We start from the raw sequence: 288,358 nt of genomic DNA on the forward strand, positions 1-288,358 counted from the left end.
TGTCGGGTAAGGTGTTATTCTCATAAAAACATCTTCTTTCAAAACAAATGTATTTTTTATTTTCCATAAAAGTTAAAATTACATGCTAAAACAGAGTTAACCACAACACAAAACAATATCAGAAGACTCACAGAGTAAGACCAGATGATGAGCTGCAACATTAAACTAAACAATTACACAGAACTAGAAAACTGACTCAGTAGTAAAATATAAAAATCTACAATTATAAATATAAATTTGGTCCATGGAGATGCTAGAGCAGTATTTACAGTAAGTATCAGATTATTTCTACTTTAGGTGAATACTGTGGTTGTAAAATGTTGAATATCATAGGGAACAGAGTGTTTTATTTACAGTATACTATATTAAAAGTTATATTTCTAGCAAACCTGACGATTGCTACAAATACAGCTAAAAATTTGACACTAAAAACAAACATGTTTTCTGTAGTTGGGAATTCCTAATATCTATAAATTGAAATTCTCTGTTAAAATCAATATTAAAAAAAGATACCACAATTCCATTCTTAGAAATACGGTAAATTTCAATCATTTTAGTTTAAACACAATAAGTGAATCACAAGAAGTTTTGCAAAAAGGCACACATTGTTAATGATGTAAACTTGGCAGCAGAATCCTATGCCATGATAGTTACTGTCAGGTGATGTGAAGTAAACAGATAACAGAAGAACTGGACTAATTTTCCTGTCTAATTTTAGAAAGAGGAAAGCAATGTCCAGATGTGGACTCTTCTCACCCTTTTCCATGTTAAACTAAAGACTCTAAGCTCTCGGCTATATTTCCATCAGGCAACGCTGCGCCATTACTGTCCAGAGAGGTGGACGGATTCTCTTCCTGCCTGGTGCTCACAAGGCTGAGGACTGCTTTGTAGAGAAATTGATACTGCTCCTGGAGAACAGAGAATGGGAGGTCAGAAACAGAAAGCTCGCTGAAGACATACGTTTGTAAAAAGAAGCAAGGTTTTTAGTCACCCTTTGCCACTGTCATAGAAAGGCGTGTTAAGGGCTCTGTTATAATCAGCAGAGGCACCCCATCCGTATTAATGTCTCTTTCTGATTAAATTTAAAGTGGCTCTATAATTAGCCAACATTCATTGACCTAGAACACTGGCCCACTACATTTGCCAATGGTAAGCACTCCATTCTTACTCATTTACTTCATGGAATCAGAAGGTGATGTGATGAGGTTCTGATACTGATTTATCAACTTGTGTGTAAACCTTTTGGCACTAGGCTCCTGTAACCCACTAAGTTATTCATTTTCCTTTCTCCTTTTGTTACAAAATCTGTTGGGTTTGTCTATTTATGAAGAGGTCTCAGGACTGCACTGTCAGCCCAGGAACTCATGAGGAATGCAGGCCTTTCACAAGACCCACTGTTTACCAAGTATCCTTCACACTCTACCAGCCCGATGGGTCTTATGTCCTGCTTGGTGAGAAGGAGAGTGTGTGCCTGTGTACCCTGCTGTGGTCTCATGGTAGAGACACACAGAAGAATAAAGTAGTCGTTCTCTTACAGATGCCAACTTGGGGATAGTGAGGTGGGGGAAGGTAGTTGCAAAGGACATGAGCAAGTGGCTGGCTCCATAGTAGAAAATCATTAGGACCACACGTCTCATTAAATGCATTTGTGAAACCTGGGTATAAGTTTAGTCCGCCGAAAGAAATTTCATACAAGACAAGCTTGATACAACTCAACTCTCCTGAATGAGACTTTCAATAAGGGCTCCTCTGAAGTGCATGTGCACAAGGGTTACCTTACTCTCTGGCAGCTGGTCTGGGCTAGAGCTTTGAAGATGGACCCTTTATAAGGCCCTTACACGTACCCAGACTAGGAAGCTGGAAGTGAGCCTATGACCTCTGCATCCACCTAAGCTTCTCCCACTGGGGCATTTGCACAAAGTTCCCTATTGTCTTTCTAGCTCTTGTTTCTATAATAAAAAAACTTCCAAATTATTCTCAGAGTTGAGACATTTTTCCAGATGTGCTATGCTCTTTCTTGATTGTACGAGTGTCTCTCTCTCTCTCTCTTTTCAAAACTATCCCCAGAATTAGCTACTTCTTAAGTTCAGAAAATGAATTTGGCTTGAGAAAAAGGTGAACAGCTGAAGTCTATCTTCTGACTCTTCTTTGAGGCTATGTAGAGCCCTAACCCCGGGAAAATAACTATTTATTTTGTTGGATAAATCAGATTAGTTGGTGCTTCTACTGAGGATACGTTTCAGAATTACAATAAGTCTTGCAAAAGGCACACAATGAAATTTTAAAATTTTGATCCATCAATTTTCTGGAAACTAAACTTCAAATGTTTATTGTTCCAGTTCTATGGATTGCAAACTGAACATAATTCAGCTTGAAAACTACATGCTAACATTATCAATGTGATCTTTTTTGATACAGGACAAAACGATTTTGGTAGCCTCTAGAAAGTGACTTGTGCTCTAATGAGAAAAGTTTGGTTCGCTGCTTTATTACTTACAGCATCAGCAAAGACTCCTGGCCTCATCAAATTGATCATCTTGGCTACCTGGTAAACATCCACTGAATTTTCTTTTTCTAGTTGGTGCATAAGGGTTGTCAGAGCACAGAAAGTTCCTGCTGTCACTCCTCCATGCCTGGAAACAAATGGAAGGAACAAAGACTCCATTCAGATGCAGCACATGTTCACATCTGAAACTCACAGAGCACATGGCCTTGATAATTTTGCAGTAAGAACACTGAAATTTTTAATAAATTGTCTCATTCCTTTATAGTGCATGGAACTGTGGTCTACTTCGAATCACTGGGGAGTGTTCATGATATTACTAATGAGACACTTTATAGAAGTTCAATATTTGGTGACACATTTCTTATTTTTATACTATGGAAGGGGTTGGCAGTAAATCAAAATGATCTGACTGAGGTTATAATATATATTATGTAATATTATCATATGCATCATATATAATATGTATTGATATATAACATAATTCCAGCATATGCATTTTTTATTTGTTCACAACTGAAACTTGGAAAGATCTATTGGATAAAATTCCTGTTTCTGGTAAATAAAAAATATATCAATTTTACTCCTATCCCAGGAAGCCAATGGTTGAGAGACGCCTCGCTGGTTAGCAGCTGAAAATTCAAGTTCTAAAACACTGACTCATCACACAAAGTGTTCTTAGTGTAGAATGCAACAGCAGATGCTTGTGATCAGGCACACATTTTCTGCCTTCAACAGGAGCTCCCAGAGAAGCGGAAAAAAACCCCAAAACTATTCTGTGTTAATCCTGTCCACGAGAAGCAGATAAGCCACCCTGGCTACACAATTCACGATTGGTCCAAAGTATTAGGTTAGTACAAAGACCACAGAAATATACATACACACAGAGAATGTCAGGTGTGAATTGATTTAAAGTGTGGAACTTACTCATCATGAACAATCATGGGTCCATCCCTGGTGGCAGCTTCTTCTTTGATAATACTTATAAGTTCAAAAGTTTTACTAATGGGGCTATCTGGATTTGGCCATTTGGGACACTGAAAATGCCGCACTTCAAGTACATAATCATCCTATAAGAAGAGATAAAAATTACTGTTTTAGAAAGTGTCATATTGGTTGGTGAGTAGATGAATTGAGGATAGTCAGGAATTATAGGAAGGCGATAAAACCAAGAAACACGCTGAGTGAGCAGCAGTAGTTGCAGCCTGTCCTCCACCATGGAAGGGAGAAACTGCCGCGACACCACATTTGCCAGGTACAGAGGTGATCTCTTTTTTATTCAAAAATAAACCTTGTTTGTGGGCTTATCTTGCCAATCAAATCATGAACAAAGATGTATCTGTGCCGATAAATTTAAACTTACAAAAAGAAATCTTCAGTTTTAAAATTAGTTTTAAAAATAACATAGACTTCTTCCTCTAAAAATTGTGAATCACTATATCGTATACCTGTAACATATAACATTGTACATCAACTATACTTAAATTTAAAAAAAGAAAAAAGAAAAAAATAGCATAGACTTCTTCAAATACCAGCATTACTCAGGTTTAACTAAGGGAAGAATAAGATTGCTTGACACGGTGTGGGAAATGCTGGTAAGGAGGATGGAGACATGGTTTCCACTCCAGTCTCAGTTCTGATCCTTGCTTATTAAGTGACCAAACCAGGTTGTGTGACTTTAAATCTCTTAAATCTCTGATCCCCAGTCTCCCAAAGTGGCTTATACATATATAAAAATTTGATTTATGACTGAACTGGTATTGTTGATCTATAAATGATACTGGAACAATGGTTATTCACACAAAAATAATAAAATTGGACCCTTGACTCACAAAATATAAAACATCAGTTTCAGGCAGAACTATAAAACATTTAGAAAACAATGTATTTGCATTATCAATTTTATAAGTTTTGGTCAAATATTCTAGCGAATACTCAATCTTCTTAGGTACCCTATATGTTTTACCAATTTCAGAATTAGGGTAAAGTGAAACATTTAAACCATCTAAAACATGATTTATTTTTTTTCTAATTGAGAAAGTCCTCTGAATTTCACATGCTTTACTCATCACTATTAGCATCTTTCAGTCTTTCACAGGAGTTGTGCAATAATTTATGAACTGTGCTGTAATCATAGAAACAGTTATTGACAAAGAATTAAAATTGGTGCCTTGTAGGTAATCAGGAGTCTAGTAAAACAACACTAGTTCATTGCACTGCATGTTTTCAAAGCAGTTCTTCACTTAATAACCCTCTGTACATGAGTAGAGAGCAGTAAGCTTTTTTTGGTAGGTAATATTTTTCCCATTTTATTTAGGAGAATACAAGGTAAGGACTTGCCTTAAAACATGAGAATTAGGATTAATGAAATTATTTTTTTACTCTGTTTATTTTCAGCTTAACTTCTATCAGCAACTGCTTTGGAGTAAAAGACAAATCTTTGACTTCCTGTGTGTGTAGAAGTCAGGGATGGTGGAGTTTAGTGATGGCTAATTGTTTAATGATTCTATAAGATTTTGCAAACGAAAATGACAAGTAAGGTAAAATTTATTATTTGGGTAATCTGTCTCAATTTGCAAGAAATCAGATTCCTTCTTTTTAGTTCTAGGAGAGATTCTTAAACTGGCATATATTTAACATGTGCTTAAGATGAAAAGTTTGTTATTTAAACTATGTCCATACCTGGGTAGCTTCTAAGATAAAATCTTGCATTATAAGTTTTTCTTCGTTAGACAGACATTTGTGTTCTTCAGCCATAAGAGTGACCTTAAAACTCTCACAATTTATGGGCTCATCCTTATTTGGCCAGTAAACAAATTCATCTTCTGCCTGGAGGATTAAAAACCAAAGAAGGTTCTAGATTTTAATAAAATGTTTAAGTCAGACTGTGAAACGAAGTTAACTGGTTGCCATAGACAATTCAACTCAAATTTTTCTTTGAATCTCAATATTTACTCTTAAAATATCCTAACAACTTTTATTTAAAAAAATGTAAATAGAAACATATGGGCTGACTTCCTTCATGATTGCAATTCTAATTTCCTTAAGCAGCGTAATAAATACTTAAGTTAATTTCAGCCTACTTTTATTTAAAACTGTCATTCAACAATTTCAGACCTGGGATATTGTATCCAAACCAAGTCCAATAATAGACAAGGTGCAACTTCAATATTAGTTTATTGGTTGAAAAAAATACATTCTTTGTATGCTGGACTTCTGGTGGTTGTGTCTTGATACCTACCCTGTAAAGAACATGCCAAAAATGACCTGAGGGACTTACCATGTTTTGACCATCTGGAAGCATAACGACCAGCTGGGCGTTATGGTCCCAGATCATCCTCCAGAAATCCTTGATGGTATGGAGAAGGGGATGTTGGGTGATGATGAATTCATTGCTCTGATAATAACCCTACAAAACCAAAGAGAACATAGAAAGAGCCTTGGCATGTGACTTTAAACATTCAAAAAACATTTATAGGTTAATGGTTACTGTCTTTTTATTTGTGGATTGTATCTATAAATAATAATGTGATTATTATAGCCAATGTTACAGACACCTCCTATATGCCAGGTATAGCACTAAACATTTTCTTCCTTTATTCCTCACAGTAGTACTATGACAAAGGGAATGTGATCTTCATTTTATAGGCGATTAAACTGAAGCTTAAGAAATTAAGTGCTGTGCCCAAGCTTACCCAGCTATCACCTCTAGGAGGAGACAACAAAAATGGCTTCTGGACTATGTCTCTCACACTAGATAGAAAGGAAATCTAGAGATTTTATATTTCTTACTTTTCACAAGTCCCAATGGCAGAGTGCTAAATTTCACACCTACTGGCAACCGGATACCTTTACACCCTGGCTGCCTCTACAGGAGAGGAGGGGGGGGTGGGGGGGCGGGCACCTTGCAAATGTTGCTGCAGAAACCTGAAAGCTGGTGCCATTGAATTAATCATGATTTCCACGTTACTGCTTACCAAAATCATGGCTCAGTTAGCCCCTTCTGCAATGGAATCTCTCAGATTGCATTCTTATCCCCCATGGGCTCATATGAAGTGTGGAATATTTTCATTTTTTATTTTTTAAGCTTTAGCTTCATTTATTCATCAAGTAGAATTCTACTCAATTTACTTTGTTTTGGTTACAATCTTGTTTAAGAAGCAGAAAACTTTTAAGTTCATATATTCGGATTTGAATGAGCAGGTTGTACATAATTAAATGTTTTTCTGGTTATTTGTAGATTCTTTGGATGGGAAGAGACCTTGAAAGGACCTCTAGCTTATCCTGCAACTTCAGTCAATATCCCACTTAAGTCATTCCAGGTAGGTAAAAATTCATCCTATTTTGTAAATCTTCAGATGTAATGTGGCAAGCTTTGTAGGTAATATTTTCCAGCATTTAATTATTTTCTTGACAAGAACAGTCTGTCTTCTATCTAACCAGCACACAATGCAATATTTATATTTGTTCTCTTAACCCATTCTCAATTTTTGAGTAAAAATATCTGCTTCCTATAGTATTAAGATGCCCCTATTTTAAGTGTGGCATGCTTTTAGATGCCACCTCCACACATCTCCCTGTTTCTTGCATGGATATACCTTAGTATTTTCTAGATAAACAGAACAGTGATTTTGGCACGGGGATTAGGACTCTTTCATCTGAAGGCAAACTCTGTGATTGATTGACCTAAAATGGAAATGAAGGTCACACAACAGCTACTAAAGCACTCATCCCTCTGATAGTAGATCTAAATGCAGAAAGAAAGTATTGTATCTTTAGAAATCCAAGTCCCCAAATGAGCCCAGTTTGCAGGGTGAGAACCGTGCTGCAAACCTGGAGTGGTAATGTGAACGAGACTGGACTTTGCTAACGCTAGTGTATCCTGGGTCTGTAGGGAATCTGCTTTGGTGAATGAAATGGAGCTGCTTAGAAGGGTGAGTGGATGTTTTGTATCTACTCATGGTGAGTTTGGTTCCCACATCTACTCATTGTCTTGATTAAGAGTTCTCCAGTCCCAGCACACACAAAAACATCAAGGAATGCTGTGATTCTATCGCTGCTGTGGGCTGTGAGTCTGTAGTCATCAGATACGACTCATGTCCACCTGTGGTGCCTCCCGTATCTGCCAGTCACTGCTTTGGGCAGCCCACTCTGGTTTTTTTGTTGTTGTTTGTTTTGTTTTTTGCTTTTTTGTTTTGTTTTGTTTTTTGTGGTACGCGGGCCCCCACTGTTGTGGCCTCTCCCATTGCGGAGCACAGGCTCCAGACACGCAGGCTCAGTGGCCATGGCTCACGGGCCCAGCCGCTCTGCGGCATGTGGGATCTTCCCGGACCGGGGCACGAACCCGTGTCCCCTGCATCGGCAGGCAGACTCTCAACCACTGCGCCACCAGGGAAGCCCCCCACTCTGGTTTTGATTCTGATAACGCAAGCTGCAGCAGTCTCCCCAGTGGCTCTCTGACTTACCATGATGTAGGAGGCATTGATGTAGTCTGTGCCTTCCCCACTCAGGGATGAAATGCCAACTCTGGATCTTTCCACTGGGAATACAGAACATTCATCATAAACAAGTAAGCTCTTAGCACTGTATCTCCTCCCCGCCCCTGCAAATGGCAAAACATAGCTGCATTTTGCAAGTAGAGTGTGTTTGACTTTTAAGCTAGTTTTTCTATGTATTTTGCACTTCTAGACGAAGACCTCAAGGTTTAAGAGTCCTTGTTAAGTTATATTATCTGGCATGATTAGAAAAATATGAGTGTATTGTTTTTGTTCCAAGATGTACAACTATTGTCAAATTATCTACAAGGCTTCTATTATTTAAAAAGTGGGGTTTTTTTTTCTTCCAAAATTCAACATAGCTTACCAGGGATGATGGAAGATGTTCTGTTCTTTTCTCTGTTGCATTGCTTTAGGGCTGTAGAATAGTCACTCTGCTGTATATTTGATTGACTCAGGAGCTGAGAAAGGGTGTCAAGGAAAAATATAGATTATTTCATTTAAGCCCCTCAAATACACACACACACACACACACACACATATACACAGGAGACTCAACAAAGATAAGATACTGAATATAAATATATCTGACTTATTTTCCAAGAATTCCTTGAATTAAACTTGTTCTGGGGGACTCCCTGGTACATCTATGTTCTATATTCTATACCAGGAGGGTTAAAATAAGCAGAGAAGACTTGATGTCTAGCTTGACTTGCAGCATTAGGAACCTTCCTCTATGGTGTGTGCCCTCCATTTTCTCTACCTAAATCTCACACTGCAGCTGGGAGATAAATTGCACGTGAGTGTGTATGTATGTGTGTGTGCACATATATATGCATATAGTTGGATTTTATTCATTATTTTAGTACTCAATCACACGAATTATCTACTTGTTATTTATCTATTCCCCAGTTAGTGAATGTTTGGGTTATTTCCAATGTTTTGCTATTTCAAACTTTGTAGCAATGAATATCCCTTGTATATTTCTTAATGTGCACACATGTGAGGGTTTCTATAAAGAATTAGGCGTCACTGGTGTTTAATTTTTGACAGGCTAACAGATGAAAAAAGTATATCCCAGTTTTTTTTGTTGTTTTTTTTTGTTTTTTTTTTTGGTGGTCCGCGGGCCTCTCACTGCTGTGGCCTCTCCCGTTGCGGAGCACAGGCTCCGGACGCGCAGGCTCAGCGGCCATAGCTCACGGGCCCAGCCGCTCCACGGCATGTGGGATCTTCCCGGACCGGGGCACGATCCCGTGTCCCCTGCATCAGCAGGCGGACTCTCAACCACTGCGCCACCAGGGAAGCCCCTATCCCAGTTTTGATGTGCATTTCCTCACTTATTGTGAAACTGTTGATTTTAGTTACTTCTTCTTTGATGATTGCCTTTTCATATTTCTACTTCATTTTCATTTACTAATTTGTAGGGGGTTTTGGCTATTAAATGTAAATCTACAGTCTGCTAAGGAAGTTGCAAATGTCTCTGTTCTCTTTAATCACACAGACATTTACAGCCAATTCAGTTTTTCCTTAAGATTTCTGTAATTTAACATTTTAATTTAAGAAGTCCTTCTCTACCCTGAAGTCCTCAAGAGATATTTTCTTATAATAGTTATAAAAATTTGTTTTCATGTTTAGGTATTTAATCCATCTTGAATAATTTCAGTGTTTGACGTGTGGTAGGAACCTAACTGTACTTGTTTCTACATGGAGATTGTCCTAATATCATTCATTGATTAATCCATCTTTCCTCACCAATTTGTAATGTCATATCTGTCATATAACAATTTCCATACGCACATGGTTCCTCTGGTTCATTTGTCTGTTTTTCAATATTAATTATTATATTTGCATAAAAAGTCTTTCATATACAGTACAAAAAATTTCTATTTTTTATTTTTCAGTATTGTTTTAGTGTTTTCAATTCTTTACTTTTTTTTAAAAATAAATTTTTATTTATTTATTTTTGGCTGCATTGGGTCTTTGTTCCAGTGCATGGGCTTCTTACTGTGGTGGCTTCTCTTGTTGCAGAGCACGGGCTCTAGGTGCATGGGCTTCAGTAGTTGTGGCTCGCGGGCTGTAGAGCACAGGCTCAGTAGTTGTGGCCCACAGGCTTAGTTGCTCCGCGGCATGTGGGATCTTCCCGGACCAGGGCTCGAACCCGTGTCCCCTGCATTGGCAGGCAGATTCTTAACCACTGCTCCACCAGGGAAGTCCTGATTCTTTACTTTTCAATGCTGAGGTGGGTTTCTGATAAATATTTGTTGAATAAATAGACATGCAATTCATTTCAAGGACATTTTTCTATGGGTAAACTTGAATAAATACCTTTTCTTATAGGACAGTATACACACACACACACCCCTCCAAATTTCCCTAGTTAGGATGTTAACAGGAAACAGAGTCAAATGTCTCTGTTTTTAAATTAGATTCTGATCTCATAATTGATATTTCCATTTTGATCCTGAATTGTCCAGCATAAGCGATATCAATTCTTTTATTAATTTAATTGTGTATGGGGTAAATCATATTTAAATAAGAAAACGGGTAATAGATGTATATTTTTAACTTAGAAAAAAGCCATCCTAGCAACATCACATTAATGCTTTATAGTTATTATCTGTTTCTGGAAGCTGTATTGTGCACTTTGTCTTCCTTAAAGTGTTCCTTTATGACTCAGCTAAGTTTGGCTGAATAAAACATTTCTGTTTTCCTGTCTGCAATTTCTAAGTTCAGCTTCCACCCCTCCTCTGTCTCTTACTCCTCCCAAAGCACAAAAGGTGCTGAACGAGAAGGTAAAAAGCCAGAGGGAACTCATGACTACATCTTCTATGTTGTAAGCTGCGGAAAAGAAAGAAAAAACTTCAATCTTGAGGTTTGTTAACTCTCCTGGGTTTTTCCAGGGCCTTCTGAATTCTTCCTAGACATTCCTTCTTCAGAAACTGGCCCTGTTTCTCTAGCAACCCTGAGAAGGTTAGTATAGAAATAATGGGGAACAAAATAACGCAGCCTTCATTCCTCTGGAAGATGACAGCTCTGCAAATCCCTCTATCTCCGCAGGCAGGTCTGGTAACAACTGCTTTCTGAATTCTTTGCTGACTGGTTTCTGGAAATCAGAGAGCTAAGCTGTGAGAGGTAGAACATTGAACAAACCATGCTCCCCTGTCTAGCCGACGTCCTTGTGACAGGGTGGGTGGGAGAAACTGGGGTTGAAGAAGCTATTCTTGTGGGATGGCCTATTCTAGTCTGGGGATTTCAAGTGAGACAGACTCTTCCAAAGAGCAGCACAAGCAGCCTGAGCACAGCACTCGTGGTAAAGTGGTCTGGTTTTCTCAAAGCGAGAAGAGCACTTACACCGTCTGTGTTAGAAGTTCTGCCTGTTCCTCCTGTTCTGTTCTGTGCCCTCCTTTCCTGGACCACGTCTGCATTTCTAGGGTTTCTGAGAACTTTCCCTCTCGCTACTCAAAATTAAGGTTCTTGAAATTTGCCAAGTGGCTTTGTTGCCTGTTGTAAAGAACACAACAAAGCCACTGGGCCAACAGAGCGCTCAGCCTGTCCACATGTCTTTGTCCACTCAAATGAGGAGATGCAGGAACATTCCAACCTGTGGTGACACCCAAGAGAGGGGCTTCCGAGAGAACTCACCTTGAATTGTTTGTCTAGCTTTGTTTTGCCTGTTGGTCCAGGAATGAGGATCCCATTAACATAGGCGTGGATGTGGCTGTCCGGGACCTCAGTTTCTTTACTAAGTATCGCCTCGACCAGTGCGTCATGAATGAAGACATACTGTTCCTGGCAAAGCAATGACAAACAGGGATATCACCTCAGGTTTTCCTTATATGTATTGAGGTACAAAAGTAGTATCTTCCACTGATGGACAAAAAGCGTTTTACAAGATGGAAGGGAGGACCCACGGAGATTGCTCACCAGTCCTGGCAGGACGTCAGATGGAGGAAAAGGTGGTCATCCAGAAACAATACAACTCTTTCCATCCCTCACCTCTTTATTTCTTGTGCGTTGGCGTTTAGGGAAGGAGATCACTGGAAAATTTGGGGAGGCAAAGCAATGCCCTCTCTGCTCATCCTTCAAACCTGAGACCCTCTTCCACATTTTGCACTGACTTCTCTACTTCTGATGGGTCTTCCCTTCTCCCCATTCCAGTTCTCCTTTTAGCCAGTCATATATAATTTAGTACAATTATCTATACAGTTTTTAACAGTTATCTTCCATTTCACGTATGGGACTCTTCCCTTGTCTTATCTGACTAGAATGTCATTTCCTCGATGGAATGAAGTTTGGTTGGTTTGGTGTGGAAGCCCACTCAGTCATATGTTTCTTATTGCTTTCAAGCTGCCATACATAGTTTTCAATTTAAATCCATTTTTATTTAGAAATAGTGAAAATAAAATACAGGTATGCAGAGTTTGTCCTGTGTCATATAGGGGTAAACGATCTGGGCTTAAAAAAGGGAATAATTTGAGCATAATTCATACTATTTAAATATGAGAATAAATCCATTCATTCATTACATGCAGGAAAAGCTTGAGGATTCAGCACGAGGAGATGAGGGTTGACTGATCCACTTACTCTTTTTCTGAATCTTGCCTGTGACCAGTGTCATTTTAAAGATATTCCCCATTTGGTCATAAAATAGACAAAATTTAGCTGGTCCATCCATGACTTATGTGCAAGTACCTGGTGTTATAGTTTGAATTATGCACGCCTCCCGCCCCCACAGAAGATATGCTGAAACCTTAACCTCCCAGGACCTCAGAATGTGACCTTACTTGTAAATAGAGTCGATGCAGATGTAGTTAGTTAAGATGAGGTGGGGACTGGTGTCCTTATAAGAAGAGGGAAATTTGGACACAGACACGGACACAGAGGGAAGACAGCCGTGTGAAGAAGGAGGCAGTTAGGCTGCCAAGTCCAGGGAAATATGAGGCTATCAGAAGCTTGAAGAGACAGGGAAGGATCCTTCCCTAGAGGATTCGGTATGGCCCTGCCTACCCCTTGATTTTGGACTTCCATCCTCCAGAAGTTGGGGACAACACGTTTCTGTTGTTTTAAGCCACCCAGTGTGTAGCACTTTATCACAGGGAGCCCCATGGGACGAACGCACCTGGTAATACAAACGCTGGTCTATCCAGCAGTTTAGGGACACTTCCAACCCTTAGCTAAAGGACATTATCCTTTTTATCATACCTCGGTTTGCACCAGGTAATTTCTTTGTGAACGAATGTGTTTTAAAAAGCCAAATATGTTGACGGCTCCTTCGTGTTGAATCTGCTGCAGCATACTGTCTAGCACGATGTATGTGCCTGTCCTCCCAACGCCAGCGCTGAAAAGCACACAGAGAAAGAGACTTCAATGTCAACATAAAACGCATTTGAGGGTTGGTCACTCCCGGCTGTCCTGTAAATTAATATCCTTCTCCAAGCAAATGAGCCACTTAGTAAGTAATTCAGCAAGACAGTAAGCAGCTTAGGAGTTACGCATAATGCTTCAAATAGCAAACAAAGTTCTCTTTTTTCTTTCTTGCTTACAGGTCAAACTCCAAAGCAATCTGATTATTCCTGTTGGAGACGTTTTTATTTTCAATTACAGTTATTATTCGTTATACATTATACAGTGGAAATATTATGTATCAGAGTATAGCAAATAGACATTTAATTTGAGAAGAATGAAAGCATCAGCCTCACCAGACTCTGAAAAGACAAGGTCTCTGGGTCTGTATTGTCAGGTAAACATGTTTGTAAAGGTTTCCACATTAATGGAAAAAAAGAGTTTGCGCAGGCTTTCAGCTGAAAATATCATTTCAGTGAGATGGTGAGGAATAAAGAATAACTTCAGTCATTTCTAAAGGGCCATTATCTAGCAACTTCTTCAAAGCCTCTACTGGAGGGACAGAATTCAGAGACAGGGATTCTTTTCAAATGCTCTGACGAGTAGGAAGTACTAGAGTGAAGAATTAGCACCCGCTCTGCACAAGGCTCTGGGCCTTTTCCATTCGCTAGGAAACAATCCCTGACCTTCACAGCTATTTTTCCTGCATCTTCCTGTTTCCCTCAGCTTATCCTCGGGCTCGCAGATAAAAAACTCAAGATAGGTCTCTCAGACTTTGAGGATAACTCCTGAGATAGGTAATTAGAATGTGTGAGATACTCTGCATATCAAAGGAAAACAGTTGTTTCTGTAAAAACACAGACGCCGCTTTGACAAAAGTACTCCACATAGAAATGAATTTGACTTTTGTGGTCGGAAAGCTTGGCACAGGAGTCAGCACGCAGTAAACAGTAACTGCTATTTTTGTTTTAACTGAAAAATATTAAATTAAAGCCTCTAACGCATTTTTCTCCTTCTCTGAAATATCATTATTTCTATTCACTCACCCAGTCTTGGAAATTAAAGTACCTGGGCAACGATGAATTGATTACACGTTCAATAGGCTATATTAGACAGAACTCAGGAAAATGAGAATGGGGTTTTGACCCCAAACTGTTTAAAAACAACTTGAAATATTTTGCTAAATTCCCCATACTTTGTGCACTTTGGTTTTTCTAACGTAAACCTGGCATATTAAGTCTACAATAGACTATTAACTCCTAGGAACAGGGGTTGTGTCTTAAGCATTTTTATCCCACGACGTTATGTTGTAACAAGTGCTTGTTTAATGACAAAACGTTGTTCTGCCTGCTTCACACAGTTAATAAGCTGAAATCCAATTAACCAATCAAACAGAATATTATACCTCATAGAAATACCTCGTGCTTTGAAGTATTCAGCAATCCAGTCCTGAGTCTGGCACACTCACTTCCCAGTCACCAACGTTTCATGCCCCTCAGTTTGTGAAATCATTCCCACTTTGGCAAAACCTTTGTTCCACTGATTCCCTTTTTGTTAGCATAAGCAATTCTATGGGCTTGGAAACCTGGCGCTGAGACTCACCTGCAATGGACAACAACAGGGCCTACTGCGTGGCGCTTGGCCTGGGATGCCTTTCTCACAAAGGTCAGTACGGGCAGCGAGTACTCTGGCACTCCCATGTCAGGCCACTGAGTGTAGTGGTACTGGGTGACCATGCGCCCACTGGGTCTTCCTTTCTGGGAACCCTGGAAGAGACCAGACAGCTAATCAGCTAATTATAGGAACACACATGTACGGGGTCCTTAAACATCAACTCAGGATTCATAGCTTGATGTTGGTGGTTCATAATGAAGCTAAAAAGGTACACTGTCATTTGTGATGGTTAACGTTATGTGTCAACTTGGCTAGGCTATGGTGGCCAGTAGTTTGGTCAAACACCTGTCACACCAGATGTTACTGTCAAGGTAGTTTTTAGATGTGATTGACATTTAAATCAGTAAGACTTCCAGTAAGGTGGATTCTGCTCCATAATGTCAGTTGAAGGCCTTAAGGCCAAAGACTGAGGTTTCCTGAAGAAGAAGGTATTCTAAAGACTGCAACGTAGAAATCTTGCCTGAATTTCCAGCCTGGAGTCAATTCTTAAAACACCCTCTCTCTCTCTTTAAATATATGTATATATACACACATACATATATATCTACATACAGGTATATGTTTTTCTAAGGAACCCTGACTTATAACTTGCTCTTTTTCTTTTCCTCCCCTTTTTCAGTCTCCACTATTTTCAGCTGGATGTGCAGTTATCACATGGGGCAGGGACTTTTGTTCCTGTATCACTGCAACCATTGGCACCATGACCAATATGGTGCTAAAGCCACATCTGGCATTAAGAGACTTGGAAGAAACTTTTGGGATTGAGGCGTACCTGTGATAAGAACTCTTTTTTTTTTTTTTTTTTTTTTTGCGGTACGCGGGCCTCTCACTGTTGTGGCCTCTCCCGTTGTGGAGCACAGGCTGCAGACACGCAGGCTCAGCGGCCATGGCTCACGGGCCCAGCCGCTCCGCGGCATGTGAGATCTTCCTGGATCGGGGCACGAACCCATGTCCCCTGCATCGGCAGGCGGACTCCCAACCACTGCGCCACCAGGGAAGCCCTGTGATAAGAACTCTAAATGCCTTTAATTATTTGTATTTTTACCCTGTTTCGGTTATACCACCTGTTTTCTTAAAAAAGGATTGAGATGTATTACTCAATTGATGATAGCCATCACTTGTGGACTCACCTTTTTGATCTTTGTGTTCCTTAGAGTAAAAGTCCTCACAGTGTAATATGCAAGCATTTGAACGCTCTTTTGAGTGACCAGAAAGTTCCCATACTCTTCATTCCCATCGGCAGGCCAGTACTGGTCACATTTTCTCTGCAAAAGAGAAAGTCAAGATGCTCTTTTCATATTTCAAATGCTTAGTGTAAGTCATCCCTGAAATCAGTAAAGATTGGATACCATGACTCCCTCATTCTTCTAAACACGTTCTTTCTGTTCTAAGTGATTGCAGGTTTGTTGTCGAGGAGAGCAGAGAGAGAATTACAGGGCTGAAAGAGACTTGAGATGATCAGATTCAAACTCCCCCCTTTCAGATGAGGAAAGTGAGGCCAGATGTACTGAGTCGCTATAAAGCCAGGACTAGAATCCAGCTCCCATGAATTAAAATCTACTTCACTCTGCATCGCTTTTCAATGAACCTCATTTGCTTTTTCTTACGGAATGAAGAATGCATTTAAATAGCAGGTAGCTTGAGTTACAGCGAAACTTTTTGACCTTTTAACAGTTTCCCTTAAGCTGTCATACTTACTTGAAAGGAATGCTGATTAGCTTCCCTGACTTTAATGCTGACTCTATCAAAAGCAACTTAAAGCATTTCTAATCACTATCTCGGGGATGGCATAATAGATGACCTTCATACCCTTCCTTTCTCCACAAGGTTTGTTATCATGACAATAACTTCCACATTATGCTCCCATATCATTCTCCAGAAATCTTCAGCTGTAGATTTCAGTGGGCCTTGGGCAGCAATGTAAGCTTTTGGTCTGTTGTAGCCCTGAAGAAACAAATGACAAATGTTTCTTACTGACAAATTTGTATGCCATTTTTATCTGCTCAGTTTCTAAGATCAGGAGATTTTTGCTATAATAGAAAACCATAAAAAAAAAAACTTTCAAAGCTAGAGAAACTTACTAGTACTAGCAAAGACAGCAACTCTTCTTTAGTTATAATTTTTGTAAAAAAAAGAGTTCTTGGGCTTCCCTGGTGGCGCAGTGGTTGAGAGTCCGCCTGCCGATGCAGGGGACACGGGTTCATGCCCCGGTCTGGGAAGATCTCACATGCCGCGGAGCAGCTGGGCCCGTGAGGCATGGCTGCTGAGGCTGCGCGTCCGGAGCCTGTGCTCCGCAACGGGAGAGGCCCCAACAGTGAGAGGCCCGCGTACCGCAAAAAAAAAAAAAAAAAAAAAAAGAGTTCTTTTTGCACTGACACAACCACTATTCTCTGCACCTCTAGTCTAAGTGCATTTAATCCAAGTCTGTTTACTATGCTTGACATCTGGTGCTTAATTGTGCTGCTTTGAAATATGTTTGAGGCATTAGGGCTCAGCTGTTTATAATAGTCAGGAAACCTTTGGTGTTTTCTCCTTACCCTCTCCTTGGTGGCACTGAGCAACGCTAATCATTAATAGCTATCCTTCACTTATTACTCACTGTTGGCCAAGATAGTTTACAAACATTAACCCTAATCCTTAATTTATATGCAAAATGGAAGCATCATCCCTGATTTGGAGATAGGAAACTGAAGCTCAGAGGAGTTCAGTGGCTTTCCAAGCTTTCACAGTTAGCCAATGGCAGAGCTGGGATTCAGAACCAGTTCTAACTCCAAAGCTCATATTCAATCTGACATGCACACTTCCTACTATGGAAGCCTGACGTGGTTGCCTACAACAAGCCTACTGTATACTTATATTTGCTACTCACTTCTTTGAATTAACTGTTCCAAACAGCATAAACCTGAAGGCTGCTAGACTGCAAGGTCAGTGTCAGGAAAATAACTGAGTTCCATTGGCATTCAACTGACCACAGGAAAAAAACCAGTAAGTTAGTCAGTGGTCTACAGTCCCTGGAGATCTCCAGTAAGTTTCACAAAGCTGGGTATCCTGAGAAGGGCCCAGGATTATAAAGGCTGGTAACTGGTTTAGAAATCATGTGTTTGCCTTTTAGCCAGTACTACCCTGAGAATTTTTCAGTCAAAATTTATTTATCAGCTGCTACCTACATAGTAATGGGCTAGGAGCTATGGGACATTCCAAATAAGCACTGATCCTACCCCTCTTATCTAAGGAGCTATAAAACTATCAGAATATATACATCCTACCTTGAACGTAATTTCTCAGCCTGAATTCCCTCCCTCACCCAGGAGATGAACCAAGTACAATAGCTTGAATGCCATTCAATCTGAAAACTTTTAGCTACGGGATCTCTTACTACTAATTTGTATTTTTTACTATCTTTCATTTAATACTTATTACTATTCTATGTACAATACCATGGTATAATAAATTCATAGTTTAACATAATTTTCATAAAATTTCAGTTGAAACATGCTTACATCCACATAATTGGCATTGATGTAATCAGTCAGTTTGCCATCCTTTTCAGCAAGTTGTGCAAGCTTAACCCTACTATGGTCATCTGTAATAAAAAAAAGAAAATATTTCACTATAGCATGAACTGCTTTTCAGCATAAAGTTCATTTATATTTACATAATAATTTATCAAATACAATTAAAATCAGTGCAAACATCATTTACTTTAGTCAGCTTTCGGAGGATACAGAGATGACAAAAATAAAGAGAAATACAACAAAATCCTCTTTCAAGGTTTCCAGTGTGGAAGGTGAGAATGGACATATACACAGAGAGGAATGTTCCGGTGTCAAGAGAGAGGTGCAGAATCCTAGAGGGACACGAAGACAGAAACTGTATTGGTTTGGGATGAAAATAAACCTTTTCATAGAGGTTGAATCCTGAAGTTGGCATCTTAGATGGGTTTCTAAAGGTGGATACAGGGGCTGTGAACACTGCACAGCCAGTGAAGGGGAGAGAAGAGTGATGAGGGTGTCAGAAAGCTCAGGAAGGATGGCAGCATGCATGGTCTGAACAGGAGGCTGATGGTGGAAGAAGTAGTAGAGAAGGAAGCAGAAGGAGTCTAGAAAGTTTCCATGAATGGTTACAGCAAACAGCTCTTTCAATGGAGGACCTCAAAGAGGAGCTATTGCAAAGGGAGGCAGGGCAACGACTGCCCAAGAACGGAGGACACGGATCCGGTACTGTCAGTGAAGAGGGGATGAAAACCGTGGTAACTTATACATGGTGCATGGTCATAATTAAATGTGTTGAAATGAGGCATTTGGGATTAAATTCAGTTCTACAGAGAAACTATATTTGGAGGAATTGCATAGTAAGAAAGGAAAGTGTCACTAGAAGGACACTTGGGGATTTCACTGGGCAGACTATTTTTTTTTTCAAGGATGAAGAAATGAATACAGACCAAACTATGACAAGTTAAAGAGACGTTCTGGGATAATAATACTTTGGTGACATTAGCAGTTCACAAAGATGCAGGAAAGGTAGGCAGAAATAGATGTGTGGCCATGGAAAGAAGGGTTTGGATGGCAGGCTACTTTTGCATTTTGGTTTTCAGATTTTCAGAAGGGTATTACTGGGTAAGTTTTCCGGGTTGCTTTTCTTCATCTCAGAGTAGGACTGTTATTACCTCTATCTTGCCAGGTTATTTCAGGGATGGAATGAAATGACGAATTCACAGTGTCAGGCACATAGTAGGTGTTCAACAAATGTTAATCTCTATCTGCTTCTTAATTAGCCGGCAGGTATTTTCTATTTAGCTTGTGGAGAGAATGGTCTAACAACCACTTCACCCTGTCCAAGAAGCAACTGAGTTTTTATGTGCAGCAGGATAGCTGCTTCTGTTGAGAAAGACAAACATGAAGCGGAACTTTCTATCAAAATGGAAAGACTGGTGTAAACCTTGTGGGGAAAAAAGACAGCATCCATGCAAACTACTTAGAACTGTGATCATAAAAATTCCCATTCCAGAAACTAGAATGGAACCAGAATTTAAATAACCAAGCTGGTAATACCATGTTCACATGAATCTAGGAAGGCCCACTGAATATATAAGAAAGGATATAAGTTGAAGTTTTGGGGAAGAATGAATTTCAAGAAATGGAGGGGGCTATAAAGGAAAATAAAAGGGAACAGATGTAAATAAGAGGTGCTGCAAGAAGACGGAAGAAACATGCTAATTTCATCCAAAAAAATAGGTAAACCTGTCCTAAAGAAAAGAGCCAGAAAGCTGCTCATGGAGGAGAAAAAGAGAGGTCAGCTAAGGCAGTAAAGGGAGAGAAGAAATAAAAAGAATGAATCCAATTAACCCTTTATCAGACCCCAGGGGAGAATGGCAAGAGAGGAGGGAAAACGGTAGAAGGAAAAAATAGAGTCTAAAGAAAATCCCATTTTATTAGTAAATTCACATCAAGTAGGGGGATCGCCAGTAAAAATAGGACTATGGAGTATAAATAATGACAGAAAACCATAAGGACAGATTTACAGGCCATGGGGTCTGAAGAAAGGACTGGATTAAAATATGAGTTTATTTTGTTCAAAAGAAACAGATGTCATTCATTGCAGAATGTATTTAAACTGGAGTGGTAAAACACTCTGTATTATCTAACGCAAGTCTCATCCCCTGACACAAAGGTCCTGAAACAGCTACACCGAGGTCTGCTGTCAGAGGACTTCAGGACAGTGAACTAAAAGCACCACAACGACAATGATAACAAGTCAGAGTTGAGTGAAGGATATACTTACAGGCAACAATATTTATGTATCGGTTCTTGTGCTTATTGTCAGGGTGATTGGAGCTGTCTGCTGTGATACCTAAATCAACAGTACAGCTCTGCACCTCCTGTAAAGAAATTGTACGCATAACGTTTTAACACACATCCTTTCCAACAAAGTGCCTTAAAATATACTACAGAAGACAAAAACAAAACAATCTATCCAAAAAAATTTTTTTTTATATGTTACAACTATTTCTTGGCTAAAAGAAAATGCAGTGAAATAATGCCTTACCTGGTAAAACTCTTTCAGTGTCTAATGAGGGAATGAATGCCAAAAAAGTAAAGAAATCAAATTCCACAGCACACGACAAATGAGAAAAGAAAGTGTTCATATTAGGTTTACAATGGAAAACCATGATCATGCAATAAATACATTTGTCAAATACTAACAAAACAGAATGTTTCAAACAGTTGCATGCAAATCAAAACTTCTAACAGCTGGGAACCTTAACATTATGTAAAAGGAAAAAAATAACACTTTTAAAAGGGGACAGTGGTATAATAATATGATGAATTTTTAAAATGCTGATGAGAAAAACCACATACTTGATGACACATTTTAACATACTAGGCAGATTTACTAATATTCAAATATAATTGTATTTGATCATGATAGAACTATTTAAAACTGAATTAGTAGTACATTTTTTTTGTTTGTTTATTTTGAGTAATTTTAAAGAGTAAACAGTTTCCTATTAGGTTTCCTATTAGGTTTCCTATTAGAGCTGTCAAAACATTAGAAATCTCCTGAAATTTTTTTTTAATCATATATACTATGTCTTTTGAAAACAAAATTTAGATAGTACTACTTTCTACATATTTAATTAGTAGACCTCTTTTTAATTAAAATAAAACTTCAATGGGTAGAGAAAAATTATTTCTGCCATTTCTCTTTTAAAATGAATTAAAATTCTTCCCAGGGATGTCTTCTATCTAAATATATTAGTTTGGAATTTACAATTATTTAGTACATATTAAGGTAATGACATGAAAGCTTTATAATTTTTGAGAAAGTATGTAACTTAAATATAAATCTGATTCGTCAGCAAAATGGCTCAGCCTTTCACTAAACAAGCTTTTAAGGCCTCTTCTGGAGCAAGTCATTCTGACTCTAGATTTAAAAACAATTTAATATATGAACCACTGAAAAGGTGAAGCATTATTAGTTATTAAGCTAATTACTAAGTTAATGAAAAGTTTTCTTTAATCAGACTATGAGTTAAACCAATGGAATTAAGAAAATACTTTTTGAGTAAAAATGTGAGGTTATTTTATTAATTTAATCATTATGAACTGCTTAATAATATTCAAAATGATTTTATAGTGAAAACTGTGAATCTGCCTTTGTATATATGCTTATCAGCAACTTTTACAATAAACTGTCTATTTTTCCTTATGGCTTTTTTTTTTCTTTTTAAAATTTATTTATTTTTGGCTGCGTTGGGTCTTTGTTGCTGCACATGGGCTTTCTCTAGTTGCCGCGAGCGGGGGCTACTCTTCGTCGCGGTGTGTGGGCTTCTCATTGCAGTGGCTTCTCTTGTTGCAGAGCACAGTCTCTAGGCATGCAGACTTCAGTAGTTGAGGCTCGCGGGCTCTAGAGCGCAGGCTCAGGAGCTGTGGCGCACGGCCTTAGTTGCTCCACAGCATGTGGGATCTTCCTGGACCAGGGCTCGAACCCGTGTCCCCTGCGTTGGCAGGCGGATTCTTAACCACTGCACCACGAGGGAAGACCCTCCTTATGGCTTTTAACATCTGGAAGATTAGACACATCCTTAGCATATTCTCCCTTTTGCAACTATGATTTTGTTTGATGGATGCCTGATAGTTTCTACAAGTTAATACCGCACCACCCAGTACCCTCTATTATGGTAGGAAAAAATAATTTGATGTTTTAAAAATATAATTCTTCATATTATTCCACTTTACTTCGTAGTCACTTCACACTGCTTTCTTATTCAATGTAGCTATGACTTAGACTTCTTTTAAGATTAAATTAGCTGATTTCTACTGTTTTTAATTTAGTGAAAACATATATTTCATTTCTCTTTCCTTTGGTTTCTTAAAGCTTTCTAATCTCTGGCATTTTCCTTCCATAAACACGTTCTTGTTGATCTGATTCGTGGGGAGCAGTTTCTGCGTATATTAGGGATGGGGTGTATCCTCTGAGCAGGATCAGACCTCAAAGGGCTCCTAAGAGGGAGGTCAATTGAGCACTTGGGGCTGAGGTAAGGAGGCAAAAAAGCTTCCTAAAGGGGAGAGGCTGGGGAGGGGGTGGGGATCCCTCAATTCCTAGAATGGAAAGGACTTGAGTGTTAAGTTTGAATCCCAACCCTGCTATTTATTAGTTGTTAATTAACTTCTGTGGAAGTTGATTTCATCAGCAATATGAATAGAAATAAAAACAAATAACTTCCAGAGTTGGGCGACAGTTGAATGTAGAAGCATCTAGTACAATGATCGGCATATTAGGGAGCGCTCAACAAGAGTAACTTTATGTTTCGTGGTTATTATTGCTAACTGTTGGTTTATGGCACCCTATTTTGAAAAAGCTCTTTAACTGACAGCTCAGTGGGCCATGATAAATTTGCAGTAAATTTCTCTGCCCCTACCATCTAAGAGTGTTTTACAGAATACTAGAAAAAGGTTCACTGATTGTGAAGTTCAAATGTTTTTTAGAAATGCATATTTTCTTGAGAAGGTGGGGTTTTACCTTGTATAATATTTATTATGCCTTGTATAATAAATGCTTCTGCATTTACACTGTTGTAGTCCTTACAATTAAGAACTTGTATGTACTTTGGCTGAAAATTATGAAATTTACTAGTTTACTATAATTTATATAATTTAGGAAATTAAAAGGAATCAGTGTTACTAGTTCAGATTTAAAAAAGGATACTAGAGCTCTGAGTTTATGGGAGAGAATTAACAATGTTTTTGTTTTTTCCACTTTTACAACTTGAATTTTAAAATGGAAAACCAATTTTCTAAATTGTATGATAAACATAACAGATATCTTAAACACATAATTGATTATGGAACTAATAATCTTGCTAGAAGTGAAAATGGTTTCAATGTCAAGAAATAGCCTATTGCTGAATTTTAAAAATTTACTATTTTCCATATTATTTAAAATAGACATATTAAAATCATACCTCAAATTCTTCAGTAAACCCACTACTTGCATGTAAGTCTGCAACATGCTTTGGAAAGTGCTTTACTGGAATTGCTCCAACATCATCTAAGTGAATAAAAAAATCATGTTGGAAAGGATAATTCAACAGAAATAAATGTGCCTCTCATTTATAGAGATTTATAAAGAGGCTTCTTCTAAAACAACTTCAAGGTTCACTTATTCCTATAATCCCGACTGAATTTATGTTCAAAGAAACATTCAGCAACAATTATCAATTTTCTCTATATTTACTTTCAATCATAACCTGCATTTCAGAATTCTGATTTGATCAGGAATCTCTTTTCCTTTCATACTCTAAAGAGAAACTTAATTTTCAATGTTAAGTTATAAATAATATCACAGCCTCACTTCTTATCAATGGACTGCATCTCTTTATGGATAACTTCCTTTAACATGAGTGGGAGTTGCCTGCAAATTCTGGGGAAAAAATGCAGAAATAATATATTTTCAATTTTACCCTGGACTAAACATAATATATCGTGCAATTTCAGTTTTATAAAATTGTACAGTTTAATGCCTCTCCGTTAAATAGTCAGATGTTTACATTTGAAAACATTTTTTTCTTCTTTCTATAAATAATAGAAAACATTTATATGCAGACTATTCATTAAGGATAATGTCAAAAACCTTTGGGACTTTTAATCTGTAAAATTTCAAGAATTCTAACTTGAAAATATGCTATGTAAACAAAGTCATTGGATCTGTTAATTAATTGTGAAGGGGCCAAATTATTTTACCTGGTTCTGTTTTTTTTTTTTTTTTTCCTGGAAAGACTTTCTTAGATTAAACATATTACTAGTTCACAGTGTGCAATTTCACAATTTCCTTCCTCTGACAAGGAAACATCAAACACATTTCACTAGAACCAGTTATCTACATCAACAGATGTTCAGCATCTAGGCCATTTAATATTTTTAAGCTTCAGTTGCCAAGAATTTGTTGATTTAAAAAAAATTAGAATCCATCTGTTCTCTTTTAGATGAGTATACCTGAATACTAAAATTGAATTAGCGAGTTAACCTTAAGAAACACTAGACAAAGGTGTAATTTCACCTTCACACCTACAGAAGGATCTTGCCTAGAAGTAGCTTTTATAATTAGACAAGAAAACAGAAATAACTTGTCACATCTAAATCGTTAGTTCTCCTAGTAAAGCTTCGTCAAAACCACGGATATTATCCTGCACAGCTAACCTCTTTCCACAAGCAAACTGACTACTTCTCATTTGCCATCATGTCTTTTGGTAATTCTTTTACGAATTGGTCTGCAAGTAAAAGGAGGAGATGCCCTTGAACACCTTTCTTCCAAGAAGTAGAACAGGGGATTCTGGATTTCCTGGACAACCTGATTTTGGATTATTTTATTTATTGTTAATAATAAACTGTGTTGGACTTTGGATAATGGTATAGTTAATTTGCATACCCACGCTGACAGGATATGTAGAAGAGGTATGTTTGAAAGTGAAGGGAACTAAACACAACAGATCACCAAGAGCAACTGGTCTCAAAATTCTAAATATGTTAATGAGAAATTGTGCTGTACTAAAAGAAAGAATTTTAATATAAACTAGAAAAACAAAACAGTGGTGGCTAAAGACACAGAGTTGATAGAGTTGATAAAAGAGGTAAAGGAGCAAAACACTTCTTATTCCTATGCCTGCTGCAAATTACAAGGAAAATGCTTCTCTTCTTTATTTTTGTTTTTGAAATCATGAGACTTCAGGAGATAACTTCATGTAGAATTTGAGCCTCAAGCAATAACATATGGCATCTCAGACAATTTAAAAAGAGGCTTCTGTACAAAGATGTAGAGTGGAATGTTTCCATTTGCTTTCCCTGGTTTGGTGACTCTCCGTGTCCTCGTCTCGTCCTCTGTCCTCCAGTTCTGCTTCCTTAATTCGCACATTTCTAGTAAACTTTTTTTTTTATTATTGTTAGCACTTTTCATTCTGAAATGTTATAAAATGTTAATTCATAAGTGTCTGTGACCTTAGTTACAGTGTGAACTCTAGGGTCAGTAAGGGTCTTAAAATGACCCTGGTTAATTCTTGAATATTGTTAACTAGGTAAGTTCTGATAAAACAGTTGATGTTTTCCCAGGGACACAACTGACATTTTCACTTAAAGTATTTCCGGCAACCATGCATTCTTTGTGCTCAAGTTTTTCTTGTACCCTCACCATTTTAAAATTTCTTTTTTCCCCCGTAATGTAGTTAAGAAACCTTTTCTCACATACACTCAGATAATCAGAAGGGAACTAAACGTTATCCTTACTTTTGTGGGTTTTGTCCTGTCCATCCTTACTGCAATGATTTAGTCTGACTTTTGTTGTTTAGGTTTCCATTAAAGGAATGCAAATGACTGAAAGTCGGCATTATTCCTTACTGATATCTTATTGCTATAAATATTTATGTTCTTTAACATATAACATCTGAACAGCTATAAATTATTTTGCCACATTACCTGTATGGTTAACACTGTTCAAAACATTTTTTTTATTAATTACTTTAAAAATTAATTAATTTATTTATTGACTGTGTTGGGTCTTCATTTCTCTAGTTGTGGTGAGCGGGAGCTACTCTTCATTGCGGTGCGTGGGTTTCTCATTGCGGTGGCCAATCTTGTTGTGGAGCACGGGCTCTAGGCGCGTGGGCTCAGTAGTTGCGGCTCACGGGCTCTAGAGCGCAGGCTCAGCAGTTGTGGCGCACGGGCTTAGTTGCTCTGCGGCATGTGGGATCTTCCTGGACCAGGGCTCAAACCCGTGTCCCCTGCATTGGCAGGCAGATTCTTAACCATTGTGCCACCAGGGAAGTCCCAAGAATGTTCAAAATTAACAAGAACGAGTTATAAACCTGAATGCCTGATACATAATATTTTGGGCAACACAAACATTTAACTAATCTACATTATAGCCATTTGCAAAGTACTCCAATAAGGAAAAACCTTCCAACATCACGCTTTTCATTTAACATCTACCAGCTACTCAGGGTCACACTTTAAGCTATTACCTGAAATTGGAAAGATAGGTGTTGGAGGTGTGGATATTACTCGAGGGGATGTACTGTCCTCTAAGTAAAAGTGTGCAGTCTGGAAACATTTCCTGGAAAGAAAAGAAAGCAATTTATACTACTAGCTGGCATGGTCAGCAAGACAACTTCCAAGATGCTTAAAGATTATGACAGAAATCTCCAGAATTAAAACATAAGTGGAAATCATCTACTTATCACCTACTTTTACAAAACACCGTTATTAGAGAATTTTATAGCCTCCAAATTTATCTCAGCTTTACCTGTACCAGATGAAGAAGACTGAGCAGATATCAGACATGGTAGAAGCAGAGATGACACTTGAACTTGGCAGTTGGTGCCAAGGAGTCGGACACCTCCATGCCCTAGTTACTCTTTCACTGTTGCCGTATACCAGGATGTCTTGCCATCTTGGACAGGACCAGAGTGGAAAAGAAAGCCTGTCCAAAGCTATTTTCACTCAATATTTAAGGGACCATGCCATTCTGAGGATATTCAGCTGCTAGCAAAAGGCAGCAAGCTATGACCACGTAGAAATGAAATTCTAGTGTGGTAACATTTTGATGAAAAAAGAAGGCAGCTTTATATTATAAGTATGATAATGCAGTAATAACAAAACGAGGTGAGGAAATAGTGAGCATATAACCAAAAACAGGGGTGATTTTCTCTCCAACAGATGCTATCCTTGATGAGAGTTTTGAGAATGAATATATTTGGAATCAACGACAACCGTGACCTAAAATGTCACCTGAATCTATGTTCATTCAGATAATAAGAGTAACATCTCTCACTACAAACAATTGAGAAGAGCAAAGAACCAACTGCTGCTGTAAACTAATGCAAACGATCCTTAATTTAAAAAATGTTTAAATTAATACTGCTAATGACACTCTTTGATGTGGGTCATTTAATTTATTTGAAGCATTACTCATGAGTGGTTAAGTTTAAATGGCAAGATCTGTTTAGGGGAAAAATGCCAATCTCATTTTCCATTTAAAAGATCCAAGCGACAGGATATTTATCCTAATGAGCTTTAACGTAACATTTGTTCTTACATGACACACTTCAATTTGTGATATTTTTTTCAATAATCATTTTCCTGCACAGAATTCTTCAGTGGCTTCCCACTGGAATTACAATGATATTCCATTATTTCAGCAAGGGCTATAAGACCCTCTGCCACCTGGTCCCCTCGAACCCCAGTGGTTTCACCTCCTACAACTCCTACCTGCACCCACTAGGCTCTAGCCCACTGGTTCTTTCTTTCTCCCTCTAAGAAACCCGCCAGGATCATCTCAGGGCCCTGGTTCTTGATGTTCTCTCTGGCCACTTGCCTCTTTCCCATCATTTATGCATTGGCTAAAATGCCACATCCTCTGAGAGTCCTTCTCTGACCACCTGAGCTGAAAGTACCAGCCCTGCCAGCCAAGTCACTATTCTTCCCCCTTTTGTTTGCTTTGTGGCACTTATCACTATCTGAAATACTTTATTTATATATTTGTTTATTCATGTTTCATAATTTTAGTTGGTCCTCCCTCACCAGAATGTAAGCCCCCAAAGGGCAAGGTACTTGTCTTACGGCATTGTTAGTCCTCAGTGCTAAGAATAATGTGTGGCATGTTGTAGGTGCCCTGAAATATTTGCTCAATGAATTCACTGCTATAATTATGAATAGTACAAAATTATACAATGTCACAAGCCAAAAAAAAAAATTCAAAGGCGACGATATGCATAGCAAAAAACTAGCCCTCTGCTGTGATGTTATAACCTTTAATAATCAAGCCTGTGAGAGCATAGATAACTGACAGAACACAGGAATGTCTTCAACAGAGAAGAGGTGATGTAGGAGGAAGACGAGTGGATGTAGAATCAACTGCAATGTGGGGTCAAAGGGACACTGAGCGAGGTTCATATCCTGGAAAGGTGAAAGAGCATGGCAGACTAATGAGAAATGGGAAAGATGAGGGTCACAGGTCTCATGATAAAGAAACTATCCTACTGAAAGTCCACATTTGAGCAGAATTGACACCAGACTGGAGCAGGAACTACAGGGAAAGTGTGGCTTACCTGTGTAACCACAGATGTAGTATTTCCTGACACACTAATATGAAAACACTGGATTTGATACACCTGCTTTTAAGATCACTGAATTAAAACCTCCTTGATTCCTCTAAAATACGGTTACACAAGCCGGTTGAAAGGGTTTCTATTTATTTTTCAATGAATCTTAAAGTTGTAAAATACCTTAAGGGACCTAGTGCAATATGACAGCTGATACAAGAGTCCCTTCCCTAGCATCTCTGACATATTAAAAAGACCCAGTTTGAATACCTTCAGTGACAAGGAGCTTACTTCTTTATGAACCATCTTTAGTTACTAGACATTTCTTGTACTAACTCAAAACTCCATCTCTTGTAAGTATCTCCAAATGGTACCCAAAGAGAAGACCCTCCTTTTCCAATGTTACGCCTCCTACTGTTGATATTTTTTTTGTATCGAGCCCCAAATCTATCTCCCTGTTACTTTGACATATTGGCTCTAGTTCTGTGCTTTACAGATTTTTAGATTATAGTACCCCAAATCTTTTAATACCTAAACCCTACCTATCTGCGGTCCAAACCTTTTTTGACTTTTCTCCTTGAAGTTTATATCCAATAACACAAACATGTTGTAGATCATTGAACATGTCTTTTCCTGCTCTAACTCAGTATTTCTCCTCCCTGCTTTAAACATGGTTCTTCTGACCAAAATGCCTCAGTCACTAATGTGCCATGCAAACACTTCTTTTTTAAAGACAACTCAGTGGTTTCCTCCCTGTGAAACAGCCTCTCATTTCCTAAGCAGACTCTTGCACTCCAGTTTCTGTTTCTACTATACCCAACGCAAATCTCCATTCACACTCACCTTAAGACTGCTTTGAAAAGTATGCTTAATTAATCCAAGGATGACCTTCACTTCCTGGACATTATTCTCCATTATTTTATTTTAAATATTTTAATTAATTGGTGGTTATAGTATTTTGCAGTATATTTGTTTTGTGCTTTTATCCTCATTATGTTTTGTTTTTTAAAGATGGGGCCATGTCTTTTGATTTATGTAGACTCAATTTTTAATACAATGCCAGGAGTACAATAGGTATTAAGTGTTGAATGATTAGACGGATTTCCAGTAGTAAGTAAATTCCACCAACCACAAAGTATTAGGCTGCATCCTAGACTTCTTGCCTACCTGAGCCTCAAATGAGATTAACCTAAAATTTCAAAACATTTGGGAGGGAGAGGTGGAATACGTAGCTAGAGAAAAATGAATGGATAGACGGATGGATGGATGGATAGAGGATGTGTCTGAGAGAATGGGAAGAAGGTAGCATCTCTTAGAAGAGGAAAAGGTAAATTAAAACATATTAGTACAGCGGTTTAACATGTTGCTAATATTCATCATAGTATCTGGGTATATACCAGCTCTATACTTTTCAGCTATGTAATCAAACATTCGTTGGTTTTAGAAAATAAGTGGTCTTGTAATGATACTTGCATTAATAAATAACAAAAGAATCTTATAAATCATACCAATAAGCTTAAAAGTGGGAAAAATTAAAATAGTACAGGATAAATTCTGGATGAAGATCATCTGTACATGGCTTAGGTACCCTTTATAGTACAGTCTTACCTAGGAAGTGACATTCTACTTAAAAGGCAGCATGGTACTGGGAGGCCTCCATTCTGGGTTGGTAGCTACTAGTGACCCACAAATTTAAATGTAAGATCAAGAGAGAATTCATATTGCTTCTCTTCCCACTCTCCCCAGCCAGAACAAGTGTGTCTATGGAAAGTTCTGTTCTATATAGCTTTTGATGGAGTGCTGTTTTGTTGAATATAGCCTTGGTATTTTTCAGATTCTAACTATTAAAAAAGCTCTCCAAAATGTACCCTTTGTTGTCTTTAAAAAGAACTTTCTGAAAATATTCCTTATGGAAGTAATTTTGCGTTTTAAAACTTATGATTTGGCTCACGTAAATTATACCTTAAAATATCTGGAAAATAATTTCAAGGCATATTATTTAATGTATGACAAGATTCAATATCTAATGGTCCATCTGTTCTGTATCAGCAGTGAATGTCTTCACGTCTATGTGCTAAGTGTTGATAACTATGTCTCCTGCTAATTTTCAGTCAGCCATGAGGAAAAAAGTGATGACTGTTTTAAACGTATAGACATAGGTCCTATCAATCAATGTTAATCTGATTATTTAATTTACACCTTTTCATCACAGTATTTAGAATTAAAAGCTAGAAATGTGTAATTATGATTCCATTTCTTTGGATCCTTATACAAAAATGAAACAACATTCATCATGCTGTATTCATCACAGAGACCCTAAAGAAAGTCTGACTGCAATCTTAAAGATGATCTTTCCCCGCAAATGGTAAAAAGAGGAAAGTTTCATTCCTAGATGGGTAAGTGACTTGCCCAAGGCCATATAACAAATGTCAGGAAGAACTGGGAAAGGGATCCAGATTTATCGCCTCTGATTTGTTCTGTCTTCCTGCTACGACATGCTTCTTCTCAAGGTTTACACAAAACATGAGAGACCGAGTTAGATAAATTAGGCAAAAGAGAGGATTTATTATACCGCTTTGCGATTATTTTTTCTCCTCAAGAATTAGGTCAGAAAAGTGTTTTAATATATAAACTGGAAAAACGTATAAGGACCATACACCTGTTAGGACTCTTGTTGGTATGCCATTCGATTTTTAAACCTTTCTACAGGCTGTAGTTTCCACAAAAGTCGAAAATGTTTCCATATTGGATAGTGAAATCATATTGCTCACAAATGCAGCTACACTGGAATTTGAATAAGTCACACAAACCTTGAAGAATGCACTAACATTGTCATTAAGTCAGCAAATACTACCCCTCGTGTATTCGTGTTACTGATCTAAAAAGTTACATTTGGAAGTGAATCAACTTCAAATGGTTGTGAGTTGGACAGATATGTGAAATTTGTAAATTGGTAAGTAAGAGTAACAAATCTTATCAGGACATTTGATAGTTAGATATAAAATACATACATAAAACCCTAAGAGTGCTTATATTTTATTTAATTAATTATTTTTTTTGCGGTACGCAGGCCTCTCACTGCCGTGGCCTCTCCCGTTGCGGAGCACGGGCTCCGGACGCGCAGTCTCAGCGGCCATGGCTCACAGGCCCAGCCGCTCCGCGGCATGTGGGATCTTCCCGGACCAGGGCACGAACCCGTATCCCTACATCGGCAGGCGGACTCTCAACCACTGCGTCACCAGGGAAGCCCGAGTGCTCATATTTTAAACTAACACTCTGTACTCAAGTTACATAAGACCCTGACTGGAATGCCCTTCTCCTTTAGCTCCTGTTTCTGAATCCTATCCAGCTCAAGCCTGACATTTTACATTCACCCTGCCCATTCTGGCTTATCAAGATCCCTTCTTCTCTGACCTCTCTTAGCATTAGAGATTTCAGCTGCCATGCATACACTTTTGTGTAATTTTTTGTAAATTTTGCATGGAAAATTCTTTCCCCTCAATAAGCATAAATTTCTTGACAGTGGTGATTCTCATTCATTCATTCATTCCTTTTTTTATACTTTCCCATAGTAGTTCACAGAGTACTAGGCACATGGGAATAAACAGTCAATAAACATACTAAATATTTTTGAATAAACTGAGAGAATATATTTTGGAATAACACAAAGAGTGGTGATATGAACTTACAGACAGAGGTTGCTAAAAAAAAGAAACTGATTATAAATCTTCTGAACAAAATTCTCTTTTAAAACAAAAGTATAGAGTTCTAAGCTATATCCTTTCTTAGTTTACAGATATGATTCCTTATATCATCATAAAGTTCTTGTTTTCCAACAGACACAGTTATAACAGTTATACTGATTTACATGTGTCCCTAGTAATCTTATCACTTTGCAGTGTGTTCTGCTTGCTGTAGGATGGGAAGCTTACAGTGGGTACAATTTTCCTTGTCCTTTAAAGGTTTCAAGAGATTATTGATAAGAATGAAGCTATATCTCATCTTCAAGGCAAATTATAATGAATTTAAAAATCCCATCCATCTTAATATAGTCATTTATTTTCAAATTATATTTTAATGCTTAATTTTTACTTTTGTGCATGGGTTATCATTTTTTGTATTCGTATGCAATTGATATGTATCTTGTACAAAATCCGCTGCTATATATAAAAGTATATTTCACTATATCAAAAACTATGTTTTCTAAAATAATTTTAAAAGTTATAACAGCTGGAGCATTTAACTGAGAAGCTTAGATTTATATTAAATGCTATGATAATGTTTGAATGCTAATTAGATGAATATGAAAGTGCAACTGTCAAAATGCTGTATTAAATATTAACTGAAACCAAAGTTCCTCCATTTCGCCTTTAATTGTTTGACAGAAGTATGAAGAACAGTCAAATCTTTTAATATTATGTCTTCGGATTCACAAATTCACCTTACTCATAGTTACCTGGATAAATTAATGGTAGCTCTCAAGTAAAGGGATTTTTGAATATGCTTTGAAAAGCATTCAGGTAAAACAAAGGCAAAAATCTGAGCTTTATGAAATGCATATCCAAAACAAACACTCAACTTACCTCCAGTAGATGAGAATACCCACAAGAACCACTAGACAGATAAAAGTCAGGGCTGACACGATCACAAGGGGTATAACTGCCTTCTTCTCGGATTCCAACCCCTCAGCTAGACCAATACGAGACTCATGGCTACTATTACTGGCCTCTGTAGTCGGAGAAAATTGAGAAAGTTGATATTTAAGCTTAAGGAAAAGCACATTTTTCAACCGAATAACTGCAATCTTCACTGCTGTTGCTTACCTTTAAAATTTCGACTCTATGAGACAAGCAAGGTCTATGATCATAAGCTAATTTAAGTAACACAAAGCTTAAAAAGTAAGGCAGGCTATCCAGTTGCAAAATAAGTGAGTCATGGGAATGAAATATACAGTGTGGGGAATTCAGTCAATAACTATGTAATATCTTTGTATGGTGACAGATCGTAACTAGACTTATTGTGGTGATCAGTTTGAAATGTACAGAAATATCAAATCACTATGTTGTGTAACAGGGACCAACATAGTGTTACAGATCAATTATACTTCAAAAACAAACGAATAAACTCACAAAAAAAGAGAAAAATAAAGTAAGGCAGCCGATCAGAGCTGAAGAACTATAATATCCCAACAAAGATTGGCAACCTAGAGGTGCCATGGCAAGAAGTATAATCTTGCCTTGAAAAGCTTAGTAAAAGGGACATGAAAATATTAAAATAAGAAAACTATTCAGTTTCTAAATAAAATGATCAGGGAAAACAGTGCTACTTACTGAATCACCACATATAATCTTGATTTCCCAAAATTAATTGTAATGGAAATATTTTTAATCCCACAGTTAGGTAAATAGTTAGGAGCAGTTAATAATTTCATGAAGAGAGGATCTTAGGATAACCCTCCTTACATTAGGATAACCCTTCAATCCAGCAAACTGTTTAACATTTAAATGTAGGTTGCTTTTAAGATGTTATTTTGAATGCCCTTCTTACCAACTGTTTTTCTTTATCAACAATAAAAATACTATTGCATGTACATTGAAGGAATGCACAGATCTAAGAAATTCTTTTTAAATACGCAAGTGTAAATTTTGAAGATGTCTAAATTCTGTCCTTTGGTTAATTTTAAAAGATGGCAAATAACTATCTTTGTGACCAATCAGGTACATTATTATTCTAGCATTTTCAAAATCACTGCAACTGAAGCTATCATTCTGAGTTGTTAAAAAAAAGTTTCAGAACTGCAGGGTGTCAGTGGCCAGTCACAATTCTTCCCTTTTACTCTGAGGTGTGTGCAGTGTGAAACCAAGATGATTGAACATTAGAACCATTCTACCAGGATGATACGCTGACACTGCTACAAAGTAACAGTCCTTATCCTGTCTACCTGTAGAACTTCTGGAATAACGAAGTTTAAGCCCCTCATCAGAGTCTACATTGCCTCCTACACATTTGGTACGTCTGGTGCTTTTATACCAAGTATCTTATTCTTAGTGATATGAGACAACAGCAATCTATTTAATTGAAAATATTATCAATTTAGTTGAAAATATTTGAGAATAAATTTGATAGTCACAAATTCATAAATATAGCATTGAAATATATCTAACTGGAGAGAACTTAAGAGTTAAAATGATAGCTTCCTTCTGTAAGAAGAGATGATGCAGAAAGGGTCAAGAATTTAATCCACTCATATAGGAAAGGCATCTATAAGTGACAACCAAATGTCCCAAGATGTTTGTTTTTATAACTATGGAAGGATTTGCTAGAAAAAAGCAGAATTCAAAGTTGTGACTAGAAATAATAAAGCTGTATAAAAAGTGGGAATATTGTAAGTCAATATTGTAACCCACCCCCTTAGCCATATATATATATATATATATATATATATATATGTAAGTCAGTAATCAGTAAGTCAACTGATTCCTGAGCTGTAGTTAATATTCTTGTGAGAGAAGGCTGAACTTTACCTTTTATTATGTTACTCATATGCTCTGGTCATTACATATTGTAGGGAGACTCATCTAGAAGCCTAAATAATCTGACGGTGAATGTACCGGTATTTTTTAAAGAAATTTAGGAAAGCATCTTGCTTTATACACAATTGTCTTTACATTGTTTCCTATTGTAATTATTGTTACCTAAGTAGAAAGTCTGTGGTTAACAAAGGAAATAAGCCACTTAGCAAAGTCCCTGGTACCTAGAAATTACAAATGCAGGTTAGTATTATTGTCTATTTCAGTCATACTTGAAGTGTGTCCCCCAGAATAGCGGCATCGACATCACCTGGAACTTGTTAGAAATGCACATTTTCAGCCCCTCTCCAACCATCCCAAATCTACTGAATCAGAAACTCTGTGGCTAAGACCCAGCAATCTGTGTTTTAACAAGTCCTCTGGGTGATTCTGATCCACATTAAAGTTTGAGAACCAATGATGTACATTAACTTACATGCAGAGTGAGGTTATATAATTATACTGGTCTTCAATGACCACAAATATTCACTGCAGTATGTATATAGGTGTATGTGTATATATATATGTATCTAGATACATACATATCTCATTTATATAGATGTATGTGCATACATATATATGAGATATGTCTGATCGAATATGTGATACATATGTAAGATATATAACACATAAAACATATAACAAATTACCACATATATATCATACACTCTATATACATGCACTATACACACACATGCACACACACAGAGTCCTGTATATAGACTTTTCTCATAAGTTCTCTGGGATGTCTGATTTTAAAACAAACCTTTTAATTAGGGAGTTAGAATGATAAATCCATGGTAATTACATATAATGAAACTTAGATATTTTATATAAGATGAGATACCACATGAAAGTAGACAATCCCCTGGCTGCTTTGTATATACTACAATAAGGAACAACTAGTTATACTGATTTTTATATTCATTAGTTGACACTAAATATCTTTTTGGATATGGCTCCGTAGTGTATATGAGTTACCTAAATGATAAGACAAAAATGTGCTAACAGACAATTAGAAAACAAGAACTAAGATTAATATTTTAAAATTCACTTTGAGAATAAAACACTAGAATTTTGGTATTACAAATTAAGCATTATACATATTTTATTGTTCTCAATCATGAAAACGTAGTCCCTAAGAGACAGACACCAATGACACATGTTTCCAGTCTCAGTTTTTTATTAACTCCCTATGTGACCTAGATCAAGCAATCTAGTATCTTTGGGACTCAGTTTATGCATTCATAAATTGCAGATACTAATATCTGCCTTATCTATATTATTTTGACGAGCATGTCTTGTAAATTATTCTACATTCTAGAAGTAGGTAATAAAATGATAAGCTTCAGAATTAGTCTATATGCATTTGATAAAGAGGCATATTCAATTATTGGATAAGACAGACTACATATTTTTTTTACAGATATGTTTTAAAAATAGGCAAGAATTTCCCCCTAATCCTGTATGATCTTATTTACTTCATTAATTATGTTACTTGCTGCTGTCAGATGTTATATTTGTACTGTTTTCCTCATCAGTGGGAGAACATACTCAAATTAAATAAATCTAATTAGTGCATTGAAGAGAAATTGCTAACTTTTAGTCAATAATTTAAGGTTTGGCATTTTACAGTATATATAGTCTTTCCATAACAGCATAATCTAGCAAGAACATACAGATGATGTCACTACCTAAAAAGACAGAAAAATGGATGGATTCCTGATGTTTTATTTCTAAATAAATCTAATAAAAATTAAAAAAAACACAAGGACTATATTTGAAGCCAGATAACAATTCATATACATGGCAACACTAATGAAATATGGTGATTCATGAATTCCTTACTCATTTTCACATAACAGAATGTAAATGTTTAAACTGGAACGAAATGTTAAACAGGTATCAAGTCAGAATGTAGAAAAACTTCTCTATCAAAATGTACAAACTTTTAATTGCTGCTGCACTGAAGGAAGAGTAGATAACTAATTCAAGGGATGGAAATAACAAAGAGGAAAACTATACTAATGAGATTGTTGTCTATGTTCTGGATTTTACATACCTACTTTTATGCAACAAGAGTGCAAGATTTACTTTAGCCTATCTTTTGACTTACTGTTGAGATTTAAATATTTTCATTGTTGATTTAAAAAATGCCTTAAAATGTAACAAAAGCAAATTATAAAACTCTTATGATCAATGCAATGAAATAATCTAGTATTTCATATTCTTAATGGTTTTGAATTTCCCCTTTTCTCTCCCATTGGCATCTAAAGCAAACATCTGTATTTTATATGCTGCAAGTAATCTGCTCGAAGAAACATCTGGCTGATAAATTAATTTGCATAAAATACATTAACAAATGAAATGCATTTCTACAGAAAATGTTCTAGTGTTGTACATCTTGTCATACAATACCTATACACACTATGCATATTAATGGCCGTTATTTAACTTCTTAGAAAGGTGTATAACAGCAAGTATAAAGTAGAATGTATTTTGTTAGTTCACACTGCCCTCTTTAGGCAACATTAAGGTAATCAAACAAAGACAATTTTTAAAAATTAAAATCTTAAAAAAAATCTTACCATTAACTCTCAAAACTTAGCAATAGGACTTTTTTTAAAGCCCCCAAGCTGATGTGGATGTGCAATGATCTAACTCCTTTCCATTGGGTGGGTCAGAGAGAGGTGATACATATATCGTATTATTATCAGTTTATAATTCGTTTTATAATTCAAGAGAATTAGTTGACAACTTATTTTAGAATATGAGTAAACCTTAAAATTAAAATCATCTAAAACACACTCCAATCTATCATTTAAAAAGCAGTGTACTGAAAATGTATTATGCACACAATAATTGCTCTCACATGTAATAGGTATCTTGCAGAATACGAAAAAATTGACAATAAATAAAATCACCTTATCTATTTTGGAGAGTGTTAACTTAAGGATCGAAACACATTGCGTATGCATTTGCAATAATGAGTAAAATCATATTTTAAAAACTGTAAATTGATTTGTGAATATCTTGATTTTAAAAAATGATGGCCATTTTACCAAACTTCTCTTCCCACGATTTTTCTATTTTTTGAGGCAAAAGGCCACCACACCTCAATCTATCCCTTGGATCCATAACTAACCTGCCTCTGAAATGTTGAATACTTCTGAGTGCCTGCTAGTAACAGTCGGTGTTGAGGGCTGTGGGGATCCAGGAGTTATCTCTGAGTCACCTGCTTCCAGGACCCCATCACCATCTTTTTCATTAATATCTGGAAAACTGAAATCTGTGGAAGTCTCGTTATCATTAAGGCTATCTGAGGTGGCTTGCCCTGATCCACTCTCTTCATCGCTTGTAGGAACTGCCCAAGCTTTAGATTCTGGGCTGAAAGGAAGCAGGGCATTACCAGTCTGAATGTCATTTTCCTGTTTTCCATCACTGCGCTTCTGGGGTGGCACATTTGTTGGTGGTGATCTATCAGGACTTCTGTCCACATCAGTCTGACTGTCTGATATTACACCTGTGACTTTATTTCCTTCTTCAGAATTCTCAGATAGTGAGTATGAGACTGGGTTATTCAGATCCACAAGATTGTTTTCCTGGGTGTCTGAATCATTCATTACCTTTTCCTGTGATTCTCTATAGGAGGAGCACGACATACACTTATTTAGGGATAAGCCATCTCTATCTCTGCCATCATAACCATCATCATCGTAATCATCAGTATCACCATCGTCACCACCACCCACTAAATCAGCATCAGATCTGGCACTCTGAGTCAGCTCGGAAGTTGTTCTAGAAGGAAACAGCAACTTGGTTGTGGTTACAGAACCATCTTTGTTGGGAGAAATAACTGAAATGGAAACATACACGTTTCCTAAAGGGACAGAATGATCAGCAGTTACAACTGTATCAGAAACAACTGTTGGAATACCAGCCAATACCTCATCAGACATAGAACCCTTGGCAGAGGTGAAGACTTCATCAGAGTAAACAAGCTTATTTATAAGCGCATCTGGTGGTGCATCAACTGATAAAACAGGAGTAGCAAATGCATGCCTTCCTTCCCGGGGGGTGGCCTGGTTAAGCTCCAAATTGGCAGTTTGGAACGACTCATCATTACTGTACAATGAAGGTACCGCTTGCTGGGAACTTTCGCTTTTAAGCAAAACTGGTTCAAAATATTTCTCACTTGCGTAAGAAATGGTTAAACCTTGAAGTGAAGCAGCGTGCATATTAGAAGTAGGCGATACATCAGAGACTGGTACAGATGTAGCGTGCAGCGTGTTTTCCCTTGAAGCGGAATTTGATGCCATGAGATGCAATATTGTAGAACTAATGTGATCAACCTTGGGGGTTTCAACCAATATTGGATCACTAGGCACAGCTGGAAGAGCAGTTTTAAGCAACGTGTCAACATCAGAAGCCTGAAAGGAAGGTTGCAGCAATACTTCAGTATTAAAAGAAGCTGAGGGCTCATGAAATAAGAGCTGAGTTGAAGGAGATAACATTTCACTAGAAGCAGGGTCAGAGGATGCTGGCTCTGAGCTTGCGCTAAGCACAGGTTTAAGCGAAGTATCACCAAATGCTTGAGACACAGCGTGTGAAGACTGAACTGGAAAGTTATTTTCTGGAACTTGACTAATCTCATGATCAAAAACCTTAGTAGCAGTAAAAGCAAGAAGCCCTGGGAGGATGCCCTTTGCGCTAGAAGTGCAAACAGGGGATTCTTGTAAAGACGCATTCAATTTATTTACATTATCATACAGGTCGGGCATGACTGTGCTTTCAGAAGGGTAAATCAGCTCACTGAAAGAAGCAATGTGTGGTTCCGTCTCATTTCCATTTATTATGTCACTTTTAGAAAGCAGCTTGTTATCATCCCCAAACATAGATGCTGGATATGTAAATTCAGCTACAGAAACAGGTGAAGACACGTTAAGGGCTGTCAGACCATCTGTGTCAGATAAAAGAAATTCACTATCAGAGGAGGCTCCAGACCACTCCCCATCACCAGAGAGGCCATGAGTAGGCTGCGGCAACGGTGCGCTTGGGGTTACTAAGGGAGACTCAGGCATCGGAACGTGGTTAGGGCTGCTAAGGAAGGAACCCTGAATAGACTCATGCACAGGTGCTGCAGAACTGTAAGGAACACTGAAGAGGTATTGGGAGCCCTCATCATTAGTTAAGGCATAAGAAGGTTCAGGCCCTGAAGAACGTGCATGCATCATAACGTCACTGCTGGACGGTTCAGCTTGAGAAAACATAAGCGTTTTATAAAGCACACCAGGTTCACTACCACCGAATTCCAAGGTCTCTGAGGCAGCACGAGTAGTGGTCTGATGTGACACCACATCAGAGTATGGAGCAAGGCTGGGCTCTAATAGCAAATCACCCCCAGCCACTGGCAGAGAAGCATGCAGGGACACCTTATCACTCTCAAGAGCTGAAGTAACTTGTGGAAGGATTTGAGAAACATGGTGAAACAATTCACTACTGAAGGAAGCAGAGGAAAATGGAAGCAAAGGCGCATCATCATAGGAAGACAGGATGGATTCAAATGACACACCGACACTGGGAAATACAGGCGTAGCATGCAAGGCCGAATCACTACTTGAAGCAGCAGGGGTAGTGTTGAGGATCTGATTGTCAAGCAACAAAGGGGTGACTAGAGGAAAGACTTCACTACTGTAGGAAGGTTGGAGAGGTGTCTCACCATTGTATACTGGTTGAGTTGTCTGCGGGTGTGCCAGGTTGATGGTGGGGACCGAATCGGGTTGTCCAGAGGATGGAGTAAAAGCATGAGGTGTCACCTCAGTTGGGAAGTACGCAAAGGTAGAATAATGTGGCATTTCCATATCTGTGAGCAAGGGACCCTGTGACACCAGTGGGCCTGGAGGAGAGGACTCAGCTGTCTTCTCAGATTCATCAATATCCATCTCGGTGTAATTAGTCTGGAGAAAGCTCTCTCTACCTGATCCAACGTCGGGCAGTGTTGTCACATCTGTGGTACTAGGAAACCACACATTTCCACCAGCGGAAGGATCCTTTAGAGATTCTTCCGAACCCGAGGAGGCTGAATCTTCTGAAGCATTTCTCGTAGATTCTGGTACAAGGACATCGTATGTGACTGCCTCTGGGATTTCTGAAGAAGACACAGAGCCATGGGATATGCTCTCAGAAACGAACGGCACAGCGGAAGTTGCGGGACTGGAGCCTGAAGAATCATCGGCTTCCGTACTGAGCTTGAAATTGGTCAATAAACTCTCTTCCCCACTGATATCAGTAGATACCTCTGGAGATTCCATTACAGAAACTGTATTTGAATATTCCACAGTCCCAGACAAGTTCATCTGTGGAAATCTGAGAACAGTTTTAGAGCCATCACTTAAAGAGACTGAAGTGTCTGCCAGAGTGAGAGATGGTAGCTGGGTCGCAGTCTGTGAAGTCAAAGGAACATCTTTTTCTGGGTCTAATTCAGTGACTGGTTGGGAAGTGGAATCTAAGGATGTGTTGGGAATATCCCCCTTTCCAGAGAATTCGCTTCCTCCTGCTGGGGACCGGTTAGTCTTGGCCTCATTGTATTTCGTTCCTACTTGGTTGTAGTTTGTTGTGGTAGGAATCTGGGGTTCCTTTCTCCTGATCTGGTTTGTGGTACCGTCTCTACCAGGATTCACAACAGTGTCTTCTTCAGTGTCCTTTCCCTCTTCTTCCTCCTTTGAAAAACAAATAAGATTTAATGGGACATAAGGAAATAAGAGAAAAATGGAATCTTAATAATATCTTATACTGCATTATGCTGTGAAACTTCACTTGTGGGATTTTGGGAACGTCACATAAAGCACCACCCCGTAGAAGCCATGACTATCCTATAACCGTTATTATCCACCCTTGAGGAAGAGTAACTAAACTTAATGAAAACATCTTATTTATGGCTACTTTATTTTATTTTATTTGATGAAAGGAAGTAAATCAATAAATACCACAACTTTGAAGACACACTGTAGTGGTATTTACTTACTGAGAGTGTTATGTAACACAGTATTTATTTTCTTGTGTTTATATTTCTCTGTTCAGTTCATCTGGCAACAAGCTAAATAGCAATGAGCTTCTTGTGCTGTGAAATGGCAATGAAACAACTTACTTCAAAGACAAAAGCAGCTGTATATTCAGAATATTTCATTGTATATATTAAGGATAAATCACAATTTTTAAGCCATCATGAGAGGAAGGTTTAGGACTGGAAGAGGTTTTTGGTTTTGTTTATTATTTTGTTTTAAATACTTTTCCCTGAGAATTTCATCTTAGACGGAGGCAGACATTTTAAAGACAACTTGTCAAAATATGGTTCTAGTACTGGTCATTAAATTTCGTGTCTCCTTTAGAAACACTATTCAGGTGACCCAGTCTTTCATGGACACTTAATCACTATAATGGCCCAGGAGTTATCTGGCTAGAGGTCAACCAAAACCCATGCTTTCTTTTTTTCTTTAAACTGTGCATTTTATAAAACATCTAATCATATGTTTAGAAAACTAAATTGCCAAACGTATCAAGATATGATATTTTTTGTCCACGTGGGACATGATTCTGTAAGTTTGTTAGCACTGCCATCTATTAGACCTCTTAAGGCCATGTGCCTTAAAAAGAGAAAAAAGCTACCGAGTACAAATTAGTCAGTGAGAACGTGACCAATATCAGTAGAAAGAATCTGAATCTTTAACCACGTGTGCTCATGAGCTTTTGTCTCATACACATGGAAAGTGGCCCTGTATGAAACACAAGCTTTCGAGCTTAATGTCTGCATCATTATCCAGAGCTTAATTATTCAGTTGGTTTTAAGTATTTTTTTTTTTTATTTTAAGGCACATGTGATAACCCTGAGAAGTGAGTCGTTAAAAATGGATATTCTCTTCGATTCCCCAGATACATTTCCTCACCAGTGGTATTTCTTGATAAAATTTTGCATTGTGTTTGATGCCTTGTTCGCAAGGACAACAAGGAGATTTTATCAAATAATTTCCTGAATAAATATTCCCCTAATCTTCAAGCCCAGAAACTTCATGTAAAAGGAAATAAGAATAGTTTGTCTTGACTCGCTCTTGGTGAAAGATACTCTTCTTTCCTTAGAAGTTCTCACAAACACTTGTTTCATAATCTGATCCAGAGTTTCTCTGAGGATCAATGTTCAACTTAGCAATATGGAGTTTCTGAACTCTTCCTCATTTTTGCAAATCTGCATATTTGCCTAGTTTTCTGGTATCACTCCACACTCTTACCCTTTATCAAGACTTTCAAACTTTTTCTCTGCTCTATTCAAATCTCCATTTCCTTCTCTCCTCATTCTCAGCAGATGGCTTTCCTGGTTATAGAGAAAGTAGAAGCCACCAGACAAAAACACACCTCTTCCTAATGTTAAAACATCAAAAACCGGGAACAACAAAATCCACCCCTGCCCCTCTCATCCTGTTGTAACTGAAGAGATGTTCCCCTTCCTTTCTATTTCCTACATTTGCGTTCTAATCCATTCTCTATCATCTTCTCGGGAACTGAATACAACTATTTCCCTCTATTTTGTATTTTAAATTTTTTGCTTTCTTGAATGGATCATTCTCATCAGCTTAAACTCAGATGTCTCCTATTTAAAAGGAAAATAAAGGAAAATCTCTAATTCAACGTCTAGTATTCATTTTACCTCTCCCCTTCTCTTCACAGTAAAGTTCCCAAAACACATGTCATCTATCTTCTCTATATGATCTGACAATTTCTATCAAATCCCACAGTAACACTGCTTCTCTTCCTCTTTTCTTAGATTCCCACACAAACCTCCTTTATCATCCTGCTATCACAAGCTACGTAGATGTCTATAAAATTGTTCTTAAAACATACTCACCTTTTCTTCTATTCGATCTTTTGGAAAAAAAACTATACACACATTAAACACACATATCCCTTTCATTGCTTTCTTTTCTAGCAGATTTTAGACTGTGAGGTTCAGATACCTCTTAGAATCTGATGAAAGTGATGGACCTTTCATTAATCCCACCCAACTAAGTCTTGTACACCTCTATGAGGTCATATTATCTCATGTCAACATTTCAAGAAGAATATATGATTCATGTTCTAAGATTACTTTATACATATCTGAAACCACAAATATTTTAATGGACACTGTTTCCTATAACTTCTTATGGAGTTATTGTGAACCTCTCTTTCACTATGGTTTGGACTACTTATATTATAAAGGATCACACCTGTTATCCTTCACAACTTCTATTAAAATTTTTTTATTGTAAAGCCTTGATTGTGCTGGAGATACTTTGTCTTTCAAAGTCATGCAGTCCTATTGGAAGAGAATTTGAGGAACATCTCCCAAACTATTCATTTCCATATTCAAGCTTAGAAACATCACTGATACATTCCAGATGTTTGCCAACCTCTATCATTCATTCCTGCATGAATCGATGAAAGTGAATAGTGTTATGAACTGTGTTTGTGTCCCCCCTAAATTCACATGTTGAAACTCTACACCCCAAAAGTGATGGTCTTAGGAGGTGGGGCCTTTGGGAGGTCATTAATATTAGATGAGGTCATAAGGTGGAACCCTCATGAATGGGATTAGTGCCCTTATATTAAGAGTCATGAAAGATTGCTTCTTCTGCTCTGCCCTCCACCATGTGAAGACACAACAAGAAGTCTGTAGTCAACAATCCAGAAGGGGCTCTCATCAGAACCCGGCAGTGCTGGTGCCCTGACCTCAGACTCCCAGGTTCCAGAACTGTGAGACATAAATGTTTGCTGTTTATAAGCCACTTAGTTCATGGTATTTTGTTATAGCAGCCCAAACTGGCTAAGACAAAAACCAATGATTTGTAAAGATAATTTCTTTTTCTTGCCTTTGACTTGATTCTGGTAATCATTTCTAGGTATATTCATATCCACATGCACGTGCACACATGCGTGCATACAAACACACACAGACACACAGAGATCTCTTTAGCTGAGTTCTGTGAACTCTTGATGAAATGCAGACTGGTCATTTTGGTAAAAGAGTCCTTTGTAAGAGAGAACTGCCATAAGATAAATAAATTATTGAGGTAATTATATCTGTGAAAACACAACCTAATTGCTATTTATTACTAGATGGTGGGATTAGTTTTCACAAGTTACCAGCTCATACACACATATGTACTTATGGACAAATTCATACTATCATTAACAACAGAATCTGGCTTTAACATATAGTCTCAGTTATAATGAACAGCACACTTGGGCTTAGGATGAAATATTGAATATAAGACACAAACAGTCATTTTCTCTCTATTTCAAAAATTAAGACAATGTCAAAATTTATAAATATCCTTAGATGCCCATTTACTTAGAGGACCTTGTGCTAGCAACTGACATTTATAATATAAGTAGTCCAAACAAAAATAATCAAATTAAATGGGCAAAAGAATATATACAATTTATACTTTGACTCATATTTATTATCAATCTGTCAATCATTGGTTAAGTTAGTTAAAAATAAACTGTACTAATATTAAGGATTGCTTAAATATTATTTTAGTCTTTTAGAGACATTTGAACATGAAAAAATTTCAATTTGTGGCTATAGTTCATAGCTATCATTATTTTTAAAGTTCACTGTTTTTCTAATTATCAACAAACCTTTTCTATCTCTTTTTAAAAATTATACCAATTAAAGTGTCTTCCAACTTCTTCATAAAAAAATCATGTATATTAATTACATGTCTATCTACAAAGCTCAGCAACTAATCCCACAAACAATGAATAATGCAACATGAACTTTTTATTAATGCAACATCTGAAACCTAACCGGTAATCCAAACCAGACTTCTTAATTTTAAAGCACTTGAATAAAAAGTAGCTATGATACCTTAATTATTTCTTCAGTTCCAATTAATTCAGGAAAGAGGTCAAGTTCTACAAAATTAAAAACAAAATTATTAACATTTTTATTCAATGATTTCAGCCTTATGGGTCAACCGTTGGATGAAAGAGGGAAAAGGGAAAAGAAAGACTGTTAGTTTGGAAAATACCAAATAAAAATTGCCCAAAATAAAAATTTCGAATTTCAGTTTTCAAGACTACTGAATGTTACATAACACAACACTACATAAACGTACAGTAAACTGCACTCAAAACCTTCATCTCTATCCTCCACTCCAACTCCCTTCCCTATTCTCACCCTAACTGTGATTGAAGCTCAGAAGGGAGAAGGGGACAGTGAGGCTGATATTACTGGGGGTAAAGAAACCCAAGTAATTTTTCATCAGTGTAGACTTACTTTCATTCTTAGCATGGCTGATAAAAGCATAGTTGGGAAAATGCCAGGGGAGAATTGATGGATTTATTTTCGTATTCAACTACTTATTCCTCAAGGTCCACTTCTGACTGAAGCTCAAGTAGGTCTTTTTATTCTTCAGATTTGGCCTCATACGTATTTGTACACAGGGTACTGCACCAGATAAAAGGAAGAATGTTTTCCAGCAGGTCCAGCCTGGACTGGCAGCAGGAAGGACTGACCGGGGTTAGCCCCACACCTTCTTCCCAGGGATACTCAACTAATGCCATCTATGCGAGGAATATAATGACCAGGATCATTTAAGTCTGATTTTCCCAACTGGCTAGAATCAGCGTATTTCTAGTCCCTGGCTATCTCAATCCTAAAACAAGACCCGTCAGTAAATGTTAGGAAAGATAAGGAGCTGGTTCCCTCTCTCCAACAAGGAATGTAGCCCCACTGCCAAATTACTGAGGAGCTCGAGGACCACTTTTCCTCACTCTTCATCCAAGCTGCATCAGGAAGATGGGAGACAGGGTAACTGTGAGGGCTTGAGCATTATTACAAAGATGCCCTTCTTATGCCTATTATTTTAGAGAATCTCATTCCATCTCCGAAGTTTATGCTCTTCACTATCCTACAGCTGCTTATATTCTATTTTTTATGCCTCTATAGATCCTCAAAGGAAATGCATAGTCTATAGAATTTTCAAAGGCATAACTGAACTAACATTAAATAATTATCACATCCAGGCCTGTTTTACAATATAGACTTTCTTGAGTTTATTTTTATGATAAAATTTCTAGGTATTAAGAAATGTAAAACTATAAAATATAGTTATGTGCCCGAATTCTATTTAGACAAGAACTCAAGTAAAACATAGAAGTAAGCCCAGGCCCCATGAAGATTTAGATAAAATTAATACTCTTGACTATTTAATTATTTTAAAGTTACTTACCCTGAATAATTTTCGATGCTATAAAAATGAAAATATTCATGGGAAACAATCATAGTCTTAAATCTTAACTCTCAATTATTATTTTTTTCTTGTTAAAAGAAGGAATTTGAAAACTTTCATTTGGATCATTAGTGTTCTCCTTTTTCTATTTTTGTCTCTGTGAAACCCCTTCCCACCCCGTTTTTCATGCTCTTTATTCTTTATATTTTTAAATGAAAGTGATTTCAATAGTCTGAAACTGTGTCTCTATAACCTCCAAGGAAACCAGTATATGTGAATTTTAAAATGGGTGGCAACTAAACTGTGAGAGAGAAATAAAAAAACCTTTAATATGATTTTTAAAAAACTACAATTAGAGAAGTTCATGCATGTAAAAATCTCCCATTTCGGCATGTAAAACAATACATAATTTTATGTATCCTTTTCATGTACTTTTAAAATACTTTAACATTAATAAGGGCAAATCATAATTAAATGCCTGTTAAGTGATATATATATATCATACAGATTTTTCTCTGTTAAGAGGCTACCGAAAAACATCTCAGTGAGAGTCCATTCTCTTCAACGTTCTTACAGAAGTGTTTTTAAAAACTGGTCTAACTTCACCTAACTTTATACTTTTAATGAGCAAAGATAATTCTCTTATTTATTGTCAGGGTTGGGGTGGGGTGTATATAATTATTACATTGAGGACTGATTTTCTTTTCTTTCAGTACTCTCTGTGTGTATTGCATTTGATTAATTTTTATCGTTTGACCAGAGCATAACTTAACTGTATAGATTATGTTTCCTATTAAGTTAAAATACATAATTCTACTCAATCATATCCTCTAACGGGTATCAGGATCAGTGAGTTCTACTATAACTGGCTTTGCTGTTTACCGCAATAAGAAGCAAGAAGTTTCCTTTGGGCCCCTTCAGGCCCTAGGGGCAGAACCTATGGGTCCAAGCAGCGCTTTGACCCTTCTTTATTTCATGGCACACTCATGGGTGAATATAGCACCCAAGTATGGGTGCCTTCGTGTTGGTACGTAAAAACCCACTTTGAAGGATCTTCATTTTGGTTTCCTACTAGACTCAGATCATTTGCATTGACCGAAATCCTGGGGTTGCCCAGGAACACGTTAATAGCCCTGCCCAAAATAATCTAGAAGTGTTTTGCTGAGCCTCTTCAGAACAATTTTGAAATAAAATAATTTTGAAAGGTTGTTTCTATCTCCCTGGAGAATCCGAGCCATAATCCTGGTCTGAGAGCTCATAGCACTCAAGGTCTAGTGCTGCTGATTGGCATGAGGTCTCAGAATGGGTACACTTTGGCCTGTTGTTTTCTTGCAAATAATAACTAATGTTTTAGTGGCCACTGGTCTGACTCAGGCACATATATTAAACAGATAAAAAATTATACTGGTTTACAGAATCTTCTCACTTCATCAAAACAGACTCCATGAAGGATACAAAAAGTCCGATAGTGAAGACTGTCAATATATTTTTTTGACTGAACACTTAAAATTCACATTTATGTGATAATAGAACAAAACCTATTGGTTCGTTCTGGTTTTGTTTTGAGGCACATGCAATGTTAGATTTTCTAAAAGAGCATGTTAGTCACACGTTAACATTCCATAACACAGAAAAGCAACACTGATGTAGGTTGGCAAGCAAGGCTTATTTAATTGTTTGAAGGTTTTAAGCCAAGTTTCACAGTGCAAAAAGGCAAAAGCAATGTCAACTGCAATCTCTTTGAAGTGTGATTTTTAAATATCATTATATAATAACTCCTGTAGTGTAGTATGGTACAGGCTGAATAAGGACAATATATAGTGATTTAACAAAGACAATTGTTATACAAATGAAAAGCACACAATACAGGAAAATGTGTTGACCTAATTCACCATGCATTTAACACATATAATTATCAAGGCCCTAAAACATGTACTTAAATAATGTCCTCTATAACTATTTCATAATTAGATCTACATTATAGAAACGAGCATTAGTTTAGTTACAACCAAATAAAAAAGAAATAATTCTAAAAAAGTTTTTAAAAAGAATATCCATTTTGTTTAACCTTAAAAAGGTTTCCTCGACAAATTTAAATTGTTTCTGGACATGAGTTTATGCATATATCTTAAAATAGCGATTTATAATAAATTTAATGGACACTAATTTATGGTGATACTGTTGTACACAACAACAAATGTAATTAAAATGCATTTTAAGTGATAAATTGTGATAAATTAATCAAATTAGCCAAAGTTAAATGCACAATTTGGAAGATTGAGTTTTCCTTCACAGATATTGATTAGAATATTTAAAATCTGTGACTGAAGGAATGAGGGCAATTATAAGTGATCTCCTTCATTCCTTTTAAACAAAAGCAACAAACAGTACAGTATTTAGGAAACAGCTTACCCAAAATAATAGAATAATTCAATAGGGTACATTACAATGTTACTAAGGTAATGAAACAACATGATTAACAGGATGAAATGGTACTAATAAAAACCATGAAATAAGCAGCAAACTCAAAAGCCACTTACATCTATATTAGCCACATAAATCATAAAATTTACAAATCTTGTAGGTACCATCACACTAAACCACAGGATAGTACTGCTGTCAAGACTTTTACTGTGATATATTTACCAAAGAAACAATCTTTAAGGTAATGTAATTTCAATGATGAACTGAAAATATATGGGCTGAAATGCCATCGTAGTCTTCACAATCAGAAAGAATGAGTTCTAAGAAAGAACTAATATTTTTTTATCACAATAGGAAGAGCCCAAACTTTGGGTAAATCGGTTTTAGACAAAGGACTTTTTGGTAGAAATAAACTAAGTTTTTAACCCTTGGCTTTTAAGAGTAATATCATACTAAAATATCAAATCAAATACCATCTTTTACCAAAACATGTACAAAATGCTCTAAGGGACTGGGATATCCATGGAGATTAAATGATGTGTCCAAGCTAGCACCTCATTAGTTCAATGGTGTCCCGATCCTTTGAACAAATAGAAATTAAGTTATAATATGTATTATTTTGTACAAATGGTGTAAGTGCTACAAATGATACAAGTACATTATACTTTGTGCCAGTATAGACTCAGTCTAAAAGGATCACTCAGAAATCACCTCTGTAGAAAATAGACATTTGATCTGTTTTTCCATATGCAATAAGCTTCTCTCTCAAAAATAAAAAACAAAAAAATTCAGAAAGTCTAAACTTTTAGCATAGTGGCTAGAGTAAGAAAGTGTACAACATAAATAGCTAAAATTATTTTTTGTAAACTCCTGGGAAATTTTTTTATGTTCAGAAATTAGAGTGGTATAATCAAACCAAGATAGTAAAGTTAAGTGAATGCATTCAATATATTAGAGGAGATTTTTATATATCACATTTAAACAATTCACATATGATATTGGCCAACATGGTCAATGGTGCACTGCTACTGATGTCATTTTGGGCGTGGATCAATATGGGGAACTTTGGTGAAGGATGACATTCAATGGAGGGGCATGATATGGTACAGTGAAACCACGGTCAGTTAATTTGATACTCACCTTTCAATAAGACTTAGAGCTCACATTCCATTTAAAACAACCCTGCTTTTGAAAAATAATGCTAAATAAAAGCAATAGGAAAGATGGTTATACCCAGGACATGAGGCAGATTATAAGAAATATTATTAAATAATGATTTTGCCATCATGAAAGTAGTAATATTCATTAGCCATCAATGCTCTAACTTGGGAAATATCTTGGCAAGTTTTGTAGCCTGTGGTTTGGAAGGATCCATAATCTAACATCTAACGCTCTGACATATATTCTTTAACTTAAAAGTTCAACTAATGAGAACAACTATGATGAGGTCATCAATGAATGAGCCTGTAACAGATTAAAGCCCTGCTACAGCATAGAGACCACAAAGGCAAATCAACAGACATCAGTTTTCCTTCCATATGTAAAAGTAAAATACGCTACAATTAATATCACTTGTAACCATCGCCATTAAAAACTTGTGAAAATTTCAGTGAGTAGCCTCATGATAGGGATGAACAAAGAATATTGACATTTGTGTATGTATGTATGTTTGCATATATTTATGAACATGCATGTGCATGATGTGTATGCATATATATATGCACACACATATATGTACATATATAATTCCATTCTATCATCACTTTAAAAATGCTTATACTAACAAAAGGAAGGCTTTAATTTAGTTATGTAAATTTGTAAATTGTCAAATTATGATGGTCAGCACTTCATTCAATTATTGCATATGCCTTGAGATCAAAGATTTTCCTGTAATACTTAGAGAAGATGCATGCAAATGAAATACAATTAGAAACAACTTTTTTGTTTGCTTTTATGGAATAATACTGGCAAATCTAAGAGGAAAGCTCCCCCTCCCCCACCAAATTACAAAAAATGGATTAAAATATCTAAGATAAACTTTTGAGATGCTTTGTATAGATATTTCAAAGTACCTCACATGATTCTTGAATCACGTATATACTTACTACAAAATGCTTTGGGGGCTGAAAGAGGAAATAAACACAAATGAAACCAACTCTTTATTTTCCAAAATCAAAGACTTTATATTTACTTAGCTATTTTCATTTGGTGGCCAGTACAGACGTTACCATAGGCTTTGCTGTTCTTATATTACAAATAGAAAACTTCAATATTAAGAATAAATTTACTTATTGTGCTGCACCATATCTGCTACGTGAAAAATGAGTTCCATGCTTTACAAAATTACCTGATGATCCAGACTAAACAGGAAATCATTTTGCCTTTTGGCCAAAAGAATATAAAGTCAGAGAGAAAGCACCAATGCATTCAGAAATTAAACTAGCCTCGTTTATTTAGATAAGGCATATCAGGGGGTCACTTACCAGGGTCATTGGAAGGCATGTCCACAATCAGCTGGTCGCTGTATTTTCCATATAAGCCATTAGTGCATATGGCTACTATTTGAAGAACATAACTCATATTGGGTAGTAAATTATTAAGAATAGCACCCTAAAAGAAAGGTGGCAGTAATTGTACAAATGTATTATTCTCATAGGAGTACTAACATGCTAGACATCGGTGCTTAGAAAAGATTTTCTCATTTGTCAATAGAAAAATTTATATTTTATTAGCCTGAGAAAAAATTCTATGCAATGTTGTTAAGTTGAACTTGTGATATTTGTGAATTAGGGAGATACTGGAAAACTACACTTTTTTTTTCTTTTACAAATCAGATCTAGTATTAGAAAATTTCGTATTTTAAATATTTATTTAAAATTTCTATGTAAATAGAATTATTATCTTCACATCATTATGGAGTGAAAAATAGTATATTCTCATAAATCCCTCAACTTTCTCAATTCATAGTGTCTTTGTTCTAGACATCTGAATTAAAAAGTTGTTACAAATCTCATTATTTTGTTTATATAATATTCAACACCAGCTTTTGTTTAAATGCAGGTTCCTAGGGCTTGAGTGACACCCCAGTGAGTGTCTGTATTCAGAGTTCAAGGTCTTGGACCTACACTGGGGGCTTTCTTGAGGGGTTTTCTCAGCTATACCTCAATACCTCCCTTCCAGGGCAAAGCTTAATACTGAGATGTTCAGGTCACAGAAGGAATCTGTACTTTATTTTCTTTAATTCTTGTGCATGGGTGGGGAGCAAGAGGACATGGATCCTTTACTAAGGATTACCTGCCTCATGTCCCCAGAGTTCTATCTCAATTGACTTCACATCTGTTACTTGGAAATTTTTTTTTTTTTTGGCGGTACGCGGGCCTCTCACTGTTGTGGCCCCTCCTGTTGCGGAGCACAGGCTCTGGACGCGCAGGCCCAGCAGCCATGGCTCACGGGCCCAGCCGCTCCGCGGCATGTGGGATCTTCCCGGACCGGGGCATGAACCCCTGTCCCCTGCATCGGCAGGCGGACTCTCAACCGCTGCGCCACCAGGGAAGTTCTGTTACTTGGAAATTTGATGCAAAGAAAAGGACTTTCAAGACCCCTACTCTATTCCCTACTCTATTTCCCTTGTGCTGATTCAGTATGATGGGGAAACAACATACGACGGTATCAGAGCGCTGACATTCCAGGCCCAGTTCTTTCCCCAACGGTGAGAGCATAAAGTATTTAACTGTTCTTTGAGTCCTTTTCTTTGTAAAGAGAGGCTGCACTAGATGATTTCCAGTTCTAAGTCTTCCATAAGTGTCTACTCTACAATGTTGCTGTTGGCAAAGCTGTGGTCTCCACGTAATTCAAAACATTAGTAAGAACCTAGTGTCAACCACTGTAAGTTCTGACATAGTTAAATATAGCTTCTGTGTCCCCTTCACCCCACTAGAGAGCTTCATACAAAGTCTAAAGTCACGAAAGGCAACAATATACAATCATTTTAAGCTCTTACCCTAAAAATTAAACTACAATACATGAAACAATTGATTTTATAGTTACCAAGTCTTGATAGCCATCTGTCAAAAACTCATGCTTGGTTTGGTCTTCTCCCTCTAACTGCTGGTACAGAACTGCGAATTTCTCAATCATGGTATCATAAACTACTCGAGGTCTCTCCCACGTAACAAGAAGGCTGGTATAATTCTCTGGGTCAGCTTGAACATTTTCTGGTTCTGAACTACAAACTTCAGAGAAAAAAAAAGTACAGTTATCGATACAACTGTCACCCTCTAGGATTTCAACAAGTGAAACATATTCTGTGAACATTTTTGTTGTATTTTAATAAAGGGTAAAAAGTTACACTTTCTCACTGTGGCACTTTTGTTCATGCCATTTCCTGTATCTGAGATACTTCTTCCTTCCTTCTGTGAATGAAAAATATTGCCTGCCATATCAGTAAACAAAGGATGTTGCAGCCGTCAAGCCATCACATTACAGCTGTCCCAACAGTGCCCCCTGAGGAAACTCAGGATGACAGTGTACAGGAAACTGACCCCAGACAGCTGAGGTGCATATCAAAGGAATGATTTCAGTGAGCCCAGACTCGTGCATCCTCCGATACATAGAAAAATGCTAACTTCCTTAACTTGAGATACCTGGTTTTCTTGAATTAACAGTAGGTAATCTTTTGATGTTCTGACTTCCTGGTCTTTGTTGCAAAAACTCCTATATATCCTGGCTCCCCCTTTGCCTCTTCGGAGCAGTCCCTCAGAGTGATCTGAGAGTCCTGTCTCCTGGGCTTGAAGTGCTTAGAATGTCTGCCGAATAAAACATAACGCTCAACTTTTAGGTTGTGCATTTTTTTTCAGTCGACACCTCCTATCTCTATCTGTTGACGTCTGATCTTCCCACTCAGGAAATGTCTTGATCAAGCGCAACCTTCTCTGTCATGCATGCTTTGATCTCTGCTGAAGTGATCGCTGTCTTTTTCAATTGTCTGTTTTGTTTTACCACTATTATTTCATTATTATTTCATTGCATTATTATTCATTATTATTTCATTGCATTATTATTTATTGCATTATTATTATTTCATTGCATTTCATTGCATGTCTTAACTCCTTTAGTAGATTATAAACATAAGAACCAGAGGTTCATATTTCTGTATTGCCCAGAACACTGTCTTGAATATATCTGGCATACTGATTCATTTTCAAAAATAAAGGAACAAAGTATATCTTCAAGTTTATGGTGTCTTTATTACACTTGTTGGGTACCTGACAAATATGCTTAGCTCAGGATGAGGAGAATTTCAACGATAAAAGACGGTCTATTATCAGACGTTTTATTGTTTGAAAATCCTTAAACTAATTAAAAATTCCCTATGACAGAAAACCAGAGAAGAACTAAAACTATTATTTCAATATTTTTCAGACCTGCTGACAAAAATCCCACTTTGGCATCATAAATAGATTAAGCAATTAATTTCAGGGAATTAGAAGATTTGTTTGTCTTAGCTGAAAAAATATACTGAAACTCATTCAGGGACTTCTTAAAATGAATTGAAATCCATGCTGGGAATCATGCCAAAAATGTAGTCCCATCAGAAAGGAAACTCTGATACTTTCTGAAATACATTCATAATGTGATAATTTGGACTAACTGTGAGGATAAAAATGACAAAATTCATGATACTGTGCTAATAAAGCAAAGTAATGAATATAATCTCTTCATAGGCCAGATAGATTTGCAAAAGAGAGGGAGAGAAAGGTCCCTAAGGCCAAAGATTATGCTCGCAGAGCATATTATGCTCACAGAATCCAGGCTTTGCTTTAAAGGGATACCAGAAGTTACAAACCACTAGACGAGACCACGCAGTTTACTTAAGTCAACCAATCATTGCTACTGCCAAAACTATTTCCAGGACCCAACGAAAACATGCAAGCAGCAGCATCAGAATATGACCAAAAAGCCTTTCTGTCTCTCTCAGTCTGCAGTTTTTCTCGTGAACATGGGAGGGCACCCAAAACTAACAATTGACCTTATAAATTGAAACAAATTTTATTACAGTATTTAATAACAGATATTTTGGCATATGTACGCTATGCTAGCAATGGTATATGAATGATTCAGAGAAATATAAATATATATAAACATAAATATATATACACATATACTCTTTAAATCAATATATGAATAACTTTGTATGAGTTAGAGACAGAAGTTTTCACTGTTAAAACTATATACCATTTTTTGTTTATCGAGGATGTAGGGTGGGGTGTTGCTTTGGGAACAAGAGGACAATTCTTCCGTTATCAAAACCACGAATTCAGAATAAGAAAATGTATTCTAATTCAGGTCTAGACTCCATCATAGTTACTCTATCTAGTGACAATTCTATTAGTGTCCGCCAGATGGCAGAAGACCACCAAAGCATCTCAGAAGTAAGCTGCTAACAAACTATACAGGTGGAGGAACAGGACTGCCTCAGCCTAGATTCTGATGAATCCCAAGTCTGTTTTTAAAAGACGGAAAGTGATTCTGGTCAATATCATTTGCAGATTTTGCTCAAAAATCACTCCCACTTTGTACAGAGTGAGAATGACTTAAAGTGAACTATCTCTTCCTCAAAGATGAAACTATCTTAAAATGCATTAGAGTTTTATGCATGTACATGAAACATAAAACTCTGAGAAACTGAGAAAAACATAAAATTATTAGCTGCAAAATACCCAAAGGACTACTTCCTAAATAGTGCAGGCAATTTTGGTCAGACGTCTATGTTTATCTTGCCTTAATAGTAGAAATCAGTGGGTACTTCATCAGCATTAATATAAAGTAGGAATCTGAAAAGAAATTCACATTTCCTTGCCACCAGGTTTTCATTCCTTTGTTTTCTTCTTTACACTTCTGTGAAAGCTTATTAGTAATTTGTTTAAGAGTTTAAATTTACATTGTAATTAGAAATTTATTTTTAAAACATTCCTTTTGCTTATTGATAATCATAGCTTAGTAATATGTTATAAAGCTGCCGCTGAATCTTATCTTTAGATGCTGAAATACAGAATTTTATGGAAAAAAGATATATACTTTAGAATGTATTCAAGAGAAAGACCAGTACTTCTGTATATAGTCTGTGACCTTGCCAAAGGGTTGCCCTTCTATAAGGTAGGATGGGATCTTTTAAATAACAATCTAGTTAATTTTATATACACTACTTGGTGTTCAGACATAAAGCTGTGTAATGACTATGGAATAAGTTATTAATTTGCACTAAGTTTTCATTATATTTTGTATTGAAAATAGTTTATCTTATTAGAAGGACATACACTCCATAAAGCTCATTATCTGGATTGAAAATCAAGAAGTGTCTTCCAGATCAACATATATTCAGACACCAAATACAAGCTACCAATAAATGTAATAAAATAGTAACAAAAATATAATTTCCTTGATTATGGGGAGTTCACAACTACAATATGTTGAGGTCCCATTTCCTTAGGAATGAATCGCATGCCCTGGTTCCTTTCTACAAGCTACACGTGACCTGGATCACAGTTACTGATCCTTTAAGGAACACTGGCCAAGGAGGAGGAGAATCGGGTTTCTGCAAGCTTGTGGCTATGAGCCAGGCTGTGACAAATCTGGAGTCCACATCGAGTCACACAGAATACAAGTAAGCGCTTCAGTTCACATGCAAGGGATCCTCACATATAAAGAATGAGAATGTGGTCTCCATTTTAAGGGAGTGGTAAGTGTTCTTACTTAAAAACTTATTTTTAACATTCAGTTCTCATCTACTTGGTTCCAGGTGCTCTTGGACATACAAATAAAGACGGTGTCATCCCTGCCTATAGGAAACTCACTCCTCTAATCCTTAAATTTAGTAAGGTATTAAATGTAATGGGTGCTTCTAGTTTCCAAATCCTAGACTCCATTTACAGAGGAATGCAAAATAATCTTTAAAAAATTCTGCCATTTAGATCAAATTAGGTTGTGCTTTTCAAAAGTACACGTTTTTCTCACTAAAAGTTGTAAAAGCTTCACACACTTAGGTCACACGAAGTCCTTTCCCTTCTCATCACTTAAATGACTGGATCTGGAGAGTGAACACCTCCTACATAGGAACGCGTATGCCTTGCAGAGCAAATTGCAAAAGAGTAATAGGCAAAGCGCTGAGTGTCATGAGGAAAAAGGAAAAGAAGTGGGAAAAGAAAAGGAAGTAAATGAAGGAAAAGCACAAAGGAGGAGAACATGACACCTCTTTTCCTATGACATGTCTCGTGATTGGCTAATCACGAAAGTCGGTGCCGATGGTCGAGGGCAGGAGATAGGAGTTTTCTTCTGCCTTTGCTGTTCTATGTGCCCATCCTGGGAGAAGGGACACATGCCCTAAGGGAGAAGGCCCAGTCTTACTTCCACGGATTATGAGTAAAAATGTAGATGGAAGTGAAAAGACAGCGTGGTGATTCTTGGGGAGTGGCAGAGAAAACGTCACTAGGTTTTTACCCAGTATTTCCCATTGTTTGAGGTTTGGTACAGTTTAACACAGCCCGTGGCAAAAGTACTTCCGTGAATGCGCACTGATAAATCCACCACATCCTCGTGTGAGGTTTATGAGCCGCATTTTAAAAAGTATTGAGACAGGGAATTTGATGACTACCACGTGAGGAACTTGAAGACTGACAGACTCAGAAGACAATCAATATTAAGGTTGTGATTTCCCCTCACGGAGTAGCAGATCTTAATAAGATGAATGTAAAGATTGCCACAAATGTTAAAAATAACTAGAAATGATCTATCACTGCTTTGCACTTCTCAATGATTATATGCCATTCCCTTTAAATAACCAAAAGAAATTTTTCGAATTCTACCTAATTCAGTCAATCTTCTCTAGGAACACACAGTAATTTCGTCAACAGTTCAATTTGTAACATATAATCTTCCATGAAGTAAATAATCTCCACGTCACTTTTCTGCAGATGGTTAGAGCACAGAGTTAATGTACATGTGACCTTAATGAATGCTATTTACAACGACTGACCTTCAGGAAGGTAGGTCTACTGATGCATAATGCATCATGACATTTTTCAGGAAATTACAGAAAATTTCTCATAGCTCAAATACAACACTAAGCTATGAAGACACTCTTTTCATGCTACCCTGCCTGGAAAAGCATTTTATATTTTATGGTTTTTTTTAAAAAAGTTTGCATTAAATAATATTACAATGCTAGCAAATGAGATTTAAAGTGCATTTATAATTCTACTTAACAAACAAAAGCCTTAAGCATGGAAAACTTGAATAGCATGCCGTACTAGTGAGAACTTGCCCCATTCTATATATACAAATATATAAATGCATACACACACATATATACATGAGTGTATACATACACACAAACACATACACTACAGTAATAGGAGCTATGGGTCTGGAACATATTATGTTCAAGGGAATGGACTGCTTTGCAAACTTTAGTTCATTTAAACCTCACAACAACCCTACAAGGTGGCCATTTTGAACTCACATTTTATAGGTGAGGAAACTGAGCTCAGAGAAATTAAATAACTTGACAATTTTTATATAACGAATAAGTATTTGCACTGCGGTTTGAAACCAGAAGTCGACTGGGCTTTAAAAGACCCAGCTCTTTCCTACTGTGCGTCAGGAGGCCCCTGCTTCTAGGTGGAGAGCCTTGCTAGTGGGATAAGAGGGCAGCAGGGAGGCATCTGTTGCCTGGAAGGCAGGGGGCAAACCTGGACTTCACCTCCTCTACACACACATTATGTCTGTATGGTTACTGACACGTATTTCTCATTAACTAAGAGACAGCTGGTACTAACTCCCTCAAGATCAGATGATTCCATTAAATTCTGTGATTCTTAGAAGAGCCACCGCCCATTCCTTGAAGCCAAAAATAAATGCCTTTTAATAAATGGCAACGCTAGGTAAAAATGCAAAAAATAGAGGACTGAAGTTCTGGTAAAATATGGATTCATTCACAAACATTGAGTGCATTTTCCTATGAATGCAAAAATGAATAAGGCTTGATTTCTACCCTCAAGAAGTTTGCATGGATATGCAGACCTCTCATGGGTTTTGCAATTACTTATAATGTATTGATATTTTGCAAAATATGTTTTTCTACAATGCATTTACCAAGAGCAGAATTCTAACAATTTTCATGCCACCTCTTACTTTTCTCATGGTCAAAATGAGGATGTTCGATATTTATAATAGCAAAATATAGAAATATAATCTGAATGTCCCAAACTGAGAAACTGATTTAATAAGTTGCTATGACTACACAATGGAATAGTACATAAAATTAAGAATGTGATTAATGATATATTTACATCATTAAGTAAAGCAAAATCAATAAACAGATAAGTGTGGTACAGCCTGATTTTTGTGAGATACAATAATATAGTTTTAATTTAAGAGACAGACCTAGAAGGATATTCCTCAAAATCCTCATAGCAGTTATCTCTGGGTAATGACAGTATAAGGCATTTTTATTTTCTCCTGTGTGCTTATCTATATTTTCTCCTTTTTTACAACGCTCATGTAATAAAAACATTTTCAGACTAAATTTAATAAAGATTAAATCCTGAAAATAAATGCAATCCTCAGTTCTTATTTTCAAATTCAGTTCGAGAAAGTAGAAGGGCAATAGTGTATTAAGGGAAAAAAAAATCACAGGAATATGCACATGGAAAATACGTGCTTGGTGAATGCAAATACTCATAATGGAAAATGCAAGAATTCAATTGTCCTAGTTTTTGAAAAGAGCCAATACTATGTTTAAAAAAGTTTCACGTCATTAAAGTCATCAGTTTTTATTATAAAATTATGTAAGCATAAATTATGTTCCCTTATAAAGCATAGTGGAGAGAGCTTTGAAAGTCTGTAGAATTAGGAAGACCTGGGTTCAAATACTGACTCCAGCCTTTTACAGTTCCACGAACTTGGGTGAGCCACTCAGTATCAGCTTCCCAAACTATAAAATGAGGAAAATACGGCCAATGCTTGTTTGAACACACTGGTCTATTACTGTTTTTGTTATTATTATTTTTAGCCTTCATCCCTTAACTGTGAAAAACAACAATGATGTACATTAAAACGGAAGGGTTTACGTAAGGGTTTACATGTTAAACGATGCAAGAGGCACCCATTGAGCATAGCCTGCCATATTTTTATTATATATGCAAATGGATTTTTTCAGTCATTTGGTGACTATTTGATGAATGAGAGCTTTACTTTAGCCCAGCAAAGGAGGTAAAGTGATAAAAGACTTAGTTACTTCCTTCTTGGAGCTCAGACGGTGGTGGGGGACAGATAAGTAAACAGACAATATCCTACAATGGCAACTGCTAAGAAGTGTGGCTGCCCAGCATAGAGGAACTCCAGACGAGCATCATTCATCTTGCACCCTATGGGCACGGCACCTTCACGAGGGCACAGTCCTGTGCCCCCGGGCCAGAGCCAGGCTTGGTAGGGGTGGAGGTAGAGTCAGAGATGGCTCCCCAGTGGAGGCAATGGTCTACCTGAGTCTTGAAGAAAAAGGAGGAGACCAGCAGGGAAGAACATGCAACCTGGGAGAGTGTGGTCTGCCCCCTTCAGGGACCTCATAGAGGTCGGGATGAGGGAAGGAAGTTGGCCAGGGATGGGTAAGCACCAAGGCCAGTAAGTGCTGAATAGGACCTACCATGTAATGACAAACTGTTTGGATTTTATTCTAAAAGCAATGGGAGCCACTGAAGGGTTTTAATAAAGTATAACTAATAAAAGTACATGACCAAAAAATCGTATTTATTTACTTTGTGATTTGGTCATTTGCATTTCGGAAAAGGAGATGGGTAAATCTGTTTCTTTTTTCTAATCAACTGTGTATTATTTACCAGACAGGAAGTTTTAGTATTTACTATTTTTGGTAGAAATATAATTAAATGTCCTCACTTTGGGGCAATTTAATTTGAAACAATGTCACATTAAGTGCAGCTATTCATCACTGTTGTCTTGTGCTCTGTCGTTGTTAAAGGATAAACAATTCCCAAAAATATCACATTGAAACAATAAAAACATGCTGTTTTAATGCCCAACCTTCAAAAGCAGACAATTATTGAATTAATATTATACACGGCCAAAAATTCATTGCAGGACGGGGATCAAAGAAGACCATGTACTTGGAAAGGTTTTCAGTGCCCAGAGCAAAGGCCACTTCAACTCTTTCTTTCATGAACCAGTGCACCCTCAGTGTGAACTGAAAAGAACAAGTCAGTAGATGCAACTGATTGTGTCCTCTGGACACTTTCAAAGGCTTCTGACTGCTGTGTCAGCTTCAAAAGACTCCAGAGACTTTCCCTCCTCTCCATCGCCTGGACTTGACAAGGACAAACTTCTTTTCTTTCAAAGAAAGAAACTGGGGGAAAGACTCACTTTTTATTCATTAATAATTCAGTGCCTTTGGTTTCAATCCTTACTAGGTACTAGGCTTCTCTGGGAGCTGCCAGCACAAGGATGAGTACTTATTTAAAACCCAAATCACACATCAAGACTCAGGTCAAATGTGGTTCTCCCACCGAGATTCCCTAGTCATCCCAACCAGAAGTGATCTCCCCAAGCTCTGAACACCTCACCCCTTATTCATCCCTCTCTTATAGCTGTTAGCTCAGGCAAATGACACAAAGAATGTGGAGGTGTGTATGTGACTTTGCCACCTATTACTATGTATTTTAGAAAAGTTACTTTCCTTACTGAATCTGTGTCTCTTGTCTGCAAAATGGGGTTATTCATGTTGGAAAGACAGATATTTTTAATTGCCATTTTATAAAAATGGCAACTGAGATTCAGAGAAGTTAAAGTGCTTACCTAAAGCTACAAGGCTATAATCAAAATATTTCCAAAAATCAAAGCCTTGTATATTTTCCACTATACCACAATTACCTCCTACAAAATTATGTTTCAATACACACCTGCTTCATGAATCTCTTCCTTTCCAGTATATGAGGAAAACACCTGCCTGGAGAACTTGTACTGTTGTTCTCGAAAATTATTTTGTAAGTAGTCCATCAGCATGACATAACCAGACTGTTGCATTGTAAGAACTTCACAAAAAACAGCCAGCTGGAAAGAAGATAATTTAACATATAATAACACATAATTTAACTGTGTATCTGCTTCAAAGGCATATCGGCAAGTGCATTAAAATAGATATTCTATAGTAAAGCTTAGATAATAATGCTTTCAAAATTGCTTCAAATTACTTCATTTGTGTGAATTTCCAAGATTACCTGGCTTTCAGAGATGCTAACTGTATCTTTAAAAACAACCCAGTCAACGGTGTCTGTGCAGGGAGGAGATGTCAGGGAGCCATTGTAAGTGTAATACTTGTCAGTTGAGTTTGGTAGAAGGTTCAGCAATGTGAATGGATCCAACACAGCCTGTTTCCCTACAAAGGAATCACACACATCTCAGCTGAAATCCCAACAGTGGAACTTAGCTGCTCAAAGCTCCTATGAAACAAAGACATATGCTTTGGTATGTATTTAATCAGAACTGAAATTTTAAGAACATTTTAGATTTATTTCAAAAATGGTGATAAAACTGGCGTATTCTAAATTTTCTTGCATATATCCCTACATAGTGCTAGATGCTTTATCATTACATGGGCAAGATGCTGGAGAGATTATTTTTACCTATGAAAGATATTCAGAAATCATATGGCCATCTGAATAGATACAGTAAAACCATTTGATAGGATTTAATACCAATTTGTGTAAAAGAAAAACAAAACCTTATTCTGATGAAGATATCTTCAAAAGTCTATAATAAACATCATATTTAAAAATGACTTATTGAAAGTTTTTCCCTTAGAGATAAAGAATGAGACAAGGAATCCTTCTACAATACCACCATTTTTATCTAACATTGAACTGGAGGACTGGGACCATTTATTTACTTTATTTATTTACAATAAGGTATGAAAAAGAAAAAAAGAGTCATGAAGATGGGGCAGGAAAAAATGATGTCATCATAATTTTCAAATAACTCAGCTGAGCATGTGAGATATTGAAAATAATTTACAGACTATTAGAACTAATAAGTGTGTTTAGCAAAGTCACTGCATGCAACACCAATATATAAAACTTAATTGTACTTCTATTAACTGGTAACAAACAATAGAAAATGAAATTTCAAACAATATAACATGATAGCAACAAATATCAAATACAAGTAAATCTAACAAGTGATGTGTAAAACATCTACACTGAAAATTTAAAAACTTTGAGAGAATTAGATAAAACCTTAAAATGGTGGGAAACATGTTAACGGGAAGATTCAGTATTGTGAAGATGTTAATTTTCCCCAAGTTGTTTTATGGAGTCAATGACATCTTAATCAAAATTCCAGATGGGTTGGTGTTGGGGGGTGTGTGTGTGTGTTTGTGTGTGTATTAAATGACATTCTGTTTTTAAAATTTAAATGTAACCACAAAAAATGTTAAGACAATCTTGAGCAATAACAAAGGTAGGGATACCAAGTAGGAAGACCTACTATATAAGGCCATAGAAATCACGATAGTGAGATATTTATGCAAAGATGGAGAACTATGGAAGAAAATAAAGAGTCCAGACACACACATATATGGTTACATGATTTAAGACAGAAAAATTACTATGTAATGAATGATTAACCTTTTCAATATGCACTGCTGTGTCAACTGGATATCCTTATAGAAAAACATGAGTCTTTATTCCCTACTTCACACCGTAAGCACAAATCAGTTCTAAATAGAGTGTGGATCTAGATGTGAACAGACTAATAAGGCTTTTAGAGGAAAACATAGAAAATTATCTCCATAACGTTAGGGTAGGTTGAGATTTCTTAAATAGCATGCAAAAAGTGTTATTCACAAAGGGAAGAATGATGTACATGATACTCAGGATCTCTTTATCAATAGTCACCATTAAGAGAGTAAAAAGGCAGGACAAAGAGTAGAAAATATATTTCAGATTTTATATATATAATAAAAATATTGATTTATTCCTGCTATATTTACAAAGATATATAACTTGTATCGAGAATAGAGAATTCCTACAAAAAATTGGTAGACCTTTCCTAAGTGTTCCATCTAGTCTTAGAACCTTGAAACAACCCAGCTAAATCCATCTCCTTGAAGAGTCCCATTTTTGATCTTGCATCTTTCCAACAGCACTTACCAATGGCACTGCCTTGGCCATTTTGCTCTTTGTGTACCAGTCCTCACTCATATGGGCAGCAATCTGCTTACCAGTGAGATCTGTGTTTAACTTATTTTAACTTATCTGTGTTTAACTACCCAGTCCAGTACATGTCCTCTGCGCTGTCTTGTAGATTTAGGTCATTAAGAAATAGTCCCTGGGCTTCCCTGGTGGCACAGTGGTTGGGAGTCCGCCTGCCGATGCAGGGGACACGGGTTCGTGCCCCGGTCCGGGAGGATCCCACATGCCGTGGAGCGGCTGGGCTCGTGAGCCATGGCCGCTGGGCCTGCGCATCCGGAGCCTGTGCTCCGCAGCGGGAGAGGACACAACAGTGAGAGGCCCGCGTACCGGGAAAAAAAAAAAAAAGAAATAGTCCCTGACGCCAATTTTATCTAGCCTAAGTGATATGGTACAGTACAGAGTAGCAGTATACGAATTATCTGGGGAGCATTAAAAAAAAATCAATGTCCCAGACCCCACCCTAGGCTGTTTCAATTTAAATCTCTAGTAGTGGGACCTGAGCATCTATATTTATTTTTAGGTTATAATTTTAGGTGCATCTACATTTTTTAAAAGACCAACCCCAGGTGATTCAAACACGCAGCCAGAGTTGAAAACCTTAAGTAGAGTAAAGCTTTTGCAAGATTTTAGTCTTCTTGAACCCCAAATTCCTCATTACAAAATGAAATAACTGGACCGGATGATTTTTTTTTTTAACATCTTTACTGGAGTATAATTGCTTTACAATGTTGTGTTAGTTTCTGCTGTATAACAAAGTGCATCAGCTATACATATACATATATCCCTATATCCCCTCCCTCTTGCGTCTCCCTCCCACCCTCCCTATCCCACCCCTCTAGATGGTCACAAAGCACCGAGCTGATCTCCCTGTGCTATGCAGCTGCTTCCCACTAGCTATCTATTTTACATTTTGGACCAGATGATCTTAATAGTGTATTACGGCTCTAAATGAAATGAAGATTGGACACATCCAGAAAGCCTCAAGGAAAAAAAACTATTTCCATTTAAAAGTTAGTTATTGAATGTTACTTTTTTCTGCAATACAGAAACTTCTTCAGGAAGAAAGAAGCCTGCTAATAAAGTTATAGATAACTGCTTCCAGTCTGCACTTAAGACTAAATCTTAGAAGTAAAAACCTATTGACAGAATTGATAGTGTCATGTAGATACAACCTAAGTCGTTTTAATCCATTAGAAAATTCAAGTTACATTAGGTTTAATGGGTTAATTAGTAACTTCTAAAAGTATGTCTTCCTCTCCTCCAATGTCAAGACAAGATTATTTAGAATTCAGACTCAGATTCAAGTTCTCAGAAACTAAGGAAACTATTTTGAAGATGTGAATATTTTTCCATTTTCAGATTTATGTTTTTGATATTTAGAAAATTTGTGATTAAATAACCTCTTTTTAAATCATCAATGGACTACAATTCTTCCTTTTTCTGATGAAAAAACTTATCTTACAAATGTTCCGTGGAAATGTGGACGTAGAGAATACTAATTAAGTAAGGAGCCAGAAACTGACTCACTGCTACATTAGGTGGGAAATTAAACACCAGGAGACCTAGAAGCCAGAAAAGGAAAAACAGAAGATTTGAACAGGGATGGTGAAATAGATAACTGTCGTGAAATTGGAGAAGAAATTAAAGGGGAAATAATTAAGAGCAATGGAAAGAATCAGAAGAAAGTTTTCAATTCCTCCTTCCCTCATCTCAGTATAGAATCCATTCTTCCTTCAACGGCACTTCAATACCACTTATCTAGTCTCTGTTATGGACACGTTAACTATTTTGTACCTTATTTTTTTTTGTTATGTACGTACATGTCCTAAGTTTCTTTCTGATATCACAAGACTTTACAATTACAGTAGTATTTTCCAATTGCACCATCATCTTATGAGAAAACTGGACTAAGGTGGGGTTTTTTTGTGGCTTGCAAAAACATGCACCTCATCTGAATGACCTCACTATTACTAACACAAGAGAGAATCACACCTGAGCCAACACTGCTCTATTTGTGATCAGTCATTCACTCAGTGATCCTCTTCCTTTGAACATGAATTAATGGTTAACAAACCAATCAGATCCTCCTTCCTGGGAGGCTGATAGTAGGAGGTGGAAAGATGAGGAGGGTGAGAGACAAGGAGATAAAGACAAAGACCATGGTCAGGCCCAATGCAAGGAAAGAACCATTAAATACTTAAAACCAACTCTTATCACTTAGGACAATGAGACTTAGGTTGGGGCCACATCAACACTGCCCATGAGGATTTCACTATACAAATTCCTGGCCTGCATTTGTGATTAGGAAAGCACCACAAATCATTCTGATGAGAACTCCCATTTGAGAATCACTGATGATTTACCTGGGGTGTGTCTCCTTCTTGCAACTTGAAGGATTTCGACTAACAGTTTTTCCTTTTGTGGGCTCTGCTTAGGGAATATTAATGCATTATCTCTGATTGCTGCAACCGCACCCTCCCTCACCACTCCACAGGAGCGCAATGTCTAACACAGAGTAGGTGTGATGGAAGGAAGGAAAAGAAAAGAAGGTGAGAAAGAGGGAAGGAAAGAGAAATGGGTTTGTCTCTTAGAGAGGAATATAGGAAATGAGCAACCAGCCCACACCGTAATAAGGCAGACTTCACAATCTGAATGATGGTTGAACAGTGGTGATTTTTTTGTGTCACTCACATTATATGGAGAATATGTGGCAGGATTTTAGCCGCATATTCTCCATATAATGTGAGTTTAGCTGCAGTTCCTGAGCCACTGTCTAAAGACGAGCACTGCCTTCAAGTTCCCAGCAGCAATGGCTGGCAGCCAACGTTGGGAAACCTACCGTTTATGGGGCGCCAGGGGTTTTGCTAGACTCTGAAATAGGACTAAATTTAATCCAAGAATTCTCAAACATTTAACTTTGGAAGGACTTAACTTATTTAGTTTGGACAGATCATATCTCACAACCATTCAAATCAGATTGATAGGTGTTTCATATGTGTTCTGAAACATGTAACTAATATAAATCTCTACAATATATTAGAACAAACTTTTTGGACAGACAGGTTCTAAATCCTAGCTCTACAACTGTATGGGCTTAGGTGCCCTTGCTGAGTATATGGAAATATTAAGTATCTAGTAGATGGGCTGATAGGCATGGAGGATTTTATTTTTTGGTAAAAGAGGAGAGAAGTTGGTGCATGGGGAGAGAGAGAGAGAGAAGATAGATAGATAGAGGGCAGACTAGTATGTGTTTCCAGACAGCCAGGAGACCATTTGTTCTGTTTCTGAATTAAGAGCCAGGACAGAGGCAGAATGCTGTTAGGGAACCCACATTCCCAGGGAGGGTACTATGTGACAGCAGGCTCTGATGAAGCATCCCCCTCAATGGCTTATAGACAGTAGATATTAAAAAGGAAACTTTAGTCCAAGAACATGAGCAAATTGGTTCTTAAGCTCAGACTACACCCTCCTAGAGACCCCCAGAAACAACTGAAGAGGCCTCAAGAGAGTGGCCAAAGTGCCACAGTTGCACAAATCAGGACTAACAACCAGTGTTAGTATCACTTTTGTGGTCCCACAGGCTGGTGCAAGGCCTGGGAACATCCAGGTTCATATTTTACATCATTTTAAGTTTAGGAATTCAAACTAGCTGCTTTCTTGCAGTCTGCCAAGACTCCACTTTCTGACTAAATGAGGGAAAAATTAAGTGTGGCTTATGGCATTCAATGTTGAATTCTGCAATCTAGGTGGATGGAGGGAGATAACTAACAGCTTTATGCCGTTTGATTGCACCTTTCAAAAAAAAAAGAAAGCAAGCTGCACTGCAGGAGCTCACATATGCCTGACTTCTGAAGAGTTTGGTCAATTCAAGTTCTCACATATAATTGACAAAGATGAATCAACCCTAGGCCAGATTTCTGCTTTCAGGAAAAGGATCTATGTGAGTTGTGTTTCTGATTTCACATTTTGCAGCTTCCCGGAGAGGAATACTCCTCCTTTATTGATAACTCAGGACAACATTAATACTCCGCTTAATAAAAATAAAACAACAACAACAACAGGTTTGCTGTCTCTTGCCAATGTTGTCAAAAGCATTTGCTGTGACCAATTACAAGATCCGTGAGATAGCAGGCAGAACAGTATAAAAGTATAGTGAACCTTGTTCTATGTGGGCATTCACCTTCCAAAAATCTTATATCATCATATTGGTAAAGCAAGGACTTATCAAGGAAACCACCAGGGAATACATTTGAACTTGAGTAACAATTCCCTTTTCACTTTAAAATATAATTTTTATAAAATTAACTGGTTTCAGATTATAGAGTCTTTTACAGATGTACAATGCAGAGACAGAATAAAAATACGTTTAAATGCATAATGTGATTAGATTATTTTCAATAAAAGAATTAGAAAACTTCCAACTTCCTACTTACATTAACGTTTTATGATTTTATGTGACAAAAATTTCTGATGAATTGTTCTTTAGTGAGAAGTGTATAAACCGTCAAGTGTAAGATGTGACAGATTGCTCCTCTTTACAAATGTCTGCCCTTCTTCCTTGGAACAAGTGATTTTTATAACATTGTAAAAACATTGTAAAAATTCATATGCATTCCAGTAAATCTGGAAGAAAGAGATTTCTCCAAATAGCTTACCGAAACGACTAACACTCTCAACTCCATCAATAATTGCTTTGTAATCCAAATTTTCTTCTATTCCAACCTGTGAAAGAAGAATGATGTTCTAAAAGTTGCATAAAATATTTGACTAATTATTCAATAAAATGTAAAGATTAGTAAATTCTATTTTAAGTATTCAAAAGTAATGTCCTAAATGCACACTTTTTTTTCACAGCAAGTTAAGAATAAACCAAACAAAAACCAGATAATTTTCAAATTTTCCATGAAGAAAAGGACATTTTAAAATGTTACGATTCACAGTTACTGCTGTATCATGCTGATGCTTTGCGAATAAGCAAATCTTGTAGTGTACGAGTGCACAGATTTGCTCCAGCTGGAAGTGACATATCCAATTGACAAATACAAGAGTCCCCTTTTAAACATACCAGCCAAGAGGTTGTTCTCTTTGAAAATAATCACCAGTTATCATTCCACTTATAAGCCCTTCTATTTGTAAAAAAGTGTGTTTTGAAATTCCCCATGATTGAAAAGTTAGTGCTAAATCTCTGTATAATGATTACCTCAAATAAAATGGATAAAGCTCTTAACTTCCCTTTTCCTTTAATGGCTTCCTCAAAACTTGAAAATCGGTCCGCATCAAAGCAGTAGATTTGCATCTATAAAAGTAACAAAGATGGCTTTATTACATACAAAGACTTCACAAAAAAGTCAGCAAAAAGACAATAAAATGATTTATCAGTTCATTAAATTCTATTTGAAAAATTCTATAAACTATATAATTCTATATTTTGTGAATTTTCAAAATACTTTATCAATTACATGTATACACAACTATCACTTATCCTTCAATGAAGAAAGAAATAAGAAGTTGGACAGATCTAGAACTGAAATGACCACTTTGTGCTTATCAGGGGACACTGAATAATTTACTAGAGCAATTATCAAATGTAATAAATTATCAAATGTTATTTTCACTATTTTGATGGAATTCTTTCAAATATGGTTTCATTCTTTCCTGAATGGACATGCCTTTCTTGATGGTCTGAGCTACCAGTTTTGGACATTATTGTATTGTGCTCTACTAACAGTGAAACTCTCAAGAACTCTCTGCTTCTACCTAAAAAATACCAAAGGAGTCATAAATTCCTTATTTTAAGTCTCTCCCCCCTGGTGCGAGGCTATCCCTTGTTCATTTCTACTTCAGTCCACACATCTATCTATAACAGCCTCCACTCTCACTTACAAGCTGGTGCTCCTAGGGTCGTGGGCTTGGAAATTTGATAACTCAGGTAGTTTAGACATATAATTAAGGGAAGAGCAGAAAGCCTCTGAAAAGATTAATGTGCAGTTAGGGCTATGGATCAGAGAAATAGCAGGTGTGAAGCAGAGGAAGGCAGTGGCTCCCGCCTTGGGTGGTCACCAAAACCTTTTCAGAGAGAGGATTTCCAAGTTGACCCCTGAAGCATGAGTGGCTTTCAAGTTGACAGAGGAAAAAGCAGAAGAGATGAATGTGTGTTCAGGTCAGAGGGACCGGCTAGGAAAAGGCCTACAGGCGAGAAAGTATGAGAAGTGTGGGAAATGGAAAGTAGTTTGTTAGAAGTTCAGTTGAGCACACGTGAGAGGAGAAGAGAGATATGAGGCTGGAGAAGTAGGCAGGGGCCACACAGGCAGTCCCAGCAGTTTGGGCTGGAGGGCAATAGAAGTCCCTGATGGGAAGGGGGCAGGGCTGGGGAGAAGGGGGGAGAGCAGAAGGGATTAAGACTGGAGAGAAACTAGCTGTAGGGACTTAGATACTCAAGTAAGAGACAAAGGTGGTTTGAACCTTTTTCTGACCTCCCACATCATTTAGGGGCAGGACTGAGGCGCTGATTATAGGATGTGAGAGGCCGGAAAGAAAGAGCAGGTCACGCATACCCCCCAGTTTCCCTGCTTGCACAATTACGTGAAGAGTGTTTTGAAAAACAAACAAGATGGAATTCCCTGGTGGTCCAGTGGTTAGGATTCTGGGCTTTCACTGCTGTGGGCCCAGGTTCAATCCCTGGTCAGGGAACCAAGATCCCGCTAAGCCACGTGGCGCGGCCAAAAAAATAAAAATAAATAAAATAAATAAATAAAATTAAAACCATGAATGTTTTTAAAAATAAAATAAAAAGCAAACAACAAACAAATGACATCTCTGAGAGACGACTTGAGGGGCTTTTAAATAAGAAAAATACGTGAGGTTTAGTACACAGATTCTGTATAATTTACTTTGCCGAATCACAGCTTTTGTTATTGTTAGAATTTTTCTTGATTTTCACCATTGTTCTAAGTAGTATTGTGAGAGAGCTAAACTCTCGGAAGTGAGAATGTTATGTGTTTAATGGGTTGACTTTCGTATTTTTAACAAACCAAATTTGATAAATATGCTTTTCTTTAAGGATATTTAAAAAGTTATAAGTCATAAACTTGAATGTGCTTCTCCACATTAAAATATTTTAATCCTTTATGAAATAACTAATTTATCTTATTTTTATTATCAATAACTATTTTGGATTATAAAAGTAATACAGATTTATTACAGGTAATATTGAAAATATGGCAACTTTAAAGGAGAAAAGAAAAGGCACCTATAATGCCATCACCCAGAGAAAATCACTATTAATGTTTTCTTGGTTTCCTTCAATTATTTTTACAATAGCAATAATTCAATCTTTCATTTAATCCTCATAATAACTTTACAGAGATGTGCTACTACTATTATGTCAGTTTCACGGAACAGAAACAGAAGCTTAGGGAAATTAAATAATTTTTACAATGTCATGTCATATAGCTACTAACTAGACGGTGAAGCCAGTATTCAAGCCTCGTCCATTTGACTCAGACTGTACTCTCAGCCACTAATTAGTTTCATGTTTTACAAAATTTGGAATAATAATACTGTGTATACGGGTTCAAGCCCTGGTCGGGGAAGATCCCACATGCCGCGGAGCTACTAAGCCCGTGCGCCACAATTACTGAGCCTGCGCTCTAGAGCCCACAAGCCACAACTACTGAAGCCCTTGCGCCTGGAGCCCGTGCTCCACAATAAGAGAAGCCACCACAATGAGAAGCCCGCGCACCAAAACGAAGAGTAGCCCCCGCTCACCGCAACTAGAGAAGGCCCGCGCGCAGCAAGGAAGACCCAACGCAGCCAAAATTAAATACTTAATTAATTAAAAAAAAAGACTGTGTATACTATTTTACATTCCACTTTTTAAAAGCACTTATGATGAACTTTTTCTGTGTAAAAATAGTTGAAAAACATGATTTTTACAAGATCTATAATAATCTATCATAATGTATTTAATCATTTCCTTTTGTTTCAATTTTTATTATTGTAAATAAGTCTTTGCACATAAATTTTTATGTCCTTAATTATTCTTCAGACTAAATTGCTACAAATTGAAATGTGAATATTGAGAATAAAACATTTAAAGTTCTTGATAAAAACAAGTGAACTGCTTCCCAGAAAGTCTACCAATTTATACTTTCTCCAGACATGTATGAAAGTGTTTACATATTTCACTGCACACACACTATTTATTATAATTATATTTATTTTGCCAATTTTAAATCTGAAAATTTTCTCATTTTAAGTTGAAGCTTTTTGATTCTCCAGTAGGTTGATAAAATTTTCCCCTTCTGTTTTTACTGGGCTATGGAAAGAATTTCATTCATTCACTCATCAGTATTTATTGATCATCTATAATGTGACACTCTGCATTACCAGGACGTGGAAAATCACATATGGATCTTATTGAGCTTAGGCTAGTGAAGAAGGCAGATATTAACTAAGGAAACAAAATATAGCTGTATAAATTATAAAGTTGATTACAAATGAATTAAATTATATGCTAAATAAAATCCCAATGATTTAGAAAATGAAATAGTAACTAGTGGAACCATTGACTTACCTCCAGTGGAAATTTTTGTCCTTCTAAACTATGTTCTGATCCATCAGATGACATATTGCATTTTCCCCAGTGAAAAGTTATCTTGCTTGCTCTGAACACCGTTTCTGAAACTCCTCCACTGAGACGGTAGTCATTTGTGAGATTAATTTCCACTTAAAAAAAACAATAAAATTGCATCTAAGTTTCTGAGAATCAAAATTGCAAATTTAACTAAATTTTCATCTATTAAAGTACATTAATAAAATCATTTATTTGATAAATTTAGAAAAAGTTACCATTTCGGAAGCTGAACTTTGTAACTCTGCATAGTATACTTAATGTATCCTATTGCCACAAATGTAAAATAAACCTAAGACCTTAACTGCTATACAGCACTAAAAGCAGGAGACAGGCAGTCCACCTGCCCTGTCTGTTTGGTGTTCCAAGATTTGTTTGTTTGGTGTCCAAAGCTCTGCTCCCCTAACGCATCAGAGGGTAGTGAGGGGATAGTTAAAGGGAGAAGGAACAGAGGAGTGGAAAGAGGAAGTCTTTTCCTGGGGGTAGCCCCAACCTTCTCAAGGTCAGCCTGTTGCTACTCTTTAACAGGCTGCTGCTTTTGTCCCATCTCCTTATGCCTCCAAGCATCACTCCAGGCTTCAACAAGCTTCAGAACTTCTGTCCTAGACTGTGGCAAGGAAGGCGGGAGACCCATTCCTATTGAAGGGGTTTAAGCCATCTCATGTTTGAAGCCTCGGTTGCAACTCTCAGAATCTTAAACTCTCCTATTTCAGTTCCGTAGCAGATACTATCTGACTGCATTTTAGGAGTCATCTGGAGATTAATGATTCTCTGGAGACCCTAATGCAAGATTTCAATGTCTCTCAATCAGATTTAAATAGTCTTTGTTCTATCAAGCAGAAACCACTGTTGGCATTAGGAACAGAATCCAACACATTGGCCAGTATAAAGTCTGCCAAATAAAACATAATTCTTAACTTTTAGGCTGTGCTTTTTTTCCCAGTGGACACCAGCCAGCTAGAGATATAAACTTTCATGAATAATAACAATAGCAACAAACACAATAACAATAATGGTCAACATTTATCACTTACGACATGCCATGCATTACACTACTTTACGTGTATTAAATATTTGATCCTCACACAACCCTAGGAAGAAGATACCATTACAATCCCTATTTAACAGATAAGGAAATTGAGTCACAGAGAGGTTAAGTAACTTGCTCAAGGTTCCACACTGTGCTTTAAATGGCCAGTAGTGAACCTAAAAAGTGTGGCTCTAAAGATCAAGTGCTTTACCACATTCCACTAAGAAAAATAAAGCAGAGATTACATGCTTTACTGCTTTGTAACATCCTTTAAAGCTGGTAATTAAAATGTCAAGATTTGGGACAATATACTTTTATGTATTAAATTAATAATATCTTATAACATGTAATAATTTTTCAAATTATTCATTCAGAAAAATACTTACTGAATGCTTATTATTTATCAGGCACTGATGTTGAAAATTCCTACCCTCACGGGACTTTTAAATTACCACATTAAAATAATTATATTAGCAAAATATGGAAAACAGAGAAAAATACCACTAATGATAAAACCACACCAATATAGCTACTATTATAGTGAATATTTTTTCTAATCTTTTTCCTATATTTGTTTTTACATAACTTTCTGATATACATACGATTTCATTTAACCTATAAGATCAGAAAAACAATACTGTTCACTTTTATAAACTATTTTGTCTATCTGTTGTTTACTGGAATTTTTTATGGTATTATATTTTGCATACTAAGAGAAAAAACTTAGAGAGTGCTTCCTAAGGATGGTATATAATTTTAAACTTTCTAATAGAAGGGCTAGTAATTTCTTAAAATTCAATTATAGTAGATTGCTTTTTTCACATCCAAATATTGAACACAGCACAAGGCTGAGCAGACAAGATCAAATAAAATGCCCAAGAAAAAGAAATCCTGATTGACTAAGTGATTAACCAGTGATGGGGTTATTAAATTACAATAGCTATATATTATATTATCTTTAACAGCTCTTCCAGTGGAGGCATCTTTATTGTTATATTACTGGAGAACATGGTATTATGACTTTGGTCATTTAATTTTTTGTACACATTTTCAGAAGGTCTAAACTTCCAATTTCCTATTTGACTTCTTCTACCTATAGTTTCTATCTGGTTCAGAATACATCATTCAAAGGAAAATAAAAGGAAAATAACCTAAACATACTCTAGGTCTGATAAACATATTAACGTCAGAAACAAAATGCAAATATTTTACCTGTTTTCCCAGTGTTATGAATGAATGTGTTTTCCAAAGATGTTTTATCCCAACCCTGAAATTTAAGTTTCTTAAGATTCACATTTACTTGTGTAAGATCTTCATCAATATTGATAGGAGATTGTTTGGGGCTATTACATGTTGGATATTTCTTTCCCCAATTTTTTTGATTCAATGCTCCTAGGGGGAAAAAAAAGTAAGAAGTTAGTTTTTAAAATTACCATGCAAAAGCTAAATTTTATATTTATAAAGTAGTTAATATGTTACATAAAAGTAGACACAATAGTAGGGAAAATTGGGACATCTTTAAACCAATTCTTGAAATAATTACAGTTGGACCTCTGTATTCACAGGTTTCACTTCTGCAGATTCAACTAATCTCAGAGCAAACACACTTGGTAAAAATAATTCCAGAATGCTCCATAGCACTGGCAACTATTTACATAGCATTTACATTGTATATACAACTATTTACATAGCATTTACATTGTATATACAACTATTTACATAGCATTTACATTGTATATACAACTATTTACATAGCATTTACATTGTATTAGGTATTATAAATAATCTAGAGATAATCTGAAGAATACGGGAGGATGTATGCAGGTTATATGCAAATACTACACCATTTTATATAAAGGACTTGAGCATCACAGATTTTGGTATCTGAGGGAATCCTGGAATCAATTCTTCTCCAATACTGAGAAACAACTGTATGCCTAGATTTAGATTCTGGGTTTTAATATGATACACTATGAGAAGATGCTTATAGAACAAGTGCAGGGTTCAACAATGGCCTTGTTTAGCCATCACGCTCTTCCAAATCAACAGAAAACCTACTTGTCCTATCAGATAGTTAGTACTAGCTCAGGGTTCCAGATTGAAGCATGTCCAGATGAGAGGAGTTAAGTTCTGACTTCCTTAGTACTCTCCACGGGGATGGGGTGGGGGGAGGCCCCTTTAGACTTTCTCTTATCCCTGCGTTGAACGATTTGGTTTAATTTCCATCTGCTCAGGGCTTATTTATAAAAATGTAATCACAGGCTCTCCTTGAAATATCTCCTTCCTTCCCCTCTCCCCCTTTTTTTTCCTGGTTATAAAGCCTAACAGATTTTATGGTTTAACAATAGAAAAAATAAAACAGGGCTTTCTCTAAAGATTTTTGCTTACAGTGAAGTGAATTTTCATCTGTCCCACAGAATGAATAGTCCTCTAAACCCAAATTGCCCTATGTTGCCTTTATTTCACCACTACCTGAAACCACAAACCATCTCTCATAACCTATTTCACTGGACATTAACTTAGCTAAGCACCCAAGCAGTGCTAACAATGGGTATGTTTTATTTAATGTTCATCTATTAAAATATATGCAATGTTGTGAGTCCAAGTCTCAACCTCTTCTCTGGCTAAACTCTAGCATTTCTGCCACCATTCCAAGAAAGAGCAGGTAGCCGCACCGTTTTCAGCTTCTATCCTTTCAAATGCTTTTCTTTCAGAACATGAGTATGGGTAAGGCCAAGATTTCACATGGTTGATGTTCAGAGAAATTATAAGAAAACATACACTCCGTACAACTCTAGTCTATGCCATCTTCTTTTTGTGATAAGGGAATCAGTGAGGATCGACTTACATGCAAGCTCTCATAATGTGATAAAGCTAATTTTGCATAATTTAACCCAGGAAAGAAATAATAGTCACGCTGTGAAACTGCCTATATAGCCAGGGAAATTTTGGTAATTCATCTCCTAGTGAGGCATACACCAGAATCAATAATAGGTGCTGAAAACTTATTTTATTTTAAAATCTAGCTCGCTGTTTAGAGAGCACTTGAATACAATATGCTTTAAATATGCAGAATGATGCACATTTTGGCTTCTGGGAACAGCTCTAACAATTTGAGTAATAATACGTTAATTTCACTGTAAAGAACACTGGCATGGGGACAAGAAAACACTGCTTGTTTTACTAGTGTCAATGCAAGAGAAGCAGAGAAAGAAACTGCAGTACGAATCAATAAACCACTTTTTATTGCTTACATTTTTTCAAACAGTACAATAAATTCTGAGCACACTTAGGAAGAGTCTCATAGTTGTGGTGCATAGAAACACAAAGTTTTAAGTCTCTAGAGCACTGAATATGAGTTATAACCTGTTTTGTCCACAGCATTTAGTGCTCATCTCTACTTGGATTCTAACTGAGCATATCCACAACTGAACACTGGATTTCTGCCCTACAAGTGCCTCCTATAATCACTGCCATCCCCTAAACACAGAAGTCATCCTGGTGCCTCTGTTTCCTCCTCAGCAAGCCCTTTTGCGTCTACCTTCAAAATATGTCTTTAATCAGATCATTTCTCATCTCAACTGTTAGCACCCTTAGCCCAAGCCACCGTCATCGCTGGCCTGTTAGTGTTGCTGTTTCACATGCAGCAACACCATCACCTAGGAGATTGTCAGGAGTGTCAGACCTCCACTGTAGCCTTACCAAATTGGAATCTACAATTTAACCCAATCCCCAGGAGATTCACACACATGTTAAATTTTGAGAAGCAACGGCTTAGACATCTCCAGCGCCTTCTAATTAGTCTCCAGCTTCTTCTCTTGCCCCTTTCACAATTTTGGTCCCCACCTACCTGGTAGGCAGGATTCCGAGATGACCCCCCACACTCTAGTGTCTAGAAAAAAAGCCTGGCACATAGTAGGTATTCAATAAACATTTGTTGAATGACTGAAACGGACAAAAAAATGATGATGTCTTTCATTTTATGAGACTGAGTTCACAGGGGTCTAACATAGGATGAAAACAAGAAAAAAGAAAGAATGAAAACTGACCGACTGAAGAAATATTTCTAAACTCAACTGCAGATCACATCTGACTGTTTGTTATATGACAATTTTATTGAGTAGTCCCCACTAAACTTCTGCTGAAGGATATAAAGAAAGATCTCGTGCCCAAATTGTATGTTGTCTGACCTTGTACAGCACAATGATCCTGAGTCACTGGATCTCTAAAGTGTATGAGTGTAGACTCAGTTTAAAATACCTACTAGATCGTGATGTCAAGTACGGCATAGGTTCAGGGAGCCTCCTTAATTTCTGTGATTAACAGACAAAATAGAAGAACCAGAACAGGCAAAAGGAAATTTTTTAGTGAAAGGCTGTACAACAGAAAAAGTCCAAAAAAATAAGACCTTGATGTTCTTTTTGCAGTGAACTCTGAAAAGAGGATGTCTCAAATCATCGTAAGTAGAGACCCAGGGAAAGTAAATTAATAAAGTGTTAAGATTGCACACAAGGATGAAACATAAATCAAAGAAGCATTAAATATACTTTAGCTGTTTTTAATAATGAACCATTAGGTTAACCTTATGCTTAAACATTACCTTTAAAATTCCCAAATTAATGTTTTTAATTTTGCAGTTGGAGACCTCAGTCCATGTCATAATAAAAACCAGGATGACATACCCAAGGAAGCAGGTGTACAGAATTCACTAGAACTATATTGTATCACTTGAGTGTTATTAACAAATGTTGTGAAGGAAGAAATTAGGATATGCATTGTAGTTGCAGCAGAAGATTATCAGGGTGATTTACCCATCAGGAGGACTGCAGAGTACTAAATGTCAGCTCTAGAGAATTAAAATAAATTATTCATTCACGTATTCATCCATTCTTTCATCCGTTTATTGACTCACCTGAACTAGTACCACTCCAATAAATTTGCTGTGCTCACCTGTGTTGGAGCACTTCACAGACTGTATGCTGTTTGTCACCTTAGCTATCGCATCTGTGTCTCATTGCCAAGCTCTAAGTCTGGCACATAGTAGAAATAAATTAAATGCTTGGAAAATAGGCTTTGAACACCAAGTGAATGTATTCAGTATTTACATCCTGTGCACTCCTGATTCCAAGCAGAATGGAAAGTGATCGTAGGCTCTGTAGGAGATGAGCATGGGCTCAAGTTTCTTTGTTTGCTTGTTTATTCTTGCATCCCAGAAGGTTGGGGGCGTGTTCAAGAAAAAGTAGACAAATGCCTGAAGGAGTAGATGGGATGAAAGAAGGTAAACGTGGATATCAAAGCACACAATGCAGGCCTTGAGGGATGGGTAGAATCTTGACAGGCAGAGGGGAACTGAGAGCATGTCTGGTTGAGCGATGAGCCTGAGCAAACTCATGGGGGCAGAAAAGTGCGGAGAGTGAATGCCGAGGACTTCTACAGAGGGAGATGGAAAGGCAGACTGTGATCAGACATACCTGGGGAGGCCAGTGGGAGGCACTGAGGCTTTGGAAGGCTGAGGAGCTTACTGCTGCCTTATGAGAGAGGTTGAGCTGGCAGGAATGCAGGATGAGCAGAGAGAGGGAGGCTGCATAATTAGCGGACATTTCCCTTGGCATCTTCTATTTGTCTTCATCTGATTTGTACATAATCCCTGTGCAATGGACTGAATGTTTATGTCCCTCCAAAATTCGTATGTTAGAATCCTAATCTCCAATGTGATGCCATTTGGTGGTGGGGCCTTTAGGAGGTGATTAGGTCATAAGGGCTCTGACTAACACAAAGGATTAACGCCTTTATGAAAGAGATGCCAGAGAGATCCCTCGCCCCTTCTGAAATGTGAGGTTACAGTGAAAAAATAATGGTCTAGGAAGCAGCCCTCACTAGATACAAAATCTGCTGGTGCCTTGATCTTGGACTTCCAGTCTTCAGAACTGTTACAAATAAACTCCCGTTGTTTATAAGCCACCAGTCTATGGTATTTTGTTATAGCAGCCTGAATGGCTAAGGTACCTTGTATTTATTTGAACTACAATATGTCTGTTTCTTATTTGTATCGTAATTCCAGAACCTTTGTTAGAACCTGGCACTTAAGGATTAAATAAACATTTCCTGAATGAATAAACACTTCAATAAAATATCTACAGTTACCTACACTTCAGTATCTTTGTACTACACACCTTCTAAATAGGAACACATTCTAAAAACCATTCTGTGTAGGGAAGTATTTATTACTCCACCAGTCTCTAACATAAAGATATCAACTGAGGAAAACTAAAGTTTAAAATAAAGAAGGAATGAGTAAAAAAAAAATACCAATGAAGATTTTTAATATTTGAAGAAAAAAGTGAGAAAATGATGAAAATGAAAGTCAAGGAAAAAATCATCCTCTCTGTTTTTTGCATGATTCCTGTTGAGTCTTACCTTCTAATATCAGAAAAATGGATAAAATAATTATAATACAGTGTAAGGTATTCAGCAGACGTCCACTGAAATTTCATTTAAATATGATTTTAAAATCCCAATATTTGTTTCTTTTCAAGGTTATCATAAGTTACTGATATTTAACAAACTTTGAATAACAGTAGACTTAGAACTGATTCTTTAAAGACCAAGATATCGTTAAGAAAAATACATACTGCTTTTAATCTTAATGAATTTCTTGTCCAGTCCAGGTTTTGATGTAAGAAAATGTTTGTGTCTCTACACATTTACATATAAAAATATTATTATTATTAAGAGGCAAAAATAAATGTAATACTGGAATGTAGACTGTAGTAATGATTGTGGCATTAACTGCAAGTAATTGCTTTGAATAAACTCCGCTCAAGATTCCATATACCATATATCAAAGCTTTATAAGTGACTCTGGACTTGCTTTATGTGTGCTAACAAATATACCAAAAGCCAAAATTTATAAGTCACTGAAATAGCATAAAGCTATCAGCAGTGAAATGTCTTGGATTCAAATTTCAGTTTATTCAAATACAAAAATGAAACAAACCAGTGTTATTTTCAATAAAAGTATAGCACATACTTAGTACTCCAGCAAACTGTATATATATACTTAAGTATGCACTTTTCAGATAAGGCAATCAGCTGCTTGAGAAAGGGAGCTTCCTCAAAGATTAGAAAACAAACCCCTGAAGTACTGAGTAACAGTCATTGAGTGATTTTATGTCACACCAGTAAGTGTCACCATTTGAAAGCAAAGGAAGAAAGATGTCTGAGGTAACTTTCTATGTTGAGAACAAGAATGACGATGTATTTTTACACACACAAATCAGTGTGTCTGCTTATGGTTTTGGTTTAACAGAGGTTTTAGGAGCTAGAGAGAGCAAAGCAGTTGGTGAATATAGATAATGGTTGCTATTAAAACTGTGCTGAAAGTAGATCAAATGCAAACAATTTCAGCACGAGAAGCTGTTTAGTCAAGACTGCATTTTCCCTTATTATCTGCCCTAATGGGACACTCACTTCAGGGCAGCAGAAAATCTTTGCGAGCCTGGCAGATATATCCAATTGACAGAGGGTTACAAATGTCAGGGAAGGTAATTATCAACTGATTCAGGAAAATGCTAGCACAAAACTTCCTTAAGCACTATGATATTGAAGAACATTATTAATTGAAGTTCAGTATAAATAGAGAGAGCGATCAGAAACTTACTTCAAAGTTCCTGTTTAAAATTTTATGACTTGGGCTTCCCTGGTGGAGCAGTAGTTGGGAGTCTGCCTGCCAGTGCAGGGGACGTGGTTCGAGCCCTGGTCCAGGAAGATCCCACATGCCGCAGAGCAACTAAGCCCGTACGCCACAACTACTGAGCCTGAGCTCTAGAGCCCGTGAGCCACAACTGCTGAAGCCGGCTCGCCTGGAGCCTGTGCTCCACAGCCAGGGGGGCCGCCGCGGTGAGAGGCCCACGCACTGCAGCAGGGAGTAGCCCCCAACTCGCTGCAGCTGGAGAGGGCCTGCGTGCAGCGGAGAAGACCCAATGCAGCCCAAAATAAATACATTAAATAAATTAAAAAAAAACTTGTTTAAAAAAAAAAGTTTATGACTTTTTCAAGTTGGAAAAATCCGAGGTAAACAAATAAAAACCTTAAGAAAACAATAGCAATAAAAATTACTGCTCTATAATGCAATAAACAACTTAAGTTTTTACAGACCACGGGGAAAACAAAAATAAAAACACAAGGTGAAGATCTAAGGACACCGACATAGTAAAAAACTATTACTCTGAAGATAAGTAATTCCAACCTGATAATAGGCGGTGGGTACAAATGAAATCAATGAGCAGAACAAGTAGACTGGTACTTCTAATGGGTCACAATTAACCAGTGCTTTAATCAGAAAATGAAATGAATCCTATAGAGAAGTAAAGAAGAATTGAATCAAGGCAGGGAATTTGGGGGGTACAAACTAACACAATAGAATTCAAGACTAAAAGTAGGATGTCATTTCAAAGGATTTAGGAATGTTCAAATGATTTTTATTTGAAAGTGAGAAAGGGATATAGGCAAAGGATGACTCCCAAGATCCTGACTGGAGTATACCTGGGTGTATCATGGTACCCGTTATGTTGATGGAGAGAATGGATAGAAAGAAAGACTTTGCCTCTGGCTTTGAACCTACAGACTGAGATTTCCATGGAGGCTCATTAGGCAATCAAAAATATGGGTCCAAGAGCCATTAAGAAGTCCAGACTACAGATAGAGACTGGGGAACATTCATGAGGGGGTAATTTAAAACCATGAACGTTGATGAAATATTTCAATTAAGGTCAATAAGGAAGAAGAAGGTCAATGATGAGACACTGAAGGGTATTAACATTTAGGGAGCCTAAGGGGAGGAGGGAGCACCCAAAGAAATTAAGAATAAGTGGCCTGAAAAAGAATTGCAAATTTAGAAGAAAATGGTACCCTGAAAGTCATAGAAGGATGGTTCCAGCAATGAGAGATAATCCCAAAGTAAATACCATACATGTCAGAAAGCTTACAGTGTCATGACTGAAGAGTAACTATTGGATTTTGCTATTTTTTAACTCCAAATCTTGTACTTCTAGAATAAAACTATCTCAGTGAATGGTGGACCTGGAATTCAGACTACAGTAGGCAGAAGACTACATTAGTGGTGACAGAGTAGCATTAAAAAAGAGCTTTTTTAAAGCTTGTTATGAAGGAAAGAAGATTGATAGGGTAGCATACACAGACTGATGCAAGCATGAGGAATGCTTTTTTTAAGACAGAAATTTAAGCATGTATATATATATATTGAGGGGAAAAGTTATTATAAGAAGGAGTTTGAATAATGAGAGGTCCATGATCAAGGTTCCCCCAAGGGGAGAAGATAGATCATGGATGGAGGATTATTAGCCTATGAGAGGAAAAGAAACGTAACAAAAAAATCAAGGAAATATGGATTTGTAAACATTCAGAGATGGGGGAGTAAGAAATCGGATGGTTCATACCACAGAGCTTCAGGTGTAGAGCACGATCACATCCCATGGAAGGAAAAGAGGTTGGGAGTTGAGTTGACTTTGGTTCAATCCCAGCACCACCATTTACAGGCACCACTCACCTGTGCCTCAGTTACCTTCTCTGTCAGAAAAGCAATAATCTCTCTCTCTTAGACTGTGCAAATTAAATGAGATAATACATGTAAATGGGCTGGCAGATAGTATGAATTTTCTTAACCCTTTTGCCTATTTCTCAGGAAAACTGGAAGCAAGATGCATTAGCTGTGGAAGAGATTCAAGTAAGAGAAGGAGCTTGAGGAAACCAGTAGAGAATGAAACTGTGGACATTTAAGACTGATGGAAAGCACTGAGGACTCCACTGGTGTGGGCGACCATGAACTTGCAGAGGCACCACTCAAAAGTGTGTCTGTGTGTGCTTCTGTTTTTGTTTTTTGTTTTTGTAAGTTCAGTAGTGCTGATGGACAAGCAGAGAGGGTAAGGAGTTGCAGTCCTACAGTGGAGATCAGTAGGGTGAGTGTGATAGTATTAGAAAAGGTCAGGGAACTGGAGATCTGGCTAAAGAGTATTGAAGATCTCCCCAGTCCCCAGTCTCAGATCTGGTGGGGGGAGACAAAGGTAATTTTTTTTTTAAAAGCTATTAAACAGTTATGACCACAGAGTCCTCTGTCATCCTTCATTTTGTTATAAAATGAGAAGAGTGATAGTGGTGAGGCCCAATGCTACAGTGTTTCTACTGCTGTAGCTTGGTATCAAATATTTAATCAAAATCAGAAAAATCACTGCTGAAATTTAACAATTCCCAGAAACCATGAAGGGGTCTTGCTGTTCTCTCATCACCCTCTGACAAGCCATCACTTCTAAAAGAAAGAAAAGGTTCAGGCTTTAGGTAACTCTGTGATTAATGTTATGTCCTTTATATTTGCCTGTTTCTCTCCAAATGAGTCCACTGTGTTTAATATTCAGGATTGAGATTGAAGGCCATGCCAACTGATTAATCGCAGAACTTCAGTATAGCATTTGCTGTTAACTAACTGACCTCAACAAAAGGCAGGCAAACTATCAGTGGGAAGATGAGAGAAATACAGAGCAAGATTTCATTGTTGCTGCAATCTGTCTATTACCAATGAGATAGCAAACACAGAACCAAAAATACCCCCTGGAAATTACTCCTTTGTTTAAGGAATAAAATACTCTTCTTGTAGAATAGCTCTGAAAGTTGCCTAGGAGTCACTGTAAACTCCCCTGTGGTCATCAACTTTTCCTCTGCTCCAATAACTGAAGAGCCAAGCTCTTCCAGCAAGGAAGTAGCAGTGCAACAGAGAACAGTGACAGTGGTGGTGACAGCGACACCACCATCACATCTGCACTCAAAGCTTATAGCCCACATACTTATTATCAATATGAGGCATAACAGAGGCTCTGTTTCCTACCTTTGCTGGGAGGACCAGGGATTCGGAGTTGAAGACTAAGACACAAACATAACTGAGATCTTTCTATTGGTAACAGGACTTCTGATAATTTTCCTACAGTGTTGTTTATTGTTTCGGTTAAAGAACACGCTGCCTATAAGACCAAAGTTTCTGGTTTAATTCCTAAATGGAACTATCAGTTCCTCCTTTCTTGATACACTTATCACAAAATACTCTAAAATCAGATCACCTAGATGCATTCTGCTGGTCACATGCAAGGACTAACAAGGAAGCTGTGAGTATCAGAAATCCATTGCTGCAGCTAAGAATACTAAGTTTTATATTATCTTCAGATCCCATCAAAACTTAATTCCATTAAATACAGCTTTTACCTGTTCATTTATTCATTCCTTCATCAAATATTTATAGAGTGCCTAGTGTGAAACATAATAAAAGTCTAGTACAAAAGGACCTAGAGACTGTCATACAGAGTGAAGTAAGTCAGAAAGAGAAAAACAAATACCGTATGCTAACACATGTATATGGAATGTAAAAAAAAGAAGAAAAAATGGTCATGAAGAACGATTGTTGTATAGAAATAATTTGGGTTAGAAAATAATACAGGGCCCTCAGAAATACATCATTTCATGTGAGCATCCCTTTATTCAAGTCTGCCAGGAATTCTTACTGAAATAAATGAAAGTAGGATGTTGCAGTGAAAATTTGTTTTGTAACTCTTTAAGATTCTGTTACTTAGCCTCCATTAGAATTTCGTTTGCAAGGCCAAATCCAGACTAAACCAAATAGATCTGTCATGGTAACATTACCATTCTGGGTCCTAAATAAGTGTTTCCTTTTAATACACATATTGAAATTTCCTAATATGACAAACTGGGGCACATGAAATGGAGTTTCATGCTCCACTGAACTGAATTCTCTGCAGCTGCTTAGAAATGTTTGGAGAGTTTTAGTGGATTTTATTAATTTTAGTGGCCCTGTTTCCCCTTACATTTGTGAAATACATATTGCTATACATTTTAGTTATTCCAAAAATGTGAATTCATTGATCTGCCTGCTTCAGAGAGCACTCATGAGAACTAAGAGAAATGATACGTGCTAATAAATACAATAACAAGAATAGTTGTAGGTGATACTCATCAATTTATTTATTCACTACTAGTCTCTGTAAATATAACAGTTGACAGACTAGATAAGGTATTGCTCCGATTAAGCTTCCATTCTATTAGGGAAAGAAAAACAAATAACTAAACAAGATAATGGCAGAGTGTGAGAAGTATTGTCAAAAGAATAAACAGAGTGATGTGATAGGCAGTAGTTTAGCAGAAGTGGGAGGGCCTTTCCAAGAGGGGGACATTTCAGCTGAGATATGAAGGAAGAGAAGACAACCAGTGAAGAGGAGGCGGGTCAGCTTTTCAAGCAAGGGCACAGTAAGTGCAAAGGCACTGAGACAAAAAAAAGAGTAGTGTGATTGAGAAAAAGTGAAGTGTGGTAATGAAATGGAGAGAGTACGCAACCCGTTATTTTGTGTTAAACACTGTGTTGATGGTTTTCCCTGTACTAGCTCATTTAATCCTCATGGTACTTAATTCTGTGAGGCTCATCCTAATATGAAACATATTTTCAAGTGGTAATAGTGAGGAACAGAGAGGTAAAGAGTCCTACCTATAAAATTAGTCATCCGATAGTGGTGAGGACACGATCTTCACCCAGGAAGTCTGACTCCAGAATCCATGCTTCCAACATTATTCTTATGCTATTTCCCAAAGAAAGCACCATACAAATGTAAATTACTGTTGTTATTATCATGATAAAGTTTTAGTTATCTTTTATAGCTTAGAAAACTCACCTATATTTCCATATTTCATTGCTTAAAGAATGTTGCGCCCTGCTATAGATGCCCGGCTTTACAAAGAATGTAGACAAAGCAGAGACTCTTTGGAAGAAGACCCTCTGGTTGGTAAAGAGTCTTGATATATGTGAAGCAAGTGTGACCCTATCATGAAAAAGGTAAGGCTCAGGAGACTACAGTATCAGTATTCACATATTTAGAGGGACATCCTGAGGAAAAATAACTAAACATTTCACATGACCCCAAGTAGATATAATTTGGAGAGAAATTACTTTTGGAGAGGAACTTATTTTGAAAGAGGAAATGACTTTCTAACATTGAAAACAATCCAAAATTGGAATAAGCTATGCTGGGAGAGATAAAGAGACTCTAACATCAGAGACATTTAAGCCTAAGCAGAAAAACCTATTATTAAGAGTGTTGTATAGAGGACTCAAGCAATGATTGGATAATTGAACCAGGGTGGGTTTTCCCATTCCTAAGATTCTATGATGGATAAGCTATAGTCAGAAGCCAGGAGAGTCAGACTTGGCAGAGCACGGCATAGAACCTCGATGCCAGATATAGGCGAAGAAGCAAAATAAGATCCCAGACGGCGGGGTTGCAATTAAATACCAAAACCCCATTTTCTTCTCTAGTTTCAAGGGAACTAGTAATCTGGCTTAGGCTAGAAAGCAGGAGTAACCCTGTCTTAGTGAACAGGTACTCAGCTTTCTACATTTCAAAACCAATCATATCACCCCAGGGAATTGACCATGTAAACATGTCTTTATTAAATTACCTTTAATTCTCATTGCACTGATTTGTTTATCCATATGTCTTCTCCTTCTGGACCCTAGACTCACTGAAGAAAAACTTATATTTGTGTTTTCAGATCTACAAATGTTGCCAAAAAAAAAAAAAAAGTAACAGAGACAACCAGTAGCAGACCCCTACAAGTCCAGAGAATAGATCAGAAAGTCAAAGTTGGATTTAGAAACATAACATGTTTGTGGCCAGCGTTCACTTTCCAGTTACCCATCAAGGTCATTGACATGTGCTCTTTGAACATGAAATCAGAAGACTAATTCATAAAATATATTTTTGACTCACAAGATTATAAAATCCAAACGATTCTATGAAAACCATAATGAGTTATGATGGAATTACATCTTAGATTTGGAACATTTTCTCTATTTGTTGTTCTAGAGATCTACCAAACAGAATCACAGTGAATTCATTGAAAATAAATATTTTGTGCTAAGCCAATATGTCGACCTTTACAGAGATATGGTCTAGGGTCAGCTTCTTTGAAACTCCCAACATTTGGGATAGATTTCTTAAACAAAAGGTAACATTGACTTCTTGGAGTTGAGATGATTACAACCTCAGCTATCTACCAATGAAGAAAAAAAAATACTTTGTTTGCAATACCTTTTGGTATTATTAGCATAATTTTTTAAAGTTTGTTTAGGGGCAGTGAAAATGAGTGACTTATTTGAAGCGTTTTCCTAATTTGACTGTCTTGAACACCTTTTAGAAATGTGGTTGTTTATTATTTGTTAATGGTGTATGCAAAGACATGGATACCACATTAACTAAACCAGAGGAATTTGCTCTTCTGCACATGCATTGTTGACTTTTACCTTGTTCTTAATTTTGGCATTCTTCAGTATTAATTAGTTGAAGATGTCTAAAACGGATGTCAGCTGGGACCTCCCAACTTTTCAAATATCCAGCTTATGTTGGCTTGAAAGCCAGCCTTGCTGCTTCATCCCCTCAAGTTCTGCCACCTGTTGAAGTCCTAAGCTCTCTCCAAGCTTTCTGTAACTTCTCAAGGGGTCTCCCTTCTCTGCCTGCTTCATTTCCTTTGCCCCAGCTTCCTGTCACACCATCTTTGTTTAATCATGCAGGGGCAGGGAACCTGCTCATCCAAAAAGAGAACCTACTTATATCTATAGTTGCTGAAAAGACTGTTACAGAATCTTTCACTGATCTGGACACAAGGTAGACACAAGTTAAGATACCTTTGAATCCATGTAAATGTATCCTTATTTTGCATACATGATAAAGCCTTGAAGAATCGATTTATTAAAAATCAAATATAATTGACTTGCATGACAATTTTAATATTTTTTCTTTATTCGGGATTGATAGTCCTTTGGCAGAGGCTCATAACATTTGAGTTTAAAGCCTTTAGCCTTTTATGTATATTCATAAAGAGTAGAGGCACTTGCTTGTTTAATGGACTATTGCACTAAATCTCTTTGTAGTGTAAATTGATTACCACCTCATTTTATCTGATTTATAAACTGTCACATACTGGAATTACTCATGTTCAAAAACTCTTACATTTAAACATCACTAAAAAATAAACTAGAAAAAAAATGAAAGAACCAGTGTTCAGACTTGTCTGTTTTCAAGAGTTTCCTGACTTGAGACTAATTAAAAAATAAGTGGAGATTCAGAAAGCAGAAAGGCTAGAGACGCAGCAATAGACTGTGTGGTTCTCACAAGCTGTTTATTGCAATATTAAAACAATTTATTATAATTCATGAGTCAACTTTAAGATTTTTTAAACCAAGCATTAAATTTACTATCTTTAAGTAGAAATTTGGTTTCATTATCACTTAAACACTTTTTATTTTCTCATTTTAGGCTTTAAACTTGGGTAATAATGTTTCATCATCTATTTCTTTTATATTTCACAGGTTCTGTTAGCTTTCATTGGACAGTTTATTTCAAATTGTTCGTGAAAAAATAAATTTTCGTTATCATTATTTCCCTCAAGTAATAGCCATATGAGTGTCTGTCTATAGAACATTTACCTTGTTTGGAAGGACTGTGATATAACAGCAAGACTGAGCAAAGGTAGATTTATACAAAAGGCAAACAGACCTTCAATTTTTGGGGGATTTTTTTTTTCAATTCTAACCCTTTCTATTATTTTAAGAAACATTTCTGGCTGTATTTTATTATAAAGAGCAATCAGAATGATCACTGATGTCACATAATGTTTATTATTATTCAGCAATATACACGTTTAAGGAATCTGCTACCATTAAATTATTCTTCATGGGGGCTTCCCTGGTGGCACAGTGGTTGAGAGTCCGCCTGCCGATGCAGGGGACACGGGTTCGTGCCCTGGTCCGGGAAGATCCCACATGCCGCGGAGCGGCTGGGCCCGTGAGCCATGGCCGCTGAGCCTGCGCGTCCGAAGCCAGTGCTCCGCAACAGGAGAGGCCACAGCAGTGAGAGGCCCGCGTACCGCAAAAAAAAAAAAAAAAAAAAAAAAATTATTCTTTATGTTGCTCTTGGTCAGACCAATGTTTTATTGGCACTTTGCAAACAAAGGAAGTAAGGTAAAGATAAATTTCTCATGTACGGAATCATCAGTCTAAAATTTTTATGTGATTTTAGTTCCCTGAAACCAGCCACCATGCTCTGTGAGAGGCTGGAATCAATGGTGCCACTTTACTGACATCCATGTCAGAGCTCTGACCCACAGAACAGTTCAGTTAGGCCGTCTTCAGGCTATTCCCCGGGATTATCAAGTCTGTAGTGTAGACTGGAGAAAACCGTGGCTCTCCCTCCCCTGAAACGAATGCCTGGTTGCACAGTGGCCATGGCGGATGCCATGGGAGAGAATGGCTTGGCAAGCAGTCCCCTGGGGGAACAGAAACTCTTGCTTCTTCATTGCTAGCACTGCCACCCTCAGCCACCCAAGCCAGAGTCATTAAAGCCACCACTCACTACCCCTTCTTGCTAACTCCTACTGCTAATCAACTCCCTGGCCCTGAGTTTTTTCCTTTTTCTCAAATCTCTCTCTCCCTCTTTCTCCCTGCTTCTTTATCCCCTAGTTTCAATCCTTACTATTCTTCAGTTAAACCGTTGCTCAAACTTTTAACTGACCAAAAATCAGTTTTGTCCTCCTCAACTGAGTAACCGTAGTTACCTGCATGAAACTTAAATATGACTCTGCCACCTGCAACTTAAATCCCTTCAATAGCCTCCCAGAAAAGTTCAAACCCTTTGTCATGGCATTCAGAGCCTCAGCATCGGCTCACCCCTATCCATTCCTCTCTCCTCTCTGCCTTGCCTTTTATGTATCAGCACATAACACTTCCGGCTGTGCTTCTCAGATAACCATTCTTTCTTTCTTCTGTGCTCATGCCTTTCTCTCTTCTTGGGTACTTTCAGCCCTAGATATCTTCCCCGCCTTTAATTTGGTAATACTTGCCCATCATTGCAGACTTATCTCAGGCATCTTGTCATTCAGGAAGCCTTCTTTATCTCTTGTCCCATCTGGGTTAGATACCACTCTTTTATGTCCCTGAAATATTCCATGCATATCTCTGCTTTTATCCTTAGTAGACTGTACTATAATTAACAGTTGCTATGTCTTGGGGTCCTCACTAGAGCCTGAGTTCCTTGATGAGGGATGCTGTTTTATTTGTCTTTGAATCTTTTTTTTAATATCTTTATTGGAATATAATTGCTTTACAATGGTGTGTTAGTCTCTGCTTTATAACAAAATGAATCAGTTATACATATACATATGTCCCCATTTCTCTTCCCTCTTGCATCTCCCTCCCTCCCACCCTCCCTATCCCACCCCTCTAGGTGGTCACAAAGCACTGAGCTGATCTCCCTGTGCTATGCGGCTGCTTTCCACTAGCTATCTATTTTACGTTTGGTAGTGTATATATGTCCATGCCACTCTCTCACTCTGTCCCAGCTTACCCTTCCCTCTCCCCGTATCCTCAAGTCCATTCTCTAGTAGGTCTGTGTCTTTATTCTCGTCTTGCCCCTAAGTAGAATTACCAATTGAATTTTCAATTAAAACTAGAGGTAATTCAGTAGTTGAAACTAGTGTAATCACATTTCTGCTCTGGTAGGCGTATATGTGTGGGCTCTGTGATATTATCTTTCCCTTTTTTTCTATTAAACAATTAAAATTTGCATGTATTCTCAATGTAAAGGGCAACACATACAACTATAGAGTAAAATAGTAAAAGACTCCATATTAACCTTCTTCACCTTTTATTCCTCTTTTAAAAAGTTAAGTCTTGAGGGCTTCCCTGGTGGCGCAGTGGTTGAGAGTCCGCCTGCCGATGCAGGGGACACGGGTTCGTGCCCCGGTCGGGGAAGATCCCACATGCCGCGGAGCGGCTGGGCCCGTGAGCCATGGCCGCTGAGCCTGCGCGTCCGGAGCCTGTGCTCCGCAACGGGAGAGGCCACAGCAGTGAGAGGCCCGCGTACCGCAAAAACGAAAACAAAAACAAAACAAAACAAAACAAAAGTTAAGTCTTGTTAACTAGTTGGTGTATACAGTTATCCCCCGGTATCCATGGGGGATTGATTCCAGGACCCCCTCGAATACTGATGGATGCTTAAGTCCCTTACATAAAATGATGTAACATTTGCATATAATCAATGCACATCCTCCCACACATTTAAAATCATATCTGGATTACTTGTGATACTGAATACAATGTAAATGTCATGTAAACAGTTGTTAGTACAATGTAAATGCTATGTAAATAGTTGCCAGCGCCTGGGCAAATCCAAGCTTTGCTTTTTGGAATTTTCTGGAATTTTCTGAATATTTTCAATCTATGGTTGGTTGAATCCAACATTCATACGTGACATTCTCCTTGTATCAACAGGTCTCTGATTCCCTGTGCCAGGCCATCATCTGAGTGGATGCCCTCTTCATCTCACTTAACACCTGACACTCTGCCTTGGTAAGTCTGCCTTTGGTTGACCATTCCACTGGCACAAACATTTATTTTGCTTGGCCTCTCCTACTGGCTTTAAGACTGAAACATTGAGAAAGAAATGAAATGAAAGGGAAATGAAGGGAAGAGGAAGAAGAGAGGAAGCGCTCCAGTTCTTTGTCTATGCATTTGCATTTGTACGTATGTGCATATATCTGGAATCATTTTTCTTCTTATCTTTCTGCATAAATGAGAATCATGTTACACATGTTGATATGACTTTCTTTCTGCAATTGTCTCTAAACAATAATGTCTTGGAGGTCATTCAATATCAGTGTATCTAATTCTGCCACATTTTAAAAAGTGGCTGGATGACATTCCATGGCATGGATGTACTATAACTTATTTACCCACACACATACTTGCATGCACACATACACACATGTATAGCTATTTACTCTCCTATTCCTGGACAATAAGGTTGATTCCAATTTTCTTTATTACAACCAAAGCTTCAATTAACATTATTTGTACACCTATGTTTTTAATCTCACTATAGAAATCTCATCCTATTAAAACGGAGTGACAAATTTTAGAGAAACTATAATGCAGTCATAACTTCTTTGATTTATGGCTTCTAGAAAGCCGTTAAAGCATGAAATAACAAGCAAAATGTCCTTTTCTAATGAAAATGAAACTATTCTTTTATCTGCTATGATTTGAAGGACATAAAAAGGCTTGCTGACCAAAATTATCTCCCTTACAAACTGACACAGTGCCTGCAGTTCTCATGAAATTATTCTTTTGAGGATACAACCTATAAAGGCAGTGTGATAGGTAAACATGGTCCCTGAGAGGGCCCCCGTGAACTCACTTATTCCTATTACTGTCTCAGAGTGCAGTTCATTAGATCAGGAAAACAATATTTGAGAACAAGTACTTAGAGATGCAGTTGTCAAGGACAGACAGCTACACGTTAGACTTCAGATGAAAGGCTGATAAACAGAAGAGCAAATGACTGGAAAATTCCTAAGAATGGGACGCTACCTGAAAGGCAGGTCCTGTTGAGAAAAAAAAAAGATGGCGCTCAGGGTAGTGGTTGGAGTTACATGAGCGATGGCTGAGAACCAGGGCTGCGTGGGAGAAATGATGCCTAAGGAGCAGTTTCAGGGACCCACTTTGAGTCAAAGCACACCTGCTCCACAGTCTCTTAGGGAATGGAGAAAAATCACAAGTTTGAAATTTTATTTATTTATTTGAGAATGAGAAATACATTAAAAAATTTTTTATTGGAGTATAGTTGCTTTATAATGTTGTGTTAGTTTCTGCTGCACAGCAAAGCGAATCAGTTATACATATACAAAAGTTGCACTTTGCTTTCATTGGTTAACCATAACTGGTATATTTTTTAAATGATCCTTCTTCTATTTTAACAGCTTTGTTATATAAAAATAAGAAATTACGAAATTTCTGTTTCGTATATATATAGTTGACTAACCATGGATAAAATATAATTATAATCTGGTATTCTTCAGTAATGTTACTGGAATGAAAACTTCACGTTATCAGTTTTGTTAGTGCAGTGCAGTCATAAGTCATTTTAGAAACATTAGGGTGTTAATCCCAATATAATATATAAGAATATGCCATACATCATATCATATATATTATATAATATACAAGCAGATGTCATACATCATATCATATATATTATATGATATATAAGCAGTTGTGTTAAGTAATATTTAATGAGTGCTGTGATATCATTCTGTTGAGATCTGAAAGTAATACAAGATTTTTAATTAGATGAAATTATGCCCTTGGCAAGGCAATTCTGTTAAGTAACTCTAAGTATGTTTAAGAATAGAGACATCTCCATTCTTGAAAAATAATTTTACTTAAATTTTATCTCTTCTTTTTACAAGAAAAATTGTATAGAAAAATATGAATCATTATGTGCTCTTATAAAATCCAACACCCTTTAAGAATGACTTAACCAAGGCAACCAGGCTATCACATTTGTAGGGCAAAAATAAAAGCATCCTTTTACACTAAATTCCATCAGCTAATGAGGGGTGGGGTAAGTAAATAACAAAGTTAGCAAGACACAGGCAGGTAAGAGGCAAGAAACTGACCTGTGTGTCAGATTTTAGGGATTAAGGCAGACGTACAAGGAGACTAGGGTTAGCAATGATGAACATCTAAAAAACGGACTGAGGTTTAAGCAGGTTAGACTAGGCTCTTCACAATCAAAGTAAGGGAATCATGTTTCCTTGGCAGGCTGGCAACAGACTCTTAAAGGAGTAGAAGGCCAAGCCAGTACATGTATCCAGAGGGCTGGTAAGTGGTAAGTGAGGTATGTAAGATGGGCCTGGCTGTGCTGATGTTGAGGGTTGAGACTGCAGGCTGAAGGTTTGGGAACCCTTCAAGAATAATGCCATCTGTCCCACTAGGCCCCTTTAGCCTTTCAGTGGCCCCTTATCCCCCAAAGTTGATTTGGCTTGTAAAGATAAACCTGATTCTCCCATTTCTCGGAGGTCCTAGGACTTCTGTATGGGAAATGCTGAGTTATCTACTAGGACTTGGGGACTCATTTGTCTTGAAGAACCTGAGTCCTACAGACTACCACTCAGGGTTAATCTCCATTTTGCTCTGCTGGGTTAAGGTGGTCTTTCAGTGTGTAACCATTTTACTATATCCCAACTCTACTAAGAGAATACCCTTAAATCTTGGGGACGGCACCATGTCTAAAGGAGACTCTGGAACTTTTCTGTACCTTGTTATGTTCAGTCTCTTTTCCAAGAAATGATTACGAGCCATGGCAACTGATTTTAGGATCAGTGTAGAACAGAAACAGCTCCTACATTCCACAGGCTCCCAGGAGGGAGGCTTTGAATTCCCTGTCAGACTCATATTCTCTCTCATCATGTCCTTTGGGGTAGAGGCCTTAGAGTCCAGAAGTTCCATTAGAATGACTTTGACAGGGGCCATCACTACATACAGGAATATGGGGGCTAGGGATTGCAAAGATCCTCACATTGCTGAACACTGGCTCTATACTGTTGAATAGTTCCTTAGGTATTTGTAGGTAAACACTAGGTCCTTTCCCCATTTCTGTGACTAGGATGAAAAGTCTTATTTCAAATTCAGGACCTTCAACAAGCACTGCCCACTCATAATCAGACTGGAGTCCGAGTGTTCCTCAGGCTTCTCTGTCACTAATGACCTAGATTCCTGATCAACATCTAATAGTACACGCACGGTGGGTGGGATGCAGAACTTTTAATGAGTGAAGGAGATGTCATAATCAGGGCATGGTCCCTACTGAATTCTATTCTGAAGGTACTCGACTAGGCTTAATGATAAGAATTTGACCAAAATGACAAGCTGCTTCTTCCAAACTTTGGAGAAAATGACCCTGTCACTAAGTCAATCATTCTCAGGGTTCTGGAGAAGAAGGTGTCTTTAACCTCGGAGGGATATTCCATGGCTAACAAGGGAGAGAGAATTTCTTCTCCCTGGAATGGACATGGATTGAGATGTTATGCCTGACACACTGCCACCAGGGTATGGATGAATGGAGGCCCAGAATGCAAAGGAGGAGTAGATATGGTTGGCTGCAGATATCAGTAAGAACTAGGTAGTGTTCAGTAGTTTTTCTGGAGTTCCCAACACTGACCATGTCATTACTAGGCAGGGCTTAATTGGGACTTCTCATATCACCTGGAGGTATACTGTGAACGCTCCCAAGCCAAAGGGCAAAACTGAGTCAAAAGGAAATTTAAAAAAATTTTTCCCCAAACTTTCAATTTAAAAAATTTATCGAAAATTAATATCTACTTAAAATAAGACAATGTCTTGGCCTTACAAATTTTGTAGTTATTTGTTTACTTGAATAAATGTAATCCCTATAATTTTGCAAAGTCTCCAGAGGATAATAAACTAAAATGACTGTACTCAGTGTTCATGACCATACTTATGCAGCATAACTTAACAGGTCAGTAGGAGTCATTTCCTTTACCTACAGATGTTTGTTTTCTGCTGCCAGATACAAAGTGCTCAATTAAAAGGTGTTGAATGAATGAATAAGTGAATGAAGTGTTTATCCAACAAGTTCAGGCTCTATCATCCAATGTAAGATTTTCAAATAAGTTTTCTACTAGAATAATGAGATCTGACAGATCTTTTTTTCTCAGCTTCTACATACAGCTATTAAAACTTTCAAAAATATCCCCCAGGGTGAGAGACTAAACTCCAAGCAAAATGCAGCCCAGTGATGGAAAATATGATTTGTATGTGTAGTAGTAAAATAATTTATCCTGTGGAGTTGACATTAGTGACTTGAAAAGTGACAAATACATGAGTTACTTAACTCAAAACAGCTACTGAAGAAAGGAATGAATAACAATGTTTACTTGAAAAAAGAAAATCCGGAAACATTTCAATCCTATTTTTCAACTTGTGAAGGTAGCACTAAATTACATTACGAACAGCCAAAAAATTTAGGAGGAAATCGTTATTAACAGTAATAGTTTAGGAGAACTGCAAGACTGGAATTTGGAAACTAAAAAGAAAAGAAAAAAGAATCAAGGAACTAATAATACCATTTGGATAGCATTGGAACCCAGGCTTTTTTGGAACCAGGTCAATAAAAAACGATTCTTGAAAGGTTATGAAAAAGAACTTTCCTTGGCAATTGCTAGAGATAAATGTGTCTAGAGTAATTCAAGGTAAAGATAGCTTGCAGCCAGACTCACTAGTGAGGTATTCCCACTGGACTCACCCAGGCCAAGAACTTCCTGAGGTAGGTAATGATGGCCTACCTAAATCAACAAATTAATGGAAGTTGTGTTAACTGTTCAAAAGTTTACCTTCTCTCTTTACTGATGCAGATAGCAGGTTTTGAAAATAACATTTACAATGTTATTATATGTTCAATAGAAGCACTAATAATATTTTTTCATGTCAATATACTACATCCAGAGAACTAAAGCACTTCCATGTGGGTAAATGTATTCACACATATGCTTTCTCTTTTTTACTCTATCATTCATTCATTCCCCAAATTAAGGCAATGTAAGTAGAGACTGATCTAGATTCTGGACACTGCAAGATGAGGTTCCCCAGACCAACAGCAGCAGAATCACCCGAAAAGTGTTAGGTATTAAATTTACGGCCTCCACCTCAGATTTACTGAATCAGAAATTCTGGAAGTCGGACCCAGCAATCCTACTTTAGTAAGATTTATTTAGTAATATTTAGATAATTCTGATGCACGCTAAAGTTTAGGAAACACTGATTTAGATTATAAGCTCTCTAATGCTCTTGTTAAGCTTTATCATTATAATTGCTCCTTGGGCAAATTCATTTTCAAATAAGGAGCAAAATGTAAAAGCTTAGGAACAATTCAATTAAGAAAATGGAATTGCATACTAATCCAGTATTTTATTATTTTTTAATGTTATTTAAATGCGAAGGAATTTCATATAGTCACAAAAGTTATTTTTAATTGATGGATCATCACATACTGTGAGCAAAAATACACTAATCAACTGTGATAATTTAGCACGAACCTTAACATTATTAAACATATAATAAATTATTTTTCAGTGATAACCTATAACATACAACCCTCCCAAGATGTGTGAATTTCAATGTCTTGTAATCTATTCTAACACAGTCCAAATATGGTGAAAAACTTGTGTGTGTGTATACATATATATACATACATATACACACACACAAGTATTATATATATATATATATATATATAATTGACAAAGTTTAATAGTTATCTGACTAATAGCTGCTTGCTGTTGAATTGCTTAACATTAGGAAATTGGAAGGTGACGAGACTATTTAATGTTACTAATATTAATTAGCATCAGATAAATATAGTTCCTTAGATCTCTGTGGTATCTAATCTATATAAACATCTTGCAGTGATAACTCATAAATGATTAAACAAAGGTCAGACACATTAGAGGAATTTGCATCATAAGCCCGAACTTAATTTTCTACTCAATTTACTTTTAAAAATGTTGATGGGATTAAAAACATGTCAATAAGACTTGGACTTTAAATCAAACCTTCTTCCTTGTGCTGAAGAAGCATAAAAAAGCAATCTCAATCATCATAAATGAAAGGCATAGAACAGTTATTATAATTTACCCAAACATGTACTTTGGGGGGTAAAGGATCATAGTTACAAGTCACAGAATCTTCTCCCCAAATCTACTCTGAAGACACATAAACGTATCCCAAACTGGCTTTCCTCACTATCTCCACAGAAATTAAAGATGTAATTATTCTGCTAAAAGGAAACAATAGACGCTGCACTCTGAAGATGAACTGTTCTCCTTCCAAAAGAGAATGAACTCTTTCACTTAGAAAATGGGGAATTGGAATGGGGGATCCTTTGATCTATAGGTCAGCAACAACACTGTCGATCAATGTGCAAAAGAATGTGAGCTCCAGGAGGGTGACTGCTCTGAAGCACATTCTGAGAGCATATCAAGGCTACACGTTACCTGCATAATTGTTCTGACTTTTTAAAAAAAACTATACTTCCTGGTGAATGATGTAGAAAATGTGACAGAGCTGGCAGTGATTCAGACAATCAACTATGGGAAATTGACTCTCACTGAGCTAGGATAACGATCTCGATTGTGAAACGAATGCAGAGTGGATATACTGCACTGCAAGAGAATCAAGTTGTGTGAGACTTTAAGTGCGCTCAGTGGAATCCTGGCTAGATCGAGTCTGGGTGAAATGTAAGTGTATAATGATATGGCCATCTTTCTAAGAGAACAGTATCCATTTCCACACTAATTACAATTTATTAGCTACTCTTTAAGGATATAGATGACTACTATAGTATTTTCAACTTTATTGATCAGTAAAGAAGTTCACCTGCTACAGCCAAGTAGGAAGAGACCCAGATCCAAGGCCCTCAGATACATAAACCATTAGATCATCATATGAAGTGAGGAAATACGCAGAAGCAGAAGGCTTTCTGTGACGCAAAACAACTTGTTAGTCACACATAGAATAAAAATTAATTTAAATAAATTTATATTATATTAAATAGACGTTTAAGCCCCATTTGGTTATAAAACAAATATATATCTAGTGTAGACAAGCTAGAAGATATGGACAAGCAGAGATGAAAATAAAAGGCACCCACAATTCCACTTTTTAATAAAAAGACGCATGCATAAAGCAAAAAGACCATACCAAACACGATGGCTTGGGAACCAGCATTTTTTATATCTACACGATAATTAAAAAATCTAACAGCTTTGTGTTGTAACCCACATCACTGAAACAAATGACTTAGATGTGGCCATAAGGAGTCTCAGGAAGAGCCCTGGGAGTCAAGACCCAGGTTCAAGTTTCCAGTCTGCTGGTCAGCTTGTGACTCTGGGCAAGTGACTTCATCTGTCTTTCTCCATTTGTAAAACGAAAACACTATCATGTCTCAGCTTTATTCATTCATGGCATAAGTATTTGCAGGGTACATACCACGTCCACACTATGCGAAAGGAAAGATGAATAAAACACGGGACCTGCCACGTCCTTATGTTATGTGCAACAAAGAGGAGGGCACAGGGACACGGGAGGAATGTGAGAGATCTGCCCTGGCCTGGGGGCAGCAGGAATCAGGAAGGCCTCACTTCTTAAAGGAGGCGCAGAGGTTTGGAATTCTGGCAAAACAGTGAAGAATGATTAGAATCAGAGAGACCTGCTTTTGAAAATGCTGGCACAGCAGAAGGCGGGGGGAAGATAATTATGGGGGGGCAGAACAGGACAGGTGGGCTGAAACGGATCACGAAAGTCACTCTATGGCACACTAAGGAGTCCATTTTTCATTTTGTAAGTGATGGGGATCAACTGAAGGGATTCAAACAGGAGAATAATATAATCACATCTGTACTTTAGAAAGAGAACAGTGTGATGGATATTAACCTGGTACAAAACAAGTCCTGAGTATTACAGAAAATGGATCTGACTTTAATACCTTTATTGAGCACTTTATATGTACTGGGCACTGTTCTAAGTGCTATGAATATACTGACTCATTTAATCATTGCTGCGCCCTTTGAGGTAGGTACCATTATTAGCTCTTTTTTTTTTTTTTTTTTTTTTTTTTGTGGTACGCGGGCCTCTCACTGTTGTGGCCTCTTCTATTGCGGAGCACAGGCTCCGGACGCGCAGGCTCAGCGGCCATGGCTCACGGGCCCAGCCGCTCCGCGGCATGTGGGATCTTCCCGGACCGGGGCACGAACCCGTGTCCCCTGCATCAGCAGGCGGACTCTCAACCACTGCGCCACCAGGGAAGCCCATTATTAGCTCTTTTGACAGATGAGGAAATAAAAGAGGCAGAGCCTATGGAGCCCACTCTGAAGCTAAAAAGTTAGACAGTCTGACCCCAGACCCTGTTACTTATCAGACAAAATAGCAAAGGAAACCCCACTAAAACCTGCTTCCTTAGACTATCATGAGGTTCATAATCTTTATCTCAGCTAGCACTCCCTGTGAAGTCATGTGACATGGTTAGTCCCATTTCCTTGAAACCCTCTCTCATTTGGATTCTGTAAAACCCTCTCCCTCCCCCTGCCTTCCTAACATCCCCCTCTTTTGGTCTCTTTCACTAGTTCCAGTTCCCTTAGTTTACTAACTAAAACAGTGATGAAAAATCATGCTTAACATACCTTAAACTAAAAATTTAAGTTACTGCCAATTAAAGTATGCTATAAATTTTATTATCTAGAATTTTGGATAGGATAGCAGTTAAACCAGAATTAATTCATGGGGCCCTAAGAATGTTCTCATCACATTCCTAGCTTTCTGTCCAGAGAGGAAGAGTACTAGAGAGGCTGGGGCATAGCGATCTTGATTTCTCTCTCACCCACAGCTTAGCACGGCCTCTCTCTTTGCCTGGAACCATCTTTCATCCACGTTGGCTTAGTTAGCTCCTACTTATGCTTTATCTCAATTTAAAGTCCCTTTCTCTCGCTCTCGGGAGCCTCCCCTGAACCCTTTAAGCTCTGTAGGGGCCACAGACCTGTGTCACCACAGTCTACTACTGGGGCATTTGTCACACTTTGTAATCTGTCGTTGGCATGTGATTGCTTCTGCATCCCCGGAACCCGGGAAAGTGTCTGGCTCATGTTATACATCCAGTAAGTATTGGTTCATTAAACTAATGATCTCAAAACTTTAAATTTCGCTTTGTCAAGGAGTATATAATAGCATCCAGGTAGAAGGCAAGTCAAGAAGTGATAAGAACTCAACTCCTTCACATTCTAACACAGATTAACTGAACCTCAGAATCTCCTCAAGGATATATGGGGTGCTATAGGCATGGGTGCAGCTTTGGGGGTTTTAGAAAAGAAAACTATATGTTATTTACGAAAAAAGTGCTGCAAGCAGCTCTTACTTCCTAGAGATACTCATGAAATATGAAAGGAAACACACATGTAAAAAAGCTAGATTAGCCGTTAGTAGCTTAGAGGTAATCCAGTTCAGCATGTGCCAACTTTTGAATGTGCTTTGATGCTGATTCTGGGTGGCTCTGCTATTGTTTCAATTTCCAGGTGGCAAAGGGCTATAACATACAGCTTTTCCTGTTTTCCAGTTCTTTAAGATTTATAGCTATTTTCTATGAATTCCAGCTATCATATACATTTCTATATAAATTTATTTAAATTATATATATTTAAGATATTTACATAAATATATTTATAGGTAAATATTTATAAGTATAATATATTTATATTGTACTTATACATACTTATATTCATAAACATAAATACATTTATATAGTTATACATAAATAAATCTGCACTTACATATAAATCATATATAATATGATTTTTCTTAAATGAACGTGTGTTATTTTTATAATGAGAAATAACTGATTTTCATTTTGGGGGAAAACATATACTAGATTGTTACTCTTGATACTCATCAAGATAATGGCTCATTGACTTTGTCACTGGGAGAAATGAAAGGAGCAGAGAAGTGATCAGAAAGGCATCTACAGTCTTATCACACTCAGTCTCCTCAGCCCGGGTACGGTCTCCTCTTTCTCAAAAAAAATTGTCATCAAAAATTAATCTGTTAGGGCTTCCCTGGTGGCGCAGTGGTTGAGAGTCCGCCTGCCGATGCACGGGACGCGGGGTCGTGCCCCGGTCTGGGAAGATCCCACATGCCGCGGAGTGGCTGGGCCCGTGAGCCATGGCCGCTGAGCCTGCGTGTCCGGAGCCTGTGCTTCGACCGCAACGGGAGAGGCCACAACAGTGAGAGGCCCGCATACCACAAAAAAAAAAAAAAATTAATCTGTTAAATTAGAGTTGGATAGCATCTTCTAAGGGACTAAAGTTTAGCCGAGGTAGACAAGAATCTGATTTTAAGTTCAAGGTTGCTGCTCCTTCCTAGAGACCGTCAATCACCTCCCTGGCTATGCGCAGCTGCTGGATGGGACTGGATGCCTGCACTTTGGCTGGCTTGCCTGTGAGTCTGCCTGGGAACCCCCAGGGTGGTCTTCTCATTTCGGGCTCTTTGAGAAGGAGCCCACAGTGGAGTTGCTTGAGCTCTTTGTTTCCAGGACAGTGCATACAGGCATTTAAAAGTGAGGGGGCCTCTGGGTGGGGAGTAGCCCCGCAAACAGCCGGGAGCATCACGGGGAACCTGGAAGCTGGTCCCACTGATGCCAGGCTCCACTCTGCACTCAACCTCTGTTGCCAGGTTTCTTTCTCAGGGGTTCCCAACTGCCTCTCTCAGTCCTGGCTTCCTTCAAGCCCACCTCCCTAGGTTATTAGATACTACTCTGAATTTACCTCTAAATAGGGTTCAAGTTCGCTTCCCTCCCCATAGAACCCTAGGCATATACAGTTTGAGGAATGAATCTGGGCAGCTGTTAAGTGTCCCAGAATATTCTGTGATAGTTAAGATGGTCCCTGCACAGTCTATAACAGTTTGGAGGCAGGTTTGCCAGAAGCCACAAAGAGCCTCTAAGATCCTCTGCATTCCAGCCAAGAAAAGTCCTAGCTCTGGCCCAAAGCATCTCTTACCTGAACAAAACATACTACATGGTTAAACAGAGACCTGTATTCATAGGTAGCAGGATAGAGAGATAGCCATATAGATACATGCATACATTCAATGGATAAAGGGGAAGAAAATCAGTCCTAAACATGTCTGAATATATTTCAAAATAATTTTTGTATCAATAATTCTCTGCTTCAGTTAATAAGAAATCTTTCTGAATAGAAGAAATGAGTCATTTACACATTCTTCATCTTTTTGCTCTTTGAAAGTCCTCGGTTTAAAGAGTCAGAGTTACCACACAGAAAACAGGAAACTAGGTAAATAAGCCTTGCCCTCAGCCTTTACTGATTCATAAAATAAGAAGGTGACATAGGTCAACTTAAAATAATTGCAATGGCATTTTGCCTAAATGTTGAAAATATTTAAATGAATTTTGTGTGATTACATAAACTGTGGTCTGATCTTAGTTTTTTTTTTTAATTAATCATGTAATATTCTCTCTCTCGGTGTATTTTGTTTGTTTGTTTTTGCTGAAAGATGAATTTTATGAACCAGGGCACTTCAGAGTAAACACAGAAAGTGAGATAAAGGAGGAGGTCCAGAAAAGGGAGGGAGAACAGTACATCCAGCCACTAAGCCCAGACATTTGAGCACAGACAAAAGGAGAAACAGCCAGATGTTCTCATCTTGAGCTGCTAAGGGACTTGTCCAATCCATTCAAGACTACCAAGTATAGTCAGCAGGGGTGGTTATGAGGCTGAGCTAGAGAATGTGTGCAATTTCAACTCTACTCACGGGAGAATACTACTGACATATTGTTTTACTCTTAGATACATTCAGCAATGATTATTTAATTGTAATGCTAATCTGTAGCCACACCTTTATTTTTTCAGTTCTATACTAAAGTGATGGTTGCAGAGAAATAAATTCTAAGTTTTAGATTATTTAACTGAACCTATTCAGCCTTTACAATGAGGCATGCTCTACTCATCACATTTAGCATAGGGAAAGTTTGCTCAGTCATACATCTTAGCTAAACTTTTAAAAATGTACAATGATAGGAAATACCTGTCTATAATATGCATTTAAACAGCCCCCTCTAATCCTCTTGTGAGATCATCAGATACACCCCGACTTGTTTAATCTGTTTGGGCTCAAGTTAAGACACTGCCATAATAATCACTTGGATTTGTAGCGTAACTGCTCAAAGAGATTTCCTACAACAATGTGAAACACTGATTGATTCATGCATAATCAGGTAGGGCATTGTTAAAAACTATTTACTGAAAGAAAACTGAAATACAGAGCAGTTAAACAGCCTGGTCAGTCTGAACGTTAGTGATGACCAGACAGCCTGACTCTACATGTCCTCGTGCTCTGATTAGATGTCTGTGGCATCCTCTCACTGCAGCTTAGCAGGGACCCTACATTCTGACAGGTGAAAATGCAAAGCTGTGGTCCTTATCCAACTACCTTGCCCTTCTTAGCTAAAACTAAGAGAAGCAAGTTGAAAACCTTTTGTTTCAATATACGTGTTTAAACAATTAGCGAAATACGAATCGCATACAATAAGATGTGATAGTCTCCTGCCTCCTATGGCCCTCCATAGTCCCGTTCTTCAAGGGTAACCACTGCCAACAGGGTTGTGTGTATCTTTCCAGGCCTGTCTTCTATGCCCATATAAACATATAATATTTTACAAAAATGAGGTAATTCTATACACGGAGTTCTAGAACTTGCCTTTTCACTCTTAAGTTGGAAATGAGAAATGAACAGTCTGTTTTAGATAAGGAGTGATGATTCAGAGGAAAACATAATATGTTAAAAATGTTTTCAGATTCTAGATGTAAAGAGAGGGCTGGTGCTTCCCTGGTGGTGCAGTGGTTGGGAGTCCGCCTGCCGATGCAGGGGACACGGGTTCGTGTCCTGGTCTGGGAGGATCCCACATGCCGCGGAGCGGCTGGGCCCGTTAGGAGCCAGAAATCAGTCATTATTCAAGGTAGCTTCAAATTTTCTTTCTGAGTTACCTTTGGCCTACTTTCTCCTAGGTTAGAGAAGAAAAATTACTAAACCTAACTATGGTCCAAAAATAAATGCCAAACATCAAACAAGACAATACACGGCCTTATATTATGGTTCTTTTGTTTTCCACAAGTAGCATCTTCTAGTCTATATATGTGTTGGAAATACTGTTTAGACAGGATACTCTAAGGAAGCAGAAATCAATTCAGCGTTCAGAGACTTTCTCCTTCCAAGGTATTCAGTCAAGTGTCTAATTGTGATTCCTGTGTGGCCTTTCTAACTTGTACCCAATGCAACCCTTTAACTAAAACTTTAAAGGTATCTGGGTTTAAGAACACTTGAGAATATATCAATACAAAATTTTCAATTTCAAGTTGTCTTAAGGTATGGTGAAAAAACACCAACAGAATAATTTTTTTTCATTTTCAGGAAATAAAGACTACGTTTCAATAGTGACTACTTCTAAGAACAGAGCAGTGAAAGTCCATTCATTTCTGATGATCTTATCATTGCTTGAAGGTGAAAAGGTCTAACAACTCAAACAGAAGGAAGATCTTAATCTCAAGTGATCATTATGGGCTATGTGTTCATGATATTAAAAAAAAAAGACCAAATGACTTAGTTTTTTTTTTTTCATTGAATTGTCTTTGTTCAGGCATTGTTATAGAAAATTTAAGGTTAACAGAAAGAAACCTTATGTGAAACCTTCAGAAGAAACCTTTATGAAACCCTTCCATGAAATGAAGTTACTAAGGAAAGAACTGGATTTTAGTGCTGACATTCCCATATTTACAATTCATTCTTTCATTGCAGAGTGACAAACGAACTTTGCTCACCTTCTTGTAATAACTTTAAAAATGGGACTGGTGACTGTATTTACCAACCCTGCCATTTCTCAACATAATTATAGAATATATCCTGAATAGAAAAGTTGTTTATGACCTATGTTAAAATAACACAACTGAAAGAGTAATACTTTCTCCTCCCGTTCCACTCTCTATTTCTCCAACCATTTGGTAGCCAGCAGGGATTTTTATTGTTTCTTCACATATTACAATTGTGTAATCTTTCTTAAACAACCTTAGCTTAAATGATTCCATTTAAATCATGTTTGATGTGCGATATGATATTTTTAAATGGCTTATGGTAAAGCAGTGAGCTCTCTTACAGACAGATGTTACGATGTTCTTAGTAATTTTTATGAATAGAATTCTATATATACATTCATTCAAGGGTAGGTCTTTTCTTCTGAGATTGCAGCTAATCTGACAAGTAGCTCAACAAGATAAGCTGCTGTGAACAAAACTAGGCCTATGTGTGGTCAAAACCAATTTACTTCAGCCATTCATCAATTACTTAAATTTAAGAATCTTAAAATTAATTTATCCTGGAACTTTACACAGTTAACACATATAGTTTTTCATTTTCCAGGTGGAATAATCATAGAAATTGAAAAGACTACCAACCTTTATCTACATCTGTACTAAAAAGAAAAAGAGTTAATATACTTAATAGTGAATAATCCACATTTAAAATGCTTGGCTTTGGTGTGATTTGCTTGGGAGAGATATGTTTATTTAGATAAAGGCTTTAGTTTGTTTTCTTTTTGATGCTCTAGGAATTCAGACAAAATAATCAATCCATACTCAGCTTGAGCTAAGCAGCTATAAAATGTCCTCAGCTGAAACTCTTTCTAATCTCTTCCTAGGATCTTTTGGTAAGCTTCCACCCTCACCTCAACTCTGGAACATTCCCTTTTGAGACCTACCACCCCTCCTCCCATAGCAAATGACACTTTTTAATGAATCTATCCCTTTGATCACCAGACTGTCTCTTAAAGGAGCTAAAGCCAATAGGCCTTAAGTTATGATCAGGATGATGCAACTGGATTATAAAGCAAAGAACTGTGCATTGTTTGTGCATAGATCCATCCATGAAAGCCTGGCCACTCTTCAGGTGCCACGTCTACATGCATTTAGCCCATTAAAAGGAAGAGCTCTGTGGCTGCCTCCTAAGATAGCAATATATGCATGGTGGTGTTTGCAAGAAGCTACTGGTAAAACTGCCATCTTCTTGTCTTCTCCTGCCCTGAGGAGGCACCTTCAGGAACCTCAAGGACCTCAGGCTGCTGGAAACAGGTGGCATTACCCCTCATACACCTGCCCTTGCTTGGGGTGATGAGAACTGTAACCTTCTCTCTCTCTAGGCTACAGGTCCTCCATTTTCTGATTCTAGGTTTAGGGAGAATGAAGGATGCATTAAAGCTTGTTTTTCATTTTAAATATATGAGTTCTCTGTTTAAAAGTTCACCAGTTAAAGTAAACCTGCTTTTAGTTCCACCTCAAAATAGGAAGGTAGATGTTAACAAAACTAACCAGCTGATTTTTATTCTATGAACATATTTATGTATCAAGTTTTCTACAACAGTTATATATTATATTTTTGTTCTTGTTTAAGGATTGTTTTATTGTTAATATTATTTATAGCTCTAGTATTATTTTAATAAGGTCAGGCTAAAGGAAAGTATTTTTTCTCTTATGTTTAAATCCTTAAATACTTAAAAAGAACCTTAAATATAATTTAAAGATACTTAAAAGATACCTTTTACTCAAAATAACTTAGTTTAAAATCTTTAGGTTGTATGAGTTATGTATATAATAGAGAAAAATTGGTCCAGAACCTGGAATTAAATCCAGAGAAACTAAGACACAAATTTATTCAAGTAGAATGTAACACACACTTTTACTGAAAACAAAAGTGAAATTGTTTAGGGTAAATAAATGGATTGTTCATTTTTTTATAGTACTTACTCAGGTGTGCCCTTCTTATTCACTTAACCATTACTTCAGGTAGTATTTATTTACCATATGTCCTCCCCAAATCCTAACCTAAACACTGTTATTTGGGGTAACTTAAGAAATTAAGTAATTAGATAAAAGCAAATTAAAAATGGCATTTTACTTTTTGTCAAACAAGTTGATCAGAGTTTTTAAATTAGTGTGAGTAAAAATGTGGGGAAATGGATAAATTAACACAATTTTCTAAAATTTGACCATATTTATTTGACCATATATATTAATATTAAAAACAGTAGGTAGGCACTTTGATCCAACAACTCTCTTTTTGTTAAAGTCCAATTTTTCTGAAAAACAATTGCTCAAGTAAGTAGAATTTGAGGATGTTCATTATATTAAGTACATAAGAGCAAAACATAAACAAAATTTTTAAAAAAGAATAATTACTTTAAATAATTAAAAATGGCTTAGAATTATGGAGAATCTTTGTTTTTATATACTTCTCAAGATTAAAAAAATTAAAAATAATAAGGCAGAATTCGTTAGATATATAGGTCATAATTATAAATGGGTAAATTAAGAGCAAGTCTTTCTATACAATATCATACAGAACAACCACATGCCCATCTGCACAGTAATCCACAGGCTAGATATGCCTTAATTTGTTCAATTTTTCCTGCTTTGATGGATATCTTGATTATTTTCCATGTTCTAATTTAACTTATTTCATAGAAAAGGTGATACAAATGACTAATGAAAATTAAAATACTGACTTCAACAGTAATCAAACAGAACAAATTAAAACAAAATGTCATTTTTTAAACATGTCAAATTGGTGAAGATTTTCAAAATGACAGTCATTAAATCCTGGTTTATTCAGTGGGGTAGTCACTTACTTATACTATATGTAAGCATATACATGCTCTCTAGAAAGCAATTAGGTCATGTGTATCAAGAATTTTGAAAGCATTTATTTTCTTCTACTCAATAATGGAATATCAAGGATTCTCTAATAAAAAATGATAAAAATATAGACATATGTATTCATCTATTTGCCACCATTTCTTTAAACAGTGAATAGCTTGAACTGGATGATTAAAAATGAAACATTTATTCAATGGACTATTAAGTACCAGGATCAACAGGAATTGTCACTGCTCAAAACTAATTTCCAGAATAAATTGGATGTAAAACTCTATATAAAAAATATATAAACATAATATAATAAAAACTGGCCTGAAAAGAATATACCAAATTTTCTAGTGGATGTACCTGGTGGGAGTAAAAAATGATTTTTATGTTCTTCTTTGTGTTTGAATTTTTTTTTTTAAGTTTCTACTTTTAAAGTAAGAATAAAAAAAGAAAGAAAATGCATGCCTTGCTACAAAATTCATCATGCTTCTGCCCTTCATCTATAAAATAAAGTCCAAATTGGCTAGGCTCTTGTTGAAGCCCTTTTAATTTGATCCTGACTTATCAACCCAATCTTATTTCTAATGAGTACCCAACTCTACTACTCAGCTTTATCTCAGATGGTCATGAGGCATGTCATGTTCCCTCTAGGTTCCATCCAGGCTCATCTGATCAAGCCTAGAGCTTCTCTTATTTCCTAAGGTTTCTGATCAGGATTTCTGGATGTAACTATTTTAAGCCAACTTCAGCTGCACATGATGCTCAAAGCCACGTCTGGTAATCACACAAAATCACGTTAGACCCTGATTCCAATTAACTCAGCACAGTAATTCAGAAGGAAACCCCTTTTGAAAGCAAGATTCCCCTCAATATTTGTTAACATTGATCATAACAACAACTGTGATCATAACAAAAACAGCAGCTAACATTTATTGAGAATCTTCTATTTACAAGGAGGCTCTGTGCCAACTCCATTTATCTCATTTAATGCTCAGAAAAATCCTCCATTTCACAGATGAAAAAACTGAACCTCAATTAGGTTATGCATTTTTCCCAAGGAGACATAGCTAGTGTGGATCTGAGATTCAAATCTAGCTCTGTCTGAGATCAATATACTCTACACTACCAACTTGCTAATGGAAAATCACTAGAAATCATTTTGCATATGATATATTTTTAGTGATTAATTGCATACCCATGTAGCTAAGTTAAAATGATGTGTGGAGCTACAAAGTTTTCTTTTACATATAAAAACAGATACAAAAACAAATAGAATTTTCCATTGAATTTCATTATATTCTAATATATTTACCTGTATAGGACCAGCCAATCTCTTCAACAAGTTTTCTCTGTTGTCTGTAGTATCCATAAGCCCAATCTACAACCAAGAAAAACCAATTGATCAATGCATAGAAAAATATGTGTGCAAATTTAAAAAAATATAAGATGCCCAAAGCATCATTCATACCATAAATGGTCCTTGATTACTCTTTTCTATGTCACCTTCCCGATGTCTCCTCCCAATTCCAACTGCCACCATTATAGACTCCACTGTCCATGCTCTGGTAATTAGTGTGAGTTTTAGCAGGGCACAGTTAAAAACTGCTAAAGTTCAGACAGAGACAAAGAAAATACTCTGTGAAAAGCAGGAGCAACCTAGAGGGTTTCATCCCAAAGTGAGACTGGGGTCAGAAAGGACAGCTTGTCCTATCTTGTCCTATCTTCAGACTTTTCTTACCATTCCCTAAGTTGAATACTTGAAATCCTATAGATTAGAGATACTTTTAAGGTTACAACCCAAGTTTTATCTGTAAATGCTTCTAGGAGATCCAGAGGTTACCATGTTTTCAAAATTTACTTCCCTACAAGGCAAAACAAAATTAACTGCCTTGAAGAAATGGAAATTTAAATGTGTGTGTGTATGTTGGCTGGGAGAAAGGTTGTGTTAGACGGTGTAGGTGAATTTGTGTCTTGGAGGAACAGAGATGGCTGATGAGGTAATACAGTGGGAAGCCTGGAGTACCATAAAAGTAGTGGATGCTTCATGACCTAGAGATAGAGACTCTACATCTTGAACATGGGACAAGGGGTAGAGAAAAGAAAATGGATGGAAGTCAAAGTCTCACTCCACACAATTCAAAATTTTGCCTGGAGTCATTCCTATACCCAAGAAACAGGGATGTTATGATTCATCCTCCTCCTTCCTGTGCCATTGTGCTATTGCTCCCTTTATCCCAGCCTGTGTTAACCCTAGTACTCCATTTCAGCTACATTGTGGGCAGAATAAATCTTCGTGAACTAGGTTTGGAACCTGATCAGTGTTGACAAAACTATTTCTGTAGAAAAGGCTACAGGAGTTCCCTGGTGGCCTCGTGGTTAGAATTCCTGGCTTTCACTGCTGTGGCCCGAGTTCAGTCCCTGCTTGGGAACTGAGATCCTGCAAGCTACATGACGTGGCCAAAAAAAAAAGAAGAAAGAAAGAGAAGAAAAGGCTACAAATAGCTCATTTACAAATGAATGTGTGGAACATTACTTATTCATAAACTGGGGTTCTGTCAGTATAGCTTTCATTTGAATGTAAGGATTTATTTATACCATACCATACCATATACATATATACATATTATATAAATAGATAGATCTTTCTCATCAGCTGCGAAGACAGACTCTACTTCCTCTTATTCTCTCTACACAGGTGTTTTTTTCTTTATTGACAGCTCCCAATTTCAAGGAGGCAAATATCTCAAGGACATTTCAGAAATTATTTTTCTCTCTCATGTTATATACAATCTGATTAGAACACGGTAATGCATACTAAAATATTTTATAAAAACTTAAAAGCAGGCCAGCTTCCAGAAATACACCTTCTGAATCCACAGATTATTCAAAACCAAAACCTAGCTTGGAGAAAACAAAAAAAAATTGTTTAAAAAATTTCATTACCCATAAATATAGGTAAATATTCTACTGGCTGTGGAGCACATTTCAACAAACAATTTGTTTTTATAACAGCTTTACTGAAATGTGATTTACACATCTTACAATTCACCCATGAAATTTAATGGCATTTAGTATATTCACAGAGCTGTGCAATCATCACTACAAACAATTTTAGAACATCTTCATTATCCCAGTAAGAAACCCCATACCCTTTAGCTGCCACCCCCTAGCCCATTTCTACCTTCACTAAGCTACTTTATCTCTATAGATTTGGATATTCTAGATATTTCTAAAAAACAGAATCACACAATACATGGCCTTTTGTGACTGGCTTCTTTAACTTTGCATAATTAACATTTCCAAGGTTTATCCATGTTATAGGATATATCAGTACTTCATTCCTTTTTATTGTCTAATAGTACTCTATTGTATGGTGACCAAGATGGCCTTAAAATTCCCCTCAGCTTGACTAAACTTTAGACAGGCTACTTCCTAGCTCTAGGCTCTTGACCTCCCTTTTCTTCCAGCATTCAGTTTAGAAAACTTATAACTTTTCTCTCTATTCCTTTAAGATGTAAATCTTTTTTATTAGCCACATGCCAATTTTACAACTAGGACTGTACTTCTCAAGAATATGGGAATTGTCTCTCTGAAATGTAACCATTGAAGGAAATAAGCACCCTTATCTCCCACTTTCTGTGGGAGGATAGGAACCTAACTTCCAGCTAGGTGTCTTGCTCCAAGTTGCAAAAACTACCTCCTGTCATGATGATATGAGCTTATTTTTCCTTTGAACAGAGACAATTAGCAAATGCAGATGGCCTATGACTTCCTCTCATGTCCTGCATTACTTTTACACTGGGGCTTAACCTAGCTCGTAAAAAACCTTACCCTCTCTGCCTCATCAGAGTTGAGCTCAGACTGGATTCTGCCTTCTCTCCCCTACTGCAATAGCCTTGAAGAAAGTTTTCCTTGCCTGTTCAATTTTGTACGCTGTAATTTTTTGTTATGACGTTGGCTATGCCACATTTCTTTTATCCATTCATCAACTGAGGATACTTGGGTTGTATCCTCTTTGGGGCTATCATGAATAATGCTGCTTTGAATATTCATGCATATATTTACTTTTCTACTTAAAAAATAATCATTAGGTTCATAATTTTTTTTTACATAGAGTTGTACCATAAAATGGTAGTCATTTAAGGTTAAATTCTGGGGACAAGTGTTTTTTCATGATCAAGGAGTATATACAGTTATGGCCTCAAAGGTCATTTGATCCAGACTTTAACAGACTACAAAAAAATAATTTTAGAGATAAGGTAATTTTTCCCAAGGAAATGTAAGTGGTTTGTACAGGCAGAAAGTGACAAAAATGGAAACAATAATCCATGGCTTCTGCCTCGTACTCACTAAGTCTTCCACAATATCAAGGATTCCTAACAATCCTGAGCTATTGGTTACTCCCTTAAGTGCTCTGCCTGAGTAGGAACCTCTTCAAGAGAAACAAAATAAAACAAAACAATACACTGGGGTTGAACTTCACCAGCAGGAATTACTTAGACAAATAAATTATAGAGAATTGGGACTTCCTTGGGGTCTGTGGTTTAGATTTCGCCTCCCAATGCAGGGGGTGAGGGTTCGATCTCTGGTCGGGGAGCTAAGATCCCACATGCCATGGGGCAAAAAAACCAGAACATAAGAAAAACGGAAGCAACAGTGTAACAAATTCAACACAGATTCTGTTGGTCCACATCAAAAAAAAAAAAAAAATTATAGAGAATTGACTGTATACCTAATCTGACCTGGCCATCAGTTGGAATTTTCCTCTGAAACTTTGCACTGACCACAGGGAAAAGATTTTTTGTCATCTTTTATGTTTTGAATATAAATATTTTTAAAATGTAAAGACAGTTTTGTCATATAAGTGCATTTTGATGATTTCAGAAGATCAAATACCACACAAAACCTACATTGAACAAGTATTATGTTGAAACAGATAAAACAACTAAGCTCTTGTTTTAATGGTTCAGGCTAAAGGATGACAGCAAAGTATCAGCAGATTTAGCTCTCCTTGTAGGGCTTTATAGCTACACAATCAGCATTTGTCCTTGGTTTCTAATTACTTAGGTTAAGAAAGCTTTTTTCAATACAAGATTCCCAGGTGTTGGTAACTCTCTTCAGTTCCTTTTTGTATTGTTCCCTTAATTATTACTTCAAATAATCCGTTACACATTCATATGCTAATTACATAGTCCTTGGGCGTGAGAGAGTACCCCACTTTTAAAATTCTACTTAGAGATCTGATAGATGAGATGTGATAGCTCCAATGAACAAGAAAAAAAGAATCTAGGTTCACTTTTTTTGTTGCATTATATACTTTGAGAACCAGTAAATCCTATATAAAGTAGAATCTATCAAAGTGCTTACACATTTTAAAATCAATTAGAATAATGAAACATAGAATTTTTTTGTTTCTGTGGATTTTAGTTTTTATATTTTGTTTCTCTCTGTTCAAAAGTATTTTCCAGGTCTGCTTCGGTGTGAGTGTTTTGTAGGGATAAAACTAAGAAATAAATTTCAGGAATGAATTGTACACATGATACACAATAAGAACACATACATCAGTATACCTTTTTAAAAGGTAACTCTAAAATTTGTCCTGAAAAATTATTCTTCATGAAGTGGTTACCAAAGTTGAGAGAAATTTGGTTTATACTATTTTAGGTAACCTTAAATGTCTCTGTTTCAATCTATTCCATCCTGTACTTACCTTGAGCACCTACTTATTTGCAAACATGTATATGCCACATATTCCTTTATTTTTCTTTACACTCAAATGGAAACAAAAGTTTTGATAACCACCACATGGATGATGTAGATAAATTTGGCATTTTTTTGCGCATGCTTTATAAACCAAAAAAAAATAATGTTGCTCATTTTCTACTAAAAATATCATTATAAATATTTTGAATTATACAAATGCCTCTGATTTTGCCCTAAATGCCTAAAGAAAGTCTCTGCTTTATGTTGATCAACAATTCATCACCTGTATTCTACCACATAATCTAGCAGCAGTGCTCTGACAAAATACACACACACACACACACACACACACACACACACAAACACATATTTTAATGCTATTAAGAGGCCAAATATATGACAGAGAAGAAATAGAGTGGTCCTCAGAAAAAGTAACTTCAGGTAGAAAATAGCCACAGTTATAAATTTGAAGACTGGGATCCTAAAACTAGATTTCTCAAAGTAGACTTTTCCAAGATAAATGATATTTGCATATTTCACATCCTTTAAAAATATCACTAAGGAACTTCAGAGGAGGGGAAAAGGAAGTCAGTTGATGGAAGAAATCTGGAAAGGCAGAGAAGAAGGAACAGAATTATAGATGAATCTTTAAAGCCTTTGAGTATAGACTTTGATTGAGGGAAGACTTGGGGAGAGGGTCTAAAATGTCTCAGGTAGAAGAAGGGCATTGGGCAAATCATGGAACCAAAGAATTGGGAAGCCAGCTGGGCTCTCCTATAGGGTCTGTGTAGGTCACTAGGGATTTACTAGGGACTTGGTTATGGCTCTCCATGATACAAGGGTCACATCAATCTTCACTTTTTGTTTTCATCCTATTCTCTCCTCTTATCTAGATTTCTTTTAAAAGCGTGAAAGAGATAATCTGCTGAGCTGACTGAAAAAGTGTTGAATACATTTTGTATACTGAGTATATTTTAAAGAAAAATAGTAAATAAATAAACCCACAAACAAACAAATATTTCTAATTGAAGTGAAAGAGGTGGCAGGGGGTGGGAGAAGAAAGGTTAAGTGGCTGGTGACCACTTAGAGAAGAACGTGGAAAACCCTGGAAACAGACGAGTATTATCAGAGTGATTATAACCATCCCCTAAATCATTTGACAGTCAGACATGCATAAGGCTGAAGTGGCAGTGATAAAAAAGGTTGATGGTTACTGTAGTCATAACTATCAATTACTGAAAACAAAATAATAGCAGTCCCCTCTCAGAAGAAAAAAATAAAATCAGAAATGAGTTCCTTTAAGGAGAGAATCAGCTTTTGATTAATGAACACCTGTGAACACATCATCTGGCTACAAAAGTCCTTTATTTCTTCAGATACTCTATTGTAAATATCTTTGTTTGATAAGAAAGCTGAGTTTATGACCCAAGTGATCTAAACCAAAACCTTGATTAGCCAACTGAGGCAAACTTTCCAAGGAAAATGAAATCTGCCCATGAGTATAGTATAGAGTCTATAATATCATAATATCATACATGGCAGGTTTTTATCTGTGCATTTTCCTGTCATTCAGTGTTTGCTGTCAAATTGTGTTAGCACATACCTCATCTTTACCTATCTGGAATATAAACTTGTATCCAGTATATACGCAAAGACATTTGTGAAACATAATTTAGTTAATTATGGTAATTCAGATAATAGGCTTGTTTAGGATATATTTATAGTTCAAACACTGTACTTACTGTTAATCACTTCAGATGTAACTTTAAAAAACACACATATATTATTTTCCCCAAAACCATTTGTCTTCCAATTTCAACTGCTTTCCAGGGTTATAAAAAAAGAATACCATTAGTTTTCTCCTCTCTGCAGAGGTTTAAAAATGTAAGTACTTTTTACGGTTTCAAAACTTAAATTGCAACTTGTCACCAAATACGAGGGCACATGAATTCATACTGTTAAAGATAGGAATTCTGGAAAAATGAGTTATTAGAGTACAGGTTACCTCTTTATTTAATGATAAGGTTAAAGAGCTGAAAAAGTAGATTCTTGAGGCACTATACTAAAAAAAAGTCGAATGGTAAAACTGTAAAAGGAGATGGAAAGATTGAACATAAGGGATAAGGGATAAGGTAAAGAAGAGGGGGCCATTTCTTCCATATGCTTGTTTTGGTTGTCAGACATCCAATGAAATACATATTTCTCATAGGACTTAGGGAAGAGTTTGGAGGTGAGCAATTAGGTCTTATTGTTCCTTAGACACTGAGGACTGTGTATGCTTTCCCAGAGAGAGTTTGTACCTTGGCAATATGTCTACCAAACCTATTCAATGAAAGCTCAGAATATTCACAGGCTTGTCTTGGAAAGTCACCAGAGTATTTTCTTACACTTAGATAAACGCGTTTAATCTAATGTGATTTATCTACGTTTATAAAGTTGAGGTATTTACTGTTGAAAACACGTTCATAATTTTGTCTTTATCACATAAGTAATAGTACCTGTTTCAGATAAATTAAAAAAATAAAGATAAGCAAAATAATTTTAAAAATCACCTATAATCCCATCTCCTACAGAAACTAGTATTTACAATTTCATGCATGTATATATATTTTTCTAGGCGTTATACTATGCAATATAATCATTTTATACTTTACATTAATTGAATTACACTATTTCATTATTTGGTGACTTGCTTTTTCTACATAATAATAAATCACTTCCCAAGTAATAAATATGGTTTTATAGCACCATAATAGTTCACCTGAAGCATTCTTCTACTTTTTGGATATTAAAATAAAAAGTTGATTTAGCTTTGGAAAATTTATTCCTTGGGCTTAAATGATGAAATTAAGCTACTTTGAACTTCCTGTATAAAATAAAGTCTGTAGGAAATTAACTGCCACTTTTATCCCCTGTCAATCTTCTTCTACAACACCAAGAAAACACTAAAATGGAAGAAACTTATTGTTATTATACAGTGCTACAAACATTATAGCTACCTTGTTTCCATAACTAACAGTGAATTTATTCTGCCTTAAGAGAAAAGCTCAATTGTTGATGGAACAGTGATAATGGGAGCAGAGATAGAAATAACATGTGTAAAAATAACTATTAGAAGAAGCTAAAAATAATATTAAAAGCGGGAGAAGAACCAAATCTGTATAAGAAAAGCATATGAAACTGGGAAGAAAGCATGGACTTCATCAAATTACAAAATATAATATGTTATTATATTTATGTTATGTATTATTATATTATTATGCCATTATATACTTTTATATTATTATCTGTACAATAATAATGTGTTATTATTCAACAATCTAAATAATGGTTCTGTTGTGAAGTCTTATGCCCGTGTGCTCTTACTGAAATCAGGTGTAGAACAAGAATGCCTGCCATGTTGCCTTAGGATTAAGATTGGTTGGGAAATTCTGGACAATTGACATCTTAAAATAGCCAAGTAGAAAAAAAAAAATAGCCAAGTGGAGAATACAATGGGATTCCATTCACATCTACCATGAAAAGCATAAAACACCAAAAATTGCATAAATAAAGAGATGAACTATTATTAATATAAAAAATGTGAATAAATTAAGAGACCTACTACATCGTTAAATGGGAACATTGAATTTGGGTAAATTATCAGCTGTTTCCATATTAATAAACAGTTCGGGTCTCAATGGGGTATTTTTAACTGACAGATTATTCTAAAGTTCATTTAGAAATATAAAGGGAAAATAATAATTGATAAGAAAAAGGGAGAAATAATGGCGGCTTGGTTAACCAGTTACTAAAAGATAAATTGACAGGCTGATCAATAGAACAAAGCATTTGGCACTAAAATTGGACTCAGTATAGATACAAGTTTAATTCATGATAAAGAAACATCAGATAAGAAAAGTATGAAAGTTCAACCCATATTGGGAACACTGGCTTTTTGGAAAAAGAAGTTAAATCACACTTCACACATAGACCAGACCAAAATACATTTCAAGTGGATTAAAGAATGATTTAAAAAGATTATACAAAAACTATTTTTAAAAATGTAAATGAATATTTAATTTATTGTAAGATGGGGAAGGCCTTTCTATGCAGGAAAAAATAAATCATAAAGAAATAGTCACAGCTTTGATTATATAACATTCAAAGCTTGTAGAAAAATGCTTAGCGAAATGCAAATTACAAATATTAAACTATTGGTAACTGCTAAAACACACTGAACAAATATAATGATATATTTCAAACATATATAATTCTTACAAATCAATAAAGGCAAATATATGAACAGAGAAGTTTTGCTTTTTTTTTTTTTTTTTTTGCGGTCCACGGGCCTCTCACTGTTGTGGCCTCTCCTGTTGCGGAGCACAGGCTCCGGACGCGCAGGCTCAGCGGCCATGGCTCACGGGCCCAGTCGCTCCGCGGCATGTGGGATCCTCCCGGAGCGGGGCACGAACCCGCGTCCCCTGCATCGGCAGGCGGACTCTCAACCACTGCGCCACCAGGGAAGCCCCAGAGAAGTTTTTAAAATGCAAAAATAATAACGCTATAAAGAACTATTAGACTTCAGTAGGTATAAAAGAAACAGAAATTAAAATAACACTGAGATATCATTTTTCCAGCTATCAAATTGTCAAAGGTATATAATTTTAATTTTTTAAATATTCAATGATGCCCAAAATATCTTAAGATGTTCTTTTACGTACAGGTGTAAGCATGAACTAGTATAAACTTTATGGAAAGTAAGCTGGCAAGAGTTAACAAGATTCTTAAAATACTTCATATTCTTTGAGACAGTAATTCCATTCCAAGGAATATATTTTAAAAGATTAACAGAGATGAGAACAAAGTGCCAGGTACCAAGATGTTTACAGCACTGAAACTAACAGTGAACAATTGGAAAATACGTTCATGTTCAAAAAGTGGGGGAAATTTAAATGTTCATCATGTGAAATGGTGTGAATCCATTAAAATTAAGTTTCAAAAGTTTTATTGATGTGAAGAAATGTACCTAGTATAAAACATCAAGTTATGATGCAATTTTGAGAATATCACATAATATTCAGAAATGTAAATTTCCTGATGCTGTGCCACTGGGAGTGGCAGATTTTTACTTTTTTCTATGTTCTTATGCTTTCCATGTATTTTGAGTTTGTATGAGTGAATATTTTAAAAATTTGAAGTGTATATGCACTTCTGAAACAATATCTCTGATTCTACAGCCAAAGAGGTTAGAGACAAATATATAACTATGTTTTGCTTGAAACCCCCAAAAATGCTTGAAACCCATTTTTCCCTGCTTATTTTGGATTTTACAATAAAATCTTCTCCTTACTCACAAGAGCCTGCATGCATTAGCTAGTGTTAACCGCATGTTTAAGTTTAGGAAATCACAGCCAAGTCTACACATGGCAAGCAATCTGAGCACTTCAGCTACCAAGAAAACTAAAAACAAGAGCCATAGCAAAATAGCAATGCAGTAACTCACAGATAATCTTATTGGCCATAATGATCACATTGACTGGATCCTTTATTTTTGAGTAGACCTTGAAACAGCCTTATTTTAATTTGTGTCTTACTTCTAATAATACCTTTCACTTACATAAAATTATGCCCAAACATAGGAATCTATCCATTAAGTGGGAAAATCTGGCAACTTGGAGATGGCAACCTCTTCAGAAATAGGTGTGGATCGTATGTTAAAACTGCTGCTGGTGTGTTGACTGATTTACCACGTAGTTATGTCTGGGCAAGGCAGAAAGATTTTCTTGACTTCTTTCCAGAATATTGACTAAAAATTCATTTTTGTCATGTTTTTCATTTTTTACTTTTTTCTAGAAAAATGGAAAGCTTTTATTCATAAGAAGCATATTCATTATAATAAAAGACCAATATTTTCAATGAATTTTTAATGATTTAAAATATTTTGATATTTAAAATATTTTTGATATTACAATGATTTAAAATATTTTTGTCAATATATTTTATAGACTTAGTAAGCCACATTAAATCTGCTTTGGCTTGGGCAACATTTCAAAAAGAAACCACAGTGAGCACACTGTAGACCTACCTAATTTAAACTATAAACATATATCAATATTTTGTGCCTCTTTTCACTAATTCTTAGGGTTAGAAATATAGACTTTCCCTTTGAGTCCTGACCTTGGACGAGTCACATGTCTTTGCTTGTATTTCTACAATTGTAAAATAGAAAAAGGTATCTCCTGTTTATTAACAAGATGCTACAACAAAAGATATGGCATATATTAAACCATTTTGAGTTCTTTGTAAAAAATGTGTTTTTCAACTCACATGATTTCCTGAATTTATTTTTCAAGTATTTAGTTTTTCCTTTCAATAGTGAAGCAAAAAGAAAAAAAAAAGTGACACATCACGGGCACAGCATGATAGCATGTGCTTGTTCAGTCACAAAAGTATTCATTTGTTTACTGTTGCTGTTTGATTTGTACCCTAAAGTATTCTTTAGTCTTAAAGATAAGTATGGACACAGTGCAGATAGAAAATACAAAACCCTGTATTCACATGTTGAACTGAGTCCCACAAGAGCAATGTGAACACTGAAAAACATAATATTTAATTTTAATTAAACTTAAAGGGGCTATCCTTATCTAATTTCCTAGCTATATTCCAAAATGAATACATTTTAAAAAGCAGGATTTTTACAACATTCATGCTTTCTTTGTTTCAGAAGGACTTAAGGGGGATTAAGATCATTATTTATTTAAAAGTTCCCATTGTTTACATTTTAAAGAAGTTCCTCATTTTAGAGCCACCTTCCCCACTAGCAATTTTAAAGAATTAAATGCTTTGATGACATCCTTAATTAGTTGGCTTTCCATTGTTAACAAGCACCTACCAATATTAGTCACTGATTTTGCTCTTAATTGTATAAAAATGATTACATCTATTGCTTTATTGATACAGATGTTTCATTGCCACCAGACTACCAAGAGATAATTATTATTCATCATCTTATCTTGCTCTGTTACAAAATGTATTTGAAGTAAGCGGAAACTGCTCAAACCCTATTGGCTCAATTGATTGGTACAGTACAGGGATGCTCCATCTGGCTAGCAGAATCGTTTTATTTGATTTCCTCTGCTTGATACTTTTATTCCCCCCACAATGCCTCTACTCTTCGCAAAGCACCCCAGTTGTACTCTCTTATCTTTCTACGGTAGATGTATACATTCTCCATGGAACTTGGTGCCTCCATAATACTCATTCTGTGAACCAACAGCAGTTCAATCATCAATCACAACACACTTATCTTCAAGTCTTGCATGGGTGTCTGATCCTGACCAAAGACAGCACTGGGTCTTACTGGCCCACTGGTGCAAAAGTTTTTCCTAACTTCTGCCTGAAACTTGAAAGCTCTCTGCAGTGGCAGATGCTCAAAGATGCTCATTAGGTTGCCTCGATTATCCAGGTTTATTGCACTCAGAGGAACAGTACCTAAAAAGCATTCTGGTTCAGTACATAATTAATAGCCTTAGAGAACAGTGCTCATTAGTTACTTTTTACACACAATCACAAATGGTTGGCCAGGGGTTGGATACATTTATTTTGGAATAGTTAACCCAATTGGAACAAATATGTTTTCTCTCCAGGTGTATCGTTCTGTTTGTGAGGATGTCAAGAGACTGAACAAGTTAATGCAGTGTTTTCAACCTGGCTTGCAGCCAGGTTTCTGCTGGCATTTTGCCCTCGAGTTACTGGGCCACTGAGACACCTTAAGATAACTAACATATTCCTGCAGTGTCTAATATGACAGTGGTGATGGTTAAATGAAAAAGAGCACCTTACAGCAGACCAAGGGTAGCATCTTTGAAACTCAAGGGAAAAGAAAACATGTTTTTTAATGAAAGGATTTAGGCCTTGCGATTTATATATGATATATCATGAAGACATGAGATATTGAGATAGAACTTATGTTTTCCTTAATATCTTTTTAAACGTCTAAGTGACTTCACACTTTTCTGAAGTTTATGCTTTTCCCATTGATTTCATTAATGGCCAACATTTTTGGTGGAAAATGTTTAACTGATAATCTATCATATGTCTAGCCAAAACCATGTTGATTTAACCTTGGAAATAAAATGTCATGATACCCATTTGGTGCTCAAATAAATGTTATTTTATTGATGTTTTGAGTTTTACAATAAAAGAACAAAGGAGTGACTGAACAGATCTATGATTAAAAGAATTGCTAAAATCAGCCCTCCAAGTATACTCTTAAATATAAAAACAGTGAACTTTAGATTAAAAATAATGCTCTTCTCTTTTCCCATATTTATTCTTTAAATGGTCATACTGACTGAACAGAGATTATAGGACGAAAAGGCAAGGGCTAAGTGCTTAGAGCTGTTATGTCTTTATATTTAGCACTAAGATTTCACTAAAAGAGTTCATATTCATGTTAATATGCTTTACAGATACTTGCCTCCTACAGTGGCTCAACTTCTCCAGTCAAGGGTGCTGCTCACAAAAAAAGGAAAGCTAATTTTGATTTGTGATACTTTGAAAGGCTGTGTATCATAATGGGAAGAGACTGGAACTAGGGACGGAGATAAGGAGACAGAAGAGCTAGGAATGCAAATCCTGGCTTTTAAACTTCCAGTTGTAGACCTCTAGGAGACACCTTTGCCCCCTCAGAGGCTCAGTTCCTCTATTTGAAAAATAAGTCCCTCCTATACTGGTGAGGGGGTTTGGGGTCCAATGAATTAATTCATTTGAATGTGTTTATAAACACAAGCAATTATGCTTTCATCTGGAAAGAAAACTGAAGCTGATTTACACCTTCTTTTATAGAATGAACAGTGGTTATTTAATGCATTGTGTAGGACAGGAACTTTCTCTATCCATTCTGTCATGTTCCATGTAAGACATTACCCAATTAATATTGCGTAAAATGCCTGTTGGATTGCTTACTAGCTCTCTGGGTGAGTCAATGTTTCTAAGTTTCAATTCCCATATCTACAGAGTGGGTATAGCAATCACTATCAACACATGCTTAGGACAAATCACACATGGCTATCAGTCTATAAATATGTATATCACATTTAGAGTTCATCCTGCTATTTTTTTTTCCAACTTCAGCAATTTCACTGATTCTTTATCTTCTCTGCAAAACAACAAACTTAATTTGCCAACAAATGGGGAGTGGAAAGTCATTTTACATGAAGATTATTTTCAGAAATACGTCCATTGAATTTCAATACAAGAAGTACACATTTTCTACCTATATTTTATAGTCAGTTTTACTCAATAACATACTTAATCTAATTGAAAAGATCCAGAGGAGAACTAGGCTGTTAATAATATACAAATTTTAATTTAATTTAACTGAAACCGATTCATTTAAAAAGCTGAATAGCTACAGGAATAGCTTCAAAGCCAATGAGCACATAGAATTCCCTTATATTACATTAGCAATACCCAAAGTTCAGATTTTGGCATCTTCAACATACATGCAACTATCATGAATCCAGATGAAAGTAAGTCACAAAAACTATGCCACAGTAATGGACCTAATATAGACAACTGTGTCTAATGTAAAGAAGAAAATCTGAGGTAAGAAATTCAAATACCATCAAGAAGTTTCAGTAGATAGTTGAGGAAGTTGACCTAACCACCATTAAAAATCAGAAGGACAACCTCAAAAATAGTAATGAACTATTAATGATGTGGAAAATGGCTCTCATTCAATAGTGTTGCAAAAAATTATTTCAGATAAGAATACTGATATAACATTTAAAAAGCTAAATTATATGAAAAATATTTTCAATAAGGTAGAAAAACCCACTTATATTTTTTAGATTTCATCAAAATACTGGAGAGATTTTTAAAATAAATAATTTGTGTTTCAAAGGATGTATTTTAGTTACTTAAAAAATTCAGTTGTGCGGAATGCCCTTGCATCACAATGGTGCCAAATGGAATGTTCCTGTAGAATTCATTTAACAGTCATTGGCTTCACATTAAACTCCATGCGCTAGGGATGCACAATGTAAAACAGGGCCTCTTCAAGGAGGTCACAACCTAGAAGCATAATGCCTCAAGTGCTTTAACATGTCATTCAAGGTCACTGGCAAGCTAAGAAAATACTAACTACTGAAATACACATTATTTTAAACTACCTTTTTTTAACCCCCCAAAAAATATCTTACAGAAACTGAGAACCCTTTTAATTTTAACTGATATCTATGTACCTCCAACTAACTGAGATGTTTTGCTTCATGTAATCTTTAAATGAAAGGAATGTTTCCTGTGAGCTTAGAATTCCCAGAATCCTCTCTGGTGTCAGAGTGAGCAGCATTGCTAGGCTTTTCCCAAGAAGATCCCAGCTAGAACCTTAAGGCTCTGCACTCACTTTCTACCTGAACACCCCTAGGCAGTACAGTAGCTGGGGGATGCACTGTTCCCCCCTGAGCAGGGAGAGCCTGCTGATCTGGGGTGGTGTTCCATGCCCGGGGAGCAGGTGGTAATGCCCTGCCCTGCCATGGCTTTCACATCTCACACAGAGCCCCTGTCAGTCAGCAAGAGCATGTGTGCAGTATATTGAGATGCCCTAGTGAGCCTTGCTTATCTTTCTCTCCTCAGAGGGAGAAAGCCCACCCCCATTTCCCTGGCACGTCCAACAAGAATTAATGTAGTTTAATCAGCCTCTTGTACAATGCTGTCCTTAATTCCCAGTCCACCAAATTATTTATGGGAAACCTCGCAGTGCTTTTGGATATAACCAGAAAACCCTGGAATATTTTCATCTGTAAAACTAACCTGGCACATAAGTGAATAAATGAATGAAAGATATAAACCTCACACTGTGTTCCGCTCCATACTCAGGAGAGGTACACCAAGTATCCACTAAAAACTCTTCGAGAAGAAAAAGCACTGAGCATTTTATTCCATGGTCTTCAACAATCTTTTATGTTCTGGTTTTAATCGTATTTTTCATTTTGTTCTTTAGAATACCAGTGACCACTAAGGACATTTCAGAAAAAAAAATGATTAATAGATGATTTACGATTTTAATGAACTTGATTCTTCGCATTCAAGGCACATCTTGAGGATTTTTCACAAAAACAATTGATCCTTTTCATGGCTTAATGCCGCTGTAACTTCCTGCACACAGCCAGCAGATTGCCATGGACACACACTTGATGGCTTTCACACTCTCTAGTCGCCAGGAGTTTACATTTGGGTACAAGAAGAGTGAGCAGTGGGATCTTTTCTATGCATGAAGCTTACTTAGGACCTGAAACAATATGCACTTTTGTAAGTGACGATACAAATCACTACCAGAAATTTACAGTATGCTAAAAAAATTTTCTACACAAATAACAAAAGTCATGCTTTAAAAATTCAGATAATATCAAGCAACCACAAACCGATGATTTAAGACAGTGGTAAACACATATGCTTTCACAGAGGTGTAACAAACCACAGCTAAGAAAAGCAATGCCAGGTTTTTGCTTCTCTGTAAATAGGTGCTGTATATAGAGGTAAAGAGGATAAGTATGCAATTTAAGAAATATAGTCAGTGGAGCTGGATAATGCCAGGCAACAGTTCCAGTTTTCCCCAAAAACTAAGTTGGATTATTTTTGCCTGAACTTTATGATTTCCTGAATTGTTTATTTAATTTGTCTGTGTAAGTACATTAGGAATTCTTTTGGTTGAATATTAAATAATTTGAAATTCCTCTCAATCTTATTCTATTGTACGGACAGTACTCAATTAAAAAGAAATGAGAGAGGGCTTCCCTGGTGGCGCAGTGGTTGAGAGTCTGCCTGCCGATGCAGGGGACACGGGTTCGTGCCCCAGTCCAGGAAGATCCCACATGCCGCGGAGCAGCTGGGCCCGTGAGCCATGGCCGCTAAGCCTGCGCATCTGGAGCCTGTGCTCCATAAGGGGAGAGGCCACAACAGTGAGAGGCCCACGTACCGCAAAAAAAAAAAAAAAAAAAAAAAAAAGAAACGAGAGAAAACTTTCTCCCATATCAGTCGTCTAAGATAAGAGAATCGTCCCAATTTCTTTGTAAGCAACCCCAAGGTAAACTTTCATTTTACACACTATTGGTTGGTTGGTTTATGGTATTTATAAAATTAGCACAGGTTAAATGTAGCATCATTTTATCAAATACATACTTGCTAAATAAATGAATTAATTCAAAGATTGTAAACATGAAATGTAAAAACATCTAGAGATATGCCAAATTCGGGGTACCACATTAAGAGCTGAACAGATGAATATTGGACACACCTGTCACCCACTAGAGGCACCACAGCACGAAGGGTGGGAAGCCCTGCCCTGCCACCCTCCAGCAACTCCCTCCCCAGAGCCTTTGCTCAGCATTACCCTGCCTGGATATCTCTCCTCATTCCCTTCTCTGCCTCCTTACCACGCCCAGGCCTTCTCATCCTTCATGTGATATCCTAACACCACTTCTTCACAGAAGTCCTTTCCATTATGACTTTTACATATTCGTTCTCACAATTATAACTGAGTATTAAGTTGTGTAATAAGTTTTTGATATTTGTTTACTACGCGAGGCTCCGAACTCCTTGAGAATTGGAACTGTGTCTATCTTGTTCTGCTGTGTACTCAGCACTAACCTAGGCACACAGTAGGTATTCAATGAATATTCACTGAGTGAATAAACTACAAATTTAGGATTTAAAATCTCAGAGGACTCTTCCCTGCCACGTTGAATTTATTTATCCTTCTCTGGTAATCAACATTTTCCAGACCGGTGATTGTGCTAAATCTCTGCATTTACTGTTAGGAGCTGACTCAACCTTCCGCCACTGCCAAGAAAACGGAAGCCGCTGCACAGGAAGATTTGCAAGTCCCCTCCGCTCCACCTTTTAATCACCTTTTATCTTCACTCATAGACCTCTTTCAACCCTTGTGTCTCATATAGAAAGTGTTTCCACATGTTCCGCTCCTCTGACCTCCTCCAGGATTTCTTGGGGCTCAGTTTCTCTCTCTACATGGGATTGTGTTCTTAGGCTCTTGTAACTCACTCAAGCCTGCTAATCTAAAGCTTCCCCTTTCTTTGACCCAACTTTGCCAAATTCACTAAGCATTTGTGCGTCCATACGTTCTTCTATGTAAGGCAGCTGTCATTCTCCTTCAGTGAATATAGGCTTGTCTGACTCCCTTCTGTCCGGGGTTCATTTTATCTTCATTTTTATTTTTATTCTTTTTTAACATCTTTATTGGAGTATAATTGCTTTACAATGGTGTGTTAGTTTCTGCTTTTTAACAAAGTGAATCAGCTATACATATACATATGTCCCCATATCTCCTCCCTCTTGCGTCTCTCTCCCACCCCTCTAGGTGGTCACAAAGCACCGAGCTGCTCTCCCTGTGCTATGCGGCTGCTTCCCACTAGCTATCTACTTTACATCTGGTAGTGTATATAAGTCCATGCCACTCTCTCACTTCGTACCAGCTTACCCTTCCCCCTCCCCGTGTCCTCAAGTCCATTCTCTACGTCTGCATCTTTATTCCTGTCCTTCCCTTAGGTTCTTCAGAACCATTTTTTTTTTAGATTCCATATATATGTGTTAGCATACGGTATTTGCTTTTCTCTTTCTGACTTACTTCACTCTGCATGACAGACTCTAGGTCCATCCACCTCACTACAAATAACTCAATTTCGTTTCTATTTATGGCTGAGTAATATTCCATTGTATATATGTGCCACATCTTCTTTATCCATTCATCTGTCAATAGACGCTTAGGTTGCTTCCATGTCCTGGCTATTGTAAATAGAGCTGCAATGAACACTGTGGTACATGACTCTTTTTGAATTATGGTTTTCTCAGGGTATATGCCCAGTAGTGGGATTGCTGGGTCGTATGGTAGTTCTATTTTTAGTTTTTTAAGGAACGTCCATACTGTTCTCCATAGTGGCTGTATCAATTTACATTCCCACCAACAGTGCAAGAGGGTTCCCTTTTCTCCACACCCTCTCCAGCATTTACTGTTTGTAGATTTTTTGATGTGCTTTGACAACTGTAGTGAAAACCCTCTGCTACTTCCCATGCCCCACCCAACACCTCCCCTTGAAACGGAGGGAAAAAGCCAACCACCTAAAACACCTTCAAACCAAACTCAGTTTTTGAGAACTCGATACTAGGTCAGGCATCCAACAAACAATAATAACGTTCAACCGAATTATAATTCTTTGTAAACCAAGAAGCTTAATTTGAACTATGGAAGCCCACCTCATGACACTGTACCAAAAATATTGAACTAAATTTCAGACTGCTGAGATAGAGCCTAGATTGAACAAAATGGACAACAGTTTAATAAAAAAATAAAATTCCTTTTATTTAACCTCCAGTGCGTTAGTAAGAAGACAATCCACTTAATTTTATAAGTAAACTGCTATTAAGTATAAAAATAACCATGCTGTACATCAGGGAATGATTAATACTCATCCACATGCTGCCTTAAATGTGAAATTTATGTTTTGAATCTGAAGGTTCACAAGACAGAAAACATTCCAGATGTAATCTTTCAAGCTCTGATATAGTATTTAGTCAATACAGACCCTGTGCTTTTAGAATAACTGCTTCCTTTAAATAGAGGAAGAGCCCTTTTTAAACTGCTATTACCAGGCTAACTTCTAAGACCAGAGATTCATCAATAGATGTTTCCTAAAAAAAAGTACCACTGAAACATTACAGTGAAGATAAGAGTATTATCATATAGACAGAGAACTATAACTTTTTTTGTAGTGTCTTATGTAGCCAAGGTCCTTGTGCCCTTTGTGTAGCAGAGGCAATTGAAATAGGAAGGAAACCACTTACTATGATCAGCACCTCTTGTAAATCTGGCTAAAAATCTAGGAGGGATACAACAGGGTGATGGAAAAAGAATAAAAGGGAGAGGTAGTGATAAAATAATTAGGAGAACTACCAGAAAAATAATGCAGATTTACTTGTGGTAGGACCACATAGAAAAGGTAATGTATTTTCAAAACAGGTCTTAATGTGAATTCATATCACAGATCCTTGTTTTCCTTCACACTTTGTGTGTGTGTGTATAAAGACTAGAACAAAGAAACAGCCGCATACATTGAATATATTTATTTGCAACTCTCAGCAAAACCTTAGATTTAAATCTTATGGCTGTCAATTTTCACTTCTTTTTTTTAAAAATTTTATTTATTTTTGGCTGCATGGGTCTTTGTTGCTGCGTGCAGGCTTTCCCTAGTTGCGGCGAGCGGGGGCTACTCTTTGTTGCGGTGCGCGGGCTTCTCATCGCGGTGGCTTCTCTTGTTGCAGATCACGGGCTCTAGGCGCGCGGGCTTCAGTAGTTGTGGCACACAGGCTCAGTAGTTGTGGCTCTCCGGCTCTAGAGCACAGGCTCAGTAGTTGTGGTGCACGGGCTTAGTTGCTCCACGGCATGTGGGATCTTCCTGAACCAGGGCTCAAACCTGTGTCCCCTGAATTGGCAGGCGGATTCTTAACCACTGCACCACCAGGGAAATCCAATTTCCACTTCTTGCAGAAAGCCCAGACCTTCCTGAATGATTATCATGGCTTAATCCCATATTTACATGACTTTGTTGTAGGCTTAAGTCAGGGAGTGGGGAGAAACACCCTTACCATAGGGCACTGTATGGGGCAGATGTCCTTGATAAGTCACCCTAAGACTCGTCTCTCTCTTCCAGGACTCTGCTCACAAAGGCCAGGAACTACTGTGAGGGATGCCGGGGTGATGGCTGACTGTGGTAGGATTTGTTCTCTTCGTAAGTCCTGGGGAAGGGTGTTGCCTCCAATTGTCGGAGGTTTTCCATAGAACGTGGAACTCTTAGGTACTTTGGTTTTCATCCCAAGACAAATATCAGCAATTCCAAGGCAAGAGGAAAAGTCCTCCTCCTCATCATATTGCAGAATTAAATTATCTATAGTTTCTTCAGTTAAATCAACACGAAAAGCATATCCTGAGGTTCAAATCAGTAAAAGAACATTAAGAGTTTTAAAGGTAGAGATAGATCTACATAAATATAGTTCATTAAAAATCTTTAAATACACTGAATAACTTTAGTAAATAGCAAAAATGAACTTGTTTTGAATCTGTCAAAGTAAGAAATCACCTATAATTATTAGGTCCATATAAAAACTGAACTATGATAGATTATGTATGTAGTTACTTTTCCAGGTAATTGAGCAAAATTGTTCTTGTATTTATTAAAGTATCACTGACATAAAAGTTATATTTCTATCCAGAGTCAAGTTCTCATTATTTTTAGAAACCAAACCATAGATTCTGGAAACTATAGAAGTTATTCTTTCAAATTCTAGAAACTCTGAAAACTATCCTTTCAAACTTATTGTACAAAATTATCTGAGTATCTTCTGATTATAGGCCCATTCAAATTTTATTAATAAAGAATTAAAATACATTTCCTGTTCATGGGAATGGTGACACAGAGCTAAGATTATTTATTGTGTCAAAATGGAATAATCAAAATGTTAAGACTCAAAATAATTATTATATCAATTATGGTCATCTAAGAACATGAAATCAGCACATGAAGAAAAATACGATACACAGCTGATGTTCTCTAAATATCAGTTAAAAAATGAATGAATATATGATAAATGAAATAAGCAGAAGAAGTTAAATTCAAGGATTTGCTAAAAGTTAATCTGAATATATACAGGACTGTGTCTAAATCACAAAAAAACCAGTAGGTGTTTGGGCCTTAAGAGTTTGAAAAAAGAAAAGAAAATGAAATTCAAGGGAAAGACCTCCTTTGAATATAAATTACTTTTTTCTATATTATTCTGCTAAATAAGTATGCCTTGGAGCTTTCACTGACAGATCTCCAAATAACTTCCCATTGTGGTTGGGCAGGTGTTTAGCAAGAGTGTGTGCTGATCTTCCACTTTCTTCCGGGGTAGGGGACAAGGGGACTGGAGGGGCAAGGGAGGGTAAGCCGTTTTTCAGGTATCCCACTCAAGAGGCTGATAGCCAGTTGAGGGCACCCAGAAAGAAGAGACTGTGGGCTGGATCTCTGGTGGTGGCGAGGTCTGAGATGGGCAGAAGACGAGAGTCGGGAGCCAGGTCTCCCTCATCAGGGATCTGTGCCTTGGAGAATGTGTCTGGGGCTCATGCAAAGAGAACAACCATGTGCCCCCAAAGAGACTGAGCTTTTGCCTCCCCTCCACCCCCACGGAGGGTATTATCAGAGGATGAGCAATGACCAGAGTAATCTCTTCTTTTACTTTCCTGCATGACTCTCAAATGAGAGGAGTGTTTAAGAGGGAGGAGGGAAGGAGCTAAATGGCAGACTAAGTTTCTACACTGCGAGCTCCTAAGGCCTGAGCTAAGGGATGGGAAAAGATGAGGTCTACATTGTCTGAGATTGAGTTTTTAAACAGAACTGGACTTTTAAAAACCAAGAGTGACCAGAAAGTTGCAGAATCTGCCAAAGATGCCATTCCATGGTGAAAAAGTGGAACTTGACCTCACCTGATCGGACACAATGACTGAGTCAGTGCTCCTCAACAGTTGTAATTTTACTCAAAAATGAACAACAGGACCCTTGTTTTCCTTTCACTTGCCTTAAAATCTAGTAATCTTTGACTATGCGAAGCAGAGAAATCAAGTGCTTTAACAACAGAAGTTTATAATAAAATTAAACTCTACCATTTATCATTGTTAAGAAATGAACACGACAGTAGCTTTTTAAATAAATAAACTACATTGTTATTGATAAGTTGCAACTAGAGAATTCCCAGCGAATTCATACCTAGCAGGAAAAATATGCATTTTTATCAAATTAAATAAATTAATTTTTGCAATCAACATACAATACAGTATATGATACTTAGCCACAAAGAGCAGTTGCCTGACGTTAACTACGTGATGCTATAGTAACTAGCACTGCATTAGCACCAAACCTGTACGACAGCAGTATCCTGTGGGGGCAAAAGGGACGGGACAGGCTTGCTGTCCTCTGTGTTGCCACCACTCAGCCAGCGCCTGGCACATAACAAGTGCTCTGTATTGAGTGAATGTTAGAGCATTCAAGATACGGAATTTGTGGTAGGCAGCTGTCACCTCTGGTTTTGCTTTCTCCTACGTTAATAAGGAAGTTTGCTGATTTTCTACATTTTTCTACATAGCTACAGAATCCTGAGGAAATACAGAAAGCAATATTCTAAGGTTTTTGCTTCACTGTGGGCATAAAAGAAGAATATTACAAATAACCCCTCAGAAATGAACGAGATAAAGAAATTAATAATAACCTTTTTATGATACTAGATTATAATAGGTAAAAGAAAATTCTGGATAACAAATACTGGAACTAAAGAATCTTTTGTGCTCTGGTATGCATTTATGGAATAACTCCTAAAATCACTTCAGTAAATAGAGTCAAAGGCTAAATAATCAAAATTTTCTAAAAACATTCTCCTGCAATAAAATGTCAAAGTCTAATAAATAATTAAATTCTGGTTTGACTTGCGAAATATTTCCTTCATCAAATTTTAGAATATACTAACCTATAAAATCATTTTTTGGTAACTATATAATTCCATAATATTCACTGAATCATTTTTTAAAGTGATCTATGTTTTTTCTTATATCCTGGAATAAATATACAGAAAAAATTTTAAGGCCTCATTGTTCTGTTTCCCCAACTAACCATTTTAACAAAACGCATCTTTTTTGCAATAATATTTACCTAAATTTAACTTTTATTACATTACTTAGGAACTTTACATTACATTGCCTGAGTCCTATTTTTAGTTTTATTTTCTCACTTTGAGTAGGTTGTGAATATGAAAATGAGATTACTGGCACACATGTCTTTGTGTGAATTATGGGAGGAACTTCTTAAAATATTGCTCTCTGTTACTACTTTCATTCTCAAGAAAGAGACACTATTAATCAGAATCTAAGGGCATTCACAGTGGTAAATACCAGAAACAGAGACTTGGGTACACACATAGGGACAAATACTACTGACATCCTCCCTTTTCTTTGGGCTCAGACACTTTAATGCAAGTTATTCTACTTACCAAGTATATGACATTGGGCAAATTTTTTGACCTCTCCATACTCCATTTCATTTGTAAAGTGGATGTAACAAACCTTATGGGGTTTTTGTTAGAGCTAAATTACATGAAAAAGAGACAACACGTATCAGTGCTTAGGACAGAGGTCATGTACAAGAAACAGTGGTCATCATGCCCCATGACAGACTTTACAGGTAGGGATTTCACCATCTTCATTTTGTATCCAAACACTGATCACAGTGCCTATCAAAACATACATAAACAACTTCTGGCTCCAGGTACATCCTATGTCTTCAACAAATGTAAAGATTTAAAGCAGACAGGGAGAGGTATTTGAGTGAATCGGGGCAATGTGACTTACTCTAATTTATATCCCAGAATGAACCAATATAGCAATGCTATTCAGTTGTTTTTTTCTACAAACAGATATAGGCCCTCAAGATCTTTTTGCCAATTCAACAACACTTATATGATCCATGGTAAGCTAGCTTTTGGCACCAAAGAGGTCACAGACTAGAATAGGAGAAGAAATGTATAAACCATACAATGGATGCAGGCAATGACAGAGACACCAGAGCAATCTGGTTTCATGGAAGAGTGAGTGGCCCTTTGGAGCAGTGAGAAAGGCATCAGAGATAAGGTGATGCTTGTATTCTGTCCTGAAGGGTGAGAGGCCTCTCCTGGGTTGACGGGTGTCCTAAGTTGCCAGGGCTTTGACCTTGGCTCATAGTATAACTATGTCCTTGGCATCCAGTATCAGTTCACCCTTTCTATTTAGCCCCTCTGTGGTCATGTTTCTTACTTCTTTTCAGCTCCCAAACTTGACCTCTCCACCCTGAAAACCAAAAATGATTCTTGACACCTGTATCTCAAGTTTCAATACCTGCTCTGTGTCCTGTTCTGCCTCAGTCAACGGCTGACTCAACTCTGCTCAGACTTTGGTCATGAGAGTATCTACTGATTGGGTCAGAATATTCTTCAGGAAATGGATCTGGGTCTCTTCCAAGAGCAATGCAGTCCCCAACACTTACCCACTGAGAACACAGTTATCACTTCTGTTACCCAACTAGATCCTGAGTTACAAATGATAATTCCAGAATTTGCCTGTACTTTAAAAACTCTCTGTTATCCAAGACCCCAAGTCTGGTCTTTAACAATCTACAAAGGCACCCTCAATCCATATACTCCATGCAACCCTGCCTCAGGGGACCTAGCAGGCTCCATCTGAAAGCTGCTTCACAGTCCCAGCCTGGCCTGCACAGGCTGTAGAGCCTTCCAATCAGATCTGGTCCTGGCGCAGGCCTGAGGTCTGGTCTCCTGTCCACAGCCACCCACCCTGTCCGAGCCTCAGCTCTAACTTTCAAGAGTTTCAGGATCCACACTTTCTCAGGAGGGAGAGAGTCTGAAAGAAACTAGATAAAGTTCCTAAATGATCATTCTGTTAAATGAAATCTGAGCTTTCAGTAACTTTAAAGATTAAAAAAAAAACTTCTGATAACATAAAAAACAAGATACGAACTTGTACAGATGTCAGAATTTATCTTTCATATATTCAGAGTGTTACACGTAAAAATATTAAGAATATAATGAAGGGAGAAAGATGCTGAAAATGTATTTGAGAGATCTGGAAATCATATATGAATACATCTCTAAGGATTAGAAGTTAGAGACATTTTGAGTCATAGCTGAAAATAACCGATTTGAATTGGGACGTGAACTGCAATGCCTAGTAGGACTGGCAAAGAAGAGGAAGTGAATAGAGACAGGCTACCATAACTTTTGTTTCAGTCCAATATGAGCTGTTAGTACTTTTGGAGCTAAGAAATTTTTAATATCCTGGGACTTTAACGCTAAGACAAGCTGAGAGAGAGAGAGAGAGAGAGAGAGAAGAAAATGATGGTAGGTTTTTAATTTAGGAAAGTTTTAAATATAGCAATAATTTGAGTCTTTATGATAATAAATAAACAGGAGCATTAGATAGAATTTGCTGGGTTCTCTATGTAGTGTCACCTCATATCAATTCCTCATGCACTCCCATCATTAACTATTCTGTTTTCTGCCTTCTTTTACTTCTCACAAATACACTCTGTGTTAGTTTTCCCCTGAAGTTAATCAACCTGAGCTGCTTACTAAGAGCTCCCCTGCACTCTCTGGTAGCTTACAAGTATAGGAAAAACTTCTCTTTGTAGCAAGATGTACTTATCGTTAGCATCCACCTTGTTCTGATGTCTAAATCAGCAAAGCATTCAGCAGCACTTCTTGGGCAGAATTCTCAGTTGACTCACATTCAAGATATTCCTTCATCTATTCAAAGTGTAGTAATAGAAATGAATTTTCCACTATCCTTGCAGGAAACAACAGCACTGTTTGTTTTTTTGTAAATCAGTAGAGGTTGACAGCAAACTTCAGCTTCTCATGCTCTAGAAAGTATTATTTGAATATAACAGATGCTACCTATTATGTTTATACTATAGTTACCCAAAACAGCAGATGAAAGACTTCCAAGAAATTCTTTTAATAGCAGAGACACCTTCTGAATTGCATGCTGCAACACTGTTTTTGGACTGGGGAAATATCTATGTCCTACTTCTTTTGGATTCTTTTATACTGCCACCATACATAGAACATGAGAAAGACCATCCAATTCTTTTTTCCATTTCTTTATTTTATTTATTTATTTTTGGCTGCGTTCCTTCTTTGTTGCATGGGCTTTTCTCTAGTTGCAGCGAGCGGGGGCTACACTTTGTTGTGGTGCACAGGCTTCTCATTGCAGTGACTTCCCTTGTTGTGGAGCACGGGCTCTAGGCACGTGGGCTTCAGTAGTTGTGGCACGTGGGCTCAGTAGTTGTGACTCGCGGGCTCTAGAGTGCAGGCTCAGGAGTTGTGGCTCACGGGCTTAGTTGCTCCCTGGCACGTGGGATCTTCCCAGACCAGGGCTCGAACCCATGTGCCCTGCACTGGCAGGTGGATTCTTAACGACTGCACCACCAGGGAAGCCCTGACCACACAATTCTTCCATGGTCAGAAGAGATCTTCCCAGAAGAGAATTCAGTGAGTGTGGTGAGATTTATGAAGGCTGCACATATTCTTGGATATCTTCAAAGGTTTCTATGGTTTATAGTTTCAGCACCAGAAGGGGTCATATTTTTCCTATACATTTTCAGGTTATCACTTTCTGCTACGACAGCTTGAACTATACCAGCAAAGGATGTGACTTCCCTACTTTACTGGGAAAAATTCCTCTTCTTCTTCTCTTTCCTCCTCTACCACTTCCTCCTCCTCTTTGCCATCTTCTTTACTTAACCTAGGTCAGCCAATAGACCATTATGACATCATCAGTTTTTAGGGAAACTAATGAGTGCTCAAAAACCCTAGTTCAACGACTGAATGAGAATGAATACAGGAAACGGGTAACTGCATCACACTCCTTGGTATTTCTGGCTGCCACAATCACTTAGTGTTTCTTGATCACCTGCTCTCTTTGCCTATGGAGAGTAAATGTATTCACTGCATGCTGCTTTGGGAGAGACGCACAGAAAGTTGCTGTGCATAGGAAGACCATAGCTCAGGTTTCCTTCTTAGTGGGGAAAGTGAAGAAGACTTTCCAGCTGGTGAAAGGGAGGGATCTTAGTGAAATACGGGCATTAAGACTGGTGACAGAGAGGGCAGACTAACCCACCAGACAGTACTGCACTCCAGGCTCTGGGGAGAGAGGCATGCACAAAGGGAGGTAGGACAGTGACAAACGTCCACACTTCTGAAAGCCCCATGGCAGCACTAAGCCTGAAACCAAAAGTATTGATGAAAAATCTCAATCATATGCCTTCTGAATCATATTACATTTTTCCCCAAAGAGATTAGTTCTTTGAAATGTGTATGCTAAGATGAACTTATATTAAACCTTAACTCCAACCGTGATTATGAATAAAGTCATTTTTCACTGAAAGGTACAGGGGTTAAAAGCAGAGGCTTTGGAATCAGCAGACCAGGGTTGAAATCTTAGCTCTGCCACTTTCCAGTTGTGACTCTAACGAAGCTAAACGAGGAATAAAAAAGTGAACAATAATAATGTCTATCACAGCGTTACAATGATTACATGAGAACACAAATATAAAGTGCTTGGTACCACAAAGTCTCAATAAATGGCTACTATTAATAATGAAAATATTAACCAAGCTAGTGTTTCTTTTTACATAGGCAATGCTGGTTTTTAAATAAATCCATTGCCAACCTAGAGATTAAGGCAAATTTCAATGGAGGGAAAAATAGATTGGAGTCATAGGAGGACAGAGCACTGGAAAACATCCCACTCGAGAGAGCCTGTTGCCTCAATCCCTCAAAAATATCCACTCTGTACTGAAAGCAGTTACAGAATCGTTGATGTTAATGTGCTTCTCTTTTCAAATGTACATATGTCCGTATCAATTTTGGTCCTTTACAGTCCAGCATGAATTACATTGATCAAATAATCAGTGAAAAATATGTAAGTCAGTAGCCAAGATAAAGAAATGGAGATTTGATTGGGAAAAGAGGCAGAACAACTGACTAATTAGGGAGTCTAGAGCACTTGGCAAGATGGAAGACCAAGAGAACGTGCAGAAAGCATGGACTGGCCCTTCCAAGTGCAGCTGGACATATTATGTATCTGGGGAGGGTGGAAGAACACATCAAAAAGAGGGAAAGATGCTAAGCAAATCCCCTTTTTGTTGAGATATTCCTGGGTGTCTGAAAGGGCTGGTCTTTTGTATTTCACTGAAGATTATTTTCTGAAACTGTCTTTAACATCTCACTTACACCAATGGACAGATCATCCAGACAGAAAATTAATAAGGAAACAGAAGCTTTAAATGACACAATAGACCAGACAGATTTAATTGATATTTATAGGACATTCCATCCAAAAACAGCAGATTACACTTTCTTCTCCAAGTGTACATGGAACACTCTCCAGGATAGATTACATTTTTGGTCACAAATCAAGCCTCAGTAAATTTAAGAAAATTGAAATCGTAACAAGCATCTTTTCTGACCACAACGCTATGAGATTAGAAATGAATTACAGGGAAAAAAATGTAAAAAACACAAACACATGGAGGCTAAACAATACGTTACTAAATAACCAAGAGATCACTGAAGAAATCAAAGAGGAAATCAAAAAATACCTAGAGACAAATGACAATGAAAACACAACAATCCAAAACCGATGGGATGCAGCAAAAGCACTTCTAAGAGGGAAGTTTATAGCAATACAAGCCTACCTCAAGAAACAAGAAAAATCTGAAATAAACAGTCTAAGCTTACACCTAAAGGAACTAGAGAAAGGAGAACAAACAAAATCCAAAGGTAGCAGAAGGAAATAAATTATAAAGATCAGAGCAGAAATAAATGAAATAGAAACAAAGAAAACAATAGCAAACATCAATAAAACTAAAAGCTGGTTCTTTGAGAAGATAAACAAAATTGATAAACCATTAGCCAGACTCATCAAGAAAAAGAGGGAGAGGACTCAAATCAATAGAATTAGAAATGAAAAAGGAGAAGTTACAACAGACACCACAGAAATACAAAGCATCCTAAGAGACTACTACAAGCAACTCTATGCCAATAAAATGGACAACCTGGAAGAAATGGAAAAATTCTTAGAAAGGTATAACCTTCCAAGACTGAACCAGGAAGAAATAGAAAATATGAACAGACCAATCACAAGTGATGAAATTGAAACGGTGATTAAAAATCTTCCAACAAACAAAAGTCCAGGACCAGATGGCTTCACAGGTGAATTCTATCAAACATTTAGAGAAGAGCTAACACCCTTCTTTCTCAAACTCTTCCAAAAAATTGCAGAGGGAGGAACACTCCCAAACTCATTCTATGAGGCCACTATCACCCTGATACCAAAACCAGACAAAGATACTACAAAAAAAGAAAATTAAGACCAATTATCACTGATGAATATAGATGCAAGAATCCTCAACAAAATACTAGCAAACAGATTCCAACAACACATTAAAAGGATCATACACCATGATCAAGTGGGATTTATCCCAGGGATGCAAGGATTCTTCAATATACGCAAATCAATCAATGTGATACATCATATTAACAAACTGAAGAAGAAAAACCATATGATCATCTCAATGGATGCAGAAAAAGCTTTTGACAAAATTTAACACCCATTTATGATAAAAACTCTCTGGAAGTGGGCATAGAGGGAACCTACCTCAACATAATAAAGGCCATATGACAAACCCACAGCAAACCTCATTCTCAATGGTGAAAAACTGAAAGCATTTCCTCGAAGATCAGGAAAAAGACAAGGATGTCCACTCTTACCACTATTATTCAACATAGTTGTGGAAGTTCTAGAAATCACAATCAGAGAAGAAAAAGAAATAAAAGGAATACAAATTGAAAAAGAAGAAGTAAAATTGTCACTGTTGGCAGATGACATGATACTATACATAGAGAATCCTAAAAATGCCACCAGAAAACTACTGGAGCGAATCAATGAATTTGGCAAAGTTGCAGGATACAAAATTAATGCACAGAAATCTCTTGCATTCCTAAACACTAATGATGAAAAATCTGAAAGAGAAATTAAGGAAACACTCCCATTTACCACTGCAACAAAAAGAATGAAACACCTAGGCATAAACCTACCTAAGGAGACAAAAGACCTGTATGCAGAAAACTATGACACTGTTGAAAGAAATTAAAGATGATACCAACAGATGGAGACATATACCATGTTCTTGGATTGGAAGAATCAACATTGTGAAAATGACTATACTACCCAAAGCAATCTACAGATTCAATGCAATCCCTATCAAATTACCAAGGGCATTTTTTACAGAACTAGAACAAAAAAATCTTAAAATTTGTATGGAGAAACAAAAGACCCCTAATAGCCAAAGCAGTCTTGAGGGAAAAAAACGGAGCTGGAGGAAACAGACTCCCTGACTTCAGACTATACTACAAAAGCTACAGTAATCAAGACAATATGGTATTGGCACAAAAACAGAAATATAGATCAGTGGAACAGGATAGAAAGCCCAGAGATAAACCCATGCACCTATGGTCAACTAATCCATGACAAAGGAGGCAAGGATATACAATGGAGAAAAGACAGTCTCTTCAATAAGTGATGCTGGGAAAACTGGACAGCTACATGTAAAAGAATGAAATTAGAACACTCCCTAACACCATAATCAAAAATAAACTCAAAATGGATTAGAGACCTAAATATTAGCCCGGACACCATAAAACTCTTAGAGGGAAACATAGGAAGTACACTCTTTGACATAAATCACAGCAAGGTTTTTTTTGATCCACCTCCTAGAGTAATGGAAATAAAAACACAAATAAACAAATGGGACCTAATGAAACTTACAACCTTTTGCAAAGCAAAGGAAACTACAAACAAGACAAAAAGACAACCCTCAGAATGGGAAAAAATATTTGCAAATGAATCAACAGACAAAGGATTAATCTCCAAAATATATAAACAGTTCATGCAGCTCAATATTAAAAAAACAAACAACCCAATCAAAAAATGGGCAGAAGACCTAAATAGGCGTTTCTCCAAAGAGGACATACAAAGAAGCACATGAAAAGCTGCTCAACATCACTAGTTATTAGAGAAATGCAAATCAAAAGTACAATGAGGTATCACCTCACACCAGTTAGAATGGGCATCATCAGAAAATCTACAAACAATAAATGCTGGAGAGGCTGTGGAGAAAAGGGAACCCTCTTGCACTGTTGGTGGGAATGTAAATTGATACAGCCACTATGGAGAACAGTATGGAGGTTCCTTAAAAAACTAAAAATGGAACTACCATACGACCCAGCAATCCCACTACTGGGCATGTACCCCGAGGAAACCATAATTCAAAAAGAGTCATGTACCACAATGCTCATTGCAGCTCTATTTACAATAGCCAGGACATGGAAGCAACCTAAGTGTCCATCGACAGATGAATCAGATAAAGAAGATGTGGCACATATATACAATGGAATATTACTCAGCCATAAAAAGAACCAAAATTGAGTTATTTGTAGTAAGGTGGATGGACCTAGAGACTGTCATACAGAGTGAAGTAAGTCAGAAACAGAAAAACAAATACCATATGCTAACACATATATTTGGAATCTAAAAAAAAAAATGGTTCTGAAGAACCTAAGGGAAGGACAGGAATAAAGATGCAGATGTAGAGAATGGACTTGAGGACATGGGGAGGGGGAAGGGTAAGCTGGGACGAAGTGAGAGAGTGGCATGGACTTATACACACTAACAAATGTAAAGTAGATAGCTAGTGGGAAGCAGCCACATAGCACAGGGAGATCAGCTCGGTGCCCTATGACCACCTAGAGGGGTGGGATAGGGAGGGTGTGAGGGAGGGAGATGCAAGAGGGAGGAGTTACGGGGATATATGTATATTACAGCTGATTCACTTTGTTATCAAGTAGAAACTAACACACCATTGCAAAGCAATTATACTCCAATAAAGATGTTAAAAAAAAAATAGTTTGAGGATAATGCCATCTTCCTCCCCATGTTATTGTTCAGAAAACCAAGCTAGCAGATGGCTCCTAAAGGGAAAAAATGAAACCAAAATTGTCATGTCCTTTAAGTAATGAAGGAGTACAGTAGTTTAAGAAACCAAATAGAGGCTGATAAAATCAGATTGCAAACCACTCAGGAGGCTCATAGTGAGAATGTGCTCAAGTGCAAGGGGAAGGGATGAAGGATTAGGGACAAGTTTGCCACAGGCCTAATTTGAAAAGAGGAAGGTGATCCTGGACCTTGAATTATTACCATCTTTATTTTGGGACAAATCCCAAATGCCTTATCAGAAAGATTGGATTGTTTTCTTAAAAGTCACTGCATGAAATTTATATCTATATTTATATTTATAGATATAGACACACATACACATGAGAAATGCTTGGAGAATTCTAAAATATATCAGGCAGAATGAGTTTGCCCTTTAAATGGTGAAATAGAAAAGCCAAACTTAAAACTTGTGAAAGAATCATGTTAAGTATTACGGTTGCAAATACATGGTTTTAATGCCTTTAATTATTTTGACTACGGAGAGAAAACTGATACATTATGTAGGTCTAATGTCTCAACCAATGAGAAGTCTGTGTCCCTTTCTTTTACCAGGCAGGCACTGCATTTTGAAGAAACCAAGATATTGCTCCACTCCCAGCACCCCTGCCTTTTTCTTTTTCTAGCCATTAAATATGTCAATTCTGGCCGAAAAAAGTTGCCTTGGGTGAAATGTTCCACTCTTTTCTCAGTAACACTCAATGTCGTAATATTAAAAAGCAGCGTCGATGTATTTTGTAAGAAAAAAGGTTGTGACCAAATAATTTCATGTCCATCCAGGTTGTCTTTCACATGTGAAGAAGAAAAAGACTTTTAATTTGTGTTGATACAGAAAATGGGTCACTTAAGTATGCTTTAAGCAATTACTTCAAGGAGTAACCCAGTCAAGAATGATAAAATTTTGGTATAACACAACATACTGTAAACTCGAAAGCATAAAAAGTTATCCATATATATCTTAAACAGCAGGTTGCTGAACTGATTATGAATCTCCAAAGAAAAATGTAAAACATAATAACAATAACAATGTTCTCTATTTAAAATAACAAATCTTGGAGCGAGGGGAGGAGGGAAATAGGTGAGGAAGTTTAAGCGGTACAAACTTCCAACTACAACATAAGTGAGTCAGAGGCATGAAATGTACAGCATGGGGAATATTTTCAATAATTATGTAATATCTTTGCATAGTGACAGATAGTAACTAGATTTATCATGATGATCGTTTTGAAATGTATAGAAGTATCGAATCACTGGGTTGTATACCAGAAATTAACATACTGTCAATTATATTTCATAAACAACCAAACAAATGAACTCACAGAAAAAGAGGTCAGATTTGTGGTTACCAGAAGGGGGTAGCTGGGGGACAGGGAATTGGAGGAAGGCAGTCAAAAGGTACAAGCTTCCAGTTATAAGGCAAGTAAGCACTAGGGATGTAATGTACAACATGATAAATTGAATTTACCCTGCTGTACTGTATTTATGAAAGTTGTTAAGAGAGTTCTCATCACAAGGGAAAATTTTGTGTATCTATTTCTTTATTTCTACATCTTATATGAGATGACGGATGTTCACTAAACTTACTGTGGTCATCATTTCATGATGTATGTAAGTCAAATCACTGTGCTGTACACCTTAAACTTATGCAGTGCTGCATCTCAATTATCTCTCAATACAACTGGAAGAAAAAAAATAAATAACCAATCTGTATTTGCAATACCAAGTAACTGAAGTAGCTGGAGGAAGCTGGCTGGTGGACGGTAGTGCATTTCATGTCTGCTGTAGCGAAGGACTCAAAGACGCTGCTTCCTTCTCAACAATTAGAGAGAAAAGAAAGCTTTTAAGCATTCTATTAGTTAATGATAAGAAAAATCAGAAATATGGCCAAAACATAAATAAATGCAAAGACTAGACAGTGCATAAAGCAAAAAACCAGAGAGTATGTAAAACAACTAGGATGCATATTTATGAAATCATAAAACAAGATGAAGGAAAGATGTTGGAAAAATATGCTGATTTCAGATGCCAAAAATTGACTATACAATGTTTCAAGGATCATTTAATGAAGTTACATGAAATGTCAAAATTAAAAGCACAGCTTAAGATAGCCATGGCAATGCAAACTAAGGAAAGACAAACTAGAATTCAAAGAAAATCAAACTAAAAATGCAAAAAGGGGGTTGTTTTATTTATTCATTCATTCAAGAAATATTTACTGAGCACCAATTATGTGTCAATCAGCGTGCTGGGGACTAGGCTAGAGAGTGAACATGCACACAAACCCACATAGGCCTTATTTCTAATGGGGAGAGTCAGAAATCACATAATTTAAAAGTACGTGTAAGTGATAAGCATAATGAGAAAACTGGGAGATGAAGGGCATTTGGGGGTGGGAGGTGGTTACAGTTTTACAATGGTGTGTCCAGGAAAGTCCTCAATAAAAAGGTAACACTAAGCAAAACCAAAGGAGGTAAGGAGGTGGGTCATAAAGAGTTATAAAAGAAGGGCATTTCAAAGAGAGGGAATGGCAAGAACACAGCGTGGAGGAGAATGTGCGAGGAACAGCAGCGCACCGAGGTCAGTGAGGCTAGAACAGGAGGAATAGGGGAAGTGAGGGCCAGAGGAGGCAATTAGAGAAGTAATAGGAGGCCAGATTATTCAAGGCTTGAGGATAACTGTAGTGATTTTGCTTTTCATTCCGTGTGAAACAGGAAATTGGGGGAATGACATGATCTGACTTGTATTTGCACAAATGAGTTGGGAAGCTGGTGCAATAATCCAAGTAAGAGATGATGAAGGCTTGAATGGATGGTGGCAGTGGTTGGAGATGATAAGAAAAGATAATCCAGGAGAATGCAGGTTGTGAGAGAGAAGGAAGAATCAAAGATGACTTCAAGAAGTTTGGCCTGAGCAACTGGAGGAATGAAGTTGTCATTTACTGAGATGAAGAAAGTGCAAGTTAGGAACTGAAGTGGTGGCAAGAGCAGGACACATCGAGTTGGAGAGATGTATTAAATATATGTGGGCAGTTGGATATACGACTCTGGAGTTCAGGTAAGAGTTCTGGTTTAGACCTATAAATTTGGGAGTCACCCGGGTAGAGAATATAGGGATGAGATAGGCAAGTAGTGTAGCCAGAAAAAAAGAAGCATCCCAAGGAATGAGTCTTGAAGACTCCAGTTTTTAGAGGTTGGAGATGCAGACGAACCATCAAACGTAATTGAGATAACCAGTGAAGTAGGTGGTCAATGAGATATCCAAGCGTGGTGTTACCGAAGTCAAGTGAACAAAGCTTCGCCAGAAAGACAAAGTGGTAACTGTCAAAAGCTGCTTGGAGGCCAACAAAATGAGGGCCAAGACCACTGACTATTAGAGGTAGCAATGTTGAGGGCGCTAGTATAATTGCTGAGGAAAGTTTTGTTTTGAGTGGTGGAAACGGAATCCTGTTTAGAGTGGGCTCAGGAGTAAACGGGCGGAGAGCAAATGGAGATGGAAACACTTTACAAAGGTTTACCTGGAAGGAAGAAGTGGAGCAGAAGCCAAGAGACGTTTTTGCTTTTTTGGTTTTTTGGGGTTTTTTTTTGTGGTACGCGGGCCTCTCACCGTTGTGGCCTCTCCCATTGCGGACCATAGGCTCCGGATGCGCAGGCTCAGCGGCCACGGCTCACGGGCCCAGCCGCTCCGCAGCATGTGGGATCTTCCCGGACCGGGGCATGAACCCATGTCCCCTGCATCGGCAGGCGGACTCTCAACCACTGTGCCACCAGGGAAGCCCCCCAAGAGACGTTTTTTAATGGCAGAGCTAACAGCATGTTAAGAAACACCCATCATTTGAACCGCATTTACTGATTAATTTGTATTATCATATGTTAAGCTAACAATTTGAAAGAAAATGCCGATGATTTAATTATGAATGGATAGAATGCCAAAAACAAAATTCTGCTGCTAAAAATGTGACCTTTAGCTGTAAGCACTGGCACAGAGCCTTGCTTCAGGATGGAAGTTCTTCCAAATCACTCAGAGAACTCTTACGTACATTTTCTAATATCATATTGCCCCTTCTGCTTTTGCACAGAAGATAACTTCTTATCAAAAGCTTCTGAAGTCACAGTGAGCTTTTCCAGAAACGCAGGCTACTCATTATGACTAATATTGCCTCCAAAGAACCATAACCATAATGGCTGAATTTTGTGCGAGGATTCTCACACCTGAGCGTTTAACTCAGGTCTCATTTTAAATAACTAAAACAATTAAAGTCTCTTTAAACAACAGGATGGAAATAGTGCATCCCTTAAAAATTAATGTTAAATCCACACAATTCTTCTCTGTGCTCAGAATTTTAAAAATTCAACAAATGAATTCACTCCTTATATAATTGTGTTTTAAAACCTGATTTTTCCAAAGTAAGTCGCACAGGAGCCTTAATCATTGCTTACAGCTATTTGTCAGTTCTTCATCAGATCAAATACTGCTGCTTCCAGCTATTATATAATAATAGCTTTTTAAACTTCTAATAACCTAGTTAATATTCTATCAAGCATCACTATTTATTTAAACAAGTCCTCTGTTTTTTTCAGGGTCTTTTAATTAAACATCTGAATATTGTAATTATTTTCCTCAGACATTGTTTTCTCTTAATTTTGTATTTCTTAAATTTTAATGATTACATTTTATCCTGGACACAGTAAAACATACATTTTGAAATAATCTCTTAAATCGTCTATTATTCAATATTAGTACAATTCACCCTAAGTTGAAACTAACAAGTATTTTTCAGTATAAGTGATTATGTATCTTAGTGGGTCCTTTGTCCTACTCTAACCAGGATAAGTTTTCCTGAATTAGATTTTCTTATCATTGCTGTTTGCAATTGGGAAGTTAAAGAACCCTGCAAATAATTTCTATGTGCCTGTTAGCCTCATACATATTTAAACTATTTTTATTGAGCAGAACACTAACGTCTACAGTATTTCACTAAACATTTGCCCCGTCTCGACAGACTTTTGTTTTTAGCAATCTGTTTTTTTTCATAATCTCTTTGTGTTTCCATGTCTTCTTGCAGACTCTCCAGCTATGTCGTAAACAAGGTCAGCAGCCCAAAGAAAAGATACTCTGATTCTTGTCACAAAATGTAGTTTTAGAATGTCCCTCATGGCCCCTCGAGCAGGGCCAGGCATAATTCTGCTATTCTCACATTTTTAAAGACTTTCAGGTATCAAGAATACTGGCTTTTCTTTTCCAAGAAAAATAGCTTTTACTCTACAAATCTAAAACTTAGGCTGCTCAAAAATTTTAAAGCACTGGAGCCATGATAAAATGTTGACAATACAGCTATTGACAGCAACAGGTAACCAGTGGCTGTAAAATACACAGTGTTTTTTCTCCATGCTTGAATCAGACAGGATCTCACATATCTCAGATCTTGTTCTTGGTTAAAAAAAAAAAAAAAGATAAAAAGAACTGAGAGAAATGCTTTTGGCTGGAACTGCCTGGGGTGTTGGAGGGATGAGGAGGTGTTAGCGAGAGGGATCCGGTATCTTTTTGTTTCATGAAAACCCTAGCTTGACAGGAAATACAGGGAAAACTTAGCCATAGAAATGGTGCATCCGCTGTGCAGGCCAACAAGTAGATTCTCCCACCGCTACTTAGAATAAAGAAACTTATAGTTCTCTTTCTGTCCTGTTTCTGGCCACAGTCATCTTTTTCCCCTTCTTCTGCATTCACTATTGTACTCTATTCCAATCACTTAATTTTCTTTCTTAAAAGTCTGAATGCCAAGAGTAAAAAGCCCTTAGGAAGTTGTCCATGATCGTTTGCCAGTTCAGTTCAAAATCTATATAGACTCTTGGACCTGTTAAAACGAGAATGTGATTTGATTGACCTACTTTTAGTTTGGGTTTTTTTTTTTTTTAAATAAGAGGGATTGAGTGAATTTGAGGGTGAATTGAATTCTAATTCTGAATGCTGGGAATGTGATCCCAAGTTTCTTGCCCTGCCGAGGAGTGCACTGAATGAGTTGAGGTGGTGGCAATATTTCCATTTGACTAGACAGATGCGTTGTATTTTCTGTTTTTAGAGTGACTGCTTTGGAAGGAATTTCACTCAATGACTTATGCCACAAGTATTTACTGAGCACCTACTATACGGGCCAGGGGTCTTTAGAGTCTTGAGACCAGACTCCTTCAAGGCAGGGAGCTATGGAAAAAACTGAAATACAGTATGAGTGATGTGTCCCCCTGTCTGGCTGAGAACAGTAATGTGTCAGAGAAGGCTTCACAGAGGAGATGAAAGATAACTAGGAATGCAAGGGGGTACAAGTCACCAAAGAAAAAGGAAAAACATGAGCCAAAATGAAGGAGAGCAGGTGAGGAAGTTCAGGACAAGCTGGACAGGTAGGCTGAATTCAGGTTTTGAAGCACCTTGCATGCCCTGGTAAGGACATCATATGACGTCAGGAGTTACATGAACCTATGGGTCCTTCCCAAAAATGAGTAGGAGCGACTCAAAATTTGATCTATTATTTCCTCAATGGTTTCCAGTGATGGAGACCCTCATTCCTGTATTGTGTTTCATCACTGAAGTCAGATTCAGGAGAATTTCTTTCTGAGAATTACAGAAACACAGTTTGTTAAAAGGAAAATCTTTCTCCTAAGATGCAAGTCCCCACAAGCATGCCAGTATCCATTCTACAAACTTGCAAAAGGCCTTTTTAACATTGGCCTTCAACAAAGCAATGATTTATGTTAAGTAAGTAATGACTATAGTGTGCTTATTGAACTGTATACATTTTGGCAAGAGAGCACGTTGGTGAGGATTTCCTAAATTAATAGGAGATGCATTTGTTGCTATTTTCATGGCTCGTGTGTGTGTGTGTGTGTGTGTGTGTGTGTGCGTGTGTGTGTGTGTGTGCGTGCCTGAGAGAGAGATTTAATATAGTGGAACGTTCCAGATGTGTTTTGACCAACTAATATGTGTTTGGGATTTATAAGTGATGGAGCAAGAAAATATGCAATATGCAAAGAACTTTTCACTCTTTATTATTGGATACTGTATAAGAATCCTGAGAAGTTTAATCAGTGGCAACTTAAACTCCAGGCTACAAATCCTAAGTGAGATTATGTGAACATATTTTCTCATTGGCACTTGCATAGTCTGGCATATGTAGCAGAATGTAGCACAATGCAATAAACAAGCATAATTACTTCCACACAGAAAAGTCTATATCAATCTTTTCTTGATGACCTACTTTCAGTGAGTTTTCTCCAGTAATGCAATCACCCAAACAAATCTCCAGCAGACTGTGTACTACAGTGTCAAAGCCTCACATCGAAAAAAGTCAGCACTCCCCATGTATTTAAAAGGGAAAACTCACTACGTGGAAGTACACGTTCTCTGCCAGTATTCAGAGAAGACCCAACCCATCTCACAGTGAAAGGGTTTATATGCCGTTATCATTAGCAGAGAGATTATTTGGCTAAGTGTTTTCTTATCTTCACTTGCCTGAATGCCATTGTGTCTAATATAACTTAATCTCTCATCATGTTTGTAAAAACTAACAGTTGTTTTATTTTTTCAAATAGACACTGTAAAATTCTAATTTTAAAATGTGGAGATGTGGGGGGGGCGAGGAGAGGGGGGAGAGGAGAAACCAGCCACCTTGAAAAGCTCCCACCAGTAGAGAACAGGAATACTTCCATGCGGATGTTTAATTGTTTTGGGAGGGGGTGGAGGGGTTGGTGTAAAATTCTGAATACATTATTGAGGAACAAAGAAGCATCTTGTGTGTTCTTGACTTCTGCCAAGAATACTAAATAGCTAAAATACAATGAAAAGTTAGGAAGAAAATAAGTTGCAATCACAGGCAAGAGAGAAGCATTATGGGATATTCTCTTGTGAGATGGATGATGCCCAGATTGTGCTGTATTGTAAAGGATTTAAGGGCAATATGTACTAGCTATACTGGCTAATTAAAAATGATTTCATTCTTTGTGCTTCTTTCCAGGAACCCGTTTTGCAGACAGCATTGCTATCTATGTCCAAAATTCTTGCCCCATTCTGATAGACTTCTAGCAAGAATCATATGCATATCAACTCATTCTTTGAAATTTTAGCACCAAGAGTTTACCTTTGTCACAAAATAGCAGCTGCCACCACCAAAAATTTAGTCTCAAATTGGGACAGACTTAACTATGGAAATTATGTGGCATTTTCTCAGCAGTAAGTGCGTGTTAAACAGAACATACAAGAAGAGTGCTTTAACCTGCACATTTTGTCCATATATTTTGCTACTTACACTATCATTTTGAATGTGGCAGGGTAGAATATGGAAGAGGACACAAACGATGCTTAAATTACTGAATGAAACAGTAAACACTCCACGTTCAAAAAGAAGAACTGCTGCTCATATGCTCACAGAGACATTTTTTAAAATGAATTCACATCTTCATTTTGTCTCTTTTTCTATGACTTTCCACAGACTTAAAATCTGATTTATACAATCTAACATGTATTTCATTATTCTCTATTCTGGTATGCTCCCACCAGGGTTCATTTTACATCTGTAACCAGATGAACTCCTCAAAGAGAAAAACTATTAAAGTCAAGCACAGTGATAAGCACACAGTGGCTGTTCAATGAGGACCTGGTAAAACGAGTTCCATTGATCTCAACCGGACTCAAGCCCTTTGGTGAAGAACAGCACTGTATTCAGGTCACAGGAAAAGGCAGACCTTCTTCCTCTCCTTTCTTTATGCTGGAGGCAGGAAAAGTCAGGCTGATAATATCCAGGACAATTCCCATCATTAAACTTAATGATTTTCCCATAGGATGTAATCTTTTAATGCTCAAAATAAGGCAATATCAGTTTTGCGAAGCAGGAATACATGGAGATATATATATATATGTATACTTATTTATTTATTGTGTACATATATGCATATCTACACAATATATAATATATGCGTATCACATATATTTATATATAAAGTACTTATATAAATATATTTTCTATATATGCATATTACATGTTATTTCCCCACTCTGAAAACCATCCAAGGAAACTTGACCATAACCAAGTATCACTCATGAAGAATTCATTCAGTCATACTTCTTAAATACAAAAGTCTTGCATCCAACTCATATAGCATAATATAGCTATGTTTCTTCATTACACAAGAAAATATGCTTACATTTCTATCCTTGACAGCTGCCACTTTATCCCTTTCGGAAACTTAATGATTCATTAATTTACAACTTTGTGCATCCTTAATATATCTTAAGAGACAAACAGTAGATAAAATCCTATTGTATTTTTCATGAATTAAAAGAAAAACTTGCTAAAGTCAATTTTAAAACAAATTCTGGGAAGCCTATTCTATGGATCATCTTCCATTGCACTGTTTTTATGTAAAACACAAGCTGCAAGCAATATACAAAGATATTAGCTAATGTGGTAGGAATATGATGGCCTTCAAGCAATCTGAAATCATGGATATTAAGAAAGCCTACTTATTGGCAGACAGCTGACTGAAATGTCCAATATACCTGTGCTCATTTTTAAAAAGACAAATACAAGGATTTTCAAGGTGAATGAAGTAAAGAGTTTTGATAAGACTTGATAAAATTAACCCGACACTGTGAATATACTCAAATCCTTCCTATTCTTAAGAAAACAGAAAAGCTTTTTTTAAGAGTTGTGACTACGATCTCTACTAAAATCAAAAAAGATAGATCATTTTAAGCAGCAACATTTCTTCTTGTTACTTCTCAAGGCATTGAGTTAATAGTTCAGAGGAAATGTTTACCGTCAATTCCTATGTCTTGAGGTAACAAATTTGGAGTCCTACCATTCAATACATAAGCGGTCTTCATGCTACCTTCCTTCTTTTCTTCCCTTCTAATTATCAAATTCTGTATGTATTTGCTGCCTCCACTTTTCCTTCCTGGATATTTCTCTGACTCTATACAGTCCTTGCTACATCTTCATCTTCCCAGGGAGGACGTTCCCTTGAGGACCACCAATGACTCACTCTCCAGAGAATGGCACCGAGTCCTAGCAATTATACTAATTACATTTATATCATATGAGGCAATGTATTTGAAAATACTTTTAAACATTAAAGTACTATTTAAAGAGGATGGTATTATTATACCTCCAAATGATCTATCAAATTTCCACTTTGACACAGTGTAATAGCCTTTTAACTGAGCTTCCTGATTCCCAGTCTCACTCTGCTCCAATCCATCCTACACTCTGATATACTGGAGTTACCTTCCTAAAGTAAAGAGATCATTCCACGGCTCAAAACCCTCCACTAGCTCTCCACAATATACTGGATAAATTCCAAACTCCAAACCCTTCAATTAGCCATTGGAAATCCTACCTACTATTTGAAACTTTTCCACTAATACAAACCCCTCCTAATTTTTTTCCTCCCTCTAAACACCACATTCTCAATCTTATTCCTTGCTTCTGTGTATGCCATCTTTTTTGCCACTAATACCCTTCCCCTCAACAGTGGCCCTTGAAGACCTACCCTCCTCCATCCAGGGGCTCCATCCAACCCATCTCCTCTTAGAAATGTTCCCAGAGGTGAATTTAGCCTACTCACAACTCACGCTTTCATGTTCTGCAAACTCTGCCATGTATGAGAGCTACTTATGTATGGATCTTTCTCTCTTGCAAAGGCTTAGCAGACCACTAGAGGAATATTCTCTCTAGGAGAATACTTATCACAAACAAGGTGCTCAATAAAGAGTTAGTGAATTGTGTGCTTGTGTTCTCACTATTTAATGATTAAGAATATTAAAATAGTTGTTTGGGCCATCTAAAAAAGTTCTTTGTTAACTTTTAAGCGGAGCTATTAGTGCTTTTCAAATACAGTAAAAACAAATAGCCAACACCTGGTCAATAATGAAAATGTAATTTTAAACACACACACACACAATAAATTGCTGAAATGAAAAAATACAGCTAAATCTTGTATCTACTACATAACAGAAAATAATAACTATGACTAGAACAAATTATGCATGGAGAAAGAAAATAAACAAGACAAGGGAACAGTAAGAATATGTATCGTTGACAAAACAAAAGATATTATGTGCCCATGTCCTGATAAATGCACTTGTGTCTCCCATCTCAGAGTGGTTCAGTAATCCTCCCATCTGCTGATAGACTTGAATCTTTGGACCAACTCCAAGACTGTCTGGCCTCCTGAAGTTCCTCTGGCTTTCAAAGACTATGAGGTCAACCATTATAGTCCATACTCCTCCTTCTAGGGTTACCCTGAAACTGAAACTGCCTTAAGAAGAGGAGAGAGGGATGGGAAGTTTTCCAGGGCCTTTGTCCTGTGGTACTAGCTTTGTTTTAGAATGGCATGAAACTTGCCAATATATCTACCTTAAGAAAAATGAACTAAGATTAGTAGTATCACAAGGCTGACCTAGATCTGTTGTTTTAAATGGTGGCTGTACTCTGTAATCACCTGGGGAGTTTTAAGAAAATGTTCACGTCTGGGGCCCACACCCACACATGTACTTGATCCAGGGTAGGGCCCAGACATCAGTATGTTTTAAAATTTCCCCTGGTATATAGTCAACTCAGGCTGCTATAAAAACAATACCATAGACTGGATGGCTTAAACATTTATTCTCACAGTTTTAGAGACTGAGAAGTCCAAGATCCAGGGGCTAGCAGATTTGGTTCCTGGAGAAAACACTCTTCCTGGCTTACAGACATCTGCCTTCCCTCTGTGTTTTCACATCAGAAAAGAAAGAAATAGAGTTCTGGTCTCTCCTTCTCTTCTTATAAGGACATTAATCCCATCAAGGTGATTCCACTTTCATGATTTCATCTAAAACTAATTACCTCCCCAAGGTCCCACCTCTAAGTACCATCACATTGGGGGTTAGGACTTCAACATAGGAATGCTGGGCGGATACAAACATTCAATCCACAACACTAGATAATTTTAAAGTGCAGCCAGGATTGAGAACCACTGACCGAGATCAATGGTTATCAACCTAATTTCACACTGAAACAAACATGACAAGGATATCACGTGTGCAGAACACACCAGTGGGCAGACCAAGATTCTGCACAATTCTGTGTGCCAGGTGAGATGCCACCCTTATTACCCTATTCAAGAAAATGTGTCAAAATGCAAAGGCAAAAACATCATTACAGGAATATTTTTAATCTGATGACCAGGTGACTGAAAACTTTGAGAAAACCCAGAAAGTTCCTTATATCTGGCCAGCATTCTGTTATTCCAAGCACACAAGCAGGACTCTGGTGGTGACCAGGATCTCTGCAAAAAGAGGTCATTTTAAACAGCAACATTTTCTTTTATTCCTACTCAAGGTACTGAGTTAACCAGTTCAGAGGAAAGGCCTAGTATCAAGACCCATCTTTAAGTAAATATGTTAGAGCTCTAGACATCAAGAAATAAGCAGTCAGTCAGTGACAGTGAAAGAACAGAAAAATTATGGAGTAGATGGGGAAGACAGAGAAAAAGGATAGAATGATGCTGCAAGAATAGGAAGGTACCTGTGGACATTGTTATGAATATTTTAACAGAAAATCCTTCTTTCTTGCTAATTAATAAATTATTCTTTCCGAATGTATAAAGACTATATTTCCAAGGAATTTGTAAAAAATGTATCTTTTGTCAATGTGTACATAAATTAATGCATGCTTATTGAATGAAACCAGAAAGTTCACATTAACCAGGACTCTGAATAACCACATTTACTCTAATATCTACATAAGTATCAGAAGCAAAAAAAAAAAAAAAGATAATCTGCCCATTTTAACACATTAGAATTTTTAGGCAGAAAGATATGTTAACACATACTTTTAAAATTATGTTAACTACAAAGCTCCCCAAATTATATTAACACATCAAAAATATTTTAAAATAATGGTATCAAATAGTGTCAGTCTTCTTCCTATCATAATCTTCATCACAATGCTGAGCAATTTTGAATATTTTTAAAATCTTAAACTCGTGATTAAAGGAAGTGAGGTGAAAAGGAAATAGAAACCAATAAAAGAAAGGAAGGTAAGTGAGAAGAAAATAAAGCAAAGATCCTAATCGAAGAGCAAATCTTGTTTCTGTTTTTAACTCCTGTGAAAATTTCTAACTCATCCCCTGCCCTGTTCCATCTGAATTTAATTAAATTCAAATATTTGCTGAACATCCGCTATGGGCAGGGCTGAGCCACATGCAGTACCTCATCTCTGAGATTAATGATAAAACTTCAGACAAATTCCAAAAGCATGAATATCCACATAATGTAACGGCACTTCCTGTCATTTATCTGCTTTCCAGAACTGACTTGGGCCACTACCTCTTACGGCCAGCTTGACTACAGAGCACTTAATCTAACATGATGGCTTCTGATTGACTAAAAATGCTGTCTTCGTGGTATCAAGATACTTCATTTATCATTACTGACCATCCCCCACGCCCACCGCCCTCTTCTCCCTAACAGGGAAGCATGCTTGCATGTGCACGTGCACTTATATACACACATACACACTGGCTTAATGCCCTGCCCCCGGGACATATCCGAGCTTCATGGCTGCCAACTCAACTAGAATTAAATGTTCACTCAAAACTGCTCCTGCCACTACATATGCAGTAGCTATCATGGGGACTATATTTTTCATGCACAGATAGGATCTAGGTGATGCTTAAGTGCATTTCTGGGAGAATCAAAGAAAGCAAAGGTCTGGTGCCAGAAGTGGCATTAAAGATGGATGGCTAGAGGTCAATGGTGACCGAACTCTCGAATTGAGATTAGAATCAAAAGAAGGAAAGGCCAGAATAAACTGGCTGATCGCAACAGCAAAAACCTACTGCTATCTAAGAATCTTCACAGTACTGTATTAAAGATTTATTAAGCACCTACTACAGGTGCTAAGTCCAAGAATGCTAAGTCCAAGGTTGAATGAAATACAGTCTTTGCCCTCAAGGAACTTGTCTAATTGGGGAGAGAGACAGAGACATTGCAAAGCAACACAGTGAATGCTAGAACAGGTACAGAAAATGAGTTGTGGGAGCTCTCACTCCTGGACCAGAGCTAATCTCATCCATTCAGCCCCAGTCTCTAAAAGGCCACAAAGTGGCCATTTAACTTTCTTCATCTATTGCTGCTCTACCTCAGGCCACCAGAACATCTCTGTGATTTTTGTATGGCTGACACAACACAGGCCAAAAATAACCAACATACATCGATACTTCAAATAATTTTAATGACTCTAGGAGTCTTTTTAGTTGAGTTGAGTTCTCATCAGTACTATCAATCAATACTTTATCAGCTTTTGATTCTAAAACAGCACTGTTTAATAGACTTTCTCCAGTGATATAAATGTTCTATGTGTGCACTGCCCCATGCAGCAGCCACTAGTCACATGTGCCGACTGAGCACTTGAAATATGACTGGTGTGAATGAGGAACTGAATCAATGTATTAAATAAATTTGAAATTAAATAGCCACATATGCCTAGTGGCCGTGGCACTGCACAGCACAGTTCTAAAATCTAAGTGTTTTAAGACTGCCATATGATCAAATAATTTTTCCCTTAATTCCTATACATATGTTATACATGCCTCTGAAGAATTAAAAACACAGGTAAAAACTGGTTTCCTTCTGTAACCTGTGGTTGCTGCCAGGAATTACTCCCAACAAGACACTAAAAGTTAAAGCACAATCGTAACGTACATATGTCATGTTTAAATTGGTTCTGACTTTTACCAATGGCCTTCTTGATGAAGTGGGAAACATTTAAAAATATTTAAAAGTTAAGATACTTAACACATTAAGATATATTTGGGAAAGACTGTTATTTTCAACTAGTTCTAAAAGAAGAAAACACCTTCAAAGTGAGATTTAAAGCAGGTTTCAATGTGGGGAATGATTCAGATCAGCTGGATTGCAGGCATCATGAGTATTAGGACTCTGTATGTTGATGCACTGCTTAATTATTAGTGCCTAGCAGATGCTGGGCACTTAGGAAACCTGTAACGGAAGAGAGTTAAAACAGTACGGATGGGAATGTTCTATATCTGGATCATGGTGGTTGTTACCTGACTATATGTATTTGTCAAAACTTTCCAGATGGTACACTAGAAAAGATAAATTATGCCTTAATTTTTTTAAAAAAGAAAAGGGGGAAAAAGTAATATGGGAGCACATGGGAAAAATCATGAATGGATATCTGCAAGAAAGCAAATGGGAACGTGAAATGTAGCGTCACATCTCATGTGAAACGAGCTAGCATATTCCAAACAGCAAATTCATCTCCCAGGAATGAAAGGAGGAAAAGGCTCAGGCTTGAGAGTCAGAAGGAACACATAGACTGAAACAGGCTGTGCGATTTTAGGTAAGTCATCTAACTTCTCTGTGCCTCAGTTCCCTCAGCTGAAACATGTGTAAAATGAAACACCTATCTGAAACACTTTTGGGGAGAATGAAGTGAGAAAATGTACATAAAATGCCCAGCAGTGGGTCTGCACCTGGCAAGCACTGAGTAGATGGTAAATGGAAACAAAACACAAGCTCATCTTCTTAATCAAGGCCTTCCTCTGAGGTCCTCTGGTCCTGAATGAGGGGGTTCCATTTCCATACTACAGTCTAAACAGTTGGCAAATGAGTGGTCAAGCAACGCTACCAGGTTAGACAAAACTCAAATCTCCTTGGAGTCAGGGGAATGAGGAAATGCAGCGCATGCTTCCAGAAAAACCTGAATTTTTGCCGGAAGCAAAATTCCCACAAGAAATTTTCAACAAGTTCCCAAATGTCTCATGCAGACATGACAGCATAAATTAATCAATGAAATGATTTATCCTGGCAAACTTCCCTGAGTGGAAGCAGCTATAGTCTACATAAAAAGGAGAGAGAGATGAAATAAAGAAAATTTCTATTCTGCAAATCAAAAGTAATTAATTTTCTGAATGGAGACTAGTTATTATTTGGGGGAAAAAGGCATGAGTATTTTCTATTCCTGGTTACAATTTGTCTTCGGAAGGTAAACAGACCAAGCTGAGAGTCACAACATACTGGATTCTACTGATTCCATACTCAAGATAAATTAAGCAGTTAATTCTTGCAGAGGAATTGGGTATAATTTGTAGTTAATGTGTCCTTTAAAGCAATAATACATGACTTAAAAGTTCAGAATTTGATTCATTACAAATTTAACAGTAATATTTAAACATATTAGTTCAGTGTACCTTGCATGACTGTAACTCAATTCAGAGATCCTGAAATTGACATATACACACTAATATGTATAAAATGGATAACTAATAAGAACCTGCTTATAAAAAAGTAAATAAAATAAAATTCAGAAAAAGAAAAAAAAAGGATCCTGAATTCTCATTAGTTGAAAGAAACTATTCCTCCTTAAAAGCTCTTAAAACACCTACCTCTCCTCTATGACTCATACTTAAGCCTCCTTACAGGAAGCCACTGCTGATTTTCCCATTACCTGTTCAGTGGGTCACAATTAAATAATAACTAGAGTTATACAGTCATTACATTAGTTCTCCACCTAGCAGAAAACCTCTCAATTATTTTAGAGAAGGTTCAAATTCACTTAGGGAATTCTCTTGGAGTCATCTTTATTTTCTGCCCCTCTGATTAAGAATCTCCTTCAGCTGAATAACACTAAATGTTGTGTTCCTCATGTGATTTTTAAAATTAATATTAAGTCAGGTATCAGAAATCAAGTCCATGGTAAAATCTTGTTAATAAGCCAGAAACTTTATTGACATTTAAATGTCAAACTAGCTCAGCAGTTGTCAAAATGTGGGCCTAGACCAGCAGCATCTGCATATCCTGGGAATTTGTTAGACACTGAGATTCTCAGCCCCACCCCAGAACTACTGAATCAAAACTCTTCAGGGTGGCCCCCACAATCTGTGCTTTAACAAGCCCTCCTGGTGCCTCTGACGTACCCTAAAGTTTAAGAACTGTGATCTAGCTAATTCTGGCAAAAACATTTGAGGCTTCAGGCTAATCTTGATATGATGATCCAAATGGATGAACTCACAGATAGATTTAACCCCCTCCCCCAAAAAACCCATAATGTTCCTCTTTAGTTTCTAGTGATCCCTAGCAGTAATGTGGAAAGGAAGAATTTGTTTCACTCCAAATAATCGAATGAGGATTTTTGTGTTTGGAGAGTTACTTGAAAGAAGCAATTGGTCCTTATGTCCAGTTCAAAATAATCAGGACATTTTGGATACAAAAAGTGATAAAGTTATTATGACATTGCTAACAATGAACACCTTAGTGAATTCTACATCTTGTTTCTGGATAATGGTAAGGATGGCAGCCGAACATTCAAATTGTATCAGAGCTGTCATCCTGCACAGTAAGTCTCAGTGGGCGGACCTTTCCTGAGCATCTATTATATGTGCCAGCTCAACTCATTGGCTCCAAAGACACTGAGAATGAGTAGTAAACACATTCACAAATACAATAGTAGATGTTGAGAGTAAAATAATTGAAGTGGAGACTGAATTTTTCATTGGTAGATAATGTGCCTCAGTTTTTCAAAATGTCCTATCTGAGATCAGGTATTCATTCCATCTGAGGTAGCCAAGGTCAGTCTGCAGGCAACAAAGTAAAAGGCCAACTGTGTTCAAATGGGAAGGGATACAAAAGTATTCACCTGCCAGTCTCAAAAAACCCACATTCTGAGTTCTAATACAAGCTCACATTCAATATCATCACATAAGCTTGCAATACTCTTAAACAATTCATTTAATCCTTTCCAGTTAAATTTTACATCATCAAAACATTAAAGAAAATGTCCAATAAACTGAAATCTATAAACCCGAAGCAACAGGCTACTAACAATGCTTTATTGAGAAAAGCCTTTGCAAAACATGGTGTATTGAAATGGAATAGCATTCCACCCAAAAGGAATGAAGTACTGATACATGCTACAACATGGATGAATCTTGAAAACATTATGCTACGTGAATGAAGCCAGACACCAGAGGCTACGTATCATACAATTCTATTTATATAAATGCTCACAATAGACACATCTATAGAAAAAGAAAGTAGATTAGTGATTGTCAGGGGTAGGGTCAGAGAGAATGAGGAATGACTGTTCATGGAGTTTCTTTTGGGGGTGATTAAAATGTCCTATAATTAGATAGGGGTGATGGTTGCACAACTTTGTGAATATACTAAAACCCACTGAACTGAACAATTTAAAAAGATGAATTGTATGCCATGCAAATTATATATTAATTTTAAAACTTCACAATATACTCAGGGAATGTGGTTTAGATGGCATGCAAATCAGTATTCTCTGGTTTATTTTTATATTACAGTGAGATAATAATCTAAGTACCAAGAGGACCTGGCTTTGTTATTAAACAGATCTATAACAGAAACATAAATTCAACAGGTATGTATTTGATGACCACAGTACTTTTAAAAAATGTCTTCCCCTCTCCAGAATCAATTGTATGGTTTTAGAGAAAACCAGGACCAGATTCCTCGCAAGTCGTAAATGTCAACCGTGTGCATCATGCCATCTCTGAGCACTTTCATAAAGCTTTTAGAATTTAAATTATGTGCATATATCTGGCAGGCTATTGGCAATTATCACCATATAGCAATGCAATGCCCATTAGTTACAACACAGAAATGATTTCTTTTTGTAAAGGTTACTGTGCCAAGAGCAGCACCATCTACTGGATAAAAATATAGGTTAATATCTACTTTATTATGAACAATCTATTAGGATCCTCTAACTGTAAAGAGTAAAATATGTGTGCTCACAAACGGAGGTACATTTTCTAACTTTTGGGTTAATGGCTCCACACCTATTATATGCCATTGTAATAGAACATCTTCATGAAGGATAAAAAGACATTTCTTTAATAGAATACAAAAATCCAGTCTTACAATCCTTCCAGAAAATGCCCTGAACAGTTGAATCTGCATCCCAGGTAAAGATTCTAACTGGCTCTTTCAGAAGACAGTTTCAGTATTACATGTGTAACCTGGAAGGTGGTGGGTAAAAGATGAATCCCTGAATACCTATATCAACCTGCAGCTCTCCTCTGACTTTGGCAGCAGTGGCAGAATGTTGACAGAAATTGATTGAAACTTTTTTTTAAAGTAACTGCCCAGACTTGAATGTGACTAAATTAAAAGTACTGAAAACACTGAAAAGTCAGGTTGGTGCCTGTTCCTGTTACTACCTTTCGGGCGTGTGTGTGCGTGTGTGTGTGTGTGTGTGTGTGTTTAATTCGCATCAGACACGTGTATTCCTCATTCAAGCCCATAAATATCCGTAGCATGAACTAAACAGCAAGAATGCGATACAATACGTAGCCCCGCACCAAGGGTGTATTTATCTTTTTATGTATATCTAAAAGGCTCTTTTCCACACTTTGCAAAGAGGAGAAGAGCTGCGAGTACAAGAAGCGTGACGGGCAAGCCCCCCTCTCCTGGCCGCGGGAGCAGCATCCCCGCGGGCAGGTGAACTGTGGCGGAGGTGCGAGGTGGGGAGGGGACGCGTTCTCCCACGCTGCCGACACCCCGTCGTGCCGCCGCAACACGGTGGGCTCCCCAGTCCGCCGTCCCTCTTGCCTCCTTGCTACACGGCGACGCGGCAGCAAGTACCGAAAGCTCTGAAATCCCCCCCACCCGTGTCCCAAACGATCCCACAGGGGAAACCCCGCCGAGGTCTTAACACTCACCCAGGCGGCAAACACTGAGGAGCTGAATACAGGCGAGAAAGCGCTTTAGGATTCGCATTTCCAGACGATCCGGGGGCTCCCACCGCGCGGCTCCTCGGCGTGTCTGAATGGAGAGGGAGGGGACGCGAAGGAAATGTTCTCTCCTCCAGTGTACAGACTGGTGCGAGGCTGTGTGTGTGTGCGTGTGTGTGTGTGAGAGAGAGAGAGAGAGAGAGACAGAGAGAGAGACAGAGAGAGAGAGACAGAGAGGGAGAGAGAGAGAGGGAGAGAGGAAGAGAGGGAGAGAGAGAAAGGACAGAAATAACCTAGGGGAGGACGCTTGGTGCTCGCGGGCTCCGGAGCCGCTAGCCGAGGCGCATGTCGGGCGGGCAGGACTCGGTCTCCCAGACCCGCAACGGTCGCGGTCTGAGCTCTCGGAGCGCCACGGCGCCTGTGTGCCGGGTGCGCGCTCGGGCCGAGCCGTGCGCGCCGCGGTTCGGCGGGGGCGCGGCGCGGCGGCGGCGCCGCGCGCGGGGGCGGAGGGGCGCGGCTGCCGTTCGGGGGCCGGGTCCCGGGGTAGCGACTCACAGAGGGACCCCCCTCCCCCCTGGCCCCCTGCTAGTAGCTTCGCTGCCCCGGAGTTTGTGGAACCCGCTGGGGTTTAGAATCTTTGTAGAGAAAATGTCTCTTCATTAAGACTCCTTCATCCCTTTGGAAGAGGAGGCCCGACCCCCATTGTCCCGCACAGCCAGAGATTGACCTTTGGAGTTCACCCCTGGAAATGTTTTTCATTTGATTGTTTTCCTGCCCGCCTACGCTAAGTGTGTACAATCAGAAAGTGGTGGAGTCGCCTGGGTAACCTGGGTTCCCCTTTCCACTTTCTTTCCATTTTCCAAAGCACCAGAGTAGTTCCAGACCACATTTCCTTCAGGGCAGTTGACTGCCAATAATCTCTGGCCCTAACTGTGACCAGTCAGACCCTGCCCCTGCCCCAGACTCCAATCAAATTGTCCTGCTGTGCACAGCTGCCGGGAGGAACTTTCAACTCTCCCGTGGTCCTTCTGGGCGCACCGAACTACCCAAGTGCCTCCTTGCACAGAGTCGCAAGGGAAGATTTTTTAATCGCTCGATTGCAGGATATACAAAAGAGATACAACACATGCCTTGTACTGCCTCAGAGCTGGAAACGTCGCGTTGTACGTGCTTGTTTCTATGTGCTTTCTATTTGTATACTTACATAAGACCCCGTTTGTCGCCTTTCAGGAGTCCACTCTAAGGCACAGAAAGTCAAGTTCTGGAATTATCCCTGTGTTCTCAGCAATCATTTGATGTAGGTTATCTGTACAGTGCGTACTCCTGTGTCCTGTACTTGTCTCAAAAATAGTATTTTAGCTTTAAATTTTTAAAGAAAGCTTATCACATACAAAATTGGGTTCTGAATGTATTTTGAGTGTTACTACCAGTTCTCCCTAATATCCACAGCCTCTGAACACTAAGTTAAATATGCAGACCTAATGATGCAATTTGCTGTTGCTTCAGAAATTGATTACAGTCGTGTAATAAATTTCAAATCTATATAGAATGTTTATTCAGGAATACATATAAATATTAAGAAAGTGACCCTGGATCTTATTCTTCCTGTGAATAAAAATAGAAATGCTGCAATTTTTATAAGAATTATGATCTTTTATAAGATTGATGATTGCTCATGTGAGTTTCCACTTTGGAAGAAAAATTTTGCTTGCATAGCAAGAAGTGTGTATATAAACTAGAAATGCACTGAAAGGTCAGAGAAAGTGTTTAATATGGACTAGAGTAGGCAGAGAAATTTTCCTAGAGATGTGTAGTTAATCCAGAAGGACTGGCTGGAAAACAATTGATGTCAAAGGGGTTGGAGACAAGAAGAAAAGCAGCAGATGTTTCATGCTATAAAAACTACATGAATTAAATTTGAGCAGATTGAGTGGGGTCAGACCCTGGGAACTTTGATTTCCTAGTGGAGGAGCTTATACCTGAAATACTAAGCAACAGGTAACCACAAAAGACGCTTCCAAGAACTTTATCTGTTTAGAAGCTAGGTTTGCTCGGGGGCATGTATGGTGCTCTAGGAGGTCTCGATGATCAAATCGACCTCACTAGACTGCCAGAATAACCCAACAGTAACAAAATTTACCCTAACTCCCCTCTTACTTGGCCCCAAAGTCACACCACTAGTCAGTTTTTTGAGTTAGATCATGAAACAACGGCACTGTTGAAATCAAAGTTACTCTGATAAAAAGGGCAGGTAGATCTTGTGGTTTCTGCTAATGCCATTCTCACAGTTAAAAGTACTGTCATTTACCTGGGAAGGTACAAAAGCCACCATGAGAGAGTAGTCAAGTTGCTGCTGAAGTTTGTATGGGGAGCAGGATGGAAACCAATTCTACACGACTTAGTGATAGCAATGGAAAACTGATTTGCAGGACCAAATCAGTGGATCTAATAGTCCTGAGGAGGGCAATGGAATAGGAGGCTTAGGAGGTTCAGTCCTTGGAAAATAGGGCCTTGCAACAGCCCAGGTGTGGAAGAGAAGCCATCAGAAGGGCGGGAACATCAAAAACATTGTAACTTACATACAATTTTATGGGGGTCATGGCCATTTCTGAGATGTGTTACCTGATCAATATACATTGGCCATTGAAAGTTATAAACCCATAAAATCACATGCCTCCATTCACAGGCTGAATCAATCAATCTATTTATTCATGTATAAATAGATATATTCTCTATACATTTATACATATTATTTATATTATTTATTTAATATATATTCAAGGTATATTTTGTGTGTAGGTGTGCTGGTAAAGTTTATTTACAGTATGCTGTTTCATGTCGATCACATATAAGTCCTGGAAATTTGTATTTACATACAGAGTTCAGTACATTCCTGGAAGAATACTTTTTTCCCAAAAATAATAACAAAACAGGATACAATTCATATGATATTGGATAGCTTAATGAACATCTTGCTTCTTGGGGGTCTCATCTGGGACTTTAGTGTGAACTCTATCTAGAGGCTGCCAGTGGCAATTCATGAGAGAGTCATAGAGTTCTTCACTTTTCACCATAAGCTCTTTGTTTAATTCCTCAATGTTCAAATGAAGATTTGGATCTTCCAGTGGGTCTTCATTTTAGTTTTCAGCCAGAGCTGTGGCTTCCTCAAACATAACCAAAGTTTCAGGCAGACATCCAGAATTCTCGTGTGCAGAAGAAGGTTGTGTCCATTTCCATCTATTGCATAGCCACAGCTGTAGCCAGAAAGAGAAAAACAGCTGTGCTGTTGCTCATACCAGTTGCCAAAAGGGTAACCCTGGTGGGGCTGGAACTCTGGTTTCACTCTTTTTAATGTCAATGCAAATAAGCAATAAACAATTTATATCAAGGAATAGAAGAGAGTTTTATTTGAGCCAGACTGAGGACTATAGCCTGGAAGACACAGATTCAAGAAGCACTTGAACTGTGTTCTGCCAGACTACAAAATGGGGGAGGCTTTTAGAGGCAAAACCCGCAAAATTACATAAGTTATTTGTCCAGAATTGGGATTGGAACTGGCAAGAAGTAAGGGTGCTTGTTGAGCAGGGATTGGTTGGGGTCTGAGATGGTTGCATATTTACAAGGGGAGACCTTGAGACCACAAGGCTGCAGCTGGCGGCTGCTAGCAGATATTGTTTTGAAAATGGCTGGTGGTGTCTTTGAGTTTGATACAGTGCAGAAAATTCAAGTTCTCAGTGATGCAGGAACGTGTCTGAAACCACATCCACGATAGCCACGTGGCTCGATTTTGAATACCTGAACCACAGTTACTCCATTTTGATTTTTACATGCATTCTTTCTTTAATGGCTAAAGCAGATGTATAATGCATGTTTGACCGGCCATAAGACAGACTTTTCTAGGTAGCATAACATTCAAGCCAAATCATATGTAAGCCAGAATGATTTCCTCCTACCTGAATATGTGAAAATTTCTTCCATTAGCTGGTACCAATAATACATTATTTTGTTGAGCTATGCCAACAAAATAAACTAGAGTAAATATCTATATCTATAACTCTATCATCTATCTATCTCTATTTCTATTGATTCCTTAAAATTCATCCTTGACATTCACTCATTCATTCAACATATTTCTATTGCATATCCATTAGGTATCATGCATTGCTTTAGGTGATGACCATCCAAGTATGAATTACTCTATTCCTACCATAAAGGAATTCAGTATCAGATAGGAGAGGAAGACATAACCACTACAAAATGCCATTGTAGAGGACTGCCATATAAAATACAGGATGCCAAAGTTAAACTTGAATTTCAGATTAAATGGTGAATAATTTTTAGTACAAAATAATGTTAGTGCATTATAATACTAAATTTAATGAATTAAAATGAAGTAACTTAATGAATAATTTTGAATATAGTAAATAATTTTTTTTAGTACAAAGTAACTTTTAATGTACTCCCATGCAATGTTTGGGACTTATTTCTATTTTTAAAAGTTCATTGTTTATCTGAAACCCAAATTTAACTGGATGTCCTGTATTTTTATTTGCTAAATCTGACCATCTCCCTTTTGTGTGTCTGGGAATTGTCTGATGTCAGGGCTAGTCATCTGTGGTTGTGAAATGTCCATGGTTTCCCATGTGTCCTTACTCAGCAAATTATTTCCAAAGTGTTCCTGACATGAATAAAGATAGAGGCAGATGGTGGAAGGGGGGTGTTTTGTCTGCAGAATCTGTTTGACTCGTAAATTCAGTGGAAGAGCTAGGAAACTACAGAATATTGTAGAGTCACTGAGTAAAACATGGAATTAAAGGGAAAGTAAAATATCTGTACTTCGTATACTATCACAGTAATATGTTGTTCCCGTTTGGTTCACATACATTATTGCTTATTTTTATCCATTGTCACTGACAAATGTATTTGAGCAGAAATCATTAGTTTGGATTAATTAAATATTTACAATTTGAGAAATTAATTGTTATTTTTTTAGAAGTAAAATACTTCTTAGTTGTCAGTAGTATTAAGATAATTGTTAGTTGTACTAAGACAAATGTGTTCACCAGAATGCGAGAGGCGATTCTTCTTCTACGTTGTGCTGGTTATAAGCTAATGACTGATATTTCAACAGTCATTACATATGCCGATCCCTTTTCCCCACCCCATGACCATCATCTCTACTATAAAACATAGTAGAATAATCATAATTTTCTTTTCACCTGACAACCGTGATCTGAACTCCATTATTCAAAAAGTTCCAGAGGAATGTATCCTCAAATTTGTATGGCATTAAAGAGATCCACATGGCCAAATTTAGGTTTATTGCTACTTTCATTTCCTCGTCATTTAAAGGTGAAAATGCATTTCTCCCTGTTCTATCAGAGACAAGCATGGGATTTAAAGTGTTCCTACAAGCTTAATTTAAAATCAATATTTACCTGCTCTCTAGGACTTTGAAAAATGTCCAGGATAGTGTTAGACTAGAAAGCAAGTGTGTAAAACAAATTCTACAAACCAGAGAATCAGCATTGGACTGGGCCATTGGAATGAGCTGTTCTATCTCAAATGCATAAACATTCCTGATAAATGGTCACTTGGCTGTTTCTTGCCTATCTCCAGTCAAAAATAACATTCAGCCACTCTAGATGATCCATTATACTTTTGACAATATTAAAAATCATTATGTTCACCTTTATTTTTAGCCAAAGTATTCTCTCTCTATAACTGCCATCTATCTGATTTTAGGACCAGAACAAATCCCTTGTAGAAAGAACTGCTTTTCTCTAATCCCAGATAATGAGGTTTCCCTTTTCTGGCTAAATGCTCATTCTTCCAAGCTTGATTTGAAACCCCTGACTCTTCTGGAGCCAATGGTCCATCATTTCTTTGAATCTCTCCCTCCTGATTTATTCTTCTCACTAGGCTATTAAAATATTTTTCCATTAAAAAAATCTTTTCTTGACCACACGTCTCATTATAATTATAGTACCGGCTGTGTCTTCCTTCATAATCTTCTTGTAAGAATAGACTATAATCATTATCTCCACTTCCTTACCTCCCATTTCTCTCAAACCACTAACACTAGGTTTCTGCCTTCCTTATTCCATTTATAGAGGTCTTTAAACGGTGTAAAAATCACATTCTAATGGTCTTGCAAGTGCATAGTATCCGAAACTAAAAACTCATCATTCTTCCTAAGCTAGAACTTTCTAGAGTCCACAAAACTTTAGAAGTTTCCTTGACCTCTCCTTCTTCACCACCCCCATCTAATCAGTCACCAAGTCCTACAGCTTACTCTTAAATTCCATCCTGTCTCTACCATGATTTCTTTACATAATCAATGGGCCTGGCATATATTCTGTACTTAATTAATGTTTAAATATATGAACTAATTTATCGAAAAAGGGCTGCTGTCAGACCAGTACTACCAGCTACTTCTCTTGCCTGCTTATAACAAGGTTCCAGAGAGCTCTGTGATGTTTCCCTGTCAGTTCCTAGATACTAATTTAGATCCTCAGACTCAGGAGGTATCGCATCTCTCTTGACTTACTGGCTGGCTTTTTTGATTACAGACGTAGACAGCTCATGACATATTTGCCTTAACTTAGAACTTACTTGGTGGTTTTGGTTCTTCAGCTGACAGCACGGCTAGCAGGCCTAGAACCCCTCCCGTGCATTCCCAGCCTACTATGATCTTCTCTCCCCTTCCTGCACAGTAACCACTTCTCCACTGACTCCATGCAAGCAGAGAACAGGCTGGGCCTGAGAACATCAAACTTTCCCTATTGTTTCCAGCGGCAGTATACGGCCATTAGTTAATTTTAAATTTTGAGAGTTAAGAAACATCTGTATTTCTGGGCTGTTACAAAACCTTGACATTTGCCATTGGCCATTCTCTCTAAGTATCTTCTTTTACTTACATTATTTCTAGACAGCTTCTCCTGTTCCCTAAAGTAGGAATAAAAGCTGAGGAGGCCCATAACCCTGGAGGAGTCTCTCATTAATTTCATGAGAAATAATATGACTCAAACAGATAAAACAATTGAGAAGCCGACATAAACCAAAGTTCTAGAAAACTAATTAATGATCAACGCTTTACTGTATCTCTCATCATAATAGTGATTGTAGACACATGTACATGGCAACTGTTAGGTACCAAGCATTGTTCTAAAGATGCAGTATATAATTGTCTAATCCTCCAGCAAATCTATGATATGCATAGCTTTACCATCTTCCCAGTCTCATGGGAAAACGGAGGCAAAATGATTTGTCTAGTCACACAGATTGTAAATGACAGACTTTGGGTGTGAACCCATATATCCAAATATAATGTACACTGCCTCTCCCTGAAGACACTTAAGAGATTGTATACCAACTAATTCCTAACCAAACTCAGTCCAGGTGCCTTACATGGTTGGAAATGTGTTCCTACTTTGCTTTCCTGATACATAGTACACTTTACAAGCTTATCCCACGTCAAATGTCAGGAACATGAACAGTGTGTGAAGTGAGAAATAAATACCAACCCAGGAATTCAAACGTGCTGCCTGTCCAAATAAGATTATTATTATCCTGAGAATAATACTGGCTTGTGTTTCTCTTCAGTTACCTAAGTAGATATATTTTGGAACAAACAAACCCCTGGCAGGATTTGGGAAATCAGTATAGTTGAGCAGAAGGTGACATCAAGATGGAGAACAGAGGGATGCCATTAAGACCCTTGTTTTCATCCCTGAATCCTCCAGCACCTGGTGAATTTCCAAAATCTTATCAAGAAAACAGCATATGACAGTAGTAATATTTATCCTTTACTGACTTGACTATCAACTCTATGCCAAATATTTTTGCATCTGCTATCTTTAATCACGCCCAAACTCCAAATTAGATATATCATTTCTCCATTTCGCAGATGTTTCCCAAGGCTGAAATAGCTTAGCATTACTCAGGGTCAAAGAACTTGTGACGGTAGAATTGGAATTAAAAACCGAGTTTCTCTGATTTCGGTGTGTATGCTCTTCCCATAAACATACCTTGAATTTACTCAGCCAGAGGAAGGCATCTTTCTCAAGCAGCAGTAGCTTGGTACTTACCATATCCCCTAGTGAGCACCGCAGTTCAAACTGAATTGACAAGATTCCTGCTTGCTTTATATTCCAATGAAACTTGTTCTTCATAGCGTTTATGCCTGTCTATCTTTGTATATGTACACTTGACAAGTTAAAATTTGAAGGCCAATGAAGCATGTTTAGTAACATGAAAAAATGCCTAATGATATGGGTAAATTAAAATAACAAAAACCAAAGTGGGGAAATACATAATGAAAAGTGAGTATATCAGGATGGGCTAGGGTATACTGCAGTTAACAAAGAAAATTAAAATATCTGGGACTTGACCGGACAAAAAGTTTATTTCTCGATCACTGGAAGCCAGTTTAGCTGCCTTGAATATGGTTGTTCAGGAATCCAGGCTGCTTTGAGCTTTTGGCACCTCCTTCTCAACATGCGTTTTCACAATTTCAAGGAAAGAGAGTGCTTGGGCGTCTTGCACTGTCAACGGAAATATTTCCACACAGATATGACATATATCACTTCTCTTCCAACCCATTGGTTTTCCAAAGTGCCTAGAAGGAAAGGAGAAATGAATATGGGTAAATAATAGATATGTCTTCTACACAGAGTGAAAACGAGAGAGAGAAGGAGAGTATAAAATAAAAGGATATAAAGAAACTCAAAATCAATAGAGCACACTGTTTCATGATTGCATAATGGTCTGATAATTGTTTTGCTATATTTTCTTAGGTTCTGAATGTTAAAAATTATTCTAAAGTCTTTCAGAGAAAAATACCTATGTAAATCTCCACTGTCAGGGTCGGAACAGCTCACAGAATTGTTAACCCATACCCTCCATCAATCTTTGGGGTGTTGCTCCAACCCCGAAAGCTTCTGTAGAAGGTTGAAGAGGGTGGATGGATAAGAGTGAAGCAGCTGACTATGACAGCAAGGCAAATAGCTTGTATTACAAAAGAAAATCACTTCTCTGAATCTTTCCTACCTTTTTTTTTTTTTACCTTTGAAAGGAAAAACGTTGATTACATTTATATACTTTAAGATCATGAACTCATTTCTTGTGTTTATAATAGCACTAGTCATTCCAGCACTGCTTAGAAAATGAAAAATGATTTTACCACTTTTAACTTGAGCCTTATTTCCTTCATTCTGCAATAAGAATATAGTTTTTAAAAGAACTATTGCTGGAAATAAGTAAAAGGCTGGAGGAAAGAACATGGTCCTTCAGCTCAACTGAGGGACATCGTGCTCCTGTCTGTTATACTCAGAGCTAATGTAATCTGTTACATACAAATTGAATGGGCTTTCCAGATTTTCACATACCTGTAACAGGTTATTGAAGAATATAGACTCATAGAAGTAAAAATATGAGTTTACATTTTTTTCACTAACTGTCCTTAATAATTACTATGTTGTAAACCGCTTTTCCCATCTCTTATTGCATCTTGGTTAGAGTCTATTCATTTTTCAGGCACTTTGGTCTATTAAAACTCTATATTCGGGGTTTCCCTGGTGGCGCAGTAGTTAAGAATCCGCCTGCCAATGCAGGGGACATGGGTTCGTGCCCTGGTCTGGGAAGATCCCACATGCCACGGAGCAGATAAGCCTGTGCACCGCAACTACTGAGCCTGCACTCTATAGCCAGTGAGCCACAAGTGCCACAACTACTGAAGCCCGCATGCCTAGAGCCTGTGTTCCGCAACAAAAGAAGCCACCGCAATGAGAAGCCTGCGCACCGCAACAAAGAGTAGCCCTCACTCTCCGCAACTAGAGAACAGCCCACGCGCAGTAATGAAGACCCAACGCAGCCAAAAATAAATAAAAATTTTAAAAAACCTCACAAACTCAACACTCAAGTCTACAACATCAATATTGTATGGATTCAAAGCTCTTCTTCTTCTCCAGGGATAGATAGCCTCAAGCAGCTTGGTGGTGGTGCATTCTTCTTACAGGATTTTCACTCCTAAATCCTCTAAGAGCTCTGACTCCTCAGGGCTTGGGATAGAGCTATCAGAGAAAAGTGGCAAATATCGCCTCTGTTATCAGTATGATGACACAATCCTCTTCTTATTTTTCTTGCCACTTCTCTGACTATCATCGATTGGCTGTCAGTGCCTTTCGGAGGGTATTCAAAGACTAATTCTTGATCTTTGGGCAAATATGTGGATGGTTTGGAGCTTCTCCACGACAAAGTTTTCTGATGTGCATGATCCAGTCCTGGACTATGCCATGTTACATGGCAAAGGGGAATTAAAGTTGCAGAGAAAATTAAGGGTGTTTCTCAGCCTCCAGAGGAAGTAAATTTCGGTTGTTCATAAGCCACCCACTCTATGGTATTTCTGTTATAGCCATTTGAACAGACTACAGCACCTTCTAATGTTTATTTTCTCTCCTACGTTTTTGTCTTTGCTTCCTGGAAGACTTTTCTCAACTCTTCCAACACATCTATTGAGTTTATTGTTTCTCTTACCATATTTTTAATTTTCAAGAGCTCTTTTTGGTCACTAAATGTACTTTAAGAGCAGTATCTTCTTATTCCACGAATGCTGCATTTTACCATCTATTTTACACTCTTCAGAGACTAAAAGTTCCTTTCTCTACCCAAGGAAGAAAAATAAATGTCCAATCAGTAATGAACAATTATAAGACACCATAGAGACTTCAGTACAACATTAACATTTGAGCGGGGAGGACATAATGACATGGAATATTCTAAAGTCCATATAATCTAATTTTCTAAGGATTCTCATTGTAGAGAGATCTCATAGCAGCTATGCTCATATGGGATATACGGCACAAGTAGTTTCTCCTTTCCCCAAAAATAAGACTAAATAAGCTAAAATTTACATGAGAAATCAACAGCTTAGGTGATCATGATAATAATAATGGTGAAGTTTAACACCTTTTTAGAATAGGAAAGAAATTTAGAAATTCTTTTATATTTCAATAAAACTGAGATTACTCAGATATCTAATATAAGCAGTTATTGACTTAAATGACTAAGTTACTAAGTAATCTATCTAGTTAGTAAGAAAACCACAACTAAAACTCAAATATATTGATACTTAGTCCTCTTTCTACAACACCAGGCAGCCAATTCTATCATTTACGATTTCTTTTTTTGATAGGACTTTAGAATATAGTGGTCATTGGCAAACATTCTATGATTAAACATTCTCTTATTAAAATAATAATAAATATTTTCTCCAGAACGTGTTATTTCTAGAAATTATGCTTCCTTAAAATATCCACCGACCCTATACCGTGTGCCTCCTTGGTTCCTCTCCGCCCATCTAATTGTTCAAATTATGCTAGATAAAATCAACTGTTGATTTCCTAACAGTAGTAACAGATCCTGTGGATTATCTCCTTCAACATGTATTCCAATCCTTTTTAGCATGCAGAGACTGGAAAGCTAAAAAAACTACATCTCTCAGACTCACTTGAAGCTAGAATTCCACCCATCAGATGACGTAGGGGAGACCTATTTGGAAGTAAGTGCAGTTAGGCATGGGGAACCCCCTGTTTTCACTGGTGCAAATAGCAGCAGAGGTGGCGTAATTCTGGGGTTGGCAGCTGTTTTGGAAGTTCCTCATTCTACAGATTTCTTATTGAATCAGAGACAGCATATTGTTGTACTTTACAATCTAATTATCATAATTATCATGTAGTATTTGCATGCTATTCCACTTACTATCCAAATCATAACCCTATTGAACGTTTTTCCTATTATGGATTTTTTATTGATGGCTTCCCATTTTTACTATTATAAATAATATTGCAGTGGAAGTCTGAATGCATAAAGTTGGGCCCTTTAAATTTTTTTTTCTCCTAACGGTAAATAGAAATGAGATTATGAGTTGAAAGTCATACTCACTTTTATACGACCTTATTATGAAGATATGCCTGAAAAAGGGCCTTTTCTGGACAGAGGGCAGAAAAATGGATGTATGAACAAACTGGGAGAATTGTTAAGTCATCCTCTGAGACTAGGAAGCAATCGTTTTGTCCTGATTTCCTCTGCAGACCTACAGGCTGAGAAGATTCCTCTTTATGGACTGATGGCAATGAAAAGTAGGTGCAGGAAGGATAGCAGAAGTTTGGGGAACCCTCTCTTTGGATGGAGTAAAAGTGAAGAATAGAACTTCAGCCTGGCTTCTATGCAGCCCCCAAGAAGGGAAATTAGGATATACAAACATAGTTACTGGATAACCTTTATAGAATTATAAAAAGGAGAAATTTCCCCTTGTTTTAAATTGTTAAACTTTATCAATTTTCCTTAGTAATTTTCAGTAAAATAATTAATAAGGATGCATTTATGGTTGGGAGCACAAGAGAGGAAGGAAGCAAGTGACTATATTATTCATCAGAACCCCGCTGGAGGAGCACAACTTATTGTGGGCTGCTTAATGAGGTGAGCTGGCTAGGCCCTTCTTATGTGTGAGCCCGGGTTCTAATGCCGCGGTCAAGATGTGTCTGGAGATGGAAAGCTCTCTTATATGAACAGCCAAAGACCACGATGGTGTCTAAGTGGTATACCCAATAGGACTTAAAATCAGTTAACAATATTTTCTTTCTTTGTTCACACTAGTGTTCTTAACTGAAGGGTTGAGTTATTTTATGTCTGTCTTCATTTTGTTCTTGGCAGAACAAAAATGTCTAAAATAATATTTAGCATTGGGAACATAAGTAAACACAATCATAATATATATCTCTAACCCAGTTAACACATAAGAAGGCCTAGCAGTGGATAAAAACCTATCAGATTGAGAAAGAAATGTTTCCATAGGCACTGTCAACTCAGTTAAAAGTACTTATTAACCACCTGCTTTGTGCATTGATACCATGGGGATGCAGGGTGTTCGCAGGTACCAAGAAGCATGAGAAATGTCTGTCCCTGATCGTGAGGAACTATCAGGATTCAATTTAATGAATACTGGCTGATACTAGACAGTCGGACATTAGGTGAGACATATATATGTATACACATGTTACATTTTGTTCTCTGAAAATGTAGTAGAAAAATGAAGCCTTTAGTGCAAACATGCACACATACAAGCAACCGAGTCTCCTCTTAAGCTATAATTGTTTTTTGTTTTTTTTGCTGTACGGAGGCCTCTCACTGTTGTAGCCTCTCCCGTTGCGGAGCACAGGCTCCGGACGCACAGGCTCAGTGGCCATGGCTCACGGGACCAGCCGCTCCGCGGCATGTAGGATCTTCCCGGACCGGGGCACGAACCCGTGTCCCCTACATCGGCAGGTGGACTCTCAACCATTGTGCCACCATGGAAGCACTAAGCTATAATTCTTATAATGCTCTTGTGTAATATATTTTTTAGAAGTGACTGTTGGATATACCCAAGAATGTACTCTTTATTATGGAAATGATTTTTGATTAAGAATTATGGGCCCTGAGCTTCTCTGGTGGCACAGTGGTTAAGAATCCTCCTGCCAATGCAGGGGACATGGGTTTGAGCCCTGGTCCGGGAAGATCCCACATGCTGCGGAGCAACTAAGCCCATGTGCCACAACTACTGAGCCTGAGCTCTGGAGTTCGCAAGCCACAACTACTGAGCCCACATGCCACAACTACTGAAGCCCACATGCCTAGAGCACATGCTTTGCAACAAGAGAAGCCACTGCAATGAGAAGACCGCCCACCGCAACAAAGAGTAGCCCCTGCTTGCCGCAACTAGAGAAAGACCGCACAGCTACAAAGACACAGTGCAGCCAAAAATAAAATAAATAAATTTATTACAAAAAAAAAAGAAAAAAAGAATCATGGGCCCTCTACTATCCTGTCTGATGTGTTGATTTTTCAAGCTGTCATTCAGGATGGGTGAGTTGAAAAGTACAATGAGGCAACTCATTGTGGGTGAACAAGAACAAACTTAAATGTGTGTTGAAATGATTTAGGGGCAAATTTCACAATGCTAATTGTACTTCAAAGCAATCTCTCTTGTGATTCAAATCTAACCAAAAAAATTGAATGTCATCCAGTTATTATATAAAACAAATGTAAACTAGATCACAATATAGTACTATGACATAGGGCAATACTGCATAAAGTAAGTATACACATATTTTGGATAAGTTAGACTATGTTGTATAACACAAATATATAAGTTAGACTATGTTATATAAAACATAAATGATTATCATATCTTTCATAAATATGGGAAATTTGGCAAAATATGTAATAATCTTGTAATATCAAATGAATTAAATATTCATTAAATCTTATAAGTGAAGATAGGTCCATGTTTTTAAAATATATTTTCCTTACGTGAGATATAAAATAAATGTTATGCACTTTCATCATATATGTGGAGGAAACAATGATATTGTTTAAAATTTAGTTTTTATGCATGTCAGTATATTTTATACAGATAAAGCGAGAAACCTCATATGGTAAGATTATATTTTTATAAAATAACTGTTATTCTGTTTAACAAAAATTTATATGGGAAATTATCAATTAACTGTGCCAATTTGCTATTTATTAAAATTTTTAATTTTAGAATTGTCTAATATACCAACTGAAAATAGGCCCATCTGGTAAATAACAGTATTCCTTTAATTCATTGTACTGTTTTTTTCCGACAAATATAAAGAGCTTTTAAACTATCCTTAATATAATAGGTTTATCATGTAATGATTCATTTTTTAAGCAATGATATGAATTAAAAACAATACTTGACTTGAGCAGAAATTGCATTGCATCCAAAATTAATTATCCCTAAAGTTTCCAATTTATTTTTATATTTGTTATTATTGAGGCTTTAATTACTTAGAATTAGAATGAAATGAACAAAACTAAGCTTTAGTGGAATTATCCTATGCTGAATGTGCATTTTGTGGCTTGTGTCAATTATGATTTATTATACTGGCTTACTTTCGCTTTTGAGAAAAACTGAAGCACATGCCAAAGATGGCAATAAATAAGTGCAGATTTATTGTGCGCAATCACTGCAGTTTCAAAAGTTTTTACACCCTCTGCATCAGCCTACACAATACCTCACAAAATGAGAAAATTAGTCATTATGCCATAATTTAGTGGTATTTCATACCTTTAAAAACAACATTTGTACTTATGTGATAGTTTTATTACTAAAGTAAAAATAACAGACTCTTAAAATTATTATAATATAGAGTGAAGAGAAGAGACATTATTTATGATTTTTTTTTTTTGCGGTACGCGGGCCTTTCACTGTTGTGGCCTCTCTCGTTGCGGAGCACAGGCTCCGGATGCGCAGGCTCAGCGGCCATGGCTCACGGGCCCAGCCGCTCCACAACATGTGGGATCTTCCCGGACCGGGGCACGAACTCGTGTCCCCTGCATCGGCAGGCGGACTCTCAACCACTGTGCCATCAGGGAAGCCCTGTTTATGATTTTATACACAGACCAAAGGAAATGTAAATTATCCCCTGAAACTAGGGAGCAATTGTTTTGTCATGATTTCTTCATAGACCTACAGGCTGAAAATTCCTCTTCATGGAGTGATAACAATTGAAATTAGGGGCAGGAAAGGTGGTGGAAATTTGGGGAACTCTCCTTTTGAATGGAGTTAAAGTGGAGAAAAATTTCTGAAATGTTTTGTGAAAGAAGAGATCAAGTTCTGAAATGTTCTGTAAAAATAGCTTACTGTCTGTATTAGCTATCTGTTGCTGCATAACAATTTAACCCAAAGCTTAACAGATTAAGGCAAGTAACATAATTATCTCACACAATTTCTTAGGATTAAGAATCTAGGTGCAGCTTTACTGGGTGTTTCTGGCTCAGGGTCACACATGAAATCACAGTCAAGCTGTTGGCTGGCACTCCAGTCTCTGAAGACTTGAGTGAGTCTAGAGGATCTGTTTCCAAGCTCATTCACACAGCTGTTGGCAGAAAGCTTCAGTTTTTCACCATGCGCTACTCATGACATCCAGTGCAAATGATCCAGGATGGAGGCTGCAGGGTTTTATAAACTACCTTCAGAGTGGCACACCTTCACTTCCACTGTAGTCTACTGGTCACACACAGACTAGCTCTGGTGTAATGTGGGATGTGACTACACAAGGATGTGAATACTAGGAGCTAAAACTCATTGGGAGTCATCTTGGAAAGTGGCTACCACACCATCCTTCGTTCAGTAATTTGTTAACACATTCATTCATTTGTAAACATTCATTAAGCCCCCGTTATGTGCCAGAAACTGTGTTAGATCCTGAAGATACAGCAACCAAAATAGACATAGTTCCTACTCACAGAGACAAAGAAGTACCAGATATTTAAAGTGATTAAAGCTATGTTAAAGAAGGTCACAGGCTGCATCACAGGCTCCCAGAGTACTTTGTATTTCCCCAACATGGTTCTGGTGCTTGTTTGACTCCATGTGTGTAGGGAACATTACCACACTAACTAATAATATACTTCCTCTTCTCTGATAATCTTCATTTACATTCCACCTTACTACCCACTCCATGCAGACCATGGAATTTTTCTTTATCTAACGCCTCTTCCCTTCCAGAAGAACTAATTTAAATAATATCTTATTTTATTTTTATTATTTTTTTCATGTGGACCATTTCTAAAGTCTTTATGGAATTTATTACAATATTGCTTCTGTTTTTATGTTTTGGTTTTCTGGCCATGAGGCATGTGGGATCTTAGCTCCCCAACCAGGGATTGAACCCATACCCCCGGCACCAGAAGACGAAGTCCCAACCACTGGACTACCAGGGAAGTCCCAAATAATCCATTATTTAATCACAATTGATAGTCCCAACTTCCTTATTTAACTAATTGTATTAGGATTGTGCTTCAACACTATTAAGACTTTTAGTCCACTTATCCCCATATTTTATTCACATCTGTCAGACTTCTCCTGTCTTGTCTTCCCTCCCTATCCTCTTAGTCTCTACAATCCATCATTTTAAGTTTCCTGTTGCCAATATCCCAGATTCACTTCCCCTTGTTTTGCAAAACTTCCAGCTAGGAAGTTATCTGATTATCTGATTTCTTTACGCCTTCTTTATGCCTCTAGGTGACAGCTAGAGCACTGCAAGAAAATTCAAAGCAGGGTAAATGGGTTTCACTGTAAATTTATAATCATCAAACTCAAATGTATCCCAAGTATGCCAGAAACCTGATCTCATTTTCCAAGTCAGCTTGTTTTTCCACTATATACCACAATGATTCCATTTCTCTTCCACTTTCCTTAAGTATCTGGCCCATCTCCACCTTAACACCTTCAACTCTCAGCAGAAAAGTTCCAAAGAGGAAATAGATGCCACCATCTGGAGCTGCCTCAACTCCCCTCCACTATATTTCCAAACATAATTCTAGTTACACCCATTCTGTCTTCCATCTCTCTTCATTTAGTGAAGGAAATGCACTGCCCTGTTTCCATCAAAGACTAATGCCGCTACGTGCACAAGGATCACATCCTCAGTCTAGGGTCACACACACATCAATGATCACACACATCATTTCTCATGTAGCTTTTTTGTTTCTTCCACCAGAAGCTCTTTCTGACACGTTTTGAATGACAAATTATAAATTTGTATCTCTATCCTGACATCTCCTCTGCCTTCCAAAAGCCTGTTTTAACTACCTGCCTGGGTGTTCCGTAGATACGTCACACTGAGCTTCTGATCTTATTCACTATATGCTCTCCTCCTCCATTATTCCTCATTTAAGTATATGGATCTACCATCAACCTAGTTGCTCACTCCAAAAGACCGAGAGTCTTTTTTGAGACTTCTCTCCTCCTTAGCCCCTAACTCCCATTAACCTACCCCCAATATATGTTAAATGTATTCTAACCATCTCTATTAATACCATGCTAAGTAATTTCTCACTGACTGCTACAATAGCGTTTTACTTGCTTTCCACATTCATTATTTTCCTCCCTAAATGATTCTCTGAAAACTAAGATTTAAATAAGATTGTGGAAGCCTTCTACTTTCAATTATGATAGAAAAACTGGAACCAGACTTACTCTCTTGCCATAAATGCATACCAGTCAAAATATAGGAAGCAATTGTTTTTAGATATTGAACAATATATAACACAATACTGTGACCCCTGACATAAGGACAACAAACTAGGTTAGGCCTCCCATAATCATGGTTTTCTGTCTAGAAACATATTCTGGACCACAGTGTAGGAAAGGAGCATGGTGATCCTGTTGAGTTGGAGATCACAGTTTTATGAGGCTGAGTGGCCAGAATCTTGAGGGAAAATTATAGGAGAGAGGGGAGCTCTTAAGAGCAAGAGCTCTAGAAATCGGAATAAGAGTTTACTCGAATCTGTGGGTTAGAACCAATGAGCCTGGGCAAAAAGAATGAGAGAGCTATAAGTTGAAAGCTTCCAGAGCTTCCCCATGGCTGGGAGACATTCAAGTTCAATGATACAGAGCTGAGATACCTTGAATATTTGTAGTATTCAGTAGAGACTCCAAAAGTCATATTTTACTAGTAATGTTAACCTATCCCCCAAATAAATGCTGCTCTAAACTCACTCTAGTGAAGTAAGAAACAAATCTCACTAATGGAAAGTGCAATGTGTAATGTGAGTATATAACACAGCTGCTTAACCTCATTTGAGGGGACTAGAAAGGCTTTCCTGGGACATGATTTAAGCTGAAATTTAAATGCTGAGTTAGAGTTAGCAAGTTGAAGAGGTAGGAGGAGAACTGGACATTCCAGCACACGCAAAGGTTTGGAGGCAAAGAGGACTCAGGTGAATTTAACAACAGAAAGGACAGCATGTCTAGAACATGGGGAGTGATGGGAAGGTGATCCATACTGACACTAGGGAGACTGGCAATGGCTATAGAATTTAAGGTCTCAGAAACAATATTATGGAGTTTATTATTTCATACTGTGCCCTAGTTGCTTCTCTTACTCTTTGGGTGCTGGTGACTCCAGACAACTTCTCCCAGGAATCATGAATGAAACAAAGGAAGAGAGAGAAACAGGACAAAGGGGATATGGAAGAAAGAGGGAAGAAAGCACAAAGGCTGTGGGAGCAGCTTAGACATGGAGGAAATGTTAAGAAGGAAAAAAATAGGCTCTCACTATGTTTCATAATTTTTAAATAATAATTAAGGGAAAATTAATTGTGACTGGAATATTAAGTAAATGAAGGACAACAAATTTTGGCACAAAGAGTGATCTTTATTAATTTGTTCACATAAACTAAATATTTAAGATGAAAATGATAGAAAGTCATTAAGTAGAAATTGCATGTTGGCACTGATAAGTCATCATCAGTTGAGTACCAAGAAAGAGGTTATAGGTTTTCTCTCTTCAAAATATTTTCTCTAACAGAAAATATTACAGTTTGTCAATGTCACGGAACAATAGAAGTGGGACTTACGCTTTACAATGTACACAGCCAATTTTATGTTCAACACTTCTGGCATGTTTCTTACCATTTTATTTTCCCCAACTATAAAATTACGTGAACAGGGTAGGTGATGGTGGCAAAGAAGTAACCATGTCCACTTTGGAGATTTGAGTTTGAGGTGTCTGAAAGGGACTGGAATATGTGAAAAGGCAAAAATACTCTTTTGGGATAGATTGAAAACAATATTGTAAAGATGTCTAATTTCCCCAGATTATCATAAATTGTTATGAGACAAAAAAAAAAAAAAGAACTGTGTTTGGAAACTAGACAAGCCAAATTCTAACATTCATATGAAAAAAAAGTTGTTTAGGAATAACCAAAAAAAAAATCTGAAAAAGAAGAATGAAAATGAATTAAGCTTACCAGTTAACCTTACCAGTTTATAATTAAATGTATTATAAAGCTACATGAATTCAATAATTTTGGTACTGACATAAGAATAGATAGATCAATGGAATGGAATTAGAAATTCAGAACTAGACTAAATACCTATGGGAATTCAACACATAATGAAAACGGCATTTCTAATCAGTGGTTAGTTATCCAGTATAAGAAATTAAATTCTTGGCAGTGGCGACCACCAGCACCAATGTCCAAGCGGCAGAGGCAGCCCCCAGGGATGGCTGCTGCCAGTATCCATGTCCCCAGGGTGAGCCTCAGTCATCCCCGCCCCTAGCCCGCCTCTCCAGGAGACTCTCCAAGACCAGCAGGTCACATCTAACACTAAGAGGCAATATAAATACAATCCTCTTCTGCTCCAGAAGTAGAAGAAAAGTGAATACTGAAGAACAAAATAACTGCCACAACCAAGCCTCTCAAGATAAATGCCACCAAACCTTTCCATGCTACCCAGAAAGGAGATCAAAAGGCATTGTTCTGGATTCCCGTAATAACTTAAAGGGGAACTTTCACAATGCCCTGAGCCCCTGATGCCCTGCAAACAAAGGAGCAGGATGTCCTCAAATTTCTTGCATTAGGAACCCACTTAGGTGGCACCAACTTTGATTTCCAAATGGAACAATCATCTACAAAAGGAAAAGCGATGGCATCTACCTCATAAATCTCAAGAGAACGGAGGGGAGGCTTCCGGCAGCTTGTCGTGTGACACAGCCTCTCCTCTGCGCCGTGCGGACATCGCCATCATCCCGGAACAACAAGGGCGCTCACTTGCGGGTCCGCCGCGGCAGACGCTTACCGGGGAAGTTCGGCGCATGCCCGGCACCGTCTCCCGAGACCGAGGTCCGCCCGATCTCTACTTCCGCTGAGACGCTGAAGAGACAGTATAGGGAGAGCAGGCCGCTGCTGGAAAGGCTGTGACCAAGGAGGAATTTCAGGGTGCTCCAGCGCCCAAACCTCCTGCTACTCCACCCGAGGTCACGTCTGAAGGTGCACGTGCCCTCTGTGCCCACCAGCAGTTCCCTCCTGAAGACGGAGCCTCAGCCCGGCCGCCATGGACACATCTGGAGACCCCTCCGCTCCGGCCACCGAATGGGTAGGAACAACAACTGAGTGGTCTTAAGCTGTTCTCCCACAGACTCTTAAACACAAAATGGAAATAAGGTTGACAGAAAATAATTTCTTTAAAACCAATCTACAAACTAATGAAAAAGAAATTTAATTCTTGGTTGACTAATGTTTACAAGCAAAAAAATTACAGCATAGAAGTATTAGGTTAAATGATAATATAATTATTTTGTGATTTTGGAAATCAAGATCCAAAAACCTAGAATCTACCCAATGAAGCTAAGTACATTTAATATTAATATTGTTAGTTAATTGTTATGGTTAATAAGTATCAGAAAAACAAGATGGGAGAAATATTCACAACTCACGTAACATTCTAAGAGTTATTTAAAAATATATATACAGACCTTATTTAAATCAATAAGAAAAAACTAAGAACTCAATAGAATATTGGGCAAAGGATGTAAACAGGTTTAGTCCAAGCTCTAAAGCCCAAGTGGCCCAGTGGACCAGAGTTGTGGGCCAGAAGCCAAGGGAAAAATCGTTTGGGTGGAATCAAATTCTGCCCGAGATCAAGCATAGTGAGGGTTGAGGCGAGGCCACTGGGCATTCACTTAGGATGTCACTGTTGACCTTTGACCCAAAAGTTTAGATGGGCTTCCCTGGTGGTGCAGTGGTTAAGAATCCGCCTGCCAATGCAGGGGACACGGGTTCGAGCCCTGGTGCAGGAAGGTGCCGCTGAGCAACTAAGCCCGTGCGCCACAACTACTGAGCCTGTGCTCTAGAGCCCGTGTGCCACAACTACTGAGCCCATGCGCCAGAGCTACTGAAGCCTGTGCGCCTAGAGCCCGTTCTCTGCAACAAGAGAAGCCATGACAATGATAAGCCCCTGCACCACAATGAAGAGTAGCCTCCCTCGCTGCAATTAGAGAAAGCCCACGTGCAGCAACGAAGACCCAACACAGCCAAAAATAAAAGTAAATAAAATAAATAAATTTATAAAAAAAAAGTTTGGTTGGAGCATTGGGGAGTAGAGCAGGATTCCAGTGTGCTGATGACCATAGCAAAGTTACAGAGGCGGTAGCAGGGGTGTGGATGACTGTCAAGAGTTTCAGAAACATCAGGAAGGAAGGAAAGAGCGGGAGACGAGGGAGGCATGGTTACTAGAAGGTTTGGGGTTTTTAATCTTTTTAGGACAGGAATAATTAAGCATTTTTGAAGATTGAACAGAAGGAGTCACTAGAGAAATTTCTGAAAAGAATGGATAATTAATAAAGCAAGAATCTGGAGGAGAGGAATAGAAAAACCTTTGAGTTTTAGATAAAGATGAAGGTGCTATAACTTTAAAACTCCCATTATAAGTTAGAGACTAGCAAATCTGTGCTTTAACCTAAAGAGATACAACTAAATAAGTGCTCCTGCTGTGTTCCCACTGCACCCCCTCCCCATGGGTTCCCCTCTTTCCCCTTTATCCCTGTGACTGTTTCCAAGCCTGTCTCCCCAGCCCCCTGCATCCCCTATCCAGGGGAGGGCCTGAATATTTGAGAAATGGATGAGAATCTTCAATATGGCTCAAGCCCTTAGCATTTGCCCAGCTTAGGAGGCCAGATTTTATAAGTAAATGAAGTTTTAAAGGATCTGGGAGGAGTCAACCAAAATGATGCCGTTTGGGAAAATAGAAACTATGTAAGATTAAAAAAAATTCTAAAAGACAACCCCATCACTCCTCCTCCCCCTCAATAACCAACAATGAAATAAGGGAGAAATAAGTGAGAAAACAAGGAAACAAGTCTTCAGTTTCAGAAAGTTAGTGAGGTCAAATGTTTGGTCCCTCAGGAAATATTTTCCAGATTATTAAAACCATTCCCCTCTATCCCAGTGAGAGGGTTCCTCCTCTTCTTTAAGATAATTGCTACAACTTTCCACATGTGATTTCCTAACTCTGGAGTCAGTTTAAAGCAATCTTATGGGTCCCATTTATTCTTCAGTTGTATTATTGATTTTTCTGATGGAAAAATGGGCTCAGGAGACACATGAGAGGTGGATGTTTGATGACTTATAGTTATCTGTGGTAGTAGATTTGTTTTAACTTTTTATTGCTTTTATTATCTTTTTTTCTTGTCTTGGAGTGAAATGGATGGGGAACCAGAGTGGAGCTGAGCAGGCCTCTTTTTCATTCTGCTGTTTGTTAGTGGGTGCACATGTGTGCACACATGGGTGTGTGTATGCATCCCGAGGGCAGGTTTGATTACTTCTTGCTACCACATTTCTCAAACCAGCCCTTTACTTTCTGAATTTCTGATGTAAGACAGTTGTTCAGCATTAAAATAGAGAGTCAGCAAAAGCACAATAATAAGAACTATTAGGCCCACTTAAAATTGAATTGTAGTCACAAAAGACTGACAAGATCCATAGTTGAAAAAGGCAACATGATAAAGAAACATGAGAAATAATGAAAAAAAGTGGAAAGCCTGGAAATGCACTTAAAATAAGACAAAATCGCAGTGTAATCAGTGAGGGTTATTTGAAAGTAACTGCAATCCAGATCAGATCCAATGAAACCTTGGAGGCATCAAGTTCTAAAATGATCGATATGGTGCATGCTTTTATTACCTATTGAAGAAAAATGCCCTATTGTAAACAAACAAGGTTTAATTGAATTATAAATAATAATGTTTTCAGTGCTTGATTTTATTTTTTGTTAACTGATTTTACCTTGTCCCTAATATTAACATTTTGAAACTTAAAAACTTTGTTCTCTGTCAATAAATCCATAATCAGTGCTAGATTTTCACACACACAAAAGTCATCGTATGGTAAGTAATGAACCATTTTAGAAACAGTATGAGCAAAATTTTGAAAACTAAAAAAGTACAGAGTTGAACTCAGGAAAGACAGGTCAATTTCAGGCTCCCGCCCCCATCCCCAGCCAAAAATGGAGAGAAATCAAAGCAAAGCAATAAACAGGTGCTGATAGCAACATGGCTTGTGGAATTTAGAATGCAAAAGGCTAGAGTTTTAATGATCACATGGGGAAAAGAGGGCTGGGAAGAAAGTGAGCAGGGAGTGAGAACTAATTATTCTCTAAAGCCCACAGTCTCTAAACACAGCCCCTACTATCTCAACCCTGTATCCAGGAGGAACCTAGTACCTATTAGAGTGATTATTCATTATATTATGTAAGATAAAGCAGTGACAAATATTAAATAAATATTTTCTTTCCAGAGGAGAGGAAAGTAATTCAATTACGTGGTCTTCACAGCAAGGGTAGATCTCAATGTAAGGCCATATTCACCCCATGAAAAAAATGATGAAGTGCTTTCTTCCTTCTTCCTTCTCTTCCCCCCTCCCATCCTTCCTCCTTTCCTTCCTTCCTTCCTTCCATCCATCTTTCCTTCTTTTTCAGAAAAGTACATATCCCTGGTTGAGGATTATAACTCAAACTTAATTCCTGTGTGGCACAAGCTTGAACGTAATTAATGATTAAAGTCAAAGGTGAAGATAGTGATGTTATATATTTAGCAACTTAAGGTACAGCAGGAGTGGCCCCAGTAGAAGATTAGAAATCAGAAGGAAATTAATATTGAAAACAGGACTTAAGAAACCCTGGTATATGGACATTTCCATAACTCAAGTTCTTTGAGATTCTCTTTCTCTCTCCCTCTCCCTCTCTCTGTCTCTCTGTCTCTCTCTCTCTCTCACACACATACACACACACTTTTTATTCTTACAGTTGAAAACTACACACAACAGAAGAAAACAAACTACTATAGATTATAGTACTAGGCATTATAGGGAGGTTTCTGTGACTCCACTCAGTAAGAAAACCCTCTGTCTGCCTGGCAGAGTAGGATCCTATATATACCATAACCACTTATGGAGGCTTAAGGACAGGTGGGGGGGAGGGGGAGGGGGGAGGCGGGCAAGGTCTAGAGATGTATCTATAAACATAGGCCAGAGCAAAATGGGAGTATTCTCTGGAAAACTGTCTAGACTTGTGTATGGCTCTATTGTGCTACAGTCATATGACACTGCAGTGATGGTCACAGTGATCAGTGAAACAAAATCTTCACACTCTCTCTTCATGCCTTTGGTTGTTGACAATAGACAAACAGCTACTGCAGCAGGTGGAATTCTCACATACTCTTAGAAGAGATGTTGGTTCCTCTGAAAAAGAAGTGGTTACAAACTAATCATCAGGGAAATTAAAATCAAAACCAGTTTATATCCCCTCACATTTGTTAGAATGGCTACCATCAAGAAGACAAGAGAAAATAGGTGCTGGTGAGGACATAGTAAAAAGGGAATATTTATACACTGTTGGTGGGAATGTAAATTAGTCCAACCACTACAGAACATGATATGGAGGTTCCTCAAAACATTAGAAATAGATCTACCATATGACCTAGAATTTCCACTTCTGGGTATATACCCAAAGGAAATAAAAACAGCGTGCCAGTGAGATATATACACAATTATGTTTATTGAAGCATTATTCATAATGGACAAGATATGTAAACTACAAAAAGGCCCATCAATGGATGAATGGATAAAAAATGTGGTACATATACACAGTATAATATTATTTAGCCATGAGAAAAGAAGACGTCTTTCCATTTGTGACAACATGGATGGACCTTGAGCACATTATGCTAAGTGAGATAAGTCAGATAGAAAAAGACAAGTACTGTATGTTATCACTTATATGTGGAACCTAAAAAAGTGAAAGCTATAAAAAACAGTAAAATGGTGGTTACTAGAGGAAGGAGGTGGGGGACAAGAGTGAAGCTGTTTAAGGGCACAAACTTGTAGCAAGTAGCAAATAAGCCATAAGGATCAGTATAACAATATGGACAATAATATTGTACTATAGGAAGAAAAGAAATGGTTACAAGTGAATAATAGATTGGTCAATTAAACATCTCTTTTCAGCTGACTAGTTTTATGAAACACAGTGGCTTTGTAATATTTTGCAGTAGAGGATGTTGTAGCAACCTGGTGTTGTAGCAAACAGTGGAGCTTTTGTAGTTCTCTTGTTACGTGATATTTCTTGGGATGAGTATTGTTGAAGTCATATAATTAGAAGTAATTGATGGAGAATGCATTAACATAATATATACACCCCAAAAATATCTTCTCATACTTTACATTTGCTGGATGCTGAAGCACCAGAAAGTTGGATTGTTAAGTTGGAAGTGTCTGCAAACAATGTAGTACATCAGGATTCCTCCCGTAACATTAAAGTGGTAATGAAGTTCACCCAACAAAATAGTCCAGGCCATATAGCAATGAGTAAAGGAAATATTGTCAGATAAGCCAGACACTATGTACTGCTTTCTGATTGTGAAATACAGTCATACAATCACCTTGGAAAGATAATTTCATTTCAATTTTGAACATTTAAAAATTTCCAGAGATAAAGCTATCAGCAAGATAATATTAGATACTGAAGACAACTAAAAGGAAAATTTCTGTATGTCATTACACATGAACAGAATCCTTCAATACCATTTTACAGGAGGTTTTCAGTGTATTATTTTGAACAACTACTAAAGGTATGGTGGCTGAGATATGACTGCACTTAGGTATATAAATTGTAAGGTTGATATGTTTAAAACGGTTCATGGATCAGTACTATTTTAAAGACAACCGTTGCTGGCACTTGGATGGTCACATTTTGTTCATTAGAATTCTCTGTGAAGTCTGATTTTATTACAATAGCTATAAATGGTGATAAAAGGTACAAGTTTTATGTTGCACTATGGGGTTCCTACTTACACACCTAACGAAAATGACTAAGTCATTCATATAAATAGAGGAGAACTTGGACATGGTGCTCTGACAGATAAAGCTTTATATACAATTATTCACAAAGATTTTGTTTTCAATGAAGAATCACACTTGAGTTCCTTGAATCAAATGGGTTATCATCTATAGAAGTGCTCTCCAGTAGAACTCTCTGTGATGATTGAAATGTTCTATATCTGTGTTGTCCAGTATGGTAGCTACCAGCCATATGTGGCTCCTGAGCTCTTGAAATGTGGCTAGCATATCCGAGAAACTGACTTTTTAATTTAATTTATTTATGTTTAAATCTAAAGTTAAATGGCCACATGTGACTAATGACTACGTTATAGGACAGTGCAAGTCCACAGCATTGACCTATACTGGACGTAAAGAATTAGTGAATGCAGGGGTTCCAACTTCATCTGCTCTTGCAGGTGTGGCAATGTGATTAATTAATCACAAAACAATGGTAAGAAGGGTAAAATAGATGATCATTTGTTGATAGAATTAATGGGAATTGAAGATTAAAATGGTGATTTTAATCTTCAATTAGTTGATTTCAATAAGGGAATAGCTGTAAAGCATCCCAACATTAAATTTCCAGGGACACCAGTAAAATTTTAATGGAAGCCATTCAACAAGCCTCAATAGTAAAGAAGATATAGCAGGTAATGAACAAACAATTCAAAGCCTTGAGCATCTAGAAAATAAAACAGATCTGTTGGAGAAACTGTCCAGATTCTGTTATCAAGGATGATCTGACTTCCTTGGACTGGAAAAAATATATAATTTTTAAAACCTCAGGTAAAAAAGGGAGTAACTATTCATCAGTCTAGTGAAGAGACATTTTCTTTATTTGCATGAAGTGAGAGACTTCATTCCTAATATCTTTAAAGATAATTAGGGGCTGCAGTTATCTGAAGGAATTTACACTAACACAGTAACTGACATCGAAAACATCAGAGTAATGATAAAGCTGTATCCATGCATGATTGTTGTATTACTTCACACTATCCAGCTTGGCCAATCATAGTTTAAGTATCTCACTGTCCTACAATTAGAAATTGGCCAAGAAATCCAGGTGAAAAAATTTGTATGTTATCTGGCTGGTGAAAGAATGAAGCATTATTATAAAGTAATTCGGTTTTCTGCTGTAAGTCCTGTCAAAACCCTAAATAATAAAAGTATAGGCATATAAGAGGCATTTCCTTAGTTACTACTTAATTCTTCTACCCCATGATTTGTTAAATAATTATAGGGTAGAATTCACCACACCAACAAAGACAGCAACATTTCAGGAGTATGTTTAGTGTATGAATTTATATATAAAATAAATATATACTAATATTTTATTAAAAGTGAAATAGAGGGAAAAACAATAATAGAAACAAAATGAAGGACCTAGGCAGTATGAAAATAGAACAGAAATATTTGAAATACAGCAATGAATTTCTACTGGAAAATATATCTGAGGAAGTTTCTGAGAGATTAACACAGAACTAAAAGGATGAAAAAATATGAAACATAGGCTAAGATAAAGATAGGTTACAGATTTTCTTGGAAAAGATGCATGCTCATCTAGAGTACAAGTTTTTTTTAACATCTTTATTGGAGTATAATTGCTTTACAATGGTGTATTAGTTTCTGCTTTATAACAAAGTGAATCAGCTATACGTATACATATATCCCCATATCACCTCCCTCTTACGTCTCCCTCCCACCCTCCCTATCCATCTAGAGGGGTCACAAAGCATCGAGCTGATCTCCCTGTGCTATGCGGCTGCTTCCCACTAGCTATCTCTTTTATATTTGGTAGTATATATAAGTCCATGCTACTCTTTCACTTCGTACCAGCTTACCCTTCCCCCTCCCCGTGTCTTCAAGTCCACTATCTATGTCTGCATCTTTATTCCTGTCCTGCCGCTAGGTTCTTCAGAACCTTTTTTTTTTCTTTTTTAGATTCCATATATATATGTTAGCTTACGGTATTTGTTTTTCTCTTTCTGACTTACTTCACTCTGTATGACAGTCTCTAGGTCCATCCACCTCAAATAACTCAATTTCGTTTCTCTTTATGGCTGAGTAATATTCCATTGTATATATGTGCCACCTCTTCTTTATCCATTCATCTGTCGATGGACACTTAGGTTGCTTTCATATCCTGGCTACTGTAAATAGAGCTGCAATGAGCATTGTGGTACATGACTCTTTTTGAATTATGGTTTTCTCAGGGTATATGCCCAGTAGTGGGATTGCTGGGTCGTATGGTAGTTCTATTTTTAGTTTTTTTAAGGAACCTCCATACTGTTCTCCAGAGTGGCTGTGTCAATTTACATTCCCACCAACAGTGCAAGAGGGTTCCCTTTTCTCCACAGCCTCTCCAGCATTTATTGTTTGTAGATTTTTTGATGGTGGCCATTCTGACTGGTGTGAGGTGATACCTCATTGCAATTTTGATTTGCATTTCTCTAATGATTAGTGATGTTGAGCATTCTTTCATGTGTTTGTTGGCAATCTGTATATCTTCTTTGGAGAAATGTCTGTTTATGTCTTCTGCCCATTTTTGGATTGGGTTGTTTGTTTTTTTGATATTGAGCTGCATGAGCTGCTTGTAACTTTTGGAGATTAATCTTTTGTCAGTTGCTTCATTTGCAAATATTTCCTCCCATTCTGAGGGTTGTATTTTTGTCTTGTTTATGTTTTCCTTTGCTGTGCAAAAGCTTCTAAGTTTCATTAGGTCCCATTTGTTTATTTTTGTCTTATTTCCATTTTTCTAGGAGGTGGGTCAAAAAGGATCTTGCTGTGATTTATGTCACAGAGTGTTCTGCCTATGTTTTCCTCTAAGGGTTTGATAGTGTCTGGCCTTATATTTAGGTCTTTAATCCATCTTGAGTTTATTTTTGTGTATGGTGTTAGGGAGTGTTCTAATTTCATTCTTTTACATGTAGCTCTCCAGTTTCCCCAGCACCACTTATTGAAGAGGCTGTCTTTTCTCCATTGTATATTCTTGCCTCCTTTATCAAAGATAAGGTGACCAGATGTGCGTGGGTTTATCTCTGCACTTTATATCCTGTTCCATTGATCTATATTTCTGTTTTTATGTCAGTACCATACTGTTTTGATTACTGTAGCTTTGTGGTATAGTCTGAAGTCAGGGATCCTGATTCCTCTAGCTCCGTTTTTCTTTCTCAGGGTTGCTTTGACTATTCAGGGTCTTTGTGGTTCCATAAAAATTTTGAAATTTTTTGTTCTAGTTCTGTGAAAAATGCCATTGGTAGTTTGATAGGGATTGCATTGAATCTGTAGATTGCTTTGGGTAATATAGTCATTTTCACAATGTTGATTCTTCCAATCCAAGAACATGGTATATCTCTTCAATCTGTTTGTATCATCTTTGATTTCTTTCATTAGTGTCTTATAGTTTTCTGCATATGGGTCTTTTGTCTCCTTAGGTAGGTTTATTCCTAGGTATTTTATTCTTTTTGTTGCAGTGGTAAGCGGGAATGTTTCCTGAATTTCCCTTTTGGATTTTTCATCATTAGTGTATAGGAATGCAAGAGATTTCTGTGCATTAATTTTGTATCCTGCTACTTTACCAAATTCATTGATTAGCTCTAGTAGTTTTCTGGTTGCATCTTTAGGATTCTCTATGTATAGTATCATGTCATCTGCAAACAGTGACAGCTTTATTTCTTCTTTTCTGATTTGGATTCCTTTTATTTCTTTTTCTTCTCTGATTGCCGTGGCTAAAACTTCCAAAACTATGTTGAATAATAGTGGTGAGAGTGGACAACCTTGTCTTGTTCCTGATCTTAGAGGAAATGCTTTCAGTTTTTCACCATTGAGAATGATGTTGGCTGTGGGTTTGTCATATATGGCCTTTATTATGTTGAGGTAGGTTCCCTCTATGCCTACTTTCCAGAGAGTTTTTATCATAAATGGGTGCTGAATTTTGTCGAAAGCTTTTTCTGCATCTGTTGAGATGTTCATATGGTTTTTTTCCTTCAATTTGTTAATATGGTTTATCACATTGATTGATTTGCGTATATTGAAGAATCCTTGCATTCCTGGGATAAATCCCACTTGATCATGGTGTATGATCCTTTTAATGTGCTGTTGGATTCTGTTTGCTATTATTTTGTTGAGGATTTTTGCATCTATGTTCATCAGTGATATTGGCCTGTAGTTTTCTTTCTTTGTGATATCTTTGTCTGGTTTTGGTATCAGGGCCTCATAGAATGAGTTTGGGAGTGTTCCTCCCTCTGCTACATTTTGGAAGCCTTTGCGAAGCATAGGTGTTAGCTCTTCTCTAAATGTTTGCTAGAATTCGCCTGTGAAGCCATCTGGTCCTGGGCTTGTGTTTGTTGGAAGATTTTTAATCACAGTTTGATGGAATTCACCACTATACAATTTTTTAGATGCAGTTCAGGAGAAAAAAATGAAATGAATCAACATTTTAAAACAAGGAGGAGTTAACTAAATTTATTGTGGCAATCATTTCATGATGAGTCAAACCTTTATGCTGTACCCCTGAAACTCATACAGTGATGTATGTCAATTATATCTCTATAAAACTGGAAAAAAACAGAAGAGGGAATAAGCTACTATGAACAAGGATCAGTAGAAAAAACAAACAGCTAATCTAGACCATCAGGGACCTAGATATAGTAACAATCAGAAATGGATTATAAAATAACTTATGAATAAAAGTTTAAGGAAATTAAAATATAAAGCCACCAAAATAAGAAAACAATAAGATTTAAAATAACAAAGTAAATCTGAAGAACAAAGTAAATCAGAAATTCAAAAAAAATCACTGATACTGAAAGATAGATCTAAAGAGATTATAAGAATTCAGCAAAGAGACACAAAGAGAAAGAAAAAAGAAAAGACAAGTTAGGGTATAGGAAGGCTAGAATGATAAAGAGTAGCATACACCTAATCAGAGTTCTGAAAGGATAAAAATGCAGGAATGGGAAGAAGTAATATTTGAAGAGATAGCAGTTGAGAATTCCCCAAATTGAGGAAAGACATGAAATCTAAGGTTCAGAAAGCATTCCAGATCCCAGAACAGTAAATAAACATAAATCCAATCAAAAATTCCAATTCAAGATGTATTAGCTGACTTTGAAACTCCAAAGATAAAGAGATTAAAAAAAAAAAAACCTAGAGAGGAAAGGTAACTTACCTATAATGCAATGTCAGTTAGATTCACTGCAGGTGTCTCAGAAGCAACAATTAAAACCAGAAGCTATTAAAGTACTATCTTAATAAGGCTTGGAGAAAAGAACTATCAACTTAGAATTATATACTTGGCAAATTATTTCTCAAGATGAGAAAGAATTCTTCAAACAAAAACAGATTTATTACAACTACACATACTTAAGATGAAATGTTACAGAAAGAAGGTAAAAAAAAATCTATCTCAAACTAAGTCAGAGATACAAATAGGAATAAAAAGATTAGAAATTTAAAAACATGTGGGTTATCCACAAGTTATCAACCACAATAATGTCTAATTTGTGGGGTTAATAAACAACTAGGGAAAACTTGTTTCTGGACAAAGTGTTACACTAGAAAGGAATTGTGTATAGTCGTTGAAGCTCTATATGTTAAGTGTAGGTTAAGAAGAAGGTAGGCACTGATTATTTTTGACTTTCTAAATTAAACGTGCATTTTTTTTAGAATGCCAATTCAGAGTAAAAATAGAGTATATAACATTCAAGTTAATAATGTAGGCAAAAAAATGCAATTAAAAAGTGCCACTAGATGGCAAGAAAACAGGAAAGAAATGAAGGTTAAATATATCAGTACAAATACATGTAAATGGATTAACCTTCGCTTCACTCCTACACACGGAGCTGAAAGATAGAGACTGCTGCGTTGTAGGTTGCCTACAGAAGATACATATAAAGCATAAAGACAGAAAGTTGAATATACTTTTCAAGATGACCATGTAAGTTCAGATGTTTTCCTTTTTTTTCTCCTACAAACCATTCAATAGCAATAAAGAGAATAAAAGCTAAAAATACAAATGCCAGAGTATTTTTTGTAAAATTTGGCAGTAATGAAAATCTTAAACCCCCAGAGTGGTGAGAGGACTGGCAAAACAGTAGCCAAAAGAAGAGTAGAAAGCAGGACCTCACATCTGCCAAGCTGAGAAGGTGGTAAAGAACACACCCTGTCCTAAATCCTTTGTCTGCAGCAATTGAAATGTGCTACACGAACTACTTTATGATCTTTCTTTGATTTGATTTTCTTCCAAGATGGAGGAGTCAAGGCTAAATCACGAACCACATAATGAAGAAGCCTCTTCTCTAGGAAGCAGAGTGGCCTCTCTAGCTGCAGTGGGAAAGCCGGTATTATAAAAATCCTACATTGTCCATGTCCATTGGGGGTCATAAAGAAAATTCTTGCTAACCTGAAACACTTCCCTTCCCTTCCCTCAAAAATGTGAGGTCTTTTGTTTAGAAATTATTAAAAATTTTAAGATGGTGACAGCAGAGCGTTAAATTAAGCACGGAGCCCTCTGTGCGAAGGACCTTGTACAAGTGCACAGGGTGTGTGTCCACGAAGCCTGTTTCAATGGAATTCTCTTTCCCAGAAAAAAACTTGCCTCCTTAAAATATGAAATAAGGAAGAATCAGAAGAGGGTTTAATTGGAGGTACTACAAGAAAATAGGGAAGAGGAAAACAAATTCACAAAAGCAAAACACTCACCAGAAAACGTTGCCATGAAACACTGGGAAATTGTCAAACTTTCACCATGGTAAATAGAAAACATTAAAATAAAAAAAAGAGAGAACTTACTGAAGCATTTGCCTCTTTGCAGAAGAGTACTGAAAGAAATGATGAGACATCAGATGATAAGAACTGAATCGGCAGAATACATGAAAACAGTAAAATAAAACACCATGTGAATCAGTGGTTCTCAAGCGTGGCCATATATTAGAACCACCTGTGGAACTCTTAAGTCATACCAGTGCCCCAAACCTGTGCCCATAGATTTTTCTTTAATTGTTCTGGGCTGGAGCCTGCTCAGTGGTATGTTTTAACATCTTTACAGATCATTGAATGGGCAGCCAGTATTTATAACCACACACAACCAAATGAAAAATTAGAAGGCAGGGAAGGAGATGATATAACAAAAAAATTAGGAGGCAAAGGAGAGAGAAAATGGGAGATTGTGTAAATGCAGCAATTTCCTTATTTTTACTAGCTGAAGATAAAAATATAAGACTGTAAAATCAATTAGTATAGGTATAACTATATTTTTCAGCACAAATGAGAAATAAGAAAGATATTAGATATTAGAGGTAACTAAAATCAGGTAGAGAAAGAAATGAGTTCAGATAAAATGGATTAGTATTTTTAGAAGGAAATTTAGAAATGTATTGACCAAAAATAAAAAAGATAAATTTAATATATGTTATAATTATAAAGGTAACCAGTAGTACAGTATATAACACTTCTCAATTTTCAGAAGAAACATGCATCAAAAACAAAGAAAACAAAGTGAATAATTTTTTAAGATATACAAATAGAAGATATCAAATAATTTAATAAGACTAAGACTGTTCATATCTGTCATATTGATAAATGTAAATTGTTTTAATTCACCTATTAAAATAAAAATAATTGCTCTTTTGATCACATAGAAAGCCCCAACTCTATTTTATACATATATGTATATATATATACACATATATATGTATATATATATATATAAAGTGATTTAAGAAATTAAAATTGAAAGGATGCATAAAGAAAAACTAGGCAACTGCAAACAAAATGAAAATAAAGATTTTTCAATAACAGACAAAAGTTAATGGAGGTGGTAATATATTTAAAATGTGCACAATTTATCTGAAGAATTATAAAAACTCTTCAGAGACTCACATATCCAGAACGTCTTTAATATTTGAACAAATGGAAGTGTACTACTATGTTCTAGACTATAAAGATGCAATTCATAAAGATGCTCATTCTCCCTGAGTAAATAGATAAATAATAAGATACTAATAAAAAATATCAAAAGGTCTCTGTTCACTCATGGTAAATGGAACCTCCAGATCTGCCCATTGTAGCTACTGGTCACGTATACACTCTACCCCCACCTCTAAACCCCAAGGATAAAATATAGTCAAAGATCCAATATTTAAAAATACAGACTTTTAATGAAGCCATTATTATCTGAAAAAAAAAGTAAAGCATAGAAGACTAAATACCGATCAACATTGGATAACAAGTTTGATTGTTTACCTCCACCTCATAGAGTAGGACAGCTAGGGCATTTCATGACACTCTTTTACTGAGGTTGGGTCAGGTTTCTAAAAACAAGTAAAAATACTAAGATAATTTAGAATTTTAAAAAGTAGGTAAATAGGATAGGTACATTAATAGCTTGACATTATTTTATATGCTAGATTATAAAAATCATATTTGTGTGAGGACTTAGAAATCAATAGACTTTGCTGTCAGAAATCAATAGACTTTGTTGTCAAAGGACTGAAGGAAAAAATTAAAGAAAATGATTATAATGTTTAATTTTATATATTGTATTCTTTGATTGATTTTTATCCAAAAATGTTTAGCATAGTTTTAATTCTTTTTTCATTTGTTGGGTTTACACTGGTTTTCCTTATTGTTTATGTTGTCTGTTTTAGTCATTTTTCTGTGTACACATTTATTCAGACATTTGCAGAGAGTATTTTTATTCTCATAGAGTAGGGATAGTAAGAGATAAAACAAGTATTTGTCTCCTCACCACACTTACAACACTAACCACTTTGAGTTAGTGCAGACCCCACAGGTTAAGGGCTCAGTCTCACAAATTGGCCCCCACTTTGGGTGACAATCAAAAGTCCAGGCCTCCAGAATTTCTGACTTTCTTCTGGCTATAAATCAAGGGTTTCTACAACGCCCCCTTTGGGTTTGATAATTTGCTAGAACAGTTCACAGAGCTCTGAAAAATACTTTACTTACTATTACCCATTGATTAAGGGATGAAACTCAGGAGCAAGCACACGGAAGGGGTGCATAGAGCAAGGTATGCGGAAGGGGCAGGAGCTCTGTGTCCTCTCCCCAGCGAGCCACTGTCCCCTGTGTTCACCAACCCAGAAGCTCTTTGAACCCCTTCATTTAGGATTTTTATGGAGTTTCCATTGCAAAGGAATGATTTGATTGAATCATTGCCCACTGGTGATTAAGTCAATCTCTAGGCCCTTTCCTTTCCCTAGAGGTAAGGAGTTGGGGCTGAAAGTTCCAGCTCTCTAATGTTGTTGGTTCCTCTGGCAACTAGTCTCCCAGCTCCCTGAGTCACCTCATTAGCATAAATAGGGGTGGATCAAGAGGGGCTTATTATAAATAACAAAAGATGCCTCTCTCACCCTTATCAGGGAAGTCCAAGGGTTTTAGGAGCTCTGTGCCAGGAACAAGAGGCAGAGACCAAATATATATTTCTTATTACGTCAAATATAGTTAAAAAAATAAATAAAAGAAGGTATGCCTTGTATGTTAAAGGAACATATAAATTAATGACAGAGGACGGGATAGTTAGAGAATGGAGACAACAAACATGAAACTATAGACAACAATTTAGAATCCAGAAGGAACTTACTCTTCCATTTAGATTAAAATGCACATGCGTTAGAATTTATACATCATATTTAATTTATTTACTTTAAAAACACATTTAATACAGTCTTTACAGAATATGCTAAAATTTTTTTCTTAGATTAAAAAAATTAATTGGTAAATTTGACTGCCTTTTTTCAGTACCTAAAATGCAATCTGTTAGTTTGTAGGTGGAACTCATTATTTTATTGTGTCATACTCTGACCAACTGTTAATTTATATTAAACCAGGTATATTTATATAAAAAGAGCAAATTATCTTTAAAATGATCAGAAATATTCCCTATTCCTTCCAATAAAATTCCATCCTAGTGCTTTCTGTTAATTGCCCCTGGCTTTGTATAGGACAACAGATGGACTCCATGGCTGAAAGGAAAAATTCCTGCATTCTAAAGGAAAGTTTAGTAGAAATTCTCAAAGAAAAAAAAGGCATAAAAAGGAGTATTTGAAGGCAAAATCATATGCAATTTATACATTATTCTCTGTAAGCCAGACATAAATATTTTTAAAGTATGTAGATAGAAATACAGGTTTCCCTCGCTACACCTACGTAGTACGTTCCTATGAAAACTTTCATAAGCTGAAAAGGTATAAAGTGAAGAAGCAATTACCTCAGGACACCTTGTTAACAGATGCACAAAATAAATCACAGATGCTCACAGACAGAGTTCAAAGCTTATGGCTCCTTGACGCTGAGATGCTGCTGAGTGTAGGTCCTGGGCAAGGAGCTTGGCGAGGCCATTCTCACTGCTTGGGGTGCGCTGCCTCTGTAAGAGCTTGATTGCAAAACAAATACTAATGCTATTTTCATTTTTCTCCATTTTTCATAAAAATGAAAATCCTCCTTGGATTTCTTTTTGTTAGCTAAAACAAACACTAATGTAGGTCTTTCATAAAAATGAAATGGAGTAAAGTGAACTTTTGAAAAATGGGGAATACCTGTAAATACTTTACAAAACACTTGATAATAGGGGGGAAAGACAATTTTTAAATTTATAACTTATCTATTGTTCCATGCTTTTTAACTGCATCATATTCTCTTTGTTCTTAGGTTTGATATTCTGTTATAAAAAACATTTGTTGAGCTACATATTTTTCTCAAGGTTCTTGTTCTAGGTTTGAGGAAAAAGGCCCCCCTAGTGCAACCTAACACTTTTGTATTAAAGGATGACTAATTATGTCCTTCTTCTCTTGTTCACACTTTTCGCTAGTCAGATGAAATGTTTTGCAAATTTAGAACATATGCACCATCTGGCTTTGGTGTACATAATTCACACAGTGAAAGGCAGTGTAGTTACATGACTAAAAGGAACTCATTTGAATCCAGAGAGACCTTCTTTTGTCCTAGGCTGTGTGAATATGGACTAATTATTTACCATCTCTGGTTTTCCGTTTCCTCATCTATAAAGTGAAGACAACCATACCTACGGAGCTATGATATAGATAAAATTACATAAGTATAGAAAGTTGGTGGCTTAAAAAACACTTCATATATCTTTTAGAATTGAACAGTCACAAGTAATTGGCTAAATTTTTACCTATGTATAAAGAAAATATAATCATTAAACAAAATCCGTCCTTTCAAAAAGAGAATTTTTTCCCTAGTCTAATATCTTTTATGAACTGGTAGCAGTTCATACAGTGGTGATTAGAGGAGCAAGTGTTGTGGGACACAAAGAAGAGGGGTGTCAGTTTGATTTTGGAGACAATAAAAGGTCTGAGGAAATATAGAGATGTTTCAACTAAGAAAGAAAAATAATTTGAAAATTTTACTTAATATACCAGTATTTGATGATGTGGACACCAAATCAATACAAAGGCCATGCAGTCGTCCATTTTGGCTGCCTATCTCTCTATCTATCTAAAATTTTAGGCCCTGCCCCAGCCTCAGGACCGTTCTGGTCCTGGAGGCTCTGTGCAGGCTCCTGGAACACATAGAAATTCTGCCAGTGCTCATCTGCCACCATCACCACCCCGACTCCAGAATCCAGAAAGCTCTCTAATGAGATTAAGAAAGCATGAGTCCAGGGCTTCCCTGGTGGCGCAGTGGTTGAGAGTCCGCCTTCCGATGCAGGGGACACGGGTTCGTGCCCCAGTCTGGGAAGATCCCACATGCCACGGAGCGGCTAGGTCCGTGAGCCATGGCCGCTGAGCCTGTGCGTCCGGAGCCTGTGCTCTGCAAACAGGAGAGGTCACAACAGTGAGAACCCTGCGTACCGGAAAAAAAAAAAAAAGAAAAAGAAAGCATGAGTCCAATGTTCAGATAATTTTATAGTTTTGTGTGTTACTTTTTTTTTTTTTTTTGGCCATGCTGCAGGGCTTTGCAGGGTTCCCTGACCAGGGATTGAACCTGGGCCACAGCAGTGAAAGCACAGAGTCCTAACCACTGGACTGCCAGGGAATTCCCTGGTAGGGTTACTCTTGGTCTCTCTCCTGGAATAGAAGCCACCCTGAAGAGGGAGTTGACAGCCGTGGTCATTTCTCAAAAGTTTCTGCTTTTATTCAGATAAGGGGCACTCCAAGAAGGCTTGTTTCCTGCATCTGTTGAATCTCAAGTATTTCTTCAGCTTAAATTGTCTTTATACTAACCATGGGGTTAAAGGAAATGTTTACGTACAGTGAATTCTATTCCTGTTTTGAGATGTGCTTGTGATCCCAGGGCCCCAAATGCCAGATTTGGGAGTCTGGGAAAGTCAATGATCATGTCCATCACCTAATTTATTAAGGACCCTTCTTTCCTGAGGATTATAGTAGTACTGCCTATGTTGAGGGCCATATTTTGGGTGACCAATGACTCTGCTTAATATGATCCTTATATATTCTCCCAGCAGAAATGTCTCGTAGGCTCCATAAAACATACAAACTGGGCCAGGCAAAAGAAAGAAAAGTGATTTGCTCAGAATTTGCAGCTATATTGACTATTAGCTATAGCTATATAGAGCAGCACTATCTAATAGATACACAATGTGAGGCACATATAGAATTTCAAATTTTCTAGTAGCCACATATTTTAAAAGTAAAAATAAACAAGTAAAATCCATTTTAATAGTGTATTTTATTTAATACAACATATCTAAAATATCATTTCAACATGTAACATATATAAATACCTTATTGAGATACATTAATTCTTTTTTCATATGACATCTTCAAACTCAGCTGTGTATTTTATATTCATATTGCCTGTCAGCTCAGAACAGCCACAGTTCAGCTGCTGATTGGTCTCTTGTGGCTTGTGCCTACCATATTGGACAGTAGAAGGGCATGTGATTAATCTAACTTAAGGAAAAATGTGGTTACACAGGGAAAGATATTCTCATTCTAGAATTCATGATTAAATTTTTATTTTATTTTTCATTGAAGTATAGTTGATTTACAGTGTTTCACGTGCACAGCAGAGTGATTCAGTTATTTAAGGAATGAGTAATCTAGCACACAGTATTTCACCTCTTTAAGAATCAAAATATGACCACCTAGAGATCCATGGCATTAGGACCAAAGGTCAAATATCAATGTAATTCCAATTGAAATTGATCAAAAAGGAAAATTCATATCCTAGACCTGAGAAAACTCAAGAAAGCCGCATAGCTGTCTTTCAATATCTGAAGGAGTCTCAGAAGACAACCAACATGAATAAATGCTCTTTGTTCAAAGGAAACTAATATTTTAAATGTATATTGAGAACTCCTCTGTTGTCATTTGAATCTGATGGCAGAATCTCATATCTGCTGAGAGCTGGCTTCCTATATTTCCATCCTGAGGAGAAGCTTCAATGTACCCAATTCCCTCATTCTGTAATTGTAAGTCTTGTGTCTCAGCCTCCTTCTGGAAAGAGCCCCCCACCTAAATGTTAGGAAGTCATTAAGAATTCATCTCCATTCAATCTTTCGAATTTCTGCCAAGATTGCTGACAGAGTGCCAAACAGCTCTTAGTTCTTGCGGATCGGGGCTGAGCTGAGCAGGCATGCTTACACTGAATCTTTATTTCCCATTACTCATTCTGAGTGATCTGACTTCCTATCAGATTTAATTTTGATGGCTTCTATTGGTTTTATTAGTGAAAACAGTGGGAAAAATGAATAATAACATATGAAAAAAGTCTACAGTGGAATCACATCACTAACATGGATATTTCATTCCTTAATAGCTGTCCTGGGCACAGTTTGCAACTCCTTGTCAACTGGGCATTGAATTGTTCAATAAATACATGTCTCTCTTTTGTGAAATTAGCTTACTCTACTTCTTTTTTTTCTTTGTAATTGTCATAAATATGGAAGCATATAACATACGGTAGTTTTATTTCTTCTTCAATATGAAGATGTGTGACATCAGAGAGAGAAAAATTGAACAGTTTGTGTGTCAGCATAATATAGACAATTAATTACTATTAAGATATACTAGGGGATAGTTTTTATTATAAGCAATCTCTGTGTTTTCCAGGGTTTTGAAAAATTGTATCTATGACCATGTATTATTCAAAATATAACCATGATATCCTCCGTTCTGCTTTACAAAAATCAAATTATTACTGTCAAGCAGTGTTTGCCCTGTGAGTTTATCAAGCCACATATACCTAATGGTAGTTGACCTAAGGGAGTGACAGTGCACTTTATAAAGCTGTTTAGAGTAAAAAAGATACAGTTTACTGCAAGTGATTACCTAATCCCCTTTTACTTCCTATAAAGTCGCAGCATAAAAGTAGCTTGAATAAATGCCAAAGGGGCATAGTTTGAGGTGACATATACTAAAAATTTTTACTTTTGAGGACTGCAGAAAGTAATGACTATGGACATGTCTTTCTTTTTCTTTTGCGTTATGTGGGCCTCTCACTGTTGTGGCCTCTTCCATTGCGGAGCACAGGCTCCGGACGTGCAGGCTCAGCGTCCATGGCTCACGGGCCCAGCCGCTCCGCGGCATGTGGGATCTTCCCGGATCGGGGCACGAACCCGTGTCCCCTGTATCGGCAGGCGGACTCTCAACCACTGCGCCACCAGGGAAGCCCGGAGATGTCTTTTATATTAGGGGAATATCTTTTACTGAGCACTTATATGCTTCTTTTGAATAGTCCCTTTCATCTTATATGTCAAAATAAAAGAAATGAAATATACCTTTCCACTATATCAGACCCCAGAAATTGGATATGAAGTGGCATACACACACACACACACACACACACACTCTAGAATATTCTAGTGATTTAAAAAATGGAACAACTAGTTTAAAGTTGCACTTTTCTTGTGGTTCTTTACAAAAGAGAAAAAATAAGTCATTGGATAAAAAATACAAAGCCATTTAAAACACTCAACTAAAAATGGAAACAAAGCCATCTATGTATGTGTGTATATATTAAAGGAAAAATCTATGTATATGTTATATATACATATAAATAATACATAATACCTCCTCTCCTTTAAAGTGGCACAAATGATGCATCACCAGCCAAGCTGGGCACTTTATGTCTTGTAAGGTCACTTTTCATGCAGATTACTTGGAAGATTACTGTTTGCCTCTCTTGTGTGACTTCCATGAAGTCAGCATTCAGTAAGCCTGGCTTCCTGGCAAACAACGGAACATTCAGCTCATATGTGGGGAAAGAGATATCTCCAATGAGAAGGGAGGGCAGGGAGTGGGAAAAGTGGCAACTCTGGTACAAAGGAGCAAAGAACGGTGATTCATAAGGAGGCTGGGAGAGCCAGGCCTGCCACAGTATAGATTCCACAACTGGCACTTACTTGGCGGATGAGCCACCGGGGCACTGACCTTGGCAGCTTTACAGAGGTAACCTTTATGTGAAGAGGAACTGTTCTTCAACAATGTCTGCAATATGCTTGCCACGAATTTTTTTTCCCCTAAGAGAAAGGGGGCAAGGCATGGAAAAGCATATTGGATTTTTTCATTCCCCATTTACCCTTTGTTGCAGAGGCAACAATGTTCATGGTTCATTGTGGAAAATTTCCTGTATGCCCTGTGTGTTCTTCATCGTCCTTAAGGACATGTAAAGGACGGTTAATTTTAATTAGAGGACACAACAACAGTGGCTTTTATTAGTTCACTGCATTTTCCTTTTAATTCAGGGCCATACCATAGCTAGTCCTCACTAGTAACCTTTTGTATGGGTAATTCTTTTAGTGCATCTCATTCCCAGTGGGGCAGTCTCTACCTAGAATGTCACCTTCTGTCCTAGTGTCCCTTCTTTCACCCACAGGCCACGTTATAAAAGTGGCTGTGATGGTGGCCCTCTTGCTTCCATTTATGTGACTGTTAGTCTCCTGTAATTTGTTATTCTTAGTACTCATGTACTGACAATCAGAGGTGCCAAAGTATAGGGTACCTTGTGTTTGAGAAAGAGAAAGCCCTTGCTTAAGAGAGTTGGAGGGAATTTTATACTCTCACAGTTAGAAGCATGAATTCAGTGGGAGAAAACAAAAAAGAATATCTAACCTTGTCTTTTGATGAATATAGAAATACCAGGAACAGTCTCCATACTGTAAAAAAAAAAAAAGGTATATTTGAAGAGTTTACATGCCTGTGCATGCACAGTAGGCTGAGGCTGGTGTTAAGCCCATTCAGAAATTTCAAGTCATAGCTCCTTCGGGAATAATGTGCTATTGTGCCTGCTAGCTCCAGGCCAGAAAGGGCTTTTTCCCTTATAGCCGGCGTCAGGCTTCCTGATGAATCACTTGCCTCTTCATATTTAAGCTCTTCTTATTTTGTTGGAGATTACTGGCCATGACTGACGGCTCCACGCAACTGATAAAAGCAGAAACTAGCTGCTCTAGAGTGAAACAACAGGAAGAAAAAGGCCATGCTATACTTCTGCCTGAGGTTTGCAGCTAAGCTAGTCAGTTATGCTTGCCCAAGAATGGGAATTTGATTTCCTATTTCGTCCCTCAGATATTATAGTCTTTACTCATAATAACCAGATCATGCTGTAAATCAAGAAAAATAGTGTCTTCTAAACTAGCAAATACTTTTAAGCTAGACTGAATATGGTTCCATTTTGAAAGGGTGTTTTGGATTATAAAAACAGTATCATCTTACATGTTTACTTTCTATATATTGGTACTGCATTACGTACTTTTTATTTTTAGTATTTATCATAATTCTAATTGATCAGCTACTTATTAGTCATTTGTTTATTGACAGTCTTACATGCTAAACGAAGCCTCAAGGGAATAGGGACAAATCCATCTTGGTCATTACTTATACCCATCACCTACACATATGAGCTGTTCAATAAACATTTTAAATCATTGGATGAATAACTAATACAAGGTTGTATAATGTAGGGTCTCACTATATTATGTACTTTGTTATGTTATGTATTATGTTATGTACTATATTATGTACAAATGTATACATTCCTATGAAAATACAAGGAAGAGGTAAGAGTAACAAGATAGGATGTGATATAGAAGTTTGTTGCGGGGGGGGGACATTTACTTTTTTGACTCAGGAGAGGAGATTAGAGCAGGTTACAAGGCAAGGACGATGTTTGAAGTAGGACTTGAAAACAGAAGAGCAATGGAAAGTTTGAGGGGCTGAGAAGCATCAGAGATATTTGGGTAGAACAGATTGAAGCAGAGGGCTGAGTTATGGGAGTTGTTGGAAATCATGCTGGAAAAGACAGATTAGGATCAGTTTGTCAAAAGGTTTGTGTAACAAACTGGAGGATTTAGTTTCCATTTAGTCAGAAAGGTGTCAGCGAGGCTTTTCAGCGAGTACCATGATCAGAGTGAGGCACCGGGAAGCCTAATCTGAGAGCAATGGGAATGATTTGTTTGCAGCGTGAAGAAGGAACTAAGGAGTCGCATTAGAACGCTGTCATTATTGTCTAGAAAGTGGTGAAGGAGGAGCGTTTGAACTTGGGAGAGTGATGACTTGGAGGTTATCCACATCGGTTAACAAGCCAGTCATGGCACTGTTACCAGAAATATGAAAAAAACAAACGATGAAAATGTTTGGATGACAAGATGAATTTAGTCCTAATCATGCAAGGTTAGAGGCACTGGTCGGCCAGGTTTAGAAAGTTTGACAATGCAACTGGAATTTCAGAGTTAAAAATCTTAGTGGTAGAGCAGTGCAGGATAATGGAGAATACCAACATGAGGAGCAGTGGATGGATTAAGCGGGTTGGAGGTGAAGGTCATTGGGTCATCGGAGGTAAGAAGGTGAGGTTCTTTAGTGGCAGGTAGTCTGGGGGTAAAGGATGAGCCAGAAGAGAAGACAGATATGAGAGAATTACCTGTTCCCAGCTCCTGGGATCTGCTTCTAGCTGTTTATCTGGAACTGTGATGAGGACTACAAATGAAATATAATACCACTAAATACTTAACTGAGCCTTCACTATGTGCCAAGCATGGTCATAGGCTCTGAAGGGATAGAAAGAAGTGTAATTCATAACTTCCTCTCATAAGAGGTTTATAACATAGCCAGCAAGATGTCATTTATTTAATTACTAATTATTCACAAGTGTGAAGTAAGCCCCTATGTTGTACTAGGTATAGCTACTCTTCTCTCCACTCAGAAGTCTCTCGTCCAGGCTAGATATTTCAGTTCTTTCTACTACTTTTAAAAACGTGCTGGCAAACCCTTTTGCCTACTCCTGTTCTCCCTTGGATTTATCAACATTGCCCTTAAAGTGTGCTATCAGAACTGTGCGCAGAGGTAAGCTGATCTGCAAAAGTTGGAGTGTGGCCGTTATTTCACAATGGTAGAATTCCCTGGATCAGGGTGTTCTCTTTCTATTAATGCAAAAGCAAAGACTGCTTTTTTTTTTTTTTTTGCCATTTTATGAAAATAACATAACATTCTATTATATAAGCAATTTATATTCGTTGTAGAAAAATTAGGAATTAGAGATAAGTGGAAAAAAAGAAGGAAAAGGTAAAAAGGAATTCCACACTCCCAAATTCCAGTTTTTCCACATGGAATGGTCACTTCTCCATTTAACTCAGTTATTTGTTAACTTCTATGTCCAGCAGCTACGTGACTGCAGGACTGTTTCCACTCCTTTCTGAGATTCCTGGGTGGCTCCTCCTACTGTGCCTTCTTAGTCTGTGAGCTGCTACTTGTGCCTTTCTTTTCACTTTGCCCCAGGTCTTAGGTCTGAACCCTCCTCTCAGATCTAGGCTGCTGCCCTGTGGGCACTGACCTTCTGCTTAGAGCTCACTGATGTTGCAGGGTCATTTCCCTGCATTGAAGAAACTGCCTACAACCCTTTCCTAGGGTCCCATGGCAGTTGCTCTGTCTTCATCAGAGTTTGGCACTGCTGCCACTCTTCTCTAGAATTTCAGTGGATTTCTTGTATACATCACATGCTATCCATATGGCTCTCAGGGTCATATGGTGATGCCCAAGCCATGAGAAAAGGTTCTTAATGGAAACTGGCTGTACTCATTGCCATTACGCAGGAAACCCCGGTGCCTGATACATGACTCCATTTGTCATTTCTAATTAATGCCAACTGAAACCCAAATCACCTTCTGGGAGACACTGACCTTGGGTTTTTCCTCTGATCACTTTCTTGCCTCAGGGTCTTCCCATTTACACTTTGCCTCCACTCCCAGGAAAGCTGCTAGAGGCTTGGGCTCTGACGACCACCTTGATATTTCTGTCTCTCTTATTGGAGAATGTCCACCTCATTGGAGGTCCAGGTGACTCTCTTTCCCTTACTGGTGGGTGGGGCCAGTCGTAGGGCACATCAGCATCCTTGATAGTGAGCTCAGAACTACAGTAAACTCTAGATTTATTGTCAGTTCACTCCACCATATCAACACAATGCTCAGAGACATAAGAACCTGAAAACCCCATTCAGATAGGAACTTATCAGGGAAAAAAGCTGAACATTCTGGAAAGCCAGAGAAACTGATCCCAGGTAGAGCTGTGTACAGGGACGCAAATGATAGCTTCAGGACCTGGATTCTCTCCGAACATCTGAGCTCTGTATCCTATCGTTTCCACCTTCAGACAGACTCTCTCATACCAGTGGAAACATGGCTACTGTATAGGTTGAACCAACACCCTCCCAGCCTCAAATTCAAGGAAAAAGAAGCCCTCCTAGCTTCCATCAGAAAGTTAATATTAGGCTCAAATCACTCCTTTGACAGTTCCTGAATTGATCATTATTGTAGGGGAATGAAAGTTACTGATCAATGTAGGCTGGGTCACATGCCAACTCCTAGAGCTGGGGATAGGGGTGGCCCCAGAAGAAACTAGGTCACTTTTGCCAAAAAAAAAATGAGAAATGGTTGCTTAATTGCTCAAATCAAACACATATGTACCACAACTTCTACCTGCCATTGTCCCGTGGCATACTGGTGAAAATACCATTGAGTGGGATATTGTCAGTCTATACCTGGAAAGGTGCCCCATGTACATACACCTGGAATCCTGAGACAACCTGTTATAGATGCATTTTTATTTATCAATGATGAGTTCATGTTAGGTACTGTCTTGTAAAATGGTTTTTATTGTCTTATTTAAGGGGTATATCATGACCATCTTTTCATATGTGTGTATATATATATATAAACACTTTTTTGGTTTTATAAGAATCTGTTGAAAAGATTGTCACCATTTAGTTAACTGTACCCTTATTGTTGAACAGTCATTTTCTTTTAATTTTAAGTAATTATAAATAGCTCAGCAATAAATATTTGTGTAGCTGATACTTAGGAACATATTCTTTATTGCCTCCTTAAAATGAACTACTAGAAGTGGAAATTTGTGACTAGGGTATACAATTTTTTAAGGCTCTTGTTACATATTGATAATATGGTGTTATTCTCTCTCTCTCTCTCTCTCTCTCTGTCTGTCTCTGTCTCTCTCTCTCTCATACACACACATACATGCATGCACACACATATTCATATTACACTGTTAGTTCATACTAAATTTGAGATCACTATTGGTTTTTCACACATATAAACTGCTGCTAAATTAAGTATTCTCATTTGAGTACAAAAGCAATCTATAAGCCTCAATTTCTTAAGACTTTATTTCAAATCCTGTTTCTGCACTATGTCCAATCCAGGTTTGTGTTATCTGTAAATTACATAAGCAGGACTTCAATATCTTCATCCAAGTCTCTGGTAAAAAGTCTGAACTGTGCAAAGCCAAGGTCTTGTTGCAGTCTACTAAAGTCTCCTTACATGTCGACATCAAATTACTAGAACTTTAGAATCTTTGAATTTAGAGTAGGAAATCAGCTCAGAATAAAATAGCTCAAGTGCTTTTTTTTTTAACCAATTAGGAAACAGACCCAAAGAAATTTACTAATGTTTACAAGGTCACACAGGTAGAATGATAAAGATACATACTGTTATTGTTGTTCATATTTAATTCCACTCTTTTTCCTCTCTACTTGCCAATTGTTTTATCCAAAATTATATCATTGGAGGATTCATTACACACATCAGTGAAATCAAAAAAATTATGTCAATGACATTTTCCTCTTAACCCATTAGCAGAAATGAAGTCAATGTGACATGCCTTGTTTTTTAGTGTTCCATTTATTAATTCAACCTATGTTTTCTCACTGTGCTAAGCAAAGTATATATACTCCCCTTCATAGCTTGAAGATCATTCTCCTTTGTGAACATTGGAAACAAAATTAATTGGTTGGGATCTTGGTGCCCAACACCTTTTCACTTGAGGAGGCAGGAAACTGTCATGGAGAAATAAAATGACTTGCCAAAGAGTAATGTTGAGTCAGTTGCCTTTTCTTTGTCATCTGTGAACATTACATCATACAGCCTGAGACTATTGTTCTTTCTCTTTATTTGGAACACATCTTTAAAGTTCTTTATATTGTGTATAGAATTTTTGAGCCTCATCTTGTTCAGTAAGGGCTTTAGTCTTCCTGATACTACTCATACAAGTTCACGTTAATCTTTTGGCTTGGTCTTGGTCATGTCCCCACATTCCACAGCTTGTTCTAGTCCCTTTTAGGTGTCTTTAATTGCCTCCTTCCTTACAATTTTAGAGCATTTTATATGATTACATAGTTAAGAGTCTTTCCCTCCAGCCCATTCCAGCTTGCCCCTATTATCACAAAGCCCATCCCTTTAAAACGGCATGTTTTTGCCCTAAGCTTTTAAAATACCTTTTCTAAAACTTAAGTAGAACCTTCCATTCCCACACCTTACTGTTACTTGGTAGTAATTGCTGTTACCAAGTCTTGTGTAGCACTGTAGCTTCTACCCAAATTGTTGCTATTTCCACATTGTCAATTTGTCCTTCAGTGATGATTAAGATTAGGTAGAGAGTCTTTCTTCCTCTGAGTGGACTACAGTTGTCTGGAGGATTCTTTTCCATATCCATTGTTTCCCAGCAATGCCTGTGATGGGGTGTGTAAGTCTGTCTAAGTCCGCAGTTCAATATTGCAAATCCCCCCTGGCTGCTGACATAACACACATTCTCCACAATCTGATTTATTGGTAATAAAGATGGTATATCTATATATTTTTCCCTTTCTATTTGTGTTGTCTGTCTAGCTCTTCTCTCTGTTAGTTCAGGCAGGGAAAAATGGATGTTAATGCTTGAGTTCCACCAAACCCAACACCTGGGAACCATGTCTGGAAACACTGAATACAACTCCAATGCCTGTGGTAAAAGCATGTTAGCCTCCCACTACGAAGTTCCTTAAAGATAGCTCTGAGGGACCGTGTGGCAGTAAAATGAGGAAAGTTCTGTTTGATGGAGAGAAGAGGAAAAGAAGCTAGCAAAAGAAATAGAAAAAGAAGAAATAGATGGAAAGTGAGAGATGATACAGGAATTTACAGATATAGAAATCACACAAGTTCCCCAAATAGCTTTAGATGTGTTATATATTGTACATGTGGTGATTTTGATGGTTAAAAATAAGAGAGATCAAAAGGTAGCCAGAAAGGCTATTAGGACGATAAATGCTCTAATATTTAAGATTTTTTTTTGATGTGGACCATTTTTAAAGTCTTTATTGAATTTGTTACAATATTGCTTCTGTTTTATGTTTTGGTTTTTTTGCCGCGAGGCATGTGGGATCTTAGCTCCCTGACCAGGGATTGAACCCACACCCCCTGCATTGGAAGGTGAAGACTTAACCACTGGACCTCCAGGGAAGTCCCTAATCTTTTTTTTAAGATAAAGGATATTGAAAGAAAGAGTCCATGAAAGAGACTGAAAATGTTAGAAAGGAAGTATTTCTGTGTGTGTGTGTGTGTGTGTGTGTGTGTGTGTGGAGAGAGAGAGAGAGAGAGAGAGAGAGAAAGAAAGGGGCGAATCTTATATCAATGTTTCTTAAAGTAATTTTAAAATTCAGATTCTTCAATAAGCTCAGGGGTCTGTATCTTAATACCTGGTGATTTCTAAGCACACTAAAGATTAAGAACTATTATCTAAGCACATAGAAAAGGGATGGAATTTAGTGTTTACTGGCAAGAGATTAGCTTTAGATAAGAGGTAAATCTCCTCTGACACTAGTTGGAATGATGTGAAGATAGAAATATGTTTAGTATATGGTAAAGTAAAAAAGGTATATAAAAAGAAAGGCAAGAAAACTGTGTTACTTAATGTTGCATGGTTTTTCACTTCTATTATTCATTTAAGGAGAGGAATAATTTTCTCTGTGTATTAGCCTATGTGCTGGGTACTTTACTTTTGTTCTGTGACTTAATCTTCAACAGTCACTCTATATAGTAGATATGATTATCTCTCTTTTTTTCTTAAAAAAACTAAGGCTCATAGAAATTGAGTAACATGTCAGGATGACACATCCAGGTACTGGTAGAATCAGGGTCTGGTCTCAGGTGAACCTGTCTCCACATCTCCAGCTTCTTTAGCATAGGGTAAGGGTTATCAAAGTTTTTCTGTAAAAGGCCAGGGAGTAAAGATTTAAAGTTTTGTGGACAGCTACTCAACTCTGCCACTGAGTGCAAAAGCAGCCACAGATAATAACGTAAATTGTGGGCATACCCGGTTCCAGAAAAGCTTTATTTGTGGACACTGAAATTTGAATTTCATGTAATTTGCATTTATAACAAAATATTTTTCTTCTTTTGATAGTTTTTCAACCATTTAAAAATGTAGAAACCATCTCCACCTTGCAGGCTGTACATAAACAGATGGTAGGCCAGATTTGGCCTACGAGCCATAGTTTGGCTTGTCAGCTCCTGGCCTAGGGCTCTGGCTATCAAATTCATGCTCTCCACAGCATCCTTCCAAATGTAGGAACTGAGATTATCCAATCAGAGTAAAAACTGGTGTTTTTACCAGTATGAAGTAAAAGTTTGAAATAATGATTGTTTTTCAGAGGAAAAACATGATTCTCTATTAGTTTCTATATAATTTTGCATCTTTTGATCCTGGACCAAAAAAGGAAAAAGCAGACTATAATGGGGATTATGTTGCCTATCATCTGTTTGTTTTTCCAGATTCATTTTCCATACTGCTCTGAGACTGGGGAGGCTGGTCTGAATGGATTCCTCCTTATTCTCTGGTTTTGGTTGGGGTTGGTCAACTGGGAGCACCAGTAGGGAATGAAAGGGAAGGAGGAAAGTCCAGTTAGGGTCTTTCTTCATCTGCTCCCTCCCTAAAAGGTCCATGTAGGTGGGATGTTGACTCTAAGGTTTCAGGTCCTTTTCAAGCATCCCTCTTTGCAGGTTCCAGGAACCACTCTCTTCCTCTCTACTTCCAGTCTAGAAGGAGTGCCTGTGTCCTGCACTACTAGTCCTGGGGTGCTGCACTATCCCTCAGATTTTTCCACATCTTTCTCACACCTTTGTCTCCAATCTTTTTATTGATCTCTTCCCATGTTACACAATTTGATTGTGCCCTGTTCCTTGTGAGGACCCTGTCTAATACAAAGAATGTGATTGCTTGTAGCAGTATCTGTTTAAGAGGCTTCTGCAGAGTGTCTCATCCTCTGCAGGAAACAAACAAACAAACATTCTTTCCTTTGTGTCCACACTGTACCCTGTAATATATTTTTAAGAGCTTTACTGAAGTTTAATTGACATACAATAAACTGCACATATTTAAAGTGCCCGTTTTAATAAGTTTTGATATATGTGTGTACCCATGAAATCAACACCAGAATCAGGATAATGAGTATATTCATCACACCTAAAATTTCCTTGTGCCCTTTTGTGATCTCTCCCTATTGCCCTACCTCCTCCGTTGGGCCCCATCCCCAAGCAATCACTGATCTACTTTCTGTTGTTAAAGATTAATTTACACTTTTAAGAATTATATATACCTGGGGAATCATTTCAGTATAAACTCCATTTTTTTTGGTCTGGCCTCTTTCTCTTGGCATAATTATTCCTTATAATATATTCGGTTATTATATTACTGTTTATTGCCTGTACATGCCAGCATATCTATTTGCCTCTGTTTAGACTTCACAAGTTCTTCAAGGTATGCTACACTTGTCATTGTATCCCTAGAACCTAGCACAGTACTTGACATAGAAAAGATACTCAGTAATTATGAAAGGAAAGAAAGAAGGGAAGTGTAGGATGGCAAGTAGCCTCCATCCCCTGAGAGCTAATTGCTTCTCTAGCAATGAAATTTCTTAAGTACCTCTGTGGACAGTGTTTAATGATCTGTTAGCAGTTGAGGGCTGTCAATAGGACTGGCCCTCAGTCAGAATATGAAGCAGATGAATTTCTTGCTCTTTTACATGGGATCTATTGTCCTGCACCTCATCCTTCCTTCCTCTCATCTCCTCTGCAGGATCCAGAAATCTACCTGCCTGATGTATATAAATGATGCACCAATTTCTCACCACCCAGGCCAGCAGAGGAGAGAGGAGGGGTGGAGAGGGGATTCCCGGGGAAGAGTGATTAGGTTAGACAGCATGGGATTCCAGAGCTGAAGCAGAATAGTCTTGCATGTGTGTGGGGGGTAAGGGTGTAGATCACATGCTCCCATACAGGTACTTCCCCGAGAGAAATGAACAGGAAATGTATGTTCATAGTTTCTTTCTCAATCATTTTGGGCTAAATCTGTGGAGTCTGAAGGACTGTGGTAGCCTTTATTGAGAGCTAACTAGTGTGATTCCTTCCCTTTAGGTTTCTGAACTACGAGACAACGAGATTGATTCTGCAGGAAAGCACAGCCCTTGAGAAATCAGCTTTGACTTCAGGCTACAGTGAGTACACGAATTGGTTTGGTTAATGGGCTGAAAATCCTGTGATAGAACCCTCTCCCCTCTTTCAGATCCATGATGTCTATAGATCTTAGCCCATTTAAGTTTGGTGTAGCCTGGAAAAGTCCTTCTCTATGTTCTCTTCTCCCATGGGTTTATTAACACCTATTAGAATCATGTCTTTATTCTGGGACAGAGATGGACAATAAGAGTCCTATAGGATTAAAAAAGGTGAGAAATTCCACTGCCTCTTCCATCTCCTCTAGATGCTCTGTGGTCTTCTGTCTTCAGCCCTTTAACAGAGTCGAGACTGATTATGTACACTTTAGTGTGACCAAGTTCTATAGATAAGCCCAGGTTTGCTGAGCCAGCAGCCAGCTTACTCCCAAGGGATCCTGGTGCTGAAGGAATATGAGTAACTGAAATCCCAGGCTATAGATTTCAAGAGTGTTGCCTCCAGTTCTTGACAATTGCATAGATATAACAATTTATACAAGAACTAAATCGATTTGTGGTTTACCCTGTAAACTTAACCACCGTGTATAACACGTTGTAGAAATTTTCTTCTATTCCTGCTTTGTTAAGAGATTTCTTTAAAACTCAGGAGTGGATAGTGCCTTTTTTCAAATGCTTTTTCTGAGTCCTATCGAGATGATCATATTATTTTCTCTTTTGGTTGTTGATATGGGGAATAATGTTGATGGATTTTTGAACGTTAAATCAACCTTGCATTTCTGGAATAAACTCCACTTGGTCATCACGTATTATCCTTATTTTTTGTTTCATCTGATTTTTTATTATTTTGCTGAGGATTTTTTCAGTTATGTTCATGAGGGATACCTTCTGTGATCTCCCTTCTGTTATGTTTTTGTCTGGTTTTGCTATCAGAGTAATGCTGGCCTCATTTAGAAGAGTTGGGAAGTATTCACTCATTATCAGTTTTCTGGAAGAGTTTATGTAGAATGGTAATTCTTCCTTCAGTGATTGGGAAAATTCACCAGTGAAGCCATCTGTGCTGGAGTTTTCTTTGTGGGAAGGTTTGTAACAACAAACTCAATTTCTTTGATAGCTGTAGAGAGGCTACTCAGAATATCATCCAAGCTTATTTTCGAGTGATCTTTGTTAGTGTGTGTCTTTCAAGTTCTCTCTCCACTTTATCCAAGTTGTTGAACTTATTGGTATAAACTTGTCTATCCTTATTATCCTTTTAATATCTTTAGAATCTGCAGTGATGTCATTTCTCTCCTTCCCAATGTTGAAAATTTGTGTTATCTCACATTTTTCCCTTGTAAGTCTGGCTAGAAGTTTATCAATTTTTTTCAAGTTCTCAAAAAACCAGCTTTTGATATCATTGATATTCTCTATTACTTTTTTCCCGATTTTATTAACATATACACTGACATTTATTATTTCCTTCCTTTGGTTCACTCTGTTTAACTTACTCCTCCTTTCTAGTTTTTTAAATTGGAAGCTGAGGTCTTTGATTTAAGACCTTTTCACTTTTCTAATATAGACAGTTAGTACTATAAATTTTCTTCTAAGTTCTGCTATAGAGGAAGCCCACAAATTATATTTTTTTTGGGGGGGGCTTCAAGTTTTTATTGATCACAACTTATTTTTTTGTCCATCTTCAGAAAATAATTTTTGAATGCCTCCTAGTTAGCTGTCACTGCCCTAGACACTTTCATAGGCCTTTCATCCTCATCTGCACAACAGCCCTGTGAGGTAGGAATTGGCCCCATTTTACAGAGTTCATAACCGGTAGGAGATTATTGCTTCAGATACTTCCATTTGCCACATGTTTTCATGGACTAGAGGTTCTTACTGAGTCATTTGGTCAGGAGCTCTCACTGGTCAGGGGTTCCTATAGGTTGCTCTAAGATTCAAAGAATCAAACTACTAGAATTTTCCTGCGACAGGAGTGATGGGGTCGGTGGGATAAGAGTGAAGGAAGTAGAGTCAGTAGTCTCTCCCTTTGTAGCACCATTTGAGTTTGCTTTGGTCACTTGTGCACAGCGGGGGGAGGGGAGGGGACAGTGGGAGAGGAGGGAAAGCGATTTTAAGTCTTCTCGCTTCTTCAGGGTGAGCTTCCTCCCAAGCACTGTAATCTGGGACCCGATCTCCTCCACCGACACGGTTGGGTCCCAAGCGCCCTACCACCTTTCCAACTGGGGCCACTAGGTACTTACAGAAGTTCCCGGTGGGCTCCTTCCCAGAAGCCTAGGTCAGGTACTTGAAGGCAGGGTGGGCACCAGTGCCGGTGACTGCGATCTTGCTAAACATGGGGAAAGAGACACTGTAGGTGCGGCGGGCAAAGCTCTCCATCTCCTTCTGCTGTCGGGTGCCTGTTGGCCAAACTGGTTGCAGAGGAACGCAAGTACGTTGAAGTGATGGGACCGCAGGTCCCGCTGTAGCTGCTGCAGGGCCCGGTAGTGCTGGTCTGGGAAGCCTCACTCGCTAGCCGTGTTCACCACCAGGGACACCGAGCCGCGGAGCTTCTCCAGCGACACCATCTTGCCCCGGATGCTGACCGTCTTGAAGTCCTGCTGCCGCTGCGCGAAGGCGGCAGCCGCCAGGAGCAGCCACGCCGCAGCCAGTGCCGCCACCTGACTCGCTCCCCGGCAGGCGGCGTGGCAAGGGCAAAGGCAGGGCGCGGCCCACAAATTTTTATATGTTGTATTTTTGTTTTAATCAGATCAAAATTTCTAATTTCTCTTTTTATTTCTTGTGACCCATAGGTTATATCGAGGTGTGTTATTTGCTTTCCAAATATTTGGAGATTTTTTCCCCAAATATTTCTATTATGGAATACTTATTTCCTGCTACTGTGGTCAGAAAACATACTTGTATGATTTGAATTTTTTGAATTTATTGAAATATTAGTATGACTTGGAATATGGTCTACCTTGGAAGTGTAATGTGTGCATGAAGACAAGAATTTTGTATTCTGTTGCTGGGTATAATGTTCTATAAATGTGAATTATGCCAGTTGGTTAATAATGATGTTCAAATTTGCTATATCCTTATTGATCTTTTCTCTACTTGTTCTATCAATTATTGAAAGATATTGAAATCTTCTACTGTTATGGCTTTGTCTATTTCTCATTGTAGTTTTGTCAGTTTTCATTTCATGTAGTTTGAAGTTCTCTTATTATGTGTATAAATGTCTAGGATTATTATGTCCTCTTGATGAATTGACCTATTTATCATTAGGAAATGGCCTTCTTTATATCTGATAGTATTCTTTGTTCTGAAATCTACTTTTTCTGATATTGATATAAAGATTTCAGCTTTCTTTTGATTGCTGTTAACATGGTGTATCTTTTACCATCCTCATACGTGTAACCTATTTGTGTCTTTATATTTGAAGTGAATTTCTTATGGGCAGCCTATTGTTGTGTCTTGTTTATTTATCCAACTGGAAAACCTCTGCCTATTAATTGGGGTGTTTAGACCATTTAGACCGTTTAGACCATATTTTGTGGTTTTTCATATGGTTTGATTTAAATCTATCATTTTGCTGCTTGATTTCTATTTCTCCCACCAGTTCTTTATTCCCTTTTCCAAAATGTTCTGGCCTCTTTGGGATTAACTGAACACTTTTTGTGATTTAATTTTAATTCATTTGTTGGCTGAATGGCTGTAAATCTTTGTTCTGCTATTTTATGGATGCTTTAAAGATTGTAGTTTACATCTTTAGATCATTACACTCTCCCTTCAAATGATGTTATACCATTTAATCAATAGTATGCTAACTTTAGAGTGTGCTTCCATGTCTTCTGTGCCAGCCTTTGAACTAACATGGACATACATTTTACTTTTACATTTATTATAAACCCCATGATACATGGTTTCTACTTTTGTTTAAACAATTAGTATTGTTTAAGGTAGTTTTTTTCATGCATATCATACCTCAGATTTACTGAGGTATGATATGCAATTATAATTTTCATCAAATTTGGAATGTTTTTAAGCATTATATCTTCAAAATTATTCAGTCCCATCCTCCAACTCCTCTCCTTCTGTGACTCCAATTACATGTGTATTTTTTTTATACAGCAGGCTCTTATTAGTTATCTCTTTTATACATATTAGTGTATATATATCAATCCCAATCTCCCAATTCATCCCACCACCACCACTCCCACCACTTTCCCCCCTTGGTGTCCATACGTTTGTTCTCTACATCTGTGTTTCTATTTCTGCCCTGCAAACTGGTTCATCTGTACCATTTTTCTAGGTCCCACATATATGCATTAATATACCATATTAGTTTTTCTCTTTCTGACTTACTTCACTCTGTATGATAGTCTCTAGATCCATCCACATCTCTACAAATGACCCAATTTCGTTCCTTTTTATGGCTGAGTAATATTCCATTGTATATATGTACCACATCTTCTTTAACCGTTCGTCTGTCAATGGGCATTTAGGTTGCTTCCATGACCTGGCTATTGTAAATAGTGCTGCAATGAACATTGGGGTGCATGTGTCTTTTTGAATTATGGTTTTCTCTGGGTATATGCCCAGTAGTGGGATTGCTGGGTCGTATGGTAGTTCTATTTTTAGTTTTTTAAGGAAGCTCCATACTGTTCTCCATAGTGGCTGTATCAGTTTACATTCCCACCAACAGTGCAAGAGGGTTCCCTTTTCTCCACACCCTCTCCAGCATTTGTTGTTTGTAGATTTTCTGATGATGCCCATTCTAACTGGTGTGAGGTGATACCTCACTGTAGTTTTGATTTGCATTTCTCTAATGATTAGTGATGTTGAGCAGCTTTTCATGTGCTTCCTGGCCATCTGTATGTCTTCTTTGGAGAAATGTCTATTTAGGTCTTCTGCCCATTTTTTGACTGGGTTGCTTGTTTTTTTTAATATTGAGCTGCATGAGCTGTTTGTGTATTTTGGAGATTAATCCTTTGTCCGTTGATTCATTTGCAAATATTTTCTTCCTAAACAATTAGTATCTTTTAAAGAGCTTTACATAATAGTACAAAGCTCCTTCATGTTTTGCCCAGGTAGTTATGTATTTTCTGGTGCTCTTCATTCCTTGTGTGGATCGAATTTCCTTCTGGCATCATTTTGTTCAGCCTGAAGGTCATTCTTTAACATGTCTTGGCGTGCAGGTGTGTAATGAATTCTTTCAACCTCTGTATATCTGAAAGTCTTTAATTTGCCTTTGTTCTTGAAAGATATGTTCTAAGTTTTTTCTTTCAGTGTAATAAAGATATTGCTCTACTATCTTTTTCTTGCATTGTTTCTGGTGACAAATTTGATGTAGTCCTTATCTTTGTTCCTCTTACATAGTGTGCCATTTTTTCTTTGACTGCTTTTAAGTTTTTTTGTTTGTTTGTTTCTCACAGGTTTTGAGCCATTTAATTACAATGTGACTTGAGGTAGTTTTTTTCATGCATATCATACCTCAGATTTACTGAGGTATGATATGCAATTATAATTTTCATCAAATTTGGAATGTTTTTAAGCATTATACCTTCAAAAATTATTCAGTCCCATCCTCCAACTCCTCTCCTTCTGTGACTCCAATTACATGTGTATTAGGCTGCTTAAAACTGCCCCACAGCTCACTGTTGCTTTTCCACTTCTTTTTTGATTCCCTTTGCTCTATGTATTTCCTTTCTGATAGATTCTGTTGTCATGTTTTCATTACATTAATTTTTCTTTTTGCCATTTATTCCATCTAGTGTTTTTATTTTAGTCTTTAGAATTTTTATTAAGGTCTTTAAATTTTTAAAATATCTTCCATGTCTCTACATACCTTTTTGAATACATGGACTACAGTTTAATTGTTTTAGTGTTCCTGTTTGATAATTCTAACGTATGTATTGGTTCTGGGTTGGTCCTACTCAATTGAATTACTTCTTCTTATGAGTCATATTTTCTTGCTTCTTTGCATGTCTGATAATTTTTGATTGGCATTGTGAATTTCACCAGGCATTGTAAATTTTACTTTATTGGGTACAGTTTATGTCTATTTTTATAAATATTATTGCACTTTGTTCTGTGAGGTAGTTACATTTCTTAAGAAATTGATTATTTCAGGTGTTACTTTTAAGATTTGTTAGGTACCAGAGCAGTGCTTATTTTTTAGCTAATCATTTTCTATTACTGAGGTAAAAAAAACTTGTGTGTACTCTACTACTGTCCCTCAGTTTTTGAGGGTTATTTAATTTGGGTGGTGGCAACAGGCACTATTCCCTGCCTTGTGTGAGCATTGGGCATTGTAACCCTTAATTATTTTGGGTGGTTCTTTCCCAAGCCTCATGTAGTTTCCTCAGTGCATGCATGGATCAGTACACAGGTGAATACTTACAGGGGTGACTTACAGATCTTCAGGTATTATGATATTCTTTCTGTGTGCAATTTCTCCTTTTGCTACTCTTTCCTGAGAACCCCAGATGCTTCTGTCTCTTTGGAGTATCAGTTCCATCTTCTCGGCTCAGGGAGTCTCCAATCTCCACCTGGTTTTTTCCTTCCTCCACTATGCTCTGGAAACTCTCTCATGACAGTCATAGGGCTCGTCTCTTTGTTTCCCATCTCTTAGTGATCGCTGTCTTTTGTTGCCTGATGTCAGTGCCTTGCAAGTCATTGTCTCGTATATTTTCAGTTTTTTGTTGTTTCAGGTAGGAGGATAGATCTTGTCCCTGTTTCTCCATCTTGGATGGAAGCAGAAGTCTATAACTTTTTAAAAAGGGAAAATATATTAACAATTTCAAACAACTGACTAGGGATCAATTTTGAAGCATCAACTGTTTTTAAGTCAGGTATTGGCTGTATAATCATCTCTTTCATTCAGAATTAGGAAAAAATAAGAAAACTAAGATAACTTTCACTGTATTGTGCAATAAGAATTGTTTATAATGAGACCTTAAGATACTTAAAATAAGCTGAAATATCTTTTTTATATAAATTAATTTAATTTACTTGTTTTTGCCTGCGTCGGGTCTTTGTTGCCACGCACGGGCTTTTCTCTAGTTGTGGCGAGCGGGGGCTACTCTTCGTTGTGGTGCGCAGGCTTCTCATTGCGGTGGCTTCTCTTGTTGCAGAGCAAGGGCTCTAGGTGCGTGGGCTTCAGTAGTTGTGGCATGTGGGCTTCAGTAGTTGTGGCTCACGGGCTCTAGAGCGCAGGCTCAGTAGTTGTGGTGCACAGGCTTAGTTGCTCTGTGGCATGTGGGATCTTCACGGACCAGGGCTCGAACCCGTGTCCTCTTCATTGACAGGTGCATTCTCGACCACTGCGCCACCAGGGAAGCCCTGAAACATCTTTTGAGATATCAAAAACATGTTAGACTATTTTGGCAGAGTTTTACAGTTCCAAATTATCTTGCATTCTAATAAATAGCTCTTATGTATATGGTAACTCTCACATAAAGAGAATACTTGTATCATTTTTCAGGTATTTAGGATAAAGTCCAGGACTGATTGTCCTAAAGGTCTTAATCATTTTATACTGTTTTCTAGCAAGTTTATTTTCTCTTCCCTCTCTGCCTCTCCTGAGTGGTTTTTATTAGCATTGATGGTGAAAGTAAAGATCATAGTATTGAGTTTTAGATTTCCAGTTTCTTGCCTTTTTTCTTTCTTAGACTTTTTTGCTAGAGTATATTTTTAATGTACTACTGCTTTCTAAATGTTTTTCTAAAATATTAATAACTTATATGCTACAATGTTAATATCAGTATGCAAAGAGATATTTTGTGTTTGGAAACGATAAGGTAGTTTATTAAATGGTATTCATTTTTACAAGATTTTATACATGCTTATATATATGTGTATATATATATTTTGCACCTCTCTATAGGAAGAATCATTATGTTGCTAAGCAACAATGACTGAATACATACATACATACATACATAGAATCATGGTGGACATTAGTTTTTGCCTGTATTTTAGCTTTTGAAGGCAAGATAAAGTGTTTCCTGTTTAATAAAAGTAGCTTGTAGCAACAACATAAGTAAGTCAAGGAGAGATGCAGAGAAATTGGTAACATAAATATCTAAAACAACCAAATTTACCGTTCAAAATATAAGACAAATGTTTATGTGGCCTTCTACATAAGTCAGGGATGAGCAGTCCATAGCCACCCTGTGCAAAGAGACAGCCACTGATTGAATTTTAAGGTGAACATTTAGGCTACTGTCTCCGTGTTGCTACTTTGCAAATATGCTCATCGATTCACATTCATCACTAAACACGATGACAACGTTCTCACTGATGATCTTTCATTCTTTTGGAAGTAAGTAATCTAAATTGTAAAAAATGCATATTGTCTCCTTGTGGAGTGCCATAAGGGTATATTCATTTTGGATAAATGAAAAGAAATTAATCATCTCAACATTTTAATTTCTTTTGTAAGTTAGTGTTTATGCAAAAATAGTTGCCTACTATTGACACTTGTGATTTTACTTAATACTGCAGATACCACCTAATCATCTCAAACCTAATTGTGTACTGTACAATTTCATTTTTAAGTTTTGCAATTTCTGCCCTTGTAAACAATGTTAAGTCTAATCCTTTCAGATGTTTGAGGATATGTCACTGCTAGCCACATTTTCCTTAAATGTTTTTTATTTTTTAAAAATTTTAAATGTTTTTTATACAATTTTAAAGGTTACTTTCCATTTACAGTTATTATAAAATATTGGCTATATTCCCGTGTAGTATAATACATCCTTGAGCCTACCTTATACCCAATAGTCACGCTTTTTAAATTCTTATGTCAGTAGTCCACCAAAGAAGTAGAAAAACTGCGTAGGCAGTGATGGCTTTTGTCATTCAATGCCATTTTTGTCATTCAATTATAGCACCATATAGTAAGTTATATGTCAAGTCTAAACTTAATGAATTACAGAAGGGCACTTACAAGATTTAAGAACAGTGTAGGAACTGCTCTATGGCTTAATTTAACCCTCTAGGTTGATTTTATTTGATTCCAAAAGTGCTCTCAAGGGGCACTATTCTGAGTACCGTCAGCAACTCCAAAGAAACACAAGCCATGATTTCTATCCTCAAGGAGTTTATAGTCTATTTGATGAGATGAGACATGTCTAACTTACCACCATTTTTGAAAATTCAGATTTCAGTACAAATTCTTGATCAGGACTCTAGAAAAAGTGTCAGATAAGATTTATGTCTTCTTTTCACCCTTACTACAAACAACACACACACACACACACACACACACTTCTTGGATATTTTCTGCAAAACAAAAACATGCAAGCAAACATCAAACACTTTTGCAGCAGTTTCATTTAGACAGTGAATAGCATGAGTAATAGGTAAAGTTGAAGCTCTTGTAATTTTTGTGTGTTTTGAGAGGAAAAACTTTGGACTTTCGGGAATGTCAATGAACCATGATGATAGCTGGCAAATATCAAAGGCTTCTGCAGACTGATATAGAGGCTATTATGCAGTGGGTAAGATGTTTAGGAGAGAAAGTCAGTTCAAATGTTGACCTGTGCATCTTCCATGACCTTTGAGACCCAGGGAGAGAAATATCTTGGACGAAGTACATAGAAAAATAACACCTAACTTCAATATTGTAACTTTTAAGAAAAATCTTCTTTCTGTAGAAAAAAGAGAAATCTATGACAAAATTGCTAAGGTAGGCTACAAGCTTGGAATATGTTTTTTTTTTGGCCTTGCTATGCAGCATGTGGGATCTTAGTTCCCTGACCAGGGATCAAACCTGTGCCCCCTGCAGTGGAAGCGTGGAGTCTTAACCACTGGACTGCCAGGGAAGTCCCCAGAATATATTTTTTGGTCCAAGCTCTGGAACATATTTAGGATGAGTAAGTGGTACTGCTTGACTTAAGGCACTACTAAAAGCTATGTTTTGTTCTTAGAGGTTGTTTGTTATCACATTAGGAGAAAAAACTCTTGAACTCTGGCTGGAGAGTGCTGCAGAATTGAGAAGTGGAAATGCTGTTGGGAATGCTTGGGGAGCTTGAGTCATGTAGTTTTATGTTTTAAACATTGATAAGCCTTTTATCACCATATGTGAGAACTTCTGGCAATTGGACCCTAAAGCTGGAATCATGGAGAAAGATGAGCAGTTTCATGGCACATTGCTAACTATAGTTCAAAAGGAGGATGAAAATGACTGCAGATAACTGTAGTCTGTAAATGATACTCCAGAAATTGGTGACTGTAACAGTGATTCTCAAACTGTGTTGCAGAGAACCTTAGGGCTCTGAGAAGGCATCTTAGGTGCTTCCTGGTTGCGATAGTTGGGGGTAGAAAGGGTTTCAGTCCCGCTGATTTTACTCTAATTAGGAGGCTATACCTTTATATGTTTTATATATGGGGATTCTGTGAAAGCTTTCATTTCAAAAGAAGTTTTGACCTTTCCTGGAATAAATCTGAGAATTGTTTTTTCAGAATTAGAGCATCAGAATAAGCACTTGAGTTAATTCCTAATTAATAGAATTATTATGAACCGTGAAGCTCTTTTGTATCACCCAGCCACCCAGTGGCTGACACAAAAGAAGACAAGAAATCATTAGAATGTAGATAAGTAACTGTATTTTGAATTGAAAAGTTAAAGGAAATTGCTCCATTGTTCTGTGAATTTAAGATAATTCTTGAATACTGGGTACATAATTTTTGAATCTCAGGATTGAACTTTACCAGTGTGTGAGGTAGACAAGGATAAGATCACCCTTATTTCCTGCTGGGTTTTACCAGTTTAAATGTGTATGTCAAAATGTTTCTGGGTCACCAGTTGGTCACTTTCTAGTTGCTCATATAAAACGCTGTGTGAACAGCCTGAAGATTCTTGGCCTGCTCAAAACACCGATTGTGTTTGGAATATACTGATGACAAAAAGAGGGAGACTAAATCCAGAGAAGACATCATATGCCTGATCTAATCTCACCTGAAGTCTGTTTAAATGGGATAGGTGTAGGGCTTCCCTGGTGGCGCAGTGGTTGAGAGTCTGCCTGCCGATGCAGGGGACACGGGTTCGTGCCCCGGTCCGGGAAGATCCCACGTGCCGCGCAGCGGCTGGGCCCGTGAGCCATGGCCGCTGAGCCTGCGTGTCCCGAGCCTGTGCTCCGCAAACGGGAGAGGCCACAACAGTAAGAGGCCCACATACCGCAAAAAAAAAAAAAAAAAAAAAAAAAATGGGATAGGTGTAAAACATAGTGTTACTCAATCACAGGCCATAGTGTAGGGCCACACTCTGTAAAGGGCCAGTCCATGATGAAGTAAAAAGCTTGCATGGGAATGCAAATCAATTCACTAGATCCTTCACTGAGAAAGTCTTAATGTGGAAAAAAAATGTCAGAGGAACTGGATGGTGTGCTTAGTGATGGCAACAGACTGAACGCTTATGTTCCCCCCAAATTCATATGTTGAAATCCTAACTCTCAAGGTGATGGCATTAGGAGGTGGGGCCTTTGGGGTGATGTCACGAGGGAAGAGCCCTCATGAGTAGAATTGGTGCTCTTATAAAAGAGACCCAAGAAAACTCCTTTGCCTCTTTAGTCATGTGACGTTACAGCAAGAAGACAACTGTCTAGAAGTGGGCTCTCACCAGGCACTGAATCTCCCACATCTTGATCTTTGACTTCCAACCTCTAGAATTGTGAGAAATAAATTTCTATTGTTTATAAGCTACCCAGTCTATGGTATTTTGCTGTAGCAGCTGTCAGGGAGGAAGAAATTTTCTTGTACCCTTCTAGGTTCTTCTGGCTGGCCTAAAAATTAAATTGGCATGAAACAGCTTCACAGGAGAAAAATCAAACAAATGTTTAATAATACATATACATGGGAGAGACCCAGGAAAGCTGAGTAGCTCACCAAAATGGCTGAAACCTTCACCTTAACATACCATCTTCAGCTACAGACAAAAGATGTTGAGGGTAGTAGTTTGGGATCTCAAAGGGGAGGAGGTCAACTGACCTAGAGAAGGAAAAGCAAATGTTTGGTAAACAGATGTTTGCTAGGCTATGCAGAGACAACGGGACACAGAGGAACTTTAACAGATTTTGCTAGGCTTCTTCCTGTCCACATAGCACAGCTCCTGTTCTGGAACAGGCCCTCTATCTGCACTCTTCAGGCAATTAGGAGGAAGATCCACGTTGATTCCTGAGTCTTTGGGGCTTTGATTGTTTTCAGCACAAAATAATTTGCATGCCAAAGAGACATTTTGGGGTGGGAAAATTTTGCTCCCCTTCATCCCCAAGTGGACTAAGACAGTGACATCGATGATTTACATTCTGACACAAGCTCCTTATTGCATTACATACTGGTAACAAAACAGATCACGTTCAGGAAGCTGGTCTACAGACTCATTTTGAATAGTACTTATGTAAAAAATCCTTTAGAAACGATCTCTGACACGAGTTATCCACAGATCTGGATATTAAGACTTCAACAATGACCTTATCAGCAATATTGAAGAGGGAAGGGTTTCTTCTCCATAAATGCTATGAAGGTAGAAGCTCTAGGAAAAAAACCAGGTTACAGTGGTAGAGGTGATATATAATTTGATGAACATGCCTGGTATGCGTCAGAGCCCACTTAGTTATCAAGTACCTGCTGGCATAGGAGAGAGTGTGACAAAATGAAGAGGTTAAAGTGCTGGACATCACACACTGTATTTATGTTAAAGTTTTAGCGATTCAGAATTTAATTAGGGGACTAGGTAAAGGGGGACTGCATGGCATGACAGTTATGTGTGGGAGTGTGGGGCTGTACTGCTTGAGTTAGAAAACTAGTGACCACATTTCCCAGCTGTGAAAATTCAGATTAATATAACCTCACTAAGCTTCAGTTTTATTAACTATAAAACAGGAGCAATGATAATCATACCTACCTAAAATAGTAAGGATGAAATAAAATATTCATGTAGAGCACTCAGCATATAACACACTAAATACATGTTCGCTATTGTAATTTTTTGTACCAAACTAAAGTATTTTCTATAGTACTTGACCAAACACTAAAATAAATCATAGATATTCTTAAGTATTATTAAATGAATAGGAAGAAAATGTATGCTGTGGGGGAGAGGATCACCCCAAACTTCAAAGTTTATATCGTGGAAGGATATACATTTATTAAAGGTGATAAAATTCTGTACCTAGGTTTGGTAAGCTGAAGATGGCAGAGAAGCAAACCAATGTGTTTCAGACTCAGTGAATCCTGAAGATTTCCGGAAACAAATATAGGTTCTTCCTTTGAAATTTTCTGCTTGACCGTGCAGGAGTCACCTGTAAGAATCACTTACAGGTCACTCATCTAAATCCACTCCTGGATACTTTTCTAAAAGTTGCAATTTCAGGGAAATAGTCTGTTTATTCATAATAACAATTTCTTCTGTATTGGAAGAGACTCTTACTTTAGATGCTAGTAAAACAGGACTCACTGAAAGAGACAAAGAGTATATAATGTCATGCAAGTCAAGAGGCTATACCACGGAAAAAGTATCCTTAAACATAAATCCCATGACATCAGAGCCATGCTTGGTATCTCTTGGAGGACTCTTATTCAAGGGCCTATCATGAGATGAATAATTGCTGAACCACTAAAAAGGAAAATACCAACAATATTAACTAACTTTCGCTTGTTTCCATTGGGAGGAGTCTAATTGGAACCAGCCTTAGGCAGATATAACAGGTGCACTAAGGTCCTGACTGCCACTCCTACACCCACAAAGAGAAAAATGGTGCCCTCTTCCCACCATTCAGGTACTCCCGAGACTAGGTCTGGTGAAGAAGGACTAGTGCTCAAAGAGGTCAGCTCTTAGAGAAAGTACTTGAAAACCAGGGTGTCGGCAACATCAGAATGACACAGAAGCCTCACCTGGATCCAAGCCCTAGCCATGTCCTAATGCTGGGAGAGGGGCAGACTGCTATGGACTGGAGAGGGCGTCATCACATATGAGACATGTCTGTCTCACTACCTTTTTATTTTGACTTATCATGTGACCACCATTCCTTCAACCGTGTATTTTACACTGCTCACTCTAATAACTTTTCACTGCGGTCTTAACTAGTGCTGTTAAAAAGGCATCACTTTGAGAGAGTGTGCTCTCTGGAAGACTCGCTCTCTCATTTTATTCCAGACTCTGCCTACGTGTCACATCTTCGAGGACTTCGAGGACTTCCCCACCTCCTTACTCGCTCTAAATCCTCTTCCAACTTTCTATTTCTTCTTAAAATTTTGTCAGTACCCTGTGTTATTTCTGGTCTATCTATACAACTCAAGTCAGCTCCTAGAAAGTACCAGTTCTCCAAAACAAAGATTTATGACTTCAAGATCCAGTGCTTTTAAATCTTTTGTGAACTATGTTTCTTCTTCCAATGTGTTCCTTTGGGCTTCCCTGGTGGCGCAGCGGTTGAGAATCTGCCTGCTAATGCAGGGGACACGGGTTCGAGCCCTGGTCTGGGAGGATCCCACATGCCGCAGAGCAACTAGGCCCGTGAGCCACAACTACTGAGCCTGCGTGTCTGGAACCTGTGCTCTGCAACAAGAGAGGCCGCGATAGTGAGAGGCAGGCGCACCACAATGAAGAGTGGCCCCCGCTTGCCACAACTAGAGAAAGCCCTCACACAGAAACGAAGACCCAACACAGCAAAAATAAATAAACTCCTACCCCCAACATCTTCTTTAAAAAAAAAAAAATGTGTTTCTTCTATGAACTGTGCCTCTTCCTCAGATATATCTCTGTAATTATTCCTCTTACTACCTTCTTGTAGCAGATGTCTTGCTATACGTGGGGTCAGAGGAGGCTTGGAAGGGAGACTGCCTGAGTTTCTATGTCAAGCTCCATAGACGCTGCTAGTGTTTAAGGGTTTAAGGTTTCTACCACCATTTATAAAGAGCTGCTATATCCAGTTACATAATATTTAGAGGCACGTGTCTTCTAAATCCGGTTCTAGAGCTATTGACAGAGAAAAGGGTGTACAAGTGTTGAGCTGGGAGCTGGTTGCTTTCTTCAACTAAAATTGTCCAAATGGCACTTCCTGATGAGTCATGGAGAGTCTGTGGATTCCCGTGTCATTACCAAGGTTACTGAAGCTCTCTGCTCTCCGAGCACATTTTCAACAGGGCTGGTTCTATAAAGAAACAGACAAGGCAGCTATTTTGTCTAATGTGAGGGCCCTCAAAAGGCTAGTCTGAATACAAATTTTATTCATATTTCCTTGATTTAAAATTCCTACCATAGTCACCTTCTAGAGATACACATCTCCTAAATAAATAAAGATTTTTTTTTCTCTAAACACTAGAGTTACAAATTACCTACCTGACACATTACAGGGGTTAGTCACCCGATCAATATTTCATCACATGTTTCTTTAATCAGGAGAGCTCAGGTATCTGGCATGCGAATGAAGAGTGGCAGTTGGTTATGAGAATTAAATAAGATATTGTATGGAGAACACTCAGCACTTAGAAGATGCTGAAGAAATAGCAGCTTTCATTACAGAGAAAAAAACAGATTGAATAAATGATTATTATAAACCTAATAATAACCTCTTTATGATATTGTTCCTCAAATTCTATGTAATTGTTATGAGAACCAGAAACATTGCTGCCACGTGTGCTCTTGCAGACCCAAGATCTTTAAAAAGAAGCCCAGGTGGTTTTCTCTTTATCATTTCTAATTCTGAACTATTCACACCAAAATGTAAATGATTAATATCAAATCAGTCTTCAGTATGGAGAAGAGAACACCAAAATGCCAGGTAACTTAATAGGAGGCAGGTGTGCAACAGTAAAAGCAATGCTGATTTCTTCTTGCGTCAGTCTGACAGACTTTATGTCCCTTTCCTTTTGACTTAGCCTCATGTTCTTCAGTCACTGAGGGCCCTGTCCACTGACTCAGTAAACTCTAGATTTCCTGAATGCTAACATTTCCTCAGATGCTTGCCAAATGAAGACTCCAATTTACTTCTAATGTCAGGAGACACTTTAATTTCCTCATCACTATTACCATTTCTCCCCGTGCTACTTATTTTCTCAAGTGAAGACACAGTAGAATAAGGAAAGCGAATGCTTGAACAATCTCTCGGATGATTTGTGAGATATCAATAGGGGATTTGATTTTCCTTTTGGCTTTTGCAGACTTGGGGCAACAACATTTATCCATAGGTTCTAACCTTTCTGGAACTATGACGTTGATGCCCAATGGGGTCCCCTTATGTAGACTTTGTGACCAAAAGTGTTAACAAACATATGCCATTCATAACACTCTGATTAGAGAAGGAAAAACAGTCTCATTTCCTATGACAGACAAGATCCAATTTCCTCTGGAAAATCACCAAAGCAGACCTCCTTCATCAAACCTACTGGTTCGGGACTTCCCTGGTGGCACAGTAGTTAAGAATCTGCCTGCCAGTGCAGGGGATACGGGTTCGATCCCTGGTCCGGGAAGATCCCACATGCCACGGAGCAACTAAGCCCATGCGCCACAACTACTGAGCCTGTGCTCTAGAGCCTGTGAGCCAGAACTACTGAAGCCTGCACACCTAGAGCCCATGCTCCACAACAAGAGAAGCCACTGCAATGAGAAGCCTGTGCACCGCAAGGAAGAGTAGCCTCTGCTCGCCACAACTAGAGAAAGCCCGTGCGCAGTAACAAAGACCCAACCCAGCCAAAAATAAATGAATAAATTAAATAAATTTTAAAAAAAGTCACTTGGAAAACAAACTTATAAGACATTTATAGAATCTGTTACATTTTTTACAATTTTTTCCCTTAATCTTTTATTATTGTCTAACCCATATCTCACTCAATAGAAATTTTGCTTAGAGGCGTGCCCACAAGGTAACTTGGTTTTCATTTCATTCATATTGTGTTGGCTTACATATTAAATAAATAATGAAAGTATTAAATACAAATGACGTAGAGAGTGGAACAAATCAACTGCTGCTTGGTAAGCATAGAGCTCACAGGCAGGGGGAGACGGGCACAGTGCACTGGAGAGATATTACCTGTCAGGAGCTTTGAGCAAGCATGGACAACGGTCCATGTGCTTTCATGGGGAGTGGGAAGGGTGGTGGTGAATTCAGCGTGCTGCTGCGTTTGTTCAGTAAAGATTGGCTAAAAGACCTTTACCCTATGTACAAAGTGCTTGGAGAGCGGAGTGGAGCTACTGAATATTTCCGCTTGGATTTGGTCTGAGATAGACACCACAGAGAACATGTCATTTGCCTCTGGATCTTAAACGAATTCAACAGGTTAAAGAAAAAACTCAGTTGAGTTGGCAAAAGGCAAGAGGGCTTTCACAGTGAGGAAACAGTATATGGAAACCAGAGAGGGAAGAACCATGGAAATACATTTCAGCCACACTTTCCTAATGCCCACTTGGGAAATGTGGCCAAAGAATAGGGTGCCTAAAATGAAGTGAACAGATAGTATGATTTTAATCGCTATGTTCAATTTTTCAATGAGTCTACACTATTCACCCCAGAACATCTAAAGAAGCTCTCTGGACATTCAGCTCATTTTTATGTCAACTTGCTAAAATTTCTGAATAGGTTCATCCACTAAACCTCCTTACATTGATGAGAAAGGAGGGAGGTCAAGAAGAACATCAATATGGGCCCCTTCCTGGCCCGTAGGACCCAGGGAGACTTCATCACTAGTAGACTGAGAACATCAATAGGGCGTTTGTACCCAGGGAAAGTGCACGCTTCCACCAGTCACCCTGCTGAGAAATTATGATCACAGTAAAAGTGTTGCGTAACACCTTGTACAGTTAGAAGGCTGACCTTTACCCACCAAGCCTTCCTTTAGGGATCACTCATTACCTAACTCAAATCTTACTCCTTTTCCAATATGGGCTAAAATGTCACCTATCCATGGACAGTGTTTCCTGAACTCTATCCCACTGCCCCTTAGTCTGATAACATTACTCATCCCTTTGCTCGCCCATGCATGTCTCTTAAACCTCTGTAAGAGCACTTATTTCATCCTGCCTTAAGCCAAGGAATGTTGGATGCATATCTGTATCTTAAGGAATTGAGTGAACTTCCTGGACACTGGATTTGTACTTTCAAGACTCTATTTCCCCCAACAGCACCTTCCACAGTGTAGTCAGTAGTTTCACAGTAAGTACTTATTTGCTCAACTGAAGAAATGAAGATACGAATAAGATGTCTTGATAGCCTGGAAGAGAAGTACAGCTGCATTTATGAAACATGCTCCTAGAAATGATGGCGAGAGTTGGGAAGAATAAAGAATTTGAGAGAGGTCTAGTGTTCAGATACAAGGAGATTAGAGGCCTGGAAAATAGGATCTTTGAGAAAAGGTCAGTGGAACTGGGATGGTTTAGCATGGCAGTGAGAAAATTTAGGGGAGTAATAAGAGGCTTTAATTATATACATTAAATAGCTAAGCAAAGGAAGATTCCCAGCTGCTGTCTTCTGGCTCTGCTGAGGATAAAACCAAGAGGAACACAATATAGTTTGTCTGATTTTCTTTCACATATTACTTATATCAGGGTCTTTTCTTTGTCCACAATGTTTTTGTGTAACTGTAGAAACAAAGTAAGCAATGAGACTCTACTGGCCTAATCTACTCTACTAGGATTTTATTAGGCTTGTATGTGAACATACAGACTGGTCAATGTCCGGGCCATTGTCCATGTGCCTGAAATTCCTCTAAACACTAGTGCGTGTTGATATGGCCCTTCCAGGCTCTCTCTGACTGCCATTACCTGGCCTGTTTTATGTGCAGGGTCCCACCAGTCTCTCAAGGATATGTGCTCTATGTGTAAATGTGTCTAATAAGGCCATGAGGAGACTGGGCCTGGGGTGGAGGTACTCTGTCCTGATGATACTTTATGTTGGCGCTGATTTAGATGAGGAAAAGAGAAATCCAATGGAGTATGGCACAATTATTCAGGATGTGATAAAAGAACCCTGAGAACTTTCTCTTCCTATCAGAATGAGAAGGAGAGTGGGGAAGCAGATGTGGTCACTCTTCCTTAGCTGTTCGGTCAGCCTGCACTGGTACCCATAGAACTAGACGTTCCTGGGCAAATCACTTAGACCATAATGTGAAAGTTATTTTTCACATGAGTATTAATTCTGTCTTAAGAAGTGACAACTGCTGTTGAAACAGAGGGGGATCCAGGCTTATTTGTGTGGTTGCATGTTTGTGTGTGTGCGTGAGCTGCATATTTATTTGCTGTTGTCCGAAGACAAAGCCTCAGAGCTGCAAAAGAGACAGACTGACCCCAGAGCCAGCCGGTGCAGAAGGAACTCATTTGCATAAATACTTTTCCCTACCCTGGGGCAGATTTGCAGCTCATCACTAAGGAGCTGTGGTGCGGAGAATGGGGAGAGGGAGAGAGGATTATTTCTTTCACTTCCTCAGTAGGTTGACCTCACTTTTCCCTTGAATAAGTGAGTCTGTGGTGGTGCCAGCATTCATGCTTTTTCCACAACCCGAGCCGTACAGAGAACCACAGCTATTTTCAGTAGAATCAGACCCCAGCTGAGTAGCATTTTTCCCTTTTACTCTTTTCCCAGAAGTGAAAAAATACAAAACGATCTGGCACTAGACATTAAGAACAAATACACTTCTCCAATCCTTGTCTTCCTCTCACAAGCGTATTAAGGATAATAATAACAACGCATTACTTCTCCCCTCACTTGAGACTCACTGAAGCACACCATTTACCATCGGCATGATTTACAGATCATTTTGGTTTCTTGGAGGGCAATTAAAATGAACATTCTGGTAATTATTCCTTTTCAATGACAGCGCTATCTTTTTTAGATGAGCATCTCAACAATAACCAAAAAACAAATCAAAACAAACAAACACACAAACCCTCCAAACACCCTGGACTGATTAAATTAAGAAAGAAGATGAGCAGTGAGTCCTTCTTGATTCAATCTGAGTTTTCAAAATGACGAACAGTAGTCATGAATGTTTTACGATTCACTCGAATGAATATTTTATCAACTTTGAATGCATCCACAAATTTCTCTTTTATTTTTACCTTTTAAAAATAGTAAAACTGAAACTGTCTTGCCAAGATTTAAAGGGATATTAGTTCTCTCCTCACATATTCTGTCTGGCCTTGCGAGAGTGGCCCATTGTGCCCAAAGACAACAGTTTCTTTGCAGTGCTGAATCTTAGACACTAAAGACAGCCTCTCTTCAATGGGGTTACTACAGGGGAAAAAAGAAAATTGCAGTGCATCATAGCAGGGACAATCTAATCCTCTTTGCTGGTACATCTGCTCTGGCAGTTTTGCTCTGCAAATCAAAAGGCATCCCATCAATTAAAGTTCCTCTTCCTTTCATTTTTATTCAGCTTGTGAAATGTGACCAGTATTCACCAGAAAAAAAAAAAAGTTTCAGGCCGCTTTGGTCACAAATATCCACCCCAAGGGTGTGCACTTTGATTTGTTGTCTGGTTTCCGCTGACTGTTCTTCCTCATTTTTTTTTCTTTTTTTTTTTTTAAGAAGGAGCCCTTCTCCTTTGGCAGAGTGCAGTATATTCAGAGAGCTTTACAAAACAAAGCTTTCAGCTCTGAGTCAGCAACAAACTCATCTTTGTTCGCATGGTTCTATTAAGGAAAGAAGGCCAATTTTCTGCAGGTTTCTATGGCTGGCTTCACAAAGGCATCTCTCTGTGTGCAAGCTCTCTGGCAGGAACAGCCGACTCTGAGATCATCGTTTTCCGTAATGACCAGCTGCAATGATCGGAGAAAGAAAATCATAAACTGGTTTATAGAGTGGTTTTTCCTAAGGAGCCTGAAACATAGATTCATTCACTGGGAGACATGAAATAAAGGCAGCTCATTGGTTGCATTCACATATACAGCCCAAGGCCTCCTCCACATTTTCCTTTATCTCCAAACACACTTTGATTGGATATTCACGTCATCTGTTTTGAGGAGGAAGTGAAGCTCATTTGCATTTCCCTGGGTTTCCCAGGAAATTCCCAGGAATTCTTGTCCTTCATTTGATGGTGTTTTCGCGTGTTTGGGATCACATTAAATTATAATCTCACAGTGTGTTTCCAGGTACTGAACTTTTGTCTACCCCTATAGCTAGAGCACTGTTAAGATCTCCAGTTGGCCCACAGGGAGATGGCTTAAGTGTTCTAGGACATATGGCAAACATTCAGAATAAACAAAATAGTCTTAGACTCCTGAAGCAAGGTTTTTCAAAAACATCAGCATAACCCTACTTATCATGAGGTTTAACGGGTAGAGTTTGCAGACATGCAGCTGCGTAGAGCAATCTATGCTAGTGCTGCTTCCGTAAAAGTGTTGTAGGATGGTTTTATACGTATTTGGATTTAAAAGAAAATTTCCAGATTAGAAAAATGTTAGTGGAGAATTCTGGTCTTAACAAAATGAAACTTCTTTTAACTGTACGACTTAGAATCTTAAATATGCTAATGCACGTCGTCATTTTCTAAGAAAAATGCCTTCCCCCAACCCTAGTCCACACAGGAACATCTGCTTAAACTAGTACTTTAAAGATCTCACTTTGGGGGAAATGCTGACCAAATCCAATGGGATGATTAACAACCAAAGCCTTCCAAAACTTAGGCTATCCTGGATGAAGTTTGCAAGAGGAACTTCAGACATTTGTTTTATTTTTATTTTTTTTAATTAATTAATTTTCATTTTTGGCTGCGTTGGATCTTCATTGCTGCACGAGGGCTTTCTCTAGTTGTGGCGAGCGGGGGCTACTCTTCATTGAGGTGCACGGGCTTCTCATTGTGGTGGCTTCTCTTGTTGAGGAGCACGGGCTCTAGGTGCGAGGGCTTCAGTAGTTGTGGCATGTGGGCTCAGTAGTTGTGGCTTGCGGGTTCTAGAGAGCAGGCTCAGTAGTTGTGGCACACGGGCTTGGTTGCTCCGCGGCATGTGGGATCTTCCCGGACCAGGGCCCGAACTGTGTCCCCTGCATTGGCAGGCGGAGTCTTAACCACTGCGCCACTAGGGAAGTCCCAGACATTTGTTTTAATATGAGTATATCAAATATTTATAGTCAGATGTTATCTAAAACTAGCTATTCAGAAATCAATACAGTGTGAAATGAGAGAGCACTATACCTTTTTCCCTCCAAATGCTGCCTTTTTACAGGTAGAGCCTTAGGAGATGTCTATTGGTTGTGTGACTCTCACTTCCAAGGCTTTATGGCATAGAAAAAGAGCCATAATGAAATTCAAAAGAGAAGCCGGGGCTGCGTAAGTACATGGTAGCAGGTACCATGTTGTTCCTTCTCAATTTATGGCTACCAATAAAAGATTCCAGAAAACATATTTTTGCCATATTTAAGTATGATATGTTTTTTGTCATTATATAAGAACTGCTACCAAAGACTTTCTTCATTCTTCTTTTTAATTGTTTCAAACAAGAAACATTGATGGAGTGCTTACTTTGTACCAGGTACATTGTAAATTGGGCAGACGTGATCCCTGCTTTCCTGGAACATACTAGCTAGAAAAGAGAAAGGAGAAACACCATGCTTTATAATTTCTAGACATGTGATGATTTGTTCATTTTTCAGAAAGGATTTCTGTGCATTTAGAACTGTGTGGGTAGGGCAAAACTTACTGATATTTTGAAAGAATAATGCTGAAATAATGTTGGATTCATCCTGAAATTTGCCTGACTCAGAGGCTCATCCTCATAGGCATCAGACCTATACTTTGTTGTTGCAAACACCTTGCACTTAGCATGACTGTATTTTGGGCAGAAATTCATGATGGATAAGGATGTGTCTTCCGAATTACTTGCCCAGCCCTCCTGAGCAACTGTTTCTGTTTTTCAGTGACTGATGAGTCACAGTTCAGAGGAGATAGAATCAGAGTGTCAACTGTAAAAAAATGAAGGTGAATTCTACCTTGGAATCCCTGATACAAGTCTAAACTTATCTCAGGTTGGAAAATAAATCCTCAAGACACATATCTCAGTACTTGATATACTACAACACATGAAGGATTTTTCTGCACTCTTGAAGCAAGTTGGGACTTGGTTGAAGGGTGTTTTTCTTATGAAAGAAGGAAAGATAATGGCTGAACTATGGAACAAGACAGTGATAGAGCAGGTGTGATAAAATGGTTATAAGACTTGCAAAAGTCATAATCTACATGAATTAAACATAGCCACCTCATAGGGAAACATATTACCTAATTGAGTAGTGTAAATTTTTTTTTTTTTTTTTTTTTTTTTTTTGCGGTACGCGGGCCTCTCACTGTTGTGGCCTCTCCCGTTGCGGAGCACAGGCACTGGATGTGCAGGCTCAGCGGCCATGGCTCACGGGCCCAGCCGCTCCGCGGCATGTGGGATCTTCCCGGACCGGGGCACGAACCTGTGTCCCCTGCATTGGCAGGCGGACTCTCAACCACTGCGCCACCAGGGAAGCCCAGAGTAGTGTAAATTTTAAGTCAAGGAAACATGACTTAGAATGTATATAATCTTGGATTCTAGCTCCTGAGTATATGTACTTTCTTCATCTTTTTCTATTGTTTTAGTAAATAAACCAGTCATTTGTATAATTTCTACTGCAATTTTTCTCTTTGCTCTTTTTCTGTATATTTGTCTCTTTTTTTGAATCCAGGTCAGTCTAGTCAATTTAAGTTTAGTTATTTATTCAAGAAATATTTAACTGCCTACTATTGACTAAGCACTAAGGATTAAATGTTAAAAAAGAAAAGGATGCTTTGTATGATGTTACTTGAAAAACCATTGTTTCCATATATAACTACATAAAACCATTATATATATATATAAAGTGATATATATTTTGTATGATGTATTATATCAGGTAGAAACTGTTTCTCCTCTTTAACTTTTATGCCTTTATTCCGCCCACATACTATATATTAAGTGATAACAAGTACTTAAGGTACGCAAATGGCTTTTCCTCCCTCACTCACCACTCTCATTACATTTCTGCAGAAGCTGCACTGTCAGTTGTTTGAAGGATTTTAAATGGATCAAAAATAAACATCACTATAAAAATGTGAAATTCTTTCTATCATTGCCAACAAATACTCTTTGAAATCAACTAAGTAGTACACCTTTTAATTACTGAAAGAGGAGACACTTTTAAAATGTTAAAGCTTGTGGCAATTTACTCATTCTGCTTACCTAAATTGACATCTTGAGCAAATTGCAGATTCATTCGTTCATTCACTTCTGTTATGTGTGTGATATGTTTGTATGTGAGAGAGGAAGAGAGAGTGTCTAGTACTTGTCAAGAAGTGTGTAGAACCTGGGTGTACTGCAGTAAATAAAACAGATAAAGGTGCCTGCCTTTGTGGAGCTTAATTCTAACAGAGGGAAAGCTATTTGATAAAAGGCCAGGTAGTGCTCTTTTAGAAAAGTGCTATGAAGAAAACTGAAGGAGTGTAAGGGCAGAGAGGACAATAGACAGGAAGCGTTTGATGTGGTGAAGGAGGATGGCCTCTCTGATGAGGCCTCACTTGAGAAAAGACTTCAGTAAAGTCTGGGGCCAAGGCTTTTAGCTATCTGGGGAAGAGCATTCCAGAAAGAAGGACCTAATAAGGGAGAAGCATGCCAGTTGTGGTTGAGTAACAGAAAGGCAGCCCACAGGAGCAAGTGGAGGAGGGAGGGAGTGGTAGGAGATGCATTAACTAAACTAGGAGGCAGCTCGCACCTAGCACGGGACAAGGGGCAAAAGCAAATGGAGGCCCACTATGATTCAATGTCTGAAGATTTAAAAGTTACAAATCAAGCTAACATACTCTTAAATAAAATATGTTCTCTCTCCCTTCTTTAACCTTTATAACACCCAGGAGGCCAGGTTTAAATGTAAAATCCTTGGACTCATGATTCCAGGTTGGTGAATAAGCAGGGCCTCTGTTCCCTGGTCTGCCCCCTTTGCTTCCCACCTTCAGCTCCATTCTATATTGTGAGAGATTATACCTATATGTGGACATCCCAGACCATTTTGTCCAAGCTCCACATTCACCCCTGCCAACACCTGCCTCTTGGTTACCTCTTGGGTCTAGGGTGTGCACAGCTGCAGCGAAGCCTGTCCTTAGAGAGGTGGATCATATGGAAGAATAGATTGCAGCCCTGGAAGCAGGCTTGCAGACCTCTGGGCAGGGAATTCTAGGCCTCTGGAGAACCAGGGCATGTTCTATAAGTGGGCTGTATACTCCAGTTGTGCATATTTCAGTGACTTGCAGACGCCTCATCTGGTGGCAGGTGAGTGGGGGCAACTGGTGGTGCAGCTGGGGAGAGGTGAAAACTGGGCCATGAAAAGCACTTGCTCCAGCCTGGGTTCTAAGAAGGGTACCAGCTGGCTTTGTAGGCCTTGGTAAGGATTTGGCTCTTAATGTAACAAAGCTGGGAAGACACTGAAGTGTTTCAGTTTGCATTTTCAAAGTCTCACTCTGCTTGCTGTGTGGAGAGTAGCCTGGAGTAGAATAAGAATGAAAGCTGGGAGCCCAGTTAAGAGGCTGTTGTAGAGTTTTAGACAAGAAATGGTAATTGCTATGGGTTCCTGATTAGTTACTGATAAACATTGGTTACTGATAAACAAAATACCTCACACTCTTAAAAGCCCTTGGAGATTCTAGAAAACATTCTTCTTCGCGAGGAGAGCAAAAGTGAGAACTGAAAGCTTCTATACCCACACAGTTTACCATCTACATTAGCATGTCTTTATTATTCAGCTGTTTTCTCTAACGCAATTTTACTATTACACTATTTTTATCAACATGACTTTATTATTTCAGGAAACTCTTGCCCAAAAAGATAGAAATGGCAAATAAGTTTATTATTTGCTCCAGGAGCTACCAGACAAAAAAGTAGAATGCACATCAGACTGTTCAACTTTTCTGTAGGTAGCATCAATCGACTTACTCTGTAAGACCTACACCTTCCTCTAGAAAACCTCACCTTGCCATGTTCATCAATTCTAATCTATTATATCAAGATCCTCGCACAGTCTCAATAAAGTTCTCTGCACTGGAAGACTGTCTTAAACAAGTCTCAGAATCTCATAAATCTCCCAACTTTGCCCTCCCTCCTCAGAAAGGCTGCCAAAGTAGTGTTCTCCTTTATCTCATGAGGAATAAATTCAGCTTTGTCTCATCCATAGTTTAATTTGGTGATATTTGTAGCGAAGCTGTTACCGAGTCCAAGCTCGCTCTGCTTGCCGCACGACAGGCCGATGAATTGGAGACGAGGTGTTGAGGCAAGGAAGACGACTTTATTCGGAAAGCCGGCAGACCGAGAAGATGGCGACTAGTGACTCTGAAAAACCATCTAATCAGGGTCGGGACGCCAGTTTCTTTTATAGAATCAGAGGCAGAGAGGCGGTGAGGAAGTAAAGTAAAAAGGCAGAATAGAGAGGGAGAGGCGGTGAGGAAGTAAAGTAAGAGGGCCATCGGTCTTGCAAAACATCTCCTGGAATGAGCAGCCTCGGTGAGGGGATGTGTCAGTTTCGTCTTTCTTGCAGCCATCCACAGGAAGGTAGGGTCAGATTGTCTCTCAGTGAGCTGAACAGCAGAGGGGCAGGGTTCCCCGAGGCAGGCCATTATGTATGATTATAATAACAAAAGCAACGAAAAGCAAAGGTTAAAGTCAAAGAAACAGATTCCACGTGCAGTCCGATTTAGCTCTTCCCTGTTACAAAGCATCTTGGAGGCCCTTTGAGATCTGATCAAGATCTCACACTTCTGCAGCCCAAGACCACCCATCTGGAAATAGAGCACTTCTCTGAAAGTCCTCGAGCTTTCAACTCAGGGATATTGCTTCGGGTCCAACCTCCTATTTCTTTTTCTTTTCCTTTAGCTCCCCAAATACTGACTTTATTTGCCTTCTAGGAGTAATAAGCCTTTTAAAGGAACTCTTTGGTTATCTAATTAGGTTTGTAAACCTCCTATTCTTGCTGGAAATCTGCCTTATTACTGTGATATTGTGATATATTATATATAAGAAATATATATTTGGTTATTCAGATATATTGCTTGTCTTAATTTAATTTTTATTTTATATTAAAGTATAGTTGATTTACAATTCAGATGTATTTCTTATATATATATTTGGTCTTTATCCACAGTTTCTGGCTCACAGCTCCCCAAACCCTTGGAATTTTCTGAGCTATGAGCAATGGGAGCATCTTCTGTTATAATATCTGTTCTCTTATCCTCAGTTCCTGAAAACACCTCAGAGCCATAAAGGTGAAATAAGTGTCTTGTCATTCATAACAAGTGCCTTTCCACCATAACTGGGTTTATGTTAATGAGGTGACTTTTGGAAAGCACCTAAGTGTGGGTACTGACCCAGGGGAACCAATCAAGAATAGGGGGTTGGAAATTTAAGTCGCACACCCTCCTGATTTCCAGTGAGGGGAGAGGGGGTTAGAAGTTGAATCAATCACCAATGGCTAGTGATTTAATCAGTCATGTCTATGTAATGAAGTCTTCATAAAAACCCCAAATGAGGGGGTTTGGAGAGCTTCCAAGCTGGGGAGCCGGAATGCTTCCAAGTGCCACAGTACTGGGCCCCAAACTCTATGAGGACAGAAGCTTCTTTGTTTGGTACCTCACCTTATGTATCTCTTCATCTGGTTGTGATTTATATCCTTTAATACCCTTTGTAATATCCTTTTAATAAAAAAATCATGTTGGAAAAACTGGATATCTATATGAAGCAGAATTAAACTGGATTCTTACCTTGCACCATACACAAAAATAACTCAAAATAGATCAAAGACTTACACATAAGTCCTGAAACTATAAAACTCCTAGAAGAAAACTTACGGAAAAAGCAATAATTGACATTCGTTTTGGCAATAATTTCTTGGATAGAACACTAAAAGCAAAGGCAAAAAAAGCAAAAATTGACAAGTGGGATTATATCCAAATACAAAGCTTCTTCACAGCAAAAGAAATAATCAACAATGTGAAAAGGCAATTACAGAATGGAAAAAATATTTGCAACCCATATATCTGATAAGGAGTTGATATCCAAAATATATAAGAAACTCCTACAACGCAATAGCAAAAAAACAAAGAATTTAATTTAAAAATGACCAAAGGACTTGAATAGAGACTCCTCTGAAGAAGACATACAAAGGGCCGACAGATATGTGTAAAAGGAAATTTCGATGTGATCAAAACTGTTCATTTGAGAAACATCTTAGAATGAAAAGGGAACAAAATTCCAAGTAGCAGATTGTCTGCATTTTTATTGATATACAAATTCACCCAAAAGAAATTAAGTTTCCAAAATTGCTTCCTTAAGAGATTCATTGGTCAAAGCAAAAGAGGACTGGGAAAAACTTAAAACTATCTCTCATTTATTTCCCTTTAAATCAAAACACACACCTCAAGGTCTTTATCCTACTATTCCTCTTCCTCCATCCTATTCTCCTCAATCTCCCTCTCACCCTATTTGTTCCTCTAGTCTGTTCTCCTTCCCTTCTATTCAGCCAGAAACTCAATTACTTCTTAAAGTTAAACAGCCCTCAGAATAGAAGAATTCCTTGAGGTTGGTTTTAAGCTCCACTCTTCCTCTGAGTTGAGAGCCATTGCCAAAGACTTTCCAAAGCCCATATAGGACAAAAACAAAACAAAACAAAAAACAAAACCTTATAGAGACATTTAGAATTGTTTTAGGAATTTGTAATTCAGGGGCTCCAGATCTAAACCAATTAGTTCATATATTAGTGGGAACATTAGGTGGAAGAGGCAAAATGGAAAGAGTCTGATGGTGACTTAAAAGGACCCAAATTTCATAAGAAATCAGAGAGATTTAGAAAAGCTATAGATGTTAGACAAGGTCTTTTGAAGGTTCCCCAAAAATCTTTTCTGTGAAAATGAATGGATTCTATTCCAGGCCTGTAAGCAAAGGAAGGATGAGTTCAGAGACTTTATTTTTTTTTTCTCAATCATCTTTTTTTTTTTTTTTAAAAATATAACTTTAAAAATAATTAATTAATTTATTTCTGGCTGTGTTGGGTCTTTGCTGCTGCACATGGGCTCTCTCTAGTTGCAGCAAGCAGGGGTTACTCTTCGTTGTGGTGCATGGGCTTCTCATTGTGGTGACTTCTCTTGTTGCAGAGCACAGACTCTAGGTGTGGGATTCAGTAGTTGTGACACGCGGGCTCAGTAGTTGTGGCGCACAAGCTTAGCTGCTCCGCAGCATGTGGGATCTTCCCAGACCAGGGATCGAACCTGTGTCCCCTGCATTGGCAGGTGGATTCTTAACCACTGTGCCACCAGGGAAGTCCCGGTGAGTTCAGAGACTTTAGGGAAAGGCTCTTACACACCCTTAGACAGCATTCAAGATTAGCTCTTGAAACAGGAGTAACCTTGATTCTCTCTTCACTTTTTAGAAGTGCCCTTAAGCCAGAAATAAAGGATTTAGCATATAAGCAAAAAATAGAGTGGGAAATAGCCCCATTGTCAGATCTCCAGCACTTTGCTGGTGGACATTTTGAAAAAGGTTTTGAACAAAAGCAGAATAAGAATTAAAATAAATTGATGACCTTACAGATAAATAGTCAGAGGCTCCCACCTCAGTCATAAACACCGGAGGAGAGAGTCTTGTGATAAAGGTATTTAAACAGACAGATACAGCAAACAGAAAAGATGTTGTAAAAAGAATTGTCTGGTTATAGCTAAGAAATTAAAGGCAAAAATGAAGCAAGTGATCGATGAAGGTACTCTGAGGAGCAATCATGCACTTAATTCCCTTCACTTTTACAAGGAGAAATTTCTTTACATATTGAAGAGCAGTCTTAAAAGTTTTTGATTGATATAGGCATATGGTAGCTGGAATAATATTCCCACCAAGATGTTCCTACTTTGGTCCTCTGTCATTTTATGTTACATGGCAAATACGGACTTTGCAGATTATGGGGTAAGGACTTTGAGATGTGGAAGTTATTCTGGATTATCTTGGTGGGCTTGACATAATTACAGAAAATTTGAAAAACACAACTTTCTCTGGATGGAAGCAGAAGAGATATAACACAGAAAGAAGTTCAGAGAAGTTTGAAGCATGTTAAGGACACTAGAATTCAAATTAGCAAAACTTTAAGAGACTCTCAAACTTCTAAGGCTTAAGGTATTGCAACTGAGATCAACTCCTGGGATTCAATGACTCTCCCCCATCTTTAATAACAGGGTGACCCATATATATATTTCTAAATATCACATGCAATTCTGGACTCTGTCTAAGAGTCCAGACTCTTAGCAGACTGCTTAGACTCTGTCTCTAAGCAGATATGGTCAAATATTGCAGGTAATTAGGGGAATAATCTATTATATCAAGAAGTTTGTTCAGCCTGTTCTCATATTCTTTCTAAACAACCCTTGAATGACCTAAAATCTGAGACCAGGTCTTCTAGAAAGAGTCCTTCAGGCATTGTTAACAACTAGAACAGCTGTAAAATTCCAAGGGGTTGATACTTGGATTCATATCTTTCAAATAAAAAGGTACAAAATATTCTTGAATCACTGGAAGATGGTCCTTAGCAGAGATCTCAAGATGAGGGTTCTCTGGATCTCTCCAGAAGCAGACAGTATTCTGGAGGAGATTGTTTCATCTCAAGATCTTCAGGCTGAGCAGATGACTAACTGATGTATCTACGTCTATCTGTATCTATAGATAGCTTCCACCAAACATCCACAGAATAAGACTGTGGATTGTAATGCTTTAATCTCATTATTTTGTTCTTTATTTTTCTAGACATTTTCTTTCTTCTGCTGCGGGACTAAGACTATCTTTAACTATGTTTTTTAAGAACAAAAAACCTATTATATTCCTAATTTTAATGTTTGCTTCCTTAGTCACTCCACTGTATGGGTCCCATGAATGACTTCAATTTACTAGCCAACTAAAGCATGCAACTAAAGTAACAGAAAGTACACGTTCCTTTGGGAGCCCCCCAGCTTCCCTTGGTACCAATTCCTTATACTAAATCCATTGGTTTCCTGGGTAATTGTATTTGACTGTTAACTAACATTGTATATAGAGAACCCCACAACAGACCAGACAATGAGAAATCTGAAACCCCATATCATATTGTACTTAGAAAAGGAGGTTCCTGTCTCCACTGAAACAACATTCAGTGATCTTTTGTTGGGCCGCACTTCTGAAACTGAGCTTACGCAAAAATAGAACTGAGAAGAGGATCATGGTACAAATGGTGTATATTTGAAGGCCAACTAACTTTCAAAGATCTAAGAAAGAAACAGTTTTTCTTCTGACTTAGATCTGCTTAAGGATCTTGATACTGCAAACTTCATCACCTGGTACTGAGCCTTTCTTGACAAGTGGTGCCAAACTTTACAACACTGTTTGACAGTCCATTAGGGTAGACTGTCCAAAAACAGATTACTGACAGGCTTCCAGTGACGGGTATTGGATTTGTGTACAAAGGACCACTGATTTCTACCTGCCAACTGGACAGGGACTTGTTATATTGGTAATCTGATTCCTATCTTCAAGATAGTCTGTATCACCCAGGGACCATTTTGGCCCATCCGTTTTTCCTTTTAAGAAAAAGTTCACCATGTGCGTTAGAATAGGCCTGGGGAGTAGGAAGAAACCTACATGCCACGGTTCACAAACTAACAAAAGAGCTAGAAAGTGCCTCCTAGAGAAGTGTCATTTGAGAAATTCATGAAATGGGACAGGTGCTGGTTCAGAACAGAGCCTCTTTAGATATAGTATTGGCTGCTTAAGAGGAGTATGTGCCGTTTCGGGGGAAGAATTGTGCGTACATTCCTGCAGACTTCTTTTGTATCTTTAATATTACCAAAAAGATTTGGGAGGGAACAAAGCATAAGATGATCAGTTTGGCTAATAAACCTCTATTTGGTATGTTGGCTCTTTGGTTTGAGGATGAGATCTGTTCTGACTAATTTGGACACCTTGATTCCTGGCTGACAATTGAATTGCAAACTCTAATCATAATTCTTCCCTCAGTATTTGTCTGGTTGCAGTGTTCAGATTTGTGATCTCCAGATTTTTGAACATTGCTAAGTAGCCACTGGGGCACTGAATGATCCAACAAATGACCATCCAACAAAAGGAACAGGAAAACCTGACACTTGTGGAGGTTAAAACAACCATCTCTGGATACATGATACACTATCATGACAACTTATGTGAAGACAGTTTAGGTCCAGATGTTAATGGACCTCTCACAGCCCAGGCTGAAGAATTACCACATGGCAGGACAGTGAGAACTGAAACCCTCTACATCCGTTCTGCTTATGGAATGTATAAGCATGACTTTTATTATTTGGCTGTCTTCATTAATATGACTTTATTGCTCTTCATCAATATGAATTTAACATTCTAGAAAACTCTTGTCTAGAAAAAGAGAAGATGAAAATAATTTTGTTTGTTCCATGGACTTTCTTAAAAACCCATTTAAGGGCTTCCCTGTTGGCGCAGTGGTTGAGAGTCCGCCTGCCGATGCAGGGGACACGGGTTCGTGCCCCGGTCCGGGAAGATCCCACATGCCGCGGAGCGGCTGGGCCCGTGAGCCATGGCCACTGAGCCTGCGCGTCCGGAGCCTGTGCTCCGCAACGGGAGAGGCCACAATAGTGAGAGGCCCGCGTACCGCAAAAAACAAAACAAAACAAAACAAACCCATTTAAGTAAACACCAAACTGTTCAACTGTTCAGTAGAGAGCATCAAACAACTGTTTACTTCCCTAAACTCTTTGAAACTCATGCTTCTAAATCCTCACCTTGCTGTGTCCATCAGTCCTAAATTATAATGATCCATACCTATCTCAGTCAAGCCCTGCACTGAATATACACCTTAAACCAGACTCCCAATCTTCACAAATACCTTGATTTTGTCATTTCTTTCTGAGATGCTATTAAAACTCCCTCAAGATTGTATTCTCTCTCTTTTTTAAAATTTAATTTATTTATTTGGTGGCTCTGGGTCTTAGCTGCGGCATGTGGGATCTAGTTCCCTGACCAGGGATCGAACCCGGGCACCCTGTATTCAGAGCACAGAGTCTCAGCCACTGGACAACCAGTGAGTCCCTGTGTTCTCCTCTACTATGGTAAGAATACACTGAAACTTTATGGTATCCACAGGAGATCTATGTTTATGGCTACATCTATACATTCTTTTTAGCCATATTAGTGGGCTTTATGTTATCTCACTTTGATTTTAATTTGCACTTTTCTGACAACTATTGATATTGAGACCCTTTTCATGTACTTATGAAAACCTGTATCAATGCAAATTATAAGAGAAAACCCTAACAATTTATAACAAATAGTTATAATGATGATTAAAATCAACAGTAATATAGAATTAAAGACAAAGAAAGAATAGCAGCAAATGAATCCTGTAATTTACTAAAAGCTACACTGAAGTACACTAATAATAGTGTACAATTCTACTAGAAAATTTCAGGAATTTCAACTCTCTGAAGGGATGTGCCCAGTAGGGCTTTACAACATTGTGAAGCATAGCATGGCAGCCAGACTTCGTAACAGAATGCTACATTAAAGCCCTTAGAAACTTCTTCTAACAGTAACTTTGGTTTACAAACAGCAACTATTAATGAGCTTTTATAGCTCACTTAATAGGTTTCTGTATACCGAGGAGGTCCTTCATAGTAGTCCTTGGATCACACTTTGAATATCACTGATCTAAGCATTGGGTCCCAAAAGGAAAAGCACTGGGATATTTTCTCAAAGAGCAGATTTATTGATATGATTTCCATATCTATATATTAATAAAGTAGAATCCCCAAATGCTCACCTTGGAAAAAAATGTCCTAAGTTGTCAGATAACAATATATGTTTAGAAGGGGTTAGCTATTTGTATCCTATATGTACTACAAAGAATGACATGCTTTTATATATTTAGGGGGTTTATTCAAAAAGTGGTACAAAGAAAATAATAATAAGTGTATTATCAGTTATTATGTATAGGTTCCTACTATCTAACAGATAGTGAGAGGTTGATCCATTCAGAAACATACCACAATGTACCTGCTAAAGTGTGCATTATTCTCTTGGGAGGCTAGTTTTTCTAGCACGTTAGTTGCTAAATGATTAGCAATATATTTGCATAAGAGAAATTTTTTACCTCATTAAACAATTTCCTTAACAGTGCTGCAAGTTCTACAGCTTGACCTCTAACAAAGACAGTGGGGTATTGTTTTAAATTTTCTTTAGAATTACTAAAATTGAGGCAAACTAAATTTTTGCTTAAAAGAAAACGTATTAGAATAAACTATAACAAAAGTACCCAGTAGTTTCTTAATGAGCTTCAATAAAGTTGTCTGAAGTGAACTGTCAAAGATACTTTCAGGAACTAGAAATAAACCCATAGAGGCCAAACTCCCAGTCTGAGTCTCTGCCCCAGTTAGTGTTCTTAAACCTGATATAAAATACCAAAGCAAAATTTATTTTCATTATCCTTAGGAGATAATCCCCAATATTAGCCAGAATTGCTATTTGTAGCTCACTGAGAATTCAAGATCTCCCAGTTAATAGTGTGTTTAAAAGTTCTGTTTATGACCAGAAAATAAACTTATGGTCTAAAACATTTTGTAGATGAAAAGGCAATGTAGTTTTTTTGTGAGACTGAGGTATTTTATAAGCTGCTCTATGGTTTTCTAGTTAGAGGATGTAGGAAAACGTTTCGTTTTGCTTTACTATCTGAAATATCTTTTGGAAAGGTTTTTCTTTTGGCTTCAGTTGTTGGCTTGTCTTGTCTGCTGTACCACTGGTGCCCCCAGAACCTGAGGGTCTGTCCAAGAACTTAGCACTCTGGAGAGGATGTGGCTCTGAATGTCATGCTGACGTTGAACATGGAGAAGCTCAAGAAAATAAAGAAGGCAGACAAAAAGGTTGAAACCCTTGGATGTCAGTGTGGATGATACAGACTGAAACTGGGAGGACAAAAATGAGGGCTGCATGGTTGTCCTGCTGATCTCTGCGTGATGGGGGATAAGAGAGAATGGTGATAGCTTTGTAGAGATATGTATCCAGTAGTCCCTGGACACCATGTTCTGCATCCTAAATGTTGTTTAATAAAGATGATGATCACATCATAGGAAACCCAGAAGAGGCCAGAAGCTTAATTGGAGAAGGCCAAGGCTAGGACAGAAGAAACCATGTAGAAGAGTATTAAAGGTTTTTTTTTGTTCATTTGTTTGTTTTAACTATGCAGAAGTAAATTTCCCATGCAGCTTATGAATTAAAGCTTCAGGGTACCTCCCCTGGTGAGTGTGAGATTTCTGGGAGTTACTGTGAGTTTTAAATGGAGGGGAGAATCCAGGTTGCTATCAGGAAGCATTTCTCTGTTGGTATCTCTGGTAAATGGCTCAAGAAATCTCTGAAGAAAGGACCTTGAATCTGCAGTAATTTTGGTGGTTGATTTTCTTATTCTAAATAAATCATCACTTTTGTACCTCATGTTGTCTTTGCTTCTGGGTGAAGTGTCTCCCAATATTGTATAAGCTTCAGGTCCAACAAAATCTGGATCAGCCCTTGATTTTGTAGTTTGTATACAATTTCAAACAGGCAGCTGGACTCTTTCTTGACACTTTAGAAACGTGTATCCTGTGAACAGATGATTTATGAAACATCTGTAGTTTTTGCTACTCATGTCTGAGTGATCTCCTTAAAAAGACCCATCTCAGAGACAAGGTCACTAACAGAGGAGAGGGTCTCTAACATGAGACTGCCTTCTAACAGTTTTGGTTGCACAAATGCTCTTATTTAGTCTTCTTCTAATACATAGCCATTAAGAGATGAAACAACCTGGTCATCATATATATTATGTATGAAAAATGAGACACCACGTAACAGGGAGCAGCTGGAGCCATTTGGGTCATTGACACATGTAGTACATTATTATTAAATATGGAGAGTAATTTTTAATGCTTCTGAAAGCAAGAAGTTCATGTCCTTTTGTACTTTGGCAACATTTTTAATAATATAAAATGTATTTTCTCTAACAGAGGATACATACAATAGGATAACAAAAAATTCCCCTACTTGCAGAGTTCACTTATTCAAGCTTTCAGCACTTAGTAGGTACTCATATTTGTTGAATGAAGGAATTCTTTCAACTCTCAGATAATGACTCCTAGATATAAAGGGTATATATTTAAATGATCCAGGGATAAACTTCAAAAAGTGCTTGTTTATGGATGGGAAAATAGTTTTTGAGGAGCTTTTCAAATTACTGAGTGTATTTTGATTTTAAAATATATATCTTTTCATTGCTAGCTACTGGCATAGTTGCTGACATGTGGTAGATGCTCAATAAATGTTGGTTGAATTCATGAATGAACTGGACATATTTAGGGTTAGTTCATTCATCTGAAATTATACGTAGTTTGTACACATTTAGGTTGACGATTTATTTGAAAAATGATATGGGATTGTCAGCAATATATGGAAGCTATCGCTGATGACTACTATGCATGAGACCCTCAAGGAAAATCCAAAAATAGGTTAGGTGAGAAGTAGAGAAAATTTTGTAGTCTTAGACTGGCAAACTTGCAGTAATTAAATGGCCAAAGATAGTAAGGAGGGCCAGTAATAATCATGGGCCGGTAAAAAGGACGAAGGAAGAAATGTGAGGTTGTGAAAAAAACACATAAAAGGGATAATTAAGATATATGTGGGAAGTTATGGTTTACTTGATGAAGCTAAAACAATGGTATGTTGAAGAGTAATGAGATGTTTGTTTAGAAAATATGGGGAATGTGGGCCCCGTTGATGAAGGGCCTTAGATGCCAGCCTCAGGAATTTCGATGAGAGGTCAAAGGCAAGAGAAAGTGATTCTAAGAGACTGGCATCATGAAGGTAGTGTTTGAGGAAGATAATCCTGGCAGCAGTGTGCAGGATAGAGTGATAGGCTTGGAGGCTAGAGATCTAGCAGATAACTGGGGGCTTCACAGTAATCCCAGTAAGAAGATAAAGTTCTGCTCTTGGGAGGTTTCCAGGGAAAGGAAGAGGAAAATACAAATTCACAAAGTGGGGCAGGGACAGTGTTTGATTGACTAGGGGGAGACTCAGGGTGCCAATTAAATAGTAGGGTCATTTGACTGGGTTTGAGACTTCTTTACATTTCAGATATTGTAGACTCCATGAGACATGCCCTCTGCATAGATGATGGAAAAAGGATGAAACACTGATATATAAGTTGTAAACTTTAGGAATTACCAACTAAATATGATAGCTGAAACTGCAAGAATGGTTAAACATAGAAAATATACAGAAAGAAGAGACCATAATATCAAAGTAAGCAGCGTGAGTCAAGAATAGGGAAGGAGATGGGAAAGAGGGAAACTGTAGCCAAGGAAATAGGAATATCATGTCTTAAGAGGAGAAGGAAGATTTCAAGGAAACAGTGACCAGTTGGGCCAACCGTAGTCAAGTAGACTGCAAACACATTTGGAGATGTGAAAGCTTAGGGAGGAAATTAATCCATCTGGGGGCAGAGGAGGGAGAAGAAATTATTTTCCTTCTTTTAAAAAGAACTTTTTCATAATTACCCTGAAAAATAGGAGGATGGACGTTGTATTACCAATGCTTTCAAAAAGATTAATACAAATTTTAATATAAAGGGTTATACCAGTGATGTACAGACTTGATTCAGTATTGCTGCTGAGGACTTCCCTGGTCACACAGTGGTTAAGAATCCGCCTGTCTATGTCGGGGACATGGGTTCAACCCCTGGTCCGGAAAGATCCCACGTGCCGCGGAGCAACTAAGCCAGCACGCCACAACTACTGAGCCGACGTGCCACAACTGCTGAAACCTGCGCACCTAGAGCCAGTGCTCTGCAACAAGAGAAGCCACGGCAATGAGAAGCCCGCGCACCGCAACGAAGACTAGCCCCTACTCACTGCAAGAAGAGAAAGCCCGCGTGCAGCAACGAAGACCCAACGCAGCCAAAAATATAAATAAATAAATAAATAAATTTATTTTAAAAAATAATAAAGAGTAATTGGAAGCTTTCCTTACTGTATAGTAAAACAGAAGTTTCTAAAGAATTTTTTAAAAACTGATAAAAAAATATTGCTGCTGAAAGCTATGAAGTGAAAAAACTAGATGATTTTTAATCCTCACCGCTGAAGATAAGCAGTTAAAACCAACTCCTAAATGGAAGAATTAGATATACTTTTTTTTTAAAAGAGAGATTGCTTTTATTTTATTTATTTATTTATTTATTTTTGGCCGCGTTGGGTCTTTTGTTGCTGCGTGCAGGCTTTCTCTAGTTGCCACGAGTGGGGTCTACTCTTCGTTGCGGTGCACGGGCTTCTCATTGCAGTGGCTTCTCTTGTGGAGCACGAGCTCTAGATTAGCGGGCTTCAGTAGTTGTGGCACAAAGGCTCAGTAGTTGTGCCTCGCGGGCTCTAGGGCGCAGGCTCAGTAGTTGTAGTGCGCAAGCTTAGTTGCTCTGCAGCATGTAGGATCTTCCTGGACCAGGGCTTGAACCTGTGTCTCCAGCATTAGCAGATGGATTCTTAACCACTGCGCCACCTGGGAAGTCCCTGGATATACTTTTAACTTTAGGGTGGATGAGTCATTTTTTAAGAGTTTTTTGCTGGACTATTCTTAGTGACTTGATACAGAGGCTTGTGGATATGTTTCTGTTCTCTTGCTTAGTTTTCAAAGCACTGGAAATAGAAAGTAGTAAAGAATTTAACCTTGTGGAAAACATTTAAAAAATGCTTATTCCTAAGCTCACTCAAAATATGTGAGAGATGTGAAAACAAGTCAAAAGTTGAAGTTAGAAGGAAATTGAGACTTGCACTCCTGGCTCTGTGACTGTGATATTTACAAAGGAAGTAAAACAAAAATGGACTTCCGTTTTAAAAGATAAAGGTCTATATGTATTTGATAACAAACAGTAAATTATATTTAAGTACATTTTTGTGATACATGGTAAAACATGAGTTCCTATTAAACTGACTATATGTGGTCAGTTTTCCTACCCAAGCTTATTGATAATGTAAGGCTAACAAGGCTGAAAGTTATTTGCAGTTAATTCTTTGCAGTACTATTGTCAAATATGTACGCAATGGTGCTCAGTGCTTATACAGGTAACTGGTTTATTAGGCAGGTTCATCCTGGTTGGGTATTAATTATGAAATAATTTTATTTTTTTCCAATTGCTACTTTCAACCATGCTCTGTTAAATCACTGTTTCCAGTACTCTTAAAATTATCTTAGATTGTTTCCATAACTTTTCATCCATTCCAAGACATTAAAAAATTGATCCCATTCTAGAATGACATAAGTTCAGCTACATGCTAGATTAGCACACTTCCTCTCTGTGTCTTGTGCTTGTTTAAAGGTCTAAGGAGATTGCACTGTGGAGTTATGTGTGTGAGTCCTGTTCTTTCATTTCTTCTCCCTTTCTAATTCTGTCCCCTCCTTTTCTGGGTTTACCTTTCTCCTCTTACAGCAGAACATGGGAAGAGAAATATGATATAGGCCAAATGTTTACACCTGCGTTCCAAAGCTGGCTTTCTTACCTGGGATGAGAGCATGAATTATTAAAGAGTTCTACTCAGATTCCTACTCGAGGATACCTCCCATATTCTCTTGTTGGTATAGTCTTGCTGTTCATGATATTAGTAATGCAACTCAAGCCTGGATATCCTGCCTGCAGTTTCTATCTGGATAAATAGTGGGAGTGCAGACTGCTCCAATAGAGCTTCTTTACTACTGTCTTTCACCAGTTCAACTGTTTTAACCAAATAGATACAGAAGGCATATCCCCAATCCTGTTGCCCAAGGGAAATTAGATGTAGTTTCTCCTTTTTGCAGATAACCCCAAATTCAAAGGATTCTCTTCACTTGGCTTGTGGTGGCTGAAGGGATGGAATCATCATCTTTTCCCTTTTGCCTTTCAGGCAATTGATGGCGATAGCTCCCCACCCACTGTAGCTAGCTCCCTAGATCCTTAATCATCACCTGTTGGCTTCTCTTTATTAACTGTCCACATCCTTGTACAAAGTTCTTTTATTAATCTCTCTTCAATAACCTATTGGAGGGCTTCTCTGGTGGCACAGTGGTTAAGAATCCGCCTGCCAATGCAGGGGACACGGGTTCGAGCCCTGGTCCGGGAAGATCCCACATGCCGCGGAGCAACTATGCCCGTGCACTACAACTACTGAGCCTGTGCTCTAGAGCCTGCAAGCCACAACTGCTGAGCCCGTGTGCCACAACTACTGAAGCCTGCATGCCGAGAGCCCGTGCTCCACAAGAGAAGCCACTGCAATGAGAAGCCCGCGCACCACAGTGAAGAGTAGCCCCCACTTGCCACAACTAGAGAAAGCCCAGCGCAGCAACGAAGACCCAACACAGCCAAAAATAAATAAATTTATATATAAAAATAAAATAGCCTATTAGAATACGCCTTGTGTGTCCTGTCATGATTCTGACTGAAATGAATGAAAAACACAATCTCTACAAGTGCATACTATAAATATTTTAAGGTGAAAATGTGAGTTACACATATTATCTTATGAACTATTAATATCCAAATACAACTAGAGAGAGAGACAGAGACCTTTGGAATATGCTAATTTGAATTAAAATCTCAGCTCTGACATACATAAACTCATTTGTAAAGTAAATATATACATACCTACTTCATGAAGTTGTTGTGAAGATTCATAAAGGTGAAGATTCAATGAGATAAAGGAATCACCCACCCCCGTAGGTCATATTCAATAAATATTCATTCAGGGACTTCCCTGGTGGTCCAGTGGTTAAGACTTCGCCTTCCAATGCAGTGGGTGCAGGTTCGATCCTTGGTCAGGGAGCTAAGATCCCACATGCCTCGCGACCAAAAAATCAAAACATAAAACAGAAGCAATACTGTAACTAATTCAATAAAGACTTTAAAAAACAATATTTATTACACATCTACTTGATGTCAGGCACTAAGTTCTTTCTATACTGTAAAATGTTTTATCAATACAAGTCAGTGTAATTCTTAATCTGATATAGGAGAAAACCTTGAAGCCATGAAAGCATCCTTCTTTGTGTGGAATGAGGAAGACCAGACTGGAGAAAGTATAACTGGCTCTTTCTAATGTCCTTCATTTGATTCTCTTAGTGTAATATGAGTGTCATCACAGATATCCAGTTTTCACCCTCTAGTAATGAAATTTAGCAAAGCAATATGTTTTAAAAAATTGAAATTGCCTGGGAATTATTTTATGAGAGCAACAAAAGTGAGGTAAAAAGTATCAAAACAATCCAGGGTAGAATACTCTTCAAACGCCACTATTAATAAGTGAACATACAGCAATTGTATTGAGTCCGCTTAATTTAAAAATTTTAAAGTAAATTTCAAAGAGTAAATTTGTCATTAATATTTGAATATATTTTATTTCAAAAAACTTTGATTAAAGAAGAATATTGTCCCGAGCATTAGGAAGTTTGGGATTTGAATCTGCCATTGACTGGCTATGGACCTTGGACAATAAGTTAACTCTTTTAACTCTTTGAGGTGTTACTTCTAGTTCTATGGTTCAATTAAAATAGTTTTAACATATAAATTTATAAATAATATATTTAATGTTCCCCAAATCCCTAATTCAATACAGTTAAGAACAATGTGTTAGACTCCGACGATGTGGAAAGCAATATGCTAAGTACCCCTGTGGGGAGATAACAGAATAAAGAAGATACAGTCCTGACCTCGGTGAGCTAGGAGGGAGTGAAATGTCAGTGCCAATAAGGACTAAATAAATTCTGTAACTGAGATTAATAAAGTATTTAATGAAAATGCCAGAAGGAGCCTTTTTTTCCTATTTGAGGGAGGAAATGACACTGCAGAGTAGACAGCTTTTATAAATCAGTAATTGTAGCTGAAAATTGTCTTAAAAAGAAATCGTGCATTAAAAGACAGTTCCTCAAAACTACTTGCATCGTTTTTGTGGGGATGAAAAGAAAGTATTAAATTTCAAAATTACTGAAAAATTTTGATATCTAGTAAAAATGAATATTTGTTTTTCTGTCAATAGATTTTGGCCTAGTGCCTGACAAGGCCATTAACTCACTAAAATAGTGTTTTAGAGTCAACACCAAAGTGGAGGCTTCTGTTTTTCCTATTCAACATTTCATAAAGGATCCTAGCTCTGCACAAATACAGGGGAAAACACAGTTTCTACATAGTCACCTGGTAAGTTTGGTGATATGCCAAGATCTGAAATGATACTACTACTACTAATAAACTTTTTTAAATCCTCAAATATTACTGTGCCACTGTGATAAGACTCTAAGCATACATTATAACCACTGATATCAGGGGTTCTATATTCAAATACGTGATCTATAACCATCTGTATTCTTATACATTCAGGTATGTGGTGAAATTTCAGTGTTTGGAAATTTTTTAATTCCAGAAGAGATGATCCTTTAACTATAGGAATTCTTTAAAGCTTCATTTATATGGGTCAAGAGTATTATGTGACTGTATGATACATATATTTATAAATTAATCTCTTGGAGTTGCAGCTCAATTTTGTTATTACCAGTGTTTCTAAAATCACAGATATATTTATTCTGTATCTGGAATTAAATTATAATTATACCAGGAAAGCTACCTACTTGAAGGAAATATGTGAAGTACCCTTGTGTAAAGTGAATAATAATTTAATTTTGAATAAGTGCATATTTTATACATTGCTTTTTGCTTAAAACAAGGGAACGCTTGCATGATCATTAAATTTCAGGGTGTTAAAAAGCTCTGATAAGGAGTTTCTCCTTTGACATATATGCCTGGGCAAAAGTGGTAGTGGGATGTGTGTATGCGTGCGCATATGTGTGTGTGTGTTTTGGAGGGGCAGTAGTTAACAGCCTTCCCTTCTTCCATCTGGGAAAGAACATATGGGTGTCGCCAGCTCATCTTTTCTCCCTCTCCTGCCCTCTAAAAAGAGAAGAGTGCAAGTGCATTCTCTTGAGTAAAGCTGTTGTAGAGAATGGCTAATTGCATTCCTCCAGAGGGATGAGCAGGTAGAAGGAAAGGCGATGTGCTGGGAGCATAGCATGCGAGAGGCTCAGGGTGAAGAGGAGAGAAATGATCTAGGGAAACAGATCGTAGAAAAGAGTGAATTCTTTTGTGCTAAGGGTGTGAGAGAAATCTAGGCGTTCCAAGGTGTTAAAATAAGAGGATTCTAATTAGCATTGCCACAAACTCCATGCTGCATGGCATAAATGTTTTTAAAATATGCAAGTAATGATTGGAGTCTGTGTTTGGGCTACGTTGTACTAAATCACGTGGGTCATGGTGACAACTGTTATCTATGTAAGACATATTCCTTTATAATAAGGGGGAAAAAGTTATTCAAAGTACATGGTACACAGTAGGCACTCTATAAATGTTAGCAATTACCATCAAGAATTCTCTTCAAGGAGACAAACATACAAGCTGCAGGGTACCTGTAAAAAGTATCTCTGAAAAAAGATTACTTCATTTCCTTTATAACAAACACTACTTAAGCCAACAAACAAACTTTTTGCATTTTCTGATCTGCTTGATTTCCTATTATTTCAAGTAGCATTCTGTACAATAATATTCCAGAACAATAAGATAATTTGGGCAAACTCATGGAATTTGCTAAATTATAATTTGGTCTAAAGCAAACTCATATACATTTCCACTCTTAAAAAAAACATAATTATTAATTTTCTCTAGAATATATTTTCCCTTCCTGTGAAAGACCTAAACTATTTAAATTATAAAAACTACACAGGTATAAGACATTTATTAAATTTAATGTTGCAGAAAATGTGGGGAGATTTGCACACTGTTGGGAATATAAATTAGAGGATTTGAACGATGTATAACAAAAGCTTTAAAATGGTGCAAATCTTTTGCATAACAATCAAATTCTAGAAATTTATCCTAAGGAAATAATTAAGCGTGAACTTAGAGATTCTCCTACAAGATGTTCTGTATTTATTACTTATAAGAAAAAATTATGGTAAGAAACAAGTAACAGATTAATAAATGTATCAAAAATACGTATATATATACACACAATAGAATTCAGCCATTAAAAAGTATATTATAGGTAATTTTGGTATTTTTTATGTATGTAAATAACACATGAATAATTTCCATGTAAGTGTTTAAATGGCATATAAATAGAGTAAAAATTTAAAGGTGTAGATTGCTATTTTTTTTGTTTTTGTTTTTGTTTTTTGCTGTACGCGGGCCTCTCACTGTTGCGGCCTCTCCCGCTGCAGAGCACAGGCTCCGGACGTGCAGGCCCAGCGGCCACGGCTCACGGGCCCAGCTGCTCGGCGGCATGTGGGATCTTCCCGGACCGGGGCACGAACCCGTGTCCCCTGCATCGGCAGGCGGACTCTCAACCACTGCGCCACCAGGGAAGCCTGTAGATTGCTATTTTCAGTAATTGTGTTCTAGATAGTTATGGCCAACCCTCCCACTAGAGGCATCTATGAAGCTGACAAAAAAATTTTTTTAAAGAGCTTAAAAGTATGAAAATATTAACAAGATGGTAAGGATTTATAGAACCAATTTTCAATATAGTTCCAATAAAGAAAAAATAAAAAACTCAATGTGCTGACATTAGGTAATTTCCAAGTTCGAGTTCCATACTGAGAAAAAATATCCTCCAAAATGGAGGCATGAAAAAGACAATTTCAAGAGAAGTTCTAAAACTCTGCTTTGGGCAGAGGAAAAACTGTCCCAGATGGAAGTCAGAAGTCTAAGGAAAGAAAACAATAGTAATGGTAAATACATTACATATATAACTGAAGATTAACTGTAAGTAAAAATAATGATGATCTGAAGATTCTTAAAATAGAACTAAAATAAATTTAAAAATAATAAGTTGAGAGGGGAATAAAAGGGAATTGCTGTAAGGAATTTGTCCAAGGAATTTGTAAAAGTATTGATTAATGTTAAACTATTTTATAAGTTAGGAATGCATATATGAATTTTTAGACTATTAACTAAAAGAACAGGAATTGCATATATAACTTCCAAAAAGAGAATACATTTAAATATTAAAAATTTATTTTAAAAGAATATGTAAAAATGAGAAAAACAAATTGAAAAAACTGCGATAAATGGAAAACACAAAATAAGTGAGTAGACTTAAAGTCACACATTATACACCACATTAAATGGAAGAAGACTGAATGTTCCAGTTAAAAGATTAATGCTGTCTGACTGTATATTTAAAAAACTACAAATATTAAGTTAAATCTTATTAAATTGCCAATAATGAATAATTTTTGACCACAGGCATTGTAATTTCATATGATTCAAGCTAATAATGTTATTTGGAAGAGACAGATATAAAACATTAGGATAGAGAAACATTGAAGCTAAAGAAATGGAAAAAATACCTGTGCAAACACTAACCAAAATAAAGTTGATTTGTCTATGATAATATCAGACAAAATAGAATGAAAAACAGAAAGCATTAGCAGAGATAAAGACGATCAACTAACAATGATCAAAGTTGCATTTCAGTAAGATACCACAATTTGTAATTTGTAAGCATCTAAATACAGTAGCCTCAAAATATAGAAAACAAATAATGAACAACAATACAAAAAGAAATCGACAAATCCACAATCACAATAAGGTAGTTTAGAATGAATTTCTCAGTGATTGAAGACAAGTAAAGAAAAAATCAGTAAAGAATTCTTGTGCTTAAATCTTCTGATTTGAGCAATAGAATTAGCAAATAAGCTAAGGGATGGATATAGAACATTGTATTCAGCAACTTCTATATAAGCACTAGTGGTAAAAATGGAAGAAAGGGTTAATGAACTTGAAAGAGATCAATAGGTATTATTCAATTTAAAAAACAAGGTTAAAAAAAAAACAGCTGGCACATAAAACTGGAAACAACCCCAAAGAATACACAAACAGTAGAACACAAAATATACTATAAATGTAGAATATACGAATAGCCATATCATATATTAATAAAAGAAAACTCCAGGAGGATATTTACCAAGGAGTTAATAGATTATCAATAGGTAATAAATATTGTTTCTTTTTCCTTTCTTCTATATTGTCAAATTCTCACTAAATATTTAAATAATTTTTATAAATAAAAAACTTATTTTTCATCCATCAAAGTAAGGGAAAAATATTCTAATAATTAAAACAAGGCACTATTTCTCCAAGTGTGAGGCAGAGATAATCCGTACAAGAATCATCGTAGTTTTCTATTTTAAAAAGATTATCAGGCACTATGCCAGACCTGTAATCAGAATATTTGGAGGGTGTGCCTGGGAATCTGCAGGTTAATATTTTAGCATTCAAGTTAGAGACCATTGAAATAGAAGGAAAGTGGAGATGGTTTAATACAGGAAAGGTAGCAATAATCTCAATGATTGACAGTTATAATAAATGCCAGATAGATTTCCTTCTCTTTAATCCACTGATACGGCAGGATGAGTCAATTGTGGATATAGAATCTATTATTTTGCTGTCATATTCACAGAGCATTAGAGCTTGGTTCTGTGATTTGAGAAATAGAACCCCCGAATGGAATTAATTTTGACATTCGCAAATACTGGTGATGCTTTACCTTACATACTTCTGAAGTCATGATTTCAAAAGGTTATTTTGTTGTTATTTCAAGCATAAAGGGCTAGACATTTGAATGATCAAATCCTTAACTGCACTCAATTTAGATATACCTGTATATTCCTGCATATACCTAGCTAAAGACGAAATATACTTTTGAGTGGGTTGAGGGATGGTGGTATGAACAGAGGCTCTAAGGAATAGGCACTAAATAAATTACGTTTCCAAATCTGAAAAAAAAAAAAGAAAGCTCAGCAATTTGATAAATGTCTATGAAGTTAGATTTCCTTTCATCCCCAGTAAGGAAATGTACTCAAAGTCCAAATGGCTAATAGCTTTTATTTTGCCAGAATTTTATATAATTCAAGTGAATAGAGTCAGACAGACTCAAGTATAGGAGATGAGACCACACACAACACAGTTTAGCAGAGATAGTGTTTAAGAACATTAGTTCTGGAATCAGACTTGGGTTCAATTTTAGCTCCTACTCTTACTATCTATGTAATACTGTGCATGTTAGTTAACATTTCTAAGCCTCAGTTACTCATCTGTAAAGTAGAGCTTGTATCATCGAGCTCAAAAAGATGTTTACTATCTAGCAGAGTGTCTGGTAAATAGTAAATGTTCAATGAATTATTTCTAATATCAATAAATTTTAGCACATCTGTATTATCAGGGTTCTCCAGAGAACCAGTATGAACCTACCGAGGTATAGATACAGATATAGATACAGATAGATATATATCTATGAAATATGTAGATATGTGTGAGTGTGTATGGAGAGAGAAGAAAGAGAGAGATTTATTGTAGGAATTGGGTCATGCTATGATGGAGGCTGAGAAGTCCCACAATCTGCTGTTTAAGGCTGGAGAAACAGGAAAGCCAGTAGTGTAATTTAGTCTAAGTCCATGAGCATTGATGTCCAAAGTCAGGAGAAAATGGATGTCCAGCTCAAGCAGAGAGCAAATTCACCCTTCCTGTACCTTTTTGTTCTATTCAGGCCCACAACAGATTGGATGATGCCCACTGGCATTGGTGAGAATGATCTTTACTCAATCTACAAATTCAAATTCTAATCTTTTTTGGAAACACCCTCATGGGTGCACCCAGAAATAATGTTTACTAACTATCTCGGCATCTGTCAGCCCATTCAAGTAAACACATAAAATTAACAATCACAAATTGATATTCCCATTTTCCTTATAATGAAAGTGCATTTATGTCTGTGTCAGTTTTTCTTAAATATCTGTCTTAAAGGCTTGTCAGAACTCTTAAGAGTTCTGTATATGTTGGAAGAAATATTTTGATAAGCAGCTTGGGGTGATGGCGTGAGATCTTTAAGGGATGTTTCTGAAAAATCTCTTGTCTTTCCCCAGAATTCTATCCCAATATCAATCACTTTTACCCACTTCTGTTAATTTCTCTAGCCATACAAACTCAGTCTTTCTTTCGTAAGCCTCTCCTCCACATCTCCTCTCTTGGCATGTGACTTTACTTGTGAAGTGAAATTTGGCTTTCTTTTGGCTTCTATAAGTTTTATTTTCATGCTCATTACCAAATTTGACAAAGGTTTATTCTTGGATTCCACTCCCTTTGGAAGATCTGGAAGGATTAAAAAGTTTTAAATAATTCTCCTGTCACATGTGGTATATATAATATACATATTAATATGTTTATCTACATATATAATTATATAATCCACCCACTATACATATAAACTCACTTGGCCTTACAGGCATAGGATTAAGATAGGTAAATTTAAGAGGAATCTATAAGGTAAGACATTGCTTTGAGAACCCTGAAAGAGCCCCTTGATATAGCAACCCATGGGAGGAAAAAGATGTCATCAAAATAACAACAACAGTCTGTAAAAACTTATCCTTTTTGCTCCAGTTTTCCTTTCTACCATACTTTATTGTCTGAAGTTTAGTAGCTTACATTAAAGTTGATTCTGCTGGTTAACTGTGAGAAAGTAAAACAAATCAATCAGGATTTTCTTCCCCATTGAAAATGACATGAGATGGCATCACTAGACAGGAACACTTCAAAGATCCACACGGTTGATGAATTAATGAAGAAGCGTAATCACTACCATGGTCAAAATGTGGCTGTTTATTGTTCAGCGCATACATGCAAATCATGACACTTGTAACTATCAATTGCTGCCAGTTGTGAAGGAATGACACGGTTTTATTAATGTCAGCATCTCTCAATCAGTGAGATGTATTACAAGTAATAACATGAACAACATCCTTCAGGAATTCAAAAGGCCCCTTTCCTCTTGCCCTCTTTGCAGGTTCTAGAAAGGCCATTCTGGGGAGGACATGAGGCACTAAGTATAAGGACTCAGAGAGAAGGAGCCTCAGAGTGTGGAGATGTGGATGTGCAAGTGGGACTGACAAAACATATCTACTTCATTCTCCCTGGGATAAGCCCTATCCAAGAATGTACAAAAATCATTATTCCTTGGGAGGAATTAGGCCTTCTCAAGGCTGTTGTCAAGAAAATGTATTCCCAGCTCAATTTCCAAGGCCTTAGCCACCATAGCAGGGTTGTAAAGAACTGTGTGGCAAAACCCATGGGAGACTACCTCTTGTTATCAATGCCTTTCCTGCTGGTGTTCCTCTTATCACACCTCCTCCTGTAACACAGTATCCACTAAACAGTACGCTCATAGTTTCTTCAAGTGTGCAACTAATCCTTATTAAAAACTGAGGGAGTTTAGGTTTATTAACCAGGCAGGTTTATGACATTAATTGCTCCTTGTCTATTCATGTATGTCTCAAACGTGCTCCTGTTGCATCTGATGGCCTCTGGAAACCGTTTTGAATACCTCTTCTCAGTCCTGCTCATTATGACTTGCCTAGTCTCCATTTCAGTCTTTTACTACAGATACCCTTGTCATGGTCCTGCAGTCTACTGGGACAACGATTTGGATTTCAGTCCCTCTTTACTCAACAACAGAGGTCAGCAGAATCTACTGAATCTAGTCCTGAGCTCTACATTTCTTAATGTTTCCCTGGCCTGAACCTGCTATGTTGATTACACATCTCCTGCTCTCTTCAGTGTTCATGCTTTTTTGTGTGACTTGTATAACAATCCTTGAATCTTGCCTCATAGATGTACAACTATGAGACCGAAGGAACCAATGACTTAAGCTGCAATTTCTGCATCTGTTTAGCATAAACTGATGGTAATGTTGTCTTCTTACTCACAGTGTTGTTAGGAAGCTAAAGTTAAGTATGCATGAAAGAATTTGATAAATGAGAAACACTGTACAAATACAAGGAGTATTCTGGTGGGCTGGTTCCTAGATGTCCTTAGATTCCTTCTGCTCAAAGAGGCAGTTCTACACACAAAAGAAACAATGTTTATGGATCCATTATTCTATTACTAGGATGTGCAATAAAAGCTTAAAGTGAAGCCTATATAAAAATTTCTGGTTATTATATTTTAGCAGATTTTAGCCATTTCCATTCTAGAAAAAAATTCTCCTTTCAAACAAGGAACTATTTTTGTTGGTAGAATCATGAGCAATGAGAAAAAGAGTGGAATTTGTAAAAAAAGGGGAAAGCTGAGAATGAGGATGTGGACATGGTGATACTATGATTCTGTTCCATTGCCTGTTTAACTGAGTCCTGTCCCTGGAAGGTGATAGGCTGCCTGGGGTTCACACTTGATGGGAATCATTATGTCAGGGATCACAGTCTCATGCAAGTGTATGTAATTTTCCCCTCTCACTTCTCTCCCAGGGTTTAAATATTAAATTTTGCTGAAACTACTATTATACTTCAGGACTGGATTAAGCCACTGTTTCTTCATTCCCGTTTCCTTGCTGAAAAATCTGGGACACAATTCATGCTTCCATTATTGCCTGATGGAAGAGTTGAAGCTCCCTGGGTCTTTGAAAAATGCTGTGGCTAATGTTCTACAAATATTTGCCTTGAGTCAAACATAGAACTTATGTAGAATTATATATGGGCTAGTGGTGAGCATTGCTTTTACGAGATAAGGAATCACTTAATATAATTCTCATTTTACTTTAATGCTTGGGATTATTTTATCCCAGCAATAACACTTGACTCTGAAGGAACATTGGTAGAAATGCAAATAAATGGCCCCAAAATGTAATGTTTTGACCTCTAGAAAATTCATGCAAGAGTAGGAAATTATATTCAGAATCAAACATTTCCTTAAGCAGCTATATTACCATAATGTTTAAAAAATTTTAAACTTTTACTTTGAAATGGGCTATGCAACAGTATTCCTTAAATACTCATTTAGTGCAGCTTATGATTTAGAAGTTTTTATTTTTAAAAGAGCAAGAATCCGTTGAACACATTGGCAATGGAAATCGATGGTAGGTTTCTCATCACAGTGACATTAGTTACTTTAATAAATTCAGTGGAAAAAAATCAATAAAATATGACATGATTTTTCTACATTATATGTTATTCCTTCTTTTACTCAGACCCTTGCATTGACTCTTACTATCTTTAGGACATTAAGAAAATTGTTAATGTCTCCACATCTTAGTTTCCTTATCTGTTGAATGAGGTGGTTTTGAAGATCAAATAATTTAATGTACATAGTAAATATTTCATAAATGTCAGCCATTATGATTATTGAAGACAAGTAACTTTTACATAAAATCTCATGTCTTGGATAGGATAATTCTGTGTTTTTAAGACAGCATAAATGTCAGTGCAAATAATTCTATTTTTATAATCATTATTAGAATGTTTTACTTTTGCCAAATATAATATACTTTTCAATTTGAAACTATATTTCCTATTGTCTTTAGTTGTAAATCACTTGGTGTTAAAAGTATAACTAATCAATGTATTTTGAATGCCTGCTATGAATCACGTACTTTCTAAGTTTTTTGGGGAGATTTAAACATAAAAAACACCATCACTTCCCTTAAACCACTTAGAATTTGTTGGCAGAGATAGGTATATTAACAAGCAATTTTAGTATAAAGCAGAGTGGGGAAAATGCTTTAAGAGAAACATAGATCAAAATGTTCAAGAAAATAAATGAGATATAGGTTATACTGTTAGAATATGTAAAAGCATCAGATATTAGTAGAATTTTGGTTCAGGAAGAACATTTCAGGCAGAGGAAAAGATGAAAGCAAAGTCATTGACACATAAATCTGCATAGCACCTGCAGGAAATAAACATTACACATTTGACCGTGAATCATGAGGTAGGAAGGAACATGATAAACTTCCAAAGATTGGGGCATATCTCGAGGCTGGTCAAGTCCAGATGTGAAAGGATGAGGGCAGGAATAATATGCTCATGGCAGCAGTGGGAATGGAGAGGTGGGGGCAGGTAAGGGAAACTTCGTAGAGGCAGAAGTAGTAGGGCTTCATAACTAATTGGATGTGAAGATAAAAGAGGAGATAAAGATCACCCTGATTTTCTAGCCTTATATGCCTGAAATAACGATGCCTTTACTAAGAAAGGGACAAAGGAGGTTTGGCGTGTCTGGTGATACCATGTCAGCTTTAGCCATGTTAAGCTTAAAAATACTCATGGGATTTTTTGGTGAAGACATCTGAGAGTAGAAAACCTGGGTGTGGTGTTCAGGAGAGTGGTCAGTCTTCAGTGATTTGGGTGTAATCAACATAGTAATGATAGTGATGATTTAAGAATAAATGAAGTAAAGTCCATCAATAATTCCAGCAACCTATGCTGTGGATAAACTAGTTTTGAAAATTGGTTTAATTCTTAAAGTAAGTCATATTATTATTTCAGTTTCTGCTTAATGTTCATGAGTTCTTATTTTCTTCTGTGTGTTTTATTTGTAGTCCATGATTTTTAACTTTTTATTTGTCTCCTTCTGTCTCTCATCCCTCTCCCTTCATTCCATCACGCTAAATTTCTTTGTTCTTTGTGATTCCTTTTGACTTTCATCTTCTAATGTAATAAGAAATGAATTTCTGATTCTTGGACTGTTAGTCCCTGATATTCTGTATGACTCACTAAAAGTGGTTATGAAAATATGGAAATATTTTCCATATTTTTGAATGATGCCTCCAGAAATGTACAATCTAGTATCCCAGCCAGATTTAGACTGAGGAGATTTTTCTGTTTCTGGATAAGGAGGTCCTAGCTTTTCTCCTTAGAGATAACAGATATTCAACATTCATTGTGTACTATGTTCCAGGTACTAAGGATTTAACCTGAATAGCACACAGTCACCTTCTGTAAGCAGCTCACAATGTAATGGGCTTCCATGACAGAATTTGCTTAAAACTTTTTTCTTCCCCAGAGCCCTCATTTCAGACATTGGTGTTTGCTAATCCATTGTATGCAAATGCATTTAATTCCATAATTAAAATTGTTTTTAATTTATCACCTGTGGTTTGTTGCTTGTTTGGTCAGATTATTCTTGAAAAGGATGACCATACTTTATGTTTTAAATGACCCAGCAAGTATAACCTTATACAACTCAAAGATCATGAAAATGACCAACATATAGAAATGTAAAATTCTTGAAAATTTTCTTCTTATATCTTTTTATCTTAGCCACAGTATTTCTGGAGTTTCTTCTTTGTGCCTGATAGTAAATATTTCGTGGCTTCGTGTTTGATAATCTAAACCATCATTTAAAATCATTGTACTGGAATTTGAGAAAGAGAAAGAAAATCCTGGCTTCTCTGCACTTTTGAAATCTTTACCAGAGATACAGTAGGTGTTCAGGAAAACAGCTTTTACTTTATTCAAAAAATCAATGTGAAATATGCAGACTAGAGCTTTTTGTTTTACTTCTGCTCTTGTGGGTCCTGGAGGCAAAGATGCAGTGGTGCTTATTGTGATAGACAGAAAGTGGTATCTGGGAACACAGATTCCCTCCAGGGTGAAGTGCTCAGGCCCTCACATTTGAACTTGGCCATGTGCACCCTAAAATTCTTTTCTCACTTAGAGTCTCTCCCTTGCAGTTCCCAGTGGTAGGGAGTAGTGAGTCAGGCATTACCCCCTCACCTGATTTTTAAAAGTGTAAGGATTTAAAATATTGCATTTAATTTATAACTGTCATATTAAAAATCTTGATTTGTCTGCTTTCTTTGATTTCCCTTTTAAATCCTTTGGATTAGAGGATAGCCACGAAGAAAATGAGCAGAATGAAAAATTATCAGAAACTATAATAGTTTGTGACTTTCGTTCAAATACATAAAACTTGAGAATTGCAAACTATGCTATGAGATGATACTTGGGAAGAAAATCACTTTTCACCTCGGGGTACTAACCCCTGCTGCTAGAACACTTTGTTATTAGTAGTTAGTTTTAACAAGGTTGCTCTGTTGTTTCTCTACCCATCTTACAAAGACTTCAGCCTTTTTCTGGTCCCCTCCAAGACAACAAGCTTTTGCTCGGCTATAAAATTTGAGAATGGATTTGTGGATGCTGGCTAGATTATAACTGGTTTTTATTTCATGCTCCTCTCCATTACTAATTGATAAAATATTATTCCCTGTCATTTTGAACTTGAATTCGATGGTACTTTGATGGGATGTATACTAAATAATTTTAATTAGAACATCAAGGTGGTATATTTGAGAGAGAACAGGATTTAAAGCCAGGAGACCTAGTTTCCAGTTCCATCGACTCCATTTGCTGTCTGTTATGACCTTGAACACATATTTTAAACTTTCTGAATATCAATTATATTTTTAACAATATGAATTATAATGATTACTCTCCTACTTCCCTCATAGAATTATTGAGTGGATCAAAAGAAAATGTATGTGAATGTGTTAGTAACCATATGGAAATTATTCTTAATAGTGAATTTTAAAAGAATACTTTCGACCCTATTCAGAGTTGGGATCTGAACTGGAGCTCACATTAAATTGTACATTATTCATAAAAAAATGGTAAGAAGAAAAGAAATTAACTAATGTAATGATAAAATTACAGAGGAAAGTTTTCAGCTCAAAAATAGGATTTTTAAGGACTTTACCACATTAATTACTACTTATTTATGCATAATAAATTTCTAAATCAAAATAATGCTGCATATATTTTCATACATCTGTTTTTAGCATAAGAAACCTAAACAAGAGCAGAAGAAAGCTTAATTTAGGACATTAAAAACCTGGTCCTTTGTTTGCTTGTTTGTGGTTTGTTAATTTTGTTTGTTGGCCATTTGGTTCATTGTTCTCTGACTTATCACCAGAAAGATTCGAGAGAGAAAAAGAAGTTAATTTTTGAAATGTTTCCATTTGGGATGAAAATAACAGTGAATTAAAGATAAATGTAAAAGAATTCTAAAGATCTCCATTTCCTTATCTGTAAAAATAATTAGTCCTTCCAGAAATTCCATTAACTTAGCATTTCATGACTGTGGTCTCTGGAACACTGATGAAATGGTTTAGAATATTTGTTTAAATTGTACTTTGCTCAGACTTACTGAATCACAATCTTTGGAGGTGGTGGCAAGAAGAATACTAGCATCTTTCATTAAAGGCAAGCTTTCCTTCTTTTTAAAGGCTGAATAATACCTCATCGTATGTACATACCACATTTTCTTTATCCATGCATCTGTCGACAGACACATATAGTGCTGCTGTACTAACATAGTGCCTCTAGTTAACAATATTGTGTTGTGCATTTAAAATTTCTCAGGAGGGTAGATCTCACGTTAAACATTCTTACTACAAAACATAAAAAACAAAAACAAACAAGTAAACTTTTTTATTGTAGTATAATTGCTTTACAATGTTGTGTTAATTTCTGCTGTACAACCAAGTGAATCAGCTATATGTATACATATATCCCCTTCCTCTTGGACCTCCCTCCTCCACCCCAACCCCCAGTCTCACCCATCTAGGTCATCACAGAGCACCAGAGCTGAGCTCCCTGTGCTATATAGCAGGTTCCCACTAGCTATCTATTTTACACTTGGTAGTGTATTTATGTCAAACCTAATCTCCCAATTCATCCCACCCTCCCCTTCCCTCCCTGTGTCCACACGTCCATTCGAAAGGGCACAAGTAAACTTTTGAAAGTGATGGCTATGTCTATTAATCAATCACAGTGATGGTTTCACAGGAGTATGCCTATGTCCCAAACACAGCACATTGCATATATTAGATATGTATGGGGTTTTGTAGGTCAATTATACTCCAGTAAAACTTGTAAAAAACCCAGCATTTGCAATATAAACAAGTATGGTGCATGAGTCTTCAGCACATTAAAATTTTCAGATCACTACATTGGTCTATAAATCTGTGCAAGCACGTGTCCATTTTTATTCCCATGCGCATGCAACCTGGAAGAGTGCTAATGGATGGCTGTGGGCGCCACGTATTATTAAGTTAATGCTTCTAGGGCACGAATTGCATTTAAAGTTTCATGAATTTAAAATTAAGTCAGTTAATGCTAACGAAGAAGGTATGTTATGAATTAATCATTGTTTTAATATGTTAACTATTTGCATTTGAGCACACGATAATTGGGCAAGCTCCACATAGATTGCAACTTTGTGAAATGATCACCACAGTCAAGTTAACATACTCATTATCTCACATAGTTACCATTTTCTTTCCTTCCTTTCTTTCTTTCTTTCTTTCTTTCTTTCTTTCTTTCTTTCTTTCTTTCTTTCTTTCTTTCTTTCTTTTCTTTCTTTCTTTTTTAAACTTAAAGACTTACTTTTTAAAGAGCAGTTTTAGGTTTCACGGCAAAATTTAGAGGAAGGTATAGGGTTTTCCTATATATCCCCTGCTTCCACACATGTGTAACCTCCCCCATTATCAACATTCCCCCACCAGAGTGGTACATTTGTTACAATTGATGAGTCTACATTGACACATCATAGTTACTCAAAGTCCGTAATTTACTTTAGCTTTCACTCTTGGTGTTGTACATGCTATGGGTTTGAACAAATGTATAGTGACATGTATCCATTATTATAGTATCATGCAGAGTATTTTCCCTGCCCTAAAAATCTTCAATGCTCTGCCTACTCATCAACCCTCCCACCCCATCCCCAAACCCCTGGCAACTACTGATCTTTTTACTGTCTTCATAGTTCTTCCTTTTCCAGAATGCCATATAGTTGGAATCATACAGTATGTACTTTTCAGATTGGCTTCTTTTACTTACTAACAGGCATTTAAGATTCTTCTATGTCTTTTCCCAAGTCGATAGCTCATGATATATACATTGATACATGCATACATTGTGAAATGATTATGACAATCAAGGTAATTAACATATCCATCACTCAAATAGTTACTATCCTCCCTCTCTTCTTTCTTCCCTCCCTCTCTCCCTCCCTCCCTCTCTCCTTCCTTTCTTTCTTTCTTTCTTTCTTTCTTTCTTTCTTTCTTTCTGTGGTGAGAACAGTTTGGATCTACTTTCTTAACAAATTTCAAATAAACAATACAGTATCATTAACTATGGTCACCGCATTGCACGTTAGATCTCCAGCATGTATTTATTTGGCATAACTGAAAGATCCAACTTCAGTCTTTTGCATGTGGCTATCTAATTTCCTCAGTACTATTTGCTGAAGGGATTATTCATTCCCAGTTGAATGATCTTGGCACCCTTCTCAAAATCAATTGGCCATAGATGTATGGGTTTGTCATGTGGAGAGGCATGGGCTGACTCTTGTTTCTTGGAGTTAAAGATCATAGAAGAAGGGCATCACATTTGGCTGGCCCAGGCACTGTTGCATACTTTCCAGCCAAATAGAGTCCACGGTGTGGGACTCTTCTACAAAGTCACAGTGTCCCTCCTCAGTCAATTCTTGAAGCAGGACCGAGGCCATGTGTGAGCCCCATTCTGTACACCGACTGGCATTTTCTCAAAGCTATCTCAGATTTGAGATTTGACAGATGGTATTCTTCCAAGCTGCTGGGGTCATCCAACAAAAGGAGAAATGTTGTCAAGTGAAACTGTAGATTTTGCTGGAATTTTTTGGTTATTGATTCAATCTCTTTACTTTTTATAGGTCTTTTCAGATTTTCTTTCTTTCTTTTTTTTTTTTTGCGGTACGCGGGCCTCTCACTGTTGTGGTCTCTCCATTGGGGAGCACAGGCTCCGGACGCGCAGGCTCAGCGGCCATGGCTCACGGGCCCAGCCGCTCCATGGCATGTGGGATCTTCCCGGACCGGGGCACGAACCCGTGTCCCCTGCATCAGCAGGCGGACTCTCAACCACTGCGCCACCAGGGAAGCCCTTTCTATTTCTTTTTATGTCAATTTTGGCAATTTGTGTGTTTCTAGGAATTTTTCCATTTCATCTAGGTTATCTATTTTTTTAATGAGCGGTTGTTTATACCGTTCTCTTACAAACAGTTCTGTTTCCATAGGGCTGTGGTAAAGTCTTCACTTTACTTCTGATTTCAGTTATTTGCACGTTTGCTTTTTTTCCTAGTCTAGCTAAAGACGTGTCAATTTTGTTGATCTTTTCAGAGAACCAAACTTTGGTTTTGTCAATTTCGTCTATTGATTTTCTTTTTGATATTTCAGTTATCTCTGCTCTAATCTGCATTATTTCCTTTCTTCTGCTACTTTTGGGTTTAGTTAACTCTTTCTAGTCCCTTACAGTTTAAAGTTACATTGTTGATTTGAGATCTTTCTTCTCTTTTAATTTTCAGCTATTACTTTCATTCTGAGCACTGCTTTCACTGCATCCATAAGTTTCTGTAGGTTGCATTTTCCTTTGTGGAGGAAGCAGGAAGAAAGAGTATGAATTCATCTTGGAATATGTTGAGTTGAGGTACCTGTGAGACAGGTACTGATTAAGGAAATGTATTTGTACCTGGAATTCAGGAAAAATGTGGACTTCAAATACAGATTTGGGAATAGTTCACATATAGTTAGAAGTTATATAGGTGGAGAATAATTAAACCCACTTCAGTGGCGGAGAGGTGGAAAGTATACACAAAAAGGGAAAAGTCTCTCAGGAATGCCAATATTTGAAAATTGGTTAGGAAGACGCCAGCAAAAGAGGCTGAGAAGCAGATGGTAAAGAACTGGGAGTGGGGATGGGAGCAAAAAAATAGTGTTTCAAGAGAGAAGTGGAACATTGTAATGAAAGATGCAAAGATGCTGAAATGTTGAGAGATAGGAAGAGTGAAAAGTACCCTCAGGATCTGATGACCTGGGATAAATGGCAGTCTTAGAGGGTACAGTGGAGGGATGTGACCAGATTGGATGGTTAGAGATACGGAGGTAGACACTGGTTTCAGAGGTTTAAAGGACAGAAGAGGCATAAGGTGGCAGCTGAATAGTAACATAAGGTTGAAGGAAAGGTTTTTTTTCATGAAGTGACTTCAAAAAGTTTAAACGTTGATAGGAAGAAGCAATATAAAGGGAGATGAAGAGGTTTAAGGGGAAAAGGGATAATCAATATCCTGTCATTCCTAAAAAACGATAAATTATTTATTGCCTTGAAGGGTGGTTTGTTTTTTTAAGCATACACCTCATTTCTTCAGCTAAGTATTAGTCCTTTGGTGATAGGTCATTCTCCTATTTGGATTTCCATGCTCTCAATCCCCAAATTCACCCCCTGCCACACACACACATACACACACCCTGCAGACACACACACATTCCCTAGTGGTGATGGTACATAATTGACACTTCATAAATATTTGCTTGTCACTGATAGTTCAAAATATTTAAAGGTTAGTGACCTAGAAAAGGCATTTCTCAGCAACTCTGCCAATAGCTTTCTTCTCTATCGTAATAGAAAATGATAAACCATGTCCTCATTCTCTCCTTAACATTCAGCAGCAATAGATGAATAGTAAATCCTCACTGAATAATTTAGCTTCAGATATTTACCCTTTGATGTACAAGTAAGGTATGGCTGGAAAACACCATGTACTGAATCTGTTCTTAGAAGGTATCCTTTTAGTATATTTAATACTTTAAATGCCAGCTGAAACTCTGAGAAACAGAACAAAAAGCTTCAAAGAAAGTTTCAAATTCCTGTGATGAATTTACACCTATCCTCCCTAGCCCTTCCCTTGCTCCATCTCCATTTTACACTTGCGATTGAAAACCTAACTGAGGAGTCCTGGGCCACTATCTTTGTTCTTCATCCTGGGCTCGGATATTAATGGTCAAGAGGTTTGTATTGTATACTTTTTCAACTCCAACTATATTTCTAAGACCTTACAATTTCCTGAGCACTAGGGATTCACCAAGGAGGCATCGATAGCGGCGTTGAATTGGTAGGAAGAACGTTGAACCAAAACAGATCCAGGTTCAAATCCTGCCTCTGCCATTTAAAAATTCCCACTTGCGCAAGAGACTTGACTGAGCCTCCAGGTCCTTGTTTTTAAAGCGAGATTGGGTTTACTTACCAAGCTCCTTAACTGTTGTCAGGATTAAAGATAAATGGCCTGGCGCCCTGTGAGCCCACAATGAATGGTTGCATTTTACTGCAGTAATGAGCACAGTTTCTTTCGTCTTGTTCCTACCTTCACCTTCAGCAGGAAAATTTTGTGATTTCAGTTCCTTCTCTCTCCTAGATTTCTTATTTGGGCCAATTTATGCTCAAACCTGTGATGTGTGGAGGGGGAAGTCCTGGACCATTTTTCTTGTTCCTGCGTCTGGTGGTAAATGGAACATGATTGAGATTCACTGACTATAATTATGGCGACTTGACTCGGCAGCTGAGCTGCTTCTGCTCTTTTATGTCTTAGAAAGTGACATTTATCAATATTTAGCTTTTGTTTATGTGCCTACCTAGTGGTGTGTGCTGTACAGGTAATGCAAAAATGTCCACTTTTTGGGCTTCAGGAGCTAAAATGATGGACAGCTCTATTCACGCCCTTGTAGGGTAAAAAGTAGAGAGCAGTTGTGTGCGGTCAGGGATGCCACTCTCTGACCCAGTGTGCTTTCTATCCCAGGTCTATATATACTCTCAGTCTGTTTCATGTGTGCATTTGAGATTCCAAGAGCTCTGCAGGAGAGCATTTGGTCAGCACACAGTGCAGCGTGATGGCCTGCAGGGTCTCTTCCAGGCTGCAAACATGAGGGGCAGATAGATGTCAGGTTAAGTTTTCTCCCACCTGTGATTCCTAAGGGACATAGCTCTACTGGGCTGTAGGTGAGGGATTCTGCCAGGATCCCAGAATCAGGCAGTCTCCACAAAGCAACTGAACAGAAGGTAGAGAAGACAGGAGTCAGAGTTGAGGACTCTGGGGGACTTAGAGACAAGCCTGACTCCTTACAGCCTGGCTGTGGAAACGGGCCAAAGAGCTATTGAGAGCTCGTCGCTTAGCAACAGGACACCAGATAGTAAAGGGGAGTTGGAGGCTTTTCAGTTTCAGACTGCAGGTAATTTTTCTAGGGGGAGTCTGGAAAGCATGTTCTTATATCTTTTTCTTTTCTGGAGTCTAGCATTTGTTCGGCCTGTCCATTAGTCAAGAGAATGTAGTTAGTGAGCCCTCCCTGTATGCAGTGAGATCTGAGGGTTCTGTCCCTTCAGCAGTGTGAGCACAGATACTATATATTTAAAATCGAAAGCTCAGGGGTAAGTGGGTGAGTGCCACTTAGTGCAAAGTAGCAGCAGCCGCTGCATATAGTTCTGAATAAGAAGGCAGATAGAAAATAGCAGCTGTGATAAGAGAGTGGTAAATAAAACGTCAGCAGAAGTTCTTAAAAGAAATATCTTATCAAAGAGTGATGGCATCTTCTACTTAGGAAATATTTGTAATTCCTAGGTTTCCTTGTCCTGTGAATAACAAGCTGTCGAAAAACAGGTTATGAGAACTGCAGTGAAAAATACGAGTTATGGGCTTCCCTGGTGGCGCAGTGGTTGAGAGTCTGCCTGCCGATGCAGGGGACACGGGTTCGTGCCCCGTTCCGGGAAGATCCCACGTGCCGCGGAGCGGCTGGGCCCCTGAGCCATGGCCGCTGAGCCTGCGAGTCCGGAGCCTGTGCTCCGCAACGGGAGAGGCCACAACAGTGAGAGGCCCGCGTACCGCAAAAAAACAAAAAAACGAGTTAGCCGTGCTCTTCTAGCCTAAGGAGGCAAATAGGTACCAGTCTGTGATCGGTAAGAAAATTGAGAGCAAGCACTTAAACATTTTTAGCAATTCGACAGAGTAACTGTATATGTGTTGAATCTAATTTTTTAAAAAATCAAGCCTTATATTTTTATGTCTTTTTGCTTTATTTTATAGTAATTCATTTTTATTGTATTAAAATAAAAGAATTAGTCCTCTATGGATTAAAAATTAAAATCAAACAAACATAGAAAAAATCTGGCCCTTAGACACAGATAGTTTGAGAAGCACTGCTCTAGACCAGGGGTCAACATGCTTTTTAAATAAAGGTCCGGGTACTAAATATTTTAGGATTTGTGGACTGTACGGTTTCGATTGCCACTAGTAACTCAGCCGTTAAAGGACAAAAGCAGCCGTAGACAATACATAAATGAATGGATATAATCACGGTCCCATAAAACTTTATTTATATAGACAAAGAATAGAAGATTTTGATTAAGCACTTATGGGGTAAACCCTGAGATGCTACATTTCTGGCAGTCTCTCAGATGATGCTATGCTTCTGGTTCATGGTCCCATTCTGAGAGGCAAGTCTTGATAAAAGAATTTGGAAGGTGAACGTCAAAAGACACGGGGAAACCCCTCTGCCACTTAGGAGTGGAGTAACTGTGGGGGAAGTTATTTATCTTCCAAACCTTAGTTTTCTCATCTGAAAAAGGGAGGTGATAATTTTACCGTATTTAATTTCCATGAAGTTTAAATAAAATTAAGTATGTTAAAAAGTTTTATAAATTATGCAAAAACTAATGCTAAAAGTTGTAATGTAGATATACAGTGCTCCACGGCGCTTACTTTTCTTTAAACGACTTTAGTTTAAACTATGTGAAGAGATGTATGCAAGTTAACGTTTATCTACATAGGGAAGTTCATTTTTACTTGAAGTACCTCAATCACAAATACACACTATGTCTGTGGTTAGTTAGCGTCTGTAGGACCTTGATTATGGGTCCACATCACAGAGGTGGCTATGAGAGGCATCTCAAAAAATCCTGTGTAATATGCATTAGACACTTTGTTAACACTGGTGTTAAAAACCCACTATTTATTGTGAAAATGAGTGCAGTTCAATAAATGGCTAAAAAGACCGCAGGTATGAACAAAGTACATATAATGAATCAGCCAGTCCAGCAATCTAGCACCTTAGAGTTGACCTTTAAGCACAGAAGACCTTCCAGTCTTTATCCTTTACGCTACAGAACTCAGTTCGGTCCAACGAGAAATTTCAAGAAGAATGCAGTCAGAACAGTGTTGCATTTTTTCACTGAAAGGATTTTCCTTGCCAGGATTTGTCAGAGTCCCTGAAAGGACAAGAACTCGGGACTTCACCATGCCTACAGAACAGGCTTTATGACACTTTTTGTGTCTACTGGCTAGTAAATATTTGTGTAAGAGGCAAGATGCAATATAAGACATACTTTCCATTTCCTAGTAGTGAGGTTGTAGGAGGGGAGACACATAGCTCCATCCAGTTCTAATTTCTCAAACCTAGCAGTGTGAATGGCCAAATTGGCTTCAGACAGTTTGCCACATCTGATGCCATCATCGTTTTTACAGCACATGACCCTGCTAAAGATTATTATTTTCCTTTTTCCTCACCTTCTAAGGGAAGGTGTAAGGAAGACATCTTGGAATTACTGAGAGAAGCTGTCCCCACGTGGAGGAGAAGGGCATCTTGAGTCACTGAAGACAGGTGTGTTCAGAAGGGCAGGTATACAGTGGCAACTGGTTCTTTTGTCTACAGCATGGACTTGTAATGGGACCCTTGGTATGCAGAAACGGTGACAGAGAACAACTTTATCTAGAATGGAATAGGGTATGGTTTTCCAGGCTTTAAAACAGAAAAACTGGCAGATCTGAGAAAGAGAGAACCCTTGGGGAAATAGAAATGAGATTCTGGGTCCGAAAGTGGAAAGCAGCTAAGTTGATTCTGATATAGGGTTCTCAGGGCCATGGGTCACCTCTGGATATGGCTGTAAGAAAACCTTCCTTATATTTGTAGTAGGAAGCAAGTCCAAGCAACCTTAACCTTGGAGACAAGGTGACCTTTAAAGACTAAACGAGGCATATGGTGTGTTTTAAAACTCTTCTGGGCACTTGAAAGCCCTTAGTCGGAATCTCCATTCAGGGAAGGGGAGGTAAGGGTTCTGGGTGGGTGCATTGTTGGGCTTAACAGCTTTCTTGAGTTAGATGGTAACCTGAGAGTGACTGTGTAGGACCTGAAAATGAGGGCTAAGAGCTGCAAACTGGAGAGCTCAACTGGGGAGTCCTCTAAGCTAACTCGGACTAGGAGAATGAGGTCCTCCCTCAGAAAGATCCGCAGTGTCCTGGGACAGATCAGCACCACCAGAGCAGCACCGGTTCTCAAGAGTGACACCATGTGGCAGTGAGAAGAAAAGCAGCCTTGACTGAAGTCTCCCGTATTCTCCTGGCTTGGATGTTAAAGTTGGATTGACTCCTTCCTTTCAACTACATCAGCGGCATGACACTTGATAATTCATGGAGAAGACATAGCCATGAAAAGGGAGATGCCTGATAATAAGGGAATGGGATCTTATGGGGTCTCTCTCATTTGTGAAAGAGTTCATGGATTTGTTGTAGGAATGAAATAAAATAACCAGTGTATAGATTTCTTGAAAGGAACAAAATAAAATAATATTATTAATCATAAAGGTATTATAGGTAGTACATATTACAATTATTATCGTAGTCTGGCAATTTTATGTCAGATAAAGTAAACGTCCTAGGCAACTGTTGTCCTGCTTGCTTTACTTTGTGCTTTTTACATTTTCCTATCTAGAGGGCCGTCATTGGTTGAGTTGTGTCCCCCAAAAGATATGTTCAAGTCCTAACCCCCAGTACTTGCAAATGTGACTTTATTTGGAAAAAGGATTCCGGCAGATGTAATCAAGTTAAGATGAGGTCAAGTTGAGTGGGCCCTAATCCGATATGACTGATGTCCTTAATGAGAAAGGAGAGACACAGAGAGAAAAACGCACACAGGGGAATTCTGTGTTATGCCGGAGGCAAAGATTGGAGTTATGCTGCCATGAGTCAAGGGACGCCGGTGCTCCCAGGAGACAGAAGAAGCAAAAAAGCACTTTGCTTTAGAGGAGTCTGAGGAAGCATGGCCCTGCCAACACTTCCAGAACTGTGAGAGAATAAATTTCTGTTACTTTAAACCACCAAGTTTGTGGTGCTGTGTTATAGCAGCCCTAGAAAATTAACACAAAGCCTAATAAATTGAAAAATGTAGAATTTTCTTATCACTTAGACAGAATGGTGTCAAAAAACCCAGACGAGGTACTGATAAGTGTAAAAATATAAAGACCTTCTCCAGTAGCTTGAGGTTGACAAATGAGCTTAATCAAGGCTGGAATCTCTTTGTAGAAGGTGCATCTGGCAGCTTACAGGACAGGTAAAGGAGCCCAACAGATGGGACTTTTTTCAGGCGTTTGAGGGGAATGGAAATGGAACATTGTTCAACTTCTGCCTTCCTCGAGACTTCCTGCTCTTCCCCTTCTCCTGCCTTTTCCCCATCTTTTCTCTTCTCTTTCTCTTCCCCCTTGACCCAGTAACCCCTGCAAAGGTTTCTCCACTTTAAAATATCTTTAGTAGAGTACTGAAATAAGAAAGCTAGTTTAAAAACCTTGCTAGCTAAAAGATGACCAACAATTTCCTAGAAAGCTGTCCTGAAACCCTTCTCACCTTGGGATCTGAAGTGTAAGCAAAGAAATTCCCCAAGACCCAAGTGATAACCTAGGACTTCAGCCAATAGGCTAAATCCCCTGTTGTTTCTCAAAGTTAGTTGACGAAGATACTAGACAGTTGGTTTCTTTCCCTGAGGAAGCACCTAGTTCTGAGCCTGGATGCATTTAAAAGAAAGGGAGTAGAATAACAGGTGTATCAGTGACCAACTTGTTCTTCCCGAGAATTGGGACATGTCAAGGAAGGGAACGTGGAGTCTTCTGGAAAGAAACATAAACTCCACACCCCCCTTCACCCCCAAACACACACCCCTCACAGAGCTGCTCAGGAGTGACAGGGGAATCTCCAAGGGAGAGGAAAACTGAGATATACAAGCTCTGAGGCTTGAGATGGAAACACCAGCAGGGGAATCTTCTGAGTTAGTTTCCTAGTAACACAAAGCCAGTGAAATTTTGGCATTTTATTTTCTTTCCTTGAGAATAATGACTCCTGACAAGAGTCTGAGCAATAAAAAAATGAGAGAAGGAAGAACTTACTGATGGCTAACCTGTCATTGGATTCCTGTATCTTAACAACAAAATAAAATTATTATAATGCCTGGATTGTCATTAATCCATGTCTGCTCAGTGATTAATTAGAACAGATTCTAGCTCTGTGATGTAAAACCCTACAATGGGCATATTCTTATTTGGGGCCTTGGAGTTATGAACTGACCTAAGCCAATGTGGCCATTCACAACTGTGAGATATCAGAAGAACCGAAGCCTAGAGGTAGAGAAGTCTCTAGGTGTCCTCTTCCACACCTTCACAATCAGGAGAAATGTCAGATCAAAGCAAGGGTCAGAACAAGTCTATCTGCCACAGAGCAAACATTTGTGAGCAAGCAGGCCCCCACACATGAGCTACACTGTTCTTCCCACTCCAGGGAAGTTGCAGTTCTCTGTCCTTTTATGCACACTCAAGTATTTTTCATGAAACGTTCATTCAAGACAGAATGTGATACTATTCTAGAAGCAGTATTCAGCTAGCCTTCTAGTCAGAAGGCAGGTCCTGGATACTTGAGTGAGATTCGTAGTATCCTTAAGTGATGAGATCCAGCACTAAATTGAAATCCTTTATCCCAGGGATTTATATGATCTGCACAAGGGAGGTGCTTGTACAATATTTCTAGACAGTTCTCAGATCTTAGACATCATTTATTTTACCAACTAAAGCTTACTCCTGAATATCCTTTATGCAATTAAGAACCCCTCTAGTAAAGACTTGGATATGGAATACTGAAACTTTTAGAAGCTGCTTCTGGAATCTGATCAGAGCTTTTCAGTTATTAACAAACCATCCTTAAAGTAAGTATATCTGATTAGAGTACTAAAAATATTTGCTAACTTATCCCACCTCCCATCCCCAAGGGTTACATAAGTTAACTTACATCACATTATTCAAAATACATTTAGAGAACTTAACATCTAGCCTTCTTGTTCCACCAGATGTTCATTTTCCTTTGAGTTATTAAAACCTGCTCTGCAATTTTTATTCGCACAAAAGAATAAATAATAATAGCTTTGAACATGTGCATGGGGGAGGAGATAGAAATGGAAACCTTTTGTTTTTAAATTTTTTTTAAGGATATTTATTTATTTATGGCTGCGTTGGGTCTTCGTTGCTGTGTGCGGGGCTCTCCCAGTTGCGTCGAGCGGGGGCTACTCTTCCTTGCAGTGCTCGGGCTTCTCATTGTGGTGGCTTCTCTTGTTGAGGAGCACAGGCTTTAGACACGTGGGCTTTAGTAGTTGTGGCACGTGGGCTCAGTAGTTGTGGTGCATGGGCTTAGTTGCTCCGTGGCATGTGGGATCTTCCCGGACCAGAACTTGAACCTGTGTCCCCTGCATTGGCAGGCGGATTCTTAACTACTGTGCTGCCAGGGAAGTCCCTGGAAACCTTTTTTATATTAAAAATAGAACTGATCCTACAAAATCAGCTCCTTTATGTCACTTAGCACCCTCCCCTGCCACCCTCAGACAGTCAATTAATCAGCTGTCTGAACCAGGATGCTGATAGCCAAAGGGGGAAGAGAAACATGTATCATCTTAAGACAACTCTCTTTAAGTTTGGTGCTGATGTTTAAAAACATTAAGTGATGAGACTGAGCCATCACAAGCAGTGACCACTGCTGTATCTCACCAGGTAATATTTACCTTGTTGAACTTATTGAAGACCAGAGACTGGTTCTTAGCCTAAGAGGTTCAGAATTTGAGTTTGCCAGTGTTTTAGAACTGATTGGATTTGGGGACGCCCACCCATGCTAATTAAGCAACCAAGTGACATATACAGACTGGCAATGCTTAATTCACAATGAAAACAACAACTGCCAAGTGGACCTAATACTAACATTCATTTGACCAATATATTTTCTCCCTGTGTGCAAGCCACTGGGGAAATCGAATGATGAAGCTTGCAACTGAACAAGGAATCAAAAGAGAAGGGCTTGGTTATATGATAGGAATATTTTATACCATTGAGCTCTGCCAGGGTTTCCATTATAGGTACAGACCTGCCAAGGGTACTATTTCCTCATGTTGATTCAACAGGTAGCCTTATGCCCCATCCCCAGCTTGGATGGGAAATGAATTTTGTCTCTGAAAATCTCCTTTTTTTATGCTTTCATGGCTAGAACGCCTCCTTCGACAAAACACATCCCCTCTATAAAGATGAAAGCATCTTCAGTCTGGTTAAAATAAAGACTGGTGGTTCTTGGAGCCTAGGGACTTTGCATATCTGTTTTGAGCTCTTAGTCAATTTTATGGTTCAACTCACGTGGCAACTTTATTTCTAGCAGAATGAATTATCGTAGGCACATCTTGTTCCTCCATTCACCACTTATAGCTAACGATTATTCTTCTAATCAACACAAAAGTAAAGCACAGAAGTCTTGTGTTATTAGAAGTGAAATTTTAGGACACTAGCATTTAGAATAGTGATTTGTATAGACATTGGTAAATAACTGTTGAGTTAATAAGTTAGTAAATGCCACTCATATAAGCTCTGGAAAGAACTTTAAAAAGTGGTGAAGTAAAGGCAGGGGCGTCTTCTGATAACCTAGATAACTTGGCACTGCCATCGAAAGCTCGGAGCCTAGGCATTCAGTCCACACTTGCTGTTCTGAGTGAGTTTCCTTGCTGTCAGAGGGAAGGAATCATATCCAACAACTGGATATGAATCAGCCAGTAAGTCATGGGGAACCTAAAACCACGTGGAACGTGTCCAACAGCCTCAGTCCTGTTCTGCAGAAAGAAATGCTTTGCCTCACCCCTCTCCCCCTGTACCCCAGCACTGAGATCCCACACGTTTGTTCTCTCTCAACAGGAATAAATAAAACAGCAATCCAGGGTTAATGAGGGGGAGGCATCATGACAAGAGATAAAAGGGGGAGAAAATGTACTGGAAAGAGCTTTGATAATTAATTAGCAAAGAAAGGTAAATCGTTTTGTTAAATTCCAGAGCTGTAAGTAACCTACTTTTGAAATCATGTGTGCGTTAGGAAAACTTCTGTTAAATCACTTTTATTAGACTGTGCTCTGCTTATTTCCTTTTCCTTTGAAATATGATCTCTTTAGAGGTTTTAGCCTACTTAAAAACTTTACATTTTCAAGATGCATTATGATACCACGGTCTGCTTTGCTTTACTTTGTTTCAGGAAAGAACCATAGTAAAAAAGGAACAAATCATTTTTTACTGTTTTGTTTCTGTACTCTGTTTTTTTTTTTTTCTTTTTTACGGTACGCGGGCCTCTCACTGCTGTGGCCTCTCCCGTTGCGGAGCACAGGCTCCGGACGCGCAGACTCAGCGGCCATGGCTCACGGGCCCAGCCGCTCCGCGGCATGTGGGATCTTCCCGGAACGGGGCACGAACCCGTGTCCCCTACATCAGCAGGCGGACTCTCAACCACTGCGCCACCAGGGAAGCCCCTCTGTTTTGTTTTTGTATATGCTTTCTTCTTTATCAAGATCATTCTCGCCCAAGATAAAAGTTTCTCTCTCTCTCTCTCTCTCTCTCTCTCTCTCTCTATATATATATTTGGTAGTAAAGAGTCAGTTATTTTGAGGCTAGCTGGGGTTACCTGGAGTTATACATTAATAACAAAATTTAAAATATTATAAAAATTAACAGCTCTCTAGAGAAAGTAAAAGGGATAGCGTTCTCAATTTCGAAGTAAGCCAGTGGGATATTTATAAAGGTGTGTCTTATCATTGGTCTCTCTAGCTTTGATCGTTTCAGTGCCTACCCAGGTGGGTCCAAATCAAAATCACTTTCCTGCTTGCCTTTCCAGCCTCACCTCTCACCGTTCCTCACCCCTGCTCCCTTTCTGTGCTCAAGCTATACTGAAAACTTGCAACTTCAGGAATGTGCCACCCTTTCTCTCCCCTTCTAGCCCAGGTACCTGTTGTTCCTGTCACCTATGAGGCTAGTTCCTCATCACACTACCTCCCATCCACCTGGTTAAACATTACTCTCTTTTCAACACTTACCTTACAGGACTCTATCAACCATGGTTCCATCACTTAGGACTGAAATGGCCTGTACATTCTATCCTCCAGAAACATTTGTTGAATGAAATAGTAAAATGATTGAATAAATGAGTACTTCATTAATCCTACTTTTGAATGGATAGGACTAGAAGTTTCTTCTCAGCCCTTCTACTTCACAAATTTTACTCTTGCTGTCCATGTTGTTGGCACCAGTAATTTCCTTATAAATTTTTAGAATGTTGCTGCTCTGTAAATATTATTTACATAGAATTATGGTCTTAAATTCAGAGATCCTTAAACTCCTTCTTTGTAAACATGACTTTTAAGCATTCGTTTATTCACTTATTCAGTAACTGTTTAATAAAGCTCTTACATAGCCCAGTGATTCAATGGTGATTTTTCAGAGCAATATTTAGGGAATGTCTTGTCCCCATAGTCCCTTTCTTTTCTTTCCTATTATTTTTTTTTTGAGTTACTCCATATTGGGACTCATCCAATACATTAAAAAATATCAGAAAGAGAAAAAATTGTATGTATCAATTTCACTCCTTATTTTCTCTGGTGACACGTATTCTAAGGAGAATGCACTATATTGCCTTTGGGATAGGTGTGGGGGATAACGAGAGTATATGAGAAAGAGATTATTTATAGTTGGTTTATGGCCACCACCAGAAAATTTAAATGGTATTGGATGAACTCCCCTTTTGGCTAGTTACCCTACATTCTGAAATTTGAATCTTGATCTACAATGTTAAAAAATATTATCAGGTTTGTTTGGCTTTTAAAACAAAAATTCCTGTTGCAAACCATTTTCTTTTGATTATAACTTAAAATAATGCTTTAGATATATATATGTTCATAAAGCATACTTTCATTACATAAAACATATGTGTGTGTGTATATATATATTATATATATAGTAATCTGTGCCATTTAAAAACTGATTCAAAAGTGAGAGTGCATGGACTTATATACACTACCAAACGTAAAATAGACAGCTAGTGGGAAGCAGCCGCAGAGCACAGGGAGATCAGCTCGGTGCTTTGTGACCACCTAGGGGGTGGGATAGGGAGGGTGGGAGGGAGACGCAAGAAGGAAGAGATATGGGGATATATGTATATGTATAACTGATTCACTTTGTTATAAAGCAGGAACTAACACACCACTGTAAAGCAATTATACTCCAATAAAGATGCTAAAAAGGAAGTGAGTTACCATATTTTTTCAATTCTGAGGTCCCATTTTGAACAGAGAGGGAAAAATACTACCTTGTTTAATAAATACACTGATTGTAAGACATACTGTGAAAGGAAAATCAAAATGGAGTTAGTATTAGTAGGAGCTAAAATGGAGCGAGGAGGCCATTGAGGAAGTGTGACTTATGCACGTCTCAGCCGGGATGGAACCCACAACATTCCAGAATCAGCCTATCTATTTATCAGACCCTTACCTTAAAATAACTTGCAACAGCCTATCCCTTAAGGACAAATATTTACTTTCTTGAGTCAGGGTCAATCATAATTCTTGCCAGACAACTTTAACAACCTTGTGGCTTTTGCCTTTATAAGGTCCTCACTCATTCTCTTCCCCAGAACGCTCTTTTGGTTTTATCCAAATCTGTGTTTCCTGAATTGCAGTTCCTAAGACTCCAAATAAACTTTTTTCTTATTTGCAGCCTTCTGCATTTTCTTGGTCGACAGTATACCAGTTTTAGAACAGTAAAAGCATACAAATGAGGATTTTGAAATCAAAGATATAGTTTGTATTTTTTTATTCAGCCAGAAACCAAGCTTGATTATGTAGTCCTTGCTATACAAGTATATTCTACATTTTTCCATTTAAATGTGTAGAATGGACACAGAATTTCAGCTGGTTTCTAAATATGGCTAAGTGAAAACCTTGATTTCTCTACAATGAAGAAATAGTGGTATTTCATATGTCTCTTGTCAAAGTTGTAATGGTTTTCTGTCTGCATGTATGTGTACAGGTTACACTGCCTCTTGGCTAAGCATTTCAGTATTGGCATTTTGCTGCCACTCCATCATTTGACTATGCGATATTTTCTTTCATCTTTAGTTTCATCCAGAGATATGCCAAAGCTCAAGCATAATTCCAGAATGGAACAAAAGTATTCTTGGGGGCTGAGTGTTATTATTTAAAGCATCATGTTGATCTAAAGTATGGCTTATTCTCATTTCTGCCATTCATTTTATGTAATCAACAGTTAATCAAATTAGGGTTTGGTCATTACCATAGTCCAGTGTTTTTCAAAGTGTGGGCTAAGGATCACCTGTACCAGAGTCTCCTGGGTTCTGGCAGACATAGTAATTCCTGGACCCCACCTTTGACCTCCTGTGCTTGAATGTCAGAGGCTGGGCTCTGGAATTTGTATTTTTAACAAGTTCTCCAAGAGACTTTT

The 288,358-nt window shown here is 37.7% G+C and overlaps 1 protein-coding gene and 1 pseudogene across 7 annotated transcripts; both read right to left on the reverse strand.

Annotated features, from left to right (window-relative positions):
- Positions 1-619: 619 nt before the first annotated feature.
- Positions 620-163,796, reverse strand: PTPRZ1 (protein tyrosine phosphatase receptor type Z1). Of its 6 annotated transcripts, none has more exons than XM_082661903.1 (30): positions 163,636-163,796; positions 111,827-111,892; positions 76,498-76,677; positions 74,199-74,350; positions 70,824-70,919; positions 70,279-70,345; positions 63,653-63,810; positions 63,335-63,485; positions 54,417-54,601; positions 52,853-52,979; positions 46,580-46,626; positions 41,396-42,395; positions 33,691-33,835; positions 27,029-27,120; positions 23,981-24,066; positions 21,061-21,081; positions 20,797-20,893; positions 18,516-18,598; positions 16,825-16,959; positions 16,146-16,280; positions 14,944-15,107; positions 13,201-13,336; positions 11,641-11,787; positions 8,366-8,459; positions 7,969-8,042; positions 5,784-5,912; positions 5,186-5,332; positions 3,431-3,573; positions 2,498-2,633; positions 620-908 (listed from the first exon to the last, which is right to left on the reverse strand). In XM_082661903.1, the coding sequence occupies exons 1-30, from the start codon at positions 163,691-163,693 to the stop codon at positions 768-770; spliced, it is 4,392 nt and encodes a 1,463-aa protein (XP_082518029.1). In that variant the 5' UTR covers positions 163,694-163,796; the 3' UTR covers positions 620-767. The 6 variants fall into 6 exon arrangements, with proteins under 6 accessions (XP_082518029.1, XP_082518030.1, XP_082518027.1 ...); XM_082661904.1 differs by having other exon boundaries at positions 14,944-15,125; XM_082661901.1 differs by having other exon boundaries at positions 38,822-42,395.
- Positions 163,797-218,012: 54,216 nt separating this feature from the next.
- Positions 218,013-222,577, reverse strand: LOC309827139 (glutathione peroxidase 7-like; annotated as a pseudogene). Its single transcript has 2 exons — positions 222,474-222,577; positions 218,013-218,739 (listed from the first exon to the last, which is right to left on the reverse strand). The product of its transcript is annotated as a glutathione peroxidase 7-like (transcript).
- Positions 222,578-288,358: the final 65,781 nt, after the last annotated feature.

The sequence above is a fragment of the Grampus griseus genome (genome assembly GCF_964374135.1).
Source record: "Grampus griseus genome assembly, chromosome: 9".
In the NCBI taxonomy this organism is placed as follows: Eukaryota; Metazoa; Chordata; class Mammalia; order Artiodactyla; family Delphinidae; genus Grampus; species Grampus griseus.

Excerpts from the sequence above, each read along its gene's own strand:
- PTPRZ1 (XM_082661901.1), bottom strand. The coding sequence starts at position 163,693 with ATGCGAATCCTAAAGCGCTTTCTCGCCTGTATTCAGCTCCTCAGTGTT. Across the intron at positions 16,281-16,824 it reads ACCTTGTGGAGAAAGGAAGG|AGAAAATGTGACCAGTACTG; the intron begins GTATGAAGGTCA and ends TCTCTTTTGCAG. Across the intron at positions 2,634-3,430 it reads CCCATGATTGTTCATGATGA|GCATGGAGGAGTGACAGCAG; the intron begins GTAAGTTCCACA and ends ATTTGTTTCCAG.